This window comes from Helicoverpa armigera, chromosome 31 (genome assembly GCF_030705265.1).
Source record: "Helicoverpa armigera isolate CAAS_96S chromosome 31, ASM3070526v1, whole genome shotgun sequence".
NCBI classification, from domain to species: domain Eukaryota; kingdom Metazoa; phylum Arthropoda; class Insecta; order Lepidoptera; family Noctuidae; genus Helicoverpa; species Helicoverpa armigera.
In genome coordinates this window covers 959,294-1,247,651 of record NC_087150.1, presented here as the reverse complement: position 1 = coordinate 1,247,651, position 288,358 = coordinate 959,294, and the positions used below count along the sequence as shown (strand labels likewise).

General features: G+C 38.3%; 9 protein-coding genes and 2 long non-coding RNA genes across 18 annotated transcripts in view; 4 read left to right on the top strand and 7 right to left on the bottom strand.

The window, feature by feature from the left end:
- Positions 1 to 1,931, bottom strand: part of LOC126054450 (nascent polypeptide-associated complex subunit alpha, muscle-specific form) — a 9,829-nt gene extending 7,898 nt beyond the window's left edge. The window contains exons 1-2 of the mRNA XM_064043154.1: positions 1,821 to 1,931; positions 562 to 586 (exon numbers count right to left, since the gene is read on the bottom strand). Of these exons, the coding sequence (XP_063899224.1) occupies positions 562 to 586; positions 1,821 to 1,850 (55 nt within the window). The 5' untranslated portion in view covers positions 1,851 to 1,931. The remainder of the gene's footprint in view (positions 1 to 561; positions 587 to 1,820) is intronic.
- A 9,266-nt stretch (positions 1,932 to 11,197) lies between these two features.
- On the bottom strand, positions 11,198 to 39,187 carry LOC110378965 (uncharacterized protein DDB_G0292186). Its single transcript, XM_064043339.1, has 9 exons — positions 38,787 to 39,187; positions 23,066 to 23,152; positions 19,924 to 21,096; positions 19,456 to 19,643; positions 18,953 to 19,056; positions 17,930 to 18,082; positions 16,304 to 16,395; positions 15,462 to 15,622; positions 11,198 to 11,369 (listed from the first exon to the last, which is right to left on the bottom strand). Exons 2-9 carry the CDS (start codon positions 23,136 to 23,138, stop codon positions 11,214 to 11,216), a joined length of 2,100 nt encoding a protein of 699 aa, XP_063899409.1. The 5' UTR covers positions 23,139 to 23,152; positions 38,787 to 39,187; the 3' UTR covers positions 11,198 to 11,213.
- Positions 39,188 to 43,933: 4,746 nt separating this feature from the next.
- On the bottom strand, positions 43,934 to 68,265 carry LOC110378961 (zinc finger protein 37). Of its 6 annotated transcripts, none has more exons than XM_064043295.1 (20): positions 67,854 to 68,265; positions 63,909 to 64,072; positions 63,107 to 63,271; positions 62,528 to 62,644; positions 61,583 to 61,696; positions 60,327 to 60,377; positions 59,046 to 59,228; positions 56,261 to 56,349; positions 55,602 to 55,689; positions 55,128 to 55,205; positions 54,529 to 54,620; positions 53,951 to 54,053; positions 53,354 to 53,443; positions 52,874 to 52,927; positions 52,535 to 52,685; positions 48,646 to 48,834; positions 47,505 to 47,633; positions 46,881 to 46,996; positions 45,507 to 45,712; positions 43,934 to 44,064 (listed from the first exon to the last, which is right to left on the bottom strand). In XM_064043295.1, exons 2-20 carry the CDS (start codon positions 64,051 to 64,053, stop codon positions 43,987 to 43,989), a joined length of 2,238 nt encoding a protein of 745 aa, XP_063899365.1. In that variant the 5' UTR covers positions 64,054 to 64,072; positions 67,854 to 68,265; the 3' UTR covers positions 43,934 to 43,986. The 6 variants fall into 6 exon arrangements, with proteins under 6 accessions (XP_063899365.1, XP_063899366.1, XP_063899367.1 ...); XM_064043296.1 differs by having other exon boundaries at positions 63,167 to 63,271; positions 67,854 to 68,264; XM_064043297.1 differs by lacking the exon at positions 61,583 to 61,696.
- A 4,084-nt stretch (positions 68,266 to 72,349) lies between these two features.
- LOC110378953 (ras-related protein Rab-24) lies at positions 72,350 to 85,904 on the top strand. Its single transcript, XM_049840271.2, has 5 exons — positions 72,350 to 72,745; positions 75,377 to 75,465; positions 82,595 to 82,721; positions 83,476 to 83,623; positions 84,203 to 85,904. Exons 1-5 carry the CDS (start codon positions 72,632 to 72,634, stop codon positions 84,337 to 84,339), a joined length of 615 nt encoding a protein of 204 aa, XP_049696228.2. The 5' UTR covers positions 72,350 to 72,631; the 3' UTR covers positions 84,340 to 85,904.
- On the bottom strand, positions 75,741 to 77,019 carry LOC135119241 (uncharacterized). Its single transcript, XR_010278071.1, has 2 exons — positions 76,937 to 77,019; positions 75,741 to 76,852 (listed from the first exon to the last, which is right to left on the bottom strand). It is a non-coding gene; the product is annotated as an uncharacterized LOC135119241 (long non-coding RNA).
- Positions 85,905 to 95,646: 9,742 nt separating the features above from the next.
- Positions 95,647 to 142,461, bottom strand: LOC110378958 (cytotoxic granule associated RNA binding protein TIA1). 2 transcript variants are annotated; one of them, XM_049840230.2, is made up of 10 exons: positions 142,138 to 142,461; positions 123,757 to 123,816; positions 109,793 to 109,880; positions 108,049 to 108,124; positions 103,016 to 103,118; positions 100,244 to 100,424; positions 98,202 to 98,331; positions 97,688 to 97,863; positions 96,373 to 96,505; positions 95,647 to 95,877 (listed from the first exon to the last, which is right to left on the bottom strand). In XM_049840230.2, the coding sequence occupies exons 1-10, from the start codon at positions 142,337 to 142,339 to the stop codon at positions 95,836 to 95,838; spliced, it is 1,191 nt and encodes a 396-aa protein (XP_049696187.1). In that variant the 5' UTR covers positions 142,340 to 142,461; the 3' UTR covers positions 95,647 to 95,835. The 2 variants fall into 2 exon arrangements, with proteins under 2 accessions (XP_049696187.1, XP_021194098.1); XM_021338423.3 differs by having other exon boundaries at positions 95,648 to 95,877; positions 96,373 to 96,544.
- Positions 142,462 to 153,513: 11,052 nt separating this feature from the next.
- LOC135119228 (uncharacterized) lies at positions 153,514 to 268,837 on the bottom strand. The gene is made up of 4 exons (XR_010278062.1): positions 268,444 to 268,837; positions 210,356 to 210,382; positions 196,651 to 196,699; positions 153,514 to 153,550 (listed from the first exon to the last, which is right to left on the bottom strand). It is a non-coding gene; the product is annotated as an uncharacterized LOC135119228 (long non-coding RNA).
- LOC110378954 (uncharacterized) lies at positions 202,976 to 209,812 on the top strand. Its single transcript, XM_064043358.1, has 5 exons — positions 202,976 to 203,413; positions 203,886 to 204,191; positions 204,673 to 204,817; positions 208,092 to 208,252; positions 209,679 to 209,812. Exons 1-5 carry the CDS (start codon positions 203,035 to 203,037, stop codon positions 209,807 to 209,809), a joined length of 1,122 nt encoding a protein of 373 aa, XP_063899428.1. The 5' UTR covers positions 202,976 to 203,034; the 3' UTR covers positions 209,810 to 209,812.
- LOC110378968 (pancreatic lipase-related protein 2) lies at positions 243,358 to 249,813 on the top strand. The gene is made up of 8 exons (XM_064043396.1): positions 243,358 to 243,517; positions 245,212 to 245,392; positions 246,448 to 246,596; positions 247,065 to 247,148; positions 247,572 to 247,718; positions 248,146 to 248,332; positions 248,942 to 249,079; positions 249,736 to 249,813. Exons 1-8 carry the CDS (start codon positions 243,466 to 243,468, stop codon positions 249,791 to 249,793), a joined length of 996 nt encoding a protein of 331 aa, XP_063899466.1. The 5' UTR covers positions 243,358 to 243,465; the 3' UTR covers positions 249,794 to 249,813.
- Positions 253,012 to 260,291, top strand: LOC126054459 (pancreatic triacylglycerol lipase-like). 2 transcript variants are annotated; one of them, XM_064043395.1, is made up of 9 exons: positions 253,012 to 253,159; positions 255,190 to 255,364; positions 256,640 to 256,788; positions 257,029 to 257,112; positions 257,644 to 257,790; positions 258,345 to 258,531; positions 259,085 to 259,203; positions 259,372 to 259,390; positions 259,980 to 260,291. In XM_064043395.1, the coding sequence occupies exons 1-9, from the start codon at positions 253,048 to 253,050 to the stop codon at positions 260,035 to 260,037; spliced, it is 1,050 nt and encodes a 349-aa protein (XP_063899465.1). In that variant the 5' UTR covers positions 253,012 to 253,047; the 3' UTR covers positions 260,038 to 260,291. The 2 variants fall into 2 exon arrangements, with proteins under 2 accessions (XP_063899465.1, XP_063899464.1); XM_064043394.1 differs by lacking the exon at positions 259,372 to 259,390 and having other exon boundaries at positions 259,085 to 259,222.
- A 4,036-nt stretch (positions 268,838 to 272,873) lies between the features above and the next one.
- On the bottom strand, positions 272,874 to 288,043 carry LOC110378967 (fibroin heavy chain). Its single transcript, XM_064043173.1, has 20 exons — positions 288,008 to 288,043; positions 286,924 to 287,049; positions 286,395 to 286,422; positions 285,933 to 285,956; positions 285,797 to 285,844; positions 285,301 to 285,390; positions 284,893 to 284,913; positions 284,471 to 284,560; positions 283,806 to 283,970; positions 282,621 to 282,674; positions 281,912 to 281,962; positions 281,631 to 281,675; positions 281,082 to 281,102; positions 280,862 to 280,909; positions 280,265 to 280,512; positions 277,086 to 279,807; positions 276,537 to 276,956; positions 274,766 to 275,053; positions 274,190 to 274,405; positions 272,874 to 273,811 (listed from the first exon to the last, which is right to left on the bottom strand). The coding sequence occupies exons 1-20, from the start codon at positions 288,041 to 288,043 to the stop codon at positions 272,952 to 272,954; spliced, it is 5,601 nt and encodes a 1,866-aa protein (XP_063899243.1). The 3' UTR covers positions 272,874 to 272,951.
- Positions 288,044 to 288,358: the final 315 nt, after the last annotated feature.

The window sequence follows — 288,358 nt, the reverse complement described above, 5'->3', positions numbered from 1 at the left end:
CAGTTTGGTTTTATCTATTTTTATATTCATTTTGATTTTGCCGCTAGTGGATCTCAAGTGTTCGTAATTGTTTCGAGCATGAGATACCTACCTGAATATGTCGTTGCCTAGATATATAAGTAGATGATTTCGATAATAAACTCTTTGAATCGGACCAAGCAAGATGAGTGCTAGTTGGCTGAACGTGCAGCAATATTTGAGACTGTTTGATTCCACATGGACCAACAGGCGGGATATCGGTGTCCATCGACTGATCACCAGACTGGTTATTGATGTCGGCAAAGTGACGGAGTTTAATTTGTTTTTACTAAACAAAGGAAGGGATGTAGTGTACTGTATTATCACCGATATCTGTCGTCTCGTTGTCGCATAGACGCGGAGGGTGCACACTATACTCTATGGCCAGTTGGCGGGAAACCGGGAGAGTGTGTGGCACGGGAGTAAGACGTTATGTGGACAAGCGAGCCGATATCCTAATTATCGGATGGTAATTACAGAGACACAGGTAGGACGAACACTACAGTACGGAACCCTAAAAAGGACATTTAAAGTGGTACTTACTGAACTTTCCATGACAGACGCTTATCTGAAACAAAAATGCGTAAAAACATATGAATTCTTCGTGAAAACTAAATTAGGTATTTCTTAAACTAAATATAGTAAAAGCCGCTTTCTAAGAATATATCAGTCTAGTCTAACCAATGGCTGATAAAAGGTGAAGGAAAACATCTTGAGGAAACCTGGACTATATAGTCTGAAATCACCAACCCGCATTGAGCAAGCGTGGTGATTAATGCTTTATCCTTCTCTGTGTGAGAGGACGCCGCAGCCCAGCAGTGGGACGGTAAAAAAGCTGTAACAGTAAAAGCCGCTTGGGTCGACCAATCAAAAATCGGTAACGGTTGGACTACGTGAATGGGTGACCATCTTGTCATGACGAGTTCCTCCGTGTTTCAGAAGGCACGATAAATTGTTGAGTCCCGGCTGTCATTTGAACATCTTGACAGTCTTTACAGGTAGTCAGAAGCCCGTAAATCTGACAACCAGTCTTACAGGATTCTAATGGCGTATTGGCTGGATTTCGGCTCGACTTGGGAATCGAACTCGAGACCTCGTGCACAGCAGTCGCACAATGCGACAACTACACCAACGAAGTTGTTACTCATACAACCTTAAAATAACTATCGGATTGCCTGGGTTGAGGAAGTCAGGTAGGCAGTCGCTCTATAACACACTGGTACTCAGCTGCATCCGATTAAGTTCAAAACCGACCCCAACATAGTTGGGAAAAGGCTAGGCGGATGATGATGATTGAAAGATTCTTCTAACCTAACTGACAGACATGTGTTGCTGGGGAATTTATTCCACCACTTCTTCCCAGCAAAAACACATAGGCAGTGGTGAAGGGCGGGCGTTTTGGGGGCTGTCTTTTGTTTTTGGCGTTCGGAAAGTGCTGTCGTATCAGCCTAATTTGGATAAAAGTTTTTGAGTTTGAGTATATAAATTGCAATGCTTAAACTTTTTCTAAGAACGTAGGTAATTAGTTATAAGATCCTCAACTTCATAGCCTTTTTTTTGTTAACGACGCCAAAAATCATCAAATGACCCCTGCCGCTGTGGGTTAGCAGCGGTGAGGGAGTGTCAGACTCTTACTGACTAAGAACCGTCGTGTTCCGTCGTAGACCTTTTATGTACCAGGGCCGCGGTAACTCTTTCGAACAATCCCGCAGCCCCAGCAGGCTTTGACCCGCAAGGGTCAACTTATAGACTTAGTTTGCAATAAAGATTTGAAATTGAAAATTGGAATTTGATAAACTTACCAAACACAATAAAACCACTAGCCTACCCATTTTGACCACTTTTCGACTGAATATTGAGTGAATATTTTGCCTAATTAAGGCTACATACCGCTTATATACGACATATGAGTAAATAAGCCGACATTATTTGAGTTACAGAGGTTTGTGCACACAGCTGCTTGAAGTAAGTACCTGGCTAGTTATATTTTTCAGTTGAACCGTTAGGGGCTATAAAACCAGCGGAATCTATATCTTTATATAAAAGAATGTCGTGTTAGTTGCACTACTTATTATTCCTTATTTGATGACAACGATGGCGCAATGGTCACCATGCCGGACTGCCGAACATGAGGTCCCGGCTCGGTAGACATTTGTGTGATGAGCATGTTTGTTAGCCGTGGTCTGTCTGGGTGTTCTAATATGTATGTCGCAGATTCAAACGGATTTGAATCGTCGAGTTGGTGATGTTCGTCCGCCATCTTAATATTTCTCGGTCAGTGCGCACACCCGGCGCCGGCGACGTCTCAGGAGCAAGAGAGCGAGCTCCATCGACATTCACACTACTGACAGATTGAAATGACACAGACAACTGTCACTGTCAAACATCAATATGAAGCTCACAACATTCAGTCATGTGTTGCTACTCGAAAAATAAATAATTATTCATTCTCCGACATGTATATACGTAGCTATATGTAGTTTATCAGTTGTGTTAGCACCCATATCACAAGTTAATTAATAACTTACCATGGGGCTAACCAACCGAGTGTAAAAAGGTGTCCCGACATTAAAAAAAAAAGAAAGCTTGTAACTAAAAAAAGCTGAACCGTTTAAGCTGAAAATTAGTGGATAGGCATCTCCGCTATCTTTCCTTCCTCCGTGATTTGTGGGTAAAGGCTCTAAACTACTGAATCGTTTTGAAAAATTATTTCACTGTTGGAAAGCTACACTCTTCCCGAGTAACATAGGCTATATTTTGTCCCTGTACAGGCAGTAGTTCCCACGGGACGCGGGTGAAACCGCGAGAAAACAGCTAGTCGGGGTTGGGTTGCCCGGGTAACTGGGTTGAGGAGATCAGATAACGCTCCTTGTAAAGCACTGGTACTCAGCTACATCCGGTTAGACTGGAAGCCGACCCCAACATAGTTGGGAAAAGGCTCGGCGGAAGATGATATTAATAAGTTTTATTTCTTCACTTTAATAGTACTTTCTAGAACAAGTTACTACGCATTATTAACAAACGCCAATCGCTGTTTTAGAAGCCGCAAAACGAATTTGAAACTTCGTTACCAATTATGAATATTTCAATTTTAATGAAATTCAAGAAATAATGACGTAATACTTAATATTTTAATTAAACAATAATATTATTAATAAGACTATAATGACGTTAATTTAGTTAAAGAATGTAGGGCTTCGTAAATAAATAACATTTTGTGTGAGTTATGATTCATTGCCAATTGTTTCACAATAATGCCTTTATTGTACCAGGAAGTAAAATAATACTAGCTGTTCCCCGCGGTTTCACCCGCGTCTAGAGGTGATTTCTTTCAGCATCTGGATAAAAAGTAGCCTATGTCCTTTCTCAGGCTCTAGTCTAGACTATCTGTGCACCGTGATATTTCATTTCGTAGGTATATTTAAATCGTTTTAGTAGGCAGTTTTGGCTTAAGACCGCACCGCGGATTTTTTGGTTTTAGATAGCTCCGCCCACTACACTTCCGCGTCTATCGCGTCGCGCAAGCTATACTCTTCACTCAATGTGTAAAATTTGAATTTCGCGCCAATCGCACACGCCGAGGTCAGCGCGGGGTCAGGAGAACCGAACAGGGAACATAAGGAGCCGCAACTTACCTATATTTTTTATTTTTTGATCGGTTTTTTTTGTTGTACTTACAAAAATTATTTGTAATGAAAACTTTTTATGAAGAGTAATATGATAATTTGGACGCGTATGGTTGTGTGTATGTATGTGTGGTGTGTCGTGTATGTGTGTTTGTATATCCAGAACGGATGAATCGATATGTATTTAGGTTTTTTTGTTTGAAATGAAAATTAATCGGGAGTGTTCCTAGCTTTATTTGGTGAATATCGGCCCAAGATGGCCGCCGCCACAAAATGGCGAATAACATATTTTTTTTTTACAATTCCTTCAGTATGGGTATCAAATGAAAGGGCTTGATTAGTAGAATATGTATAATATTATTTAAAGTCCAAGATAGCCACCGCCAGAAAATGCTAAATTGCATTGTTTTTTTATAGCTCTCTCAATATGGGTATCAAATGAAAGGGTTTGACCAGTGTTAAATAATTTATACTAATGTTATAAAGAGGGAAGATTTGATTGTTTGTTTCTGTGGATTGTATAAGCTCTGAAACTGCTTAACTGATTTGATTTGCTTTCACAATTAGAGATTTACACTATCCCCAGTGAATGTAGGCCATATTTTATCCGGGCACAGGAAGAAGTTCCCCGGGAATGCGGCTAAAATCGCGTTAAACAGCTAGTAAAAATTAAGTGGTTAAGGAATAAAAACGTCGCTGATCTTGTGTGTTAACCATTAAAAAAATGTATGTAGTGAAGTGTAAGTTAACAAAGAAGTAATGAAGCTAAGTAATTCATTTTCAAACATATTTATTAAAACTGAAATGTAAATAATAATATAATGTAAAAAAAAAGAATTTATAGTATAACACGGTCTCCATAGATTTTTTGTTCTCTTACGTAGTATAGAAGTTGAACTCAGTCTTGAGCGCGGCCTTATGTGTGGGTAACCCTTGTACATATACAGTGACTTTGTGTGCGTGACAAGAGGTACAGTCGGGTACAAATACTGTTATTTAGGGGTTACGGCTGTTTAAGGAAAAACAGTTATTACGTAATTTAATGTTTATTTATCTGTGTAAATATCTATTGAAATTATTAAGTTAGTTTTTGATTTGTTTAATACCCAATAAAAATGTTTATTTATTTATAACTAGCTTCTGCCAGCGACTTCGTCCGCGTTTGAGTCGGACTTCGTGCAAAGAGAGATAGAAATAATAAACACCAGCCCCTCCAATTATCTAAATCTATGCGTACCTACTACTACTTTAAGAAATAAAATGTAAGCTATTAATAATTTGTAATTTGAACGAATATTTAAACACTACCAAAATAACTAATAGGTACTAACCTATTTTATAAAATAACAACAAAAGAAAGTTAAAAATAAATTATTTAAAACCTAAAAGTCGCGCAATAAGGTTGAACACTCTGAACGTCTATTCGCATCAATCGCACCAACACAGCCAAATATTGTATGAAACTCGCGCAGCCACCGCGCCGCGAGCCGCGTCGAGCGCGGCGACAGTTGCACAAAAATGATCCTTATAGCGTGATTCAGTATTCACGCGCGATGGCTTATCCGTTTTTCATGTATAACTTTGGTGTTTCTTCACCGATTTATATAAATCTTTTTTTTAATGAATAGGTAATACTATTAACTACTTTTAATTAGTGTGAGATAGAGTGTTATAAACGTAATTGTAGACAAATATAATGAGAAAACTCCGAACTGCTAAGCTACCGAGAGTTTTACGTGTTATTGTGAGTCAACCATAAAAGATAGATATATACTGTCATGGGATATTTTTTACATAATTTTATGAAGAACATTTCCGTCGTACATGGTTCTGTGTAGCTGTAACCATTAGGGCTGCACACGCGACGGAATCTTAAAAAATGGAGTAACTTCTCCCGTTTTCCCAACATTTACCTTCACTGCTCTGCTCCTATTGGTCGTAGCGTGATGCAAAGTATCCTATAACCTGCCCAGGAGTATGAAGAATCATTGTACCAAGTTTCATTGAAATCCGTCAAATAGTTTTTGTTTCCATAACGAATATACAGACAGACAGACAGACAGACAGACAGACAGACAGACAGACAGACAAAAATTTTTCTGATTGCATTTTTGGCATCAGTATCGATCACTAATCACCCCCTAATAGTTATTTTGGAAATATATTCAATGTACAGAATTGACCTCTCTACAGATTTATTATAAGTATAGATATAGATGATTCTGAATCGCTACTTGAAAAATCAAGTCCACACTTTTATTTATTGTCCTCGTACCCCAAGCTAGACAATATGTAAGGAGTATTTAATTCATCTTAGATATTTCACGTCATTTATTTCTTAGATACTGTCAATGTCAATTTGAAAAAACTTATGAGAAAATAATGAAAAACTGTAAGATGTAATAATAAAAAGCTTTTTTTCTTAAACATTTTCTCCGTGAAGAACTAGACATTTTTGTAAACAACTGTACCCATAACAAAAAGCGATAAGAACACGTCATGCTCGGACGACGTCACTGTCACACGAACGAAAGTTGTATATTTACAAGCCGACGCACACATAGGGCCGCTCGCAAATCTGAGTTATCGTCACAAATTATTATACCTACGGCCGGAGCGACAACATGCACAGGTCCGACCTCGACGAGGGCTATCGCCGGACTGGCTCGTCTCCGTACCAGTGTTGCCAGATGATGATCTAGCATTCTCCCCAAATCTCACCCAAAATCCCCCCAAAATGTTAGTGTTTTGAGAAAAAACCCCCAGTAATTAGAAAAAAAAAATATTGGAAATTTTTGGGAAGTTTATTGTAAAAGCGTATACATTGACCCATGAACGAGTTGCTTACTCTGTGGAGGCGAGTAGCATGTACAGCAAGATTATGTTTATTCCTAGTATTTATCCTATGAACATCAGACATTTGAACAAAGTTAGATATGCTTTTACGAACTTACATTAAAGGAGATGGCCAAATTTTCATAGAAAAAAAACCCAGAATCGACAGCAATGAAATGGTTACCAATAGGTTCTTTATGATAGACCTTTGATGGTGCCAAAAAATCCAGACTGAAATCCATGGGGTACAGGAGCTATTTCATATTATCGCAAAAATAGGTTATGTTGAATATATGTTGATTTTAAAGAATATTAACATCAAGGGACATAAAAAAGCAAGTAAACTAACATTATACAAGCCACTAGTAATAACCCCATAGTTTCAGAGTTGGCCTGGTGATTAAAAGGTCTTGTATTTAACCACTCCAGATACGATTAAGCACCGACCTTACCTACTTGGAGAGGTTTCGCAGTTACATGCAACCTTCACAACTGGCTATGAAATGTTTTTGGAGAAATTGTCTTTGAAAATCGCGCCATGTGACATTGTCAAATATAACAAATGACTTAGCAATGCAAAACGGTCCAATCACGAGTCTGCATTCAACTTCTAACGAACATCAAACGGTAAAAGTAAACTTTTTTGTGAACTAAAATCTTGATCGAAAAAACGTTATAAAAAGAGAACCCCATGGTTTTTAGATGATTTGAAATACTTTTTAAAATCCTCAAATTATACTGAATCCAATCATACATATGAAGTTCCTGTCGACTCTGGGTGTTTTTTTGGCCATCTCCTTTTCAAAAATGTATTGAGAGGCAACAGTCGGAATATTTACTTCTTTGAATTTCACTCTAAGAGAAACTTTTGGACCCGGATTATAAATGGCTCGAACGGCTCTTTTCTGTAAAATAAATATAGTATAGGTAGTTATCGCCACGGATAAGGAGCTCTCGGCGGAAGAGTGGGGATCGCTTTGCGCACTGTACACTTAAGGCAATAGACCAATAAATCACTTCTGCGCAGGTGAAGGTCAGGGCTCAATATCCTTGCCGATGATTATATCATCGTTCATCGTCGTTCTCCACACTCAGCATTATTGTGGTAGTGTGTGGTTCTATGGTGCGTTCAAATTGAGTAGTGAGTAATTTGGTCGCGTTCAGTATAAAACTTTTTCGAAAAATCCTCCAATTCCCTCCAAGCCAATTTTTAATCCCCCCGCTGATCCCCCCAAAGGATTCTTCCCCCCAAAAAATCCCCCGAGGGCAGAAAATACCCCCAAATTTGGGGGGAATCCCCCCCATCTGGCATCACTGCTCCGTACACATTGCGTATCAATCGCTAGAGCACGGACATAAGGTTCGGAATTGCGTAGCGTCTACCATGATCGCGGCCGCTCAAAAAATCCAATATCTTAAAACTTTAATTAAAAATGTTTGGTAATAGTTATGGAAAAATGCCTTTGACAAAACCTTAATATTGATGTTAAGAATATATTAGAGTAATTTTGAAATATAAAGATAGTGTAACTTCCTTGTAATTTCAAAAATAGTACTTTTTTAGACGTGTTTTCGGAATTAATTATGATCGAGTAAAATTATCAGTATCGTGTTTTCGTTCTGGCAGAATCTAGATAAAGATTTCAATTTACCTATATCAAAATTTCAGATCCATTGGTAAGCTGGTAGTCCTATAATTTGGCATGGCAAGCGGCTATCAAAATCACGGTGGCGTCTTAAAAGTCACAGAGTAACTTTCATATTTAAAAAATAAGTAGGTAGGATAATAGGATCCATCAGTAACCATCTTGTCATGACGGTTTGTCATGTTAAACTGGTTCCCGGCTGTCATTTGACAGTCGTTACGGGTAATCAGAAGCCAGAAACACTTGGTACCTTTAGAACACACTTACGAAAGTTCCTTATTACATCACAAAAAAAACTAGGTATGACGATTTCAAATACGTCCATAATCTAGCGATAGCAGGTACCTGCCGCGATGCTGTTTCGTTGCCGTGTTCCGGTTCACTTGTAGTCTGACAAAACTAGTACTAGCAGATTGCATAATAACACATTTTTGCACTACATTATTAATCATACATAGTTCATACTCAAACACAACACACACAGAACATAAAACACTTATTTCAAATACACACAGCACACACCAATTATCTACTCGACGTCCGTGCGTCATTTTCGGGATCCAGCAGAATACCAGCTTCAGGTATTCTACCTGACACATGCTGAGCTGGACTCCCATTCGGTGCAAGCGTAAGACACTGCAGCGCGCTGTTAATTTTTGTATTTTATGTTTGTATTTCTACCCACTTCTTGTTTTGTTTTATTTCTTATTGTGTATCTTTATGGTGGCTTGTCGTTTGTCTGAATAAATGTTTTATCTATCTATTTATCTAGAAAGTTTGACCACCAGTTTTGCCAAGAGATACCGGGTTGCCCAGATAACTGGGTTGTGGGGGTCAGACAGGCAGTCGCTCCTTATAAAACACTGGTAGGTACTCAGTCGATACAGTTAGACTGGAGAACGACCCTAACATATGTAGTTAAATAACATAGGAAAAGGCTATTCTGTACCCAGATGTGATATTACAAATATTGAATATCATCTTCTTAACGACCTCGATGACGCAATGGTCACCATGCCGGACAGCCGAACCTGCGGTCCCAGGTTCGATTCCCGGTTCGGTCGACATTTGTGTGATGAGCATGCTTGTTGGCCGTGGTCTGGGTGTTACAATATGTATTTATAAATATGTATATATGTAGCTATATGTAGTTTATCAGTTGTTTAGCACCCATAACACAAGTTAATTAATAACTTACCATGGGGCTAACCAACCGTGTGTAAAAAGGTGTCCCGGCATTATTTATCTTAGAGCCCTGCCTCATTAGGACGCCAATGGCGACGTCGCCGGCTACGTATCCAAGCAGTTAATATTGATACGTGTGGTGCCTAACTCACTTGGCGACGGTATGGCAACATCGCCAAATTAGAAGCGTGGCCACGAGCTACAGTCAGTTCCCTACGTGGCTACTGGCTACTCTGGCAGCTTGGCGACATAGCCACCGTTGCCACCATAATGTACACGTTAAAGTGCACTTCCCTCACTCAGTCGCCAATGTGGTCGCCAGTCAGTGAGCAATTTCTTCAGCGATGACGTAAACAATTGACTAGCCACTCGGCTTGGCGACATTTGGATGCCAGAAGTAGCCGCTGGCGACGTCGCCATGGCGTCCTAGTGAGGCAGAGCTCTAAAGTATGAAATATAAGTAGCATTGAAGTATTTAGGAGAACCAAAGATGAATGCAACTGTTTCAAGTACGTCGGGAACTTTGAAAGGGAATTTTAATTAGATCCTAAAATGCTGTACCTAAATACAGCTTAGTTTAGCTGGTAATTCTAGAAGGTTTTAAGCCTTTCTCTTTTTAGAAAATAATTTCTATAGGCATTATAGAAGTAAACTTCTCGTAGTAGAAATGAACTAAAGAATTTAGGCCTTAATGGTCAATCTGAGCTACGTACGGGGGACCACTTCAAACATTTCTCAAATTATTTGATTTACATAGAAAACTCAAAATTATTTTGGTTTCATTATCTTCCGAGCCTTTTTCCAACTATGTTGGAGTCGGCTTCCAGTCTAAGCGGATGCAGCTGAGTACCAGTGTTTTACAAATAGCAACTATCTGAATCTGACCTCCTCAACCCAGTTAGATCAGAAAGCCCATTTATCGATGAAGACTAGGCTATTTTTAATCAAGTGCGGGAAGAAGAAACAGTTCAAAATAAAACACTATTAGAGTTGTTGACCATTAGTTGCTACCTAATTGCTACCAGCTACAATTAGTTGCTAGCTAGTTGCTAGCTAGTTGCTACCAGCTACCATTAGTTACTGCCTAATTGCTACCAGCTACAATTAGTTGCTAGCTAGTTGCCACCAGCTACCATTAGTTACTGCCTAATTGCTACCAGCTACAATTAGTTGCTACCTAATTGCTACCACCTACCATTGGTTACTACCCAATTGCTACCCACTACAATTAGTTGCTACCTAGTTGCTACCAGCTATCATGAGTTGCTATCTAATTGCTACGAGAAAATATACTGCGCCGAACACAAATAAACTTGGGATAAGGGCAGGAGGGTGATGATGATGATGTTTAGTATAAAAATGAAACACTATTGTCGTGGTTCTCGTTTATTGCGTGAAGGCGGCGGCGGCGACGGCGGCGGTGGAGATGCGCGCGTACAGCGCCGGCGTGAGCGGCGCGGCGCATGCGCGCCCCACTGACGTCACGCCGACCACGCGCCACAAGCACGAGTGGCACTGTCACACAGCCCGAAACCGATCCCCTCCAAGTACATGTAGACAGTGGCTACCAGCTACCATTAGTTGCTACCTAATTGCTACCAGCTACAATAAGTTGCTAGCTATTTGCTACCAGCCGTCATAAGTTGCTGCCACCTACGATTAGTTGCTACCTCAATGTTACCAGCTAGCATTAGTTACTACCTAATTGCTACAAGCTATCGTTAGTTGCTACCTAATTGCTACCAGCTACGATTAGCTGCCACCTTGTTGCTACCAGCTACAATAAGTTGCTACCTAATTGCTACCCTCGTGGTTTTCAAGATATTCAGCAATTGCTTTTTTTCACTAGGGAGGGTTCTATAGTTCGAATATGAAAATAAAACACTATTGTCGTGGTTCTCGTTTATTGCGTGAAGGCGGCGGCGGCGACGGCGGCGGTGGAGATGCGCGCGTACAGCGCCGGCGTGAGCGGCGCGGCGCATGCGCGCCCCACTGACGTCACGCCTACCACGCGCCACAAGCACGAGTCTTGGACTTGGACTGGGCCGCCGGAGTCACCCTGGGGAGAAAAGAAAAGGGATGACGTCAAAAATGGCCTTTCAAAGCAACTATACTCTATCCACGGAGGCAAGAGCTAAAAGGTAAACAAAGCGTCACATTTTTGTGTAAAATGTTCGCAGTATCTGTGATTTTGTCATCGGTCGGGTTATACCGCCATCTTGAAAAAGTGTCATTCTTTGTTTACCTTTTAGCTCTTGCTTCCGTGGATAGAGTATAGTTGGGTCAAGCCTACCCGTGACCAAAAAGGCTGGCTTATTACACACAAAATCCGCGGCATACAAGTGTTTCCCCTCATGTTACCACACAGCTTTTCCCCAATTATATAGAAAATACTGTAGCGCAGATAGGGTTAGATAAGTCAAACTCCACAGTCGAGGTAAGAATGAATGAATATATTTTACTAAAATGCCTGCCTATTTAAATGCTATTACAATGATTTCGTAGTATAGGGCGCGAATCTATCACGATCCGCGCTGGCCAATGAGAGCGCTCGAACGAAACGTTATAAATATGGGTAGCTTGGCGCGCGAGACTTCAGTGGGTCGCCCGCTGTTGCGGCGCGCGCATGTATGTATTGCAGCTACAGTACTCCCCCCCTAGCGAAGCGTACCGGCAACTTCACGGCTCGGCCCGATCTCGTGCGACGTGTAGCAGTGGCGTCGTTACTCGTAGAAGGACTCGGAGATCGGCTGGTGGCGACGTCTGATGCCGGTGGAGCTGGAGCGGGTGCAGGCGGGTTATCTTCATCGATGTTGAGCGTGTACGCCGGTTTTAGCCGGTCGATCGAGATGGTGCTGGATCTTCCCGGTAGCTGGACGGTGAAGTACTTCTCATTGCGTTCAATGACCTTGTACGGGCCCTTGTACGGCTGCTGCAGCGGTTTGCGGACGGCGTCGTCGCGTAGCAGCACGTGACTACATGTTTTTAAGTCGCCGTGCACGAACATGCCACGATTGCTTGAATGTGGCCTAAATGTAGGCGTTAACCTCGTGATCACGTCACGTAAGTGATCGACGAAGCTATAATCCATTGCCTTCGCTGCCGATGATGGTGATATGAAATCGCCGGGTAAGCGCAATGCTTGGCCGAAAGTGAGCTGCGCGGCGCTGGTGCCGGTATCAGTGCGCACGGCGGCTCGTAAACCCATTAGCACAGTAGGTAGCTCGGCAATCCAGTTGTTAGCACTTTCTAAGCGAGCCATCAGTGCAGTCTTCAGGGTTCGGTGCCAGCGTTCGACGATGCCGTTACTTTGCGGGTGGTAGGCAGTGGTACGGGTACGTTCGGCGCCCAAGAGATGTGCGAGGTCACGGAACAGCTGACTTTCAAACTGTCGTCCTTGGTCAGTCGTTATTCTAGCTGGGCACCCGTAGCGTGTTATCCACGTCGAATACAGCTTGTTGGCGATGACGTCAGCGGTGATTTCTCGTAAGGGTACTGCTTCGGGCCATCGTGTGCAGCGATCGATCATCGTTAGTAGGTAGCGATGTCCAGCCGATGAAGTAGGTAGCGGGCCAACGATGTCGATGTGTACGTGTTGAAAACGTTCGCTTGGCGGAAACGCTGCGAGTTCGGCTCGGCTGTGACGTAGTACTTTCGAGCGTTGACACGATGTACACGTTTTCGCCCACTCGCCGATGTCGCTATTCATTGCGGGCCAGAAGAAGCGTTGCTGCATGAGTTTACGTGTAGCTCGTACCCCGGGATGACTTGTATTGTGCACGGCGTTGAATGCGATGCGACGAAAGTCGGTTGGTAGGTACGGTCGAACGTGTGACGTAGATGTTTCGCAGAATATTGAGTTGTTTGTACCGGGCATGACGATTTTCTTGAGTTGAATATTTGTTTGCTTCAATAAATCGGGTATATCGCTGTCTTTTTCTTGCGCTTGTGATAAGTCGTCGTAGTTGATTGGCGATGGTAGGTCGACGGTTTCGATGCGTGAAAGTGCGTCGGCGACAACATTGTTTACTCCGCTCACATGTCGAATGTCCGTCGTGAACTCGCTGATGAATAACAGCTGACGCGTGCGTCGCTGCGTATCATTGTCGGACGGTGGCTTGCGAATGGCGTAGGTGAGCGGTTTATGGTCCGTGTAAACAACCAGTTCTCTTCCTTCGAAGATTTTTCTGAAGTGTTTGATGGCCATGTAGATGGATAGCAATTCTCGGTCGAATGTGCTATATCTCTGTTGCGTATCGGTGAATTTCTTCGAAAAATAGCCGAGAGGTATCCACTTGTTGTTTACACGTTGTTGTAGCACGGCGCCGGCACAGGTGTTCGATGCGTCGCACATGAGAGAGATAGCGTCGGCGGGAGAAGGAGACGGATGCGCGAGTAAAGCTGCGTTTTGTATACTGGCTTTACATAACTCGAACGCTTGCAATGCTTCATTATTCCAGTCGATTTTCGTCTTATCGCGTTTCTTGGAATTTCGTAGGTACGCGTTGAGTGGTGCTTGTATGCGGGCAGCGTTAGGTATGCTGTCCCGATAGAAGTTCACCATGCCGATAAATCGACGTAAGTCGTGCACTGTCTCGGGTCGGGGGTAAGCAGTGATGGCGTTGACCTTGTCTAAAGGTGGCTTGATCCCCTCGCCTGTCACTTCGTACCCGAGGAACTTGACGCTTTCTTGACCGAAGACACACTTAGACGGGTTGATGGTGATACCGTACTCGTTCAGTCTGTGTAGAACTTCCTGTAGATCTTGCATGTGGCGAGCTTCGTTCTCGGAGCCTATGATGACGTCATCAATAAATGGGAACGCGAAGTCTAATCCGTTGAGTACTTGATGTATGAACCGTTGGAATGTCTGTCCGGCGTTTTTTAAACCGGGACACATTCTCGGGAACTCGAACAAGCCGTATGGTGTAGTGATGACTGTTTTCTCGATATCGGGTTCATAGACTGGTAATTGTTGATAAGCACGATTTAGGTCTAACGTGCTGAAGATCTTCTTGCCGTGCAGTAGGTATGTGAAGTCTTTGAGTCGTAGCACGGGGTAACGGTCTGGTTTCGTGACGTCATTCAGCCTTCTGTAGTCGCCACACACGCGGATATCGCCGTTCTTTTTAGGTACGACGTGCAGCGGACTGGACCACGGACTTTTGCTTGGACGGCAAATTCCTTGCTGCATCATCGTCTCAAATTCCTTCTTCACGGCGAGGTATCGATGTGGAGGTAATGGCCTGGTCTTGCTGTGAATAGGCGGACCAGTAGTCTCGATGTGATGTTCTACACGATGTTTTGGTATTTCCTTCATGCACGATGGTCGGAGTATGTCGGGAAACTTGCTGAGTAACTGGTGATATGGTTGGTCAACGTCGATACTTCTCACGGTCGGCTCAGATGTGTACGAGATTGGCGCCTTCACGGTGAGTTTCGTTACTTTGTCGACTAGACATTGTCCGGCTATGTCGACAAGCAACTGGTGATGCTTCAAGAAATCTGCACCGATGATGGGTTTGCTGACTTCTGCGATGATAAACTTCCAGCTGTACGGTCTTCGTAGGTTGAAGTCGAGTTGCAGCGTTTTTTCACCGTAGGTAGAGATGAGTGTGTTTTCGGTCAAGAAAGCGTCAAGTTCCTCGGGTACGAAGTGACAAGCGAGGGGATCAAGCCACCTTTAGATAAGGTCAACGCCATCACTGCTTACCCCCGACCCGAGACAGTGCACGACTTACGTCGATTTATCGGCATGGTGAACTTCTATCGGGACAGCATACCTAACGCTGCCCGCATACAAGCACCACTCAACGCGTACCTACGAAATTCCAAGAAACGCGATAAGACGAAGATCGACTGGAATAATGAAGCATTGCAAGCGTGCGCTACAATACAAACAAAAAAATCTATACTAATATCGAGGATTTATCGAGGAAGGCTTTATCCGGGTTTGTGTAGAGATGTGGGTGAAACCGCTCGCAGAAGCTAGTATGTATATATATAAAGTAACGCATATTTTAGGAGAAGAGCCACAATGGCAGACAATCATCATAACATGTATAGTTTCCCTATTGAGAAGTTTGAGCGAGGTCCCCCAAATTTTACAACAGTCCTCTTTACCTTACAGTCTACAAAAATAGTTGTTTACCTGACATGTATCCTTTCCCCCGTTCTTCTCCCCGGCACACATGTGGCTGTCAGGCGTTACCCCGTTGGGGAGTTTGAGCGAAGTCCCCCAAATCTCGCGGCAGTCCGCCATATTCCATACTGAGAGGGAGACGCTACGGAGTTCTTCCGAGTGATCTCCTCCTAAGGTAGGAAAAAAAAATTTTTAAGGCTGAATACTAAAACGTTACTGTTACAGCCTTTTATCGTCCCACTGCTGGGCACAGGCCTCCTCCCACACGGAGAAGGATTGAGCGTTAATCACCACGCTTGCTCAATGCGGGTTGCTGATTTCAGATTGAATAGTCCAGGTTTCCTCAAGATGTTTTCCTTCACCTTACTAAAACGTTACTTAATTTTAAAGACTGCTCAAATATAATTCTGGTACTGTCACAGTAAAAATTGCTGCGATAGAAATACCTACTTTTAAATAAGACTTAGCTAACGTTTGTGTGTTTTGTTGGGGTATGTATCTTAGGCCTTTCGGATGATTATACTACACTTGATTAGGCATGTAATTAGTCAAATGAAACATTATTGTAATCAATAATACATACATTTGTTTACTATGTATTTGTGTAAAAAGTCATATGAAGATTGTTTAAGTTGACCTTAGCAACCTTAGCTGACCTTACATTTAGTTGACTGCCTACTTAATGGAGTGTTCTTACCTCCCCACTCAGAGTCATTTAATGGTTACTTAAGCCATTTCTTAGTGAAGGATTTGTATGACATTCCGTCACTAAGGAGTGACATTAAATGTCTCTGAGTGGGGAGGTTAGTATATTACAAGTGGCACCATTTCTAAAAGGGACCATATCTTACCGAACTCCGTTCTCCCCCAACCAGTTGCAATGATGCGACTGCCCTCCGGCGGGGGATCTCCCAAACACGCCGGACGTATCACTTCTGAAAACCTGCCAGTGAAAATAATAATTATTTCATAAAATATGGTAAAATACTGATTAAAAAATTTGGGGGTGTTTTTTTGTAACGTTTGACGTAAAAAATGCTAATTTAATATCAGTTTTTCAGAAAATTTTTAATAAACAATTTTAACTTATAGTTATATAGTTATATAACTTATAGTTATATACAGTGGCGTAGCGTGGGTATCTGCCGCCCGGGGCTGTTGTCGATTTTGCCGCCCCTTCCCATGGCCGTTTGTCATTTTTAACCGACTTCAAAAAAAGGGATTTTTTATTGTATCGACGTTACCAAATATTACGTAAAATTTAGCCCAAACGTACTTAGCTTTTTGTTTGTTGACAGATGCAAAAATAAGGGCATATCGTTTTTGAATACGCGAGCGAAGCGAGCGCGAAATTATTATCGGACTTAAAACAAAAATTACGTAAAATTTAGCCCAAACGTACTTAACTTTTTGTTTGTTGACAGATGCAAAAATAAGGGTATATCGTTTTTGAATACGCGAGCGAAGCGAGCGCGAAATTTTTATCGTACTTAAAACAAAAATTACGTAAAATTTAGCCCAAACGTACTTAACGTTTTGTTAATTGTTAAATGCAAAATTAAGCGCATACAGTTTCTGAATACCTACGCGAGCGAAACGAGCGCGAAATTTTAATCATTTTTTTTAAAGACTCAAAAACAAAATTACGTAAAATGTAGTGTCACGTGTGTTTTAAGTACCAAATTTTAACAATAATTAATTTTATGTTTAAAAAGTTTCAACTTTCTTGTTTAATGTTTTGTTATTGTCAGACAGTTTTATGTAGCGGCGCAGATACTAGTTGCGAACAATTATTTTTTTTAATTGGGTAAATTTTGCCGCCCCCTAAAACCTGCCGCCCGGGGAATTTGCCCCCCTTGCCCCCCCCACGCTACGCCACTGGTTATATATTAGGCGAATGGAGAGAGAGACTCTAAGTAAATATTATATTTGTTACTTCAACAACGATTTTGACGAAACATGCCATCCATCGTTTCTATATTGGCAGTCAGAAGCCAGAAATCTTGACAACAAATCGAATGAAATGAATATAGGCAGTCGCTCCATGTGGCACAATAGTAGGTACGCAGCTTCATCGAGGTCTCGGGTTCGATTCCCAGGTCGGGCCGAAATCGCTTTGTGGATTTTCTTGAACTTTCACAAAGCAGTCTGGAAGTTGGTGATTGATTCACCCGTGCATCGGAGAGCACGTAAACGTCGGTCCTGTGCCTGATCTCTCTCCGGTGGTGTCGGATTGCCGTCCCATCAGGCTTGAGAGTGAAGGAATAGAGAGTGCACCTGTGTCTGCGCAAATGCTCGTGCACTTTAATGTGTCCTGCGCAGCTGGCTGATCTCCTTAAAATGAGAACAGCCGCCGTGGCCGAAATCGGCCGTGAACGCCATTAATTAACCTCAGCTTCCAGTCTAAAAGGCATCCTTTTCTTTTCCTTGGAAACACCAATATAGACCAGAAAAGGCTAGGCAGAAGGTATACTCACGTGACAGTATTAGCCATCCTGATGAGTGCCACATCATGGTAGGATCTTCTCTGCTTGTACTTGGGATGCCTGATGACGGCTGCGACCTTCACCACTAACGCTCCTGGGTCGTCCAGGTAGGATGAGCCTAGCTGCACCGCTTGGGGAGGACCGCTGGGGGGAAAAGTGGGGGTTAGTGAAAAAACGTTATATACATATAAGTATGCATATAAGAATACTAGCTTTTGCCCGCGGCTTCGCTCGCGTTAAGAAGTATTATTTATCACCCGTGGGGGTTGAATGGGGGTTGAATTAATCAAAATCGTATTTAAGCGAACGTCATCATAAAATTCTGATTCGTCATCAGGACTTCTTCATAAAATCTAAGAAGATGTATACAAACTTTCATCCCCTATTTTATCCCCTTAGGGATGGAATTTATCAAAATCCTTTCTTAAGGGTTGCCTACGCCATAGTAGCTTTATGCATTCAAAGTCTCAGTCCGATCGGTTTAAAATTGACAAAGTTTCATACAAACTTTCATCCCCTATTTTATCCCCTTGGGGGTAGAATTGATCAAAATCCTTTCTTAGCGGATGCCTACGTCATAACATCTACCTGCATGCCAAATTTCAGCCCGATCCGTCCAGTGGTTTCAGCTGTGCGTTGATAGATCACTATGTCAGTCAGTCAGTCAGTCACCTTTGAGTTTTATATATTTAGATGTTTGCTAAGTCTGTATATCTTAGACACCATTGACTGTGTTTCGGATGGCACGTTAATCTGTAGGTCCCGGCTGTCATTGAACATCCTTGGCAGTCGTTACGGGTAGTCAGAAGCCAGTAAGTCTGACACCAGTCAAACCAAGGGGCATTCGGTTGCCCGGGTAACTAGGTTTTGGAGGTCAGATAGGCAGTCGCTCCTTGTAAAGCACTGGTACTCAGCTGCATCCGGTTAATCTGGAAGTCGACCCCAACATAGTTGGGAAAAAAGGCTTGGAAGATGGTCACTCGGTATGACGAAGATGATGATGTCTCCACATACCTGACAGCATCATAGTCCTTATCCTGGTAGGTGCAGTGTCCAGCAGTCAGGATGTACTGGTTGCTGATGAGGGAACCCCCACACTTCCACGAGTAGCCGGCTTGCTGGAAGCAGAGAAAGAAGTTGATCTGAGTTACAATGCTTATATTCACTACATGTTCTTAATCTACACTAATCTTATGAAGAGGAAACATTTGTTTATTTATTTGACATGAATAGACTCCGAAACTATTACGTACTAGCAAACCTGGCGAACTCCGTTTCGGCCCCAGATAGCTTCGTTTTATGTTACATTTTGTTTGGTAATTAAAAGATAAAGTTAGACTGGTGTCAGACTTACTGGCATCTGACTAACGACTGTCAAGGATGTTCAATGACAGCCGGGACCTACAGTTTAACGTGCCATCTGACATACAGTCATTGGTGTCTAAGATATACTTAGAAAGTACATACAAACTTTTAGCTCCTCTCTAAAATATAAAGTAAAACCAACAGACACTCACCCTGGTCTTCAGCCAGCCGACCAGCGCCATATGAGGAAAGTCCCGTATGCTGACGACGCTACCGCCAATGATCAGAGGCACGTTGACAGGAGTGCAATCTGACACATTCACGGTGACAGGATCCGGTGATGGTAAGAGTGGTAGGGCTACCACCTTCTTCACTGTTAGTGCTTTGTAGCGGTCACACACTGGAAGGGAAGACATTTAGAATTTTAGAGCTGCGCTGTTTTAAAAATGTCATCTTCTTAACGTTTCAAACGGGGAATGAACAAGTACAGTAGACTGCACATCAGTGGTAACTGTCATGCACCTTAACTCAATAGTAATAAGTACGATTTTGCTATAAAACTGTTACCACTGACCTGAAGTTGACTGTACATAATTGTACACATAATTTATATACAAACAAATGGGCACGAACTATATTGATGGAATCTCATCATAAAAGAAAAAAAATCTAATACTCACTTTTCTCAGCCAGTTGAATATATCCCCTCTTCTCTCGCTCACTCATATCATCTTCATCAGGTCCTATCAGGATCTCAGGCTGATCATCATAATTCACTGAAGAGTCTGATGGCCTATTGTCATACACATTCCTATCTGTCACTGGCCTATTTGTAATAGGCGGTAGACCAGTATCAACGGGAGCTGGTTGAACCCCCGGCTGGTTTGTCAAAGGGGTGTCAGATGGGTACTCAAAAGTGATCCTGTCAGGGTCAAAATTACCCTGGTTGTTATAATTTACCCTGTTGTTATAATTTACCTCTCCGTTGTTAAAATTGTTACCAACATTGCTTTCAAATTGATTCTGAACTCTGTTGTTCGGTTTTGGTATGTATTCGTTCACTTGTGGTTTCACATAATCTTCAGGATTAAAATCTGTGTTTAGATAACCGTTGTTACCATTTACCCTGTTTGGTCTATCAACTGTTGGATTCCTATTATTGGCTGTAACGCTAGGTATCTCGTAACTAAAATCAGTGTTTAGATTACCTCTATTATTATTGTTATTACCTCTATTTTGATTGTTTTGGGGGTAAACTCTGTTACCCCCAGCCACATTGCTTTCATAAACATTATTTTGCCCATTATTATTTAACAAATTAGCAGGTCTGCGAGTATTTTCATTCTCATACACATGCCCTTGCTGAACGTTACTCTCTCCACGGTTGATATTTTCAAAAACATTTTCTGTAACGGGCCTGTTGCCATCAAAATTGTTAGCAAAAACATTCTCAGTAGTTCCTCTGTTAAAATCATCGTTGTTGTAGTAGTTGTTAGGATTTACCCTAGTTGTTGTTGTTTTATACCTATTTGATTTAGTAGTTACATCAAAAGGATTAAAATACTCAGCTAAAAGTATGTTACTATACTGATTCTTATTAGTAAGACTTCTAGAGTTATTGTGACTAGAAATAGTTTTATTCTTTTTGACAGACTTCTGAGTAGTTGAAAATATGTAGTCATATTGGTTTATAGGCGGCTTTTTAGTCCGTCTTTCTTCTGTTTGCCTGTGTTCGTTTTGTTTCTTTCTTGTTTCTTGTTTGTGAGTAGTTTGAGAGTGGGGTAGCCCATTGTATTGGTTTGTTAAGTCTGTGTTCGGATGTTGAAACAGTTGTTGTAATCCTTGTAATATATCTGGAATGAAAGCAAAAATATGTGGTTTTAATTAGGTAGGTAATTCAGTAGGAACATTGCGAGATTTTTTACTATAGTTTGGTTGATATTACGAATGCTTAAGTTAAAGCAGTTTTGTGCGAGAGATTCTTGCTATTTCCAAGCCTCTATGTATGTAGAAATTAAGAACATTTTATATGTAACATGCCAATTTATGTAAAGTTAGGATTTGTAAAGGTAAAATCCTAACTAATATTATAAATGTGAAAGTAACTCTGTCTGTCTGTCTTTCTGTCTGTCTGTCTTTACTTCACGCCTAAACTATTGGACTGATTTGTGTGAAATTTGGTACAGACATAGTTTGGAACTTAAGAAAGGACATAGGATAGTTTTTATTACAAAGAAATATAATAATAAATAATAAAATTTATTCCGGACATATAGCGCCATCTATTGGTCAAACCATAAATCTGCCGGAAGTCACTATTCCACGCGAAGGAAGTCGCGGCCAAAGCTAGTTTTAAATATGAATGTGAAGTCCTAAAAACAAATGAAACGTGTCAATTTTGGGTGCCAGGGAGCTTTATAACAAAGCAACGACGATAGCAAAAATAGCAAAAAGTTAAACTTTTAATCGAGTTTTGATCAGACAGATAGTTACTTTTGCGTTTATAATATTAGTTGGATTTTTTGTAGGTACTAAATGCAAGTGAAGCCGCGGACAGAAATTATAGTTAGCCTATTACAGTTCGATAATAAGTTATAAGCTACTTAATTGAAACGTTACATAATAAATAATAATCTATTCAAATGATTTAGACATTAATAACAGTTTAGAATTCGTTTTTTTGTATTTTCGTCAATTGGTGATTAGGGGCCGCTCATGGGTTTTAATAATTATGTATGTTTAGCAACTTCCATAATATGGTTATGGAAGTATTCTTGTTAGACGAAATTTATTACAGTTTAACGATCTTTCTAACGGACTTACAAAAGGAGAGTCTTTTTTTTTTAACGACGTCAAAAATCATCAAACGACCCCTCACGCTGTGGGTTAGCAGCGGTGAGGGAGTGTCAGACTCTTACTGACTAAAAACCGTCGTGTTCCGTCGTAGGCCTTTTATGTACCAGGGCCGCGGTATCTCGCGCGAACAACCCGCAGCAAAAGGAGGGTCTCAGTTCGACCTACATTGATGTGTTTGAGCGTGGTTATCTAACTAACGTCACCGATTTTGATGACGTTTTCAGCATATTGAAGTCATATTAAAGGCATATTTTGACAAAAAGTTTTGTCAGCTGTATGTAGTTCTGATGACAATACAATAATATGGTACTGTCAAACTGATCTGATGATGGAGCCGGGAGATATGATCTGTAACTTCATGATGGAACATCGTATCATAGCTGTGTATGGACTTGTTAGAAAGGTCTTGTAAAGATTTTTGCGTGTATTTATTAAAAGGCATGTTTTTCTAGTGTTTTAGTCTATTAATTTATAACTTTGATAGGTATGAGAGAGATAAAATAGAAGTTTATTTATAGTGTTTTGAATAGATACTCGCTAAACTTGTTTTAAGAGATACAGTTGATGTTTTGTTTAACATCAAGTATTTAAAGGTTATGTAGTCTAGATTTTAATATGATCGTTTTTGACTTTTATGGCTTTCATCCTCCGAGCTTTTTTCTCAACTATGTTGGGGTCGGCTTCCAGTCTAACCGGATGTAGCTGAGCACCAGCGCTTTACAAGGACCGACTGCCTATCTGACCTCCTCAATCCAGCTACCCGGGCAACCCAATACCCCTTGGTTAGACTGGTGTCAGACTTACTGGCTTCTGACTACCCGTAACGACTGCCAAGGTTGTTCAATGTCAGCCGGGACCTACAGTTTAACGTGCCATCCGAAACACAGTCATTGGTGGTGGTGGTGTCACTTCAAACAAACTCTTGAGCTCATATTTATATAGATGATGATGATTGATGATGCTCACCGTAATACTGTCCCGTGGTGATTGTGATCACCGAGAGCAGTAGGAGAGCGGTGATGACGCGACCACGGCCCATGATGGCATTATTATCTGAAACAGACAAACATACACGTTAATTATAAGGAAATTTAATCTTCTGCCTAACCTTTTCGACATCTTTTTCTTTACTTACACAAAGATTAATGCTAGTACCTACTATATGCATATAGGATGCGTGTAGTACCTACACGATGAATTACATAATTTTGTACTTAAATTGTAATTATTTTTTTATACCTCTATAAGAAAGAAAGACAGACAGGCATGTGTTGCTGGGGAGTTTGTTGCGCCACTTCTTTCCAGTAATAACACATAGGAAGGGTGAAGGTTTTTAGGGCTGTCTGTCTGAGCTGTCTCATGTAATTTAATTACTGTTTTTCAGGTTAAGTTTTTTTTTTTCGATCGACATCCAGTATGCAGCTGATTACAAGTCAAGAACAAGATCCAGTGTTTTACAAGGATCAACTGCCTATCTGACCTCCTCAACCCAGTTACCCGGGCAACCCCTTTTTTTTCAGCTGTGGAAAATGCCTGACGCATACACACACCGCCCGGGGAGACGGTGAGGTTATGTGGGGCTTCGTCTTCTGCCTTTTAGAGAGGGGCCACGAGGACCAAAGAGGACTTTCGTGACCTCTCGGCAGTGGCTGGTCGCCTCCGTCTACTGGCGATCCCTCTTACCCGGGCAACCCCTAATACCTCTTGGTAAGATTGGTTAACAACTGCCAAAGATGTTCATATGACAGCCGGGACCTACAGTTTATCGTGCCCTTCGAAACATCGAACGGACGGGGAACAGAACAAGTCATTTTTTTCAACGATATCTGAGTCACCATAATTTAACATGTTATAGTACAAGTTTCAAACTTGAACCTTTGTAACGTAAACAATTTTTTTCTGCATACATACATAACATACTTATAGGTAGGTAATTATTAAATCTATAAATAAATTCATATTTTTGCGGTTTATCTGGCGCCAGTTTTTTATAGCGTATATATAAATCATAAAACATATTAATTTTAACTATGTTGTAAATAATGGGAATTATTTAAATAAATTGTATAGTTATCGGCACGAATCTTGAGCTCTGACCTTCACCTGCGCAGAAGTAATTTATTGGGTCCCTTTTGTGGTATGAAGTGAGGCGCGGGGGCGGGCTAAAGCGGTGATTGGCCCGCAGTGCATCGCGTCATAGCCGTCACTCGGGATTGGTTCTTTGCTAGTAAATCACTTCTGCGCAGACGTAGGTCAGAGCTCAAGATTCGTGCCGATAACTATAAAAGGTTATAAATGTTATCCTGCAGATGTCTACAGCATAGGTTCATCATACTTTATTTAAATCTATACAGATATAATATAATGATGGCATCCTAGCCGATTATCGGCTACGGCGGGTGTTCTCATTTAAGGAGATCAGCCAGCTGCGCAGGACATATGCTATGCACGCACATTTGCTTGGACACAGGTGCACTCACTATTCCTTCACTGTCTGCGCGCGATGGGACGACAATCCGACACCATCGGAGAGAGATCAAGCGCAAGACCGACATTAACGTGCTCTCCGATGTACGGGTGAATCAATCACCAACTTCCAGATTTTTAACAACGAAATTATTGTTCGTTTTTTTTACTAAAGTCTCCGAAACCTTTTCAGAATACCAGAAACTGTACCTCTTCATAATATTTATGTATTTGACAGCAGCAAACGTGTTTTTCTTTAATATCTATACATAAGAACCTATTTAAAATATCATTTAAATAATTAACCAGTTCTAATAATGACGTATTTAGGTGGGACAACCGGATTAATTATATGTAACGGTTTTTCTAAGTTACCACACCGTAAATATATTTTATCCATACCTCTATTTTTTGTTTTTGGGAACACTTAATATATTTTCCAACATTTAAGAGTGTTTCCCAAGTTTAGGTAATTCAATTCAAGAAATTATGGTCCTATCATACTTCTCGTATAGTCAAACCAACCATTTTGATCCTTTCGAGTGAAATTGCTACACCAAAGTCATGCCTGATTCGATAATTTAACGAATGAAAAAAACGTTAAAGATAAAGATAAAAAGCTATTTACTCTAAGTAGGCTGAAAATCAGCACTTTTTGAAGTTAAAAACAAAAGACAGTCCCCAAAACGCCCGCCCTTCACCATTTCCTATGTGTTTTTGCTGGGAAGAAGAAGTGGCGCAACAAACTCCCCAGCAATGAAATTAGTGGTTTAAGTTGCAATCACAACAAAAAACTAGACAGATGAACCTAAATAAAAGCTCACAAAAAAACCCCATTCCTTTCACTGATATTTATATTATTGTTTTTAATAAGATATAGGTACAGTTAATATACGGTATCTAGATATCTGATCAATACTTAAATATAATCCCTACTAATATTATAAATGCGAAAGTTACTCTGTCTGTCTGTTACGCTTTCACGTCTAAACCACTGAACTGATTTTAATAAAATTTGGTACTGAGATAGAGTAGACCTTGAGAAAGAACATAGGATAGTTTTTATCCTGGACTTTTGAAGACTTCTCTTGGAAACGCGATATAACCGAACTGTACGCGGGCGAAGCTACGGGCAGAAACTAGTGTAGTATACTTACGGTATTTTGTTCCAATTGTGGTTAGAATCAGACAGTAATAATTTCAATACTATTATTAAGTATGTTCTCGTCTACGAAAATAATGACCAATAATTTGGGTCGTGTCAATCAATAGTCTAAAATAAAAAGTAAAAATGTAGTTTAGTAGTTCACAAAAACATTACCCTCCTTCTTTGGCAGTCGGGTAAAAATAAGCAGTTCAATAGGTATATGGAAAGTTTCAAGCAAAAAAATGATTTTGCAAATCGGTCTAAGCGTATTTGAGTTATAGGTAAACTTACGTAAAAAAACCGGCCAAGTGCAAGTCGGACTCGCTCACGATGGGTTCTGTACCATTATTTATAAAACGGCCAAAAAAATCACGTTTGTTGTATGGGAGCCTCCCAAAATATTTATTTAATTCTAGTTTTCATATTTGTTGTTATAGCGGCAACAGTAATACATCATCTGTGAAAATTTCAGCTCTCTAACTATCACGGTTCATGAGATACAGCCTGGTGACAGACGGACGGACGGAGGAGCGAAAACAATAGGGTCCCTAAAAAGATTAAAAGCAATTCTGGACCTCCTTTTGGGAAGTCGGCTAATACAATGCTAATAATATACCTATGCAATTCACCGATAGTGTAAAAATTCATCATCCTCCGAGTCCTTTTCCCAACTATGTTGGGGTCGGCTTCCAGTCTAACCCGATTCATAGTGTAAAAAACAGTCTGCTTTATTTTGAACAAAACCAAAGGCATAAACTTTTCTCTCAAAGTAAATGCAACGTTGGGTATTTGACCTTTTACTAAAAGGTTAACAAGTATAGTTTATTTCCTAGAAATTACTAAGAAAAATACTGCGGCTGTCTTTTGTAGGTACGGTAGACCGCACATCAGTGGTAACTGTCATGCACCTTAACTCAATAGTAATAAGTACGATTTTCCTGTAAAACTGTTACCACTGACCTGAAGTTGACTGTACCTATGTGGCAGTCATTACAAGTAATCAGAAGCCAGAAAGACTGACACCAGTCTAACCAAGGGGTATTGGGTTGCCCGGGTAACTGGGTTGAGGAGATCATATAGGCAGTCGCTCCTTGTGGCACACTGGTACTCAGCTGCATGCGGTTAGACTGGAAGCCGACCCTAACATAGTTGGGAAAAGGCTCGGCAGATGATGATTACAGTGACCCAACTATTATACAGTGACCCATATACAGTGACCCATTGTATTGTATTTTTCTATGGGCCTTAGATGCCTGATTCAAATAAATAAATAAATAAAATATCCGACCTACCGTTTAACCTTTACCGATTCTAGCTGACCAACTCTAAGAAAACACACCTGCGTAGATATATACTTAGTTATATTCTTTGTTTGTTATCTATTTATCTATCGTGATCAGAATACAAATTGATTACTCATTTACACATCTATACTAATATAATAATTTTATCAAATTAGTGTATTGTCATCGGTCCTCAATAAATCTACAAAGTTTGAACGAAATCTGGCCGTTTAAAGTGGGTCAAAATCGCGCCCAAAGAAGTCGGTTACAAACAAACATACAAACATACAAACCTACAAACATACAAACATACAGGTGAAGCTAATAAAAAGCGTGTAATAAAGAAGAAACATTTTTTTGTTTTAAAGCTCCGAAAGTACGGAACCGATTTGATACATTCTTTCACCCGCGTCAAAAAGGAACTACTGCCCGTACTAGGATAAAATATAGCTTAAGTTACTCGGGAAGAGTGTAGCTTTCTAACAGTGAAAGAATTTTTCAAGTCAATAGTGTAGCTTAGGAGCCTTTAGGGCACAAAACAAACAAAATAATGATTCTTTATTATACTAGTACCTATAGATTACTCAACAATAAGGGAAAAACCCTTTTGTATGTAAATGCAGTGCCTATGTTAGTATCAGATTACTTACTCTGTGGTAAACTGTTTACATACTATGTATAAGTAATTGGATAAGTATGATTAATCTTTAAATTGTTTATCTATGCAATTTACTTAATAGGTATAACGCCTGTGGCTTTAGAAAAACCCGCCAAGTGCGAGTCGGACTCGCGCACGAAGGGTTCCGTATCAGAGCAAAACAATTGCGTTTGTTGTATGGGAGCCCAGGTTTCAGTATTTGTTGTTATAGCGGCAACAGAAATACATCATCTGTGAAAATTTCAGCTCTCTACCTAACTATCACGGTTCATGAGATACAGCCTGGTGACAGACGGACGGACGGACGGGTGGACAGAGGAACGAAAACAATAGGGTCCCGTTTTACCCTTTGGGTACGGAACCCTAAAAACCGTTCTCTTAAGACGCCATAGGTACCTATATGTTCTACCGGGGCTGCGGGATTGTTTGCGCGAGTTACCGCAGCGCTGGTACATAAAGGGCTTAAGAAGGAACATGGTGTAGTCCGCACATTACAAAGATTAGGTATTTAGCCGGTCACCAGACCGAAAGAAGAATTTGAATGAATACATTTTTTTCCAACCATCGGACTAATATAATAAAATAATAAAAATAAATACTCTAAGGGCCAGCCAACCAACAAACGTGAATATTTGCCCCTTTTACAAATACACACAGAACGGAACTCTTTGTAAGCGAGACAGACTCACACTTGGTCGGTTTTTTATACCGTTTAAAGATCTGTGAGAAGGTCTAAAAGTCACAAGTGAACATCAAAAAAGTTGGACTTTGGACTCTAAAATTAAAGCATTACGGTACATAATGGTCTAGCAATTAATACTTATGTTTTTCTTTGTACGATCAAGATTTATCCTATAAATAGATACAGTTTATAATTCCTGTGGTTTTAAGAATAAATTCTAAATGAGCAATTTGTATTCAAAAGTCGTATAAACCTGACTAAACAAAACGACTGAACCTTTATAAATGAAACTGTCTTTATTAAATAGGCTATTTTTAGAGGAATGCTATAGATTTCTTTTCATCAAAAATTTAAAATACCCAATTGACAGCAATACTAAACACTACTACCCGGATTCAATTGATATCCAATCGACGCATTTTTAAATTAGCAGAATTGAGCCCCACGAAGAATGTTACTTGTGTGAAGACAGATAGAAGAGTATGGAAGGAGAAAACATGCTTGCTTACCACAAATAAAGTAAGCATAAGGGCAGGAGGATCCGCCGGGGCTGTGGGATTGTTCGAAAGAGTTACCCTGGCCCTGGCACATAAAAGGCCTACGACGGAACACGACGGTTTTTAGTCAGTAAGAGTCTGACACTCCCTCACCGCTGCTAACCCACAGCGGGAGGGGTCATTTGATGATTTTTGACGTCGTTAAAAAGGGCAGGAGGATGATGATGATCTATCCATGACATTGCATACTTATATTGACGGTGATAAGTGCCTATCCCAACTGGGTTTGGGGGATTTACATTTATAAACAAAAACAAACACATAAAATGTCAATTTTGTTATAAATTAAAGGATATTTCGATAAAACTGTAAGTAGTTTGCGGTTTGCCAAAAGGTTTTATGTTATCTACCTAAATACTTTGTTTTTAGGTACCTATATGGGTTTTTCCGTGAGTATTAAATAAAATATTACGAGTGAAAGTAAATGACTGTGTATCTGATCATTCTCCTTGGTTTTTCCGACTTTTTAGGGTTCCGTACACAAAGGGTAAAACGGGACACTATTGTTTTCGCTTCTCTGTCCCTCCGTCCGTCCGTCTGTCACCAGGCTGTATCTCATGAACCGAGATAGTTAGAGAGTTGAAACACAGATGATGTATATCTGTTGCCGCTATAACAACAAATACCTACTGAAAACTAGAATAAAATAAATATTTTGGGGGGCCCCCATATACCAAACGTGATCGTTTTGCTCATTTTCTAAATAATGCGCTTCGTGCGCAATTCCGACTCGCACTTGGCCGGTGTTATTAAGGGTGCGTCTACACGGTGCATGTAGCTGGAGCAAGTTAACATGCGCAAGTGACAAGAGCACGCGGGTGGGTATCTTGCTTTGGTACACGCGCGAGTCGCTGGACCCGCACGTTTGTAAAATGCATGTAACCTGCGCATGTGCCTCAATGCGCAAGCTACTTGCACCGTGTAGATGCACCCTAAGTCGACTATACATATGTAAGTAAATGACTAAGTATGTAATGGAATCTAAGGAACCATCTTTAAAAGATTTTACCGAACAAACAGTCATATGTGTACTTTTAATATGTAGCTCGCGTATCGTATGTACTTACAAGGTATTTTCCATACCGGGCAATCAATTGAAAAATTGGTCAAGCAGATATCTAACCACGTTGGCTGTTCTCATGTAAGGAGATAAGCAAGCTGCGCAGGACATATTATAGCGCACGCACATTTGCTTGGACACAGGTGCACTCACTATTCCTTCACTCTCATAGCGCGTAGGGACGACAATCCGACACCACCAGAGAGAGATCACAAGAAGGACCGTTTAGTTAGAATGTTAAAAGGTCAATAACCGTATAATTTGTTTTTCTATGGAATTTTACTAATTGATTTTCGTCAGAGAATTAATTAAATCGTGTTTTGAAAGGCCTAGATTACCTTTAAGTGTTTTATACAGACGCAAGCAGGTCAACATAACCTACAAATCTGTTAATACCAATCGAACATTAACCTTCCCCTATTGTGATAAGATTGAAAATCTATTGAAGACATTTGACAGATTAAAGTAGGTTGATGTATAATTTAGACTACTATAGTTCGGCCGTTCAGAGAATGCGTTCCTGACACCTATCAGTTAGTCAGGACTAGTGATGGGCACAACATAACACTGAATTCGTTACCGTTCCCCCAAAATAAACCGCCGCATTATTTTAAGATTATTTTCGTTTTAAATTGGCGGAATCATTTAAAATTTATATTTTAGTTATTTAAGTGGAAACCAAAAAAAAGGTAATATTCATATAATAAAATCGTTTTATTTATTCTTTGTTACAAAGTTACAATCTGTATTTCTATGCAATAAAGTAAGTACATTGAATTGAATGTGCGTACAGAATGTTAATCAGACTCCGATTCGCTTGAGGAGGTGGTGTCTTCATCATCATCTTCGCCTACGTGTATATTACGTGTATATTAGGTATTATCAATAACAGAATCAATCCTGATATCTCGGTCAAAATCTTCCAAAATCAGGTTTTTAGAGCTCTACCTCACTGGGACGCCATGGCGACGTCGCCAGCGGCACAGGTCTGGCTACTTCTGGCATCCAAATGTCGCCAAGTCGAGTGGCCATGGCGTCTCGACAGTCAGTTGTTTACGTCGTCGCTCAAGAAATTGCAAGCTGACTGGCGACCACATTGGCGACTGTGTGAGGGAGGTGCGCTTTACCGTGTACATTATAGTGGCTACTGTGGCCACGTCGCCAAGTTGCCACGGTAGCCAGAAGCCATATAGGGAACTGTAGCTCGTGGCCACGCCTCCAATTTGGCGACGTTACCAAACCGTCGCCAAGTGAGTTAGGTTCCATACATTTCAATACTAACTGCTTGGATACGTAGCCGGCGACGTCGCCATTGGCGTCCTAATGAGGCAGGACACTTAGTCTTAGCGCACGAAACGACAACAAATGACTATTTAGCGTCACAAAATGACGGCCCATGATGCCATTTGGGGTTACCATTTTCAACCTAAATATAAAAATGCTACTTTCTTTCGCGCGTTCAGTTTGATCATAGTTTTATTTTTATATTTCATAAAAGTTATCCTATAGTCCATTATTTTCAAATTCTTAAAAAGAAAAACAAAACGTATTATTTTATATTATAAGTATAACTGTATAAGAACCATCAACCAGAACAGATTACGATACTTGCCTGTTATTTTTAGCACAGCACTACAAATATAAAGCGCTGACATAACCTTGTAATAGCGCAGTATAGATTTATAAAAATATTGTTTACCAAGTTATTTGACACTCAATTTGGCACAAAATTACAACATTCATTGATTATTATTGATATAATAATGTTGTTTTAATGCTCAACAATTGTTAAAACGATAAACAACCAGCAAAAATATTTTTATCGTACTGCAACGCCATTACAAAGTTACGTCGTCAGTTCAATCGCGATGTGTCAGAAACGCATTCTCTGAGCGGCCGAACTATACGAATGGAAATTACGGCATAAATGTCAGACATCTAAAGGTTGCAGTGTCGCGGACATGTTAGTAATGTTCGCGCGCAATGTGTTACTGTTTGCTAGAGCGAGTACACCACGAGATACATGCGGTGTGACAAACAGTGCCGCACCAAGGGGGAATCTCGACTTTAAGCACATTTATAAGTGCTCGATTCCAATATTCTATCTATCTGGATTTGTTGTGACAACCTTTTTTTATCGTCCCACTGCCGGGCTGCGGCGTCCTCTCACGCGGAGAAGAATTGAACGTAAATCACCACGCTTGCTCAATGCGGGTTGGTGATTTCAGACTTTATAGTCCAGATTTCCTCAAGATGTTTTCCTTCACCTTTTTATCAGCCATTGCTGTCCAAGATATACTAAGAAGGTACATACAAACTTAGAAAAGTTGCATTGGTACTTGCCTGGTCTGGAATCGAATTCACACCCTCATACTCGAGAGGTTGGTCCTTTACCCACTAGGTCACCACGACTTACTAGGCCACCACGACTATCTTGATTTGATCACTTTATTTGGAAAATTCCAATGTTTTGGTCAAAAAAGCTGGTGTTTAGGTATTTTTTGTTCATAATTGGATATTTATACGATCGTTTGAACTCCAATTACAGAAATATGTAAATACCTTTTTTTGTTTAATTTTTTTAAGGAATTTTGATATAAATAGCGTTTACTCAACTACTTGGTTTAATAACAGCATAAGTATTCAAATGGCAATTATTTATAAATGTTTACACTTAAATAGTTTTTTTGTTATTTGTTAATACACAATAGGATTTATATAATCAAAGTACAATAGATATAAATAGCATACACATTTGAAAACATAAAAAAAATATTGTTTACTAAAAACGGAAAAGGATTTTAGCATAGATGGGTACCTGATTTTTTCTGACTAAGTGTGATGTCCTCCTAGCCGATTATCGGCTACGGCGGCCGTTCTCATATAAGGAGATTAGCCAGCTGTGCAGGACATATTATAGTGCACGCACATTTGCTTGGACACAGGTGCACTCACTATTCCTTAACTCTCATAGCGCGATGTGACGACGATCCGACACCACCGGAGTGTTCTCCGATGCACGGGTGTATCAATCACCAACTTCCAGGCTCCGGGATGCTTTGTGAAAGCTTTTAAAACCACAGATAGATTAGGCACCCGAAACAGGAAAAGAACTGAAAAAACCTCCTATTTGTTATTGTTACAGCCTTTTTATCGTCCCACTGCTGGCTGGGCTCAGGCCTCCTCTCACACGGAGAAGGAGCTTGGATCACCACGCCTGCTCAATTCGGGTTGCTGATTTCAGATTTTAAAGTACATACAAACTTATAGATGTTGCATGGGTACTTGCCTGACCTGGAATCGAACCTACGCCCTCATACTCGAGAGGTTGGTTCTTTACCCACTAGGCCACCACGACTTTTTCCCCAATTCAAAATTCAATGTCAAAATTCTAGTACCTAAGCAAAACCACAGGTAGAACATTACGAACGGCCGTTAATCACCCGAAACAGGAAAAAAACTGAAAAGACCTACTCTTTGTTACATACGGTTAAAAAAATTAATCATACATACAACAAAAATAATAAAAGAAGAAAGTAAATTAACCTGTTTTTGAATTCTTTACAAAAGGTGTGTTGACGTCAATGTTCAAACGAGAATTAGGTATTTGTTTATTTTTATTATGCTTGTGAAGAGTGGTAGAAATTATACCTAAAAACTAAATTATAACATTTTGATGTTACATGGAACACAAAGGGAGATCTCAAAGGGAGACCATATTCCAAAATATTAATTTATCCACTATTTTGTATCTACCTAATTATGTAATTTAACTCCCTAGCCTTCTTTTGCTGTGCCCTAACAGGGTCCATAATATGTACCAAGCTTTAAGCCCCTTGTAACATCATTGTTACATTATGGTATGCAAATAAATATGAATATGAATAATAAGATTCCCATTTCAGGAAGTCGATGACTTGAATTTGATATTTGTTTTAATATAGGTATAATTATCGCCTAACTTAATGACATTCCGCGACTAATTTCCAAGCACAAGAAAGGGCATATGGCCCATAATCGCGCAGCACAGCCGCGATGTTATTCCGAGCTGAATTTAATTTTGGTTCCTAATATTATATTTAGGTTTATTTTATTGTAATGACATTTTACATAATTCATCATCATCATCATCTCAGTCATAGGACGTCCACTGCTGAACATAGGCCTCCCCCTTAGATCTCCACAGATACCTGTTGGAGGCGACCTGCATCCAGCGTCTTCCGGTCTTTATATAATTACAGGATCAACATAAACGTTAAAGTCAAGTCTCAAATAAATTGGCAACTTTTTTTTAATCTGTAAATTAAAATCTTACTGATTGTACACTACACGTACAAGGTTTTTGTTTAAAAAAAATAACAGTACGTACATTGTAAACTCAAATAAAAACAGAAAAAAATCCAAGGTCAATTTGCAGTAAGTCTGTTTTTTGCACAACCAGCGTAAAAAGGGGTCAAGCTTATCACGAAGGATATCCCATACAGATTGTGTAAATGTCAATGACATTTCATAAAAAATATCATTACTGTAAATCCTTCAAAACAATTGAATATTAACACCATTAGCCACGGCGGCTGTTCTCATATAAGGAGATCAGCCAGCTGCGCAGGGCATATTATAGTGCACGCACATTTGCTTGGACACAGGTGCACTCACTATTCCTTCACACTCATAGCGCGATGGGACGGCAATCCGACACCACGGGAGAGAGATCACAAGTAGGACCGACATTAACGTAGAACTTTCAGCCTATTTCAAGTTTCAATAGAAAATCGAAAATCAGTTTACCTAGTGGTTTTGGGATCAAAGCACGACAGACAGAGTTAATCCACATTTCATAATTTAAGTAAGGATAAAAAACTTTCGACTTTGCACTCATGACAACCTTGACATTTGAAAATAACCTTCGACGCATTTCTTTCGACTTTGTCCGAATAATTATAAATAATTGTGTATGTAGTTGTTTATTTACAAGTTGTTAAGTACATAAGATTCTTTGAAAATGAAACCGGACTTAGTAAGAACGAAAAAGAAATAAAGGAGACAATACAGGCCGTGTTTTCAATTTCTTCAACAAATTGGTTTGACATTTAAATACCCCGTATGTAACTATCTTACGCGTAACTATAAGCGGACTAGCAAGCGCAGCGTAGGACGTCCACCAACAAGGTGGACAGACGACCTTATAAAGGTCGCCGGAAGACGCTGGATGCAGGTCGCCTCCAACAGGTATCTGTGGAGATCTAAGGGGGAGGCCTATGTTCAGCAGTGGACGTCCTATGACGGAGATAGGCAAAGTAGGATGAATATTATCACTTTTCGAACGTCAGAATTACATGAGATAGCCCCCAAAAACGCCCGCTCTTCACCACTTCCTATGTGTTATTGCTGGGAAGAAGAAGTGGCGCAACAAACTCCCCAGCAACAGAAAAATGGAGATTCCATAAGGCAGGTAAGGTAAGGTACTTGTAAACTAACATTGAACATCCTTGGCAGTCGTTACGGGTACTCAGAAGCCAGTAAGCCTGACACCAGTCTATCATCAGTATTGGGTTACCCGGGTAACTGGGTTAAGGGGGTCAGATAGGGCAGTCGCTTCTTGTAAAGCACTGGTACTCAGCTGAATCCGGTTAGACTGGAAGCCGACCCCAACATAGTTGGGAAAAAGGCTCGGAGGATGATGATAAAATGTATGGGTTTCAACGAAGGCGGAGCTAGTAACGTTCCTCGCCCCCCTCGCCCCGCATGTTGTCGCTACTTTCTTAAGAGATTTCGCGTTTTGACATCTCCGCTAGTCATTTTGTTCTCTTGCCGTCAAAATAAGTTCAAAACTTGCAACCTTCGCAAAAGCGACAAAGGAATTCGTAATCATTTCCTATATTATCGTTATTGCAAAACCAGATTTGGTCCAGTCGTTTCTGAGTTACGCAGCACAAATATATACATATAGAAAACTTGATTCTTTAACAACTGGTTTATATTAAATTAATGGAGCGACCGAGTTTGTTATTTTTTGTATTTCTTAGTTTATTTTTAAGTTCGTTTTAATATATATTTCTTTCAAGTGACTTTTAAGGTTTATTTTGGTCTATTTCGACTTGTAATATGATTGCATAATATTTTCCTTTCCTTGTAAATACAAGGATAAAATAAACTTAAAAATCTTTATTAATATCTATATTAGCCGATCCCAGCGGTCTAATACAACTTAACGCAACCGGGTAAAAAGGAGCCTACGTTCTTTCTCAAACACTAAAATAAACTACTACTATAGTAATCTGTGTTCAGTATTTTTTGTTATAGCGGCAACAGAAATATGTACATCATCTGTGAAAATGTCAACTCTCTAACTATCACAGTTCATGAGATACAGCCTGGTGACCGACGGACGCACGGAGGAGCGAAAACAATAGGGTCCCGTTTTACCCTTTGTGTATGGAACCCTAAAAAATGTTTATATTAGTATAGATGTACCTAGTGTACTAATTTATCGTGCCTTCCGAAACACGGAGGAACTCGTCATGACAAGATGGTCGGTCACATTTGACAGAGGGAAAGGCGAAAGGTATCCAGTTGGTTGCTTGCTTTAAGGATACAACTCATACACTAGGGTCTGACCTCAAACTGGTAGCCTCGATTGGTCATCGGTTAACTTAACCGCAATAACCTTAGGTCAATTGGTATACCTACTTAATCGGAATTACGGTTTTTGATAGGTATTAGTTTGACTGTTATTGATCTTTACTGATATAATAAAGAGAAAACTTTTTTTATTTGTTTATATACTCTTAAGGCTATAAGAAAGCTACACTCTTCCCGAGTGAACTAGGTTAAGATGTATTTTATCCGGGTACGGGCAGTAGTTCCCATGGGACGCGGGTAAATGGCTAGTATTGCTCAAAAAGCATTTGTGAGAGAGTTTCTTTATCTGATATGCAGAATATACTATTGTGCTACAGCTGCTGAAAAACTGCTGAAAAAATTGTCAGAGAGACAGCGTCAAAAGTACATAGCTGGACAAATCGACATTTTAAAATGTGCCTTAGAAAGTTAAGGGTCATATTTTCTTGACAGCACACGCGAAAAATTTACTTCACATCCCTAAACTTCAAAAAAACTTGAAAAATATTCCAGTAAGTCGTCGACGAAACGGTGTTTAACAGTTTTGAAAATCTGTTCAGCTACTTTTGAAGCCGATTGGACCTTGGGGGACAGATCTATTATGACAAAATTTCTTGTGGAATAATTAAACTCAGTAACCCTTGTTGTTGTTCCTTGTTACAGCCTTTTTTTTATCGTCCCACTGCTGGGCTGCGGCCTCCTCTCACACGGAGAAGGATTGAGCATTAATCAACACGCTTGCTCAATGCGGGTTGGTGATTCCAGATTTTATAGTCCAGGTTTCCTCAAGATATTTTCCTTCACCTTTTTATCAGCCGTTGGTGTCTAAGATACACTTAGAACCACTAACCAACAACTCAGTAACCATTGTTTGAAAAATAATGCTTTCATACGAACAGGAAACCGTCATAATTTTGATTCACAACCAATATTCGTGGAATCTCACCTTACGATGCAATTTGCATAAATGATGGAATTTTCCGAAATAATCAAAGAACAAATTATTAATACATTGAAGAAACAAGTTTTCAGTTAAGGTCATTGACCTCAGGGTTACGGGGTTGAGTGACCCCGGCGCTTGGACTGAAAGTGGGAAGGGTTCATCCTTGTTGGGAACTACTCTGCGCACTCGGTTAAAAAGTAGCCTATAGCCTTCCTCGATAAAGCAGTAGGTATAACATTGAAAGAATTTTTAGCATGGTTTCGTTTACGAGATTAGCTCGTTCAAACAAAATATGAAGCTTTATGATATAACTGGCTTCCGCCCGCGTAGGGTTCGGTAAGGTATATCGCGTTTTCAACAGAATTCTTCAAAAGTCCGGGATAAAAACTATCCTATGTTCTTTCTCAAGGTTAACTCTATCTCTGTACCAAATTTTATTAAAATCAGTTCATCGGTTTAGACTTGAAAGCGTAACAGCCAGACAGACAGAGTTACTTTCGCCTTAATTTAGTAAGGACTATTATAGCTTCTGCCAGCAGTTTGACAAGCAACCTTTAAGAAGTTCTGCACAAACTCGGATAATAATTTGAGTACGTACTAGCGTTCCTCGATAAAATGGGCTAGGTATGTACCATTTATCGAATAAATGAAAGAATTTATCGCATCCGCTTACCCTGAGATTAGCGCGTTCTAACATAGAGAAACATAATTTTCAGCTTTATAATATTAGTAGGTACAGCTAACACACTGTGTGCTATGACTCAAAGCCACCAAGCCAAATTCCTTAAAACTTTCCTTAAAATTTGGTACCAAAGAGGTTGATTCCCGAAAAAAAAGCGAATATCATTCTCAGTTTATTTTCATGCCCAATTGCATGTAAGTAAATAAACTGAGCCGTTTTACTGTGTAGGTCTGTAGGTATGCGTAATAAACAAACAAAAGGGGTAGGTACAGTACGTAGGTATTATAAATAAACAAAGGCACCTTTGCGTTAATAATTGAATGTTTTTAAAAGTTTAGATTAAGATAAATTAAAGGTTAGACAAGCATAAATATCTTGTTTCAAAATCAACTCAAAATTTGTGTTTTTTTTTTCGAAATAAATAAAAACTCTTTAATACTGAAAAAAAAGAACAACGACAACGAACTCGAAAAAAAATAAAAACAATGTTACCATTACAAAAACAATTGCACGAACAAAGTATTTTACCTTTTGTTACAAACAAATAATTGTTACAAAAACCAAGAAAATATTCCCACGATTACCTACCTTACACGGAGATCTTAATGGCACACAATTAAATAATCATTAGTCTATAATAAGTCCACCATTAAACAATTAAACACAAGAAAAGTTAGTATTTTTAAACGTCCATACTAAAATCACAACACACTTATTCCAATAAAAAAAAACTTAAAAAAAAAACAAAACACGACACCAAAACAAAATTTCGAAAACCGAACGCGTAATTGTCAATTAGGTATAAAAGTCTGTTTTCTTTGCTCAGTATTTTTAATTACAATCACAAATCTTCACTTATTTATTAACTTTAACACTATTTAAGTTTATTTATTATCTAAAGTTATTATTATTTTTAGTTTATAATATGTTTTGTTATTATTTGAACAGACACGTTATGTCAATACAGATGTCGAACTGCGTCTGAGCGAGATCGCGACTGAGGTAAACCTTAAACTGGTATTGAAAACGCACTTGCCACGGAGCAGGGCTGACGATTGGCGCTAAAAACTATATTTATTTATTTATTACGTTGTTATTTTTGCAATATGGTGCTGTCGAACTGATCTGATGATGGAGCCGGAAGATATGAACTGGAACTTCATGATGGAACATCGTATCATAGCTGTGTTTGGACTAGGCTTCTAAACTATTATTTTCGTCTCGATGTTACGAAGGGTAAGTCCAATTTCTAGTTTTGTTAGCCATAGCATGGTTACTTAGATAATAAAAGCTTGACCAGGTCTTTCAACAATTTTTTTTTGTTTGCTAATTAAACTACCTACCTGTGTGTTTCTTTAAGACTTTTAAGACATTATTCTATTTACTTTTAAGACTAATACCACAGATGACTATAATAGTTACCTAATACTACCTACCAACAATGAAACTACATATCTTCCGCGAATATGAAACTGTACCTATAACTATCTTCCTCCGTGGTATAATTTCGACGACATAGACAGTTTTTCAAATTGCGTTCAACCGAAACAACTCTTCAGCTTTATACTATGTAGGTACATATTTGTAAATAAATTCTTTAAAACCGCAGGAACGAACAAGTTATACATAAATTCAATAAAAAACTTTCTTCTAAAGAATGAAACCAACTTCAACAATATACCTAAAACCTCCTCTTAAAATAGAGGTGTTATGCTGAAAACTGCATTAAAGAGATAATCACGCATAAACATACATACACGTGAAACAAAGAACCTCCTTTTTCTGAAGTCGGTTATAAACGTAACTTAGCCAGCCCTGTGAAACAGGTAGCATTAATGACAAGTTTGTAGCGACCTGCGTCTGTGCACGTCAGAGTGATGATGGTACAAGTTTTAAGATATCAGCGATAGAAGTAAGTTATTGTCATCATCTGCCTAGCCTTTTCCCAACTATGTTGGGGTCGGCTTCCAGTCTAAGACGTCGTCCTAATTGGCAGCGATCGCGCGATGGTGCGATGCGTTTTTCATCTAAGACGTCGTCCCAATTGACAGCGATCGCACGATGACACGATGCGTTCTCGTCATGCGATGAGTTCAAACATACAGATTTCATCAGAGTGTCCTATTTGAACCTCGGAACCTCGCAAGTGAGATCGTGAGATGAAAAACGCATCGCGCCAACGCGCGATCGCTGCCAATTAGGACGACGCCTAAGAGCATGCAGCTGAGTACCAGTGTGCCATTAGGAGCGACTGCCTATCTTGCTTAACCCAGTTCCCCTGACAACCCAATACCACTGACCCCTTGGCAAGACTGGTTTTCAGACTTTCTGGTTTCTGTAACGTCAGTCAAAGACATTCAATTGAAAACCGTGTCTCGGAAGGCACGTTAAATTGGTAGGTAATTTTACGCGTCTTCCGAAACACGTCATGAAAACACGATCCCACCACGAACCATTATTGTTGCTTAACCTTACAATTCGTCGACCCGTCAGATAGGCAGTCGCTTCTTGTGGCACACTGGTACTCAGCTGAATCCGGTTAGACTGGAAGCCGACCCCAACATAGTTGGGAAAAGGCATGGGAGATGACGATCCGTGCGGATGTTACTATCGCAAATCAAAAAGACAGACGTAGTATCTAATTATCTATAGATAGATACAATATTGAGAACGGATTATTGCTTACTAGAGATAAGAATTTTTTTACTTGTACGGGGCTTATGTCAAAATTCTATCTCTAGTAAGCAAATCAACAGATAGACAGAATATTGGGGACGCATTGTAGATACCTAGAAAATCTTACACGGAAAACCTGATGACACATAGGTATAGTCTAGGATTTCAGACATCCCGCATACCACTAAATAGATTGATGTAAGTAGGTACTCCATTCGACTATACTTGACTGAAGGTAAACCATCTTTATAAGACTTTTTACACGAATATATGTTAAAGAAATACAATACTGCTTGTTATATCGATTGAATTGATTAAGTTATTGATATCATTCATTGTATTTACGTTGATTTTTAGTTTAAAAACTAAGTTATAAAAAGTCTTAATATTTGTTTATATTCTAAGACTTAGCTGTCCGTCTGTCACCAGTCTTAATTCTTGAAACCCTGATAGTTTGATATTTTCACAGATGATGTACCTATACCTATGTTCTGTTGTAGCTATATTCTGTTGTGTATGTTATAGCTACCTAACAAAAAATACTGAAAACTAGAATACATTAGTTAGACACTCATGTATTTTTGAAAGCTTCCGTACAATAAACGTATATTTATCACTAATTACAAAAAGAGAGTAGGTCTAGATTAAGCTAAGCCCCACAAAACCGTTTTAATATATAGTTTTGCACGGAGCCCATAGTATGCTAAGCCGACGCACTATAAGCATTTTTTTTCTCAAAAATAAATAGATTTTTCAGGAACTCATTCCGTCTCTTAAATCCGTTTTTCAAAGCTAAATGAAACCGCATACGGAAATTAGTCTAAATATAAAATTACCTACTACATGTCGTATAACATGACGATGCAAATATAAAATATTTCCTGTAACAAAAGTATGAGTCATTATCTATCATAAAAACAGGGAATCCGTTTAGTACCCGATTCTGAGTATATTACACACAAATAAATACACTCTGACCCTGCTTATGAATAATCGATATCATTGGGAAAACCCAATTGCGTTGCCCGAGTAACTGGGTTGAGGAGGTCAGGTAGGCAGTCGCTCCTTGTGGCACACTGGTACTCAGCTGCATGCGGTTAGACTGGAAGTCGACCCCAACATAGCTGGGAAAGGTAGGCCAGATGATGATGATGCTTTCGGGAAAACCCAATACAGTTCAAGTTTTTTTTGTGTTAAAATTTAACTATCGTCATCTGTCTAGCCTTTTATCAAATATGTTGGGGTCGGCTTCCAGTCTAACCGGAAGCAGCTGAGCGATTAGAAGTGTGTTGTATATAGTGACTGCCTATCTGACCTCCTCAACACAGTTACCCGGGCTACCCGACAACCCTTGGTAAGACTGATTGCCAGAGTTTCTGGCTTCTGACTACCTGTAACGACTGCCAAAGATGTTCAAATGACAGCCGGGACCCACCAGTTTAACGTGCCTTTCGAAACACGGAGGAACTCGTCATGACAAGATGGTTCATCCACAATCGTGAGATAAAACATCCGTAAGCAATTAAACCTTCTTTTGTAAAGTCGGTGAAATATTTTAAATAGTTTATCACTTGTACCACACACAATTTTCTCTCAAGTACTTTACTTAAACTACCTACTTTATAAAAGAGATAGGTATTTTCTTAAAGGTTTCTATGTGACCACGTAAGCAAGTATTCGCATAAAAAATAACAACAAAGATTTGTATTGTTTTATTAATGACAATATAACTAGGTATTTCTCGCGGCGACGCTTTTGTACCTAAATTAAGGTGAAAGAGGCAGGAAACTGACCAAGTGCGAGTCGGACTATCGCACGGAGGGTTCCGCACCGTAATCTATAAAATGGCCAAAAAGGACGTCTGTTCTAGGGAAGCCCCTGAAATATTTATATTATTCTAGTTTTTAAAATGAACTAAAAATTTCAACTGTTTACTTCTTTCAGAAAGAGCCTGGTGGCAAACTGTAATAGGGCCCAGTTTTATCCTTTATTTCATTTCATGTTGCAAACTTAACTTTGTATACCAAGTCCTAAAAATTGCCTGAACTGTCTGAACTTACCATGTTTCCCCGAGATTAAAATTAGGTAGGTATATATTTTATATGATTAATTTATAACTAAGATTTATATAGGTGATTGGTCTTTATATAGCCATTATCTATTTTACATAAGGTCAGATATCTTATAACAACCGACAATTTATTGAAGAATTTATGAACCAATAATTATACCCCCCAGGCTATGCGGTTTTCCGATGGTATTTGCTTACAGCGCCACCTATGAACGTGATATGGCATGAGATGTTTTGTAGTTTACTTGTGAATGATAATAGATGGCGCTAACTTATAAATCTTCTAAGGTTCATTGAATTACTGCAAATTCACACAAATCCTCTGAATTTACCTTTTCTGCTAAATATTACCGATTTTTATAAATTTATATTACTCCAAGAGAAAGGAAGACGATCGGATTTTATATCGACGTAATGTAAAAACTTAACTCTCCTGGCGCATTCGGCATAATGTAAGGAAAATTATAGCGCGACCAATTCGGATTTTGTTCCTTTCTGATTACATATTTTAATTAAAGGATTAAATGCGAATTGCAACTAGGAAAGCTCTAAAAACCCGTCCCGATGATAAACAATTTTTATACATCATCATCAATCAGTTATTTTTCAACCGACTTCCCGAAAACAAGGAGATTCTCAATTTGAATGTTCAGAATTGATCAATTCTATTTTTCTTTGAAAGGCTGTACTAATACTAACTTCCCAAATAGTCCATTATCATCAGGTCCAGGATCTGATAAGAGTTACTTTAGATTCCATTACATAGTTACATACATAGGTCGACCTCCTCTGATATTTGTTACAGCGCCATCTATGAACGTGAAATGACATTAGCTGCCTTGAAGTTCACTGTAACTTGTAATAGATGGCGTTGACTTTGACATTCGAATTTCTATATGTTAGACTCTGGTATCGATATTATAAGGTCGGTTTTTTAAGTTTTTTGCTATATTCCGGGGTATTTCTTCTCTAAAATGAAACACTGTAGTAAATAAAACTCTATATTAATATAATATAATAATATGTTGCGCGTGTGAGCGCTCACGGCTTCAGGCGCTTGTAGTTAGCGAGGTGACTGTTCAGGTGCTGCGCCAGTTGATCCGCGCGAGCGAATGATGCCTGTAATACATGAAAAAACTAGTTAAAACTACTTTTTTTTTATAATACATTGCTAAAAGACCTTCGATTTTACCAAGAAGTAGATCTTTTTGTGTGAAAATATATCAAGAAAATCACATGCGCACGTGATAATGTCTAAATATAAGGCGGCCAACCGTCCCGCATTCTGCGGGACCGTCCCGCAATGCTTGACGAAATCCCGTTTTGAAATTATTAGTAAAATAGTCCCGCAAAACGTTGTATGCGTCCCGCATGTCCCGCATCCCTATTTTTCTACCACACTTCTACACAACACCCACCTGCGCGCACGCTCAACAGTGCAGGAACACAGATTACCTATAATATAATCTCGTTCTCTTTATTTCTCTGACTGTTACACGACATTGATAGGTTAAATTATAGCTTTTTGCTTACGGTTTTTATTTTATCAGTTTCGTCCGATCATTTTTCAATGCCCCTTTCACGAAAGTGGAGGATAATTTGTGTATTGATAAAGTATAGTGTTGTGAAAGAAATATAGCAATTTAAGAATTAAAAGACCAGTATAGCTACTAGTATAAGTAATACTACTAGTAGTACTAACTAGTACAAATACTACTAGTATAAGTGAATAGGGTAGTTTCCTAAAAAATAATAATTAGTCCGTCTTGTAGATTGTCCAAAATTAAGCGATACGTATTTTTTCTTTTTTAAATTGGATCAGAACTTGTTAAGATATAGCGTGTTAAAGTTGAGTGTGACGTCACAAGTTGCTACAATTTTCAGGAGACTGTGACGTAAAAGGCCCCCACTCCTAATTTTTGAAGCGTATTATCTTTGTCATTTTATGTTTAATTAAAAAAAGAAAAAATACGTATCCAATATTTTTTGATTATCTAAAAAGCGGACTAAATATTATTTCATTATTTCGACCCTGGAAACTACCCTATTACTTGTGTATGAATAAAGTAAAGTGTGGTTAAAGAAAGGAATTAAAAAAGGAGTCCTTAAAAAAATACAAAATATTTGACGATCCACATGCACATTTGATCAATTGAACATGTATTGTTGAACATGTGTGTGCTTGCGTTTAAGGGTCCGTTCAGTCAGACCGGCTCGGAGAGAAGAGCAAATTCTTAACACGTTGAAAATCGAGTACTTAGTATTTGTAGTAAGGTTTATTTTTGCATGTGCACTGCTTTTGTCATTAAGAATGCTCGAAGGAGTTCGGTGTGAAATAATAAGAGGAGCCGACTGGCTCCGATAGCGTACTTTTTCTTGACGTTTGGCTCCGATTGCATGCTCTTTAATGCTCGCGCAGCCGATCGGCTCCGGTCTGTGTAAAGAGAAAAATGCGCGCCGATGCTCTCCGAGCCGGTCTGTTTGAACGGACCCCTAAGAGTTCAGTGTAGGAGTTTGTGCACTAGTGTAATTTAGTGTGCGGTGTAGTGTAGTGTAGTCACCTTGCACACGACGCAGCGGTACAGCTGTTTAGCGTGGTTGTGCATGTGGCGCGTGAGGGAGTGCGCGTGCGAGAACCGCTTGCCGCACTGCGCGCACGCGTGAGGCAGGCGCGCGGCGCCCGGGGGCGGCGCCCCGTGAGCACACGCCAGGTGCCGCCGCAGCTGCTCGTAGTGCGGGAACGTTAGGCCGCATTGGCGGCAACGACCTGTGGAGGAAAGTAGAAAGATATAAGATTAATGCCTGTTTAGGGATCGATCTTAGGTAGAATCCCTAATTATCGTCGTGTGACAGGTCGTTGAGCTCTCTAAGATATGGTTGAGCTACACGACGACTGATGCATGCGTGCCGTCTGTTGGGACTGGTCAGCTCCAGCCTGATGTGGCTCTTTCCTCAAAAGGCCATTCCAGACCGCGTACATGGTGACACTCACACATAATTATTTCATTTATAACATGTTTGGACTTTAAAAGAGACTATGACCCTTGAGTTTGTTTCGGCGTTTCTTCTCAGGGATCAGTCAGTTAGGAAATGCCGGCCTCAGCGTTCTTAAAATCACGTGTAAAAGTGATGTAATGTCCAACTTGCAAAATAAACAATTTCATTTCATTTCATTTCATTTCATAAGTACTACGTTTTCAGAGGCCCGATTCTCCTAAGTTAATACTATCAAAATCAAATAGAAATCGAATCGCAATATGATTGCAATAGCAGTTTTAACCATATCGGGCATTCTGCTACTAATATAAGACCAATCTTATTCCAACGACATTCGATTGGTTAAGATTGGTCTGCTATTTTGGTGATATTGGTCTATACGGTAGTTTGCTGTACAATCATTTTGCAATCGTAAATCATTTGCAGACAAAATGATTCATTATTGAATGACAGAAAAGGATAAAAACGTTTATTTCAAAGAAAAAATAGCGGAATGCCACATACGCTTCAATCGTAATCGAGTCGGGATTGGATCTCAGTCGAATCGAGTCGAACGTGAATCGTATGTTGCTTAATTAAAATTAGGAGAATCGGGCCCCGGTTTCATGCAACACAGGCGCATAACTACCAATAAACGATGACAGCTGAAACGGCGATCACCGCGAACGGTGTTAGTGTATTACATTACAATACACTTTCTTCTATTCCCTCTTCTACGTAATTTACGAATAATAAGCAGAGCAACAACACACGCGGCCGCTTTCGTTGTGGTTTGAATTTTTTTGGTGTTACATGGCGAGGTTCAAGACTATGGACCTCCCCCCCCTTTTTTTGATCCTCACGTGATAAATGGACAGCTCCTAAGGGGTCAAACGGGGTGCAAAGCTTTATGTCCTCAGTAAAACCTATTAAAGTTATGAACTTATACTACTACGTACCGGCTCGTTCGTCGGCGGTGTGTGTGCGTGAGTGGGCGGCTAGCTCAGCGTCGTCTTCGAAGCACTTGCGGCACACTTCACACCGGACTGTCATGGCGCCGCGGTGTGCCTCCGCTCTGAGGAACAAAATATATTAAAGTCTAGCTGTTTTCCCGCAGTTTAAGCAAGAACTATTGCCCGTATAGGGATAAAATATAGCCTTTGTTACTCAGAAAGATGTAGCTTTCCAAGTAAAAAATGTTTCGGAGCCTATAAGGTACAGAGATTCTTGTTTAGAAGACTATGGTCTACTCAGTAGGATTAGCTCAAAATTACTGAATCATAACGTTTTAATTTTTGCATGAGTAAATTAAGTAAGCTTTTGGTTTTATTCAACGAGACAGCCGGTTTATAACATATACTGAGTTTTATGTCTTGAGACTACAAATCTTCGTGAGATAAACTCTAAAGACTATAATTTTCGAGTTATTGACATAGTAGACCATGGTCTACTCAGTAGACCGAGCTCAAACCACACCCATCTTACCATTCCTATGTTTTTGGACACATATTCATGCAGTGTTTCAGTATTTTACCCCCAAAAGACCACGGTCTACTCAGTAGACCATCACCGCACATACTCACTTGTGTTCCCAGAGCTTCTCCCGTCGGTTGAAGGTCTCACTACAGCAGTCGCACTCGTATCTGTCGGAGGAACGAGCTCGGGATCGCGAGTTGCCGCCGCCGCGGTTCTGATGCACGCGGCGGTGAATCCTGAGAAGGAAGAGGATATTGTGAATAACTATGATTTTACCCGCGACTTGAGTTAACTATGTATTTCACGCAATCCGATAAAATATAACTAAAGTAGTCTCCTTTCTAATTAAATGGGCTATCGAACACTGTAAAAATGTGACTTTCTAGGTACACAGAAACCACTGGTCATTGTCATAGATGATACTTACTTGAGTTTGTTACGCTTTAGTGGAAAAACGGCCGGACCGATTTCAATGTAATTTGGTGGGGATATAGACAGATAACTGGGACACAATATAGGATAGTTTGTACCTAGATACACAAAGTATTTCCTCCATAATTTTGCTGAAAAAACTAAAATATTTTTTGCTCGTTTTACTCTGACTTACTTGAGAGTAACTCGAGTGGAATACCACTTCCTGCATATGTGGCACTGGAAGCTTTTGTCGGCGGACTCGTTCTCGCTCTCGCTGATCTCATCGTGCGAGAGGGGAGAACCACAAGCCATTGTCATAGATTATACTTACTTGAGTTTGATACGCTTTAGCGGTAAAATGGCTGGACCGATTTCAATGAAATTTGATGGGGATAAAGACACATAATTGGAGCACAATATAGGACAGATTTTACCCAGATTCGCGGAGTATTTTCTTCAGAATTTGCCTGAAAAAAGTAAAAAAAAAATTTTTGCTCGTTTTACTCTGACTCACTTGAGAGTAACTCGAGTGGAATACCACTTCCTGCATATGTGACACTGGAAGCTCTTGTCGGCGGACTCGTTCTCGCTCTCGCTGATTTCGTCGTGCGAGAGGGGAGAACCACTAGCCATTGTCATAGATAATACTTACTTTTGTTTATTATGCTTTAGCGGTAAAATGGCTGGACCGATTTCAATGAAATTTGGTGGGGATAAAGACACATAATTGGAGCACAATATAGGACAGATTTTACCCAGATTCGCGGAGTATTTTCTTCAGAATTTGCCTGAAAAAAGTAAAAAAAAAATTTTGCTCGTTTTACTCTGACTTACTTGAGAGTAACTCGAGTGGAATACCACTTCCTGCATATGTGGCACTGGAAGCTCTTGTCGGCGGACTCGTTCTCGCTCTCGCTGATTTCGTCGTGCGAGAGGGGGGGTGCGTCGGTGGTGACGTCGGCACGTTCCGGGTCCGAATCGGAGTCCGATGCGGGACCGCTGTAAGACCACGCGCCGAACGATCTGGAAAGAGGTTGTAGGTTTAGGAGAATATAAAAATAAATGTTACGATACGATATAGATTTTTCCAGCGGTTTCAATCGCGTCAAGGGGGAGCTACTGCCTGTACCGGGATAAAATATAGCATCGCGTCAAGGGGGAGCTACTGCCTGTACCGGGATCTAGACACACGGCAGTGTGTCCGCCAAGTTCGAGCAAAAAAAGCGACACACCGGCCGTGGGTTATATTACACGAACCATTTCGGGCCAAATTCGACCCCCCTGTAACTCAAAATCTATTTTATTTACGCATATCAAATTTCTAGTATCTGTTGAGACCCCCTCACTTATCTTAAATACAAAATTTCATTAATATACCTATTGTAGGTCTTGAGATATTGACGTCAGAAAATCGCTATTTTACACGCTTTTTATTAGCTTCACCTGTATGTTTGTATGTTTGTAGGTTTGTAGGTTTGTATGTTTGTATGTTTGTTTGTAACCGACTTCTTTGGGCGCGATTTTGACCCACTTTAAACGGCCAGATTTCGTTCAAACTTTGTAGATTTATTGAGGACCGATGACAATACACTAATTTGATAAAATTATTCCATTTTAACCGACTTCCCAAAAAGGAGGAGGTTACACATACACATCGATTACTCCGAGGTTTATAGGCCGATTTACGTGATTTTTTTTTTGGTCGACTCGGAATAGCTGCCAGTTGGTCCCATATTCATCAGGTCAGGATATGATGATGGAAACCCTGAGAAATCGAGGGCAACCTTCAAAAGTTGTAGGCATACATAGGGTAAAAACTTGACACTCAGGTGTACCCCTAAAAGCACTATTCAATTGTGAAGATTTGGAGCTGACTTGATGATGGAGACCAGAGAGGGTCGAGGGAACTCGACAACTGAATATGTAAACTACCTCGTGTTTGGGCTTAAATTATTTGTATTGACAAGACCTTTGCAACAGTGAAGGTTTGGAGCTGACCTGATGATGGAGACCAGAGAAAGTCGAGGGAACTCGACAACTGAATATGTAAACTACCTCGTGCTTGGGCTTAAATTATTTGTATTGACAAGACCTTTGCAACAGTGAAGGTTTGGAGCTGACCTGATGATGGAGACCAGAGAAAGTCGAGGGAACTCGACAACTGAATATGTAAACTACCTCGTGTTTGGGCTTAAATTATTCGTATTAACAAGACCTATGCAACAGTGAAGGTTTGGAGCTGACCTGATGATGGAGACCAGAGAAAGTCGAGGGAACTCGACAACTGAATATGTAAAATACCTCGTTTGGACTTATATTCTTTGTATTAATGAGAACTTCCTACTTGTATGGATAGTGACAACTATTCGTATCACTGAAAAGCTTTAAATAAATAACCTTTTTACAAAAAAATTAAACCGACTTCCCAAAACACTAAAAAGCAAAAAAAAAAACTAATTTTAGAAGTCGGTGGCAAAATTAACTTAGTTACATCCATTAGACACCGACTTCTAGGCTTTTCAATTTGCAAAATATGATTTTTGTTAATTTATATAATTTTCATCTATAGTCGATAAGGTAAAAAAATTAATTAAAATTTTCTAGAATTTTTCTCTACAGTCGATAAGGCAGGACTCGATGTTAATTTTTATTTATAATAATTATCTTTAGCCGTTTTCTCTAATATGGACAAATTTTTGTATACTAAAGAGAATTTTTATTCTACAAAACCAATAATAGTTTTAAAACAAACTAAAAAGTAGAAAATAAATAATAGTTTAAAAAAACTAAAAAACACGCTTTTTATAGAAAAACTAACTAAAAAATAGAAAATAAATTTAAATTAAGAAAACAGTGTTAAAAATTTCAATGAATATAAATTAATAATAGTGTGAATACAAAAAAAAATATTTAAAAAAAGCGTAGGGTGCTTTTTAAGATCAATAAAATATTTATAACTATTGACACCATGCACCCTACGCTTTTTTTAAATATTTTTTTTTTTTGTATTCACACTATTATTAATTTATATTCATTGAAATTTTTAACACTGTTTTCTTAATTTAAATTTATTTTCTATTTTTTAGTTAGTTTTTCTATAAAAAGCGTGTTTTTTACTATACACTCACTGACTGATTCACTGATTCACTGACTCACTCATCAAAAACCTAGACCACTTCCAATGGTCGTATTGACTTGAAATTTGGCATGGAGGTAGGTCTTTATGTCAAGGTAAAGGGAAAAATCTGAAAATGGCCAAGTGTGAGTCGGTTTCAAAATAATGAAGGTGTTTTATACCCGGTGTAAATTTATACCCCTAAGGAACTAAAACGAACTAAATGTATCTTTATTTATATAATATATCTTCGAATGGTACAAAGGTTTGTATTTAGTCAAAGTAAAGTAAAAATCTGAAAACGGCCAAGTGTGAATCACTTTCGAAAATAACGAATGTGTAACTTTGATCCACGAACATAATATATGATAACATGTCATGTCAGTCAGTTGGTAAATCTAGTCCATTTAGTTAATCTAGTTCATTTCTTTGTAAGAAACATAGTGCATATTAAAAAATCTAAAAGATAGTATAAATGAGACATTTCTTTAACTAACTTCATTATAAGAAAAAAATAAAAATAAACAACCTTACAAAAATAAATGAAATCCCACCCAAAACAAAAATGTGAAAGACTGCCAAGTTCGATAATATGGGAATGCTTCGCCTATAAAAGAAGTGAGATCTGAATAAGTACCAAGTTCCATACACATACCTCAGTTAAAAATAGTTACTTCTAAATGATGTTACTTGGCAAGTTTTAATAGAAAATTAAATACTTGATTCTTTGCTTTTAGTAGGTTTATAACAAGGTGTATGAAAACTTGCCAAGTAACGTCATTAAAAAGTAACTATTTTTAACTGAGGTATGTGTATGGAACTTGGTACTTATTCAGATCTCACTTCTTTTATAGGCGAAGCATTCCCATATTATCGAACTTGGCAGTCTTTCACATTTTTGTTTTGGGTGGGATAAAATATAGCCGATGTTATTCGGGGGTATTGTAACGTAGTTAGAAACTCTTTCGTTTGTAAGGTTTTATTCGTTAGATATTTTTGATACTGACCGGGCAATCATTTCAAATGTATTCGATTTGTTCCATAGAATAAGTTTTTTATATTGAAGTGTGTCACTTCACCCCCGAGTCAGCGAATAAAGGCAAAGTTAAAGTTCCTTGTAATGTTTTAATTGAAAATCCTGAAGATCCCCGGTTCCTAGCGCGCCACGCGCTACAGTATTCTAGCTGACAAACAGTGAATGTTGTAAGAAAAAAAAAATGTTTTTAAGAAAGACTATGTCCACCGTCCACTTTTCTTAAAACAATTGTTTACTTTATACTTTGAAGATTGAACATGACAATTCATAGTAAACAATTGCTTTAAGAAAACTGACGTTTACGATGTCCTTGAATTTAGGCCTAAGAGGTCTAACAGGTGTGTTTTTTGTTTTACCATTATGGCGTCCAAAATCAGTAATTTTGATTTGCCAACTCTCTCAACACTTTGTCATAAAGAACCTCGTTAAAAAAAAGTTTTATACAATTCATTTTCACTATACAGATTATAGTATCAGTTACCCAAATGACGTTTTTCTAAAACGAACCCGATATAATTCCAGCGAGTGTACACAAAACTAACCCATTATTTATTCATACAAGTGTACCTCACCTTTCATCATCATTAGGCGTGTGTGCGACGGGTGGCGGCGGCGCTTCTGTCTTGGGTCTGTCATCACCTGAGTCTGACTCGCTGTCTGACGTGTCAGACGAACTTGAAGAGTCAGAACTCGAAGAACTCGATGAGCCTGAGCTTGAACTGCCTAGAGAAACAGAAAAAATAGGTAAATATACACTCACTTTCTGCAATCGGGATAAAAATAAGCCTATGTACTTTATAAGACTTTTAAATAGTCTTCACAGTCGGACCATTAGTTCATGAAGTTACCGCGCACAAACAAACAAACTCTTCAGCTTTATAATATTACAGATTAGTCAAATAATAACTTACTGCTTCTGTTATTTCGTGATCCCGACGCGCCTTGAGAAGGTAGCGCTTGACGTTCTGCAGAAAAAATAACAAAATAAATAAACATACATGATATTAATATTAAAAAAAATGTGAGAGCAATTGCCCTTTTACTGTTGAAAATTCATCAAAAGTGTGTAAGTAAGGTGTACTAGGTTAAGTAAGGTTGGTTATTGTTGAAAAATTCAAAGCTGGAAACATTTTTTTTCAAGTGGTCAATTAATTTTATTTTTCATATATTTATGAATGTTTAATATCATTTCATAAATTTAAAGAAGTGAATCAAGAAAAAATCTTTTTTTTTTGTAACAACCTGTATTCAAATGGAACCCTCCATTTCCCCAAAGTATTTTCCATTATTTTATTTATTCCTTCATTTTACTTTAATAATTATACCACCAAGTCTTATTTGTTTCAAAAACACATGCAAACCCAACACAAAAGCCAGTATATTTTGCTCACCGGATCCAGAACTACTGCTATCTGAGTCAGAGTTGGAGCTGTCTTCCAGTTTCTCGACGCGCGTCTCCATCTCTTTACCCGAAGCGCAGCCTGGAGACAAACACATGTATTCAATAAGTATAGTAAATAATATACCTATGTACATATAAAAATCCAGCCAAGTACAGTCAACTTCAGGTCAGTGGTAACAGTTTTATAGTAAAATCGTACTTATTACTATTGAGTTAAGGTGAATGACAGTTACCACTGATGTGCGGTCTACTGTACATGTAAAAAATCACGTTCATAATTTTTAATTTTGGTTTTTTATTTTTTTATAGCGTGTTGTTATAGCGGCAACAGAAATACATCATCTGTGAAAATTTCAACTCTCTAACTATCACAGTTCATGAGAGACAGCCTGGTGACAGACGGACGGAAGGACAGAGGAGCGAAAACAAACTACTATGTAATGGAATCTAAGGTAACTAATTTAACCATCTTCCAAGGATCGTAGCGTCATGAACATTGTCAGCTGTATGTAGTTCTGATGACAATACAACAATATGGTACTGTCGAGCTGATCTGATGATGGAACTCCTGGCATTGGTACTGTACCTTCTGAACTCCTGACGGAGAGCACCTCGTCATCGTCTCTTCGCTGCGAGTCGAGGGGTTTCTTGAAGTTCACAGCCATCAGGTGACTGTCGTATAGGTCATCCTGAGAAATTGACAAGTTTATTTAGAACACCTTTAACTATTATTTAACTTAAACTGAACCATACTTCCAAATCCTGGTTTAAATTTTAATAAAACTCGAATTATTGACTTTTAATTTATCTTTAACTAGCGACCCGCCCCAACTTCGCACGGCATAACAGTATTTCCCCAAAATTTAATGTATGTTATTATACATATAAACCTCCCTCAATAATCACTCTATCTATTAAAAAAACCCGCATGAAAATCGGTTAACTAGTTTTGAAGGTTTAAGCGTACAAAGGGACATAGGGACAGAAAAAGCGACTTTGTTTTATAATATGTAGTGATGCGGCTGAAACCGTTGGGAGAAATATTTTTTTCGAAAAATTATTTCACTATTTGATGGCTATCCCTTTTATCATGCTGTTTTATCCCGATACCCGGATGAAACCACGGGAAACAGCTAGTTGGTATATGATAGCTAAAATACAAACCTTATCAATATTAGCATATTTCTCGTGAATATGTCTGAGAGCGCGAAGATTTTCGTCCAAACTTAAAGAGTCTGACGCCTGGCTTGGTGATCCTAGAAAATACAATAAAAAATAAATTTTAAGGTCCCGGTAGCCTAGTAGTTAAAACACTAGTTTCTCAAGTATGAGTGTGTTTGATTCCAGGTCAGGCAAGTACCAATGGAACTTTTCTAAGTTTGTATGTACTTTCCAAGTATATCTTGGACACTGACTGAGTAAAGGTGAAGGAAAACATCTCGTGGAAACCTGGATTATAAAGTGTGAAATCGCCAATCCGTGGGGCCATCTTGTAATGACGAGTTCCCCCGTGTTTCGGAAGGCACGTTACAGTGGTGGGTCCCGGCTGTCATTTGATCATCTTTGATAGTCATAATGGGTATACAGTAGCCAGAAAACTGACAACCAGTCTTACAGGGTATCAGGTTGCTCCACAAACTGGGTTGAGATCAGATAGGCAGTGATTCCTTGTGGCACACTGGTACTCAGCTGCATGCGGTTAGACTGGAAGCCGACCCCAACATAGTTGGGAGAAGGCTAAGCAGATGAGATGAAGAACTCACCGAGATCCGGTTCATCATCACTGTCGAGAGTGATGGGCTCCGAGTTGACCGGCATCAGGTTACTTCTTACGCGAATCTCTGCGAAAAGAGGAATATTTAGAAAAACTTAAAATAGCGCCATCTATCGTCAAGAAGAAGTACACGTATCTTCCAGGAAGATCAAGTAGTTATAAATTATCATATGATTGCGATGTGGCAGCAGATTAATTAAATAAATAAATAATGCTGGGTAGTTTGTTGTGCCACTTCTTCCCAGCAACACATAGAAAGTGGTTAAGGGTGAGCGTTTTTAGGCCTATCTTTTGTAAATGTTGACATTCAAAAAGTGCTGTTTAGCAGCCAAGTTTGAATAAATAAATGGTTTTGAGTTTGAGTTCGAACGCCTGACGAGAGAATTCTTGAAGATTCTTTGGCCGGTCGATTCACCTCAAGAAAACAAGTGAAACCACAGTAATTAGCTAGTGTAATACTCACTAGGTTGTTGCTGTTGCTTAGCTGCGGCGAGTTGGTCCACTTTGCGCGGTCTGCCGCGCTTTCCCTTCACGCGCTCCGTAGAAGGCGCCTACGAACATACAAACATAGATATAGTATTGTAGATAGATATCGACAAGTCGTGGTGGCCTATTGGGTAAAGAAATAACATCTCAAGTATGAGTGTGTTCGATTCCAGGTCAGGCAAGTACCAATGCAACTTTTCTAAGTTTGTATGTACTTTCTAAGTATTTCTTAGACACCAATGAGTGTGTTTCGGATGTTACGTCAAAATGTATGGTGCCGGCTGTCATTGAACATCCCGGCTGTCATTGGCAGTCGTTACTGGTAGTTAGTCAGAATACCATAAAGTCTGACAACCAGTTTTACTAAGGCGTATTTGTTTGCCCGGGTTTCCGGATTGAGGAGGTCAAATAGGCAGTGGCACACTGGTACTCAGCTGCATCTGGTTAGACTGGAAGCTGACCCCAACATATTTGGGAAAAGGCTAGGACAATAAATAAGATATGTCAGCAGATGTTTAACATTTCATGTGAGAGCTATTTCTTCATAGATGGTCGAGTTGGTCCAAAATTTTTGGCCGAGTAGGTCCGTGTTTTTCGGACGAGTTGATATTTTTTTTTTAATTATAATCTACTTACAGCATCCTTCTTAGCGCTGGGCGTTCGTTTAGTATACTTTCTTTTAGTCCTTGGCGTAGTTTCACCGGCTGATGACGACGCGGCCGAATCTACAATAAAATTGTACACTAAAAATATAATCAACAAGTTTTATCTCACGAAAGCGGGTAAGTCATACTAGTGTGTCATACATGCACATAATAATTCAAGTTCAAGGCTGATTTCAGCGGCTGTTCTCATATAAGGAGATCAGTCAGCTGCGCAGGACGTATTATAGTGCACGCACATTTGCTTGGACACGGGTGCACTCCCTACTCCTTCACTCTCATAGCGCGATGGGACGACGGTCCGACACCACCGGAGAGAGATCACAAGCAGGACCGACATTAACGTGCTCTCCGATGCACGGTTGTATCAATCATCAACTTCTACACTACGGGCTGCTTTTGTGAAACTTTTTCACTAGACCAACGATGTTTACCATGCAAATTGTATTTGTATGACTAACCAGGGGGTATAGGGTTGCCCGGGTTACTGGGTTGAGGAGGTCAGATAGGCGTACTCAGCTGCATCCGGTTAGACTGGAAGCCGACACCAACATAGTTGGGAAAAAGGCTCGGGAGATGATTGTATTTGTATGACTCAGCGACTCGGCCACTACTGAGCGTTCCCGAGCTTACGCGTACAAACACAATGTGCATGTACAGTGTTTATTTACACTCGCTTTGTGGGTTTTAGGAGACTTTTACAAAGCAGCCCGGAGCCTGGAAGTTGGTGATTGATACACCCGTGCATCGGAGAGCACGTAAATGTCGGTCCTGCGCCTGATCTCTCTCCGGTGGTGTCGGATTGTCGTCCCATCGCGCTATGAGATTGAAGGAACAGTGAGTGCACCTGTGTCCGCGCAAATGCTCGTGCACTATAATATTTCCTGCACAGTTGGCTTATCTCCTTACATGAGAACAGCCGCCGTATCCGATAATCGGCTTGGAGGACATAATCATCATCGCATTTACACACACAAGTATGTATCACCCGCTTTCGTGAGATAAATCATTTACACACAGAGGATTACGAAATAAAAAGTAGAAGTAATGAATTTTCATGCAACATGCAAAGCTTTTAGATCCATGCAAATATGAAATATATAGTATGTAAATAAATATACATAGTATGAAAAAAGCATGCAAAATAAAATATTGTTAAATTGTTAATTCTTCATATTGTTATAGATGCAAGTCTCTTGCTACCACTGATCTTATTAAAATTTTCAGTACGTATACAGAATAGTGTAGAGACTGAGAAAGAACATAAACTACTTTTCTGGGTACGGGAAGCAGTTTCTTCACTATTTTTAATATAATAACGCCATGTTTCTTAAGTGTTTTTATACATATTTACTTAAATAAAAAAAAACTTCGAATTTTTAGAGGAACTCAGTTTAAGACACGTATTCTGACGTTCTACAAAAATATTTATCATGCAATTTTTTATAATACTCTAAAACACATATTTTCAATGATAACGACAAAACTATGAACCTACCTATTTTTCAAAAACATGCTTACAATTTAATTTGATGTAAAAAAAATATTATTATTACATATAATAATTCTCTTATGCCAATTTTCAAGTATTGTCGGTAAATAGATTTAAGTAATTTAAATATTTCTCTTATACTTTTGACGTGACAACGTCTTATAAATCGATGGAGCCGGCTGCACGCACGAAAAAACATGACTCATGCGGCGTTACCTCGCTCTGAGGCGTTCCGTTTAAGGCTTGAAGTGCAAGCGAGAGCACGCAGCGAGCGACAAAGAGGCACAACAATTTTTCTTTTGTCGGGGACTGCCACGTTACGGTTGACAAATTCCAAAATAATTTCTGGACTATTGCTATTTCTGTGGGTTGAAAACTCCATAGAAATTGCTATAACCGTATATGATAGTTTTAAGTTCGTTTTGTCTACCTTACCTCTCCTACAAAAAACTTATATCACCTCTCTTTTTCAGAGGAGAATTTTTTAATTTTTATCTACAAATCACTGATTTCATTAAATTGCAGTCAATATATAAAAAAAACTGAATCCTTGTAATCCTTTGTAACGCTATCACGTGTGAACTTCTGGCCGGATTAAGCTGAAATTAGAGGAGATGTAGCTTAGACCCAAGAGAAGGACACAGAATCATTTTTGTTACCATCTGGACATGGGAAACAGTTATCTCGGAACGCAGGTGAAACCGCGGGAAAACGGCTAGTTGACGGTACTTGAACGGCATAAGACGATCTACCCACACATACCGAACTACTCGTCATGCAATATTCATTTATTAGGTCGTGTACAAAGCGGCCATTTTGGATATTTTGACATTTATCTTTGAAATTAAGTTTTATATTTTTTTTAGTTTAAAACCTCTTGTGCTCTTGTGGTGTGTGGTTTTAAGTATTTTATTTTGAAACTCATGGTTTTGAGGGATAAAAAGATATTAATAAATTAAGTTTTAGCTCCTCGAGAACATAACTAAACGATAAGTCCTTACCAGACGTTTTACTTTTAAATCAATTTTCTATAATAGCGCAAAGCCGATTTCAGCTATGGCGGCTGTTATCATACAAGATCAGTCAGCTGCGCAGGACATATATAGTTTGTGTACATTTGCTTGGACACAGGTGCACTCACTATTCCTTCACTCTCATAGCGACACCACCGAAGAGAGAGATCAAAGAAATAAATATCAAAATAACCATGTATTATTTGATACTTTGCACACGACTAACAAAGAATCTAAATTCCTCATAATTTTACCTTTTCTCTTAATAAACTTGCCAGCTCGTCTCAAAATGACTTTTCTATCGCCAACCTTGCGCACAGAATTACCAATTTTGGCGGGTAACTTGCGCATGGCAACACCGATCTTTTTACTGTTAGCTGGGAGTTGTCGTTTTTTGACCCGTGATGAGAGTTGGAGTGTCGGTTTTGTTGGCTTCACTAGAGATGAATGACTGTGTTAGTTGAAGCGAAAATGGTATAGCGGTGTTGCAAGATATTTTTTTTATTTTATTTTCATTTATTTATTTTTAGACATATAAGTTACATTTTTGAATATTAATGATAAAAACAAAAAACATTTAAAAATATAAAAAATAGAGTTGCCACTTTATTTTATTTATTATTATAAAAAAAGAGATACTACTGATTAGGAGAAGAGATGTTTAAATAAAGAAATTCTATTGGCTATTTAAAAACTTTTCTGCCCTTTGATTAGGTCGAGTTTTTTTTCTCTTTGAAATTCTCATAATTTAACTATTTTTTAAATAATGCAAAATTATCTTGCAATTCCGCCATTTTTGTTAAGTGACTGCAAAGAAATCAAAGGTTACAAGATTGACGCAAGACTGATTTTTTTATACTTTTCAAAAAAATGTTTACTTATGCCTACAGAAGAAAAAAAAATATTTAAGAAATCTTTTTATATCGTAAAAAATAAATAAAAAAATTAGTAAGTATAATATTTGCCAGACTTAGAAGAAGGCTTTATATGATTGAAGTCAGTGTTCTTTCTTTAAGTTTATTTTCTTGAGTCAATCTTGCATTAAATGCAAGAAAATGATTAATGAACCAGTGTATTAGTACATGATTAGTGAAACACATGAAATACACAATTATGTGTGTTCAAATTCCCTTTTTTTACAACAAAAAGTAGTGTATTTTTAACAATACCCAAATGTACAGTGTGATTGTGATTCAATATACCGTGGCCAAATCGAAATATAGGAATCTGTGCTTAATTTTCGCGATTAAGATAATAAAAAAAAAAAAATATTTTTCTTCTAAAAAAATAATAAAAAAATAATAATTTAATCATTATTACCTAAAAAATAATTAAAGTTACGAAAATGTAATATTTTCACAATACACAAAAGCCAAACTTAAAAAAAAAAAAATTATTTTTTAAGCAAAGATCCTTATTCGATTTCAATGTCGTTCAAATGTTACAAAAACGTATCAAAACTTAAAATGGTGGCCTTATTAGTTAAAACCCCAAAAAATAGTTTCCTTTTTTTTAAATAATAATTTTAGACTTACCGCCGGCGCCACGACGCTTATATTCTCTCTTAGCTTTTCTCTCCAACGCTTCTGTAAACCAGAAGTTTTAAATTAAACACTTAATTCATACTTCTAAACTACTGGTCCGATTTCTATACAGTTAGGCACACTCAGAGCTTAAGAAAAGATATACTTTTTATCCAGGTGCGCGGAGTAGCTTTCACAACGCGGGTGAAACGGCTAGCCTGTTAATTTTTTATCCTAGTGCAGGAAAAAGTTACCTCGGGAGGCAGGGCAAGCTAGCTCATAATAAGCTTTTATACATGTTTACAGGGAACCACAAAACATCGAAAAAAATATTTACAACAAAAAATGTGAAAAAAGAAAGCATTGAAAAATTAACATATTCACAAAAAAACACTTATTTTTCCTATCGAGTCAACTGCAACTGTCCGTTCAGCCTTTAACCACCTAACAAGCCCTAGTGATAGAATTTACCCAAATGTGCAAAAAAGTTGAATTTTGTCAATACAAAAAACTTTAAACAATTTTTCAATGAAAGTGAAATTGTAAATAAACAATTACCATGTGTTTTTACACTAAAATAATGTTAATATTTACAAATTAGCGAATTAGCGCTATATACAAAGCCCCAAGCGAAAACTCATTTCTCACATAGACCGAAAGCCATTACATTTGTTTCGCACCACAGAGAAAAAAAATAAATAGCGGAGATGTCATAACGCAAAATCTCCTAAGAAAGTAGCGACAACATGCGGGGCGAGGGGGACGAGGAACGTTACTAGCTCCGCCCCTATACGCCTTCTATGGGACCCGCCCATTATTTTCAAAATAAAATCACCAATCAATCGAGACCTATATTTGACAGATTGGTTTTGATTTGACAAGGAACTAGAAAGTCTCGTTAGTTCTAGTAACTGATCAGACCTACCGTATAGTTATCGGCACGAATCTTGAGCTCTGACCTACATCTGCGCAGAAGTGATTTATTAGCAAAGAACCAATCCCGAGTGACGGCTATGACGCGATGCGCTGCGGGCCAATCACCGCTTTACCCCGCCACCGCGCCTCACTTCATACCGCAAAAGGGACCCAATAAATCACTTCTGCGCAGGTGAAGGTCAGAGCTCAAGATTCGTGCCGATAACGATACGTTGCTTGACCTACAAGAAGGCGCCTGACCTACGTTCCTTATGGCATCTCCGCTAATTTCCTAGCTCCGTGGTTCGCACAAAGTTCTTGAAATAAATCATATATTTGATATATTTTTTTACCTAATTCCCTAGCCCGTTTTCTAGCTAGATACTCTGGGCTGGTTTTGTCCACGCGTGGTCGTCCACGCTTACGTTTTTCCCCACTTTCCGAAGTCCGGTTATTCATCATTGCCGCTGAAAATAAATAAAAAAGAAAAAAACATAATGAAAATCATAAAAAAGTAAAAAAAAGGGGCGTGGTTCCCGGATTGATTTTGGTGTATTTTTTATATTTTGCTGAAATGTGTGTGTGTATATCTGTATAAATATGCAAATTATTTTCTGAAAACTCAAATAAAAATAATAATTAACAACGGAAAAAATAATGATAATGATGTATTCTCTTAAAGATCTAATTTAGTTTTTTGCGTCTTACTTAATCTTTTTTCTACATACTATTAAGGGTAGGTTCATATCTGACGGAACTTACGTCGCGTATTTTCGGTCGCGTAACTCCAAAACAGACAAATATACGATAAAACATTCAATCATTCACACCTAACCGATGATACGTTAGTGCGTCGATCATACATTTACGATACGCTCGACGCATTTTCCGTCGGATATGAACCGACCCTCAAAGACGTAATTTTCCTCAACACAACTGTTTAATATAATTTAAAACAAAACCTATTTTTTTTTTTGCAAAAATGGATGTTTCACACCATGCCATCTGATGTTAAAAAATAATTCACTAAACGATTGCTAACCACAAAAACACTAAATTTTTCATTTTTTTTTCAATTATTTTTTTTTCCCAATTTAATTTTTCATCTTACCCAAATACCTCAGCAGCATACTATCAAAAATGCCTGGATTTTATTCTAGGCTTTCGCCAGTGCAACCCTAAATATAAAGGTATTGTTTTTTTTATTTCTCAAATGTCTTCTTAAGTTTTTTCCATCTTACACCTTTGGCTGCATACACAAAAAACGCCTAGATTTCAGTCTAGATATTACAACTCACCCATCTCCTTCGCCTGTTTCCTAGCCGCCAGATTAGCTAGGTACTCGGGACTGGTCTTATCTACTCTTGGTCTTCCACGCTTTCTTTTGACAGGCGTTGGTGGCTCGCTTGTTTCCACTGGAGAAAGGACAAAAGAAGAATTGTATAAAGTCGTGGTGACCTTGTGGGTAAAGAACCAACCTCTCAAGTATGAGTGTGAGTTTTTACCAGGTCAGGCAAGTACCAATGCAACTTTTCTAAGTTTGTATGTACTTTTTAAGTATGTCTTGGACACCAATGACTGTGTTTCGGATGGCACGATAAACTGTAGGTCTCGGCTGTCATTTGAACATCTTTGACAGTCGTTACGGGTAGTCAGAAGCCAAGAGGCATTGGGTTGCCCGGGTAACTGAGTTGAGGATGTCAGATAAGCAGTCGCTCGTTGTAAAACACTGGTACTCAGCTGCATCCAGTTACTGGAAGCCAATATAGTGTGAAAAGGCTAGGCAGATGACGAATGACATTCGGGCACGGCGGACATTCTCTCTAACCGATCGTGTGTGAATAGGTGTACCAATATTTATCTAGAATATAACTCACCATAGGCCGCCGATCCCAACATAGTTGGGAAAAGGCTCGGGAGATGATGATGTAACTCACCCGTAGCGATGGTCTCCTGTCGTTGCCTCACCGCGTACAACTCGGGAGGAACAAAGTGTGATACGGGGGAACGGTAGTCCACGGCTAAGGGTAGACTACCAGGCACTGGAGACAAACAGGTATATTTTACTTCGTTACTGGAATTACAGAGAAGGGATTCAGAATTTCATTGTTTTGGACAGAGTCGTGGTGGTCCTAGTGGGTAAAGCACTAACCTCTCATGTATGTGTGGGCTCGAATTGCAGGTCAGGCTAAGTACCAATATAACTGTTCTAAGTTTGTATGTACTTTCTGAGTATATCTATGACACTAGAGGCGGATTAAACGTGAAGGAAAACATCTCGAAATAACTTGGATTAGTATGAAATTAGCCCCCGAAACTTTATTACTAAAATCACGAACCCGCATTGAGCAAGCGTGGTGATTAGCGCTGAATCTTTCTCTGAGTGAGAGGAGGCCACAGCCCAGCAGTGGGACGATAGAAAAGGCTGATGATGATGAACAGTGTCTAGGTTCTTGCCAATTCTTCTCCATAAGACCTACTCCTTGGAAACTTCCTTCATGAAATATTACAGTGCACAATCATTTGCGTAAACACACTCTCTACAACCTTTCTCTCTCAACCAGGGAGAGATCACCGATATTAAATTGCTCTCAACCACGTAATACAGCTGTTTGGACTTATCAGAACTTTAACCGTGCATGTGTAAAAGTGTGTTCTACTAATTCTTCAGCTACAAACCTTGATTCAACCCATATATCTCGCCATTGTGCTCAATCTTGGGTTTTTTCTCGGGGGTCTGATTTTGACTGGTCTCGCTACCCGGGGAATCTTCGCGTTTCAGCTGCGGCAGAGCCGAGTCCAGTTGACTTTCACAAAGTGCCATAGTTGATTTTTATATTACACTGGAATGGAAAAAAAATTATGTTAAAAAAATTGGTTGCCTGTAAAGTCGGTATACGGGCGAAAGTTTTACGTGACAACAACACTTTTTATGTCTGTCTCTCTCGCTCTTAGGCGGGCTAACCATGCCCGAGTGGAGAGACGCGTGCCTCTCACTCGCTCTCATTGTGAGCGCATAACGTGAGAGGAGCGTAACGCAGTTTCTTGAAGTGTCACCCGGCAAACCAATTTATAAGACGTTGTCACGTCAAAATTGTGGAATAGGCTTTTTAATGTTTACTAGCTGATCCCGCGAACTTCCTATCGTTTAAACCTTCCCTGGACCTCTACAAACATTTTGAAACCAAAATCAGCTCAATCGGCCCAGCCGTTCTCGAGTTTTAATCAGACTAACGAACAACAATTCATTTTTATTTATATAGAAGAAAGATAGATAGATGTTAGTTACGCTGAAGGAAGGGATTTTTATATCTAAGTTGGTTAGGCTAGAAACTAAAGCAGAAGTTAAAGCACTGGTATTCAGCTGTGTCCGGGTAAACAGGAAGCCGATCCCAACATAGTTGGGAAAAGGCCCAGGAGATGATGGTTAGGCAAGAAGCATGTAAAAAACAACTTATTGGTAGGTACTTGATGAGCTAAACTAATATTATAAAGATTTGTTTGTTTGTACTATATATATTATACCCTGAAGTTTTCAAATTGGTTGAGTAGTTACTGAGAACTATAGAATTGATTTTAAAAATCTGTCTTTGTTGGGAAGCTACATATCCCCAAGTGACATAGGCTATATTTCATCCGGCCTCAGAAAATAGCTTCCCCGGGATGCGGTTAAACGCGTAAGTAACTCTGTCAATCTGTCGCGCCTTCACGCCAAAACTACTGAACCGATTTAAATGAAACTTGGTATAGAAATAGTCTATACTTACATATACATAGGTATAGCCTGAGAAAGATTATGAGCGGAAATCTGCAATAGCCTTTAACCGACTTCCCAAAAACGAGTAATTCAATTGGATGTAAGCAAAACAGAAACATAAATAATGTATTTTGGATGTCAAAATAAATATTAATTAATAAATCATTCACTATATTCTCTGCAGTGTTTCATAATTATTATTAAGCTACAAAAAAAGCTATGTAGGTCAAGGTTTTAATAACCATTAATATCCATGGTAAATCTATGGTACTTCAAAAATTACTACAAAAAAAGCAAGTACTTATAGTAATTTTTCATCATCTACCTAGTCTTTTCCCAACTATGTTAGGGTTGGCTTCCAGTCTAACTGGATGCAGCTGAGTACCAGTGTGCCACAAGGAGCGACTGCCCTATCTGACCTGCTCAACCCAGTTACCTGAACATGATAGTTCTTGGTAAGACTGGTTGTCAAACTTTCTTGCTTCTGACTACCCGCAACGACTGTCAAAGATGTTCAAATGACAGCCGGGACCCACCAATTTAACGTGCCTTCCGAAACACGGAATAACTCGTCATGACAAGATGGTCACCCATCCATCCACTGACTGAGGTAAGTTTATTATGTAAGTAAAGTTTACTATAGTTATCGGCACGAATCTTGAGGTCTGACCTACATCTGCGCAGAAGTAATTTATTGGGTCCCTTTTGTGGTATGAAGTGAGGCGCGGGGGCGGGCTAAAGCGGTGATTGGCCCGCAGCGCATCGCGTCATAGCCGTCACTCGGGATTGGTTCTTTGCTAATAAATCACTTCTATATATTAACTGGTATTGCATTGGATATATCCTGTTCTGATAGTAAGTAAATAAATAAACAAACAGTAACATTTCATTATGTACTAGCTTCTACCAGGGGTTTCACCTGCATCCCGTGGGAACTACTACGAGGTTTCATTATAGAAAAAAAATGGGGAGAAACCTGACAAAAAATTGTGCCATGTTTTGTGAAAAAAAATAGCTGTATAAGGTGGTTTTGCTCTCGTCTTGAGGTGCATGTGGCTAAGTAACAGCCGCACGGGTTGATCGATCATAAGGTTAAGCACAATTTTTTCTCATAAAAATATTAATAAAACAGCTTGTTGGTATAAATTAATCATAGGTGAACCTCTATACTAATATAGGTTCAATTCACCTTCAGGGCAAAATGTTTCTGGTAGGGGATTTTTATATATGACACACTAGCTGTTGTCCCGCGGTTTCACCCGCGTCCCATGGGAGCTACTGCCCGCACCGGGATAAAATATAGCCTATGTTACTCGCAGATAATGTAGCTTTCTAATGGTGAAAGAATATTTAAAATCGGTCCAGTAGTTTTTGAGTTTATCCATTACAACCAAACAAACAAACAAAGTTTTCCTCTTTATAATATTAGTATAGATTTGTTTGTTTTAATACTCAGTTATTGAGCTGTCCAAGATTTAAGAGAAGTTGCATTGATATTTGCCTGACCTCGAATTGAATCCAAACACTTATGTGCTTTAATTTTGGGCATCTAACTCATCTTTTACATGGGAAAGACGTTCCAGAATCAATCTTAATTTATTGACATGCCTGTGAAAACTCATTTTGAGAACTCAAATACACTTGCCCAGTCTTATTGGAGTAAATAATACATTTTTTTATAAAATTTAATGTTTAAGTATAAAATGTTCCCGAAATGGGAACCTATACAGTGCATCAACACTTATGCCCAACGTGATGATGGGTATGGTTCCTCCAGGTTGGGGGAGGCCTTTGTCTGGTATGGGACTTTTTTATCTGAGACTGTCCAGCATACTTTGAATAAAAAAATAAAAAATGACAGCTCAAAAATCCCCTCTTCACTGTTTCCTTAACTTTTTTTTTTGCAAAAATGTTTTTCCATCAAAAGGTCACTGACCTCATTTTATGTTGATTGTAAACAAGCAGATATAAACATTACAATAATATCAATAAACAAGATATTTATATTTCATGAAGAGTGTTCAAATTATCATGCTCATGATCAATTGACCAATGCTTGGAGCGGCCGCTTTGTGTATGGGTGACCAACTTGTAACAACCAGTTCTTCCGTGTTTTGGTAACACGATAAACTGTAGGTCCCGGCCATCATTTGAGCGTCAGAATGGTCAGTTGTCGAAATATATATTCAAAATTAGCTCCTGCCCTTAATATCACCCATCCGAGGGAATAACTTTCTATACTCTGATAAAAGATGGCCTATACAGTTCTGATGTATATGCCATATTACCAAATCCATCAAGCAGTTTGAGCGTGAAAGATTAAGAAACATACAAACAAACTTTCACATTTATAATATTAGTAAGAATTTTGACCCAACCCATAAGTAATTTTTACAATAATAATATTGAGTTTTTTTTCAAGTACTAGGGTACCATTAACAATAAGAGTTGTGTTGTCAAACCTTTTTTGACAAGACCAAGGTTTAAAAATGTAAATAATGACAGGTCAGACACCTGTTAAGTGCATAGTGCAGACAGGTTTATGCTATTCAGTTCAGATGTTCTTAAGATCAGTATGGCACATATATACTGATATTTTTATGGAGTTTGATGGTTATTTCAGGTGTTTTGATGATATAAATTATGTCAGAAGTGGGTTTTCTTGCTAATGAGTGTGTATGAGACATGACTAAATTATGTCTAAGCAACACAAAAATTAATTATAGCATATGAGTAATTTTATAGTATTAATGAAGAAAAACGCGTAAGAATGTTAGTAAACGTGAATTTATCCCCACAGACTCCATGGGAATACTAATTACATGCTTATCAACAGTTCTAAAATAACTTAAGACCATAAATCTTACCATTTACATGAATACTCTATTTACACATAAAACACTTAGATAAACCACTATATTACACTTAAAACTTGCAATAAAACAATAATAATTATATTTCCACACAATATAAACTTAATAAAACAACAAAAAACGCGTAAATTGTAAAATAAAGTTCTGAAACTGTGAGCACAATCAATTTTCTTTTAGTGAACTACTCATACCGAGGCGAACGGAAATAAACGATTAAACAACGCTTTCCGAAGCTGATTTATAACGTTACTACATCTTTGTGGTGTAAGAATGCTTTTAAAAGTGATTACAAAAGTTTTTAACGTAGATTATCGAAGATATAAACAAAATTCACGGCGTATTTCATTAATCCACTAGACGTCCATTTCAGTGTCCTCAACAACGCTACTGCCCGACTAAAGAATTGAGATAGCGAGAGTATTTTTTTTGTGGCAACATTCTGTGCTACATAGCCGAGTTTCGTTGGCTTGTTGACGTTGATCGCTTGTTCCGAATCCTACTGTGTTTGTTATATGTCATTTTATGCAATTTATACAAATTAACGCTTAATTATTGAGTCATTTAAACTTTTGGTAATATTAAATGCTATGTTAACGCAAAATTATAAAAATGTATTCAAAATAAGCTCATCTAAATCCCGTTAAACGAATGATCGTTTGTGAGTCGAACATTTTTGTTTTCAAAAAAATCTTTTGAACAAATGTTTTAAAACATTATTTTCATATATTTTATAGGAATAATGTATTATAAAATATTGTATTGGACTTTCGTTGCATACATAATTTTTGACATTGAAAAAACACTTTTGAGTAACTCTACCATAGTAAAACTCGGAACAAAAATGACAAGTTATCTCTAGAATGCCATGATATCATAATCTCCCAAATTTAGCCGTATATTATTATAAAACACTAAATTCTGAACCAGACCACTAAAAAATACAGCCTATCTATCAAAATTACCACCAAAAAGTCTTTAATAAATTAGATATAAATAAAAAAATGTTTGAGACAGAAATAAATGTCGATTTTAGTAGAAAAACATGCAACATTGATGGGTGTGGGGCGAGACGAGGGACAGTACGAAATAGCAATAGTTATAGGTAGGTCGAGCGTCGAGTTGGCATTGTGTAAACTTGACGTATTTTATCGTCGCTCGGCCGCGTTATCAGGCTCTTTGTGCAGTTTCACCTTGCTACGTTTGCCTTTCAACCAATCCATTGACGTACCACCGTTTAATTTTCTTATTTATTTCTCTACAACATGAAATCCTAAATTTTTTCAATACGGTAATTTTTTTCTAAATTTTTTAGGTTTACGGTGATTTTTTTGAATTGGGATTTCAAAGTTTGGAAATAAAAGTCGCTGATTTATTTTTGTTTTTTAATGGAAGCTAAATTGATTGTAACTCGTGATGTTTTCTGTTGTGTTTCTTCTCTTTGTTGTTATTTTGAAATAAAAACAACAAATCTTTCGTCATCGATCTAATGTTATTGTTTGCCAAAATGCGTCAAATATTTTCGCATCAACACATGATTTGAACCTTTTCCTATATTCTATCTATCTGTTGATTAGCTACCTAGAGATAGAATTTTGACATTAGCTGTATAAAAGTCTATCACCAGATTCCTATCTCTGAGTATAACAAAAGATAGATAAAAATATCGGGAGCGGCCGTAAATGATAATCCGAATCTGTTTATTCAAATGATCAATTGTCAATAATAATGAAGGGTAATATAAATCATAACTACCTATGGAGTTTCTTGCCCGTTCTTCTCCATAATAAGCGACTTTTAGAATGGGCAACTGGAATCAAACTTATTTATATTTTTTACGTTGATAAGGGCTTTTAAAGGCCTAAATAAAATAAAATGATTTGACTTTGATCTTTATCCATGGCGATGCAGCCTTGTTAAAACAGTCTTGAAATAAAAGATAGGTAGAAAAATATCGATTGGTTCGTCTGACACAATGGTTGAACGAAAATCAATAGTTTTGCCAACTGGGGTGGGGCTAGCTATAGTCAGAAAGAGACAAGAATACAGTATTTACTTAGGTGCAAAGAGAGCAGTACTAGTGTGCTACTTTCGATAATCTATATGAGTCAGTTGTTATAACTATTCGTAGTTAAAACAACGATTACTAATCTATTAGTATCATCATAATGAATCTTCTTACTAATATTATAAACGAGAAAGTTCGTACGTTTGTATCTTTGCTCCTCTGTTACGCAAAAACTACTGCACGGATTTTGATGAAACTTGGCAGTAATGTAGCTTGTGTATCAGAATAAATGTGGGCTAATTTGTACCCGTGTGCGGGAAATAGTTTCGTGGGGAAGCAGATGAAACTATTGGCTAGTATATTGTATTAATATTCACCGCTTACTATTGTGCCATGTGAGAGGAGGCCTGTGCCCAGCAGTGGGACGATAAAAAAAAAAGGCTGTAACAACTATTGTGCCCTGAAGAGTTCCAAAAAACTCTCATTCCATCAGATCAGTTCTCAGACATTCAAAACAAAAAGGTTCCTATTGATACGAAAATTAATCAGAAGTACGTTAAAATTAACTTATTATGAAAGGCTCGGCAATTCAGCCCGAAATTATCTCCTTAGTATTTTTTTACTTTATAACAATAGCGTGATAATTAGTGATGTGTTAACAGCGTGTTAAGTAGAGTTGTCGAAAAGGGAATAGCTACTACTAATTATATATAGAGGATTTTTTAATGGAATCAAGTTAAACCACTCATTAAATAATGAGGGTCTATTCCGCTCATTAGCGAAGGACAATACATTACTAAATAATAAAATAATAATAATCCTCTTTCTTCAAAAATAACAGGAAATTGACAGCTATAGATAAGGATACGTTGAAAACAGCAGAATAAAAAACTACGATAACAAAGAGTTAATTAGGGTACCTTAAAAACCTGATTCACGTAATTTACTAGCTATACATAGACGACTGTAACTTCTGGGTTTGATTAAATCCCGAGAAAACTATTCTATTTATTGTCTAATTCATGACTCAATCCGTCCTTTTAACAAAGTTCATACAAAACAATTTGGGATTTTTAACCGACTTCAAAAAAAGGAGGAGGTTCTCAATTCGTCGGGATCTTTTTTTAGTTATGTATATTATACTTGCTACGAAACCATCCAATTAGCCACTATCCTTATGCCAGGATTCTAACAAATCGGTTCGCTGATAAACAGTTGAAGTTACTTTTTAAAATGTCAGAAAACTTACAGCTAAGCTAATACAAGGTAGCAATAAGAAGAAAAGAAATACAAATAAATGTTTTTATTTCAACAGTATATCTAATAAGGATCAACATATTTAAAAAATATTCGTAATTAGCCGTTGTCCCGCGGTTTCACGCGCGTCCCATGGTAACTAGATAGCGATCAAAGTTCCAAAATAATAAAAAAAACAATAGAAAATACTTCTAACCAATCACCCATATTAAAAGTAGGTCATATATTATCTCTAAACTAAGTAAAATTAAATTCCTAACATGGCAACACTGAGCGTTACCCGTGACGTAACCCGAGGGCAGAGAGTTCATACATAATGTCAAAAGTACATTGAACTTTAAGATTAAAATCGTGAACTTTACTTTTTATTTCCAAAATCGTTTTTGTAAGTTAAATAAATGTTTTTATCATTTTGTAAACTGTTTTTCTTTATAATACACTGTTTTTGTAAGAGTATTGAGTGAACTAGGAGCTGATTTGTTTAACTTTCTAAGTTCGTGGAACTTTATTCCCATAAAAAAATAATATGAAACTTTTTTCTATTGAAACAAGCAAAGCCGAAATCCTGTGACTTTACTAGTATCATGAATAAACGCAAAAAAAACAAACAGTTTTATTCTTCCTGACGCGGCAATTAAACCTGAAACCAACCTTAGTTTAGATTTATTTGTAGTGTTGCTTACACATAGGGAATAACAATGCAAAAACCCTGTTACTAACCCTGGCTATATCTCATGAACCGTGATAGACAGTGGAATAGGTAGGTATTGAAAATGGTACGGAATCGATAAATTTCGATATTTAAATGGTAATTTTAATTTTCAGGATTATACTTTATGCTCTTTCAGGATGCCACATGTAAAAAATATCTACTGAAACTGGCCAAAAAAGCCTAATAAACAGGACCATCTTTTGCGAAGTTGGTAAAATACAAATATTTAACTGTATTGCAGTTGTTTTGATACATGTAGCGACATCTATTGAACTTAAATGGTACTATTAGATATTTCTAAAAATAACCTTACATAGCGACATCTATTGACACTTTGGAAACTAAATAAATGTTTAGCACAAAATTTTGTAATGTTGTATGCATTATATATTATTTTATACCTATAATATTTATATGTATTTACGTGATAATTTTAAGAAATAACATTAATTTACTATAAAGTTCTTATCTTTTTAATTTCTCAACGAAGCATGTAACGTCTTTTAACAACAATAACAAAACGTCAAAAATATTAAAAACAAAGCCAGAAATTGTTGTTTCTTTGAATCATTGTGAAAACGAACGCATTGTTTACAATTAAACATTGCTCTTAATGATTTAATTAATTGAAAAACTAATGTTTAACTTAGCATTCAATTCAATTAGTAGACATTCTTATTAATACCTAACGTTACTGAGTCACGGTAACGATTAGGACTTTCCAGAATTCCTTCGTGTGATAAAGAATTCAGAAAAAAAAATAGGCGCGTGATTTGTGTTTTTTATAATTAAATAAAAATGAGTAGATGTGATTTTAAAATAGTGTTATTAGGTAGTGAACATGTTGGAAAAACTAGTTTAGTTCTAAGATTTGTAAATTGCAGATTTAATGCCGATGTTCCTTATCAAAATGTAAGTAAAAGTTAATCAATTTGTTGTTTTATCTACGCGCCATAAATACGCATGTTTTTAGGGTTCCGTAGCCAAAATGGCAAAAACGGAACCCTTATAGTTTCGTCATGTCCGTCTGTCCGTCTGTCCGTCTGTCCGTCTGTCACAGCCGATTTACTCGGAAACTATAAGTACTACAGTGATGAAATTTGATGGGAATATGTGTTGTATGAACCGCTACAAAAATATGACACTAAATAGTAAAAAAAAGAATTGGGGGTGGGGCCCCCCATACATGTAACTGAGGGATGAAATTTTTTTTTTCGATGTACATACCCGTGTGGGGTATCAATGGAAAGGTCTTTTAAAATGATATAAAGTTTTCTAAAAAACATTTTTCTTAAAGTGAACGGTTTTTGAGATATCAGCTCTCAAAGTCGTAAAAAGTATGTCCCCCCCCCTCTATTTTTATAACTACGGGGTATAAAATTCTAAAAAAAATAGAGGTGATGCATGCTAATTAACTCTTTCAACGATTTTTGGTTTGATCAAAGTATCTCTTATAGTTTTTGAGATAGGTTGATTTAACTGTAATTTACGGAACCCTTCGTGCACGAGTCCGACTCGCACTTGGCCGGTTTTTTTTTGTAGGAGGTAGGCTGAATGCAAAAGTGCATAGTCATGCTGTAATATTTTTTAGTTTATTTTTGTTTAGGTATCTTTAATTTTGAAAAATAATTAGATAATGGGATTAATATTACCTACATTGTATGCACTTAACCATTATTTAATTCTTAAAAGTGGCATCAATTAAAATTATTCCATAACAATGCTATTTAGTCTATTCTCTGTTGTGTAAAAAATATTATTTTTTCAAAAGTCCTTAATGCTTTCTCAACAAAAATAAGAAAGTTCGGAAAACTAAGATAAAAATACACTTATTATTTCAAAAAATGTTAAATTAGAAAGGTTCACTAAGACAATGCACTGACCTAGGTTCGTAAATAATTATTCTGAAGGTAAAACCTTGGAAGTAACATAAATTATTACTTAATAGTTTTGCCTACAATTTACATAAGGCAAACTGTATCCCACTCTTTCACCAGCATCTGTGGGAACGTCTTCCCATACCTGGATAAAATATAGAGAATGCTAAGAAGGGATAGTGTAGCTTTTCAAATTCTAAATAGTGAAAGAATTTTTCAAATTGGTACAGCAGTTTCAGGATACACAGAAAAACAAAAAAAAATAACTATCCTTTTTTATATTAACTAGTTTCTGCCAGCGGTTTCACCTGCATTCCGTGGGAACCTCTGCACAAACCCAAATAAAAAGTAGCCTATAGCCTTCCTCGATAAATGGGCTATCTAACACTGAAAGAATTTTTGAAATCGGACCCTGAGATTGGTGCATTCAAGCAAACAAACTTTTTAATATTAGTATAGATTTAAAATACATAGATTAGTAAAGATCCTTCTATAGGTAAACCTTGGACCTAATTTTGTCTAAACAAAGAAAAATGTAGGTGAAGTTGTAGAAAATAGCTAGTCCTATACACCTATTGTAGCAAAAAATCATACAAACTATTTAAGAGCATCGAGAGTGATATTGTGAGCAAATTTTAGCTCCGAGATAAATAGGTATAATGGCCTTCACAGCTCCTGATAAGCGCCACATATTGACTTGTTGAAAATACATTATTTATCTATACTAACATAATAAAGAGGAAATATTTTTGGTTTGTATCAAAAAGGCTCAGAAACTACTGAACTGATTTGAAAAATTATTTCACTGTTGGGAAGCTGCACTCTTCCCGAGTGACATAGGCTATATTTTATCCCGGTACGGACAGTAGTTCCTATGAGACGTGAAACTGTGGGCAAACAGTTAGGTTGTTTATAACGTTTATTTATAAGCCAGACATTAATAACTGTGCTAGCAAACAGATATTCATAGGTTGAGTTCAACTGCCTCAGTAGTCTTATTGATGTACTAGCTTTTGCCCGCGACTTCGTTCGCGTGGAATAGTGACTTCGGCAGATTTTTGGTTTGACCAATACATGGTTTGACCAATGTAGATGGCGCTATATGTCCGGAATATTTTTTTTTTTTTATAAAAGCTATCCTATGTCCTTTCTCAAGTTCCAACCTATGTCTGTACCAAATTTCACACAAATCGGTTCAGTAGTTTAGGCGTCAATAAAAGAGAGAAAGACCCTGTCAGACAGAGTTACTTTCGCATTTATAATATTAGTTTGGATGGACAGTATTACTATCGTACCTATAGGTCTGCGTACAAACGGAGTATATAGAGAGTATAGAAGCGAGATTTTTTTATATACAGATGACAGCACATCGACCTACCTCAATCTGTCAACTTCAATAGATTTTCAACCTTAGCAACTAACAATAGTGGAAGGTTAATGTTTGGGGTTCGGGTAGGCTGACCTGCCAGCGTCTGTACCTTAAGATCTTCTATAAAATATGTAGTCTCTCCATATAATCCCCCTATGTATTACTCGAATTTACTCAGTTATGTACTTTCCCTATGTAATAAATGTGAAGGAATCTGCCATGCATTTAATTTGTTCGGCGAGTTCGGTTCTGCGATGTGCATTCATCATAAACAGCTCTTCTTTTGTCTAATTTCAGACGGTCGGCGCGGCCTTCTGTGCGAAAACGATGGAATCTAATGGGAAGACCTTCAATGTTGGTATTTGGGACACAGCGGGCAGCGAACGGTGAGATTTTTACCTTGAATTACAATACTTACCTAGTAGTTTTCATGAGGTTAAGCAACGCTTGGCGCGGTCGCTCCATTGATGGCCCATTAATGATGGGACAAGATGGACACTAGGGTGGAGCGAAAATGTATGGAGCAAAAAAAAAATCGTTTTTTCTCAACGGAATAGGGATGAAAAGTTGTCTTATAATATTCAAAACAAGTGTACAAAATTTGACTTACCAGTCGCAATATTTTGAGGTGCCCCAGAGGAGATGAAAATAAAAAATATAAAAAAATCCAATTTTTCTATTAATTGCAAAAATTAAACATTAAAAAAGCAAACTTACATATCAAACTGTTTTTTCGTATTAAAAGTAGGCATTCGTTTACGCGAAAGCAGTGTCGCTCTAATGAAACCGTCTCTTTTATTATCTCCACAAACTGCATTTGATGCTTCTGTCACCAACTTGATGCAGCGCTCTACTGCTTGAGTGTGACATGGAAAATCAATAATCTGACATATGCTGAGACCGTTCTTGACCACATTTTTCAAGGTTTCAATAATGCCAACATCTTTCAAGACAGAAGAAGCTATAATAGCAGCGGCTCTATCCGAAACTCCAGTACGATCGCATGCAAGAGCTAATGAGGTTAAATTCAATCGTTTTTTTTTTATTAGGTGGCGAAGCTTTATGTTTTACCTGTTCTGGGTTTTTATACTGAGGACTAGTAGATGGCACAAGCAAACTATCGCATGAGCTGCTGCTTTCTGTTACAAAATCATCAGTCAATGAACGAGAACAACAAGGTTTATCAAAATAGTTTACCTCTCTACTGCGATATAAAGCTTTTTCTTTTCTTTCTTGTTTTTTCTTATTTTTGCCGCTGTAGCCACATCGACACCGCCTATCATCATTTTTCTGGTCGTTCTTTGATCCAATAAAAAAACAACTTCCTCCTTGGGAATGCGACATTCTTTAGGACAGTTACAATCCGATATAACTTTGCATTTGCAGCTACAAATATCAAAGAAACTATGAGAGTCTGATATGAATTTATTATTTTTTTCTTGGTATTTAATGTCCGTTTGACGGCCTCGATATGGTTTCATTAAGCATCTGTATTTGTCATGATAAACGCGAATCAATTGTAGGATTCTTTTGAAACTTACAGTTGGCAGCGACGATTTTTGCCATATTTATAAAACTTCTTGAGCCAGCCTTTCAGATATTTCATGAACTGTTGGCTCTTTTGTTGCTATATCAGGCTTCAATTCATTTTTGATAAATAAATAATATTTCATAATGTCGTTGTAAGTTGGTAACTGGGAAACAGGTAACTTTTCTGGCAAACCAGAGGCAGGACAGCTTGACATTTGTCGTGTTTTAACTTGCAACATATTTCTGTAATTAAGACAAAGAATACTTTTAATAGTACTACGGTTATAACCGAAACTGCAAGTTTTGAATGTGAAAAATATTACTTACAATATATGTATTTGTTCCCAGCCGTCAGATTCGATGTGTCAAGTACCTAAGTGCACGACAAACAAGTGAGCTCGTGTACGCGCTGTAGTAAAATAACAAGATAGCTTGACACAGACTGATTTATTTCGAGACACCCTCAACTTCACTAATCTTAAATATGCTACATCTCCCTCCTTAAACAATAACATTTTAATGTAGGTTGAGCTTAGCATACTTAAATAGTAACCATACAAGTTGCAACAAAATAAAAACATAAGTAAGTACAGTAACAATGATGTGACCCAAGGAATAGGAGCTATACTTAGTTGCAATACAATTTAATACAAAACTTAATACTGCAAGTTATTTATACATATATACCTAATTACCTACCTTATCGCTTTTACACTCAAAATGGGAATCAGTAATACACGTTACATATAATTATCATATCCCTCATATTGTTTACAACCATCTTAAAACAAAATAAGAGTGTAACAATATCTACATAATAATTAATTACACACATTCTAAAATATTAATAGAATAATAGAAGTACGATACAACAATAATAGATATATTTTTCTTTCCACAAAGTAAATTGGTTTCAATTATAAGCAAACATGCAAAATGAACATATTAATACCTACTCATCAACCTGATCAAGACATTATTCAATGAATTAATATTATAATAATAAGTAGGTAAATATGGGGGTTTAGGTAATTAATTCATAAATTTTAACTTTTCTTTAGCTACCCTTGCAGCTGCCCTTTCAGTTCGCTTATTTTGTATTTGGCCAACTGATGATTTTGGAGATATATTATCATATAGTTCAGGACAGGAATCGTAACATTCCGACTCGCTAGAAGAATGGTTTAATCCAGTATCTTCCTGGGTGACATCGTCCTCACAAGTCGTCTGTTGCGACGATGTCGCGGGAGACGGCTCAGGATCAGGAGAACTAACCCTCACTAGGTGCCTACGATTCCTACGCAGCACCCTGCCCGCACCATCGAGCACGAAGTACGAGCGAGGCTGGGCCGCGCGCCGCAGCACTCGCGCATACTCCCGGCGCGGCCTCCAGCGCCACAACGTTGTCGCCTACTTTTAATTCAGGAAGCGGCCGGGCACGAGAGTCGTACCACGATTTGCTTCTAATTTGATTTCGTATCAAGTTGTTATAATCAGCTGTATTGTCCCTTTCTGGCAACAGTTTATTATGGTGACACGGAAGACGAGTATTTAACCTTCGGCCCATCAGCAATTGGGCAGGGCTCGCTATGCCATCTCGTGGCGTTGCTCTGTAATTAAGCAAGCTTAAATAGAAATCTTCATTCGAATGTACTGACTTGGATATCAAGCCTTTTATTGTTCGCACTGCACGCTCACTACGTCCGTTTGACTGCGGATAATTAGGTGACGATGTCGAGTGCTTAAATCCCCAGTTCTCAACAAAATTTCTAAACTCCTTAGAGGAATAGGCAGGTCCATTGTCAGATATCAATTCCTGGGGTATGCCATGCCTGGCAAATTGATCCCTCATGGCTAATATCACCTGCTTTGAAGAAATACTTGTTAACGGCGAAACTTCCACGAAATTTGAAAAATAATCGACTAGTATCAAGAAATATTTCTTATTGACTTCAAAAATATCCGAGCCTATCTTTGCCCATGGTAACCCAGGTATGTGGTGTGCTATGATCGGCTCGCGCTGCGGCAGGGGTGCATGCAGCGAGCACACTCGACACGCACGCACAGCGCGCTCCACGTCGCGTGACATCCCTGGCCAAAACATGACGTCACGCGCACGCCTCTTGCACCTGTCTATACCGAGATGTCCCTCGTGCACGCGTTCTATCATCTCCGACCTGAGTGTTTTAGGAATAAATACCAAGTTATTCATTAACAACGTTCCATCAACATATTCCAAACACTCTCTGTAGCTCCAATGCGGGCGAGCTATTTCTTTCACATTGTACTTGTTAATGGGCCAGCCGTTCAATACATAATTAATTAAAGTTTGACATTCCTCATCTCGTTCAGTATGCACCCTTACAGTTTCAAGCCGACCACCACTAAATCTTAGGTTTTGTATTAAGAAACATGTCTGTTCTTCGAGTTCCTCCGATACCTTATTATTTAATAAATCAGGAAGCGGGGCCCTAGATAAAGTGTCGGCAACAAACATATATTTTCCCGGCGTATACTTTACCTGAAAGTCATAACGCTGCACGCGAAGCATCATTCGCTGAAGTCTAGCCGGCACAGAGTCAAGTGACTTTTGAACAAAGCCTCCAAGGTTTGTGATCGGTTTCAACGATTACATCATTTTTTCCAAAGATGTATTGATGAAACCTTTCCAAAGCGAAAACTATTGCCAGCATCTCCTTTTCAATTTGAGCGTATCTTTGCTGTGTGTCCGTGAGCGTCATTGAAGCGAATTCGACAGGTCGGCCGGCCTGCAGCAGCACCGCGCCGAGAGCGCGCGCGCTCGCGTCCACCGACAGCACGGCGGGTTCGCGCGGCTCGAACAGCGCCAGCACGGGCGCCGCACACAACGCACGCTTCAACTCGCTTACCACGACCTCCTCGCACTCACCCCAACACCACTCACTATCTTTTTTCAACAAATTACGCAACGGTGCAACCTTTTCCGAATAATGAGGAATAAATTTACTAACATAATTAACCATACCGAGGAAGCGTTCGAGTGATGAACGATCTGTTGGACTCGGCATATTAGTAATCGCCTTTAATTTAGTTTGGTCTATTTTCATACCATCAATACTAAATCTATGGCCCAAATAAGTAACCTCATTCACACCGAACTCACACTTTTCTGGATTGAATTTTATACCTACCTCATTGGCTCTCCAGAAGGCTTCGAAGGCGCTCATCATGCTCCTCCTTAGTAGAACCCCAGACGATGACGTCATCAACGAATGAGTCGACGCCTTCCAGGTCTTCTAACAACTGCCTAACTCGAGCATGAAACACCTCAGAAGCCGAATTTATGCCGTATGGCAAACGTAAATATTGGTACCGGCCGAATGGCGTCCCAAATGTACACAAGTCAGCACTCTTGTCATCCAGCTGTATCATCCAAAAGCCAGATTTTGCATCTAGTTTACTAAAATACCGCGCACCTTTCAACTTGGTCGCTATTTCAGTCAATGTAGGCAAAGGATAATGTTGACGTCGTATTACTCGATTTAGTGGCCGCGGATCTAGACATATTCGAAAGCTACCATCTTTTTTTCCTGCCATAACAATACCATTAACCCAGGATGTAGGATGATGAACCTTTCGTATCACCCTAACCTTTCCATGCGAGTCAATTCCTCTTTAAGTTGGTCTCTCACACCCAATGGGATTTTTCTGACCGGACATATGCAAGGGCTCGCATTACTCTCAATAGGAATAGTGTAAGTACCGGGTAATTTCCCTAGACCCCGAAATAAATTTTTATAATTGTCCAAGTTCAATGAAAACACTCTTTTTACAAGGCCTATTTGTTCAAGGGCATCTTTACCTAATATGCTCTGACAGTTTTGTTCCGATATAATAAACTTCAAATTATAAGTAACATTCTTATACATCCATTTGATTATACAAGACCCAATAATTGACAAGAAATTGCCGCAAAAAGATTTTGCACGAGTATGGTCTTTAATAACATTCGACATAGATAAACCTAATTTTATATAATCATTTTTTGATAAAACATTAAGATCCGAACCTGTGTCTAATTTGAAACGATGTTCGATGCCTGTATAGGATAAATAAAGAGTTTCATACCACTTCGAGGCTTCTGCTTGCACAATCGTATCCACATATTCCAATGATGATATGTAGTACAAGTCTTTCTTATCATCTTCATCGTAATCTTCGTACAGTTCATAAACCTTTCTTGACTTACGCACTGGACACATTACCTTGAAATGGCCCTTGCCACCACAATTAAAACACTTCACTTTACGCGCCGCACAACGTTCACCGCTATCACAGTGTACCGAAGCGCAGGCCGCACAGGCGCGCGCTGGGCCCGGCCGCCTCGCCTGGCCCGCTTGCAGCGCTGCGCATGTCAGCAAACGCGCCGCCACCGTCGCCGCCGCCACGCAAGCCGGCGCCCGCGCTGCCGCTGCCCCGGCCGCCGCCGACAGCTCCGCGCCCACGCCGTGATTCCACACTCAAACTTGCGCCTCTGACACTACGGCGGCCGTCTCGCCGTCCACCTTTCCAAATAGTGTCCACCGATGCACTTTTTAAGGCCTCCGTTTTAATACCTTCAATCTGCTTTTCACCGTCGTTGGATATTTCATTTGCTTGACATATTTTACCGCCTTCTCTAAAGTCAATTCGTCTGTCCGCAGCAATCTATCGCGTACACTCGTGTCCTTGACCCCACACACAATCCGATCGCGCAATAAGCTATCCTCCAGTTGTTCAAATTCACAACGCTGACTTAACAGCTTCAAAGCAGTGACATATTCATCTATGCTCTCACCAATTTCTTGACATCTTGTGAAGAATTTAAATCTCACCATGGTAGTATTAGATTTTGTACCGAAATGGGCATTAAATTGTTCAACAATTTTTTCTAGTTTGTCTTTGTCTTCGTCCGCTGCAAATTTAAACGTTGTAAAGATGTCGTATCCCTCCGGTCCGATCAAATTTATCAATAAACTGGCTTGAACATCCGACGGCTCCTTATGAACACCTGACGCTTTCAAAAACACTTGAAATTGACGTAACCATTTACGCCATGCGTCGGCCCGGTTGGCGGGCCCTCCTTCCAGGCTCAATTCCGCTGGTGGTCGCGCATGTTCCATTGTACTCGATGATTAATATGTTTATACAGCAAATACAATCAATATTAACAACTTTTAACCACCAATTACACGATTATTTAATTTATTTCACGCACCGCTGTCACCATGTAGTAAAATAACAAGATAGCTTGACACAGACTGATTTATTTCGAGACACCCTCAACTTCACTAATCTTAAATATGCTACACGCGCGTAGTTGGCTAATGCCATTTCTTTGATGTGAGGGAGTGAAATAAAAAATACCCCTTCCCCGCACCCCGTTACCTACCGATCAGAACAAACACGTTTCCAGTTGAATCTTGTTTAGTTTACACTAATAAAGCATCGCTAAGAATATAATTCCGAGTTTATACAATGTTTGCGATTTTATGGAATTTGCGCAAATTTTCAAAACTTTACGATGATGGGGGCACCTCTAAACTTGACGTAAACAAACTGAGCTTTCTCGTATTTAGTAATGACCTAAAATAGCAACTTTATACAGGTATGCCGAAGCAAAAATTCAAAAAAAATAAAATCGCTCCACCCTAATGGACACCCATCATTGATCACCCATCATAATTAGTTCTTCCGTGTTTCGGAAGGCATTATAGCCGGGACCCACAAGTTCGGACCCGGCTGTCATTGAACATTTTTGGCAATTGTTAAGGGGTACCCTGGTCAGAAAAAAGTCTTACCAAGTCGCATCGGGTTTTCCGGGTTGAGGAGGTCAGGTTGGCAGTCGCTCCTTGTGCCACACTGGTACTCAGTACGTAGTTGAGAAAATGGCTCGAAAGATGATAAAATGAATAAACGACTTACTACTAATAGCTATATTACACATTTTCTGTTTATGTGTTTCAGATATGAAGCAATGACAAAGATATACTACAGAGGTGCGCACGCGGCTATCATATGCTATGAGCCTTCCTCTATAGCGTCCTGGAATAGATTGAGGCACTGGCTACAAGAGTTGAGAGGAGTTGAGGAGGTCAGTAAGCCATTTCAATTAATGTTTTAATGAAAAATAATCAGCCAACTCCAACATAGTTGGGAAAAAGGCTCGAAGGATGATGATGATGAAAAATAATTAGCCAAGTGCAAGTCAGACTCGCGCAACTAGAGTTCTGTATCTGTAAAATGTGCAGAAAAAAGGTTGGTTGTATACAAACCCCCTAAAATATATATGTCGGCGTCAGGATCCGACATCGTTCAATAAAACAAAGGGGTTCTCACACAATCACTTGGTTTATTCCAATTAACACAGTATTAGTCACTACAATTATTTATCACGAATTTGTGGGAGGTGTGCACTCGGCAACGGTCGGCGAACGAATGACCCGAGTCGTGCGCGCGCGCCGCTTTATATAAGGTCCACCGTTGACAGATCGACGGTTGACACATCGACGGTGGCGCCGTCATATATTTGTTTATTTTTGATTCAGCTGTGAAAATTCACAGACGCAGAAAGTTTCTGCTAGCCATTCAGATCAAAATAGCATTCCTAAATTCCTTGAGAAATAGACTCAAAATCAAAAGTCGTTAATTCAAGGAAGCCTTAAAAGCAGGACTTTTTGAAAGTCATTTGTGTTTTTGATGGGAAGAAGAAGTGGCGCAACAAACTTCCTAGCAACATAGCTGTCTTTTGCAAATTAATCCTTTAATTTTCAATTTTTATTAAAGATCTTCGTGAATGAATTTCATCTCAATGAAAGCCATTCTAATTTTTCTCCATTATTTTTCAGAACTGCAAAGTATATCTATGTGGCACCAAAAAGGATCTCTTAGACGGTGGGTACGTGACCAGAGAGGTACCAGAAGATATAGTAGCCACATACTCTCAGGGTCTATGTGGCCATTTCTTCACATCGAGTAAAACTGCTGAAAATGTTGGTGAGTAGACCGTCATCATCTGCGCAGTCTTTTCCCAACTATGTTGGGGTCGGCTTCCAGTCTAGTTATTATAATCATCGGCACGAATCTTGAGCGCTGACCTTCACCTTTTTGTGGTATGAAGTGAGGAGCTTGGGCGGGCTAAAGCGGTGATTGGCCCGATTGGTTCTTTGCTAATCAATCACTTCTGCGCAGGTAAAGGTCAGCGCTCAAGATTCGTGCTAATGGTTCTAGATGCAGTTGAGTACCAGTGTGTCACATGGAGCGACTGTTTATCTGACCTCTTCAACAAAGTTACTTTGGCTACCCGATAGTAAGACAGGTTGCAGACTGTCTGGCTTCTAACTACCCGTATCGACTGCCAAGGATGTTCAATGACAGCCGGGACCTACAGTTTAACGTGCCTTCCGAAACACAGTCATTGGTGTCCAAGCTTAGAAAGTACAAACATAGAAATGTTGCATTGATACTTGCCTGACCTGGAATCGAACACATTCATACTTGAGAGATTGGTTCTTTACCCACTAGCTAGGCCACCACGACTTCTAATTATTACAAAAAATATTATTTTATTTTCAGATGAACTATTCCAAAAAATTGTGGATGATTGCGCAGCAGATGCTCAATTAATGAAAAACGTAGAAGATATGAGAGTGCAGCTACAGAAAGACGAGGCAGCTTACAAAGCGAAGAGTAAAGACTATTGCTTCTGCTGAAAAGACCGAGTAGACCGAGAAGACCGGGCATGAAAAATCTATAAAAACAAAACCAGACTTTTTTAATGCAAATATGATTAAAAGACCGGTTAGTATGTCGAGTAGACTGAAAAGACCGGGTTCATAAATGCAGATAAATACCAAAAGCAAACCTTCCTTATCCAGTAATACTCAAAATACTGGTTTTTAAACAAGCATACCTAAAAGACCATGGTCTACTGTGCTGGATTAACATGTAAGATGATTATAAACGATGTTTTTAAGAGAAAATAAAGGTTTCAAAGTTGTATGAAGTCATGAGTGTAGTAGACCAAAAAGACCAAAAGTCAGGTCGGCTTTAAATTAGGCGTTGGTGTTGCTAATCTATTTAAGTTAGCTTTTTAAATTATATAAGTTTAAATGAGCCAGTTGCAGGTATTTTTATGTAAATTTAAAATTAATATTAGTTGCAGTCGGGTGAAAGCAGTCATTTATTTAAAAATATGATGGTATTTATGTTTTTAGGATGACTTAAAAAATCTTTCTGAAGTTGGTGTTTTTTGTTCGGTATAGTTTTCTGAATATACTTAGTATTAATAATCGTTTGTGTTAAAACTTAAATTAGAATTATTATCAAATTGTTTAATACAAAAATTATATTTATTGTGATCTTTTTGGAAAGTCGCTAGTTCCTTAGATTTGTGATTGATAAGAAAAAAATGTATTTTTATTGCTTTATCAAATCGAAATTTAAGCCAAAAATTTTATTTAAAAGTTCACAGAATGAAGTACCTGTATGTTTCTTGATGCTTAAGGCAACTTTTTTTATTATTTATTTTTCAAAAATATTTAAGTTGATGGCATCTGATGTACTGAATTATGTAGCTCTTAAAATTATAAAAAAAATCCTATGTCTATGTAAGTGAAATGGAATCAAGTCAAAAATTACATGTATTATTATTTTTTATTAAAAAGAACTTATTTAATCTGCCATTTAATTAGAAGGCTTTAACTTATTTAAATTTACTAATTTATCAAATAAATGAGATACATGTGTTTTGGAAAATGTATCAGAAAAATCAGTTCAGCTGTTTCGGATATTGTCACAAACAAAATTAGATACGTTTAGTATAACGCTAGTGTTTTCTTTTATTTATTTGCAAAGTGTATGTTTATATGTATGATACTAGTTAACTAAAACAGCTGAATCCATATTGTAAGGTCTACAATTTTTTTCATGTTAGTATTTAGAACGTAAATGTCCTGCTTGTGATCTCTCTCCGGTGGTGTCGGATTGTCGTCCCATCGCGCTATGAGAGTGAAGGAATAGTGAGTGCACCGCAGTCCAAGCAAATGTGCGTGCACTATAATATGTCCTGCGCAGCTGGCTGATCTCCTCACATGAGAACAGCCGCCGTGGCCGATAATCGGCTAGGACATCATCTTATTAGCTAAGAGTGGGCAATGTTTTGTATAAATGTGTAAAAATATTATTTAATCTCTATTTTGAATGAAGTCAAAATGTAAATATTGTAATATTATATTTTGTAAGCTAAATAAACAGCTTTATATTTGCTATTTAAAAAGTTGTTTTATTTTAGATTTTCAATTATGTCATCTCGCTACATTTGTTTTAAATGGATCAGTTAACATGTATGTGTCGCTGTGTTAGAACTAATTACTTCAGTAACCCAGAATCTCAATAGCAAGCACAAATCTATAGCTGTCTTTCTTGATCTTTCGAAGGCCTTTGATACTGTCTCCGACCCACTCCTTCTCAGTAAGATGGAGAGTATTGGTGTAAGAGGTATGACACTGGACATGTGTAGGAGTTACCTCATAGGTCGCTCTCAAATTGTCAAAATTGACGATTATAGCAGTAAAGAGGAATTTATCTCTCATGGTGTCCCACAGGGCAGTGTTCTGGGGCCCACTTTATTTTTGATTTACGTTAACGAGCATTGTGAACTTGAATCTCATAAATACGAAAATCATTGCTTACGCAGATGACACCGTCATCCTAGTTCGGGGCAGGGACTAGGACAAGGCTCGACTGTTCAGAATCTACGTTACAAATCACCATGAGATGGTTGTCACAGAACTTGCTTGCTCGTAATCTAGAAAAACCTAGGTTTATGATCTTTATTTAATTCTAGTTTTCAGTATTTGTTGTTATAGCGGCAACAGAAATACATCATCTGTGAAAATTTCAACTCTCTTAATATCACGGTTCATGAGATACAGCCTGGTCACAGGCGGACGGATGGACGGACAGTGGAGCGAAAACCATGGGGTCCTGTTTTACCCTTTGGGTACGGAACCCTAAAAACATAGAAGTAAAGGTGTGAAGGCATCGAAAAAGGATAAAAAAATAAAACGCGAATGTCGTTATTGTTATTTAATATATCCCGCATCATAATATATTAACTTTAATTCTACGTCATATGTTGTTGCTAAGTAGGTACATAGTATATCAAGTTAACTTACCATAATATATATATCGTCGATCCTCACGAGTACACCATGAAAAATAACAGTTTTTTTTTCACATTTCATTTCGACAATATAGTGTGGAAATACTTTTTTTGAGACGTCAAAAAAGAGAAGTGTTTTTTGTGACATACCAACTGACTTTTTAACGGTGTGGTACTCTTTTATATTGCGCTATTAGAATAGAGCCTGTGCGTGGTAGATATGCAGTTTCGGTAAACGATGTGCCGCTCGGGTTTAAACTTGTGTAAAATATTTTTTTTGACTCCACATACAAAGGTTTGTAGGGTGTAGCTTTCAGTGTCAGTTGTTTAGTGACGGATGCCTTTTTCAACTGTTGATGTCACATTGGACTCTAAACAAGTACCTAAGAATTACAGATATAGGCATATTTCCAAAAAAACCTACTAAAAGATTGTTTCAAATACACTTTTTGCCATTTAAATGTGCCTTTTGTTACTCTTTTCAACTAGATTAAATTAGATTTTAATCCCTATTTTTTTTGTAGAATTTTGTTTGATTGTTACAATCGCGGATCATTTAAAATACTGTATTACTGTACTGTATACTGTGTACTGTTATGTGTCAAACTGTAGAGGTGTATAAGCTAATGATTATGTAAAATAAGGTCAAGAAACATAGCCTTTCTTTTCCGTCGGGTAATGAACATTGACCAGTTGAAAACATATGCTGTTTTTAATGACAACCAGCCAGTCAAAATTGACCGACAAAAAGTCGAAAAATAGAAAAAATATTTCCACAGAATACTGCAATAACGTCAATAGTATAACATAAAGATGTTTTAAACTTAATGTCGTTAACATAACAAGCTTTCGCCTTAAATTTAACTTACGTCTACTTAGAAACTACAATATCTCACCTAGTTCTTATTCTAAGCGAAATCATTAAAATTATATCAGGGGGGTATAAAAAATAACTAACTTATAGACACGGGGGCAGTTTTTGATCGAATCACTATATTTTTGAGTTACAGACAGTTTGATTTTTTACTTTTTTACCCATTTTTTAGGTATTTTTTTTAGACCACGTCCGCAGAGTCAGGCTTGCTTAGTAGAGTCACCTAGCCAATAGCGTTCTTAAGGGTTGGTTCATATCTGACGAGAAAATCAAATGTATGCGTCGATCAAATGTATGAATGATCGACGCACTAACGTATAGTCGGTTAGGTGCGAATGATCGAATGTTTTATCGTATATTTGCCTGTTGATATTACGCGGTGCATGTTCCTATAATCAGATATGAACTTTCCCTAAATGTACTCGACAGACCGCATTGCGCGATTGGCGCCTAGCTAGTTGCTTAGAGTGCTTAGTTGACAAACTTGCTGGTTTTTAACACGCTTTTAATTGTAGAGAGATAAATCGCTCGCGTCTCTAAGTGCTAAGTAAGCCGCCTCTTCAAACGTGGCCTTATGGTTCTTCGATCAAAAATTACATATTTTCTGTGTCATTACAGTATGGTTATATATAGTAAGATCTTAACATCACATTAATGATTATAAATATTAAAAAGATGAAAGATGTAGGGAAGATTAAAATCACTAACTTGTTCTGGTCGTTTTTAAGTTCGAAACATCACAATTTTTTTTAGAAAAAATTCGAAAAAAATCCGAAAAAAAAGCTCAATCTCTTGTCACTACCAAAAATTTCAAAAGTGTGCGTTTTGAAAACATTTTTTTTCTTTCTTTTGCAAAAAGAATCTTTTTTTGAGCTCTGAAAATAATATCTATTTCTACTACAACACCCATGGACGGTAGAAATAAGGGGGTAAACAAAAAAAGAGTGCTATATAACCTTTTTTTAAAGATTTTTTTAAATAGTTATTTTTTTAATTACCCATAACTGAATTTTGAAGAGACTGAAATCATAGTATTAAGAAGTTGTAACTAGCGGTACGAAAAATAAAAAATCTACTTTAAACACCTATTGCGTCATTATTGCTGTGTTTTTTTAATTATTTTTAATATTTTGTTAGCAAAAATCGAAGAGTTTTCATTGCTTATACGTATAACAAATTTCTAAAATTACTGTCACTAACAAAAAAAAAACATTAAAAAAGGATATCAGCAAAACCTACCGTACATTTATAAAATATACGTTTTCACCAATAAAAAAAAAAAAAACTGAAAAATATTTTTTACAAAAAATTGAAAAAAAACTCCAACTTTTTTTATCGAGTGGCAACTTCGATTTTTGCCACAAAAACTATTATTATAACATATATTGCTAATCAGGATTTTTAAAAATAAATCGCTACGACACCGATCACGAGTACGGACACAAATCTACACAAAATGGCTCGAGCCAGCAAAAAGTTCGCTCCCGGCCGATTGTCGGCCACGGCGGCTGTTCTCATATAAGGAGATCAGTCAGCTGCGCAGGACATATTACAGCGCACAAGCATTTGCTTGGACACACGTGCGCTCACTATTCCTTCACTCTCATAACGCGATGGGACGGCAATCCGACACCACCGGAGAGAGATCACAAGCAGGACTGACATTTACGCGTTTAAAATAATGGCGTTCTAGCCGATAGTCAGCCACGGCGGCTGTTATCGCACAATGATGCTTGATAAAAAATGCTTTTTCAGATGTACTTTTTTTTGTAGATCAAATATTTTTTATTCAAGGTCATTTTTTGTGAAAATGTTATTGCTATTAAAGATTTATTTCGTATTGTAATTCTGTGTGTAAATATTGTAATTATGCGTAGGGCGGTCATCATTTTATTTATTTTTATAAATTGAGACAAACTTGGCATCCGTAACGATTCAAGTCATGATCGGTTAAACTCTTTAAAGAAAAAATATTCAAATCCACAATATACAAACTTTTCAGACGCTTTATGGCCATGAATAGGTGACCTTTGTGCATTAAAAGACTCGAGTGCTCCTAATAAAACATGCGACTAGCGATTTTACCACATTTAAAAGCACAACTGACTGAATCCCGTTTGACAGCTGTCAATTAGAACTTTTGTACCCGGTTAGCTGTTAAAATTTTCATGTTTTTTTTGCTGGCTCAATCCGAAAGACAAATAAAGGGACAGATCATAGATTTTTATTTATTTATACATTTCAAAAAATATGTATATCATTATATTTTTCATGTCATCAGCCGATTTGTGTGTTGAACACAAATTCTAGCCTTTTCTGGGACATTTACTATAAAACATCAAAAATCTAGCTCATTCTATGAAATTAAAATAAAAACCACTACGTGTGTGCATGTAGAAATTGCAAAACTATTTAAAATGACGTTTTCAACGATTTTTTTTGCATTATGTAAGATTTTCTTACAATTTAGAGTACACTGCAGACTAAAGAGTCGGTAAAGAGTTGACCCGACGTTTGGATTTTTTTTTTAAGAATCTCTTGATTCCATTCAAAATTTTCAGTCGGTCTGATGCCGCTAAATTCCTGATCTTTGTAATGTGCGTACTATCATTCATCTTCATACTGATTTATGAGCCCAATTAACTATCGGCCGACTAAAAGTTTGCAGTGTGTCTTAAAGTTAGTCGCTCCTTTTTTTCAAAATATGTGAATACGTTGAAACGAATGGTACGATAGTAGGATTTCGAAAGCATTCCTAATTAATGTCTTAATTCTAATACAACGTGTTTCTCACTTCGTTAGTTTTAGCTTTCGAAAAACTACGCATCGCCATTTTTATTTTATACTAGCCGTTTTCCCGAGGCTTCACCCGCGTCCCTTGAGAACTACTGCCTGTACTTGGATAAATTATAGCCTATGTTACTCGGGAAGAGTGCAGCTTTCCAACAGTGAAATAATTTTTCAAATCGGTGCAGTAGTTTCTGAGTTCCATTACAAACATTTTTTTCTCTTTTTAATATTAGTATAGATTTATTTTAAATATTTTTGCAATAACTTGCACGCACACTAAAGGACGTAAGAACGGAAAAACATTGAGTTACATTAATTCATGTCTATTCTATATTTTTTCTTATAGTTTTACATGTATTTTAATTTTATACACAAATATCGTATTGCGATTCAGATACTTTGTATCTTTATTTAATAAAAAAATAAAAATAAAAAAACAGAAAAAATCTACATCATTACGAAAAAAATCGAAATAAAATCTAGTTTTATTTATTAGCGTAGCTAAGTTAGTCGTACCAAGATATGTATTTTCGATTATTATTATTTTTAATTGAACCCCGGAGAAAACAATATTTGTCATATAAAATTTTAAATACATTTTAAAATTTTAAGAAAAACGTTTTTAGAAACGCGCTTAGAGGATAACATTTAGTCTGAATTCTTGGTGTTATAATTTATTTGAAATAGACGGATGTTATAATGCGAAAAGAGAAAAACAAAAAAATAATAAAAAAGTCTAAATAAATGTGTAAAAAACCTTTTTTGGCACTCGCCTCGTTTGACGATGATGTGTCTGATTTTTCTTTAAAAATACTAAAAACAACAAACCTTTATATATTTCGTATTATAGTTACATTTTAAAACAAATATTTTAAAATTAAAATCAGGTTTAATAAAATTTTTAATAAAAAACAAAAAAAAGGTTTAAAGAAAAATAAACACACCATCTTCAATGAATTGTGACTAAAAACGAAAATAAAAGTAAAATAAGGCATCCTAGTCAGTTATCAAAGTCCGAAATACTATACATTATAGTAGACATACATATATATCCAATTCTACTTTATATATAACAAGGATTATATTACTTGGTGTTTTGGGAACTTACCATACTTATTCAAGGTCAAACTCAAAGGTCAAACCGAAAAAAATACACGAAACCCAAAAATTAATTGCAACATCCTATCTAACTTACATTTTTGTTTTTTTTTGTTATCAATAGTTATATATTTTGCATTTTTTACCTATCTAAATAACTTATATATAGAGCAAGCCTTAATGTTAATTTTTATAATATGATTATCATATATGAGAAGGAAGTAGTTTAGAAAAGGCAACGACCAGTTCTCGGTCGGCAAACTTTAAATGTGGGTTACATAAAACTACAAGCACTTAGGCATATACGATTGTTCTAGCATATTATATGGTATCTATATTCTAAATTTGACTAGCTAACATTATATTTTGTGATATTTAGAGGTTGAACCTCAGGGGGCGTAAATTGGGTATATAAAAAAGGATACAATATTTAAATATGTGTCCAATATCACATTATTATGTTTCAAGAACATCTGAAATAATCCTTTAATATCAAAATAAATCAAGAAATAATCCAATTTAAAATACATTCAACAATTCTGAATGAAAATATTATATTGTTTTTATATATTTGTCCATTTTAATATACCCAAAATACGCCGCTACCTTCCACGATTGACTGAATGCCCAAATTGACGCAACAACATTTTTCTCCTTCCCAAAGATTTTTCACACTTAATCTAAATACATTTTTTGGTGTCCGACTTCTGTCTAAACCACCCTAAGCCTAACTGGGTATATAATATTCAATACGCATGAATACTTCTAAAAACTAATTTACTTCTTACATATTTATTTTTGCATTCTGACAAAACATTCGCCTGCAGTAATATATATTGTAATAATATATACGTCGAATATATATCTTGCGTTCAGTTTTTTATTTCAAGATATGTTCAAAACTGTTGATGATTTATTCAGTTGTCTACTTTATTGACATCATTACTTTTTGAAGATGTCCCAAGATAAACAAGCTAAAATCCTACATCCTTTTACCGACTAGACGAAAAATAATTCGCTCTGTCAATGTTTTCTAAACATATACGTTTTTTGATCTCCAAAAACCGGTATGGATAATCAAAAAACGTACACATTTTCAAGTTTTTTTTACTGTTTCAGTAAGCTTTAATTTTACGAGAAATTAATAATCCATTATTAATCACTTAAATATCGATTACAACTACGTTTTTATGCGAATTTACTTACTAACACATTCGGATATATATATCCAGAAAATCAAGTGCGAAGGAGACAGTATTTTTTTCTTTTCTTACATTACACACACAAGTTCCTAATTTAGGGGACATTTTATATATTGGTGTTGAATTATACATATAGCGTATGTATATCTAAGGACATTTAGCCTGATTGAGGCTAAGGCTAAAATTGTAGAGCAAAGCTCTCGTTTTCGTTGGAGAAAAGTTCCTGGCTAACACGAGACAGCACAGATAAATAAATACATATAACAGATTAAATAAACATATAAATAGATATATAAAAAGGCTGACAGTTAGAGAATAAGTGTGAAAACTCTTCAAGTCATGAAATAAACTATATATGTAGAATAGTTTAGTAATATAGTAATATATTATAATATCTTATTTATAAGATTCTAGCGATATGTCTGCCAAATTTTTACTACGCTGAAGATATAAATAAAAAACAGCTAAATTTTCAAAATAAAAAATCTAACAGTCCAACCTAAATGTTTCAATGGATTTCTGTTACTTTCATTTTAGTATATTTTTCACTTATTATATATTTTCTCTCCTTTTCACGGTTTAAACACAGATTTATATACAGTTCCGAGGCATTTAAAGACGTCCCAGTCTTCAGGTCACAAGATATAACATTTTAGATGACCTTGAATTGTTCAAGGTCAACTTTTTGTTCTTCAAACCCCGTAACCAGCCTCTCAATACTAACCAACCAACTAGAACGAAAGTAACAGAAAATCATCAAAACAGATATAATATAGTTTTTTTAATTTAATAATTAATGTATAAAATACGATTTTTTACAAAGACGCGTCACACGGCACAAGCGTACCGCTGACTAAAATGCTTCAAAAAAGACGTTCCCTTATCAGCGCTTTGGTATTTTTTTAAAAACACTATCCTCCGTCGAGGGAAACCACAAAGGAAATAGAGAAAAATCTCTCTCAGAAAAAGAAAAAAGAGAAAAAAATAGAAGTAGCCGAAATCGCGCGCCACGGCGCCGCCCAAACATTTATTTTTATTTACTCGAGTGAAAAGAACTTTTTTTTCTGTTATAATTTCCTCTAACTACAGTAAACGGGTATTATACTTACGATCTAGGCAATAAATATTTTTTTCTTTTCACTTATAAGTTAATATTAATAAATAAATCTAATTTTTTTTTCTCTACCTTTTTTCTGATCAGTTTTGTATCTTTTAACTAGACACAACCTTTTTTTTATAACAGTATTTTTATTTTACGGATTTCTGAATTTGGCAATGGCTTTCCAGAAAGAAAAAAAACTCATGACTAAGAGATGGGCGACTTTGAAAGTCGACTTCGATTCATGAAAAAGTCGCATTTTCCGACTTGTATACTTCCTTCACTAAACTAATTGAAACTCTGAAAGTGTGCGCATAAGAGAAAGAATAGATTTCTCGATGTTTTTAATTATAAGTAAACTGCCGTTTATCCTCGTCTAAAGACGTTTTTGAGTCGAACGACTTCAAGCTTCGACTTTCACAACAACAAGAGTTTGTGTCGAGAAATCGACATACAACTCGCATCAAGCTCTACTCGTAGACATGAGTCGACAATTTCGACTTCGTAAAACGTCGTTTAAAATGTTTTCCGACTTCGATTCGGAAAAGTCATAAAGCCGACATCTCTTCAAGCCCATCTCAAAAAAGTTTGTCATTATCTATTCATAATCTATCATTCCTAGCGTTCTCGGCATATTCATATAAAAGTTTTTTTTATAAAATTTTTCTCACTCCGGTGTTTCAATCTATTTTTACTACTAAACATATCTCCAAAAATCTAATTTTTTACTCAATATTTTTTTTCTTATTTAAACATGTACTGACAGATGGATCACCGTAAAAAAAAGTTTTTTTTTTGATCATTTTTTTCTTAATTTGTCTTCGCAACCCCGATTTGGCCCGCGTGGTGATAATATCTTACTCTAGACTTATACTCGAGACTTATTTTTAATTTCTATATATTTTCTAAAAGTATGTTTTATACGCATTTACCTTGCACTCATAAGAAGCAATAAGTAGATAATCTTTCGATATTTTTGACTCACATTTTTTTAACTTTTTTTTTTCTTGAGTTTCGTCCCACAATGACTGGTGGTGATCCGTTTTTTTTTTTGCGCGAACGCTCTCCTGTTGTATATTTTTTCTTTATTTCCCAAAACAAACAAAAACAATGTAAAAAAATCCGTAATTGACTAGAATTTGAATGTTTTTGTTTGAAATATACAAAAAAATGTTCTACAGCGCTTTATAAGTCCAAGATTTCTTAAAATATAACTTACAATTATTTAAGACAGCCAAATGTCTTTTCAAGAATATACATGAAAAGATTAACGTAAAACATGTTTTTTTTTCAATAAAGTACAACAAACAACATTGTTTTTCAAGTTTTTTTTTTTAACTTCAACTGAAAACAACAAAAAACCTTTGTTTTTTTGACTAGATATTTGGTAACAATAATAAATAATACATATTTCTTCAAGAGACTCTAATGGCTCCGAAAACGTGCTTTAAAACTTTTCAAATTCACAAAAAATCACAAGTTTTTTTTAAAGTTAACTTTAAAATGTTTTAACAAAAACATTTGTGTTTTAACGAATGCAAACTTATAATTTTAAATACTAGCGTACATTTTGGAATTTTACAAATTAGACTCACGAAAAGAGACTCCAAATAATAGATAGGTACAACACACTGTCAATAAAATTTAAATTAATGAGGTAACAAAATTATTAATACAACACATAAATATTATAAGCCTTTTACAAAAAAAAATACACAAAAAGACTTTACAATATAAATTATAACACAGACAAAGCCTTGCAAAAAATCCTTTCAATAAAAGTCTATTTAAAATAGTCTCATAACACTTTCAGACAACTGACTTTTGTAAAGAGACTCGCCTTAAAACAACAGATTTTTACCAAAAAGACTTTTAAAAGTAGACTTTCGACGAAAAAGACTCAACAAAAGAGACTCAAAGTAATGTAAGCCAGTCTTTTTGCACACAACAACAGGAGCCGAGTGGGGGGGCGCGGTTGCCTCACACCAGGAGGCTCGGAGCCAGCCACTCGTCTTCACCAATCTGAAAACACAATTACAATATATTCTAAAAACCAACCACGTATAAATCGGTTATCAAGGGGTTCCTGTACCATTAACCCCTTTCAAATTATAATTTTAAAACTAAATGATCTGCAGTATCTTTTTCTGTAAATATTTTAAGGATTCATGAGATATGTACAGCAGTAGGGTTATAAAGATTCATGAAATACAGCAGTTTTACTTCTGGCTACGGTCTCCTAAGAAAAGAAACCAGGAAAATATTTTTGAAAACCTTTTTGAACTGCATAAAATAGTTGGCAGAATGATTACTATTAGTAGCAGAATTATTTCAAACTTTGATAGACAGTCAGAAACGATCATTATAAAAGCGAAAGTAACTCTGTCTGTCGCTCTTTCATATGAAAACTGTAGGCTACGTTTTACATAAAATCGTTTTTCCACTTTACACAAAAAGGGTGAAATCTTTAGCAAAACTTCTGATTTCTGATCTAAAAAATATATAAGTTCCACTCACAGGCTGCACTTGGAAATGCTGCACCGGATAATGAAGCACCTGAGGGGGTTGAGACATGGCTGCGACCCCCCCCACAGAGCCCACGCCTCCGACCCCCGCGCCCAGGGCCCAGGGTAGCTGGACGCCCCCCATACTGGAACAGGCAGTTGTGTTAGCCCACTGGTACTCCTTACTGAAATTATATAATGGTAATGGGACTTAGTCCCTCTAGGGGGTTACTTTTAGTACAGTTTTGTTCGGTCTTGTTACTAAAGATTGTAGTATAGTTATCGGCACGAATCTTTAGCTCTGACCTACATCTGCGCAGAAGTGATTTATTAGCAAAGAACCAATCCCGAGTGACGGCTATGACGCGATGCACTGCGGGCCAATCACCGGTTTTGCCCGCCCCCACACCTCACTTCATATCACAAAAGGGACCCAATAAATTACTTCTGCGCAGGTGAAGGTCAGAGCACAAGATTCGTGCCGATAACTATAGTAACTAAACTGGTATTATAAAGAGGAAATATTTGATTGTTACATTTGAAACTTTGTTAATTTGCTTTCACTATTGGAGAGCTTCATTATTCCCGAGAAACACAAGCTATGTTTTATCCCAGAACGGGGTGCAGATGAAATGGCATTCTAGCCGATTGTCGGGCAAGGCGGCTGTTCTCATTTAAGGAGATCAGCCAGCTGCGCAGGACATATTATAGTGCACGAGCATTTGCGCAGACACAGGTGCACTCCCTATTCCATCAGTGTCAAAATTGTTAGGGACGACAATCCGACACGACCGGAGAGAGATCACAAGCAGGACGGACATTTACATGCGCTCCGATGCACGGGTGTATCAATCATCAACTTGCAGAATACGAGCTGCTTTGTGAAAGTTTTTAAAGCTCACAAAGCCATATCGGCCCGACCCGGGAATCGAACCCGAGACCTCATGCTCAGCAGCCGTGCTTGCCGTAGCTAGACCAGCGAGGCACACAATACAATAATATGGCACTGTTGGACTGATCTGATGATGGAGCCGGAAGATATGACCTGGAACTTCATAATGGGACATCGTACCATAGCTTTTTTATGGAAATCACTAAGTGACCCCTCCCGCTGTGGGTGCAGCGCTCGGGAGTTTCAGACTCTTACTGACTAAACCCCACCATGTTCCTTGTTAAGCCCTTTATGTACCAGCGCCGCGGTACATCGCGCGAACAATCCTGCGGCCCTAGATCGTATCATAGCTGTGTTTCGACTTGTTACAAAAGTCTACATTCATAAAATTGGGTTTTTCTAGTATATTAAAATTAAGTTATTTATTCTCACATACCCCATATACTGCTGCTGATAGCCAGCGAAAGCCTGACCGGCATACGTGTATCCTTGCACCCCCTGGACGCCTTGGAGGAAGCCCCCTAGTTGTTGAGGGTAGGTGTTGTACCAGTAAGAGGTTGGGGGAACACCCCCGGTGTAGGTCGCGCCGAAAGGACTGTAGGCTGTTGGGATCTGAGGAAAAATGGTGTGGTTTTTAGGCTCGTTAAGAAACAAACAAGTCGAACTGTGACTTCCTTCTTTGGAAGTCGGTAAAAAATGAGGCTCTACTTTCTATTTATATACTTATTACTTTCTAAGTTATACTTATGTTACAGAGCAGCTAATCTCAGGGTTTAGTGGTTCGATTTAAATATTTCTTTCAATTTTAGACAGCCCGTAAGTATATCAAAGAAGGCTATATGTTACTTTTTATCTGGGTGCTCGTGATAGTTCCTATGGATGAAACTTCTGGGGTCAGCTCGTTAACTATAAAAATCCTTTTACAAAAAAAAACATCTAAAGTTTCTCACTTGTCCTTGAGCCTGTGCATTATTGGGGTCCCCTGACTCCTTGCCCCAGGAACACTTGACGGGCTGGCCGTTCACGTCCGTATTGTGGACAGCAACGATCGCGTGGGTTGCCGACTCCTTGGTGGAGAATCTGGAGAAGAAGTGGAGAATATTAGCTGGCGGAGAAACTGGGAGAGGTGATGACGATGTGAAAGTTTTTGGGTTGGTGTCTTTTTATAATATGAACGTTGCAAAGAGCTAATCCAATTAGCCTATTTTTATAAACGATTTTGATTTGAGTATTTTTGAAATGACCACAAAATTGGTTCCAGTCCGCGAAATTGGAACCCTTTGTGGTGAAAAATGCTCGCGAACAATGAGTTCAGTTTTGAATCTAAGGTAACTAATTTAACATCTTCCAAAGAGTGTGTAGTGTTGATGACAATACAATCAATGACAATCTGATGATGGAGCCAGAAGTTATGAACTGGAACTTCATGATGGAACATCATGGATTTGAAAAGTCGTGTAATGAACTTTGTTCACGATTAAGTTTTGCATGTATTTTTATAATACGTCGAACTTAATACATAGTTCGACAAACACGCTGTTATTTTCCTATGTAAAAAATTGTATGTTTGGGGTTATTTAGCTGCTATATCATTTATTATCTTAGTCTACTTGTAATTTGTTTTTATACTATGTCAATAACATGATTTTTCTTTCTTTCTTTCTGGCGAAAATCAAAAATTATTTTCAAACTTGGCTGCAAGACAGCACTTTTTGAACGTCAGGAATTTACAATAGACAGCCCCCAAAACGCCCGCCCTTCACCACTTCCTATGTGTTTTTGCTGGGAAGAAGTGGCGCAACAAACTCCCCAGCAACACATGTCTGTCTGTTAGGTTAGAATAGGGCTGCCATCCGTCCGGGTTTCCCCGGATTTGTCCTCGTTTGGAGGCCGTCCGGGGGACGTCCGGGCGGGGTTTCAAGAAGTGTCCGGGGAAAACCCGGACATTTTTTACGGGGCCGTCTTAACCTATGGTGCTGGGTATGCGAATAACCCGGGCGCCGCGGGCTCAGAGGCGCCGCAGAGCGCCCACGCAACGCCATACAGGACTAGGGCCAGCAGATTTAAGAGGACGATCACTCGATTTGAGAGGATAAGAAGTCAAACAGGCATTTCAATAACAATCGTTAAATCCACCAACCTAGCCTGGATCGCCTTCAACAACTACTGACTATAGGTACATGAGATTGCTTGCTTTGTATGGAAGTTTAACCTTGTAAAATTACAAATAGACAAGCATTTGCTGCAGAAGTCGAAGTGTCCCAAAACTCAAAATATTTCGCGCTCGCTTCGCTCGCGGCTTCTTTTCTTGACACAATTTTTTTTCCTTTAGCTAATTTAATATCCCAATATTCTAAACATTTTGCGCTCGCTTCGCTTGCGGCTTCTTCACTTTGCGGATTTTTTTTATTATACAAGTTTAGGTGCTTTAGTGACCCAAAACTCAAAAGTTTTCGCGCTCGCTGCGCTCGCGGTAACTTCACTTTACACTTGTTTGTGTTTAAAAAAAAAAAATTGTCTAACCTATCAACAAGGTAGCGCCGTTTTAAAGTCCTATTACTAAAAAGAAGGCAACTCCTAGTTTCCATATGAGCTTTCTTATTTATGACCTTCGAAATACATTAAGTCACAATCTTTCAAATCTAGGTACTACATGAGCTAGAGATGGCCCTGACTTTTCATGTAAGGAAGCACCTAATTTAAGGGTAATATAAAAAATTTGGTCCTGTTTTGTTTAAAAAAAATCGGACTCGTCCGGGGAAAAAATGCGATTTACGCCAAATGTCCGGGTTTTTTAAATGTTTGTCCGGGTTTGGCGAAATTCGAAATGGCAGCCCTAGGTTAGAAGAACCTTTGAGGAATATCAGTATATATACAACGTGTATGTATATTCTGACGTTCAAAAAGTGCTGTTTTGCAGCCAAGTTTAAATAAACAATTTTTGATTTTGACTATGCAATAGTATATCGGATTAAACAAATTGGTGACTCACCTAATAAAAGCATATCCCTTATCCTTGAAGACGCGGATCTCCTGGATAGTCCCGAATGGTTGGAAGGTCTTCTGCATCAGCTCCTCCGTCAGACCAGTGGTGAGACCGCCGCAATAGACCGTGCAGTTCGTCGGAGAGCTCTGGTTGTAGACCTCGTCGAAGGTCAGCGGTTTTGAGTTTACTGAAAGAGGAGAAAAATGATGTTTAGTAGGACATCATCAGCGTTTGCCCAACTATGTTGGGGTCGGCTTCCATTGAACATCCTTGGCAGTCGTTACCGGTAGTCAGAAGCCAGTAAGTCTGACACCAGTCTAACCAAGAGGTATTGGGTTGTCCAGGTAACTGGGTTGAGGGGGTCAGATAGGGCAGTCGCTCCTTGTAAAGGACTGGTACGCAGCTACATCCGGTTAGACTGGAAGCCGACCCCAACATAGTTGGGAAAAAGACTCGGAGGAGGATGATGTTGGGGTCGGCTTCCAGTCTGGCTGCATGCAGCTGATTACCATTGTGCCACAAGGAGCGACTGCCTATCTGTTGTTCTGGACCCTGTTCCTCGGGCAACTTAGACTGGATGTCGATCTTTCTGACTGCCCTTAAAGACTGCCAAAGGTGTTCAAATGGAGTGTTCATGGAGTTTCTTGCCGGCTCTTCTCCATGAGACCAACTTTTTGGAACCGTGCAATTAATGTGACGTTTCATAAGAGCCTGCAAAGGCCTATTTGAAATAAAAACAATTTGATTTTTGAATGAGAGCCGAGGCCCTTCCTTTTTAACGTGTCTTTCGAAAAATAATACAAATCCCTAACTAGACATTCTAAACACCTAGCAACTCTAGCTAGTTTATTATAACCTTCAAGTCAAAGTCAAATAATTTATTTCATTTAGGCCTTTACAAGCACTTATGAATGTCAAAAATTATAAATAGGTTTGATTCTAGTTGCCCATTCCAAAATGGCCATATGGAGAAGAACGGGCAAGAAACACCATGGTTACTCTTTTAAAAAACAATTGTTAATATCCTACTCATATTATAAACGCAAAACTTAATAAGCCTTATTTCAATAAATGAATTTGACGTTAGTTACAGAACCCTAAAAACACGAGAAAACTCTAGAAACAACCCTCTTTTACGTAATCGGTTAAACCCGGTTTTCCTTCAACCGTTAATTGTGAGTCGGTAAGCTCAAAGGGATTACAGTACAAATGTTTACTTTTAACCGTTTCGGCGTCCTTTGATCTTACAAACGTTAATTATGAACAAAGGATGTTGGAGTATGGCTTAATACCCTTCTAAATGATTTTTGTTGTAATTTAATTTTCTGTTTTTAATGTTTTTTTGATTGATTAATGTTTTAGAACTGTTCTGTTAAATTAAAAAGTCAGGTGGTCTTGAGAGGGCTGCGGGATTGTTCGCGCGAATTACCGCGGCCCTGGCACATAAAAGGCCTACGACGGAACACGACGGTTTTTAGTCAGTAAGAGTCTGACACTCCCTCACCGCTTCTAACCCATAGCGGGAGGGGTCATTTGATGATTTTTTACGTCGTTAAAAAAAAGAAGAAAGGTGGTTTTGAAAAAATTAATAAGTAGGAGCAAGTCCTATTTATTGAAAAAAATCTCAGTGTTAGATAGCCCATTTATCGAGGAAGGCTATCATCATCCTCCAAGCCTTTTTCCCAACTATGTTGGGGTCGGCTTCCAGTCTAACCGGATTCAGCTGAGTACCAGCGCTTTATAAGGAGCGACTGCCCTATCTGACCTCCTCAACCCAGTTACCCGGGCAACCCAATACCCCTTGGTTAGACTGGCGTCAGACTTACTGGCTTCTGACTACCCGTAACGACTGCCAAGGATGTCATCATGGAAGGCGATAGGCTACTTTTTATCCCAGAATTCATACAAGAAAGCTGGCAAAAACAAGTGAATTAATATTTCGAAATACTCAGTAGAAAAACAAAAGATTTCGGTTTTAAAATTAATCTGTTTTAAGCTAAACAACTTGAGTACTTATTGTGTAAGTATCTAAGTATTTTTTTAAATAACAATTTTTAATCTCCGTAGGAAGATTAGGCGAAATGGCGGACGGTTTCAGAAAAGAGTATTTATTTGTAAGAAAGTGCTTTGTTTGGATTGTGTATTTCTTTTAATTTGTACGTTTTAAGATGGATGTTATTTTTTATTCTTTTACCAGTATTGTAAATGCGAAAGTATCTCAGATTTAAATAAAAAAATCAGTACGCAAATAGTTATAGAGTCTGACCAAGGACTCAGGCTAACTATATCTTTGTGCAGGAAAAAGTTAGTTTCCATGTAGAACCATCCATGACGATTACCTTCAAAATGAGATGAGAGATGATGATGGCGTCCACGGCCGATTTCGACCACGGCGGCTGTTCTCATTTAAGGAGATCAGCCAGCTGCGCAGGACTTATTATAGTGCACGAGCATTTGCGCAGACACAGGTGCACTCACTATTCCTTCAATCTCATAACCCGATGGGACGGCAATCCGACACGACCGAAAAGAGATCAGGCGCAGGACCGACATTTACATGCCCTCCGATGCACGGGTGAATCAATCACCAACGTCCAGACTACGGGCTGCTTTGTGAAAGTTTAAGAAAACCCACAAAGCGATTTCGGCCCGACCCGGGAATCGAACCCGAGACCTCGAGCACAGCAGCCGCGCTTGCGAACACTAGACCAACGAGGCAGTCCTTCAAAATAAACTGACAATAAACCTTTATTTTGTGTAGAAAGCCAAGATACTCACACTCATTCTTAGGCGCTGGTGGTTTCCTAGTCGCCCAGTTGGTGCGGATCGACCGGGAGCCCAGCCACTGTCCGTTCATTGAAGTTATAGCCGATTCTGCCTCCTGAAACAATGAAAAACAATTGAATTAATCACTACATAGAATAAAACAAAGTCGCTTTTTCTGTCCCTATATCCCTATGTATGCTTAAATCTTTAAGGCTGCTGTGGAGAAACTGAGAAATATTAACCAATAGGATTGCACAAAATCTCCGCACCTCAATCCTATTGGTTAATATTTCTCAGTTTCTCTACTCCGCAGCCTAGCTCCGCTTAGGTGGACAGGCAGCCTAAAACTACACAACGGATTTTTATGCAGTTTTTTAGGGATCCGTACCCAAAGGGTAAAACGGGACCCTATTGTTTTCGCTTCTCTGCCCGTCCGTCCGTCCGTCTTGTTATCAAAGAAGAACAAGTACTATATATTTACTTGAAAAGCTTGCAAACATACTCATAAGAAAACAGCTACATTCAACGGTCACCCATCCAATTCATCATCTTCCGAGCCTTTTTCCCAATCATGTTGGGGTCGGCTTCCAGTCTAACCGGATTCAGCTGAGTACCAGTGCTTTACAAGAAGCGACTGCCTATCTGACCTCCTCAACCCAGTTACCCGGGCAACCCGATACCCCTTGGTTAGACTGGTGTCAGACTTACTGGCTTCTGACTACCCGTAACGACTGCCAAGGATGTTCAATGACAGCCGGGACCTACAGTTTAACGTGCCATCCGAAACACAGCCAATGATGTCTAAGATATACTTAGAAAGTACATACAAACTTAGAAAAGTTGCATTGGTACTTGCCTGACCTGGGATCGAACCCGCGCCCTCACACTTGAGAGGTTGGTCCTTTACCCACTAGGCCACCACGACTTCCGGTCACCCATCCAATTCCCAACCTTTTAAAGTTTAACCTTGACCGAGTACCTAAAACTACTTATTATACCTGTTACTAACCAACAATATAACTAAACTATTACAATTCTAAAGAAATCAAAGGTTTTCCATATAAATCGTGTGGAAAGTCCCCAATAGTTTAAAACGTAGAGCTTTCAAACAACTGGAACGGATACAAGCACTAATCTCTATGAAAAAAGTCTGCCAATTTACACGCGGTAATGCAACAAATAGTGATATATACATGATGTTAACAAAAACTCATAAATAAAATAAATAATAAATAATGTCAGGACACCTTTTCACACACGGTCGGTCAGCCCCATGGTAAGTTATTAATTAACTTGTGTTATGGGTGCTAACACTACTGATAAACTACATATAGCTACACATTTACATATTTATAAATAGGTACATATTATAACACCCAGACTACGGCCAACAAGCATGCTCATCACACAAATGTCGACCGAGCCGGGAATCGAACCCGGGACCTCAGGTTCGGCAGTCCGGTATGGTGACCATTGCGCCATCGAGGTTGTCATAAACTTACAAATCAGATGCACACATTTACAAACCAGTATGAGTGTTGTCTTTGAATTTTCGTCCTATCCCATCGCGCTATGAGAGTGAAGGAATAGTGAGTGCACCTGTGTCCAAGCAAATGTGCGTGCACTATAATATGTCCTGCGCAGCTGACTGATCTCCTTATATGAGAACAGCCGCCGTGGGCGTCAATTGGATAAGACGCCGTTACTGTAATTATTGGTAGAAGAAAAGCTATGACGTATCCAGCTGTTTGAATAATCTAAGGTTAAAATGCGAATTCCATGAATTTCTAGCTATGACATTTCAATCGATAGAGTTATTAATTATGTATGGAAACTGCAGTTTTTCCCATAGCGGCGCCATAGTTAGTGTTACTCAGAATGAATGTTCATCAGCATTTAAAATTAAATAAATGACTGTGCTTCGGAAGGCACGTTAAACTGTAGGTCACGGTTGTCATTGAACATCCTTGGCAGTCGTTACGGGAAGTCAGAAGCCAGTAAGTCTGACACCAGTCTAACCAAGGGGTATTCGTAATAATGGGTTGCCCGGGTAACTGGTTTGAGAAGGTCAGATAGGCAGTCGCTCTTTGTAAAGCACTGGTACTCAGCTACATCCGGTTCGACTGGAAGTCGACCCCAACATGGTTGGGAAAAAGGCTCAGCTATTTAAAATTAAAGCTAGTACTAACGAGTGTTTATTGCATTGTTTCATGGGGTCGGCTTCCAGTCTAACAGCAGGCAGCTGAGTACCAATGTGTCACATGGAGCGACTGGCTATCTGACCTCCTCAACCAGTTAGCCAGGCAACCTGTTACCCCTTGACAGACTGGTTATCAGTCTTTCTGGCTTCTAACTACCCGTAACGACTGCCAAAGATGTTCAGATGACAGCCGGGACCCACCAATTTAAAGTGCCTTCCGAAACACGGAGGAACTCGTCATGACAAGATGGTGACCGCGCCAAGCGTTGCTTAACCTTATGATCGATCGACCCGTGCGGCTGATACTTAGCCAAGGGCTATTTCCGTATTTCTATAATCTATCTATTTTTTCGCGATCAGAGATAGAAAGATAATGTCAAAAGGACCATGAGTCAAATTGGGCTCATTGTCCAACAGAGTTATAGCATATGCCGTTGTGAAGGTTTTTGTTTGTACTAAAATTGTTACTATGGGCACTACCTTCAATTCCATGGCAAAAAACCGGCCAAGTGCGAGTCGGACTCGTGCACGAAGGGTTCCGTAAATTACAGTTAAATCAACCTATCTCAAAAACTATAAGAGATACTTTGATCAATCCAAAAATCGTTGAAAGAGTTAATTAGCATGCATCACCTCTATTTTTTTTAGAATTTTATACCCCGTAGTTATAAAAATAGAGAGGGGGGGACATACTTTTTACGACTTTGAGAGCTGATATCTCAAAAACCGTTCACTTTAAGAAAAATGTTTTTTAGAAAACTTTATATCATTTTAAAAGACCTTTCCATTGATACCCCACACGGGTATGTACATCGAAAAAAAAAATTTCATCCCTCAGTTACATGTATGGGGGGCCCCACCCCCAATTCTTTTTTTTACTATTTAGTGTCATATTTTTGTAGCGGTTCATACAACACATATTCCCATCAAATTTCATCACTGTAGTACTTATAGTTTCCGAGTAAATCGGCTGTGACAGACGGACAGACGGACAGACGGACAGACGGACATGACGAAACTATAAGGGTTCCGTTTTTGCCATTTTGGCTACGGAACCCTAAAAAAAGATATGCACCTAAACAGGTTTTGTAGAAAAAGAATTGTTAGGAGTCGTAGTGCGCTTGGTTGTTCATGACATAAAACCTAATTCGCAGTATTTGATTATGCTAGGATTATGGGACCACCTTCATCACCAGGTCAGGATCTGATGATGAAAACCCTGAGAAATCGAGGGCAACTTTCGAAAATTGTAGGCGTGCATAGGTTAAAAACTTGACAATGAGGTGTACGTTTGATAACACTATGCAACAGTGAAGGTTTGGAGCTGACCTGATGATGGAGACCGGAGAAGGTCGAGGGAACTCGACAACTGAATATGTAAACTACCTCGTGTTTGGGCTTATATTATTCGTATTGATTGTCACTGAAAAGCCAAAAATAAAAAACTATTCTTAGGTGCATCGGCATAGAAGTCGGTGGCGTATAAACTCAGGAACATCCATAGGAGACATCAGGAGACTCCATCTCTAGCACAAAGAAGAAATCGTCCACGGACTGTCCACGCCGTGCTGTTGCGCCGCTATACTGTGCCATGACCCTTACTGCTCGTGTCTAACAGGTAGACGCACAGTAGGAAGTTGTGCTCATATCATTTCAATAATATGGTATCTAGGGTTAGGCAGGCACACACAATTTAATCCACCGGCAGGATATTTAGATGACATTATTATTGGTATTGATTGAAATGTTAACAAAAATAATTTTAACTGTTAGCAGTTGTTTTATTTTTTATGTATACATTAAACCTGGAATTAAAACTAGATAAAGGTGTTCAATAACAAAACCTACAATGCTATAACAGCACTACTTTTTGCAGAATATTAGTTTATTTATGCTCGGAGAAAAATATTTATAGCAAAATACCCCAATGGATTCTTCGCGAGTTTAAATCTTTATATTTAGTGCTTTACAAGTATATTCAAAGTGGTCTCATCTCTGTTGGTGGGTGAGCCCAGGCTTCATACATTTTTTCCCATGGTCCTTTGTAAATCAACATTAAAATATAGAATAAGGCGTCACTTGGAAATCCATGACATTAAAAATACCCGCACACTGAATACTTTTAGTCGGCCGATAGTTTGGGGTGGTTTGGGCTAATAAGTCAGTATGAAGATGAATGGTAGTACGCACATTACAAAGATCAGGTATTTTAGTATCAGACCGACTGAAAATTTTGATACGAATCAAGAATTTCTTTAAAAGAAATGTTTGCAAAATGTCGGCCGACTGTTTAGACTGTAGTTTGCGGGTACTGAAATATTTATCCTATACTAGCTTCAGCCAGCGGCTTCGCCCGCGTGTTGTGTTGATTATAAGTAGCCTATGTATTAATCCAGGGTATCACCTATCTACATACCAAATTTCAATCAAATCGGTCCAGCTGTTTTTGCTTGATTGAATAACAAACATACATCTATACATTCTCACAAACTTTCAGATTTATAATATAAGTAGGATATTATCTCAAAACCTACTAATATAATAGGTATATTAATGATATTTTGTATTTTAGATAAGTGAGGGGGTCTCAACAGATACTAGAAATTTGACATGCGTAAATAAAATAGATTTTGAGTTATAGGGGGGTTGAATTTGGCCCGAAATGGTTCGTGTAATATAACCCACGGCCGGTGTGTCGCTTTTTTTTGCTCGAACTTGGCGGACACACTGCCGTGTGTCTAGATCCTGTATAATAAACTTCTATATATTTTTCCCAACATTTAATAAGTAGGTTATTTTTTTAATACCACCGTTAGTAGTACCCAAAATAATCAAAAGAACTCACCGATTTTTTCAAAAATGAGACGAATCCATATCCTTTGGATTTCAGCGTCTGAGGATCACGAACCACGCGACAGTCACTGAAAAAGAGAATAAACATATTAATAAATAATAATAATGGACACAGCGACTGTTCTCATATAAGGAGATCAGCCAGCTGCGCAGGACATATTATAGTGCACGCACATTTGCTTGGACACAGATGCACTCACTATTCCTTCACTCTCATCGCGCGATAGGGCGACTGTGTCGGGTTCGACTTCCAGTCTTATCGGACGCAGCTGAGTACAGTGTTTTACAAGGAGCAACTGCCTATCTGACCTCTTCAGCCCAGTTATCTGTGCAACTCAATACCTCTTGGTTAGACTGGTGTAAGACTTACTGGCTTCTGACTACCCGTAACGACTGCCAAGGATGTTCAATGACAGCCGGGACCTACAGTTTAACGTGCCATCCGAAACACAGTCATTGGTGTCCAAGACTATACTTAGTTTTTTTGTTGTAAAAAGTTTTCTTCTACAGATTTTAGCTAAGATAGAATCTAACATATTGGACCGCTAAGATAAAAGCTAAGTAAAAGATAAACCTTCTGGCAGCGTCGCGAGATGCACATAAACTCTAGTTTTTGGCTTTTTGACAAATATGAAGTATGTCACTGGAGTGGGGATGAGGTACTAGCGATAGCGGGCTCATGAGCGGAGCGGGTAACTTAAGATATATTAGCGAGTTTCGACCAATTGTTTGCGAAAAATTTTAAATGTCATGGCGAGTTCTCAGCGAACATGCGTTTGTATAAAAAGGTTGATTTCGCGGACATTTTAGAAATGTTCCCTAGCAATTTATTACTGTTTGCTAGTGAAAGAAGATCAGATCAAAAACAGTGCTACACACCGGTGGGATTTTGCCTATTGAGTAACAAAAATCAACTCCCAAATCGGGCAGTGTCGCTCTTAAAATCTAGTGTGAAAATGATAGTTGTCGGCCAACAGTTAGATTGGGCCCATAAATTAGCATGGAGATAATTGTATGGTGCGTACATTACAACAATCAGGTGTCCAGCCGATACCTGATCCACTGGATTCAAGATTTTCTTTAAAATGGTTGGCACTGTCGGGCCAGTTAAGTCTACATTGTTTCTTAAGGGTGGTCATATGAACTGCATGACTCCTATCTATTAACATGTAAAACGCTTAACTACAAGCATAAGCGGATCCCCCGCTGTCAGTGCGACTTCGCCTTCTTGGCGTTAATCCAAGCGCTGTTCGATTCTCCATGTCTTGTCATACTCTAGCTCTCGACAAGACGAACACTTACATATTTCTTATTTACTAATGTTCGGTATTGGACTCTCAAGTGAAGCTTGAGGGGTAAGATTAGATGCTGGACATTTTATATTAGAGAGGATTAAATATTATAAGTATATAGTGAGAAATTATGGACACAAAAAAAATTAAGAAATGAAAAAGAGAAATAAATAAAGGTATTTTATCCCGGTACAGACAGTAGTTGCTCCGGAATGCGTTTGAAACCTAGAGTACTAGTTTAATCATCATCATCGTCTCAGCCATAGGACGTCCACTGCTGAACATAGGCCTCCCCCTTAGATCTTCACAGATACCTGTTGGAGGCGACCTGCATCCAGCGTCTTCCGGCGACCTTTATAAGGTCGTCTGTCCACCTTGTTGGTGGACGTCCTACGCTGCGCTTGCTAGTTCAATGGGTCTTGTAAATGAAGTAGGTATACTTACGATATTTCTCCGAAAGGCGCGAAGGCATCCCGGAGGCTCTGCGTCTCGATCTCAGGACTCAGGTCTCCCACGAAAATGTGATAATGTTCTGAAACAAGAAAACATAGATATTAAAGCTTTTGACTTCATGTTGACTATTAATTATGCCTGCTGCGAGATTGTTCGAAAGAGATACCGCGGCCCTGGTACATAAAAGGCCTACGATGGAACACGACGGTTTTTAGTCAGTAAGAGTCTGACACTCCCTCACCGCCGCTAACCTACAGCGGGAGGGGTCATTTGATGATTTTTGACGTCGTTAAAAAAAAGATTATTCTTTATGTGTTCACGTAAAACTTATGTTTTTTTATTGGAATGCTATTAACCAACTGTGCAAAGGTGTATAATAGAAAGGGAAAGTTAAGCTTAATCTAAATTATTTGGTAGAACTTAATCCGAAGAGCACGTTGGTTGAAGTGGTTGTCAGACTTTCTGGCTTCTGACTACCTTTAACGACTGCCATGAATTCCTTCTACTATCTCCCAGAAATAATAACATTAGGTAGATTTACATCTTAATTATAAAAAGCGGTAGCAATTTTGTCTGTTTGTCACTCCAAAATCAAAATCGTTTATATAAACTTCTCTGCAAAATAGCACTTTTTAAAAGCAGAAATGTACACACGACAGCCCCCAAAACGCCCGCCCTTCACCACTTCCTATGTGTTTTAGCTGGGAAGAAGTGGTGCAACAAACTTCCCAGCAACACATGGTCCTGCTAGTCGATTGTCAGCCACGGCGGCTGTTCTTATATGAGGAGATCAGCCAGCTGCGCAGGACATATTATAGTGCACGCATATTTGCTTGGACACAGGTGCACTCTCTATTCCTTCACTCTCATAGTGCGATGGGACGACAATCCGACACGACCAGAGAGAGATCAGGCGCAGGACCGACATTCACGTGCTCTCCGATGCACGGGTGTATCAATCACCAATTTCCAGGCTCCACCAATCGGCAGCTTTGTGAAAGTCTTCTAAAACCCACAAAGCGAATTCCGCTCGACTCGGGAATCGAACCCGAGGACCTCGTGCTCAGCAGCCGCACTTGCGACAGCTAGACCAACGAGGCAGTTACGAACAAAATACATATACACATAGTCTAGCTAGAGCAAAAACATAGTCTACTTGTAATCCGGGTGCAGTAAATAATTCCCTCGAAACGCGAGTATTACCGCCGGGCAAAGCTAGTCATTTATTAAATAATCAAAACTTGCTACGCCGTAGCTGCTACGAGCTACGAGCTACGGCGTAGCAAACTTTGCCGTGTTGAAATTCTAAATGATTTATTTGTTTTCAACAAGCTTATTTATTATTTGATGTATATTCTTACAAATACTAACTTTCATGAGTAATATAATAAATGTGAATGTAGTATGTTTGTAAGGTACTTCTTCATGGTAAAATTGCTGAACGGGCTTTGATGTAATTTTGCTCTGAAGATAGATTGAAACGAAACTGTAAGATGATTTAATTTGTGTGTCTGTTTGTAAGTGAAAGCTGGTTTTCCAACAGTCGTTACATCAAAATCAGTTTAGTGGTTTCAAACTTATTTTTTTGGCCAGGGTTCTCAGACTCAAACAGCTATTTTTTATGTAGGTTTTTACTAGTAATTCCATCAAAATGCAAGTAGAACCAAGTGCAATAGCAAGTAAATATACGATGATATGATAAGGCTATGCTAGGGTTGTCAAATGTCCTTCTAGACTATTATCGGCCACGGCGACTGTTCTCATATAAGGAGATCAGCCAGCTGCGCAGGACATATTATAGTGCACGAGCATTTGCTTGGACACAGGTGCACTCACTATTCCTTCACTCTCATAGCGCGATGGGACGGCAATCCGATATGAACGCTGACGACCAGAGAGAGATCAGACTGGAAAACATTGAATTTTGTATATCTTCCAAAGGGTAACAAAAAATTCTTATTATGTATTTTTATAAAGACCATTAACACACATATTCACTGATATATAAAACATCTATATACTAATATTATAAAGCTGAAGAGTTTGTTTGATTGTTTGTTTGAACGCGCTAATCTCAGGAACTACTGGTCCGATTTGAAAATTTCTTTCAGTGTTAGATAGCCCATTTATCAAGGAAGGCTATAGGCTTATTATCCCGGTACGGGAAGTAGTTCCCACGGGATGCGGGTGAAACCGCTGGCAGAAGCTAGTTGTAATATAAAATCAGTTTTTACAAAAAATTACCTACCCAAATTCATCCGTTTAAGAGCTTCGGTGCTACACACAGACAGTCAAACTACTCTTTTTCCGTTGACAGTCACAAAAAAATATTTACATACGAAAACCAAAAAGAAACGTCAAAAAATATAAGCCATTTTCAGAAAAGTGTTATCACAAAATATATGTATTAAGTAAAAGGTATCAACCCTACCCCCGGGCTTTCAGTCCGGGAATTAAATTGAATCGCCCCGGGAATCGGGATTGTGTCATAAAATGTTACTTTAGATAGATAACTGTATTGTTGGTATATGTATGTGTATGTGTGTGTTTGTTTCGTAGGCAGAGAGCGGAGTTTAGTTTTGAAAAAATATACCTAATATACTACTATCACTACATAGTATAAAACAAAGTCGCTTTTTCTGTCCCTTTGTACGCTTAATTGTTCAAAACTACGCAACCGATTTTCATGCGGTTTGTTTTTTATCAGATAGTGTTTCAAGAGGTCGGTTTATATGTATAATAACACCCGTTAAATAGTGGGGAAATACTGTTATCCCGCGCGAAGCTGGGGCAGGTCGCTAGTACCTAATACTATAAACTCTGTGTATGTTTGTCGCTTCTTCACACGCAAATGGTTGAACGGATTTTGACGTAACTTAGCAGTAATGTAGCAGCAATAGTCTAGAACACACAAGGAAATACGTTGCTACTTTTTATCCGGGTGCGGGAAGTAAAATTGCTTCTAGACGTGGGTGGAACCGCACACAGCTTTCTATCTAGCAGTGTTAGATGTCACCGGAAAATAACAAAATTCGTAAGTTGATCAATGTTCAAGGTAATTGATCAACTCTCGGAAAATAATAAACGGCAGTTGAAATGTACTATTTAACGCATTGAATTTTGGCTAATTGGTCAACTTGACTTTGAATTGAATTGAATTGAGAACGAGGGCAAAACCGTATGAAACAACCAGTTCTCTAATAAACCGTAGATTACATCAATATTAGCACAATACAAACAGCACATTTACCGTATTACAAGCCGATAATATATTCTATTGTCATTCATAGAATCATTTACATAGTAATTCAATAGTTTAGGCTATTACGAATGGATATTTTGATCGTTTTTAGGATACACGACCACGTTCAGTGGCTTCCAAGGCCACGGCGGCTGTTCTTATATAAGGAGATCAGCCAGCAGCGCAGGACATATTATAGTGCACGCACATTTGCTTGGACACAGGTGCACTCACTATTCCTTCACTCTCACAGCGCAATGGAACGGCAATCCGACAACACCGGAGAGAGATCACAAGCAGGACCGACATTAACATGCTCTCCGATGCACGGGTGTATCAATCATCAACTTGCAGTGTTCTAGTCTACATCATCTGCCTATCCTTTTGTCCTTTTCCCAACTATGTTGGGGTCGGCTTCCAGTCTAACCGTATGCAGCTGAGTACCAGTGTGCCACAAGGAGCGACTGCCTATCTGGCCTCCTCAACCCAGTTTCCCCTGAGCAAAACATTTAATTTAGCTATGTATATATTCGGAATGTTTATTTTCTCTTTCCTATTTACTATTCTATCCCATTCTTATTAAATTTCTTATCGAGTGTAGGGTCAATGACATTTTCAACACGCTTTTATTAGGTTGACCTGTATGTAACTATGTAATGGAATCTAAGGTAACTAATTTAACCATCTTCCAAGGATCGTAGCGTCATGAACATTGTCAGCTGTATGTAGTTCTGACGACAATACAATAATATGGTGCTGTCGAACTGATCTGATGATGGAGCCGGGAGATATATATGAACTGGAACTTAGACTAGGCAACACGGCCACTCCTGAGCACTCACACATACACAATATGTATGTACATTTACCCACACAAGCATAGCTCACCCGCTTTCGTTTCGTAAAAACATATGTTTATGTACACAGAATCGGTCAAGCGTGAGTTGTTGATTCTGTACCGGTTCTGTAGATAAAATAACATTGTCTTTGATATAGTTAGTTCATACAATATGTATGGCTATAAAATTAAGTTTTTCTTGTATTAAAATGTTGTCAACTTTACTAATGGTTTACCGCAGTCTCACTAGTGTTTCAAAGGAACCATTTTTAGGGTTCCGTACCCAAAGGGTAAAACAGGACCCTATTGTTTTCGCCTCTGTCCGTCTGTCTGTCCGTCTGTGACCAGGCTGTATCTCAAGAACCGTGATAGTTAGAGAGCTGAAATTTTCACAGATAATGTATTTCTGTTGCCGCCGCTATAACAACAAATACTGAAAACTAGAAAATACATATTTGGGGGGCTCCCATACAACAAACGAGATTTTTTTTGCTCATTTTCTAAATAATGGTACGGAAGCCTTCATGCGCGATTTTGACTCGCACTTGGCCGGTTTTTATATCAGATCAAACAAACAAAACCTCTATACAATATGAATAATTTTTCAACAGTAGTAAGTATAGATAAGTATATTGTGGCAGGTTTTAACCGACTTCTAAAAAAGAGTAAATTGATCAACTCTTTTCTCTAAACCTACCTTTATATAAAAGACATACAAACATACATAACTAAACATATACATAACATTAATAAATATATACACAAGTTTGATATATTGAAAGGAGCCGGAGGGCAAGCAATCAATAACGTCCTCCCGGGACACGATTCAATTTCAATGAATATATAATAATATGTACATTATATACATACTATATGTAAAGAAAACTATTATTATGATATGTTTTGTTAATACATTCGTCCCAAATGGGATATATTTGCAATATCGTAGTAATATTACAAAGCTATAATTTGCCGAGCCTTTTCCCAACTATGTAGGGGTCGGCTTCCAGTCTAACCGCAGCTGAGTACCAGTGTTTTACGAGCGACTGCCTATCTGATCTCTTCAACCCAGTTACTCAGACAATCAATACCCCTAGGCGAGACTGGTTATCAGACTTACTAGCTTCGGACTACCCGTAACGACTGCCAAAGATGTTCAATGATAGCCGGAACCTACAGTTTAACATGCCATCCAAAACATAGTCATTATTGTCCAAGATATACTTAGAAAGTACATATAAACTTAGAAAAGTTGCATTGGTACTTCGGAATCGAAACGCACTCTTACTTGAGAGGTTGGTTCTTTACCCCGACGCTCACACACAGATATTTAATCATAAGAATTATATTTATGGTCCCTTCATTTTGAAATATATCCATGGGACACTATAAAGGTATATACCTACCAAGGGGGTTGCAAAACCATCCCCTATTTTTAGCTGTAATACTTTTCTTCGAGGTCTTATTCGACTCTTGGGAAAAACACCGTAACGTTGCCATGGCAACCGAGAAACATTTGGTTTGCAAAGCAAAAATATTTTTTTGCTGTAAAATTGCATATTTTTTTTTGTTTTTATAATTAAAATAATATGAGATTAATCAAATAAAAGAAGGGCAGGAAGATTCCAAAACTACAGAGACTTTGTATATACACAGGGAGTTTGTGCGTTTGGAAAAGACATAGGCTACATACTTTTTATCCAGTTACGGGAAGTAGTACCCTCATGAAGAAAGTGAAACCCTTTTTTTTAACGACGTCAAAAATCATCAAATGACTCCTCCCGCTGTGGGTTAGCAGCGGTGAGAAACCGTCGTGTTCCGTCATAGGCCTTTTATGTATCAGGGCCGCGGTAACTCTTTCGAACAACTCGAAGCCCCGGCAGGCCTTGGCCCTGCTGGGCCCCGCTGAGAAAGTGAAACCCTGACAGAAACATTCGACACTCCTTTATCTCTGCTTTACACATGATGTTGTAAATTATAAAAACGAAAAATGACTCCTGTGGTTAAACCACTGAATGGATTAGGTTATTTTTTTTCGCCATAGAATATCATAAATTATATGCGATAGGATTTAATGTGATTGTGAACTACCCTGTATGTCAATAAATATAGTTTTACCACAAGCACCAAAGGATCTCTAACAAGCATTTTTTGTCGTGCCTATTAACACTTTGTTGGTCGCGTGATTATTATACATAACTATTTAATTATCGAGGTCACAATGACCCCACCTACACTGGAGGGTTGACTACAACCCTGCTGTTTAATGATGGCTTATTAATTAAAAATATTTCGTTAATATAGTTCGTTTTTTGTGTTAATTAAGGTAGGAAGGGAGTTATCATTTTTGTTTTGTTTTATCAGTTACCTGCCAGTGAAAGTCCCGTCAAAATCGGTTCAGAGATTGGACGGATCAAACAAATCATATTTTTTTTTACAAAAAGTTGTTTTGGTATATTATGTACCGTGAATATACTCGATATACATATGTACGTAGTAAAAAGCGGTAAGTAATTTTAAAATTAAAAATAGACACTGGAATTTTATTTCATCATCTGTCTAGGTGGACAGACAACCTTATAAAGGTCGCCGTCGACGCTGGATGCAGGTCGCCTCCAACAGGTATCTGTGGAGATCTAAGGGGGAGGCCTATGTTCAGCAGTGGACGTTCTATGGCTGAGATGATGATGATGATGATGATGATGATGATGATGCAGATCTAGCCGTTTCCCAACTATGTTGGGATCGGCTGCCAGTCAAATGATGATGTAAAATACTACGAGTATGTGCATGTACATTTTACACACACAAGTAAAGCTCACCCGCTTTTGTAAGATGTTTTATATCTATAGAGGTACAGTAGACTGCACATCAGTGGTAACTGTCATGCACGTTAACTCAATAGTAATAAGTACGATTTACCTATAAAACTGTTACCACTGGCCTTAAGTTGACTGTACTTGTTAGACCTGGAATCGAACCCACACGCATACTTGAGAGGCTGGTGCTTTAACCACCACGTCCAAATAGATAAAATCACGTAGGTACCAAAAATGTTCAAAAACTCGACAAAATTGACAACCGGACTGTGAAATTTCCCCAGTGTGCAAAATTACATGATTGGTCAGAAAAAATATTTGAAAGTTTTTTAGTTTTTGTCCACATCGGTTTTAGGGTTCCGTAAGTAAAGGGAGAAATGGGACCCTATTACTAAGACTTCGCTCTCCGTCTGTCAACTGGCTGTATCTCATGAACTGTGATAGTTAGATAGTTGACATTTTCACAGATGATGTTGATGATTGTTGTCGCTATAACAACAAGTATTAAAAACCACTAATGTACTCTATTTTGAGTAGGCACGTAACTAAAGATAAACAGTCTTGATATGAAAAATTCAGTTTATGAATAAAATGAGACTAAAAATCAGTGTAAATAAAATAAAAACAATCAAGTGATTTTATTTTTTTTAGCAGAAAAAAGGTTGTGTATTTATGTAAAAAATCCCATTAAAATGGTTTACGTGCCTACTCAAATGGAGTATATAGTTATCGGCACGAATCTTGAGCACTGACCTTGCGCAGAAGTGATTTATTAGCAAAGAACCAATCCCGAGTGACGGCTATGACGCGATGCACTGCGGGCCAATCACCGCTTTAGCCCGCCCCCGCGCCTCACTTCATACCACAAAAGGGACCCAATAAATTACTTCTGCGCAGGTGAAGGTCAGAGCTCAAGATTCGTGCCGATAACTATACGCACCTACTCAAATAGAGTATACCTAGCATAGAATGAATATTTTTGAGGACTCCCACATAACAAATCTGATTTTACTCCTACGGAACCGTTCGTGCGGGAAGAGCGTCTCACACTTGGCCGGTTAAACTCTGAGGGCGTTTCTTTTGTTTGTATATCATTATTTTCGGTCCAAAGTTTACAAAATTTATTCTATAGATATTTACATTTGTTATTATAGGCGAGAACGTGTTATATTCCGCGGTTTCTCTTGTTTTTTTCAAGTAAATAGGTAAATTGGTTTAATCCGAAATAAATGCTATCTGCATGGCTTTTTCACAACTATGTTGGGGTCGGTTTCTGATGCAGTTCAGTGCCAGTGCGTAACATGGAGCGACTGCCTATCCACTCAGTACCTACTCAACCTGGATAACGACATAAACCTTGGTAAGACTTTTTGTCAGACTTTTGACTAAGAAAACTTAAAACTGCCGAAGATGTTTAAATGACAGCCGGGACCCACCAGTTTACCGTGCCTTCCGAAACACGGAGGAACTCGTCATGATAAGAGGGATGACGGCGCCAAGCGCCAGGACGCGAATAAAACCGCGGGATTAGCTAATTTCAATCTATATTCATCGTGGATACTAATGTAATAAATAGAAAACATTTTTTGTTTGTACCCTAAAGGTAGCCAAACTACTGAACCGATTTGAAAAATTCTTTCACTGTTGGAAAGCTACACTCTTCCCGAATAACATCCCTACTAAAGACAAAGATAAAGATAAATTTATTTGTTTAAAACATATGTTATAAAGGTGTTACAATAATATTATAAAAGTTTGCGAAAGTAACTCTGTATGTCTGTCACGCTTTCACGTCTCAACCACTGAACTGATTTTAATAAAATTTAGTACAGAGATAGAGTTGACCTTGAGAAAGAACATAGGATAATTTTTATCCCGGACTTTTGAAGAATTCTATTGGAAACGCGATATAACCGAAGCTAGTAGGCTATATTTTATCACAGTACGGGCAGTAGTGCCCCTAGGACGCAGGCAAAATTACGGGGCACAACTAGTCAGCTACTACATAGTATTAAACAAAGTCGCTTTTTCTGTCCCTATGCCCCTCTGCACGCTTAAATCTTCAACCGATTTTCATGCGGTTTTTTTTAATAGATAGAGTTGTTAAAGAGGAAGGTTTATGTGTATAATAACATCCATTCAATTTTGTGGAAATATTGATATCCCGTGCGAAGCCGGGGCGGGTCGCTAGTTTATCACTAAATCCGTCAGCACACGCGTCAGTGAGACACATATTGCTATGTATCCGGGTCACTCTCCCCCGTGCTGGTACATAATTAAGCACATATTTACATTACAAGGAGACTGACATAACACTGAGTTTGAGATGGTTTATATACACCGTTGTGTGTTGTTTACACTAAATACAAGATTTTCTACATTTATTTCAATCCTCTCCTCTAAAAACTTACTTTGCTGTGCCCGACAGGGTCCATAATTGTTTCTTTTAATTTTACCCACCAGCCTGTACACATTATGGTATGCAATAAAGTTTTTGAGTATTGAGTATTTAAAAAAAAAACTAAAAAACACGCTTTTTATAGAAAACCGAACTAAAAAATACAAAATAAATTTTAACGAATTTCAATTAAGAAAACAGTGTTAAAAATTTCAATGAATATAAATTAATAATATAATAAAAAAAAGCGTGGGGTGCATGGTGTCAATAGTTATAAATATTTTATTGACAGATATGAGTAGAGTGATTTTCATTTCGATAATATCTTAAAAAGCACCCCACGCTTTTTTTTATTATATTATTAATTTATATTCATTGAAATTTTTAACACTGTTTTCTTAATTGAAATTCGTTAAAATTTATTTTGTATTTTTTAGTTCGGTTTTCTATAAAAAGCGTGTTTTTTAGTTTTTTTTTAAACTATTATTTATTTTCTACTTTTTTTTGTTTAAAGCTTTTCAGTGATACGAATAGTTGTCACTATCCATACAAGTGGGAAGTTCTCATCAATACAAAGTATATAAGTCCAAACGAGGTATTTTACATATTCAGTTGTCGAGTTCCATCGACTTTCTCTGGTCTCCATCATCAGGTCAGCTCCCAACCTTCACTGTTGCATAGGTCTTGTCAATATAAATAATTTAAGCCCAAACACGAGGTAGTTTACATATTCAGTTGTCGAGTTCCCTCGACTTTCTCTGGTCTCCATCATCGGGTCAGCTCCAAACCTTCACTGTTGCATAGGTCTTGTCAATACAAATAATTTAAGCCCATACACGAGGTAGTTTACATATTCAGTTGTCGAGTTCCCTGGACCCTCTCTGGTCTCCATCATCAGGTCAGCTCCAAATCTTCACAGTTGAATAGTGCTTTTAGGCGTACACCTGAGTGTCAAGTTTTTACCCTATGTATGCCTACAACTTTCGAAGGTTGCCCTCGATTTCTCAGGGTTTCCATCATCAGATCCTGACCTGATGACTATGGGACCAACTGGCAGCTATTCCGAGTCGAACAAAAAAAGAATCACGTAAATCGGTCTATAAACCTCGGAGTAATCGATGTGTATGTGTAACCTCCTCCTTTTTGGGAAGTCGGTTAAAATGGAATAATTTTATCAAATTAGTGTATTGTCATCGGTCCTCAATAAATCTACAAAGTTTGAACGAAATCTGGTCGTTTAAAGTGGGTCAAAATCGCGCCCAAAGAAGTCGGTTACAAACATACAGGTGAAGCTAATAAAAAGCATGTAAAAAGAAGGAACTATACAAGGTGTTGATTTGCATTTGTGCAATAATTCAGCAGGTTGACATAAACTACGTAAATCATCGATTGGAATTACAGTAGACGGGAAATAGCTAATATGTGTTGCTTTTTTTGTCATTTTAATGTCATAGTATTTCAGAAGTAACCCAATTTTATGAGTGATCGTTGCGTATGCTTTGTGTGACGGCGCAGCATGATTTTAAGGCCAGTAACACACGTGCCGAGTTTAATACGGATAGGTGACATAGACGGATTTTCGAAAAAAATACGCACCAATTCTTTTGTTGATTTGGGTTGAGAATCATTAGTATAATCACGTTTCTGAATATTGCACAAATGCAAATCAACAGCTCGTATTATAAGACTTATAAGGTAGGTACCTACTTATAAGATTTTCATTGCATTTGTTGCGCTAAAGAGGCTCACCAAACCATTGCCGTGACTGCACGCGCACAATAAGCATTCGCCAGTTGTACTCTCACATTTGGGAAGCTAGATTATTCCCGAGTGGCTATACTTTATCCAGGCTAGTCTTTAAGATTCTTCTAGAGTTATATAATACATAGGAAAAATTTTTAGGGTTCCGTATATTTCTGTTACCGCTATAAGAAAAAAACCTGAAAACTAGAATTAAAATAAATATTCTGGGCCCATACAACAAACGTGATTTTTTTGCTCTGGTACGGAACCCTTCGTGCGCGAGTCTGACTCATACTTGGCCGGTTTTTTTTGTTAAATGGCTCTGAAATAGCTGAACCGATTTGAAACATTATTTCACTGTTTTAAAGTTACTCTATCCCCGGATGACACATTCTATATTTTATTCAGATACAGGAAGTAGTTCCAACAGGAAACGGGTGAATGCTTTATTTGCTAGGCTGAATCAAAAACTATCCTTTATTTTTTATAGACTGCAAGCCGGTTCTACAGCGAATTTTATCAGAATTAGTTCAACCGCTTTTATGACGAAAGCCTGCTAAGAAATATTATTTGTCACAACATATATCTATACATAAAATAAATCTGTAGAAAATAAATTTTTGTACATTGAAGAAATTGACAAAAAAATAGCCAGCATGTTAAAGGATAACTAACAGAACCCATTTCCATCATTTTGTCTGTTTATCTGTTTATTTGTGCACGAATCACGTAAAATCTACGAATTCAATGCAAAAATTCTACGTAACTTGGGGTATTACTTAGTTTTTGTTTCATCGAAATCGATTCACTCTATCAAAAGATATGATTAATTTATATTTTAATAAATTACAGCAGTTTTAGTACATCTGTTAACGTACATATTTATTTCTGTCTAATAACCAAAAAGGTTAAACAACCAACGTTAATACCCAATGCTAAATTCTTGATTAATCAATTGACTATACTTCACTCAATGAGAAAACAAAAAAAAAAACATAACATAAAGAAACTGTTTAACAAAAGTGAGCAACGCCGCGTGAAAAAGATAGTCCTATAAACAATCGTAAAAATAGACAAATCCATTCAATAAAGAGTTTTTAATACATTATCAAACTGACAGTCATTCTTCATTGTAAACAAAATAATAGTTAACTTTAACAATACAAAACATTCAAATGTATATTGAAATAGCTTTTACACACAAACATAGAAATGTAGCAAAAATACACCCTCGTAAAAATTATTACAAGACCTTTCTAACAAGTCTAAACACAGCTATGATACGATGTTCCATCACGAAGTTCCAGTTCATATCTTCCGGCTCCATCATCAGATCAGTTCGACAGTACCATATTATTGTATTGTTATCAGAATTACATACGGCTGTAAATTTTTCTCATCACACGCACAGGTTTGTTTAATATATCACCTTTTAACATAGATAATCTTTGTAAATACCTGCTTTTTGGGTTATTAACTTCATATGTTCATATTTTAGAAGCCACCTAGACCTTAATATTTTACTTGTAACGTATATTTCAGCAAAAACATTAGCCTAAAAAACCTTGAAAATGCTTTTTCCTTGAAATTGACATAACTTGTGAAAGCGCCATCTATCGTCGAGCGTTAAAAACGTTAATCAAGTGTGTTTACGATGTCACAAAATTTCAAAATGGCGTCTAGAGAGAAGGGAATTTCCGTCGTTTTTGAATAAAATATTAAGTCTTTAACAAAGTACTCGAGTTGGGCAGTTTTCTTTCGTATTTTTTTATAGCTGTTTAAAAGTTTTGGCTTTATTACATTGGAGTTTAATAGTTGATTGTTACAAATGTGTTTTTGTATTACAGTAGGTTTCGCGAGACGGCTCGAAGTTTTTGTTTGATGGGTTCAATGAACTTTTGACAGACTGCTTTACTTATCTGCGCGTGTTTTGAAACATTTTATTTATTGTCTTTGTAAATACAATTTATATTAAAGAGATTCTGAGAGAGGCACTGTGAGGTGTTGAGACACTGAAATCATAATTTACACCTCCTATCAAATGACTTAGCCACACTTTTATATGCGAAATTATCAAATGACGGCTCCCTCTGTGGGTGCAGCGTGAGGGAGTGTCAGACTCTTACTGACTAAAACCTACCATGTTCCTTCTTAAGCCCTTTATGTACCAGCGCCGCGGTAACTCTAAATGACCAATTTGATGCCAGTGTTTTTTCATTTTGACAGTTTTTATAAACACTAGTAGCCATTTTCATTTTTTGCTCTCGGCTTTAAATACTTTCTTTTTATAAGAAGACAAGCGTAAAGATAAAAGATAGCTTATCTTTAAAGAAAAGATTTAGGCGCAAACTTTTAATCTTTTTAACACTAATCGGCTCGAATGAGCCGGTTTTCCTTAACGCTTTTTTTAAATAAAATTACATAAGTAGAAATTGTCTTTGACTGAACGTGGCTAAAAAGAATGTCTATTTTTGGAGTTTCTTGGCAGTTCTTCTTCATAAGACCCACGATTCGATCATAAGGTTTAGCAACACTGGGAGGGGTCAGTCTAAGACTGTCGCTCTACATATATCCTGACAGATAGGTTCATATTCGGAAGGCACGACAAACTAGTGTGTTCGGCTGTCATTTGAACATCTTTGGCAGTCGTTACGGGTAGACAGAAGCCAGTCAGTCTTACCTAAGGGTTGCCCGGGTAACTGGGTTGAGGCGGTCAGATAGGTAGTCGCTCCTTGTGGCACACTGGTACTCAGCTGCATCCGTTTAGACTGGAAGCCGACCCCAACATAGTTGGGAAAAGGCTCGACAGATGAGAGTCAACATTTTTATAGAAGTCTATAGATAGTTAAGAAAAGGTTCGGCAGATAGGTTTTTTAAAGGGGAAAATAGAGTAAATTAGTATGAATGTGTGAGTACCTTGGACTGATAATCCATGCTGATTCCATGCATGGCCGGATCGACGCATATCCTCCCATCCTGGGTAAAAAACAACTGACATATTATACCAACTTGAAAATACACACTTATAGACAATTTACCCCACGAACGCGGGTTTACCATGCTTGTGTGTGTAAATATACATCTACACTGTGTTTGTGTGAGTGCTCACTACATATATTCTCTTATAAAATCATCGGCACGAATCTTGAGCGCTGACCTTCACCTGCGCAGAAGTGATTTATTAGCATAGAACCAATCCCGAGTGACGGCTATGACGCGAAGCGCTGCGGGCCAATCACCGCTTTAGCCCGCCCCCGCGCCTCACTTCATACCACAAAGGGACCCAAAAAATCATTTCTGTGCAGGTAAAGGTCAGCGCTCAAGATTCGTGCCGATGATTATAAGTAGGTAGCTTTATAACTGTACATGTTTATTCGGGCCGAGTCACACAAACACAAGTTGTATGTACATTGCACACACAGGTAAGGATCATCCGCTTTCGTAGGATAAAATATCTGTGCTAAGTCTAAACATTCACTAGCTAGGACACAAATACCATGCTTTGGGATTGGAAACCTTATTTTAGTGGTAATAGAGTTTAATTTGGTTTGTGATTTTATTTGGTGGTTAAGTTTTTTGTAATTAAGAGCTTATGTAATTGATTTAAAGTTAACTTTTCGTTGTTTTAGATTAAATTCTAGCTTTTGCAAGTGGTTTTATCCGTGTAGGTACCCTGAGAACTACTCTGTACACCCGGATAAAAAACACCCTAAAGGTAGTCTACTAATAATGGCGTCCACGGCCGATTTCGGCCACGGCGGCTGTTCTCATTTAAGGAGATCAGCCAGCTGCGCAGCACATATTATAGTGCACGAGCATTTGCTTGGACACAGGTGCACTCCCTATTACTTCACTCTCATAGCGCGGTGGGACGACAATCCGACACCACCGGGGAGAGATTAACAGATAGTCTACTACAGTAATATAAGAAAGAAGAAACATTTGTGTGTTTGTACCTTAAAGGCTCCAAAACTATTCAACCGATTTGAAAATTCTTCTTTCACTATTAAAGACCTACTCTCTTCCCAAGTAACATAGGCTATATTAAATTTTATCCCGGTACGGGCAGTAGTTCCCATGGGATGCGGATAAAACCTCTAGCAAGAACTAGTCTTCGATAAATGGGCTGTCTATTACTGAAATAATTTCTCAAATAGGACACCTAGTTCTAAAGATTATTGCTTTCTAACAATCAAACTCTTCAGCTTTTATAATATTAAAACAGCTACCAAAAAACCCCGATATCATATTCCTATCTTCAATTATATTCATTCAAAATTAAATTAAGAACTTCTGTACTTATTGTATGAAAGTATACATGTATATAAAAAGTATACAAACAAAATATACAAATTGTGTGTCCTTTCCTTGAAGATAATTTCAATTAAATTGTCTTTCTGAGGCAAGTATTCGTAAGGGTCGGGCGGTGCAAGTTATACGATTAAGGCGATTTTATTAAAAGAAAATACTTTTTCATATGTCAGAATATAAAATTATTATCCTCCGAGCCTTTTTCCTAACTATGTTGGGGTCGGCTTCCAGTCTAACCGGATTCAGCTGAGTACCAGTGCTTTACAAAAAGCGACTGCCTATCTGACCTTCTCGACCCAGTTACCCGGGCAACCCAATACCCCTTGGTAAGACTGGTGTTAGACTTACTGGCTTCTGACTACCCGTAACGACTGCCAAGGATGTTCAATGACAGCCGGGACCTACAGTTTAACGTGCCATCCGAAACACAGTCATTGGTGTCTAAGATATACTTAGAAAGTACATACAAACTTAGAAAAGTTGCATTGGTACTTGACTGACCTGGAATCGAACCCGCGCTCTCATACTCGAGAGGTTGTTTCTTTACCCACTCAGTTATCTGGGCAACTCGATACTTTTTTATAGCAAGTTATCAGACTTTTCTAACTTCTGAGTTTTCATAACTACTGCCAGAATACTGTGCTATACAAATGACAGCCTTTGCAATTATTGTAATATTTACCAAATAACTGCAATTTTAATGTTTTCAATTTAAAATGCATGTATGTACGATTCCAAAAGTCAGACATTGTTTTATATTTATACTCTTTGTTTCAAAAAATTATGGATATAAGATATTGTCATTATATTTTTTTGCTATTCAATGAAGGTGCTTCAATATGCTCCTGCATTATATTTTTTTCCAAAATTCATATTCTTCCAACAGACATTTCATTGGGCTAAAATTTAAACATTTGGGAACCGTGGTTTCTTACGACAACCATTGAAATACGTGGGTCAGTACTTTTCAAAACAGAGAGCTAGAGTAGTACTCCAAAACAAAAAATCTTATCTGAAATCGCTCCCCGCTCATGTCTTAACCCCCACAAACCGTTGGACCACGCCAGGACGTACATTTCAGTCGTATTTTTTTCTTAAAGCTTTTGTTTTTTTAATGTTTCGCTGGGAATCTTTTCTTTGACAAAGGCACACTGGATTTGTGCCTTTTCTCTTTTAAAAAGGCACAGAACATAGAGGATGGAATATAGTGGAGTGGCTATGAGGCAGGTAGGTCAGGCGCGTTCTTGTAGGTCAAATATAAATGATGGGCGTAATTATACGTCTATATTAGGAACTAATGAGGCGTTCTGTTTTTTTTGGATGTCTGTTAAAGATTGGTGGATTGGGTGGGTTTCAAAAAGGCGGAGGAGGGCGGAGCTAGTAACGTTCCTCATCCCCCGAGCACCCGCATTTTAGCTTTTTTCAACTATGTATGTTGGGGGTTGTCTACCAGTTTAATAAGATGCGGCTGAGTACCAGTGTTTTACAAGGAGCGACTGGCTATCTGACCTCCACAGCCCAGTTACCCGCGCAACTCGGTATTTATTGTCAGACTTACTGGCCTTTGACTACAAGTTGTACAAATGGCAGCCGGGACCAACCAATTTAACGTGCCTTCTCTGTGACAACCATACACCTTGGTACACTAGACTAGTAGTCAAACTTTCCGGCTACCCGTAACGACTGCCAAAGATGTTCAAATAACAGCCGGGACCAGTTTATCGTGCCTTCACTACTTTCTTAGGAGGTTTTCCGTTATGATATCTCCGATAGTCATTTTGTTCTCCATGTCACTCTCTTATATGAAGCTATTTAAAGCGCAGGCGCGAAAACGACGCGGCTTTTTTTCTTTGAAAATAGAAGGTGAATTGTGTTTTGTTTTTTTGAAAATGCTCCTGTGTTGTGTGTGTGTGTTTGTGGGCTAATTAGGGTGTTAGCTTCTGTGTGATTGTTCGATAGTTAGGGCTCGCGAAGGAATTGGTGTGGGCACAGTAAAGGGCACAAAGCATTAAAAGTTTTTGAAAGACAATTGTGGTAGCCTAGTGGGCAAAGAACCAACCTCTCGAGTATGAGGACGCGGGTTCGATTCCAGGTCAGACAAGTACCAATGCAACTTTTCTAAGTTTGTCTGTACTTTCTAAGTATATCTTAGACACCAATGACTGTGTTTCGGATAGCACGTTAAACTGTAGGTCTCGGCTGTCATTGAACGTCCCTGGCAGTCGTTACGGGTAGCCAAAAGACAGTAAGTCTAACACTAGTCTAACCATAGGGGTATCGGGTTGCCCGGGTAACTGGGTTGAGGGGGTCAGTTAGGGCAGTCCCTCCATGTGGCACACTGGTAGTCAGCTACATCCGGTTAGACTGGAAGCCGACCCCGACATAGTTGGGAAAAAGAAAGTCTTAACTATTAATTTATTAATTAAAAACCGCATGCAAAGGTTAGCTCTGCTCATATACTAAAGTAAAATATATTACAAGGATATTAACCAAATATTTAACTATAATTATTATACAAAGATTTCCACACATTTCCAATTACTCAGGATCTCGTTATATTACTATTAATAATAATTAAGTATAATTAGCTTTAAGCAAATTAACGTATCTAATTTAATATTCAATTATTATATACAGAAATTATATTATTTTTGTTCAAATAATAGCTCGGGTTAAATATCTTTGGGGCGATGTAATTATCTTCCTATATCTATACTAATATAATCGAAGAGCACTTAAATGTCGATCTCTCTCCGGTGGTGTCGGATTGTCGTCCCATCGCGCGCAGAGAGTGAAGGAATAGTGAGTGCACCTGTGTCCAAGCAAATGTGCGTGCACTATAATATGTCCTGCGCAGCTGGCTGATCTCCTTAAATGAGAACAGCCGCCGTGGCCGATATTCAGCTAGGAGGAAATCATCATCATCAATATAAAAGGCCCTAAAGGCTTCGAAACTACGGAACCAATTAGAAAAATTCTTTTACTGTTGGAAAGCTATACCTACTCTTCCTGAGTAACATAGGGTATATTTTATCCCGGTACGGGCCACGGTAGTTCCCACGGGACGCGGATGAAATCACGGGAAAACAGCTAGTCCTGTTAATATTATAAATACGAAAGTAAGTTTGTCTGTATGTTGTGCTTTCACGCCAAAATTACTATTGTTTTTTGAGTGAATTTCCCGTTCAAGTGTGATTACATGACACACCTAAAAATCTTGAACCACTTTCGGTAAAGTGTTATAGAATTTGTTTGTCGGTAAGCATTGTGGGTCCCGGCTGTCATTTAAACATGTTTGGCAGTCGTTACAGGTAGTTAGAAGCTAGAAAGTCTCACAACCAGCCTTAACGAGGGTTTCCAGGGTGACTGGGTTGAGTAAATCAGATAGGCAGTCACTCCAAGTGACCCACTAGTACTCAGCTGCATATTGTTAGACTGGAAGCCGACCCCAACATAGTTGGGAAAAGGCTAGCCAGATGAGTCAGAAAAAAGTACCTTTCTATAATACCAACGTAGCCCCTTTGAAATCTAAACTCCTTACTAGCTACTCCATATAATAGAGGTGCCCGGGATTTAAGCTGCAATCCCGGAGTGAGCGCCCCTCTAGCGATTTAAGGGGATTCCATATATCGATTGTGCGGGATTCAATTTGCAGAGTACGGGAGTGGGACGTAAATAAATAATATCTATATGTATGTAAAAGTGTGTTTATATGGATTGGTATTGTTTGTTAGAGAAACTGCCTATCTGACCTCCTCAACCCAGTTACCCGGGTAACACGATACTCATCATCTCCCGAGTCTTTCCCCAACTATGTTGGGGTCGGCTTCCAGTCTAACCGGATGCAGCTGAGTACCAGTGTGCCACATGGAGCGACTGCCTATCTGATCTCCTCAACCCAGTTACCCGGGCAACCCTTAGGTAAGACTGACTGGCTTCTGTCTACCCGTAACGACTGCCAAGGATGTTCAATGACAGCCGGGACCTACAGTTTAACGTGCCATCCGAAACACAGTCAATGGTGTCTAAGATATACTTAGTACATACAAACTTGCAAACAGCCGGGACCTACAGTTAATAGTGCTTTCCGAAAAACTATTAAACGTTACGCGTAAAAGGTTTTTATCACATACAGGGTGATTCCGCTCGCTCCCGTCACTTATACAGGGTGGTGGTAAAAGGATGGCTTAACGAACCGAGCGCCGGTTGATGTTATAATTTACATATTATACAGGGTGCTCTGAAATGGTTCTCTATTCATGCGAAATTATTTAAAATTCAGCTCGTTTTTGAATGCTGGGTTTTATTATTTTGTAGGTACTTATTGATATGTCTTTATTTGGTTTTGTTATTTTTTCTTACAAGCCGTTATCTCACGGTTTCCTTGGGAACTACTGCCCGTACTGAGATAAAATATAGCCTTTGTTACTCAGGAAGAGTGTAGCTTTCCAACAGTAAAATAATTTTTCAAATCGGTTCAGTAGTCTCAGAGTATTCAGGGCACAAATAAGCAAACAAAAAATGTTTTCTCTTTATTATATTAGTTGATAGGATATATTAGTCGTTACGGGTAGTCAGAAGCCAGTAAGTCTGACACCAGTCTAACCAAGGGGTATTGGGTTGCCCGGGTAACTGGGTTGAGGAGGTCAGGCAGGGCAGTCGCTCCTTGTAAAGCACTGGTACTCAGCTACATCCGGTTAGACTGGAAGCCGACCCCAACATAGTTGGGAAAAAGGCTCTGTAGATGATGATAATATATTAGTTGTTAGGAAAGAAATAAATTATATTATTCTTGGTTACTAAATACACCATTCTGTTTAAGTTAAACCTTATTTTGATTGACAAAACTTTTTTACATAACTATCAAAATAAAGCCTAAACTTAAACTTACAAAATTAACACAAGGAAACTACGTTCTCTAATAAACGCCCAAACTAAAGCATTAAAAAGCCATAAATAAACTATAGCCAAGGAAAATTGCATGACTTCCAATTTCTGTGTTGGTTAAGATCCCCGAAGTTACGACATAAAAAATTCACACTGTATATCTCTGAACAAAACCCCACCTACATAGCAACCTTATTTTCAACCTTATCCCCTAAGCTTTAAAGACTAAATTCGTATGAAGTGCAGTACAAAATTTTCAAGGGGTGGGTTTAGCTGAAGGAATTTGAGCTTTAAACCTATGCAGTGAAGGTGTAAATTTGAATGCAGGTTTACCGGATAGCAACCAGCAAAAGCACGGTGGATTAAATTTTCGGCACAGGTACATAAGACCCTTTGGTTGTAAAGTAAGGATAATATTATAATTTTAGACTACCCTCGCTTAAAAATTATTGGAGCGACTTTTCCTGATGATTTTGCAATCATTTTTCGAGGGTTTTTAAACGGACTTAAAAAAAAAGTAGGTTTTATTTACCTGTATGTATGTACTTCTATGTTTGTGCGCGATTATCTCGTTTGCCTGAACCGATTTTCATGCGGCTTTCAGCATAGCATTTGTCAGATCTATGTACTTCAATTTAGGCAACCCAATACCCCTTGGTGAGACTGGTGTCAGACTTACTGGCTTCTGACTACCCGTAACGACTGCCAAGGATGTTCAATGACAGCCGGGACCCTACAGTCTAACGTGCCATCCGAAACACAGTAATTTGTGTCCAAGTTATACTTAGAAAGTACATACAACCTTGAAAAGTTTCATTGGTACTTGCTTGATTTGGAATCGAACACTCTCATACTTGAGAGGTTGGTTTTTTACCCACTAGGCCACCACGATTTTCAGATCAATTCGACAGTACCATATTATTGTATTGTCATCAGAACTACATACAGCTGACAATGTTCATGACGCTAAGATCCTTGGAAGATGGTTTAATTAGTTACCTTAGATTCCATTACATATAGTTACATACAGGTCGACCTAATACTAATCATCCTCCGAGCCTTTTCCCAACTATGTTGGGGTCGGCTTCCAGTCTAACCGGATTCAGCTGAGTACCAGTGCTTTACAAGAAGCAACTGCCTATCTGACCTCCTCAACCCAGTTACTCGGGCAACCCGATACCTCTTGGTTAGACTGGTGTCAGACTTACTGGTCTTTTGAAACAGTCAAAACGTACTGGTTAGTAAATTAAACGACTATTACTTATGCATAAAGTTTAAATATTTAAACCATATTCAATGGTACAGAGAAATATTAATACCGGCAATTGTGAATCACAGATTACAAAATGACTAGCGGAGATGTCATAACGCAAAATCTCCTAAGAAAGTAGCGACAACATGCGGGGCGAGGGGGACGAGGAATGTTACTGACTTCGCTCTTATAAGCCTTCTCTGGAGCCTACCAATTTTCGTAATGCCAAAAATGGTTGATAGAAGTCTCAAAGAAGTTAAACGACTCGTTATTTCATTCGTAACTGATTGTTTTGGTCACCTACGTATTTGACCTAGAAGAAGGAGCCTGACCTACCTGCATTATGCCATCTCTTTTTTTTGTGAAACATTTCAAATGACGGCTCCCGCTGTGGGTGCAGCGTGAGGGAGTGTCAGACTCTTACTGACTAAACCTCACCATGTTCTTTTTAAGCCCTATAAGTACCAGCGCCGCGGTAACTCGCGCGAACAATCCCGCAGCCCAGTCATTTTGGTATCTCTGCTCGTGTATTACTCCGTGGTATGGACCAATATTAATACGGACCGGCTATTGTGGCGTACATATGTGAATACATATAGATTTTAAAGCAGCTTATCGCAGCTTTCATTAAAAATTTCTTTTGTTTTTGTATAACGTTTCAATTTATAGGCGATCGCGAGTTTTTTACTACAAATAAGTGGAGGCAAACCTTTTCGAGTGGCTTTTTTTCCAAACTTAATATATTAATTGATTTGTAGAGAGATATAAATGTATAACAGGTGATTTAATTAATATTAATAAGTGGGTAAAGCTAAAAGCCTACCCAAACACTGCAACTTTTAGTCAGCCGATTATTTGTTTGGGCTCATAAATCAGTATGAAGATGAATGGTAGTATAAAGAGGAAAACTTTGTTTGTTTGTTTGGTTGTAATGGATAAACTCAAAAACTACTGGACCGATTTTAAATATTCTTTCACCATTCGAAAGCTATATTATCTGCGAGTAACATAGGCTATATTTTGTCCCGGTGCGGGCAGTAGCTCCCACGGGACGCGGGTGAAACCGCGGGAAAACGGCTAGTAGATAATAAAATTGCCAAATATCGGGTATATGCAAGTACTCTAAAATGCCTATAAAAATGGTTTAGTTGAGTGCCTACTCAAATGCAGAACAGGACCTAAAGTAAGATATTGATAATGAAACATTTGTGTAAACATTGAAACCATTCAATAATTTATCTAACTACACATCCCAAACACAGGGTCCTCTCATTAAAATCCTACATACATACACATACTCCGTCGCGGTTCGCTATCTGCATGTCGATTCTATAAAATATCACAACTCACTTCGACATCACTCTCACTTCGACTTCGATCTAAAGGTAGAATTCCGTGGACGCGACAATAGTCAACCTATGAAAATGTATGGCACCGTTGTCGAGGCCCGTGACAGTCGCGCGCGGCCGACGAATTTCGTAAGCTGCTCGCGGCATTGTCAAAAATTTAATTCTGGTTTTACCAAAATTCTATAGATGTTATTAAGCGCTAGACCATGTTGAGAAGCGTACGGCCGCGAGCGGCTCACGAAATTCGTCGTCCGCGCGCGACTGTCGCAGCCCTCGGCAGCGGTGCCATACATTTTCATAGGTTGATTTTTGTCGCGCGCGGCTGCGACAATCGCGACCCACGGAATTCTACCTTAAAATTTCGTGATTGACATTGTCAAACTACACTAGCGCTTCACTATCGAGCGTGTTGACAAGTTGAACTAAATCAAAGTCGAGATTTTGACAGATCTGTCAAAATCTGTCTATCTATAGGGGAGGTAGGGAGAGATGGGCAGTTGGGAGACATGATCAAATCAGAATAAAGGGGGTCCTTTTATTCTGATTTCTGATCATAGTTTTGTTTTTTTTTATTGGGTAGTTTACGTTACCGACTGGTAACGGTGTTCATCCATAGACTATCTGTCATTTCTGTGAGTTGTCAAGAACAAACACTCGTAAAAGTACTTAAATATTTTGTTGCGGTTTCGGATCGTTATAAAGAGAAAACTAATGAAAGGTATGTGTATTTTCTATTATTAATTATTGATTGAAATCTCCAGTTACAATTATAGTAAGTCGATGCAATCCACACCTATTATACCTTTAGAAGAGAGTACTACAGCAATAGTTAATGGGCCCCACGTTTTATTTTAGTCTAATATGACCGGGACCACCTACGTAGGTTGACAGGTAAGTAACTATTTTTATTTTCTAGTTTTCAGTGCACATAAGATAAAACCGTTTAACTTAAAAGTTTTTACCGATTTTTTTTCATAAACTAAGTCAAAGTGTCCAATGCTCCCTATGGTAGGGAGGCTTGGACATACCATGTAATGTATAATTTGTAAATTTTGCTCTTCTTCGTCAGTGAAAATTTGTGAGGTTATAAATCTGCGCGAAAAATCCTTTATAGAATCTTGTTTCAGGTACCGTTGCCAACTTGATCTAGAGACTATTATATTTAAAATAGTGTTTAAATAAAGTTCTAAGTGTTTTAAAGTGATTAAGTGCCTACCTTTAACGATGGCTAGAATGTTTTTGCTTAAATCTTTATTAGAAGAAGCTCATGCTTTAGATAATTTAGAAAAGCGTCAACAATCTGCTAGAATTCGTAGTTTATCTTTATTAACTCGCGATGATGACTATGTGAGCATATATAGATTGTCAAAGGAGCTAATTGACCAACTGGAGTCTGATTTACTGCCCTGATAAAGCCCACAAAACGTCGAGGCAAAGGACTTACAACTCGTGTAAAAGTAAGTATTGACACAGTTTATAGTTGAAAAATTGTAATCAAGCACACAATAATAAGAAAAACACTTAGTTCTTAATAAGGAGTATTCCCTTTATGTGGTTTCCCCGCCAGCTGATATGTTTTCAAAAGACTCTGTACTTCAGTTATAATATTGGTATTCTCTTAAGCATGAAAATAACCAAATTGGTCTCAATTTTGTTTTCACTAAATCCAGATAAAGTAGGTATTACATTTTTTATTGATTTATTGTTTCACAGATACTATGTACTTTATCATTCTTGGCTAGTGGCGGTTACCAGAAGGTTATTAAAGAGGGCATCAGAACTTATTTACCGCAACCGTCTGCATCTCGTTGCATAAATGAAGTAGTGGAAGCTCTGAACAATCCGGCCGTAGTAAAAAATATATAAGGTTTCCTCAAAATCAGCAAGAAAGGCAAATTGGCGCTGTCAGTATTTTTTCGTAGGGTAAGCATAGATTATATTCACAGCACGAATTTAGAGATTTCTGTTTATTTTATACTTAAAAGCTGCCTCAAATTCCTTACAATAACAAATTATAACTAAAACATCATATTTAGCTAAAATTCTGTGTCAAAACTGATAAAATTAAAACTGATTAATCTCGGTTGACATTTTGTCGAGTGGGAAGTCACTAGCACAGCATTGGTCGATGTCGAGCTCACTTCACTTCGCAAGTGATTAGGTGATGTTTACAGAATGCAAAATCAAGGTCGTTCTGAATCGAATGCGAAGTGAGAGTGAATAGCGAAGTGAAATGCGAGTTGTTGTTCGAATTTTATAGAATCGACGTGCAGGCAGGCCTTGGCCCTGTTGCGCCCGCTGGGTTGCTGACAGTATTCTACTTGTGTAGCCCTTTCATTTGATACCCATATTGAGGGGCTGTGCCATTTTGTGCCGGCGGCCATATTGGATTTAATTAAAGGTGTATACAAAATTTCAGACCAATCGGTTGACAGGAAGAGGGTGAAATTTGAATTACTAAATTTGATCCAAGAATAAATAATAAAACAAACGGGGTGAGCTAAATAAAACCATTTAAATATCTCGTAATGTTGAAACTGATTGTAATTTTTAGGAAAGCTCTTTCATTATATCTAGCCGAATATAAGAAATGGCAATAAAAGTTGATAATGATCTGTAAAATCTGATTTTTTATGCAATAAATTGTGAAAAAGTGCCCATCCCTCCCCTACCTCCCCTAAAGTATGAAATGACATTACGAATCGAAGTGAAATGCGAGTTGTTGATCGAGTTTTATAGAATCCCAGTACAGTATTGATTTTTGACCGGCGCGTGACGGCCGTGTTTTGTTTCAACGAATGACTGACAAATCTGTATTGTATGTATTTATTTATTTAGTATTTATACATACTAAGGTTGTATTTTTGCACGGAATTTTGGATAGTTACTTGGTTACGTATATGCAAACATGGAAGGAACATACATATTATAAAAATACCCAGAAGCGGCTTCGCCCGCGTATAGTTCGGTTATATCGCGTTTCCAAGAGAATTCTTCAAAGTCCAGGATAAAAACTATCCTATGTTCTTTCTCAAGATCAACTCTATCTCTGTACCAAATTTTATTAAAATCAGTTCAGCGGTTTAAACGTGACAGCGTAACAGACAGACAGAGTTACTTTCGCATTTATAATATTAGTAGGGATTCATTGCCGTCGCGAATTCGTCCAGCCGAGAAAACTAAGTACCCCATAACCACATACATCCATGCCAAATATGATCTCAATCGGTTCAGCCGTTTTCTCGTGAAAGCGTAACAAATACACTTTCGCATTATTTCATAACATGAGTAAGGATCACCTTCTAACCAAAACAACATATATTATATCTGTCAGTTACAAGTTAACTCGGTACAAACACGCAGGCACGCCCAGTTAAGTTAATTTATAATTTTAACCAAATGGTTCATGTCTGGGTTTTGACAAAAAATGCTTTAGTATAGTTTTTTTCGTGTCAGTTATCTATACTAATATGGTAAAGAGGAAATATTTTTTTGTTTGTTGTGTAAAGATTTCGAAACTACTGAACAGATTTGAAGAATGCTCTCACTGCCTGGTAGCTACATTATCCCTGAGTGACATACCATACCTAGCCTGTTTTATCCGGGTACGGGAAATAGTTAGCACAGAACGCGGGTTCGTAATAAAGGGGAATCTGTTTGTTAGTACCCTAAACCCTCCAATACAATTGAACTGATTTTTTTAAAAATCTTTCGCTGTTGAAAAGCTACACTCTTCTTCTTCTAAAGTAACTCTGTCTGTCTGTCTGTTACGCTTTCACGTCTTCACTGAACTGTTTTTAATAAAATTTGGTACAGAGATAGAGTTGACCTTGAGAAAGAACATAGGATAGTTTTTATCCCGGGCTTTTGAAGCGTTCTCTTGGAAACGCGATAGGTATAACCAAACGTGACGCGGGCGAACCCTCGGACGGAAGCTGGTAGGCTATATTCTATCAGTAGTTGCCATGGGGCGCGGGTGAAACCACGAGATACAACCAGTTTAACATAAAATTCTCGTTATTATGATATCACATATACACTTAATTAGCTTCATACAAGTTTTTATGTCGCTATTAAAATATCGTATGCCAGTAATTATAAGTTTAGTGTAATATTAATCCCTATAATTACAAACCTTATCATATATGCTAATATTATAAAGCTTTTTTTTTTGACTGCCTCGTTGGACTGAAGACCTGCAGCTGCGCAGGAAATATATAAGTAGTGCAGGCACATTTGCTTGGGCACAGATGCACTCACTATTCCTTCACTCTCATAGCGCGATGGGACGACAATCCGACACCACTGGAGAGAGATCACAAGCAGGACCGACATTAACGTGCTCTCTGCAGTGAAATACTAAGTCTATGGGCCTGAATCGTATATGTATCTGTGTTAGGTTAACAATACACGCTAAATCTATTAAACCAATTTAAACATATAGTTTTAAAAAATGGTCTTACTAAAAAAACTTAACGTGTGTCAAAAACTTGTCTAAAAAAGTGTGGCTGCAAAATGGACCTTATTTCAACGTCATAATCTGTCATTTTTTTGTGTTAAACTGACGTTTAATTGTTTTTGTGGTAAGGCGGAAAATTTTTAAATATTTAGTGCACACTCTACCACGTCTTTCCAAACATTCTTTTAAAAACCCACGTGCAGAAAATTGTATCATCAAAAAACCACATTTTTCCCACAATTCAACTAACACTACTCATAACTGTGCCCATATTACATGGCAGGTTGACTCCATCACCCCTTTACACCCCACCCTGACCCCACCTCGCCCCCCCTCGCCCCCCCTCGGGGTGCGGTAGCATCGTAAATTTAACTAATTATAACGGCGACCTATATCGTGTGGCGAGGGCAGTGTGGCGGTTTTTAATTATTATTATCATATTTTTAATGTTTTTTTTTTGTGTTGTGTGGTGGCCCTGTTTTCGTGGCCGTGAGTGTAATCTTGAAATAAATTGTAGTGTATGTGATTTCTCTTAAATCCCACTCCGTGCGAGAGGAGGTCTGTGCTTAGCAGTGGGACGATAAGAAGGCTGTAACTACCATACAAAGGGAAATAGATATAGTTAAAAATAATTAAAAATCTTCCTATCTCTCCCAAACAAAAATAATTCTTCATAGTTTTCTCAACAGGTAGGTACATAAAATGATGTTGTCAAAAAATAAATAAAGATATTAAGCTTTAACTTTGATTTATGACAAACTAAAATGTCTGATCGTTTTTACCTGAGCTATAAAAATACCATAAAATTGCCTGTATCAGCCTTTTTATGGAGAAATAAAGTGTTCGGACAAGCCTTGTTATTTTAACTCCCGTACAAATATAGTGATTGGTATTTTTAGGTCTGCTTGTCTTTATGAAACAAGAAAACAATAATTTTATTCTAACTGCCCCATAACGGGCCTGCTGGAAGAATTTTCTCATGAAATATGCTGTGCGTATGTACTATCTGTTCTATTTTTTTTCTTTTCTGTATTCTGTGTGTACATGAACTATTGAATAAATAAATAAAAAAATATTTTGAAAAGAAATATTAACTTTATTTGATGTGGTTTTAGAAGTCGATGTCTTAAGCTAGATGTTATTTATTTTGCTGCAAAAATGAGAAAATGAGGAATTGAGAACTTCCTCTGCTTTGGAAGTCGTTTAAAAATAAATAGATTTGATTGTGGTCGTTTTTATTGCAAACTAGTGTAAGCGACCCCGTCACTGAATTTTTCTTTTTCAGAAATATTAAAATCGACTTTCACTAACCCACTGCCTTTTTTTAAAAAAAATTTTGGTAAGTTGCATTTATTTTTTGAAAAAAATCTTCTTCGAGTCGCAATTTTGCTTTATAGAAAAATACTTTTTAATGACCAAGAGAGAGTTGAGTAAAGTTTTCCTTTGGACTTGTTCAAAAGATGGCGATTAAAGATAATTTTCTTTGTTCGGCGTCTGAACTCGCCTATCTTTAGAACTATCTGGTAGATTTTTTTTTATCTGATAGCCGACATTTTGGGGAGAAAGGCTGTTTAGTAGTAAATGGAGTTTAATTTGAAGAAAGAGTATTTGAATTTAAGCACTTATGCTCAATCGGTATTAATATAATAAGAAGGAAACTTATTTTGTTTGTATCCCAAAGGCTCGTTAGACTGTAGGTCCCGGCTGTCATTGAACATCTTTGGCAGACATACGGGTAGTCAGAAGCCAGTAAGTCTGACAACCAGTCTTACCAAAGCGTATTGGATTGCCCGGGTAACTGGATTGAGGAGGTCAGATAGGCGGTCGCTCCTTGTAAAGCACTGGTACTCAGCTGCATCCAGTCAGACGATAAGCCGACCACAACATAGTTGGGAAAAGGCTCGGGAGATGATGATTACTATAGAAGTAGCCTGCGCTATAAAAAGTCAAAATTTACCAACATTGCGAAGATTCCAATGATTTCTCATGCTACAAAAAAAAAGGCTTTTTTCCTCCCTATCCTAGTAAAGTGATGTGCGTGATAATAGGCACATATTACGTTTAATGAGGGGACAGTACGATATATTACCTACTTAGTTCTCGACGCATTGGGGTTCCGTATAAAAATGTGCAAACGGGGCCTTACTGTCGAGTATGTTTATGTGTCAATGTTATTTTCACCAGGGGCTGCGGGATTGTTCGCGCGAGTTACCGCGGCGCTGGTACATAAAGGGTTTGAGAAGGAACATGGTGGGTTTTAGTCAGTAAGAGTCTGACACTCCCTCACGCTGTACCCACAGCGGGATTTCCCAAAAAGTTTTATATCCACTTGAGAAAGGAAAAATTAGTGGAGATGTCATAAGGCAAGTATGGTCAGGGGCCTTCTTCTAGGCCAAATATCGTATGGTGGGGGTGGCCAAAACAGTCAGTTACAAGTAAACTAACGAAGCGTTCGGGTTTCTTAACAGATCTGTCGAAGAGTTTCGGCAATACAAAAATAAATTGGCGTGGGTAAAAGAAGGTGTGTGAAATGTACTAAAGCCAGATTTTTTAAACCTGCTAGTGCCTTTTAAAACTACATAAGTACATGTTTTATAAATTGATTTGAAAATATATAATAGTACAGAACCCTTTGCACACGTTTCCTTAGCTTGGTTTATAGGGGATAGTGACCTTTGCACTTTGGGACCCCTAGAATATATTGACCCCAGGGTCTATCTTGCATAATATTACTCTATCCTTCTACTGTTTACATAAACCAACAGACTTTGCTTATTTTATTTAACAACTAGCTTCCGCCAGCGGTTTCACTCGCGTCCCGTGGAAACAACTCCGCCCACCCGGATAAAAAGTAGCCTGTAGTTTTCTTCGATAAAGTATGTAACTATCTAACGCTGAAAGATTTTGATAGGTTCAGTAGTTCCTGAAATTAGTGTGTTCAAACAAACAAACTTTAAAGCATTTTAATATTAGTTATTTAGGTACATTTTCAAAAATAAACAGGCTCTTCATAGGTACTGTAGAGATGTAGTACTGAAGTAGATTAGAAGTAGGTTTTATTAATTGTAATTGATACTGGCCGGACAATGATATAAATAGAAATAGAATAGATTTATATTGAAGTATGTCACTTCACCCCCAGTCAGCGAATAAACGCAAAGTTGAAGTTATTATTGAATGTTTTAATTAAATAACCTGAAGATCCCCGGTTCCTAGCGCGCCACGCGCTACAGTACTCACTGGCTGTTTAGCCGAAACTACATCAACATAATTGAAATTTTGGTACACAGATAACCTAATCTGAGAAAGGACAAAGGCTGCTTTTTACCCTGGTGCGGGAAGTAGTTCCATCAGAAAGCGGGCGAAAACGTGGGGAACAGTTAATGATTTAATATGACATAACAGAATGTATGTATGTTAAAGTACCCTTATCTTAAAATATGGTTTCATTCATATTTCATGATATTCGACAATGATGCTTCGAGAAGTCTTTTGTCTCTGTCATTTCCTTGACAAGAGAGCGAGACACCTGATTGTGTCACTCAAATTCTCAAAATGAAGTGCAGAATATATTTTAAATGTATCTATTGAATTAGGTATATTTAAGTAAATGTATTTTTCTGGTCACAAGTTTCTTTAGTATTTCGTTATCTATAAAAAAATATGCATATACACTTTTTATATTGAATTGATGATGTTTTTTTTATTTAAACTTTTTATTTTGGTTTTTGAGATCCACTTATGACGAAAAAAAGTTTTTACCTATATAATTTTACTAAAGTTATTATTTAGTTATGTTCCTGTAAAAAAAAACATGCGGGCTTTTGCCCAACACTGGGAAAAAGGTAGTTAAATACGACAACATTGACAGTCCACTAAATACAAACGAAAAACAAACTATTTTTTAGTCGAACAAAGTGTCCCTATTTTTTGGCCTGAAGTGTAACCATATTTTTTTCAACGATCTAATTTTTACCGACTTCAAAATAAGGAAGTTCTCAGTTAGATCTGTGAGTATGTTTGTACGTGATTTTCGCACGTTTAGCTGAACCGATGTTGATGTGGTTTTCAGCATACTATTTGTCAGACAGACAGAAGTCGATTTTTTTAAGAAAAAAGTTTTGACACATCTTTTCTTCAGAGCTTTAATAGAAATGGTTCACACTTTAGGCCAAAGTAAAATGAGACACAATTTTTTTCTGACTATGGGTATCTAAACCCACACACACAGAGACACATTTTGTTCAGACAGTATTTTGCACACAATTATCTACTTACATAAATATTTTACTAGCTTGTGTTTTGAAAAAGAAAATACATTGTACTGTCGATCAATCTCATTTGTTGATGTAGAATCTACATTTTTTTATTATCTAATGTTCTATTCTCTTGGTGTTTAATGTTCGTCAAATATTTAGGAATACTATGTTTAAGAATAAACCTGAATTGGATCTTCAAGATACAGGTCATAGCCTAGTTTGAGGGTCACTGCCGAAACTGTACCTACTGTAATTCTTTTTGACAAATAAATAATTTTTCTTTTTATAAATAAGTTTACGTACATAACGCTCGCATTGTCGAAGTATCTAATACATTTTCAAAACTCAATCTAGTAAAATCAGTAAATACAAATAGTGCAAGAAACGGGTCAGTTTTGCAAAATTATGGCAACACCATCATCATCTCCCGAATCTTTTTCCCAACTATGTTACGATCGGAATTATGGCAACACCAGATTTCCTAAATATTTTGATTTATTATGACATAAATTTCACTTATTTTCATACTAAATAATCTTTCTTTTACTAGCGTCCCCACTCAGAGACATTTAATGGTTACTTAAGCCATTCCTTAGTGAAGGATTTGTAGGACATTCCGTCACTAAGGAGTGACTTAAGTAATCATTAAATGTCTCTGAGCCCCACTCACGTATAATTTTCAGGTTTTTTTTGCAACTGACTCAAATATTTATCATATTTTTTTTTTGCAACCGACCCGAACTTACACTATCTCAAACGCCACTAAACTACGGTACTTACCGACTTTATTATTATTATGCGGATGCTGATGGTGATGAGGCTGTGGTTGTGGTTGCTGAGCCATTTGCGGCACCAGCGCTGGGTGTGGGAGTTGCAACAATTTCGGTTCTAACTTCGTCGCAGCAGCCACAGGTATGGGACCGGCGTTAGTCATAGTCGTCATAGTAGCTGCTGGCATCATGAGAGCTGACATCGTTAACATTTTCGATCCTGTCGTGCAACAGAACTTTTACGCCGTCGGTTCAAAAATCCATTTTCTGCAACCACCGTAATCTGCCGTTCGATTTTTGTCACTGACACTTTTTTTCAATTTTTTATTAAAATGTTTTTTTTTTTGTAATTTTATTTTATAGTAATAATATATTTTTGAAATATATTATTAGTATGTTTAGGTTAGTAATATAAGACTACGTTTTTTTTAATAGATAGCTAGATCACATAGTTAGTCACTGACATAATTTTTTTGTTTATGTTTTACATTTACTCTAGGTTATATTAGTAGATCTGAAATTGCGAAATAAGGTTAGGTTTGGAATTTGTTTTTTTTTGGGTCGCGTTAATTATTCTTGCTTGAAAATAAAAGTAATAGTTTTATATAGAGCGCGTGATATTTCGAGAGATTATCAAAAAGTATTTAAATTTGAAAAAAAAAATTGATAAAGATTATTTTTGTGACTCAATTTAGTTGTCCTCGAATGTATAGTCAGAATTTTTTTATACACGAGTCGTGTTTAATATAGTAAAATAGTGTAGACTGTGGCTTTTCATCGAAAACAAAAATAAAATAAATATGTTTCAATGCAGATTCAGAGTTTCAACAAATCAAAAATAGTGAGATCCATAGGACGACATAGCCCAGTGTATAAGCTCTATGAAATGGTAAAAGGCCAACCATACAAATCTGGTTATTCTAACCTACAGATAGACATGTGTTGCTGGGGAGTTTGTTGCGCCACTTCTTCTTCCCAGCAAAAACACATAGGAAGTGGTGAAGGGCGGGCGTTTTGGGGACTGTCTTTTGTTTTGACGTTTGAAAAGTGCCAAAAACAAAATACAGAAACACATATCAAATACTAGCTTCTGCTAGCGGTTTCACCCGCATCCCGTGGGAACTACTTCCCGTACCGGGATAAAAAGTAGCCTATAGCCTTCCTCGATAAATGGGCTATCTAACACTGTAAGAAATTTTCAAATCGGACCAGTAGTTCCTGAGATTAGCACGTTCAAACAAACAAACTCTTCAGCTTTATAATATTAGTATAGATATTAACTCTCATTTTTATAGTCGGTTAATAAACAAGATATGATTTCAATACTCTGACCTATTTTTAAGCCCCGTCTATATTTGGTGTGACCCAATTTTTTTAATAGTTTACCGTGTCATAGCATCATATTAATTTGATGTATTCGTCGTGAAATATACGCGTACTCACTCATGTTATGAACTTGGTTTTCATTTGCAGTTTTCTCTGGTGTATAAAAGGAACTACTTCTCGCAGCTGGATAGAAAGTAGCCTATATGTTACTATGGTGTATAAGCTGTTGTTCTTAAGTTTCATCGAAATCTGTGTAGTAGTTTTTACGTGAAAATGAAAACAAAACGTAGTGTGATGTGATAGTTATGAAATTAACTCAAATAAAATTAAAATTATTTTATGGCAAAACTGTTGAACCAAATAAAATGAACGCCAAATTAATACGCCTATTTTTTTTTATTCTTATTTATAGGTCTATATACATTTTTGTTACAAATATAAAGTTTCCTCACAGCAATTTGGTAGTGAGAAGAGGATTTTTAATAGATTCATAAAGAGTGAAATATTTCGTAAAAAAATCGGTTCGTCTGTTTGCCATACAGACCCATACACACAAAAAAAATATACAACCCCTTTTCAAGGGTTAAAAAATAAACGTATGATCTTTGTCGGGATATTTTGTACCCTAACCCTAGAATGACAAGAGGGATTACATATTCACATTTTTTGTACATTTAAAACCCTTACAAATGCTGGTATATTAATTTTCTTGACAGTTCTCATCCAAATAAATAGGTTGTCAGGGAGAGGGGCTCGTCATAAGGTTAATAATGGCGTCCACGGCCGATTTCGGCCACGTCGGCTGTTCTCATGTAAGGAGATCAGCCAGCTGCGCAGGACATATTATAGTGCACGAGCATTTGCGCCGACACAGGTGCACTCACTATTCCTTCACTCTCATAACACGATCGGACGGCAATCCGACACCACCGGAAAGAGATCAGGAGCAGGACCGACATTTACGTGCTCTCCGATGCGCGGGTGAATCAATCACCAACTTCCAGACTGCGGGCTGCTTTGTGAAAGTTTAAGAAAACCCACAAAGTGATTTCGGCCCGACCCGGGAATCGAACCCGAGACCTCAAGCACAGCAGCCGCGCTTATGACCACTAGACCAACGAGGCAGTCAAAATACTTGTATAAATATAATAAAAGACATTCAGACTATTTTTTTTGCAAAATAGAATACCTTCCCTTTCATAACCCTCTGGATAAACTAATACATATACATACTACGACGTAGCGGGTACTACGGCGTAGTATCAGCTACGGCGTAGCCCGTAGCATGATATTTTAATTTCGTTCTTGTCAGATTTCTATATAAACCAGAAACGATTTGTTTAAGGAGGTAATTTTTGTCATCAACATTAAAAAAAAATATTATATCGACACTGGAAGAACTATTCCTATAATACGTATAAAAGTCTATTTTCGTACCTATCTCTGTGACAAATATCATCTTAATCGATTCAGGTATTTTAGCGTGATTGCGTCACATACAGAAAGAGGCACAATTTATACTGTTATAGTTATCGGCACGAAACTTGAGCTCTGACCTACATCTGCGCAGAAGTGATTTATTAGCAAAGAACCAATCCCGAGTGACGGCTATGACGCGATGCACTGCGGGCCAATCACCGCTTTAGCCCGCCCCCGCGCCTCACTTCATACCACAAAAGGGACCCAATAAATTACTTCTGCGCAGGTGAAGGTTAGAGCTCAAGATTCGTGCCGATAACTATAATAAGAGCTTATCACAATAAAGTGTAGAAAATTGGTCACCCATCCAAAACCCGACCTCAAACGCTGCTTAACCTCCCCGAGCTATTTTCAAATAACGTTAATATACATCAAATCAATTCCGTAGGTTTAGCATATTATTACTATATCTATATATAACTTAATTAAAAACAAACATTGAATATATGAGGGTAGAAGACCCTTTTCAGAGATTCGCCGGGAGGGATAGCATATGTATATATAATTTGCATATTATATGTCTGTTTGTGGTCTTGGTAGCCTAGTGGTTAAACCACCAGAATCTCAAGTATGAATGTTTGTTCGATTCCCCGTTAATGTCATCCTGGCTGTTCTCATGTAAGGAGATCAGCCAGCTGTGCAGGACATATTATAGTGCACAAGCATTCGCTTGGACACAGGTGCACTCACTATTCCTTCACTCTCATAGCGCGATGGGACGACAGTTAGATTCCAGATCAGGCAAGCACCAAGGCAACTTTTCTAAGTTATATGTATTTTCTAAGTGTATTTTAGACACCAATGACTGATTAAAGGTGAAGGAAAACATCTTGAGGAAACCTGGACTCATCGTCATCTCCCGAGCCTTTTCCCAACTATGTTGGGGTCGGCTTCCAGTCTAACCGCATGCAGCCGAGTACCAGTGTGCCACAAGGAGCGACTGCCTATCTTATATGCCCAACCCAGTTGAAAGCATGGTAGGAAAATCATATAATAACGAAATAAGTTTAGTACCAAATTATAAAGAAAATAAGGTTCATGTATTATTCAAATGTTAATTATCTTTAGGTACTTCTATACTAATATATTAAAGAGAATTTTCTTCTGTTTGTTTGTACCCTAAAGTAAATCGTATTTAAAAAATTATTTCACTGTTTGGACGCTACACTATCCCCAAGTAATATAGGCTATATTTTATCCCGGTACGGGCAGTAGTTACCACGGGACCCGGGTGAAACCGCGGGAAATCAGCTAGTCTTTGTTTGAACCCTAGGTTCCGAAATTATTTATTAGTTTGGAAAAAGTCTTTCACGGTTAGAACGCTACACCCTTCCCGAGTAACATAGGCTATATTTTGTCCGATTACGAAGAAGAATTTCTCCCGGGTGAAATCGCGTTAAAACAGCTAGTTTTTAACAAACTTCGAGATAATAATATTCAGATGATGATGGAAATTATTCTTCTTAGAAAAAATTAAGTATTTCTGTTAACATTCCCTTTGAAATATCTCGACCTTTATGAGTTTCGTAAAATAAATACAAGACTATTTCTGTTAGAGTAAGCGCACACTGCAAACTTTTAGTCGGCCGATAGTTTGTTTGCGCTCATAAATAAGTATGAAGATGAATGGTAGTACGCACATTACAAAGATCATGTATTTAGCCGGTATCAGACCAACTAAAATTTGAGAGCTCGTCTCGGCTAAGTCAAAGCAAAGTCTCGTGGCAAACTTATAAGGTTAAGCAACGCTTGGCGATCGTCGCTTGGCGGTCGATGGATGGGTGACTTGCCATAAAGAGTTCTTCCATGTTTCGGATGGCACGATAAACTGTAGGTCCCGGCTATCAATTGAACATCTTTGGCAGTCGTTACTGGTATTCGGAAGCCAGTAAGTCTGACAACCAATCTTACCAAGGGGTATTGGGTTGCCCGGGTGAGGAGGTCAGATAGGCAGTCGCTCCTTGTAAAACACTGGTACTCAGCTACATCGGGTTAGACTGGAAGCCGACCCCAACATACTCGGGAAAAGGCTAAACAGCTGATGGGACTGACTAAAAACATTGATTGGAATTAAGATTTTCTTCAAAAAATTTTTGGCAACGGTCGGACGACTTTTTAGTCGCCAGTTTGCAAGTACTCACTGAAGTAAAACGGAATAGTTAAACAGTACATTTGTGAACTCAGAGAGAAATAGTGGGGCTCGAAATAGAGGTGGCTCGTGGCTACCTTAGATTTGTATCAAAGGGAGTTTTTAGGGGTGCTGTCCAATGTAATTTGTAGAAAAAGATGCTTATTTATTTAGCCTAATTTCAGTAAATGGATTTGATTTTGACTTTTTCGCAATATCCTCCTAAAGCTTGAAGAGTTTGTTTGTTTGAACTTTGAACGCGCTAATCTCAGAAACTATTGAAGTGATTCGTCAGATAGTCCTAAGGCTATGAGCTACTTTTAAAAAGTGTAAGCGACGTAGTTGCCACGGGACGCGGGTGAAACTGTAGGTGAAAACTTTTCTCTTAAGTTCGTAAGTCATCGTCATCTCCCGAGCATTTTCCCAACTATGTTGGGGCCGGCTTCCAGTCTAACCGGATTCAGCTGAGTACCAGTGTGCCACAAGGAGCGACTGCCTATCTGACCCCCTCAACCCAGTTACCCGGGCAACCCTGTACCTCTTGATTAGACTGACTTCTGACTACCCGTAACTACTGCCAAGGATTTTCAATGACAGCCGGGACCTACAGGTATTCCTAATATACCTATTTAGGTATTATATTATGAAGCCCGACACGCTCTTGGTCGGTATTTCATTCTTTTATTAAAGAAAATGTTTCAAAACTATGAGCGAGTCTGGGGCGCAAAACATAGTTTGTATATGTTACCGGCCGAACCCGATTTTAGGCCAAACCAGTTTTGCCTAGGCTCAACTAGTTCTTCCTATACGCGTTAGGATTAACTAGTATAGCCTAGTCCAAACTAATTTGTCCTAAGCCCGATAGGACGGACCAGTTTAGGCTAGGCAAAACTAGTTGATCCTAATATCAATACGCACACTCTAGGATAAACTGGTATGGCCTAGTCTAAACAATAAACAAATGTAGCGAGGTCGGAAAGTAACTGAACAAACATGTCAAGAACTGCAGCTACGAAACATTCTGTTGGATCAGGCCAAGGTTTTGTAAGATGCAGCTGCAACAAGAACTGTTCCACAAACAGATGCCAGTGCAAGAAGGCAATGATACTCTGCAATTCTAAGTGCCACCAAAGCAAACCGTGTAAAAATAAATAACAATTTTAATAATTAACATAATACTCGTATGATTATTGCTTCTTAAAAAAAAAAACAGTATTATTTGTTATAGTGTGATTGTCTGTATTACCAATTATTATCCATAACTTTTAGCGACAACAATTTTAATTTGAGATTTGATTATTGCTTCTATTAAAAAAAAAAACTTACCTATCATCTGTTAGTTAGCTACATATACGTAGTATTATTGTTCGTATTATCAATTTATCCATATAGTTTAATAAAGATGATTATTTTTCTAAACACGGAGTAGTTTATTTAGTTCATCTATTTATTTGCACTCTTAGATATGTATATGTTTTGACTAGGCTATAAGTACCAGTTTATCCTAGAGTGTGCGTACTTATATCAGGATCAACTAGTTTTGCCTAGCCTAAACTGGTCCGTCCTATCGGGCTTAGGACAAATTAGTTTGGACTAGGCTATACTAGTTAATCCTAACGCGTATAGGAAGAACTAGTTGAGCCTAGGCAAAACTGGTTTGTCCTAAAATCGGGTTCGGCCGGTAACATATATATTAAAACATGTTTTGCCTTCATACCCTACAAAATATTCATTACGAAATTCGTAGTGATGGGACACGTAGCAAAACTGTCGATGAAGTTTATCGATAGTTTAATTTTGTATAAGTTGGTTTAATAGGAGTTGTTCGTTTAGTATATATGTCACCGTAAGATTACAAACATCGTTAGATTACAATCTATCTCGAGAGATTGTAAACTGTCGAATTATTGTGAACCGTAACATCTGATTGCAATTTAACGCATTATTTTTCGCTATATTATAATCTATCGATGAGAAATTGTCAAATTGTCAACTGTCCGAAAGCTCTCCCTGATTGGTCAGTCTTTTTGTAAGATCGACCAATCACGACCAGCTGTTCTGTTGCCATGGAGTTCCCGTAGAGTTAGGAATGAATTTGTGTTTGCAGACAAACTACCTAATTGTTTTGTTTTTCTTTTTTATAAAAGTTTCTTATAATTTTCCAATTTCATTTAAATAAAACTACTTTTACGGATTTCATCGCGGTCGGTTTTAAACGTCGGGATTAAATAATATAATATAACCGCGATAAAATCCGTAAAAGTAGTTTTATTTAAATGTCTAATATTCGCGTAAGTGTCAGAAATCAATATGTTTCCAATTTCAATTTGTGTTTGAAGAATAAATATTTCGTTACAATTGGTTCTCTCCATATGTCAGGAATATAATTTAAATACTCGTACTAAATAATAAATACTTGAAGAATTTTTGAAGAGCATTTATTTTATTTAACTGACACCTCTATTTCATTCCTAACTCTACGGGAACTCCATGGGAACAGAACGGATTATTGGTCGATCTTACAAAAAGACTGACCAATCAGGGAGAGCTCTCGGACAGTTGACAATTTGACAATTTCTCATCGATAGATTACAATATAGCGAAAAATAATGCGTTAAATTGCAATCAGATGTTACGGTTCACAATAATTCGACAGTTTACAATCTCTCGAGATAGATTGTAATCTAACGATGTTTGTAATGTTACGGTGACATATATATACCTAATTGGTAATGAGACTATAGGGCTACCCCTATATTATATAGTCCCCTAAACCCTACGGTTTGATTCTTGAGCTTGACAGCGTTTGTAGGGAGTTTAAAGTATTTTAACTTTTGATGTGAAAGTTACATACTTTTTGACATTATTATTATTGTTTTTAGTTGCATATTAAGTAAGTTTATTTTAAGTTGCATGTAAATATGTGTATAACCTTGTATACATCAAATAAAACTCTCATTTGCACCACTTTTTGAAATAGAATTGTTATAGAGATTTTTTTACAATGGGGTTTCGAGTTTCACAAATAATAGTGTTCAGGAGGTCAGATAGGTAGTTGATAACTTTGTTTCTTAGGTTGATTGTACCCTTTTATAAAATATATTTCAGACAGAAATAAATATGTGAAACAGTTTATTTATCTAGGAAGATTACAGCCTAATTTTTATCTGAGTATGCGAAGTACTTTCTATTGGATGCATTTATACGAAAATCCCGGTTAGTCCTTCATAATAAATGTGTCCTAAGCATTTGTTTCCCAGACTAATAAAAACAATTGCCCATATTCTTATAACTTCAACAAGAAGTTACGCTTATCATCATCATCATCATCCTCCGAGCCTTTTGCCCAACTATGTTGGGGTCATCTTCCAGTCAAACCGGATTCAGCTGAGTACCAGTGCTTTACAAGGAGCGACTGCCTATCTGACCTCCTCAACCCAGTTACCCGGGCAACCCAATACCCCTTGGTTAGACTGGTGTCAGACTTACTGGCTTCTGACTACCCGTAACGACTGCCAAGGATGTTCAATGACAGTTACGCTTATCACAACTCTAATATATAAAACGTCACGTACGTAGGACATAGGCATGATACGTGTTCCGTTCACGTAGCGTTCTGCGACAAAATTGAAATATTTCTAAGAGTAAGCACACTGCAGACTAAACAGTCGGCCTAAAGTTGGTCCAATGCTTGGCAATTTTCTTATTGTAATGAAAATCATTTTCTAAATCACTCATGAATGATCTGATCAAAAACTAAATAAAAAAACGTTTATTCAAAGTAGGCTGAAAAACAGCACTTTAAGAATTTAAGAGATATCCCCCAAAAACGCCCGTCTTTCACCTCTTCCTATGTTATACCAATCAAAGTTTTCAGTCAGTCTGATACCGGCTAAATACCTGATCTTTGTAATGTGCGTAATACCATTCTTCTTCTTACTGACTTCTGAGTCCAAACAAACTATCGGCCGACTAAAAGTATGCAGTCTACTGGTACTCTAAGGGTACACATTTTGAGAGCTTATAGGGTTTCTAATTAAAAATATGTGTCATTTTCAGGACAGCTGGCAGACTTTAATTATGGGAAAGTATGTAATAAACATATTTACACGAATTTAGGAAATATTTTTTGTAATAAAACTGTTTTATAGGGCTCGTGGCTAAGTAACAGCCACACGGTTGCGATCATAAGGTTAAGCAACGCTTGGCGCGGTCACCATCTTGTCATGACGAGTTCCTCCGTGTTTCGGAAGGCACGTTAAATTTGTGGGTACCGATTGTCATTTGAACATCTTTTTGCAGTCGTTACGGGTGTTCAGAAGCCAGAAAGTCTGACAACCAGTCTTACCAAAAGATATGTAGGGTAACTGGGTTGAGGAGGACAGATAGGCAGTCTCTCCATGTGGCACACTGGTACTCAGCTGAATGCTGTTAGACTGGAAGCCGACCCCAACATAGTTGGGCAAAAGGCTAGGCAATGATGATCCGCGAACTAATCCCATTAGTCTTGATTTATCGACCATACGACTGTCACAATGACCCAAAAACTTATCACATATCAAGACCATTTAATTAAAACCATTACCAACTTTCCCGAGCCAAATTAATTAACCTAAAAAAGTATTCGTCATCCCAAAAGTAAGTCATTAAAAATTTATCGATATCGATGTTACGATGTCCCATCCCTAGCTGCTCTAATTAGTGACTTGACGGCTTTCAGTAATGAAATTTTGAACGCGAGCAAACCCTAGGGACGGGCGTAGCGAGAACTTTCATGTTTATCGATGTATACAGGGTGCTACTAAATGGAATACATCTATGTATAGGATGTTGTGTTTTGGGAAAGTTTGTTATTGTTAATTTAATATGATAATCTTATCCGACTTCGCTTAAGAAAGGTTATGACTTTAGCCAGCTTAAAGAGAGATTCTACCGGTGTCCGTCGCTGTTTGTCTCACCGCATGTATCTCGTGGTGTACTCGCTCTAGCAAACAGCAACACATTGCGTGCGAACATTACTAACATGTCCGCGACACTGCAACCGCCGCGCGAACACATGCTAGCTGTGGACTCTCGAGTTCACAAAAAAGATCGGTTTCTAAATGTTGGTAATATCAGTCCTGCTTGTGACCTCTCTCCGGTGGTGTCAGATTGTCGTCCCATCGCGCTATGAGAGTGAAGGAATAGTGAGTGCACCTGTGTCCAAGCAAATGTGCGTGCACTATAATATGTCCTGCGCAGCTGGCTGATCTCCTTATATGAGAACAGCCGTCGTGGCCGACAATCGCTATGTTATTTATTCGTTAAAAGTAACTTATTATAGTGATACTACCTATATGTAATGTAAATAAATGATTTGCAGTATTTTAAGATGGAATCCTTACTAATATTATAAATCGGAAAGTGAGTTTGTTTGTTTGTTTGTTCCGCTTTCACGCCGTAACTACTGAACCGATTGCTTTGAAATTTTGCAGACGTAAAGTTAGAAGTCCGGATTAAATAATAGGGTACTTTTTATCCCGAAAAAAATAGATATTCCCGAGGGAAAACAAAAATATTGTTTGCTTGATGGATGGATTGTAGATGGCGCTGTGTGTCGTTTAAAATTTAAAACAAGGTAATATATTGCTAACGAATATAAACATGTAAATTTAGAAGCTAAATGATACGATAATGAATCCCCGAAAATGAGGAATTCCCGAGGGATGATGTACAATTTGTTTAATCGTCTAAACTGTTTTTTTTTTACATCTACTTATATATTGCAAACGAATATGAACATATAAATTTAGAAGCTAAATGATACGATAATGAACCCAATTAGCACCAAAAAATGAAACGGTCACTAAAATAAATGAAAATATTTTGAAACTAAAAGTAGGTGTTCCGGTGATGCTCATGCGTAATCTCGATGCCCCTAGACTGTGTAATGGTACCAGGCTGCGTGTCACTCAGCTTGGGCGGAACATTATTACAGCCACTATTTTAACTGGCGCAGCAAAGGGTGAAAGTGTACTCATTCCTCGGATTCCGATTATTCCAACAGACCTCCCATTTCAATTTAAAAGACTACAATTTCCTATAAAGGTTTCATTTGCAATGACCATTAATAAAGCACAAGGCCAAACTCTAAGGGTTGCTGGAGTACACTTAGAAAAACATTGTTTTTCGCATGGTCAGCTCTATGTAGCGTGTTCCCGTGTTTCCAGTGCCCAAAATCTGCATGTTTTTGCTCCACAAGGGAAAACGTATAATATAGTGTACCATTCAGTTTTGGTTTAACAACTAATCGTATCCAGCGTTACATCGCGCTTCTTAGATTTTTCCGTGGGAATGAGAAGTTTTCTTATAGTTGTGATTTAACCGAATTCCACGCGGGCGAAGCCGCGGGCGGAAAGCTAGTATATAATAAAGGGAATTTTTCAAAATGTTAATTATAAAAATATTTAATAACCTTGTTCCTTGTTCCCTTTATTATTTGAGCAGCAATCTGAAACAAAAAGAAAAGCATATAAATAATTATGTCATTAGAAAGAAACGTCTTTAACTGAGACAATTGTTTGCGATAACCTCGAAACCTATTGCGTGGATTCATGCAGTTTTCACTGTTTTACCTACATATGAGTATGTTTGTCGTGTCGGATTGTCGTCCCATCGCGCTATGAGAGTGAAGGAATAGTGAGTGCACCTGTGTCCAAGCAAATGTGCGTGCACTATAATACGTCCTGCACAGCTGGCTGATCTCCTTAAATGAGAACAGCCGCCGTGGCCGAAATCGGCCGTGGACGCCATTACCTATTATGTTTGCTCCTCTTTCACGCAAAACTACTCGATGCATTTTGTTGAAACTTAGCAGTAATAGATGTACATTTAGCTTATTTGTCAATATAACATTTAGGATACTTTTTATCTGGGTGTGGGAAATAATTACCTTGGGTAGCGGGTTAAACCCAAAAACTAGTATTACAGTAAACGAAAACTTAGCGACAAATAAATACATACCTATATTATATTTTTTGCAACTTTTTATCCAGATAGACAACCAATTAATATCGTTTTACCACTGTAATCATCAGAGGTCAGATAGTCAGTCACTCTACGAAAAACACTGGTCATTGATCCCGACATAATATAAAAACATCTAGTTAGGATGATTCGCCAAAAATTAGGCCAAAAAAATCTTTCGAGTAAAGTAAAGCCAGCTTGAATATATGAATTTAAAATACTAATATAATATAGAAAAAAAAAACATTCTTTTGCTCTGAAACTACTGAACCGATTTGAAAAATTCTTTCACTGTTGCAAAGCTACACTCTTCCCGAGTAACATAGGCTATATTTTATCCCAGGTACGTGAATAAAGACGCAAGTAAAACAGGGGGAAATAGCTAGTTTAAAATATGATACATTCAGAAACATAGCTTGTTATAAATATATATACAAGCGGGCAGAGGAACAAAGAAATGCTCACTGCGCATGCTCGGCTAGAAAGAGACAGCATACCGGTCAATTCCATAAGAGTACACATGTTAGACAAGGATAGAGAGTCTCATAAATACTTCAGCACTGGGTGTGTTAGCAATTTCGTTATAATAATAACGAATTATTATTTTTTTAAATGAATTTTAACCGACTTTACAAAAACGAGGTTCTTACTTCACAACGCGCTTTTTTAAGGTCGATCTGTATGTAACTGTGTAATGGAATCTAAGGTAACTAATTTAACCATCTTCCAAGGATCGTAGCGTCATGAACATTGTCGGCTGTATGTAGTTCTGATGACAATACAATAATATGGTGCTGTCGAACTGATCTGATGATGGAGACTTTAATAATACTTTTATGTGCATCGGTCCAGAAGTCGATGTTTAGAAAATGCAACAGTTTTTTTCGTCACCGACTTTAAGACCGATCAAAACTTTTTCAGTTGAATACTATGGTCGTTAATCATATGGAAAGTTGAATGTCAAATAATTTTCACGAGAGAGGGATATTTACAATAGAATGTTAAGTCTTTCGTACACTAGGGTAAGCAAGTTATCGAAACGCGTCGATTTTACACTGTAAGCGACAATTGTAGATTCCAGTGTGTAAGTTGATATTTACTTTAACTTTTCGTATGATATATGCAAAGAAAAGGAAATTATAATTAATAGTAAAAATAAATAATAGTTTAAAAAAAACTAAAAAACACGCTTTTTATAGAAAAACGAACTAAAAATTAGAAAATAAATTTTAATGGATTTAAATTAAGAAAACAGTGTTAAAAATTTCAATGAATATAAATTAATAATAGTGTGAATACAAAAAAATATATTTAAAAAAAAGCGTGGGGTGCATGGTGTCAATAGTTCTAAATATTTTATTAACAGATATGAGTACAGTGATTTTCATTTCGATAATATCTTAAAAAGCACCCCACGCTTTTTTTAAATATTTTTTTTTGTATTCACACTATTATTAATTTATATTCATTGAAATTTTTAACACTGTTTTCTTAATTTAAATCCATTAAAATTTATTTTCTAATTTTTAGTTCGTTTTTCTATAAAAAGCGTGTTTTTTAGTTTTTTTTAAACTATTATTTATTTTCTACTTTTTAGTTTGTTTCAAAACTATTATTTGTTTTGTAGAATTAAAATTCTCTTTAGTATACAAACTTTGTCAATATTAGAGAAAACGGCTAAAGATAATTATTGGAAATAAAAATTAACATCGAGTCCTGCCTTATCGACTGTAGAGAAAAATTCTAGAAAATTTTAATTAATTTTCTTACCTTATCGACTATAGATGAAAATTATATAAATTAACAGAAATCATATTTTGCAAATTGAAAAGCCTAGAAGTCGGTGTCTAATGGATGTTACTAAGTTAATTTTGCCACCGACTTCTAGGCCGGTGCACCTAAAATTAGTTTTTTTTTTTTGCGTTTTAGTGTTTTGGGAAGTCGGTTTAATTTTTTTGTAAAAAGGTTATTTATTTAAAGCTTTTCAGTAATACGAATAGTTGTCACTATCCTTACAAGTGGGAAGTTCTCATCAATACAAAGAATATAAGTCCAAACGAGGTATTTTACATGTTCAGTTGTCGAGTTCCCTCGACTTTCTCTGGTCTCCATCATCAGGTCAGCTCCAAACCTTCACTGTTGCATAGGTCTTGTCAATACAAATAATCTAAGCCCAAACACGAGGTAGTTTACATATTCAGTTGTCGAGTTCCCTCGACCCTCTCTGGTCTCCATCATCAGGTCAGCTCCAAATCTTCACAGTTGAACAGTGCTTTTAGGCGTACACCTGAGTGTCAAGTTTTTACCCTATGTATGCCTACAACTTTTGAAGGTTGCCCTCGATTTCTCAGGGTTTCCATCATCAGATCCTGACCTGATGACTATGGGACCCACTGCCAGCTATTCCGAGTCGAACAAAAAAAGAATCACGTAAATCGGTCTATAAACCTCGGAGTAATCGATGTGTATGTATAACCTCCTCCTTTTTGGGAAGTCGGTTAAAAATGGAATAATTTTATCAAATTAGTGTATTGTCATCGGTCCTCAATAAATCTACAAAGTTTGAACGAAATCTGGCCGTTTAAAGTGGGTCAAAATCGCGCCCAAAGAAGTCGGTTACAAACCTACAAACATACAAACATACAAACATACAGGTGAAGCTAATAAAAAGCGTGTAAAAACTACAAACACGCTAGTCATGTATTGTCATCAGAACTCGGAGCGTGTGCAAAATTTCATCGTAATCGAAGACCGGGAAGTGAGTCAAATTAAGATAACAAGATTTTCTTACATACATAGTTAGTTACAAGTGAAGCTAATATAAGCGTGTATGTATAGCATAACGTACACGCGTATTTTTTTAATTTGTAAGAATATGAATGAAAACAAAATTGTAATGACTAAAAAATCTTCTTGTCAAAACCAAATGACATTTGACGACTTTATTTTTGGCGAGCATCGCTAATAACAATCATAATGCAACTAGTTTGAAGTTTTTATAAGTATATAGTACATAAATGACATATATTTTCAAGTTATTAGAAAACTAAACTTATAATACTTTTAAAAAAACTAGCTTTCGCCTGCGGCATCGCAAGCGTGGAGTTCTGTTATATCGCGTTTCCAAGAGAACTCTTCAAAAGTCCGGGATAAAAACTATCCTATGTTCTTTCTCAAGGTCAACTTTATCTCTGTACCAAATTTGATTATAATTAGTTCATTGGTTTAGCGTAACAGACAGACAGTATGTTCTTTCTCAAGGTCAACTCTATCTCTGTACCAATTTTTATTAAACTCAGTCAGTTCAATGGTTTAGCGTAACAGACAGACAGTTACTTTCGCATTTATAATGTTAGTAGGGACTAACTTTTATCGTTATTTCACATTTTACACATTTCACACTAAAACAGTACATATAACAATTTATTTTCTTGACCTAAAGTCGAACCCACACACTTAAGAGGCTGCTTAAACCACTAGACTACCACGACCCACCCATCCTAACTTGACCTTGATATACAAACCGCAATTTACTTTCCTTAGTAAAACAAAGCTAAACTATGCCTACCACAAAATTTCAGACCCTAAGCTAAAAGTTTCCCTAAGAGTTCCCACCACTCCCACACACTGCAAACTAAACAGTCGGCCGATAGTTGACTCGATAGTAAGCAATTTTCTTTTAAAGAAAATCTTGACTCCAATCAAATTTTTCAGTCGGTCTGATACCGGCTAAATACCTGATCTTTGTAACGTGCGTACTACCATTCATCTTCATACTGATTTATGAGCCCAAACAAACTCTTCTCCCTCTGAGCCTTTTTAGGGTTCCGTAGCCAAAATGGCAAAAACGGAACCCTTATAGTTTCGTCATGTCCGTCTGTCCGTCTGTCACAGCCGATTTACTCGGAAACTATAAGTACTACAGTGATGAAATTTGATGGGAATATGTGTTGTATGAACCGCTACAAAAATATGACACTAAATAGTAAAAAAAAGAATTGGGGGTGGGGCCCCCCATACATGTAACTGAGGGATGAAATTTTTTTTTTCGATGTACATACCCGTGTGGGGTATCAATGGAAAGGTCTTTTAAAATGATATAAAGTTTTCTAAAAAACATTTTTCTTAAAGTGAACGGTTTTTGAGATATCAGCTCTCAAAGTCGTAAAAAGTATGTCCCCCCCCCTCTATTTTTATAACTACGGGGTATAAAATTCTAAAAAAAATAGAGGTGATGCATGCTAATTAACTCTTTCAACGATTTTTGGTTTGATCAAAGTATCTCTTATAGTTTTTGAGATAGGTTGATTTAACTGTAATTTACGGAACCCTTCGTGCACGAGTCCGACTCGCACTTGGCCGGTTTTTTTCCAACTATGTTGGGGTCGGCTTCCAGTTTAACCAGATTCAGCTGAGTACCAGTGCTTTACCAGCGCGACTGCCTATCTGACCTCCTCAACCCAGTTACCCGGGCAACCCGATACCCTTTGGTTAGACTGGCGTCAGACTTACTGGCTTCTGACTACCCGTGACGACTGCCAAGGATGTTCAATGACAGCCGGGACTTACAGTTTAACATGCCATCCGAAACACAGTCATTGGTGTCTAAGATATACTATCGGCCAACTAAAAGTTTGCAGTGTGTGAGTGTTCTAAGGGGTGAAAACTACCCTTGCAAAATGTATCCGAGTACCTGAGAGGGACAACGATATATGACCCTCTCTTCCCCTCTTAAAAACGATCCTTTCTCTTTAGGAAATTTGTAATTTAAAGTGTCAACCAGTCTGGGTATTGGGTTGCCCGGGTAACTGGGTTGAGGAGGTCAGATAGGCAGTCGCTCCACGTGGCACACTGGTACTCAGCTGCATGCGGTTAGACTGGAAGCCGACACTAACATACATAGTTGGGAAAAGGCTCGGCAGATGCTGACAATATATTTAAATTAAACGCGATAATTTCTTTATAAACTGTATATCTAACATTATTACAGCTTTAAATATATTTTATGAATAATGTTCTTTAAAAACAAGCCAAATAAGCGAGGCGGATAATTTGGTAAGTACCTATGTATGTGAACTTTGAAAATATGATAAATGTACGCCTAAAATAGACTGGATATAAAATATTCATCAAATACTTGATGATAAGTAATTTAGAAAAAGAAAATACGTGTCAAACTTAGTTATATATTCAACATTTTAAGGTTCCGTATCTAAAGGGGAAAACGGGACCCTATTACTAAGAATTCGCTGTCCGTCTGTCACCAGGCTGTATCTCATGAACCGTGATAGTTAGACAGTTGAAACGATATGTACGTCTGTTGCCGCTATAACAATAATTACTAAAAACCACATACAAAAGGAAAATATACATTAAAAAGTATAAAAACTAGAACATTATAGTATGGGATCCGATACAACAACCATGATTTCTTTGTTAGTTCTTTTATAATGTCAGGACACCTTTTTCTCACACGGTCGGTTAGCCCCATGGTAAGTTATTAGTTAACTTGTGTTATGGGTGCTAACACAACTGATAAACTACATATATACATATTGATAACTACATATTGTAACACCCAGACCGCACCGGGAATCGAACCCGGGACCTCAGATTCGGGGCATGGTGACCATTGCGCCATCGAGGTCGTCGTCGTTCTATGGTTTCACAACCCAAATTCAAGTTGAAATCGGAGTTGGACGGTTAAAACAATTATATGAAAAACGTCCCAGATCCAAAAAACAAGCTGCAATAGTATGCTAATATTGTATTTCCAAAGATTTCCTTACCCAACTGCTGAATAAACGGTTAACAAACCCAACGTGAATGCCAGTTTCTAACAGAAAAATACTTTTTTCCTCAGCCGACCCATATCGCGTGATTGGACTCATTTAAGCTTGTTTACCAGTGTCAATGCTTTACCAAAGCTATATATTAGTATATAGCTTTCATTTGTTTTAAGGATCTCTTGGCTAAGTAACAGCCTCACGGGTCGATCATAAGGTCGCTTGGCGCGGTCGATCCGTGTATGACCATCTTATCATGATGGTTGACTCCGTGTTTCGGAAGGCACGTAAAGTGAGTCCCAGCTGTCATTTGAATATCTTTGACAGTCGGTCATTCAGAAGCCAGAAACTCTCGACTTGCATTCTTGCCTATAGGTATTGAGTTACTCGGACAACTGGGCTGAGGAGATCAGATAGGAAGTCACTCTGTTTCATACTCAGTTGTTATCAGAAAGGGGGCCAACCCCAATATTTTTGCGATGGTCAAACGCGACTTAGTTTCCAAGGGAGAGTGGACGAAACCACTGACGAAAGCTAGTAAAAGCTATACAATATACATATTGTCGCTTGGTATATTTCACAAGGTTTATAAAAGCTTGCGTGGAAACTTATAGTAATATAATAACAAACAGTTTTATGTTACAAATGGCGAGCGTTTATACTCGGATACGTCTCATTTAAACTAGCTATAGTAATTGGAGCAGGGCCACCCATCCTTTTCCAGACCTTGGGTCTTGTGCTTAACTTGAAATATAGAAAGTAGCCAGAATTTTTTCACCCTTTTTCTATTATAAAGCATGATGACATGACATACAAGTCAAACTAAGAACCTCCTTTTTTAGGTCGGTTAAAAGACATAAATGATGGGATGTCATCTTCTGCGTTGATTTTTACTAACTGTGTTGGGGTCGGCTTCCAGTCTAACTGAATGCAGCTGAGTACCAGTGTGCTACAAGGAGCGACTGCCTATCTGATCTCATCAACCCAGTTACCCGGACAACCCAATACCCCTTGATTAGACTGGTTGTCAGACTTACTGGCTTCTGACTACCCGTAACGATTGGCAAATTTTTTAAAAAATATTTCACAGTTGGAAAGCTACACTCTTCCCGAGTAACATAGGCTATATTTTAATCCTTGCACAGGCAGTAGTTCCCACGGGACGCGGGTGAAATCACGGGAAAACGGCAATATTTTTTTAATATGGTCATTGAACCCTTTATTAAAGAGTTTAACACAATATAAAGAACGGGATATAAATTTAATTTTTTGACCATTTATTTGATAAAGAGTAAATTGGTAACATGCGTGTGTTGAACCCATTAGGTTTGGTTCCGTAGCCATTATAGGAGAAAAATGTAGGCAGGTAAGAAGTTTTTTGATCGTACATTATTTTCTTATGTAAGCAGCCAGTTTTTGGTTGTATTTCCGTACTAAGTTTTAGATTACTTTAGTTTAGGAAAAGCTGGTAAGTAAATGATAAATTAAATTCATTGTGGAAATAGATTGAAAACAATGCTTTCTGACATCAAAATCTTCTTTAAAAGCGAGATGAAGTAGGTATTTCCTTGCAGGCCGAAACTCCAGAGCGAAAAAAAACTTCAAAACCGGTTAAGTGTGAGTCGGACTTAAGCACTATGGGTATAACAAGCAAAGAAAACATGTTCCTTGTATGGAAGCCACCAAATTATCGGTAGATCGGTAAGATCTAAGGCAAGCTATTTATTAGTATTATGGGTGCTAACACGACTAACAAACTACATATGCTTTACATGTACATATACATATACTTATAAATAAATATTACATATTGCCCAGACCACAGCCAATAAGCATGCTCATCACACAAATATTGACTGTAGTTTAGTATTTTTTGTTATAACGCCAACATAAATACATACATCATCGATCATCATTTGAGAGTTGGGAATCAAACCTACATCAAGTAGCAAAGCAACCTACCCCTTGTACTACCTACTCTCCGAATATGACCGTGTTTGAACCACAGAGTTCAAACAGTCACTTCAAACCCGTGACCTTTTGCTCGGCAAACGTTTTTAAACTTGAAGATATAAATATCTAAGTAGAAATGGTACTAAGTAAAGATTGAACAATTTAAAACTTGGTTTTAAAACAGTTGAAAACTACTTTTTATAAATGCATGTATTTGCTACAAGACTTTTCTTATAAGTCCAAACACAGCTATGATACGATGTTCCATCATGAAGCTCCAGTTCATATCTTCCGGCTCCATCATCAGATCAGTTCGACAGTACCATATTATTGTATTGTCATCAGAACTACATACAGCTGACAATGTTCATGACGCTACGATCCTTGGAAGATGGTTAGCTTAGTTACGGGTTAATATGCTTGTTCTGTAAAGATCTTTATGAAAAAAACAAAAAACTAAATGTATTTTGTTCTAAATTAAAACTGTCAAGTTAAGACAACGATAATGTTTTGTTTCTTCGCGAAATGAATACTAATTCCCTTCCTTTACATTCGCACACTGACATCTTTTAGTCGGCCGACAGTTCCGGCTGTCATTGAACATCTTTGGCAGTCGTTGCGGGTAGTCAGAAGCCAGTAGGTAAGTCTGACACCATTCTCACCAAGGGGTATTGGGTTGCCCGGGTAACTGGGTTGAGGAGGTCAGATAGGCAGTCGCTTCTTGTAAAGCACTGGTACTCAGCTGAATCCGGTTAGACTGGAAGCCGACCCCAACGTAGTTGGAAAGGCTCGGGACATGATGATGAGTTTGATCTAGCGCGATCAGGTATTGACTGGTATCAGATTGACTAAAAACTTTGATTGAGGGTGCATATACACGGTGCATGTAGCTGGAGCAAGTTAACATGCGCAAGTGACAAGAGCACGCGGGTGGGTATCTTGCTTTGGTACACGCGCGAGTCGCTGGACCCGCACGTTTTTACAATGCATGTAACCTGCGCATGTGCCTCAACATGAGCAAGCTACTTGCACCGTTTAGAAGCATCCTTTGTAAAAAAATACTTCGATTATCGGCCAACTCTCGGCTGACTGTTTAGTCTGCAGTGTGTAGGTAAGCTTATATTTTAGATGGTAACTTAAAACGTCGGTTTTAGGGTTCCGTACCCAAGGGAAAAGCGGGACCCTATTAGTATGACTTCGCTGTCTGACCGTCCGTCTGTCACCAGGCTGTATTTTACAAAACGTGATAGGTAAACAGTTGAAATTTTCACAGATGATGTATTTTTGTTGCCACTTTATACTGAAAACTAGAATTAAATAAACATTTTAGGGGAGTCAAATATAGTAAACGTATTTTTTTTGCCATTTTATAGACAATGGTACGGAACTACTTACAACCCGAGTGCGACTCGAACTCGGCCGATTTTTTTATGCGGGTTAATAAACCTTTTTGTTTGTCACTTTTTAACTGCATTCCAAAATGGTGTTACATTACCTATTTTGTGTATATTTGTCGTTAAATAAATACATAGGGCTTAAACGCGATATTTTCAAAGGTTTTTTATTATTATTTATTACATATATACCTATTACATGTACTTAAGAAGCGTCAAGCTAGTTACGCGGGTGAAACTACGGGAAAAAGGCTAGTCTAAATATATAAAATTAAACCCGCTTTCCGTTGTCACGACATAACATGAAAACGTCTTGACCGACTGAAAATTAGAGGGGAGGTAACTTAGACCCGAGAGAAGCTTTTAGTTTTTGTCACCATCCGGCTACGGGACACGGGTGAAAAAGCGGGCGAAAGCTAGATTCCAATAAAAAAAATGTTTTACAAAATTAAAATCATCGTTCACCGCAGTCGACGCCACAACACAAACTAGTTATATCATACCTAACTTTATCTTTTAGTAATAGTTATTAATTTGGAGTTTTCTACTGGATAGTCAAAGGCAAACAGCTTCTTTGATCGATCATATAGAAAATAGAAGATTGATCAAACTTCTTTGTGGAACAAAAACGGTTTTATGAGAAAATAACAGTTATAACTAGCAAAAAAACGGCCAAGTGCGAGTCGGACTCGCGCACGTATGGTTTCCGTATACACTATCTCATCATCTGCCGAGCCTTTTCCCAACTATGTTGGGGTGCGCTTCCAGTCTAACCGGATGCAGCTGAGTACCACTATGCCACATGTACTATTTTATGTTAATAATTCTTCTGTCATGTGTTTATTGTACATACACATGTATAAAAATGAATGCCTCTTTTCATTGTAATTTTGTAGCTCATGACCGGTCTCACCTATCCAAACCAAATGTTTTAGGCTTGTTCGGACTATTAAGCAGATGGTTTATGTGAATTTTGCACAAAATAGGTCGACCGGCTCTTAATTTATCAATTTTTTTTTGTAACAAAATGGTGGACTTGTTACGTAGCAAATCACCACCAGGGCCACTAGCAAATAAGTTAATATCACGGCTCATAAGCTAAGACTGGTGACAGATAGACAGAGAAGTTTCAGTAACGGGGTTCCGTTTAACCCTTTGCCTACGGAACCCTAAAAGCCACACCCCTTTTGAAAACTGTCCCCGTTGTTATCGACCTGTTTAGCGTTTTGTTATTATAATAGAAACAGGGTTTTGCGAACACGAAATGTTTCAAATTGTTTCGTTGTTAAATCGCCAAGTCATTGTAGTGGGGCAAGCTATAAGCGGGAGCGTTTCTTAACACGCTTTTATTAGGTCGACTTGTATGTAACTATGTCATGGAATCTAATGTTAGTTAAGGTAGAGCACTTTTTTTCCAAAAAGTAATTTAAAGTAATGAAAAACGTCTCAGAGGGAAGAAATACGCCAAAAATTTTAGGAACAATAATTAGAAGGGGATTTTTGTAAGTCTGGGACGGCAATCCGACACCACTGGAGAGATCAGGCGCAGGACCGACATTTACATGTTCTTCGATGCACGGGTGAATCAATCACCAACAATCAAGATGAATCAACTGTCCTGGTGGCAGGAACTATTTGTGATGTAAAAATTCTTTCAGTGTTAGACAGCCCGTTTATCGAGGAAGGCTGTTTTTACGTGAGTGCATGAAGTACGTCCCACAGGAGCCGGGTGAAACAGGCGACAAAAACTAGTCTATAGGTATACCTAGTATTTATGTGTTAGTTACACTTTTTGTAAATAAAGAATTACAGGGAGGTTAGAAACAGGAGACAGATATAGGTTTTTATTCCTAATCCGTTTGAAGTAGTTTTACACATTTAATAAAATTCTAGGTACTTGATTGATTATTCAATACTTCCTGTTTTTTTTCGGTTTCCTCTTCGTCCCTTGGAATTACATCGCATAACTAGATAAAGTATAGTCTGTGTCATCCGGGGATTATATAGCTTGTCAACAGTGAAAAAATTTTGCAAAAGTTTAGGAGTCTTTACTTGGGTATAAACAAAAACAATTTTATATACACTAGACATAGTATACATACTTATATTTATTTGCAAAAAAATGTAATTTAATAAGTAATAGTAGTGTTATTTTTGAAAACATCAAAACATCTACTAATTTCAAAGAAAAAAACAAAACAAAATAATCAAATTACAACAACACACACGCACAAAAAAATTGCAACCTCTCTTACAATTAGCATTCAAAACTAGACCATATCACGTTCAAAATAAGTTACAAAATCAATTACAGCACAACATGAGTGACGTGTGACAGAGACACGTATATAGCTGCCTCTCACTCATCATTTGCCGATCGATACAGGGAGTGCGATGGCTGAATGATTTTCTACTTGTATTTTTAGCCAGATGATGCAAGGTGTGAAGTGGGTTTGGTTCTTGGCTAGAGGAAAAGTATTTAAGAAATAATGCCCCCAATATATGTAGTGACTTTGGGAAAATGATAGCCAAATGATAAATCTAAGATTAAGTTGATTTGAAATGATTAGATTTTTTGTTATTTATTTTAATAGTATGTACCCAATTACACACATACCCGTGTTTTAATTTTCATGAACAATATTTATTGAATATAGAAAGCGATCTTTTATTTCCAAAAAAGAAATATGTAAGTACAGAGTTGTTTACAATATTTGTTAAAAAAATTACAGGTTTTTAATAACTTCACAATCCTAACTAATATTAGAAAAGTAAATTTGTCTGCCTGTTACGCTTTTCGCAATACTATAAAACCAATTAAGTTGAAAATGTTTACAGCTAGAGTTCGAGAAATGACAAAGGCTACGTTTTAACCGGGCGCGGGAAGTAGTTGCTTCGGGGGCTTTGGGAACCGTGGGGAACAGATACTATAATATTAAATTCACAAAAAATAATACTGCTGAATGAATGTTGATGAAACTACATACATCAAAATAACATAAAAGTAGGCTACTTTTATCCGGGTGCGGCAAGTAGTTCCCTCGGGACGCGTGTAGCAGATATTTAAAATAATAGTCACCAGATAGTTGACCCGATTATTTTGAATGTTATTGTGAATCCAATCAAAATGCTGAGTCGATCTGATACCGGCTAAATACCTGATCTTTGTAATGTGCGTATCACTATTCATCTTCATACTGATTTATGAGCACAAACAAACGCATCATCTTTCAAGCCTTTTCCCAACTATGTTGGGGTCGGCTTCCAGTCTAACCGGATTCAGCCGAGTACCAGTGCTTTACAAGAAGCGACTGCCTATCTGACATCCTCAACCCAGTTCCTTCAAACTTTCCGCCGACTAAAAGTTTCCACTGTACAGGGTATTAAGTACCTAAAGATTAACCAAACAAGAGGTATTTAACTTTTAAGATCAAAATACACAAACTGAATATTTTTAACTGACGATTTAACACTACTTGACAACTTGAGATAACTCGAAGTTTGAACAAAGTCGGACTTCAAAGGCGCCGACTAAGGTTAAAGATCAAAGAGCCGCCGCCGGGATAAGAGCTTCTGTTCTATTACTTATATATTCACTGTTAAGTTTGGTTTAAATAATAGCTTCTTAGGGAGTTCGTGAAATGTCTAGCCTTTTCGTAACTGATGATGTCCTAATATCCGACTATCAGCTACAGCGGCTGTTTTCATTTAAGAAGATTAGCCAACTGTGCAGAACATATTTCATCCTCCGAGCCTTTTCCCCAACCATGTTGGGGTCGGCTTCCAGTCTAACCGCATGCAGCTGAGTACCAGTGTGCCACAAGGAGCGACTGCCTATCTGATCTCCTCAACCCAGTTGCCCGGGCAACATAATACCCCTTGCCAAGACTGGTTGTCAGACTTACTGACTGCGCGTTACGACTGCCAAAGATGTTCAAATGACAGCCGGGATCCACAAAGCAACTTTATTAGTCAAGGTCTTTTAATTTGAAACACGGGAAATTAGAATTATTTTGATAATATTATCTTTGGGAACTACTGCCCTTACCGGGATAAAATATAGCCAATATTACTCGGGAACAGTGTAGTTTTACAACAGTGAAAGAATTTTTCAAATCGCTTCTGTACTTTCGCAACCTTTATGTTACAAACAAAAAAACATGATTCCTTTCTATAATATTAGTATTGTCCCCGAGAAACAGGCTATATTTTATCTCACTACGAGAAAAAGTTAACCTAAGACGCGGGTGAACAGCGGGGCCCAGTAGGGCCGGGGCCTGCCGGGGCTGCGGGTTGTTCGAAAGAGATACCGCGGCTCTGGCACATAGAAGGCCTACGACGGAACACGACGGTTTTTAGTCAGTAAGAGGCTGACTTTCCCCCACCGCTGCTAACCCATAGCGGGAGGGGTCATTTGATGATTTTTAACGTCGCTAAAAAAAAATATGCGGGTGAAACCGCGGGAAAACAGCTAGTAAATAATATTAGTATACATTGTAGTAGAGTACAAATATTATGTAAACAAAGTACAGATAAAGTAAGGGTAGTATTTAAACGCAAATCAAAAAATATCCTTTTTCTATGCAATAAGATTCCGAATTCCCATCAAAATTACTGATTGCACAGCAAAATATTCAACTCAAAATATCACTAAACACACTACAATTTATTTTCGCAGCGTACAGCGATTTTTCCTTAAGCAAAAGCTTTTTCATCAATGCACAGCTAATAATCTTAATGCACATTATACATGTTAACTCTTTTTCTTTTAAATATAGCTTCTATTTTTATATTATTTACAGCAGTTTTTCTGAATAAAACAGCTTTTTATTAGTCACAGTCATCTTATTATTTATTAATTACGGCATAATGAGATCAGCAAAAAAATATAAAATTAAATACAAAATTATAATTTATCGAATCCTTTTTTGCCCAATAGGCACATTTTTAGCTTCTGCAGGTGGCGCCACGTATTTGAGTCGGATCGCAAGTCCGATGCTATGCTTGCACATATAGTTCTTAAAAAAAATGGGGCAGGTGCTTTTTTAGTCATTGTCAGTACTTCCTTTTGGCATACATTTCATATAAGTAGTCATTAAAAGGCTACTAGGTACTATAATATCATATTTCAGAATGTTTATAGTCAGAATCATCTTTTGGCATAGTTTTGGAATTTTTATTTTCCTGTAAGAAGTATGCAAACAAGCCTGAAGCATGCAAGCAGACATGCAGCATGTAAGCAGGCATGCAACATGGAAGTAAGCATGCAACATGCAGCAAGCATGGCTTCTGTCACGGCTCCGGCGCTTCGTGGCTCCGGCGGTCCCATGCGAGCTTATCGTCGCAGATGATTTTCACGCTCACCACCGCCTCGCCCCTCCGCGCCTACGCGGTTTTGAATTGCACTCTAGGGGTAGGGCAAACAAGACTACGTGGAGTCGGTTTTGCAGCGATTCGTTTTCATTACTAGCTTCAATTTTTAATACAATGTTTTTTAATTGAACTCTATCTTACTCGCTCGCGCCACTCTGCACTCCAGTGACGAAAAAGCGCGCGAAGCCGCGAACCTTTTTCAGATAATTTGTTCTGTTTTTAGAAATAATGCAATGTGACAGGATTTTTTTGTTATAATAATCATTAAATTTGCCGAGCATGGCTTCTTGAAAATTAAGACAAATATGATGAATAGGTTTTGTTGTACTTACTGGTTAATATGCGACTGGGATAGTTATTTTGCTATGAAATATGGAAAATTTGCTGTGCAGTCAGTATTAATGCTATGTATGTAGTATTTTTGTACAAGAATAAATTTAACTGTATTGCATTATAATAAAAAAAGTAATGTCATATTGATGTATAATTTCGAATTATCTGCAGTTTGAGTTTTGTTAAACATTTAGTTTATTTGTAGTGAAGTAAGTTATTTGATGTAAAAAAGAATATAAATGATGAGTATTTATTGATAGGCGATTATTTATTTGATATGCAATTTATAATATCCCATAAAGTAATACCAACACAGGTGCTTGGCATACCTCCAAGTGGATACCTATACATACTCCAAGGAGTTTGTTCACATTTATGAAAAAAACCGGCTAAATGCGAGTCGGACTCGCGCACGAAGGGTTCCGTACCATCCAAACTAATATTCTATATATATTTATGGATATCGAGCAAATAAATCACGTTTGTTGTATGGGAGCCCCCCAAAATATTTATTTAATTCTAGTTTTCAGTATTTGTTGTTATAGCGGCAACAGAAATACATCATCTGTGAAAATTTCAACTCCCTAACTATCACGGTTCATGAGATACAGCCTGGTGACAGACGGGCGGACGGACGGACAGAGGAGCGAAAACAATAGGGTCCCGCTTTACGCTCTGAGTATGGAACCCTAAAAATATTATTTCCGTGGTTATTGGAAGGCGTAATTCGTATTCAATGTTGGTGGTATGAAAATATGTTATTTATGGTTGAATCCATGGAAAACAAAATGACTAGCAGAGATGTCATAACGCAAAATCTCCTAAGAAAGTAGCGACAACATGCGGGGCGAGGGGGACGAGGAATGTTACTAGCTCAGACTTTACACATCATCATCTCTCGAGCCTTTTCCCAACTATGTTGGGGTCGGCTTCCAGTCTAACCGGATGAAGCTGAGAACCAGTGTGCCACAAGGAGCGACTGCCTATCTGACCTGCTCAACACAGTTACCCGGGCAAATCAATACCCCTAGGTGAGACTGGTGTCAAACTTACTAGCTTCTGACTACCCGTAACGACTGCCTAAGATGTTCAAAAAATATTTTTTCAAGAAAATCGTGAATTCAAAAAAAGTTTTTAAGCAGTCTGGTACCAGCCAAATACCTGATCGTTGTTATGTGCGTACTACCATTCATTTCCATACTGATTTATTAAGCCAAGCGAACTGTCAGCCGATTCAAAATTCTTTCACAGTTGCCAAGCTACCGAGTATCTTAAACTATAATATTTTATCCCGGTACGGGCAGTCCCACGGGACGAGGGTGAAACCGTGGGGAAATATCTGGGATTAGTATACAAAAGATCAGGTATGACCTATATATAAAAAGTGACACAATGTACTGGCGTCCAAGGCTGTTCTCATATAAGGAGATCAGCCAGCTGCGCAGGATATGTTATAGTGCACGCACATTTGCTTGGACACAAGTGCACTCACTATTCCTTCACTCTCATGGCGCGATGGGACGACAATATGACACCACCGGAGAGAGATCAGGCGCAGGACCGACATTGACGTGCTCTCCGTTGCACGGGTGTATCAATTACCAACTTCCAGACTACTAGACCACAGCAAAAAAAGTGATATAATGATAATTACATTACATAAAAAATTATGACTCAACACTTCTATAGAAATACTTGTAGCTACTAATTACTGTAATTGCTTCTGTGAATTCCCTAGACTAATAAATATTAATTTATGTAATGTTATAATACTGGGGTGCTCATGGCTAAGTAACAGCCGCACGGGTCGATCGATCATAAGGTTAAGCAACGCTTGGCGCGGTCACCATCTTGTCATAACGAGTTCTCCCGTGTTTCGGAAGATGAAACTGCCTATCTGACCTCCTCACCCCAGTTACCCGGGCTACCCAATACCCTAGGCAAGACTCTTTCTCAGACTCACACTTCTGACTACCCGTAACGACTGCCAAGGATGTTCAATGACAGCCCAAACCTACAGTTTAACGTGCCCTCCGAAACACAGTCATTGATGTCCAAGACATACTTAGAAAGTACATACAAACTTAGAAAAGTTGCATTGGTACTTGCCTGACCTGGACTCGAACACACTCATACTTGAGAGGTTGGTTCTTTACCCACTAGACCACGACTGTAGTTTAGAAAGAGCGAGTTTTAATTCAAATGGTTTAATATCAGCAAGGCACCGGTATTACCTATAAATCAGAATAGGATTGAAATTGCAAACCATTCTTTTTATTGCTCAGCGTTTTCAAATATATTAAACTTTGAATGTGGCTTTGAAATTTATATTTGAAACTAGTTGTATTCATGGTTTTGCCCGTTTTTATTGTTTTTAAGTCTCTATTCCTTTTCAACATCTGCCGAGCCTTTTCCCAACTATGTTGGGGTCGGCGTCCAGTCTAACCGGGTGCAGCTGAGTACCAGTGTGCCACATGGAGCGACTTTCTATCTGACTTCACCAACCCAGTTACTGGCTTAATAAGACTGGTTATCAGACTTTCTATCTAATCACAGCACACCAATTCAACGTGCCTTGTAAAACACGGAGGAACTCGTCATGACAAGATGGTTATTTGGTCACCCATCCACGGAGCAACCGAGCCAAGCGTTGCTTAACCTCATGATTACCCGGGCTGTAACTTAACCACGAGCTCCTTCACATAGAAATAACCTTTTCCGCAAAAATAATTTAACTTTAACGTACGTTTAACATTGAAAATTTACTTTGAATCATCGCTTTTGTTCTTTCGCCTTTGATCTCGCCGACGCTATGGGAATTATTTAAGCTCTTAAAGGTAAATTGGAAACCTAAAAAGCTATTTGACTTTATAAAAATAACAATTAAATGGCGAAAATTTCCAATAGTTTAATAACATAAGGTCCATCATAAGGTTAAGCAACGTTTGGCGCGGTCAGATCGCTGATGACCATCTTGTCATGACAAGTTCCTCCGTGTTTCAGAAAGATACCTCTTAAAATATCGACATTAAATAATTATCAACAATAAAAGTAAAAAAAAAACTAAAACAGCATTATCTTTAAGACACGTAACATTTTTTTCATATTTCTAACAGCAAACCCTACTATTTGATACCAATATCATGGGGGTGGATTTCAAAGAGCCAGTTCACCTTTTTGGGGAGGCCGCCATATTGGATTTGTAAAGGTGTTTCTTAGCTAGTCATGTATTATCATCAGAACTCAGATCGTGTGCAAAATTTCATCCTAATCGAAGACCGGGAAGTGGGTCAATTAAGATTCCAAGATTTTCTTATATACATAGTTATAATAGTTACAAGTGAAGCTAATATAAGCGTGTTATTAATGTATAAAAATTTTTATGATGATATTTTTAATAATTTGTATTGGTTCTTCAAACCATACAGACAGAATTTTGTTGCTAGGGAGTTTGTTCCACCACTTCTTCCCAGCAAAAGCACATACGAAGTGGTGAAGGGCGGGCGTTTTGGGGTCTGTCTTTTGTAAAGACCTTCAAAAAGTGCTGATTTTCAGCCTACTTTGAATAAATCACTTTTTATCTTTATCATATCTTTAATAAAAGAAATTCTCAATCCAAGGATTAAACTTTAAAATCCCTATTCAGCTCAGAAACCAACTTTAACAAACCCGCAAATAGATTTCATAGACCGACAGACAGTTGTAACTAAAGTTCTAGCATTTCGCGCCAAAACGCCCGCCATTTTGTATTGGCAAGCGGCCATGTTAGTCCATCTGTCATTTAGTATTAGAGAATTCAATAACCCAGTGGTCTAGCTCATAGATTTTGTAGGAATTTGGAAATTCTAACTTGGTTAGACAACTTTTATGCAAAATAAACCGGCCAAGTGCGAGTCGGACTCGCACACCGAGGGTTCCGTACAAATCCTGTATAGATAAAAAGTGAGTCTCGCTCCAACCGTTCAGTTTAGAACAATCATAGTTATGATTATTTTGTGAGACCAAAATAGTTAATATTTTTTATTTTATAATATAACTAAAATAGTAGGCCAGTACCTTGTAAAAGTTATTTTATTAAAGTTATTTATATACAACATTTTGTAGTCATCATTCAGAAATCTGATTGAAAATAGCTAATTAAGGTCATTGGGCATATCTGACCCATTTTGTAAAAACTGGCGGACATGAATCAAAGTAGTTTTAAATCGTGGAGAATGGTATGACGTTTCTTTGAATATAAATATTTTATAAAAATTCCATGGAGACGAATGTCCAGGATCGTTTGAAAAATATAAAAGACAAGCAGTTTCAGAGGATTGTACAGGTTGCAATGCTAGTTTTTATTGTTAAAGACTTTTCATAAAGAAGGAGGATGTCAATTCGGATGACCAGGATCTGATGAGGATCTGGAAACCCTGAGAAATCGAGGGCAACTCTTGAATATTGTAGGCACGCATCGAGTCAAAACCAGACATGTGAGTGTAATTTTGAGGGTACTGGTAAACAGTGAAGGTTTTTAGCTGATTTGATAATGGAGACTACAGAGAGTCGAGGGAACTCCTGAACGGTATGTTGCAACTACCACGTGTTTGGGCTTATTTTATTCGTATTGACGAGAACTTTTCACAAAAGTTAAAAATAAAAACTTTACACGACGTTACTAAAACATACCGTTGAGGAGTTCTCTCGACTTTCTCACGTCTCCATCATCAGGTAAGCTCTAACCTTCACTGTTTGATAGTATCACCAGACATACATCTGAGAATCAAGTTTTAATCCTATGCATGCCTACAATTTCTGATAGTTGCCCTCGATTTCTCAGGATTTCCATCATCAGATCCTGACCTGATGACAATGGAAATAAACGGCGAGTATACTCTTTTACTACAAAGAAATGTTTTCTCAAATCCGTCAAACTTGGTCGTTTAAATTCCCCATTGAAATGAGGAAAATATTTGATTTGATAATATTTTAATATTTTATGTAACTTCAAATTTATCATTTTCGCAATTTTTCCTTTATCTGTACTATATAACGGTGCTTCTTGCCGAATTTCAAGATTCTGAGTTCACGGGAAGTACCTTGTAGGTTTTGATTCCCTAGCGTGTGACGGAAATTCGTCTAAGGTGTCGGTATAACTACTGTATCTTTTGATCGCGTTAACTTAGAAGTTTGATTTTTTCACTGCCTAAAGGGACAATAGACCTAGGTATTTGGTATAAATTCCAATTTGATACCTTTATTCGTTTGTGAGAAATAAGGTAGTAAGTTTCATTTTATTAAAATATTTTTTTTTACATTATATAACTAAAAAAATGAGATTTTCGTAATTTTTCCTATATTTGCATTATATGACAATGCTTCATGTCAAATTTCAAGACTCTGAGTTTACGGGAAGTATCCTGTAGGTTTTGATTCCTTTGCGAGTGTCGAAAATTTGTTGAAAATATCGACATAATCGGCTGTATCTTTTGATTGGCTTGGCTTAGAAGTTTGATATTTTCACAGCTTAAAGGGACAATAGACCTGAGTATTTCATGTGAATTTCAGCTTGATACGTCCACGCGTTCTTGAGATAAAGGGTCTTGACAGACAGACAGACAGACAGACAGACAGACAGACAGACAGACAGACAGACAGACGGACAACAAAGTGATCCTATAAGGGTTCCGTTTTTTCCTTTTGAGGTACGGAACCCTAAAAACATCGAACACTGTTTTTTGCCCGTCTAATGCAACTTTTCTAAGTCTGTATGTACTTTCTAAGTATATCTTTGACACCAATGACTGTGTTTCGGATGGCACGTTAAACTGTAGGCCCCGGCTGTCATTGAACATCCTTGGCAGTCGTTACGTGTAGGCAGAAACTAGTAAGTCTAACGCCAGTATCACCAAGGGATTGGGTTGCTCGGGTAACTGGGTTGAGGAGCTCTGTTAGGCAGTCGCTCCTTGTGGCACACTGGTACTCAGCTACATCCGGTTAGACTGGAAGCCGACCCCGACTTAGTTGGGAAAAGCCTCGGCAGATGATGATTTTTAAACATGTCTGTTCAAAAGGTTTCGAAAAATTATCTTGACATTGAATATTAAACAAGAGTACCTAATATCATTCAGCTGTAATTTTGACAATGCACCCCTGTAGTAAAAGATGGTTTTAAAAAATTATCTTAACGTCATAATATTATCTATCAAAGGTTAAGCTACTACGTCCGTATCTTTTATGTTGTCGAAAACCGCATTAAAATCGGTTCTGCCAATCATGAGATAATTGCACACAGACATACATATGTGCGTACATAAAGGATAACGTCATGATGATAATGATATGTATGTACCTACAAACAAATACGCAAGTCAAACTAAGAACCTCCTATTTTTGAAGTCGGCTATAAAACAGTTGAACTCAAACACACTTGGCTGCCTTATTTCGAATGTAAATTAAACAAAAAAGTTTTTGAATAAGGAGTTTGGTATTCATTATGGGAGAAACAAAAATACACTGGCAAAGAAACTTACTTTTTTACTTCTCGAGAAGTTTACAAATCTCGGTATTTTTGGTTAAATTGTTCAGTGGGTAACTTAGAGTATTGAAACAACAGGACTCGCCATTTCTCCTTACTTTTCTACTAATATTCATCATCATCCTCCGAGCCTTTTTCCCAACTTTGTTGGGGTCAGCTTCCAGTTTTACCGGATTCAGCTTCCGATTCAGATTCAGATTAACAAGAAGCGACTGCCTATCTGACCTCCTCAACCCAGTTACCCGGGCAACCCAATATCCCTTGGTTAGACTAGCTGACTTGGTTGGACTTTTCTACTAATATTATGAATGCGAAAATTTGTTTATATGGATGTTTGTTCGTCTTTCACGCAACAACTACTGCAAGGTAACTAATTTAACCATCTTCCAAGAATCGTAGCGTCATGAACATTGTCACCTGTGTATGGTTCTGATGACAATACAATAATATGGTACTGTCGAACTGATCTGATGATGGAGCCGGAAGATATGAACTGGAACTTCATGATGGAACATCGAATCATAGCTGTGTTTGGACTTGTTAGAAAAGTCTTTTAATGATTTTATGTGCATTTATAAAACCGTGTTTTGTCTAGTACTCGGTTCCAGTTGGTTCGATGCTCCGAGTAGACTTTTAGGGGTGTTTTACTATGGCTTCGGAATTATTTAAAAGCCTATTCTTTTTAGTGACAATAGGTGAATTAAGGTGCTAATCCTTACTTTAATCTAGATTATAAAGAGTTTAGTTAGCTGGGGATTATCTTGTGGCTAAGTAACAGCCGCACAGGTTCGATCATGAGGTTAAGCAACGCTTGGCGCGGTTGATCCGAGGATAGGTGACCAACTATGTCATAAAATTTTCTCTGTGATTGAAAAGGCACGTTCAATTTTTTGGGTCCCGGCTGCTATTTGAACATCTTTGGCAGTCGTTACGGGTAGTCAGAAGCTAGACAGCTTGACAAATCATAGTCCTACCAAGGAGTATCGCGTTGCTCAGGTTACTGTGTTGAGGAGATCAGATAGGTAGTCTGTCGCTCCATGTGACACACTGGTACTCAGCTGCATCCAGATAAACTAGAAGCCGACCCCAACATAGTTGGGAAAAGGCTCTAGAGATGAATCTCTGGATCTACTTTTATGAACCGAATTTAAAAATATTTCACTAAGGCAAAGCTACGTCTATATGAATGTTATATGCTATATTTTATCCTGATACAGGAAGTTGTTCCCACGAGATACAGGTGAAACCGCAGTATATACTAGTAATGTAATATAACACAATTTATGTTTCACAATAAGAGACAATATTGCTACCGTATACCGTTGTCTTATATTTTGGTTAAAGTAATATTTGCTCGAGTTTTGAATAAATACATATGATTATAGTAGCTGATTTCCGTGGCTTTTCTCGTTATTTGAGATCACCTCTTGCACGTGGATGGATATATTTAACTTTAAAAAATTCAGAATTGGTTGTCAAATTGACTCTTTTTTTTACATTCTACATAATAATGGCGTCCACGCCCGATTTCGGCCACGGCGGCTATTCTCATGTAAGGAGATCAGCCAGCTGCGCAGGACATATTATAGTAGACAAGCATTTGCTTGGACACAGGTGCACTCCCTATTCCTTCACTCTCATAACCCGATGGGACGGCAATCCGACACGACCGGAGAGAGATCAGGCTCAGGACCGACATTTACGTGCTCTCCGATGCACGGGTGTATCAATCACCAACTTCCAGGCTCCGTGCTGCTTTATGAAAGTCTTCTAAAATTCACAAAGCTATTCTCTAACTGCGATTTCTATTACCGATCTATCCCTTGTTTTCGCTTCGTTTTGGCAACCCCCCATTTGACATTACAAAGGCAGAACGCCAGATAATGGATGGTGGCCTAATTTTTTAATGGAAGCACGCTAAAATGCGGTTAGATTCATCGTTTACACAACGAAATGGATACAATACTATGGAACAAGTTTGTGCTTTTACCGACTTTGAAAAAGAAAGGTTCTGTATTGACATGGCTATGTATTTTTATTTGGAAAGAAAGAAGAAGAGGGACCGAAAAATTTCACGTTTAAACAACGAATACAGTCCCTACTAATATTATAAATGCAAAAGTAACTTAGTCTGTCTGTCTCTTACGCTTTCACGTCTAAACCACTGAACCAAAATTTGGTACAGAGATAGAGTAGACCTTGAGAAAGAACATAGGATAGTTTTTATCCCGGACTTTTGAAGAATTCTCTTGGAAACGCGATATAACCGAACTCGACGCGGGCAAAGCCGCGGGCGGAAGCTAGTAACTTCTATAAATTATACAAAAGCAAGAAAATACTTTTAAGAGCACTGGCCTAGAAGTCAGTGTCTAGTGGATACAGCTATGTTTATTTCGTCACCGACTTCTAGACTCCGATACATTTAATCTAAGTCGCCAATCTTTGCATTAAGTTTATTATATACTAGCTTCTGTCAGCGGCTTCGCCCGCGTGGTGTGTTGATAAAAAGTAGCCTATGTGTTAATCCAGGACATCACCTATCTACATACCAAATTTCAACCAAATCAGTCCAGCTGTTTTTGCGTGATTGAATAACAAACATACATCCATACATTCTCACATACTTTCACATTTATAATATAAAAGTAGTTTTTTATTTTTATTTTTAGCTCTTGCCGCTTCTCGTGACCAAAAGGCTGGCTATTACCTCGGACAAAGGATCAGCATGGCCATCCAACGAGGTAATGCTGCCAGCCTCTTGGGTACGCTCCCAGTCGACAGCGATGGGGACGAATTTTTTGACGCTTTTTAGTTTTAAGTTTTTTAATACTTATTGTAAATATGATTAATAAATAAAATAGGCAGATATTAATTTGTGTGTTTCTAGCTTTTAGTTGTTTAATATACTTAAGATATAGGTAGAAAAGTCTTGGAATGAATTAAACGACGATTAGGTATTTTTTTTACTTGCACTTATAAAAGCATGTTTTTCTAGTGTTCTTAACCTATATTGCTTAGTGTTTTGATGGAATCTAGCCAAAAAGGAATAAAATTTCTTATTGCATTTATTGATAATATTTTTATTGCTTCTTATACCAGACTTTTAAAAATAACCTTGACCAGATTTTTGGCAGAACAAAAATAATTGCATTAGTTTCTTAATTCCAGTGGTTAGTTATATTATTGCTGTCTTTGATGTTCCAATAGAAATAAATGAATAACTTAAAACATTACAATAAATTAATAATAATAACTAGAAAATCACACTTTTATAAATGCACGTAAAATTCATTACAAGACTTTTCTAACAAGTCCAAACACAGCTATGATACGATGTTCCATCATGAAGTTCCAGTTCATATCTTCCGGCTCCATCATCAGATCAGTTCGACAGTACCATATTATTGTATTGTCATCAGAACTACATACAGCTGACAATGTTCATGACGCTACGATCTTTGGAAGATGGTTAAATTAGTTCGATAAACTGCTTGTCCGATTGACTAATCAACGCTTAGTTGAAATCATTGATTCTAGAAACATGAAATCGAAAAAAAATCCTTAAATATGTACTGAAAAAGGATTTAAAAAACACTTAGAACGCGAGTGAAAGCGCGTGCAAAAGCTAGTACAATATAAATGTCACAGCTGCTACGCCGTAGTACCGCCTACGCACGTAGTAGCTACGAATGCGTAGCACCTATATTACGTATGATTTTGATACTTTTAGAATAGTATATAGGGAAGTATCTATGTACTTTCTAAGTATATCTTAGACACCAATGACTGTGTTTCGGATGGCACGTTAAGCTGTATGTCCCGGCTGTCATTGAACATCCTTGGCAGTCGTTACGGGTAGTCAGAAGCCAGTAAGTCTGACACCAGTTTAACCAAGGGGTATTGGGTTGCCTGGGTAACTGGGTTGAGGAGGTCAGATAGGGCAGTCGCTTCTTGTAAAGCACTGGTACTCAGCTGCATCTGGTTAGACTGGAAGCCGAGCCCAACATACTCGGGAAAAGGCTAGGCAAATGATGACTTTTTTTGTAAAAATTATTTTGGCACATAAATATGAAAACGTACAGGTCGTTTATTGTTTATAATGTAAGTACGAATAATTTGTTTTTCTAAAACAGTCTATTTACCCAATGCCTTGAGGCCAACAAAAAAACAAGAACTTCTGAAAAAAGATTACAATAATTAAAAATGCCAAAAGATAATTATTCCTCCATTACGTTTTATTATCTTTTATGAAATGTTTTCATTATAAAAGATAGAGAGAAAGATTAAAAATAAATTGTTTGAAAATTAATTAACATATTTTTTTTTGCTTTGTACAAAGGAACGTTGTTTTTGCCTTTTCATTTGAAACAGAAAAAGAAAAACAAAAAACGGTTCGTATTTCTACGTATATTTAAAACAATGTATGTATTTACCCGCGGTTTCTCCCGCGTCCTGAAAGAGCTACTTCATCATTTGCCTAGCCTTTGCCCAACTATGTTGGGGTCGGCTTCCAGTCAAACAGCATGCAGCTGAGTACCAGTGTGCCACAAAGAGCGACTGCCTATCTGACCTCGACCCAATTACTCAGACAGGACTGGTTGTCAGACTTTCTGGCTTCTGAATACCTGTAACGACTGCCAAATATGTTCAAATGACAACCGGGACCTACCAATTTAACGTGCCTACGAAATACGGCACACATAAATACATATGTATGTATATTTGTATGTAGCAGAAAAAGATACAATTAGTATGATAGATTAAATAATATTCATATTATATACTAGCTTCTGCCAGCTTTTTCACCCGCATCCTGTAGGAAGAAGCCTATATCTAGCCTTCCTGGATAAATGGGCTATCTAACACTGAAAGAATTTATCAAATCGGAGCAGTTCTTGAATTAGCACGTACAAACAAGCAAACTCTTCAGCTTTGTAATATTAGGATAATATTTTTTTTTCACTCGACTTCCCAAAAACGAGGAGGATCTCAATTCGTCGGGATCTTTGGTCATCATCTCAGCCATAGGACGTCCACTGCTGAACATAGGCCTCCCCCTTAGATCTCCACAGATACCTGTTGGAGGCGACCTGCATCCAGCGTCTTCCGGCGACCTTTTTAAGGTCGTCTGTCCACCTTGTTGGTAGACGTCCTACGCTGCGCTTGCTAGTGCTTGGTTAACCAAAACTTGTAGCTTTTCCATTTATTTTTATCGACTTTCGAAAAGTTCTAACTTCGTGTACATATTCCTATCTATAGCCATACCAAATTTCATCGCAATCAGTTCACCAGATTACGGTACAGACAAGCCCACACTGACATTTATATTACTCAGGGTTGCCATACTATAAAAGTCGGATATAAAAGTAGTCTATGATTTCATGTCAGGAACTAATCTAGCTAAAAGCTGGCTGCGTTTAAATGCAAATTTCATTATAAATGCTTCAGCCGTTTCAATGGCAATTTGTGCTCGTAAATCGGAGTTTATTTTAAAATCTATATTTTCAATATAAAGCCCGAGTGCACAGAGTAAACAGTTTTTTTTAAGAAAAACGAACTTTTAATTTCTCGTTGAACTTGAGCCTAAGTCTTACCAGGAAGTCAGGAAGTCTGATAATGAGTCGTACCAAGGGGTAGTCAGAAGCCAGTAAGTCTGACAACCAGTCTTGCCTAAAGGTATCGGGTTGCCCAGTTAACTGGGTTGAGGACGTCAAATAGGCAGTCGCTCCTTGTGGCACACTGGTACTCAGTTGTACGCTAGGCTAGATGATGATATTCTAGTTTAGCCCAAGGATTAATAGAAGCCTATTTATTCATACTGATAATATATAAGATGGCCAAGTTTTAGCAAAATCCATCCAGTAGCTTTTGTGTGAATGAGGAACAAACATCCATACATAGGTACATACAAACTTTCGCGTATAGCGTTAGTAGGTATATCGCTCCGAAATGAGGTGATTCTTGGTCTATACATTGCATAAAATTAAAGTTGACCAAGGATAGGCAAAAGCCATAAAATATTGTTCAATTGACAATCATATCCATCTTTGATGTTGGTTGATAATCCCCCAACCATGTTAGCCTTCTCCCAACTATGTTTGAGTCCGCTTCCAGTCTAACCGGATGCAGCTGAGTACCAGTGTGCCACAAGGAGCGACTGCCTACCTGACCTCCTCAACCCAGTTACCCGGGCAACCCAATACCCCATGGTAAGACTGGTTGTCAGACTTACTGGCTTCTAACTACCTGTAACGACTGCCAAGGATGTTCAATGACAGCCGGGACCTACAGTTTAACGTGCCATCCAAACACAGTCTAAGATCTACTTAACATATTGATTGGCAATAGGCAAAAACATTAAAAAATCAACTGAAATTATTTTTGTCTCTAAAGTCGGTTAAAAATGTATACTGATATATAACTGATATATACATAGTTGCTTATCATTTAAATAATATAATATGTAATTAGCTTAAGATATAATGTGTCTACGAATATAGATTTTAATATTTAGCATAGAGCAACTGCACGCTTTCTAAATGAATTTTCATTTAGTAATTACTGAAAAATATACACAAAATTATAAAAAAATACACAGTGTTTCACAACACTATTAAATATATTTTCGCTTTTAAATAAAGCTGTCAAAATATTAATAAAAAAAAATATTGACCTATAAATTATTTCCGTAAATAATTATTAAAAATTGACGACCCATAAATTGAATATGTAATTCTTAATTCTAATTTAATTTGCATAAAATAATAATAACAGTATTTTTTCGCATCAAATTAAAAAAATATCGCCGGCATCTATATTTTCCTGAAAATATACACTAAAGGTTGTATTTTAGTAGTAAAATTGAAAAAAAAACATGCTTTTCTGAAATCCAAGATGGCGCTTGGTGTACTGAAATTGAAACTACTTAATACCTTTTAGTACTGCGCTCGGTGCAGCGGGAACAAAGGATAACCCACCCAGCCTTGGGACCGTTGAAAAAAAAACCATATTGCACTATATACAAAGTTCAAAATCCAACCACAGAAATCTTCAGAAAAAAAGATCTAAAACAAAAAAAAAAACACGTTCTTTTTTTAAAACACGCATTCGAAAAAAGCCACAGTCCGTTTCTTTTGTTAGCGTTCCGATTTCGAAATTCGAATTCGGCCGATAAATTTACTATTTAATATGACGTCACCAATTTTTTTGCGCAAGAATAATTAACGGAAAATTTATTAGTAGATTAAATTGTTTAATTTTTGATTAAATTTATTTATTTTTATTTTTTGCGTTGAAACACACCGTTTTCTAGGAAAGACCCCGAAAGACTGGCTTGCAGGGTTGAAAGCCTGTATGCATTGATTGGTCGTAGCTGACAGTTGTATGGCTGTCTCGCTCACTCCTACTAGTTTTCCGTCCCCCTCGCTCTCGTGGGTTGGTTGTACTAAAGCGAATTTTGGCTTCGCAAACGTAAGGTTCTCAAAGTGTAGAGAAAATTAAATATATTTTGTTTATCTTTTTTATTTTTAGCTATGGATTTATTCAATACAATATGACCTTTTAGTATTTTGGTTAGTATTTTGAAAGATCCACGTTTAAGTGTAACACGCTTAATTAGTCGAAAATAAATGGTTTTATGGCTACGGTAATAATAGTAATAACTATTTATATATCGCTTTTTATACATATATTTTTTCTCCCGCTTTTATCTATAAGACCTTAACTTGTTTAATGTATTTTTTGTACAGTGATGTACATATTAAATTATATATCTAAATTATGTATAGGATTACTTTTTTATTTGATTCAAATTAATACTAAAAACATTACACTCCACGGCATTCATGTAAAATATGTCCTGCGCAGCTGGCTGATCTCCTTATATGAGAACAGCCGCCATGGCCTTGGACGTAATTATTATTTCGGACTAAAAGCGTAACACACATATATACAGACAGTTTTCCAAGATGTTTTTAGGGTTCCGTACCCAAAGGGTAAAACGGGAACCTATTGTTTTCGCTCCTCTGTCCGTCCGTCCGTCCGTCCGTCTATCACCAGTGTATCTCATGAACCGTGATAGTTAGAGAGTTGAAATGTTCATAGATGATGTATTTTTGTTGCCGCTAAACAACAAATAAAAAACTAGAATAAAATAAATATTTTGGGGGGCTCCCATACAACAAACGTGTTTTTTTTTGCTCATTTTTGCTCTGGTATGGAAACCTTCGTGCGCAAGTCCGACTCGCAAGTGGCCGGTTTTTTTACTTTACTTAGATAAAATCAACCCTTTCTTTAGATAACCCTTTATATCTCAAGTTTGTCAATCTACAAACTTCTTGTGTATCAAGTGAAGAGTGTCGGAAACTTCGAGAACGATCTGAATATTGGTTTGTTTTAACTGGAATTACTTTCTGCTTTTGTATTGTGTTTAAATTGTAAGATTTGTGATTAAAAGAGTTTATTTTTGTAAAAAGTTTCAGTTTAAGGTGTCCAGTGGAAAATGAAGGTATTTTTGATTTTGAATTGTTTTAAAATTGATGTAATTCCCTTAATACGTTTACCTTTTTTACCCATCTGCGAAAACTTTCCCCGTCTTTTTTGTTTTTCTTGATTTTTGTTAACAAAATAATATTTGTAATAGTTGTTCAAAAAAAAGTAATGATGATGATGTCCTCCTAGCCGATTATCGGCTACGGCGGCTGTTCTCATGTAAGGAGATTAGCCAACTACGCAGGACATATTATAGTGCACGAGCATTTGCGCAGACACAGGTGCACTCACTATTCCTTCACTCTCATAGCCCGATGGGACGGTAATCCGACACGACCGGAGAGAGATCAGGCGCAGGACCGACATTTACGTGCTCTCCGATGCACGGGTGTATCAATCACCAGTTTCCAGGCTCCGGGCTGCTTTGTGAAAGTCTTCTAAAACCCACAAAGCGATTTCGGCCCGACTCGGGAATCGAACCCGAGACCTCGTGCTCAGCAGCCGCACTTGCGACAGCTAGACCAACGAGGCAGTTATAATATCTATATAAACAATTAAAAATCTAATAAAAAGACATTATTTTTCACAGGAACATTTAAAATATCATACATATGAAATAAAAACATATCATATAAAAAATCATGTGAAAGTTTCAACTTTATTTCTAGGGTTTAGATCGATTTTGGAAAGAAATAATAATTCCATTTTCATTGGAAGAAATTATATTTACAAACAAACCCGCAACAAAAAGCTAGTCGGAAAACCATTTTCCGAAAACTTTGAGAACCGTAGCCTTCAGTTTTATTACTAAAACGAGGGTAAGCAGTATTTTAAAGTAATGATATCAAATTCTTAGGTATGCTCAATTCATTGCCCAGCGGTTGCCCAGCGCTTGCCCAACGCTGGGCAAGTTAGCCCAGGAAATTGCCCAGCACTGAGATAATATATCCTTGCTAATTATAGTTGTCGAATATTATGAATGCATTAGTTTTTAGGGTTCCGTACCCACAGGGTAAAACGGGACCCAATTGTTTTCGCTCCAATGTCCGTCCGTCCGTCTGTCACCAGGCTGTATCTCATAAAGATAGTTAGAGAGTTGAAATTTTCACAGATGATGTATTTCTGTTGCCGCTATAACAACAAATACTGAAAACGAGAATTAAATAAATATTGTTGGGGGCTCCCATACAATAAACGTGATTTTTTGTCTGTTGTATAAATAATGGTACGGAACCCTTCGTCACGAGTCCGACTCGCGCTTGGCCGGTTTTTCACGGATGCATTTTGACTACTGTCTATCCGGGTGTAGGAAGTACATAGTTCCCTTTCGAAACGGGTGAAATTGTGTGTGTCAATATTTATGACTTGTCTAGGTGTTTCCTGCAGTTTCGCCTGTATTTGAAAAGTAATTTTTGTGCTCGGATTAAATCTAAACTCATTTTGTGTTCTCATTATTACTGTTATGTTTCAGATTTTGTGTCAATATCAGCCGTTTCCCGTTGTTCCACCCAGGTATAGATTAGCTTACCATAGTCTTCGATGAGATATCTTACATTCAAATCAGACTGGTATTTTCTGAAATTAGCGCGTTCAAGCTAACAAACAAACTCTCCAGCTTCATAATATTTGTAAAAAGAAGTGGTGTAGTATTCTTCTTCTTCCTCCTGCCCTGTTCCCAATTTTACTTGGGGTCGGATCCTCTTCCATTTTCCCCTGTCACTCGTCATACTGACACTCACTCCCTTCCTATTCATATCATCTTTCAGGCAATCCATCCATCTTTTCTTAGGTCTTCCTCTTCCTCTCCATCCATCTACATTCATACTTAGCTCACACTTTGTTGCATGCGTATCATCCCTCCTCATTACATGCCCAGACCACGACAATCTTCTACTTCTCATCTTTTCTGTAACTGGCGCTACTTTCAGACTTCCTCTAATGTAATCATTAGAGGAAGTAATTAGTGTAGTATTATATGTAGCTAACTTTTTTCGGGATGCGGAACGTAGTTCCCTCGAAAAGCCGGTAAAACTGCGTTCAAAAGCTATGCTTACTTATTAGTACTATGAAGTTAGTATTTCAATTTACTTATGTATCTTCAACAATAATTACAGTGTCCAAGTTTTCCTGTATTTCATAATATTAATCTAGTTCTGACTTCTGATTAGGTCTGACTTCCGACTCAGTCTGACAATAGGGTCGTTGCTTATTTGATAAAGGTACCGTGGATGTTGTCATGATGGTATGGGCGGCAAAAAAGTATGTTTATTTTTGTTCTTAAAGTATTATTTTTTGTAATTTTTCTTTCAATTAGTTTAGCTTTTTTGACAAACACATGAAAACGAGAAAAATCCTTGGCTGCTTTAAAAATAATTTAGAATATTGTGTGAATATTGGATTTCAACAAAATCGTTTCAGTAACTAATAGTACATGAAAGAGGAAAAAAACGGTATTTTCCATATGTGTTATATGTTTTTATGTAATTTTTATATAGTATTTTATTTTTGATAAGTAGTTTAAGTTTGTATATATAGTGTGTATATTGTATAAAATACATTTTCCAAATAAGAGATTTTAAGAGGCTAAACACGTTACTTCCCTTTTAATTATACCCGTATCCTGTGAGAACTAAATATTTTTTAATTGCTATTATTCTATTCTATTAACTATTTCCCGCAGCCGGACAAAAAGTTACACAATATGTTGTTGTTGATATGCTGAGTAAGATTTATTGTAGAAGTTTTTAAGTTGCTGAATAAAGATTTATTTATTTGATATATGTTCAACTGTAAAATTTTATCACAATCCATCCAGTAGTTTGAACATAAACGAGTAACAAACATTAACGTTTATCATCATCCTCCGAGCCTTTTTCCCAAACTATGTTGGGGTCGGCTTCCAGTCTAACCGGATTCAGCTGAGTACCAATGCTTTACAAGAAGCGACTGCCTATCTGACCTCCTCAACCCAGTTACCCGGGCAACCCGATACTCCTTGGTTAGACTGGTTGTCAGACTTACTGGCTTCTGACTACCCGTAACGACTGCCAAGGATGTTCAATGACAGCCGTTAACATAAACATGTTCAATAATAGCCGTAAACATTTACGTTTATAATATTAGTTTAATATAACGCGAAAAAATATATATTTGTCTGACTCTACCAATCTAAGGTACGTATAATATTATTTCGTCCATCTACGAGCACAGTTGAACAGACTCCTACGTATTATTAATAAATACCAATACATACAAAAATATTTATGTTACAGTCAATAAGAATAATCAGTCACTTTTACAAATGTCTACGTCTGGTCAGTTTGAAAATTCTCTGACACTAGCGCGCGTTAGTGAGAGTCAACCTGCTCAAGTCACACGTATTCAAATATGTAATCTCAGGAACTACTGATTCGATTTGAAAAATATGTCAGTGCTTGATAGCCCATTTATCGAGGAAGGTTATAAGCTATCCAGGTTCATAAATTCATGCAAATGAGAGCAAAACATTGGTAGTGTAAAAATAATAATATGTAAGATTTAACGGAAAAACGTCTGAACTAATTAAATGTGTATAATTTATTTTAGAAATACGCGAAATAGTTATAAAAATCTATACTTATGTAAATAATGTATCTACTAACATAATAAAGAAATAAACTATGGCTTTAGACACTCGGTAACTTGCCATCAATGAAATAATTTTTCAAATCGGTTCGGTAGTTTTGGAGCTTTTTGGGTACCTACCTAAAATACTGGTATAATAAAGAGGACCCATCTATTTGTTTGTTTGTTTTGCAAAGGTTCCGAAAATACGGCACCAATGTAAAAAAAATCACTGTTAGAAAGCTACACTCTACCCGAGTAACATAGGCTATATCTTATCTAGGTACATGAATAAGTTCCCTCAGGAAGAAGACAAAACTGATGGCAGAAGCTAGTTTGCAATATAATAGAAAAAACACAAAAACATTTTTTTTCTAAGACATTAAAAATCATGTAAAAAATTCACTGTAAGAAATGACACTTTTCAAGTCTAGATACTTGAGAATACTTCAGGAAGACACGAAGGTTTCTCCTTTAGAGTATACTTAAAGAAATCTTTTGAATAAAAGAAAAAAAACGGTCAAGTGCGATTCGGACTCGAGTACGAAGGATTCCGTACCATTATCTTTAAGAGCATACTGCAAACTTAAAGTAGGCCGATAGTTTGTTTGGGCTTATAAATCAGTATGAAGATGAATGGTAGTACGCACATTACAAAGATCAGGTATTTAGCCGGTATCAAAACAATTGAAAACTTTGATTAGAAACAAGATGATCAACAAGATGGTCAACTGTCGGTCGACTGTTTAGTAGGTATGCAGTGTGCAAATGCTGTAAAACGAAAAAAATATATTTTTATTCTATTCTAGTTTTCAGTACTATGTATGCTGTTAAAGCGGCAACAGAAATACATCATCTTTGAAAATTTAAACTGTCTAACTATCACGGATCATGAGATACAGCCTGGTGACAGATGTCTTAATCAAGGCTTTACTTTTTGAATGCGGAACCCTAAAAAAATATAAGAGTTTTTAACATTATCATTTCGGGGAACAAAACCGTTGTCTTTTGTTTGAAATATATTAGTGTCAAATTGCAGTCACATAAACAGATCTACCGAGCCTTTCCCCAACTATGTTGGGATCGGCTTCCAGTCTAACTGCATGCAGCTGAGTACCAGTGTGCCACAAGGAGCGACTGCCTATTTGATCTCCTCACCCAGTTTACATGAAAACTTTCTGGCTTCTACAAACCAACTGCCAGAGATAAACAAATGACAGCCGGGACCCACCAATTTAACGTGCCTTCCGAAACACGGAGGAACTCGTCATGACAAGATGGTGACCGCGCCAAGCGTTGCTTAGCCTTATGATCGATCGACCCGTGCGGCTGTTACTTAGCCACGAGAGAGAAAAGTAGAATTTTAGTAGAACGACGTATTTGATAGAAGGTAGTATTCTAACTACGCTTTTTGTAACGACGTCAAAAATCATCAAATGACCCCTCCCGCTGTGGGTTAGCAGCGGTGAGGGAGTGTCAGACTCTTACAGACCAAAAACCGTCGTGTTCCGTCGTAGGCCTTTTATGTACCAGGGCCACGGTAACTCTTTCGAACAACCCGCAGCCCCAGCATTCTAACTTCATCTTAGTTAAATAAATTAGAATATTGGTAAAAAGACGTATTTGGCAGTATAACTGCAACGCTCATTTTCATTGTCAGGGAATATGAACGCCTATATACCAGAATGTTATTTTTAAAACTATGTGTAATAACAATATTTATTAATTGATTCTTTATAAAATTGAGGCGATCTAAGTAACAGCCGCACGGGTCGATCGATCATAAGGTTAAGCAACGCTTGGCGCGGTCACCATCTTGTCATGACGAGTTCCTCCGTGTTTCGGAAGGCACGTTAAACTGGTAGGTCCCGGCTGTCATTTGAACATATTTAGCAGTCGTTACAGGTCAGTCAGAAGCCAGAAAGTTTGACAACCAGACACTAGTCATACCAAGGGGTATTAGGTTGCGCGGGTAACTGTGTTGAGGAGGTCAAATAGGCAGTCGCTTCATGTAGCACACTGGTACTCTGGTACCTACACAGTACGACACAAAACAACAAATAAAATAAAAACAATACCTATTTGTGAAAAACAAACGATTAAAACCACAACATTTATATAAAGGGACATCAAAGAGAGTTAAAAATTAACTGGAAAGCCTGCGGGGTTATACTTACCCCATAATAAACTGTTTCTGACATGGGGAGGGACACACAAGCTGTTTTCGAAAATATAAGGTCATAGGTATAGGTCTCGCCAAACTTTTTGTCGCAGCAGAACATACGCAGACACCAATGTATAGTTTAAAAAACCGGCCAAGTGCGAGTCAGACCCGCGCTCGAAGGCATCCGTACCAGAGCAAAAATGAGCAAAAAAAATCACGTTTGTTATATGGGAGCCCCCCCAAAATATGTATATAATTCTAGTTTTCAGTATTTGTTGTTATAGCGGGTACAGAAATACCTACATCATCTGTGAAATTTTCAGCTCTCTAAATATCACGGTTCATGAGATACAGCCTGGTGACAGACGAACGGACGGACGGAAGGACGAATAGGGTCCCGTTTTACCCTTTGGGTACGGAACCCTAAAAGTGTTAGAAAAACACACTTTTAAAATGCAATCCAGTCAAATAACAGACAGACAGAGTTACTTTCGTATTTATAATATTAGTAGGGAAGTAGTAAGAATTCGAACGTTCATTGCCTACTGACACATAAGTCAGACATTATGACAAAGTCTGAACTAATGTTCTAACTTAGCAGAACTTGTAAGGCACGCAACGCGATGCACAACTAACTCCTTTGTGGTCAACGAGAAAGGTTTTATGAGAAAGAGAACCACCCAATGAAGAAGGAAAGATAACGTCGATCCCATAAGGAAGATAGGTCAGGCGTCTTCTTGTAGGTCACGGTATCGTAATGATGATGATGATGATGTCATCCTAACCGATTATCAGCCACGGCGGCTGTTCTAAAATAAAGAGATCAGCCATCTGCGCAGGGCATATTATAGTGCACCCACATTTGCTTGGACACAGCTGCACTCACTATTCCTTCACTCTCATAGCGCGATGGGACGACAATCCTACACCACTGGAGAGAGATCATATTCAGGACTAACCGAACTACATTCATATTTGAGAGGTTCGTTCTTTACCCACTAGGCCACCACGACTTTTTCTTCACAACCTAAAGAGGTTGTAGAAAATAAAGATTTTCTACAGAAAAAAATTACCCCACTTAAACAAACATTAGTTAAGAACTTAAGTTAAATGAAACCTAAGTTTTTTCTAACTTCTTGGTTCTGTAGCACATTGTTCTAGCGGACGAATCATTTGGGAAATCACTGTGTACATACACTTGTACGTGGGTTTGAGTGGTACAAGTTATGAGAGAATAGCGGGAGTGGAGTGAAGGTGTGTGGTACAAAAATATTGTAGACTTACTCAATTTTACATCAGCTTTTCGTATGTTTTAGAGGTAATAAGAAATTAAGAAAGAAAGGAACATTTATCTATCTCAACATTTAAGAACAGTTGAACATAGGTTTTTTCTATAAAATAGAAAAAAAAGATGGACCAAGTAGCAAATAGCTTAAATAAGTTGGAGAGTTGTGAAGCCTATTACAAAAATTATGATGTACTTAATATATTTTTACCTTGTACCTTATTTTATTGCATAAGTCATCATCTGGTCGTGTTGAGCTCCTAAGGTATCTGAAAACATATTAAATTGGTAGCTGTCATTTGAACATTGTCGAGGCCAAAAATTTAAAATCCAGTATTGACAAGTAAAATAGGCTTGCCCAGGATTGAGGAGTTTAGATAGGTAGTCGCTCTACGTTGCAAACTATTTTAGCTGCATCTGGATAGAAGCTGGCTCAAACATAATAAGGAAAAGGCTGGGCAAATAAAATGATCGACTGAACTGACAGTAACCCACCATTAACTTTAAGTATAATCCGCTGTACATTTGTACCACACACCAAATTCGCTGACAAATCGCTCTCTCTTCTAACTTGTGTAACACGACAAACTCACCCAGCCCAACCAGTTGTATAAAATTCATGAATTGCTAAGTAATTGCCCGGAGCTATATATTACATACAGATATTAAGTAAAATATGGTTTTTCTAAACCTTATTATTATATTCGACTGCCTCGTTGGTCCAGCTGTTACAAGCGCGGCTGCTGACTATGAAGTCTCGGGTTCGTTTCCGGGTCAGGCCGAAATCGCTTTTTGGGTTTTAGAAAGTTTCACAAAGCAGCCGGAAAACTGGAAGTTGGTGATTGATACACCCGTGCATCAAAGAGCACGTTAATGTCAGTTCTGCTTGTGATCTCTCTCCGGGTGCCGGATTGTCGTCCCATCGCGCTATGAAAGTGAAAGAATAGTGAGTGCACCTGTGTCCAAGCATATGCTTGTGCACCATTATATGTCGTTATGATATCACATTAGCACTATAATATCTCTGGCAATCGTTGCAGGTAGTCAGAAGCCCTTAAGTCTGAGACCAGTCTTACCAAGGGGTATTGGGTTGCCCGGCTAACTGGGTTGAGGAGATCAGATAGGCAGTCGCTCCTTGTGGCACACTGCTACTCAGCTGCATCCAGTTAGACTGGAAGCCGACCCCAACATAGTTAGGAAAAGGCTAGGCAGATGATGAATACGACAAATATTTCTGGGATCGTATAATACGCAGTATAACGCATTTGTCAAATAAAAAATTGAAAAGAATCATGAAAAGTAATTTCTCCTACAAAAATTCATTCGCTACGTAAATACGAGTTAAACTAACAAAAACTGGTTAATTGAAACGTTAACTTTTACTGAATAAACAGTTAAAACTGAACAATCTTTTTATATGAACATTTTTAAATTACTTTTGTGAAGAAATTTTATGAAACACACTGCAAAGTTATAGTCGGCTATTAGTTTGTTTGGTCTCATAAATCAGTATGAAGATGAATGGTAGTACGCATATTATAAAGATCAGGTATTTAGTGGGTATCAGACGACTGAGAACTTGCTTAAGCCAACTATTTTCTGCACCCGGATAAAAGTAATTTATAACCTACATCATCCTCCGAGCCTTTTTCCCAACTATGTTGGGGTCGGCTTCCAGTCTAACCGGATTCAGCTGAGTACCAGTGCTTTACAAGAAGCGACTGCCTATCTGACCTCCTCAACCCAGTTACCCGGGCAACCCGATACCCCTTAGTTAGACTGGTGTCAGACTTACTGGCTTCTGACTACCCGTAACGACTGCCAAGGATGTTCAATGACAGCCGGGACCTACAGTTTAACGTGCCATCCGAAACACAGTCATTGGTGTCTAAGATATACTTAGAAAGTACATACAAACTTAGAAAAGTTGCATTGGTACTTGCCTGACCTGGGATCGAACCCGCGCCCTCATTTTGAGAGGTTGGTCCTTTACCCGCTAGGCCACCACGGCTTTTAAGTAATAACACGGCTTTTAAGCTAAGTTATAACCTACATAATATATTATTTAAAGATCTATCTAGGCCGCTGGTTGACGCTTCTCGTAACCAAAAGGCTGGCTATTACCTCGTACAAAGGATCAGCATGGCGATCCAACGAGTTAATGCTGCCAGCCTCTTGGGCACGCTCCCAGTTGACAGCGAAGGGTATGAATTTTTGACGCTTTTAGTTTTAGTTTTTAAGATGGTTTTCATCATTATTGTATTACACAAAAAAAAAACTTTCAATTTTTCAAATCAAACCACTACTTCCCGAGATAACCGCGTTCAAACAAACAACAAACTGTACAGCTTTATAATATTAGCATAGACCAGCCGTTTTCCCGCAATTTCACTCGCATCCCGTGGGAACTACTGCCCGTATCGGGATAAAATTTACTCGGTAAGAGTGTAGCTTTCCAACTGTGAAAGCATTTTCCAAATCGGTTCAGTAGTTTTGTAGATATTAGGTTACAAAAACAAACAAAAAAATCTAGCTTCCGCCAGCGGCTCCGTTCGGTTATATCGAGTTTCCCAGAAAATTCTTCAAAAGTCCGGGATGAAAACTATACTACCTGTATGTTCTTTCTCAAGGTCAGCTCTGTACCAAAAGTTTATTAAAATCAGTTCAGTGGTTTAGACGTGAAAGCGTAACAGACAGACAGAGTTACTTTTACATTTATAAAGTAGGGATAACAGGGATAAGTATTATGTATTATCTCTGTTTTTAAACCGCCAGTTATAATATTATATGATGTGCAAACTAACCGAACGTAAGCCCAGTTAACTATCAATCCGAGTTAAACCATTTTGAATATTTAACTAGACAATTAACCTAATTTCCGTGTTCTCTAGTGATGCGAGGTATAAAATAACTGATGTTTTGTTAACCCGTTTCAGTAATACTTTTTGAATTTCAAAAGTCTATACTCATATTACTGTTACAGCCTTTTTATCGTCCCACTGCTGGGCTGCGGCCTCCTCTCACACTGAGAAGGATTGAGCATTAATCAACCCCGCTTGCTCATATTACTATACTCATATTATAAAGTTGAAAGCGTTTGTTTGTAGGTGCTGATCTCGGGAATTAAAAGTCCGGTTGGGAAAATTATTTTAGTGTTAGATAGTCCATTTATTGAGGACGATTATACCTTTTATCCAGGTGTGGTAAGTAGCAACCTCGAGACGCGGGTGGCCATCAAATAATGTTGTACATATAAGTAATTTCTAGCTTCCATCCGCTCTCTCTCTTGAGAGAAATTCTTCCTATTTACGAAATATATCATCAATCTATATATTCATCAATTATTTTCATGTATAAGCTATGTTATTACCAAAATTCATCAAACTCCATAGTATAGTATTTCCGTGAAAAACTTACAAACATACACATATGTCAATTATAGATTTATATGTCTGTCTGTCTACTTATCTTGAGAAGAACATAACGCAACATATTTTGTATGTACATATGTAGTGTGGTACACCACTACGCACTAGCTTAGAAACTCAGAGCACATTAATGAATCTTCAAGCTTATAAACGTTACTATTGTTAGACAACCATACGAAATATTTACTTTAAACTTACAAAAATCTAAATTATACAAAACAATCTAAAAAACGTATTAAATCTTGACATAAAGTAACTTTAAATTCATCATCTCCTGAGCCTTTTCCCAAATACTCGTATGTTGGGGTCGGCGTCCAGTCAATCCGTATGCAGCCGAGTACCAGTGTGTTACAAGGAGTGACTGCCTATCTGATCTCCTCAACCCAGTTACCCGGGCAACCCAATTCGCCTTAGTAAGACTGGTTGTCAGACTTACTGGCTTCTGACTACCCGTAACGACTGCCAAAGATCTTCAAATGACTGCCGGGACCTACAGTTTATCGTGCCCTCCGAAACACAGTCGTTGGTGTCCAGGCAATACTTAAGTGCATAAGTCATGAACATTGTCAGCTGTATGTAGTTCTGATGAACTGATCTGATTGATGATGGAGCCGGAAGATATGAACTGGAAGTTTTTGGGTTTTACATTAATTTATAAAAGTGTGACTGTCTTGCACTTTTTAAATATTGATTTAATTTAGTTTCATTTGTTGAAATAGTGAGTGAAACCACAGGATTTAGTTCTAGTTTTACTAGAATATATAATACTGTTAGAGCTTGGAGAGAGTAACGGTCAATCGTATTACCAAGTTAAGCTATTAAGGAACGGATGGGTGAGCTCCGTTTCTGGCTCAAGACATTTCTAGCCTTAGGTCTTACTATATGTAGTTACCGCGGCCCTGGTACATAAAAGGCCTACGACGGAACACGACGGTTTTTAGTCAGTAAGAGTCTGACACTCCCTCACCGCTGCTAACCCACAGCGGGAGGGGTCACTTGATGATTTTTGACGTCGTTAAAAAAAAAAGAAAGGTCTTACTATATGTAGGTAACACTAGCTGTTTCTCAAGGTTTCACCAGTTTTCCGTGGTAACTACTGCCCGTACCGGGATAAAATATAGCCTATGTTACTCGGGAAGAGTGTAGATTTCCAACATGACAATACAGTAATATGGTACTGTCGAACTGATCTGATGATGGAGCTGAAAGATATGAACTAGAACTTTGCTTTTTACGTGTTTTATAGAAACCAGCCAAGAGCGTGTCGGGCCACGGTCAGTGTAGGGTTCCGTAGTTTCCCGAGTATAGCCCATACATAATAGGTGGAGGAACTGTATGTTGGAGTTTCGGTGGTTATTTTGGATTGCGTGAACCGATTTTAATATTTTTATTTGTAAGAAAATACGTTCAGTAGGTATTATTTAGTCTATGGTATTATAAAATACTAGCGACTCGCTCCGGCTTCGCACGGGATAACTTTATTTCCCCACTATTTAATGGATGCCATTATACAAATAAACCTTCCTCTTGAAACACTCTATCTGATAAAAAACCGCATGAAAATCGGTTGCGTAGTTTTGAAGATTTAAGCGTACAAAGGGATAGAAAAAGCGACTTTGTTTTATACTACGTAGTGATAGTGATGTAAGCTGAGTAAAAAAAAATGCTTTGATTTTTATTAATGTACTTTAAGTTTGTATATATAGTGTATGGTTAAAATCTACTCGTGCGGCAGCTCTATATTATAAGTAGCGTAATGATAAAGAAATTGACAATTCTATTATTCTGTCTGTCTTATTGAATAAATTCAAGAAATACCTAAACTAATAGAAGATGTTTTTCTTATAATTCTTTCTGTATTAATGCCGTAGGCTGTTTTTCTAAATACTAGCTGTTTCTGGGGGTTTTGCTCGCTTCGTTAGGAAAAAAAAATACATATTTTACATTGCATACAAATGTATATATAATAAATTGTTAAAAGGTTCTTCTAACCTACAGACAGACATGTGTTGCTGGGGAGTTTGTTGCGCCACTTCTTCTTCCCAGCAATAACACATAGGAAGTGGTGAAGGGTGGGCGTTTTGGGGGCTATCTTTTGTAAATTTCTGACGTTCGAAAAGTGCTGTTTTGCAGCCTAGTTTGAACAAACGAATTTTGATTTTTAAGTAGGTAGTGCATCAATTTCCTTCATAACCCACATTCATATATGTAGATATGAATGTGGGCGATGTCAGAGGTATAAGCTAGTTAACTTACCTTTCGGAGGAGATGACGCTGGTCCCGTCGGGATGACCATGGATGTTTTCTGTAACAAATAAATAAACAATATATTTTACTCATATACTCAATACTCAATTCTTTATTAGCGTTCAATAAGTATTTCAAGTAAGAAAATCGTTGAATGATTCCACATGCTCATACTATAACCAGTTTCTAATTAAATTGTCTGTTATATTTATGCTTCCTCTGTTCAATACAAATATAATAAAAAGGAAACATTTATTTGTTTGTATGCATCGAATAGGCTCCCAAATACTGAACCTATTTGAAGAATTATTTCACAGTTAGGAAGCTACTCTATCTGCGCTTGGGATATATTTTGTCCAGGTACTGGAAGAAGTTCCCTAAGGACGTGGGTAGACCCGTATGACAGATCCCTACTAATATTATAAATGTGAAAGTAACTCTGTCTGTCTGTTATGCTTTCAAGTCTAAACCACTGACCTGATTTTAGTAAAATTTGGTACAGAGATAGAGTTGACTTTGAGAAAGAACATAGGATAGTTTTTATCCCGGACTTTTGAAGAATTCTCTTGAAAACACGATATAACCGAACTCTACGCGGGCGGAAGCTAGTAGGCTATATTTTATCCAGGTACGGGAAGAAGTTCCCTAAGGACGTGGGTAAACCCGTACGACAGATATTCTATATTAAATAAACATCCAGAAAAATACATATAAACCACAGAATACACATATATTAATTCAAGAATCACAACGGGGAGCTCTTATATAAACATTGTTATTTTTGTAAAACCTCAACATTTCGATTCATTCTTCTCCCGAGAGAAAATATCAAAACGTATGTTAATATAAGCTTAAATAAATATTGTTTTCAGGTATATTGAGTTTGGATAAATATTCTATTACGTAGGTATATATATTTGTACGAGACTTCTTTCTAAGTAGGTAATAATAATGATGTCCAAGGCAGAATTCAGCCACGGCGGCTGTTCTCATATAAGGAGATCAGTCAGCTGCGCAGGACATATTATAGTGCACGAGCATTTGCTTGGACACAGGTGCACTCACTATTCCTTCACTCTCATAGCGCGACGGGACGACAATCCGACACCACCGGAGAGAGATCAGGCGTAGGACCGACATTAACGTGCTCTTCGATGCACGTGTGAATCAATCACCAACTTCTAGACTGAATAAGTGTCTTTGGGAGCTTAACCTATGACTCCTAACTTATGATGACTCTTATGAATCGCTCCTAGTAAACACTGGTAGCCAGTAAGTCTGACGCCAGTCTAACCTAGGGGGTTGCCCAGGTAAGTGGGTTGAGCAGGTCAGATAGGCAGTCGCTCCTTGTGGCACACTGGTACTCAGCTGAATCCGGTTAGACTGGAAGCCGACCCCAACATAGTTGGTCAAAGGCTAGGCAGATGAAGATGGATGGAGTTTGACCTCTGACCTATTAAATGGAATGTTTTTACCTAGTTAATTTTTATTAACAAAGTATAATGTTTCGTTGAGAAATCAGATTGTTGCTCCGAAGATGTCTTGTAAGCGTATGTAGCCTTCAGGCGGTGTGTATTCCCACTGTTTCTAGGCGTGCGATACGAGAAAATTCGTTTTGGAATATTTCCACTATCCTAATAGTGAATTGGGACAATTTAATAAAAATATAAATATGAAATTGGAATTAGTTTGTGTCCTTTTGGAAACTCTTGATTTTTAAGCTAAGGTATGTTACCTTTGGTATAAGTAGTATGTAAATAATTATGTAAAGGCCTCCAAAATTTTGAAGCAGCGTAACTTGACTAGGGCAGGTTATCGACTTGCCTCAAACTGTCAAATTCCTTCAATAGTAGCAACCTCATCACAATTAAATAGTGAAAGCTCGCCCTACTGGTCTGCTGGCATTCTGGTCTGTACCTTTAAAGTCGAATATATACTTTCTAAGAGTTCTTATAAAAGTTATCAACAACAAGACTAAAAAGGAACTGGTAATTGTAATCCCTACTAATATTATAAATGCGAAAGTAACTCTGTCTGTCTGTCTGTCTGTTTGTTACGCTTTCACGTCTAAACCATTGAACTGATTTTAAATAAAATTTGGTATGGAGATAGAGTTGACCTTGAGAAAGAACATAGGATAGTTTATCCCGGAATTTTGAAGAATTTTCTTGCGATATAACCGAAGTCTACGCGGGCGAAGCCGCGAGCGGAAGCTAGTTGAAAATATTTTTAAAATCCGCTATTGTGAAAGCACTGTATATTCTGGAAACCATAGAAGACAGAAAAACTGTGTAAGTAATCTTCAATTCACCTGTCCAATCCAACGATAATATCACCCAAATAAATATATTCCTAAAACTCGTCTAACAATGGACTCGAACCCCCTACCTCACGGTACGGACTAGGACACTAATTAGCTCCTGTAACGCCGACGGGCTACCAGTACCTACGACCTTACTCTATGTAGTCTATATAGTATATAAGCTATGTTATATACTAGATGTATACCGCGGTTTTGTGTTAGTAGCGTGGGAACTACTTTAACTTTCAGGTTTCTTTGTATATAAATAAAAAGTTTTTTTTTCTAAAATTAATAGGTGCCATTTCTATGGTGTTTGGAGCGAAGGAATTAACAAAAACAGCGAAAATTTTACTCAAAAGTCACCTCTGTGAAAGCAACTTTCATCTAAACAAAACTCCATCTGGGTAATTATTTTCAACTAGCGATCGAACTAATGGGACCCATCTTTTTTCAAATTGGTCCAGTAGTTTCGGTGAATTTCGGCTTAAACAAAAACAGACTTTAACAATGTACTCTAAATATTCTCTCAAGTCCGCGCAAATAGTAATGCTGAAAACCGCATGAAAATCAAACATACATAAATGTACCTACCAGGACCATACAGGTCAAAGTGGGAACCTCCTTTTAGAAGTCGGTTTGAAATGTTTTCACTTTATTATATTAGTATAGATAGATATACATACATAGATGTATAGACTATAACTACTAGATCCGGGTAAAACCGCTGTACCAACTCACATCATAATACTCATGTGGTCAGGAAGAGAATAGTCAAAGTTGTTCCCAAACGGGCGATGTCGGTCACCAAAGTATGCCTTAAGCTGTACTTAACATAGTTCACTTCATATATTATGCTTTCGTATGGCTCGTGGCTAAGTAACAGCTACACGGGTCGATAGATCATAAGAAAATTGAATTTTGTCAATATTTCATCGTAAAACGAAAACTTGAAACATCTGTTGAACACTTGTCTAAAAAAAGTGTTTTTACACACATCCTCCGAGCCTTTAACGTCTGTTGAACAGTTGTCTAAAAAAACATTCTAACAGTCGTTACGGGTAGTCAGAAGCCAGTAAGTCTGACACCTGTCTAACCAAGGGGTATTGGGTTGCCCGGGTAACTGGTTTGAGGGGGTCAGATAGGCAGTCGCTCCTTGTAAAGCACTGGTACTCAGCTGCATCCGGTTAGACTTGAAGCCGACCCCAACATAGTTGGGAAAAAGGCTTGGAGGATGATGACCTAGGTACTTATGTCCAAATTTATTCAGTCACAGGAACCTCAAAAACTACTTTTCTAAAACCAACTTAATATCTATTAAAAGCCACCGCGTAAATAGGACAGTGAGGACTAAAACTGCACACTGCAAACTTGTCGGCCGACAGTTTGTTTAAGCTCATAAATCGTCAAGAAGATGAATGGTAGTACGCACATTACAAAGATCAGGTATCAGCCGGTATCAGACCGACTGCAAACTTCGATTAGAACCAATATACCTAATCGTTTATTCAAACTTGTCTGCAAAACAGCATTTTTTTAACGTCCCACATTTACAAAAGACAGTCCCCAAAACGCCCACCCTTCACCACTTCCTAAGTGTTGTTGCTGGGAAAAAGAAGTGGCGCAACAAACTCCCCAGCAACACATGTCTGTCTATAGGTTAGAAGAACCTTCCAACATTGTTTGATATTATATAAATTCGTAAAAAATGTCTATATTGCAGTGAGTGAACGATATGCTATATTGCCATAAAATTAAAAAATAAAAAAAAAACAAGATATACATACATAACAAAAAGATTTTTTTGCCTACTATCGAGTCAACTATCGGCCGACAAAAAGTTTGCAGTCTGCGCTCTCTAAAAGCATGACAAAAGCTAAACGCGGACGACGCATTTATTTCAATCAATTAGTACGATGATTTAATTTGGCGCGTTGCAGTATCTTCGTTTTTGAAAACAGCGCCATCTGTTGACATTTTCAAGTAACGCTAAGGTGAGTCTCACTGAAAAGCGCTTTCCCTCGTTTTGGAGGTAAGGAGGCCAGTTGTCTAAGTAGTACGACGGTTGGCTAAGAGATGGCGCCACTTCAAATTAAATTGAGGGTTGGAAAATGTATTACCACAAAAGTTTCGTATTAATAGGTCTGCTGTATAGAAGTAATATTTATTGTAATGAACTTTTAAAGTAAAATGATTACATGTAAATGTTTTAAGCGTCTACGGAGTTAAAATAGTTGCGTTTGTTGTATGGGAGCCCCCTTAAATATTTATTTTCTTTTAGCTTTCTTCAGTATTTGCTGTCGCAGCGGCAACAAAAATACGTATTATTATCTTCTCTGAAAGTTTCAACTGTGTTAGGTGTTATGGTTCATGAAATTAAGAATATTAAGAGAGAGAGATTATGAGACACCGCCCGGTGACAGACGAACTGAATTATAGCTATGGCGTATCAGAGTTACCTATTTAGTTCTGATGGCCAAAGATGTACAAATGACAGCCGGTCGGTGCAGTATTATGATACACACTCGCAATTAGCTAAGTTTTATTCAGAAGTAAATCTGCAGTTATTATCTCCTATTTACATAATTCCCGTTGGTTAACTCTAAAAACGCATAACAATATCCGTTGCGTGAATATTACGAGAATCAGAAAAAATTACGTAGTAAATACACCTGCATTCGCTAGGAAAAGAAAACGTAACTATTGCACTTAGAGCATTGAAAAAACTGGAGCCGCCATGTGCACAAAATGAAGTCTCTAAGCCAAAAAATCTTTTAACAAGAAATAAAATCGCCTTCAATAATATCCCTTAAACTTCCTACTAAGTTTGACAAATACTATGCTGAACAGCATCAAACGTCATCAAGAATCCTAACGTATAGGTCAAACTGGGTACCTCAAATTTTAAGTCAATTAAAAAGTCTGCCAATTCACAACCCTACAGACAGACATGTGTTACTGGGGAGTTTGTTGCGCCACTTCTTCTTCCCAGCAAAAACATATAGGAAGTGGTGAAGGGCGGGCGTTTTGGGGGCTGTCGTTTGTAAAATATGAAATCAAAAAGTGCTGATAGCAGCCTGGTTAGAATAAATTATTTTGACCTTGAGTATGAACATTTGAACATACATATATGGCAGTCGTTACTGATAAGTAAACAGAATTCATAAAGTTTGACAACCAGCATTGCCAAGACGAACTTTGTTACCCGGAAGCTGGGTTAGAGAGATCAGATAGGCAGTCGCTCCTTGTAAAACGGTGATATACAGCTGCATGCTAAAGTCAACATAGTTGGGAAATAGCTAGGCAGATGATAATGAGTTTGACTGTATGGCGTATCCAGCAAGCTATATGCTCTAAGTCATTAACGTAACAATACCGCCTAACAGTCGATAAGGATTTAAAAACCCCGTTGAGTTGTCGATAAGAGAGCTACAAATTACCGATCTACCGTAGTACATGGCAGTTTGCTAAACCATAGTGCTGTTTTTTGTAAAAAACGTCTATTGAGATTTGATTTTGGTAACAAGAGAAACATAAATAAAAAGAGAACTTCAAAGAAATAGATCTCAATTTTTTTGGCTGAGAAAGAAAAGAGGTGAGTTCAAGTGCGTTGTTTTGTAGCCGACTTCAAAAAAGGAGGTTATCTGTTTCACATGTTTTACTTTTGTGGGCGATTATCCTTTGTAACGGTTTTCAGCATAGTATTGTTCAGACTTGGGAAAATATTTTAGGTATGAATATGAAGTCTGTTTCATTCTTTTGTAAAAAGTTTTTTTTATTATTATTATGCGACGGGTGTTTTTGAACCTCATTCAAAGCCACTGCCTATCTGACTACCTCAACCCAATAGCCCGAGCAATCTGACAAGGTTGACTTTCTGACTTCTATCCGTAACGAATGGCAAAGATACTCAAATAACAGTTCCCGGCTGTTATTTGTTTACCGTACTTCGGAAAAATATTACAACATTTTAGGTACATAGCCACGGCAACACCACATTCAAGACTAACAAATTTTATTCCCTTTTACAGGAGAAACCTCAATCAACCAACCACAAAACAAATCATGCAATAACCTCTCAAAAAACAGAAAAAATGTGGCACCAATTCTGGATACCCGTTTTAATACCAACTTTGATAATAAACAGATCATATTGTGAAGACAATAAAACAGACATTTTCGTACAATATTCTGGACACGCTGAAGCGGCGTATTTAGAACGAGCAACTCCGATTTCGACACAAAATCCGTCACCAACAACAGATCTGAGTACGACAATACGGATCTCAAATCCGGTGTCGACAACTATCCGGTATAGTGATGAGACGGAAAGCGTGGTGTTTGTTCCAAATGACAGGGATAGAAGGATAGATAGTGATGATGAAGGAAGGGGGATGAGAATTAAGGATATCATGAATATGAGAACTGTGCATGATGCTATGAATAAGAATTTTCATGTTGAAAAGAATGCTGGTAAGTTTGTTTGCTGTTTTCGTTTTGTATTCTGACTTTACCGTACGAAACAGGATTTTTAAAAAATGATTATGTTTGTGTGTACTTGAAGTCAAAGTTGGCGATTTAGTTTTATTCAAATGCGTAGTCTTTGTAGTAATTTCTCATGTATTTCATTTACAGTGCAGTTGTGCAAAAAAAAAATTGAGTTCCTCTGAAAAAGATTGCTTTCAGTCTCTAATAACATGTGTTATCCACGTAGTTTAAGCAAAACTCCAAGGTGTAAATTAAAGGAACAAACCCCCGTTACTAGTTTAATCTTAACAATTTTATAAAAGTAAGTAACTCTGTCTTTGTGTCGGACTTTTAGCGTGAGGCAGAATATAGGCATATTTTTTACCCAGTTGCAAAAAATGGTTCTCCCGCCACGTTTGTGAAACAGCTAGGCATGCAATAAAACGAGCTAAACCAAATAGTTCTGAAACTCTTACAGATACTCCAAACGAAGATATAGTGTTTATATCCGGCAAAAACCATGACACAGAGAAAGTGAGAGAAAGAGAAGAAAGTGGGAGAAGAAGTGAATTCCAATACAATAATGTAGAAGACCAATACAACCAATATAACGAAGAAGATTTTATTATCAAGACGAAACTAAACTGCAGTGATTTGGACTGCAATAATACTATAAGATCAACTTGTGGAGCAAAATACGTTAATAATGAGTGGAGATATCGACTGTTTCTAAATGATTGTTATTTTAGGAAAGTTAACTGTGCTTTTAAGTATGAAGTTAACCGTGAGTATTTCAATTTAATTCGCATTTTGCCCAACTATGTTGGGGTCGGCTTCCAGTTTAACCGCATGCAGCTGAGTACCAGTGTGCCATATGGAGCGACTGCCTATCTGATCTCCTCAACCCAGTTACCCTAGAACCCCGATCTCTCGTATTTTTGCAAGATCTTGGTACTGGTCATCAGAATTTCTGACGAGTACTTTTAGAGACCTTTTCAAAGTAGCCCAAAGCCTAAAAGTTGATGATTGATATACTCGCACATCGGAGAGCACGTTAATGTCGGTCTTACTCCTCTCTCCGGTTGTGTCGGATTGCGGTCCCATCGAGTGAGTGAGAGTGAAGGAATAGTGAGTGCACCTGTGTCGAAGCAAATATAAGCACTATAATATGTCCTGCGCAGCTGGCTGATCTCCTTAAATGAGAACAGCTGTCATGGCCGCCATTTTTAAAGCTGATGATGATGATGATGATGATTTTATTCCAGGATACAAGCAAGTGACAGTGGACCGTTGCAAGACTATAGGTGCTCACTACATGGACAGAGGTTTTCCGTACCAACCGAAACCTTACCCGGAGAAGCCTGTAGATAAAGTAGAGTTTGATACTAGAAAGGTTTCAGCATCGAGAAGGTAAGACACTGATTTAGTTTTACGTTCCTTCCGAAACGCGGAGGAACTCGTCATGACAAGATGGTCCCACATTCACACTCTGTTAGAGCCTTTTTTATCGTCCTGCTGGGCACAGGCCTCCTCTCACACGGAGAAGGATTGAGCATTAATCACCACATTACTATTGAGTAAGCGGGTTGGTGATTTCAGACTTTATAGTCCAGGTTTCCTCAAGATGTTTTCCTTCATCTTTTTATCAGCCGTTGGTGTCCGAGATATACTTAGAAAGTACATAAAAACTTAGAAAAGTTGCGTTGGTACTTGGCCAGCATGTCGATTCTATAAAATATCACAACTCACTTCGACATCACTCTCACTTCGACTTCGATCTAAAGGTAGAATTCCGTGGACGCGACAATAGTCAACCTATGAAAATGTATGGCACCGTTGCCGAGGCCCGTGACAGTCGCGCGCGGCCGACGTTTTTCGTAAGCTGCTCGCGGCATTGTCAACAATTTAATTCTGGTTTTACTAAAATTCTATAGATGTTATTAAGCGCTAGACCATGTTGAGAAGCGTACGGCCGCCAGCGGCTCACGAAATTCGTCGTCCGCGCGCGACTGTCGCGGCCCTCGGCAGCGGTGCCATACATTTTCATAGGTTGACTTTTGTCGCGCGCGGCTGCGACAATCGCGACCCACGGAATTCTACCTTAAAGTTTCGTGATTGACATTGTCAAACTACACTAGCGCTACACTATCGAGCGTGTTGACAAGTTGAACTAAATTAAAGTCGAGATTTTGACAGATCTGCCAAAATCTGTCTATCTATAGGGAGGTAGGGAGAGATGGGCAGTTGAGACATGATCAAATCAGATTAAAGGGGGTCCTTTTATTCTGATTTGATCATAGTTTTTTTTATTGGGTAGTTTACGTTACCGACTGGTAACGGTGTTCATCCATAGACTATCTGTCATTTCTGTGAGTTGTCAAGAACAAACACTCGTAAAAGTACTTAAATATTTTGTTGCGGTTTCGGATCGTTATAAAGAGAAAACTAATGAAAGGTATGTGTATTTTCTATTATTAATGATTGATTGTCAAAATCTCCAGTTACGATTATAGTAAGTCGATGCAATCCACACCTATTATACCTCTAGAAGAGGTACTACAGCAATAGTTTATGGGCCCCACGTTTTTATTTTAGTCTAATATGACCGGGACCACCTACGTAGGTTGACAGGTAAGTAACTATTTTTTATTTTCTAGTTTTCAGTGCACATAAGATAAAACCGTTTTACTTAAGATTTTTTTTTTATAAACTAAGTCAAAAGTGTCCAATGCTCCCTATGGTAGGGAGGCTTGGACATACCATGTAATGTATAATTTGTAAATTTTTGTTCTTCTTCTTCAGTGAAAATTTGTGAGGTTATAAATCTGCGCTAAAAATCCTTTATAGAATCTTGTTTCAGGTACCGTTGCCAACTTGATCTAGGGACTCCATATTTATCAGCTGTTAATTTTATTTTTTAACCTTTTGATACCTCTTGTATTGCTCGTTATATTAAATCTTTAGGAATTTCCCGTCGCAAACCATTCTTTTTAACCCCCGACGCAAATACGACGGGGTGTTATAAGTTTGACGTGTCTGTGTGTGTATGTGGCATCGTAGCTCCCAAACGGATGATCCGATTGTAATGCGGTTTTTTTTGTTTAAAAGGAATGTCATTCGGGAGTGTTCTTAGCTATGTTTGGTGGAAATCGGTTCAGGTCTTCAAGGTCATCAGCTCGTTTGTTAGGTGTGATAGGAATGTTACACGCTCAGTTTACTTGCAAGCATATGTGGGATCTAAAATTTGAAATACTAATGTCTTCTGGAACCACTGAGCTGGTCTGCTGTTAGGACACGAAGATAGGTAACCCTGAACTGCCTTTTAGTAAACCCATCGAGTTTGGGCTCGTTTAATTTGTCTTGACTAGTTTTCTTCATGTTTCTAATTGACGAGAACCTAATGCTGGAAATGGGATGTGGCGGATGAAACCCTAGAATGATATATAACCCTGGATCAACAAAGGTCCATCTTTATTGTTTCTCAATCTGTGCAATTCTCCCAGAGCCAGTTTGTCATGAGGATTGTTAAACAGCTTCCTTTGGCTGAGATCGCATTAGCGAACCCATCATAAAAAGAAGGAAACATTAAGGAGCTCCTTTAAAAAACCATGAAATAAAATAAAATTATAAATTAAAAAAAACCCCCGACCCAAAAAAGTACGCAATTATTATGACAAAATGTTATAAACGATAAACCCTATAAAAAGCAAAAAGTAACTTTAAACACTACGTAAGTACCAACTAAAGCATGTCAGACTAAACAAAATTTTGACGTGTCGACGGTTTTATTTAAACCGTTTAAATATCTCGTAATGTTGAAACTGATTGTAATTTTTAGGATAGCTCTTTGATTTTATCTAGCCAAACATAAGAAATGGCAATAAAAGTTGATTATCTGTAAAATCTGATTTTTTATGCAATAAATGTGAAAAAGTGCCCATCCCTCCCCTACTTCCCCTAAAGTATGAAATGACATTACGAATCGAAGTGAAATGCGAGTTGTTGATCGAGTTTTATAGAATCCCAATACTGGAATCGAACCACACCCTCATACTCGAGAGGTTAGTTCTTTATCCACTAGGCTACCACGACTTCCACAACTTCACATTCATGCTCACTTCAGACTAAATAGTCGGCTAACAGTTGACCCGAAGGTTGTTATTTTTTTTAAAGAATTTTTGATTAAAGAAGGTAAATACCTGATCTTTGTAATGTGCGTACTACCATTCATCTTCATACTGATTTATCAGCCCAAACAAACTATCGCCCGACTTAAAGTTTGTTGTGTGCTCATATTAATCAGTGAATTTCAAATATTCAGGTGTCTTTCAACGCATGGGTCAACTAAATTGGGACAGTGTCTTTTCACCACATTTTCATTTCAGAATATCGTGGATTTTTTTATGAGTAATTTTCATCAAATCGGTTCATCGGATTTCGAGATATGGGGGGTTTGATATGCTCAAATAAAGACCATGCCTCGGCAAACGTAGTGTAGGACGTCCTCAGGCACGGTGGAGTGATGACTTGCGCAAGACGGCTGGCAGGAGCTGGATGCGAGAAGCCGAAAATCGATCTCAGTGGCGTGCACTTGGAGAGGCCTATGTCCAGCAGTGGACTGCGAAAGGCTGATGATAATATGCTCAAATAAATTGACTATTGTATCTTCCATCTTTCTTTCCAGATCCATGACAATGAACTATAACGGTCAGTTCTGCTCACACCCATGTCCACTGTCCTGCCCAGAAGACTATGACCCTCAATGTGCTGCATCTAACACGGGACAGAAGAGAGTGTTCCTGAACCATTGTAAATTGGACCATAACTCCTGCTTCTATGGCGTTGGTGAGTCTTGTTTTGTACCTTCTAGCTTTATTTCATGTCCTGAGAGATCTACTTTTCGTGTTTAGATGGGAATAAAAAGTATAATAAGTAATTCTTAGCTACTTAACCGGTTCTGAGCTACTTCCACACCAATTTTCAGCCAAATCAGTTAAGCCGTTCTAATGTTTTCTCTACCAAGGCCAAGTTAATCGACTATCTATAATGAATACTATTACAAAGTGAATAGTTCTTTTAAGAAAAACAGTATGGAGAACAAATTGAGAGCGGAGACAATATGCGGGAGGTCGGAGGAGGAGGAACTTTAATTACTGTCTCTGGCTATGTACGTCTTTTTTGGAACCGGTTCTTTTTTGTAAAACCAAAAACCGTTGAGGAATATCCCAAGGAACTCGAAAGTCTCGTTAGTTCCTCGTCACAGTAACTGATAATTTCGTTAACGCCCACCGTACATAATTTGACCGTTGGAAAGAGTTAGGGCTAGTTCATAAAAGGTTTAAGAAGAAACATGGTGGGTTGACTTCCTTACTTACTGCCTACCGGCGGTTAGGCAGCTTCATTTACCTTTTTTTTTTTTTTTTTAGCGACGTAAAATCATCAAATGACCCCTCCCGCTGTGGGTTAGCAGCGGTGAGGGAGTGTCAGACTCTTACTGACTAAAATCGTCGTGTTCCGTTATAGGCCTTTTATGTACCAGGGCCGCGGTATCTCTTTCGAACAACCCGCAGCCCCGGCAGGCCTTGGCCCTGCTGGGCCCCGCTGGGGTTGCTGACATCTCTTTGAGGAGCGCGTGGAACAACGCGCGCCGTCGACACGGGTCTGTCGTCTAGAAAGACAGAGGGACGATGAGCCACCCGAACTCACCGCCCACAGACCCACGCCTACGGTGGCCGGGAGTCATCTCGCGACACCCGGCGCCCATGGTGTCTACCTGGTCCAGCGCGGCGGCCGGGATGAGAGGTGCGAACTCTCTGGCGTTCCGCCTCCTCCTTCTCGAGCATGACCGCTTCGCAGAAGGAGGCGACGGCATCCCATTCCCTCTCGCCCCGGACCATGGCCTGAACCAGGGCCGGACGCGAGAGGTCGCCGCCGCCCAAAGCCTCGACGAGGACCCGGCGGTGCCCTTCCCATGCGGGGCACACCTGGACTGTGTGGTCCACCGTGTCCTCGGGGCTGTCCGCACAATGGTGACACCCGGGCGCCTCCTCACGACCGATGCGGTGCAGGTACCTCCCGAAACAACCGTGTCCGGTGAGGACCTGCGTCATGCGGTACGTGAGGGCGCCGTGACTCCTCCCGAGCCACTCCTCAAAGAGGGGACTTACCGCCACGATGGTGGCGTGCCCTGAGCTTCATTTACCTTCTGTAGGCCTAAGTAACTTATATCTTTATGGATAGGGTATATTAATATCCTGTTCTCTTGTTGCAGTATGGCACAAAAGACCTCTAGCCGAGTGCATCGGTCATAAGAAAGCTGATATGAGGTCCAACCGAGGTTTCATCGGTTGGATGCAAAGAGTCGGCGTAGTGGATAAAAAAGGGCGTCTAGTGATAGAATAAATTGTTATTTTGAAAGATTTCATCTTTGGATTTTGAAAAAGGTTTTTTACTCTTCTACTTCGTCATAGTCATCATCTGTCGAACCTTTTCCCAACTATGTTGGGGTCGTCTTCCAGTCTAGCTGATGTAGCTGAGTACCAGTGTGTCACATGGAGCGACTGCCTATCTGATCTCGTCAACCCAGTGGTCAGCGCAACCTTTATTAAGACTGGTTGTTATTCTGGTTTTTGACTATAATCATCGGCACTAATCTTGAGCGCTGACCTTCACCTGCGCAGAAGTAATTATTGGGTCCCTTTTGTGGTATGAAGTGAGGTGTGGGGACGGGGTAAAGCGGTGATTGGCCCGCAGCGCATCGCGTCATAGCCGTCACTCGGGATTGGTTCTTTGCTAATAAATCACTTCTGTGCAGATGAAGGTCAGCGCTCAAGATTCGTGCCGATAACCAAAGATGTTCAAATGACAGCCGGGACCGACAAATTCAAAGTGACGAAAGGCTCAAAGTACAAAGTTTATGTGTTATATTTTTGACAGGGTAAAAAGGACCGCAATTTGTGGAGCCACTGTGATATTCTGAAACAAGGAAGAAAATAAAATTAATAAACTACTTACTAATCAATATTGCAAAAAGATTTTTTAAAAGTACAAGGCTCTATACTTTCACGAAATAGGTTAAATCGTTTATATTGACTTTTAACTTAGGCCTCAAAGAGTAGTTACTATTCATAAAAAAATAATTGATAACCTTACAATTTATGAGCATACTTTCAACAAAAAAGTTAAAAAATATATATATTGCCGTGTAAAAGTATTTTCTGCATAATTTACTTATATAATTCACAAATATAAAATACACAAACCGATTATGAATCCAGTTCAGTTATAATTTGTAAAAAAATTGTAGCAGCGACATCTAGTTACAGTTAAGAGAACTAATCCTTGTGAAGGAAAATTGTACATAGCGCCATCTATCTGTCATTGGTAGAACTACTTTCTACAGAAATTGCTTACAATAGGTCGTTTCATGTTTCTTTTCAGCGATATGATGATAAAAGCATTAAATAGAATGTTTAACAGAATATATTAGCTTTGTTGTGATTTTAAAGAGTAAAATTATAATAATGCATTGATTTAAAATGTTCTTAAATACATACTTTATGATAATGTGTAGGAACGTATCAAACTACTCAGATATTTGTAAAACTAAATAAGTGCTTAGTTTTAAGGTTAATTAAGAATTTTTATTTTTTGTACATCGTGAAAATAAAATATTTCAATAACATTTGTATTTTTTTTGCTTTCCAAGGAAACTACTTCCCCCGCACCCAAATTAAAAGTAGCCTATGTCTTTTTTACGGCTCTAAGTTAGCTGCATGAACAAAATAACAATAAAATTTGGTTAACTTATAGTGATTTTTGCGTAAAAACCAGACCGATTTACTTTCGCATTTATAATATTAGCAACTAAAGATATTTTTAAAAACAAAATTAAGGTAGGTATACCTAGAAAACTAGCAATTTTAGCTACTTACTTGCTTTCTACATTTTACTCTAAAAACCCGTGGAAGGCTTTTAGAAGCCATTAGAGAATGACTCTTGCCAAAAATTGACACAGACTTTGTCTAGCCAGACTTAAGTGATGGTCACATCTATAAATTATAGGACTTTTAGTGAAGATTTTCAATTTTATGGTACATAATACTTCATACAAGCTCCGCTAGTGGTTTCACCTGCTTCCTGAGCGAACTTATTCCCTCAATCGGATAAAAACCGGCCAAGTGCGCACGAAGGGTTCCGTACCAGAGCAAAAATGAGCAAAAAAATCACGTATGTTGTATAGGAGCTCCCCCAAAATATTTATTTTATTCTAGTTTTCATCAAGCCAGTAAGTCTGACACCAGTCTAACCAAGGGGAATTGGGTTGCCTGGGTAACTGGGTTGAGGAAGTCAGATAGGGCAGTCGCTCCTTGTAAAGCACTGGTACTCAGCCACATCCGGTAAGACTGGAAGCCGACCCCAACATAGTTGGGAAAAAGGCTCGGATAATGATGATATACAGAACCACCATAAATTGTATTTCAGTAAACGGACCCCAAAAGTCTTAATGAACTTGAATATTCATACATTCAATGAAAGATTCATGATTCGAACAATTGTTGCATTGCCTTGCGTAAGAAAAGAATTTAAATATCTCATACATATTCATTGAATTAAAACTGAATTTAGATAGTCTTAACAGATGGTTTTGTTCTCAAAGAAAAAGTCGAAAATGGCATTAAAAAACCTTCTAAAATTTTGAAAAATAAAAACATGAAATAATTCTGCATATCGCTCAAGAAGTTGGTTTCTGAAAGTGTTTGCCAAGTATAATAGTTATCTATCTATCTATGTATAAATATCTATCTTCTATATACTATTATAAAGAGGAAAACTTTGTTTGGTTGTAATGGATAAACTCAAAAACTACTGGACCGATTTTAAATATTCATTCACCATTAGAAAGCTATATTATCTGCGAGTATCATAGGCTATATTTTATCCCGGTGCGGGCTATAGCTCCCACGGGACGCGGGTGAAACCGCGGGAAAACGGCTAGATTGTTATACAAGAGTGCAAAGTTGCTTTTTAACCTTGCTCTCAATTTTGATGACCGAGCAAGCGAAGGATTCTAAAATTGAAACATTAAAATTATACACTTCAAATACAGAAACATTTTTCAAACTCAAACCTTTTTCTCAAAATTACTTCACACTTGAGTAGTCGGGACTCGAACCCCTTTACCACAGTATTACATAAAGTAGGTACCTATATTACACCATTAGCCGGACCTTCGCATAACTGTGAGATGTTACACCCGGGCATCGAACCTGCTCCCTCAAGGTTTTAACTTCTAATTAACTTTCAAGTTAAGGGGTAGGATAAAACTTTGTATAATATTAATTAATACTATTAATAAATACATAGCTGTTTTTCGAGGTTTTCCTGTTTCCTGTTTAAACTGTACCTTCTTTTACGGAAATAAAAACACTTTTACGGATTTTATCGCGGTTATATTAATATTATTTAATCTGACTAACTTTAGTCTGCCTGTGACCATGGATGGAAAAATCGGGATTAAATAATATTAATATCATCATCATCATCATCTCAGCCGGCGGACGTCCACTGCTGAACCTAGCCCTCCCCCTTAGATCTCCACAGATACCTGTTGGTATAACAAAAATGCATATTCCTCTTTACAATATAAGTCTTGTATAGATCGCACTAAAATATGTTTATTTACATTTACAAAATATAAAGGTTTTGTAAATTGAACTCATCGACTTCCCCTTACAATGCAACTTTTCTAAGTTTGTATTTACTTTCTAAGTATAACTTGGACACCAATGGCTGATAAAAGGTGAAGGAAAACATCTTGAGGAAACCTGGACTATATAGTCTGAAATCAGCAACCCGCATTGAGCAAGCGTGGTGATTAATGCTCAATCCTTCTCCGTGTGAGAGGAGGCCGCAGCCCAGCAGTGGGACGATAAAAAGGCTGTAACAGTAACAATATTATAAATGCGAAAGTAACTCTGTCTGTCTGTCTGTTACGCTTTCACGTCTAAATTACTGAACTGATTTTAATAAAATTTGGTACAGAGATAGAGTTGACCTTGAGAAAGAATATAGGATAGTTTTTATCCCGGACTTTTGAAGAATTCTCTAGGAAACGCGATATAACCGAACTCTATGCGGTTTAACGTTTAGAGATAATACAACAAAACATACAGAACTTCCCCTTAACTAGAACATTAAAATGTAATCTGCGAGTAATTAGCACTGCCCCTTAATCCCTTGATCCCGTGAATTTCCCTACCGCTCTATATTTATGATACCAACTAAGATTACAAAGACAGAATTTTATAAAATAATAGCTTTTTCTTGTGGTTTCACCTTTTTTTACACACTAGTGGAGATGATGAGACTTTTAGCAGGAAGTCAGATAGGCAGTCGCTTCATGTCGCAAATTCATGAAACCACATTGAAAGATTGGGTCCCTGCTGTCATTTGAACATCTTTGGCAGTCGTTACGGGTAGTCAGAAGTCAGTAAGTCTGACACCAGTGTAACCAAGGGGTATTGGGTTGCCCGGGTAACTGGGTTGAGGAGGTCAGATAGCCAGTCGCTCCTTGTGGTACACTGGTACTCAACTGCATCCTTTTAGACTAGAAGCCGACCCCAACGTAGCAGGGAAAAGGATTTGCCTAGCACTTCAAAAAATCTCATGTATTTGTGTCGAGTAAATAAAATAAAATAAAACATTGTAGTGATCTAGATACGTTTTAAATTCAATCACACAAGATATATGGGTTTCTATTCTTGAACATCTGACATACTGACCATTAGAACGACGTACAATGCAAGCTTTTAGTCGGCCCATTATGATGTCCTCCTAGCCGATTATCGGCCACGGCGGCTGTTCTCATGTAAGGAGATCAGCCAGCTGCGCAGGACATATTATAGTGCACTAGCATTTGTGCAGACACAGGTGCACTCACTATTCCTTCACTCTCATAACGCGATGGGACGACAATCCGACACCACCGGAGAGAGATCAGGCGCAGGATCAGGCTCATAAATTAGTACCACCCAAAACAAAAATGTGAAAGACTGCCAAGTTCGATAATATGGGAATGCGTCGCCTATAAAAGAAGTGAGATCTGAATAAGTACCAAGTTCCATACACATACCTCAGTTAAAAATAGTTACTTTTTAATGATGTTACTTGGCAAGTTTTCATACACCTTGTTATAAACCTACTAAACGCAATGAATCAAGTATTTAATTTTCTATTAAAACTTGCCAAGTAATCATCATTAAAAAGTAACTATTTTTAACTGAGGTATGTGTATGGAACTTGGTACTTATTCAGATCTCACTTCTTTTATAGGCGAAGCATTCCCATATTATCGAACTTGGCAGTCTTTCACATTTTGTTTTGGGTGGGATTTCATTTATTTTTGTAAGGTTGTTTTTTTTTTTTTTTCTTATTATGAAGTTAGTTAAAGAAATGTCTCATTTATACTATCTTTTAGATTTTTTAATATGCACTATGTTTCTTACAAAGAAATGAACTAGATTAACTATGACTAGATTTACCAACTGACTGACATGACATGTTATCATATATTATGTTCGTGGATCAAAGTTACACATTCGTTATTTTCGAAAATGATTCACACTTGGCCGTTTTCAGATTTTTACTTTACTTTGACTAAATACAAACCTTTGTACCATTCGAAGATATATTATATAAATATAGATAAATTTAGTTCGTTTTAGTTCCTTAGGGGTATAAATTTACACCGGGTATAAAACACCTTCATTATTTTGAAACCGACTCACACTTGGCCATTTTCAGATTTTTTCCTTTACCTTGACATAAAGACCTACCTCCATGCCAAATTTCAAGTCAATACGACCATTGGAAGTGGTCTAGGTTTTTGATGAGTGAGTCAGTGAGTCAGTGAATCAGTGAATAAGTGTATAGTAAAAACCCACCCAAAACAAAAATGTGAAAGACTGCCAAGTTCGATAATATGGGAATGCTTCGCCTATAAAAGAAGTGAGATCTGAATAAGTACCAAGTTCCATACACATACCTCAGTTAAAAATAGTTACTTTTTAATGATGTTACTTGGCAAGTTTTCATACACCTTGTTATAAACCTACTAAACGCAATGAATCAAGTATTTAATTTTCTATTAAAACTTGCCAAGTAATCATCATTAAAAAGTAACTATTTTTAACTGAGGTATGTGTATGGAACTTGGTACTTATTCAGATCTCACTTCTTTTATAGGCGAAGCATTCCCATATTATCGAACTTGGCAGTCTTTCACATTTTTGTTTTGGGTGGGATTTCATTTATTTTTGTAAGGTTGTTTATTTTATTTTTTTTCTTATGATGAAGTTAGTTAAAGAAATGTCTCATTTACACTATACTGCACTATATTTCTTACAAAGAAATGAACTAGATTAACTAAATGGACTAGATTTACCAACTGACTGACATGACATGTTATCATATATTATGTTCGTGGATCAAAGTTACACATTCGTTATTTTCGAAAGTGATTCACACTTGGCCGTTTTCAGATTTTTACTTTACTTTGACTAAATACAAACCTTTGTACCATTCGAAGATATATTATATAAATATAGATTTTAGTTCGTTTTAGTTCCTTAGGGGTATAAATTTACACCGGGTATAAAACACCTTCATTATTTTGAAACCGACTCACACTTGGCCATTTTCAGATTTTTCCCTTTACCTTGACATAAAGACCTACCTCCATGCCAAATTTCAAGTCAATACGACCATTGGAAGTGGTCTAGGTTTTTGATGAGTGAGTCAGTGAATCAGTCAGTCAGTGAGTGTATAGTAAAAATAGCGATTTTCTGACATCAATATCTCAAGACCTACAATAGGTATATTAATGAAATTTTGTATTTTAGATAAGTGAGGGGGTCTCAACAGATACTAGAAATTTGATATGCGTAAATAAAATATATTTTGAGTTACAGGGGGGTCGAATTTGGCCCGAAATGGTTCGTGTAATATAACCCACGGCCGGTGTGTCGCTTTTTTTGCTCGAACTTGGCGGACACACTGCCGTGTGTCTAGATAGCGATTTTCTGACGTCAATATCTCAAGACCTACAATAGGTATATTAATGAAATTTTGTATTTTAGATAAGTGAGGGGGTCTCAACAGATACTAGAAATTTGATATGCGTAAATAAAATAGATTTTGAGTTACAGGGGGGTCGAATTTGGCCCGAAATGGTTCGTGTAATATAACCCACGGCCGGTGTGTCGCCTTTTTTGCTCGAACTTGGCGGACAGACTGCCGTGTGTCTAGATGAAGATGAATGAAGATCTGAATAAGCTGTCAGACAGCTATAATATGTCTTTAGTTCACAGCTAGCATGTGTTCGCGCGGCGGTTGCAGTGTCGCGGACATGTTAGTAATGTTCGCGCGCAATGTGTTACTGTTTGCTAGAGCGAGTACACCACGAGATATATGCGGTGTGACAAACAGTGCCGCACCAAGGAAGAATATTGCATTTAGCTTGTCTTTCTGTATGTCTGTATTTCACAGTAATAAACTAGACATCAGACAGGACAATTTATTTTCTATAATAAGACTAAACCAATTTGTTTGTTTGTTAGAACATCACAAAGTACTACTGAACTACATAATTATAATGTGACTTTTTTTTCTTATAAGTACGTTGCAGATTGATTAGCAAGTCCTCAGTTTAGAGAGCTAAATGAGATAAATGATGATGGCAAAAGGGTGTTATGCCTATTTGAAACTTGAACTTAAAACTTCCGACAGCAGTTTCACCCGCATTCCGTTGAAACTACATGTTTTCGTCTTCCATACAATCATCGGCACAAATCTTGAGCGCTGACCTTCACTTGCGCACAAGTAATTTATTGGGTCCCTTTTGTGGTATGAAGTAAGGCGCGGGGGCGGGCTAAAGCGGTGATTGGCCCGCAGTGCATCGCGTCATAGTTGCACTCGGGATTGGTTCTTTGCTAAGAAATCACTTTTGAGCGTTCAAGATTCGTGCCGATGATTCTACCCTTCTATCTGCCGTCATCTCACAAGTAGGTAACATTCTTTCCAGCCATATGGTCTTGCACACAATTCGTCCATCGTTTCTTTGGTCGTCCTCTTTTACTATGTAGGTACCTACTCCTCTTATGTACTCTCTTATGTACTCTCTTATGTCCTCTCTTATGTACTCCCCTTATGTAGGTACATTAACAAACAAACTAACAAACTCTTTAGCTTTCTATGCAAGTTAAATAAGAAAATATTTCTGAACAGCGAGCAAACCCAGTACTGAAGCTATGTTTGTCAATATTAGCTGTCAATGACAATTAATCTACAGTTGGCATCGTGTCAATACTCTGCTATTTGTTAACGTTGAGATATTTACTGTCGTTAGATGAGACAGTCGGTAACCAGTTACTTTATTTGTTTGTTTTTAACCCCCGACGCAAAAACGACGGGGTGTTATAAGTTTGACGTGTCTGTGTGTGTGTGTGTGTGTGTGTGTGTGTGTGTGTGTGTGTATGTGGCATCGTAACTCCCAAACGGATGATCCGATTATAATGCGGTTTTTTTTGTTTAAAAGGTATATCAGTCGGGAGTGTTCTTAGCTATGTTTGGTGGAAATCGGTTCAGGTCTTCAAGGTCATCAGCTCGATTGTTAGGTTTGATAGGAATGTTACACGCTCAGTTTACTTGCAAGCATATGTGGGATCTGAAATTTGAAACACTAATGTCTTCTGGAACCACTGAGCTGGTCTGCTGGTAGGGCACGAAGGTAGGAGACGTAACCCTGAACTGCCTTTTAGTAAACCCATCGAGTTTGGGCTCGTTGAATTTGTCTTGACGAGTTCTCTTCATGTTTCTGATTGACGAGAACCTGATGCTGGAAATGGGATGTGGCGGATGAAACCCTGGAATGCCGGAATGAAACGGATAAACCGATTTATATTTTAACTGAAAATCTAGAATGACCAAAGGTTAATCTTTATTGTTTCTCAATCTGTGCAATTCTCCAAGAGCCAGTTTGTCATGAGGATTGTTAAACAGCTTCCTTTGGCTGAGATCGCATATAGCGACCCCATCTTAAGATAAAAGAAATTAAACGAAAGAAGGAAAAAATTAAGGAGATCCTTCAAAAAGCATGAAATAAAATTAAATTATAAATTTAAAAAAACCCCCGACCCAAAAAAAGTACGCAATAATTATGACAGAAGGTAAAAACGCTGAACCCTATAAAAAGCATAAAATAACTTTTAACACTACGTAAGTACCAACTAAAGCATGTCAGACTAAACTAAATTTTGACATGTCGGGGGACCGCTTTTTACCTTCAAAAATACTTACATAAATCAAATGATACCTACCTAATTACAACATTCGTATAAAAAAACACGTATCTAAAGTAATGAATTAGAGCGGTCCCCCGACACGACAAAATTTAGTTTAGTCTGACATGCTTTAGTTGGTACTTACGTAGTGTTAAAAGTTATTTTATGCTTTTTATAGGGTTCAGCGTTTTTACCTTCTGTCATAATTATTGCGTACTTTTTTTGGGTCGGGGGTTTTTTTAAATTTATAATTTAATTTTGTAACCTTAATGCTCCCATCATCATCATCAGCCTATCGCAGTCCACTGCTGGACATAGGCCTCTCCAAGTGCACGCCACTGAGATCGATTTTCGGTTGCTCGCATCCAGCTCCTGCCAGCCGTCTTGCGCAAGTCATCACTCCACCGTGCCTGAGGACGTCCTACACTACGTTTGCCGAGGCGCGGTCTCCACTCTAGAACTCGTTTACCAAAACAACTGTTATCGGTTCTTCGGCTAATATGGCCAGCCCACTGCCACTTCAGCTTAATGCTTTGAAGCTGCTGAATTGATTTGTAAAATAATTTCACTGTTGAGGCTACAAAGCGACATAGAATATATTTTATTCTGGTATTTGAAGCACTTTCTGTGGGATACAACTGGTCTAAATTTATCTACCTAAGTATATTAATATATACAAAGAGTAAAGATTTGATTGTTTGTTTGAATCGAATAGAGTAGAGCCCGGAACTACTAAACCAATTTGAAAAATTCTTTCACTGTTGGAAGGCTACACTCTTTTCGAATACATAGCTTATATTTTATCCCAGTACCCGCAGAATTAACACGGAGCGCGGGTGAAGTCGCGGGCAAAAGCTAGTAATTTATATGTACCTCATGCAAAACTTTAATCTCCAATCGCAAAACTACAGATCGGTTATTGAAACCCACCTTTAACCAGCGGTAATCTGTCAAGCAATGACACAAGCCCAAAGTTAGAACGACTGACTGATCTTGACACTTTCCTCTCGACTTGAATTTAGTACTTTAGAACATAAAGGGAAATATAGATTTATAGTCTGTGAGAACCCCATTAACAGGGGTTGTTCACGCCTTAGGGTTTGAGCTTAGATAATTGAACTGACTGGATACGACATTCACGTGGTTTTCGTTGTGGTATGAGAGTGAAAATAAGTATTTGTATAGCTCTTCCAACCTGAAATGACACGCCCCACTCCCGTGTTTTTACACAAAACAATTATATGAATGCAATACAAAAGCATTAAAAAAACTACTTACAAAAAAGAAAACCGTCTTCAATAATGTACCTAAAGCCTTTTCTTAATTCTGACAGATACTATACTAAATTTACATAAAAATCCTTTCAGCCGAAACGTGAGATACGAGTAATCGCACACAAACGTACATATATACAAGTCAAAGTTAGAACTTCGTCTTTTTGAAGTAGGTTAAAAATAAAAAAAATAATTACCGACTTCAGACAGCACTGAAAACCAAAAAAAAATTTTTACTGGTAATAACGATTTATGGATAAGAAATAAATATATCATCAGACACCGACTTCTAGACCATTTTCAGTGCTTTTGAAGTGAGTTTACTATTGTTGTGCTCCAAACGCTTCCAGTCAGTTCAATGCTCAAAGGCGAGGGGTGATATCCCTATTACGTATGTATTATTGGTCAAGAGGGTGTGATGGTATTAAATATTTCTGCATAATATCCCAGGGTTTGCGAGTTTTTCGAGAATTGAAGATTTTTTGGTAAAGTTAAAGTCATACTTTTGAATTGTAAGTTTCTGAAATGTTGTTTAGCCCTGAATCGTTTGTGCTGTAACTGGTTAATTAGGTATCTTTTTATCGGCGGCTGTTCTCATGTAAGGAGATCAGCCAGCTGCGCAGGACTTATTATAGTGCACGAGCATTTGCGCAGACACAGGTGCACTCACTATTCCTTCACTCTCGTAACCTGGGAAGGCAATCTGGGATGACCTGATGGGATGGCAATCCGACACGACCGGAAAGAGATCAGGTGCAGAACCGACCTAAACGTGCTCTGCGATGCACGGGTGAATCAATCACCAACTTCCAGACTTCGGACTGCTCTGTGAAAGTTTAAGAAAACCCACAAAGCGATTTCGGCCCGACCCGAGAATCTTATCCGTGACCTCGAGTACAGCAGCCGCGCTTGCGACCACTAGGCCAACGAAGCAGTTAAACCCACCCTGCATACATATAGCGTTACTAGTAGTAATTTATTTGAACATTAGTATTTATATCTGACTTTGGGGTGGTTACCAATTCAGATTTTTTTAGTCTGTGTTACCTACTCGGTGTCTCGAAGACATCTTGACCGATTTTTATTAAACTTGTTTGGATATATTGAATCCGATTTCACAATAATAACACTTTTGACATGGCTCTAGTTTTTATCAAAATAAACACAGTCAACAGACCTGCAGACACCGACTTCTAAAACCATTTTAACCGTTTTATTTTGTCCCTTTCCCTGATTTTAAAACTCAGTACCACTTTTTTTGTAAAATAATGTTTTCAAACAGCATAATTCGTTACAAATGACATCTAAAAACATAATTAATTTTGATATCGCCATTAAGCGTGTAATTTCTAAGAGTTTTGTCTCAATTTCCAGTGTAACAGCAAGATATGAATACAGCTGGGGAGAACTTTTTAATTAAATATTAAAATTCATGCTACAACCCCTGATAAGACGATGTTCCGTATAGTAGGCTGGTGAGGAGTAGATACTTTAAGATGGAAGAAAAATATTTTATTTAAATGCTTAAGTAGCCTTTATTTATGTATACGATAAGTTGAAGCCTAAGGAGTCAATTCTAATGAAATTCTTTTGGAAAATAAACGATTTATGATTTTTTCTTTCTATATTTTTCTTACTGCTGAACTTAATGAATATCATCTATACTAATATTATAAAGCTGAAGAGTTCGTTTGTTTGAACGCGCTAATCTCAAGAACTACTGGACCGATTTGAAAAATTCTTTCAGTGTTAGATAGCCCATTTATCGAGGAAGGAAGGAAGGAAGGTTAGGCTAGGTTCCTACGGGATGCGGGTGAAACCGCTGACAGAAGCTAGTACTAAATAATTGAATGACAAAGTTAATGGTTATATATTTCGCGCACCTGTGTAAAATGTAGACTTGCTGATTCCGCGATAAATAGGCTAATACTGATTTGTTTTAAATCTAACGAGTACTACTCGAGTTTATTGCCTACATAAGGGCATTCAAACAAAAAAACTGTTCAGCTCTATGACATAGAGACCTAAGTACAGAAAGTGACTTTGTACTTTTTAACAAGTATGTATTTTATACTGTTATACATATTTTTTTATCCCCATAATTTATAACTATCTAATCAAAATTGCTGCGAGAAAAAAATCTGCGTCTTAAATAACAAAAGTCAAGTGAAAGTATCAAGACTACGTGGTGACGGTATAAGGTCGTGACAAGTCGCTCAACAGTCTCGCTGTTCCGAGCCAATGGAGCTAACATCACGAGATTCACAAGTCATGGTGGCACTGGTATTTTCCATTTCACTAGGCTTTTGATAAAACAGGCAAAAATGTTAAAGTCATTATTTGTCAAGCTTGTTGCAAACTAAGTAGGTATGTTAGAGCTTCAAGTAAAATAAAAAATCGTTAAAAAAAACTTTTAAGTTAAACGGTTTTATCTTATGTGCACTGAAAACTAGAAAATAAAAACATAGTTACTTACCTGTCAACCTACGTAGGTGGTCCCGGTCATATTAGACTAAAATAAAAACGTGGGGCCCCTCTGAAATCCTACCTATGGCAAAGCATGTCTTTTCTAAGTTTCTAAATTTTCTAAGTTTGTATGTACTTTCTAAGTATATCTTAGACCCCAATGACTGTGTTTCGGATGGCACGTTAAACTGTAAGTCCCGGCTGTCATTGAACATCCTTGGCAGTCGTTAGGGTAGACAGAAGCCAGTAAGTCTGACACCAGTCTAACCAAGGGGTATTGGGTGGCCCCGGTTACTGGGTTGAGGAGGTCAGATAGGCAGTCGCTTCTTGTAAAGCACTGGTACTCAGCAGCATCCGGTGAGACTGGAAGCCGACCCCAACATAGTTAGGAAAAAGGCTCGGAGGATGATGATGATGTTGGTTGTGGCTTCCAGTTCAACTGAATGTTAGCTAGTCTAGCTGATATAGTAGTGGCCCACCCCTTGTTAGTTAAAAATAGTCTGGTAAGGATATGGCTCATCTTCTGTGTAGCCGAAACCAAGTCGTCTTCCAGTCTATCCGGAAGCAACTGAGAACCAGTATGTAGAGGTACATACTGGTTCTCAGCTGCATAACGTAGTAACATACATATAACGACTGTCTGTCTGAACTCCTCAATACATAGTTACCAGACAACACGATACCCCTTACCAACACTGGTTGTCAGGCTTTCTGGCTCATGTAACGACTGCCAAAGATGTATAAATGACAGCCGGGACCCACCAATTTAACGTGCCTTCCGAAACTGTTACCCATCCAAGGACCGATTTCGCAACCCACGAGCTTCTTATAAAACGCCTAAAACCTTAACCTCCTTCTTGAAATTCGGTGAGCTAACATAACGGGACTAATTGAAACTCTTTCGAGCATGAACGTTCGGAGGGACAACTCTAATTAGCGAACCAGAGGGCGTTTCAAGTGTTTAGCGACGGAAAATAGAGGGAGACTTTGATTGTGAGAGATGCAAATACTTTAGTTTTTAAAAATATTAAGGATGATGGTATTAAGGCTTTTTCGCTGATTAGAAACGGCTAGGTGTAAAATTACATTTAACAAATTAATACTGAAAACTAGATAAATATTTTGGGGGGCTCCCGTACAACAAACGTAATTGTTTTGTTCATTTTAAATAATGGCACGGAACCTTTCGTGCGCGATTCCGACTCGCACTTGGCCAGTTTTTTTTCTTTTGAAATATTTTGTTTACAGAAAAGAAACAATAAAAAAATATACAGACTCCCTGAAAAAAATATCAACCTACCACATACATATTTTCGGAAGTCCCTCAAAAAAATACCCGGACGTGACGGAAACGAATTTCGAAGTTCGAAAAAAACGCGTTCCGTTTCACGTTCGTCCAAAAAATAACACAAGTCGGTCTGTTGATCCTCCCCTCTCGCCTCAGGTGTACCCCCCCCTCCTGAATATAAAGGTGGTCTCCCACAATGGGGCTTTGTCGCTTCAATTAATATTTAAACAAGGAAGGTAGGGTTGGGCTAGTGAAGGGGTACATGTCGATAAAGTTAGAATTTTAAATTGGAGTGTATATTTTTAGAGGATTTATAATACTTACAAAATAATAATTAAATAGTGTTGTTACAAAAAAGTTAGTTTTTGAAAATAGGTATCAAACTAGTTTGCATTTAAATAAATTCCCTAGCAAATCTTTAAGTTTTTTGTAATGAAAACATAAGACTTCTTACTTAATACTAAAATTATATGTAGCTTTTGATAGCTATATTCAGATCTTTTCTATTTCATTTTCAATGAATTAAACCTGATTTATAAAAATTACTTGTGTTTCTAAGTATTACCTACTTTTGCTCAGCTTAACAACCGCTGATTATTACATAAGTTATTGCATATAAATTTATGTAATTTAAACAAATAGGGCCTTACTACAAAAACTTTAAACCCTGTTTTACAGTTTTCTAATAAAATTTTGGCTGCAAAATGAACCATATGTCAACGTCATAATTTGTCATTTTTTTAGACAAGGCATAAACTGACGTTTAAAAGTTTTTGTGGTAAAACGGATATAATCTTACACATTCACACACAAATACGCAACAACATTCATTTAACAATACAAAACATAAAGGCTTACGGCCAGTTTCTTCATCAAAAGTTAAAGTTAAAGCTAAAGTAAAAGTAACGGTCAAATTCGTTTTTTCAAGGCTAAAGTGACAGCAAAATTCATAGAAAAATGGAATTTAACCGTTACTTTAACTTTAGACATTACTTTGACTTTTACTTTGGCTTTAACTTTTGATGAAGAAACTTTCTGTAACACTCTGCCATTCTATCGATAACCCTAATCCATCGAAGTTACCCCAGCACTACGCCTGAGGCGACGCTATTTCCAATTAGCTAGAATAAACACACGCCACCGTAGATATGAGGACCAGCCACGGAGAACAAAACCACTAGCGGAGATGTCATAATGCGCTGCGGGTTGTTCGAAAGTAATCGAAAGAGATACCGCGGCCCTGGTACATAAAAGGCCTACGACGGAACACGACGGTTTTTAGTCAGTAAGAGTCTGACACTCCCTCGCCGCTGCTAACCCACAGCGGGAGGGGTCATTTGATGATTTTTGACGTAGCTAAAAAAAAGAAATTCCAAAGCGCCCAAACAGGGCCAAAGCCTGCCTGGGCTGCAGGATTGTTAGCGCGAGTTACCGCGGCGCTGGTACATTAAGGGTTTAAGAAGGAACATGGTGGGTTTTAGTCAGTAAGAGTCTGTCACTTCCTCCCCTCTATCTCAAAGAGCCCAAAAGCCTCATTAGTTCACTCTTAATAGATAATTTTGGTCATAGCCATACGGATTGGACCTAAAAGAAGGTGCTTGACCTATCTGCCTTATGGCATCTCCGCTCATCTTTCCTTATTCCGTGGACTGACAGACACACAGATGAACCGACAAACGGTTTGGTTAAACTCTTCAGATCAGCTACGGTTAAATAAACTGAGTTCTAAAGATGAACCTCGTTGGTCTAGCAGTCGCAAACGCCGCTGCTGAGCACGGTTTCTGGTACGATCCCTGGGTCGCGCCGAAATCGCTTTGTGGGTCTTAGAAACCTTCACAAAGCAGCCCAGAGTCTGGAAGTTGGTGATTGATTCACCCGAGCATCGGAGAGCAGGTAAATGTCGGTCCTGCGCCTGATCTCTCTCCGGTGGTGTCGGATTGTCGTCAAATCTGGATATGAGAGTGATGGAATAGGGAGTGCACCTGTGTCTGTGGAAATGCTCGTGCACTATAATATGTCCTGCGCAGCTGGCTGATCTTCTTATATGAGAACAGCTACCGTAGCCGATGATCGGCTTTGGACGTATTATAACATTGTGCTTAATTTTTGCGTCAGCAAGTCGCTTCGCCAGATATTTATAAAACAGGTGAGCACTTGGATTGATTAAAGATTTTTAAAACACAACATACTTAATATCTTATCTGTGTAAGTATTATATTTTTAACCGACTTCCCAAAAAGGAGGAGGTTATCAATTCGGCCGGTATGTTTTTTTTTTTCTATGTATGTACATCGATTACTCCGAGGTTTATTGACCGATTTACGTGATTCTTTTTTTGTTCGACTCGGAATAGCTGCCAGTTGGTCCCATAGTCATCAGGTCAGGATCTGATGATGGAAACCCTGAGAAATCGAGGGCAACCTTCGAAAGTTGTAGGCATACATAGGGTAAAAACTTGTCACTCAGGTGTACGCCTAAAAGCACTATTCAACAATGAAGATTTGGAGCTGATCTGATGATGGAAACCAGAGAGGGTCGAGGGAACTCGACAACTGAATATGTAAACTACCTCGTGTTTGGGCTTAAATTATTTGTATTGACAAGACCTTTGCAACAGTGAAGGTTTGGAGCTGACCTGATGATGGAGACCAGAGAAAGTCGAGGGAACTAGACAACTGAATATGTAAAATACCTCGTATTTGGACTTATATTCTTTGTATTGATGAGAACTTCCCACTTGTATGGATAGTGACAACTATTCGTATCACTGAAAAGCTTTAAATAAAAAACTTTTTTACAAAAAAATTAAACCGACTTCCCAAAACACTAAAAGCAAAAAAACTATTTTAGGTGCATCGGCCTAGAAGTCGGTGGCAAAATTAACTTAGTAACATCCATTAGACACCGACTTCTAGGCCGATGCACCTAAAAATAGTTTTTTTTTTTTGCTTTTTAGTGTTTTGGGAAGTCGGTTTTATTTATATCGTTTCTGTAGTTTAATCTATTCATTTATGTTAGTTTTGGCGTGAAAGTGCGACAGACAGACTCACTTTAACATGTTTAGTAGTCAATAAGAATTTTACTACCGTTTCATAAAATAAGTGGTTTTTAACCGAACACAAAAAGGAGGTGTTCCCGAATTCAATCGCGAGCATTTAGTAGTCAAACTTTTTGCTTTAGAAAACTCTTACTAACTAAAATCATGTGCCTTCTGCTACCCTTAACAAACCATTACGTACCGTATAACAGTTCGAAATAATTCCACCAAGCCTCAATATGCCTGTAGGCTAATTTAAATTGGCAACTGTACGGGGCTGCTTCAGGGAATAGGCTCGGTTAAATTATATTGAATAATAGACAGCTTGACTGACGTGTATATGTACTATACTCTATCCACGGAAGCAAGAGCTAAAAGGTAAACAAAGAATGACACTTTTTCAAGATGGCGGTATAACCCGACCGATGACAAAACGTCACATTTTTGTGTAAAATGTTCGCAGTATCTGTGATTTTGTCATCGGTCGGGTTATACCGCCATCTTGAAAAAGTGTCATTCTTTGTTTACCTTTTAGCTCTTGCTTCCGTGTATAGAGTATAGTAGACTAGACGGTAAGTTTAACATGCCTTCCTAAACATGGACGAAACAGTATTTTTGTTTGTATAAAGCTTCCAAACTGCTGAATCGAATTGAAAGATTATTTCATTGTTGGAAAACTATAAGACCCTACTTTTTTATCCCGGCACGGAATGATAAATAATGATAAGCTTTCATAGAAAATTCATTATCATCCTCCTGCTTTATTAACCCCCGACGCAAAAACGACGGGGTGTTATAAGTTTGACGTGTCTGTGTGTGTGTGTGTGTGTGTATGTGGCATCGTAGCTCCCAAACGGATGATCCGATTGTAATGCGGTTTTTTTTGTTTAAAAGGTATGTTAGTCGGGAGTGTTCTTAGCTATGTTTGGTGGAAATCGGTTCAGGTCTTCAAGGTCATCAGCTCGTTTGCTAGATGTGATAGGAATGTTACACGCTCAGTTTACTTGCAAGTATATGTGGGATCTGAAATTTGAAACACTAATGTCTTTTGGAACCACTGAGCTGGTCTGCTGTTAGTAGACGTAACCCTGAACTGCCTTTTAGTAAACCCATCGAGTTTGGGCTCGTTGAATTTGTCTTGACGAGTTCTCTTCATGTTTCTGATTGACGAGAAACTGATGCTGGAAATGGGATGTGGCGGATGAAACCCTGGAATGGGCGAATGAAACGGATAAACCGATTTACATTTTTGCTGAAAATCTAGAATGTCCAAAGGTTAATCTTTATTGTTTCTCAATCTGTGCAATTCTCCCAGAGCCAGTTTGTCATGAGGATTGTTAAACAGCTTCCTTTGGCCGAGATCGCATATAGCGACCCCATCTTAAGATAAAATAAATTAAATGAAAGAAGGAAAAATTAAGGAGCTCCTTTAAAAAGCATGAAATAAAATTAAATTATAAATTTAAAAAAACCCCCGACCCAAAAAAAGTACGCAATAATTATGACAAAAGGTTAAAAATGCTAAACCCTATAAAAAGCAAAAAATAACTTTTAACACTACGTAAACTAAATTTTGACGTGTCGGGGGACCGCGTTTTACCTTCATAAATACTTACATAAATCTAATGATACCTACCTAATTACAACATTCGTTTTAAAAAAAAACACGTATCTAAAGTAATGAATTAGAGCGGTCCCCCGACACGACAAAATTTAGTTTACGTAGTGTTAAAAGTTATTTTTTGCTTTTTATAGGGTTTAGCATTTTTTTCCAATTTTATTTGTGGTTGGCGCAGCATGTTTTCTCCTTCCATACTCTTCAATCTGCCGTCATCTCACATATATATAACATTCTATCTAGCCATGTCAACTTTCACACAGTCCATTCATCGTTTTTTTGGTCGTCCTCATTCTATATATATATTAGGGGCAAATTTTACTTCGGACGCGGGTAAAACCACGTGGATCTGCTTGTTTAAAATAATACTACAATCAAATCTTGACTCGCTGATACATCGCAACTAACTGACATTTGTATTAACTACAAGTTAAACATCAAACTAACTTTACTAAGTTGTACGGTAATCAAGTTTGTAAGTATAACTTAATCTTGTAGAACACACATTAAATACCTTACTAATATTATTAATGCGTATGTACATGATTCTGTCTGATTTCGTGGTGTAGTGGGTAAAGAACCAAACTCTCGAGTATGAGGATGTGGGTTCGATTCCAGTTCAGGCAAGTACTAATGCAACTTTTCTAAGTTTGTATGTACTTTCTAAGTATAATTTAGACACCAATGGCTGATAAAAAGGTGAAGGAAGACATCTTGAGGAAACCTGGACTTATACTGGGTTTCCCATAAGTCATTTGAAATTTAAAGAAAGATTAGAAATTACCATCCATACAAAATTCAGTTAATACAGGAATCAAAAGATACGCCGCGCAATGGTGGCCGAATCATTGTGGTGACTTATGGGACAGTGGGAATGTATGTTCGTTACCCTTGCGCCTAAAATTTGCTGAATGGATTTCGATGAAACTTAGCATTAATATAGAGGTAGGCTACTTCTCATTTATTGCGGGAAGTATAGTTTTTTCGTGGAGTGGGTGAAACCGCGGGCGGAAGCTAGTACGGTTTTAAAATGTATGAGCCGACGACCCACAAAATACATAGGTATCTACCTACATAAGTAAATACCAACTAAAAGATACTGAATAAGTAACAAAGTCTTCATAAAACACATAAAATATTCATGTTACGAAAAATCAAAAGAAAACCTATCATTATTTAATGACATTAAAATCTTTAGCACACTGCAAACTTTTAGTCGGCCGATAGTTTATTTGGGCATCATATTTGGGCATTACAGAGATCAGGGGCCCGATTCTCTTAAGTTACTAATGTCAAAATTAAATAGAAATTGAATCGCAATATGATCGCAATAGCAGTTTTAACCATATCGCGCATTCTGCTACTAATATAGATCAATCGTATTCCAACGACATTCGAATGGTTTGCGACTGGTCTGCTATTTTGGTGATTTTGGTCTATACTTTAGTTTGCTGTACAATCATATTGCAATAGTTAATCATTTGCAGACAAAATGATTCATTATTGAATGACAGAAAAGGAGAAAAACGTTTATTTCAAAGAAAAAAGTAGCGGAATGCCACGTACGCTTCAAGCGTAATTGAGTTGGGATTAGATCTCAGTCCGATGTGAATCGTATGTCGCATAAGTAAAATAGCGGAAACGTGCCCCAGGTATTTAGCCGGAATCAGACCGACTGAAAACTTTGATTGAAATCAAGACTTTCTTTTTAAAAACATTGACAACTATCGAGTCAACTGTCGGCCGACTGTTTGGTCTACAGTTTGCCCACTCTAAAACTAACAAGGAAAGAAAAGATATAGTGTTATCCTTGTCTTGCACGTTGATTGTAGATCAACTTTAACTGTTGCTATCCCTGTCTCTCACTCAACAAGTCTCAAAGAAAAGATTAATGAATACAGAATGAGTTTTGCAAATTAAATTCAAACAATGCGAGGGTTTGATTGAAATATACGGGAAAGTAATTTGTGCGGACACTCTAATTCATTATCTACCTAGCCTTTTCTCAACTATGTTGGGGTCGGCTTCCAGTTTAACCGGATGCATGCGAATACTTTTGACAGATATATCATAGGCTAAGTATCAGCCGCACGGCTCGATCGATCATAAGGTTAAGCAACGCTTGGCGCGGTCACCATCTTGTCATGACGAGTTCCTCCGTGTTTCGGAAAGCACGTTAAACTAGCAGGTCCCGGCTATCATTTGAACATCTTTGACAGTCATTACGGGTAGTCAGAAGCCAGAAAGTCAGACAATCAGTTTTACCAAGAATTATCGTATTACCCAGGTAATATAGTCTGGGTAAAGGAGGTCAGATATTCAGTCGCTCCATGTGGCACACTGGTACTCAGCTGCAAACAATTAAAAGCAGACCCCAACATAGTTGGGAAAAGGCTAGGCAGATGATTGCCAAGATTTCACAATCGTACCAATTGATTAGCCTCATTAATAATTACCCCATTTTTGTAATAAATTGTTAAAACGTCGGTACAATTCGAAATGTCCAACCGTATATTTTGCTCTCTGAAATCTCTAGAGAAAACTTGCAAAGAATTCGTAGAGAGAGAATTCAAACCTTTGTATTTATAATATTTATTAATGCTTCAACACTGCTCACCCCCTTTGCAATTAAGATATCGACCTTGAATATATAAGCTATCCCATACAACCATTTTTGGTCGCAGATATGATAAAGATGTAACAAGTCGCAACAGTTTCGTAACAGGTACGACACAACGTGACTGTGTAGGGATTAGCTTTTATGTGTTGTAACGGTTCAGTAAAAATGTGACGGAAACTAGATTCAGTAACTTTGTGTAGTCGCTGTGTCGATACTATACAGCTTAATTTGTAACGACACATTTTAGAAACTTTGCGTTTGGTTTGTAACCAGTGAGCAATGTTGACACAATTGTGTCGTAACTGGGTAGTAACATGGTGTAGTCGATGTTCCAGAACCCTTTAACACATTTAAAACATGACGAGAGCCAGTTAATCTCAAACTGTCTATGTTTTCTGCCGTTACCAACCATTTAATGAAATTTAAAATGAGTAAATAACCAAAAACCTTACGTAAATTCCGATGGACTTCAACTTTTTACAGAAGAGTTAAAGAAATAAGTACCAAGTCCCAAAATATCTCTGGTCCCTAATTGTACTCGTACACAAGTTTTTCTTTATTATAATAATATTTTTTTCATGATGTTGCATTGTTGGTAGGGCAAATTGACGGATACCCATTTTATTGAACTTAAAACTTATTCTTTTCTAGGCCATTTACAGGAAAACAGTACGGAATTTAGTGGAGGAGCTTATTGGTATAGTCCCTACCCTAGTGCCAAAGTTTCAACTTTCGAGCTCCAAATCGCAGTTTTTTCTTTTTCTCGGCCAAAACAAGACGTCTTCGTCTTTAACCCAAGTAACCGGCACAAGCGATATTAATTCTGATGAACAATGCAAAAAGGCATGTTGACTTGATAAAAACTTTGGAAAACACTGTAACCAAATATTAAGAGAAACCATCTTAAAAATCTAGTAATTTTGTAACAATTTACCGTAACATGTCGACACGTGTCGACACATTATCGTAACTTTGTGACTAGTTGCGACGAGCATATTTTTCATAACAAACATCAAAAATGTTTTTTCATAGTTCATTATTTACCAATTTAATGAGTAAATCTTGCTAAAATAATTCGTATTAGGATTAAAATATTTGATATTGTATTTAAATGGAAGCTATTGAGCACTCGATGTGCATCATTTTATATTTTTATTTTATTTAACAAAAGTTTTTCTTTCGCCAGAATTATTAAAACATGATATTACGGTGGCGCGTTGGAAATATCAACATATTCAAAGAAATTACACAGTAAACTTTTTTTCCCAATAAGATTTGAGCATTATAAACCATATTAATTAATGAAAACTAAAACTTTGTTTACTTCATTATCATTATCATACTTCAACCATCATTTTGGGATTTCTTGTATTTTGTATTATTCGTCGTGTCACTCACGCACGAGCCAACGAAATTGATCGAACGAATGAATGATTGAATGATTAGTGCGATCTCTGGTTAAAATATGGTAACAATGTTACGACACGGCGACGTAAATTAGAAACCAAATGTTACTTGTTTATTGTGTCGAGATCTTCCCCATTTTTAGTTGCAGCGACGGCGCTAACACGGAACGTCGACGAGATTATGTTTCGAGATAGATCAGTGTCGACACTAAGTGTCGAAACGGTTACGTTATGTTCGCAAAAATGGTTATATGGGATAGGGATCATTTTAGGAGCACTCAAAGGAGACCACGGACTAGCAAGCGCAGTGTAGGACGTCCACCAACACGGTGGACAGACGACCTTATAAAGGTCGCCGTCGACGCTGGATGCAGGTCGCCTCCAACAGGTATCTGTGGAGATCTAAAGGGGAGGCCTATGTTCAGCAGTGGACGTCCTATGGCTGAGATGATGATGATGATGAAAGGAGATGGCTAAATTTCATACAAAGAAACCGGCCAAGAGCGAGTCGGACTCGCGCACGAAGGGTTCCGTACATATTCTTGGAAAAGCTATCATCTAAAATTAATATGCTCTACCAGAATTCCAGAATTCAATAAACCCAGTGAAATAAAACAGCAATCGTTAGAAATACCACAAATTTTCGTTTTTGTCCATGGCGTTAATCTCATGACACTGTGCAGACATCGCTAATTGACTGTGCGCAGACCCCTTCGGTAATTTTTTCCTCGTTTTCTACCAGATGGCACAGTGGACAGTCTCATGTGTGTGTGTATTTCGTCTGCGTAAAACGGTTTGGATTGGATAGTGAATCTATACTAATATTATTAAGCTGAAGAGTTTGTTATAATATAACATATATAACAACTTTTCCGATTTGAAAAATTCTTTCAGTGTTAGATAGCCCATTTGTCGAGGAAGGCTATAGGCTACTTTTTATCCGGGTTCGTGCAGAGGTTTCCACGGGATGCGGGTGAAACCGCTGGCAGAAGCTAGTTTGTAAATAATAATAGTAACTACCATACTGTGTATAATATTTTCATTATAACCCAAAGCCAGTACTCACACTTGTCACAGATCTTCAGAATAAAACAAAAAAACGTTCCTACAATAAAACCACAACAAAGCCGAGTGAATAAGGGGTGAAACAGGGGGTGATCGGTCAAAATCGCTGACTGACCGGTTTGGCACTCTTTCATCGTGTCCGGCCTTAGAGTAATGAGGCAACTGGATACGCCATTACCTACTGTGCTTCAAAAGGTACGAGAGAATCACTCTAAAGAGAATAAAGAGAATAAAGAGGCATTTTTTTTTTGTGATGAATGAACTCAAAAACTACTGAACGACATACTTGAAAATTCTTTAATTATTGGAAATCTACACTCTTCACGAGTAGGTAATATAGGCTATATTTTAGCGAGACCTTTCACACACGGTCGGTTTAATTAGCCCCATGGTAATCAATTAACTGAATTGTGTTATGACAGCTAACACAACTGATATAGTTTCATAAACATTTTATAACATCCAGATCACGAATGAACAAGCACGCTCAAATGGTGACTGTACCAGGAATCGAACCCGGGACCTCACGATCGGCAGTCCGACATGGTGACCTTTGCGACAACTGGGTCGTCTTGACAGAATTTAGCATACAGTTATATGCCCACGGATCAGTTTCTGTTGGTTCGATGCTCTAAGTACCCTTTATCAATTAACGCTGGTTTCTGCAATATATCACGTTTGTAATTATGGTCAGACATTTTTTCTCGTTAATTGCGAAAATATAATGGTTCTGTGTTGGTATTTGACTACCAGAAAATTACTTCCTGTATCTAGTCCCGAGAATTACTTCTCGCGCAAAGTTTCATTAGAATCCGTTCAGTAGTTTTTTGTGAAATATTCACACACATCCTAGGTTTCTAGTTTAAAAATCATTTTTTTAAAGATAATTGGAAAATCCCTTCCAACTAATTCTTATTATATTATTTAGCTGGTAAGTTTTTTTTAATACTGAAAAAATAAGCGCGTCAATGACAGCATTCGAATTTAAAAATTCATTAAAAAAGACGTTGTACTGACTTCACGCCGCAAATATTGAGCATTTTAATATTAGAAATATAAGTAAATAAGATAAATTGATTTGGTTTATGTAAATACACATATTGATTGGATTAAATAAGGAAGAAAAATAAAAATATGCCGCCAATTTTCAATGACGTCATGCACGAAATGAAAGAGATAGATTGATCTCTTTCGTTTCATTTCATATTTGATGTGTAAGAAAGAGTAAACAAATATTTAAATCGAAACAAAAGACATGACAATGACGTCACAATCATTGTATTATAACTTTATAATGTTCACAAAAATAATTGCTATTGATGAGGATCGAACTCCATATACTTAGATTCGCCTGTTCACGGTTTTGCGTTTAAGTATCAATTCCATATTTTTTAAAAATTTTAATACAAAATGTACAATCCAGAGATTGAACCCCATACGTTGAAGAGTTAATTAAATTTTTGATATCAAGTGGTGGAAATTCCAACGTTAGGGTTGAAACGACCCCGCCAGTCGTAAATTGTTCTCGTGCCACACCGAAGGGTTAATTTGTGACACTTCAATCTGCCTCAATCTGGATTTTAATTTCATTTTAAGGTTAATTTTCAGTTTCAATTTTTTACCAACTTTGGGAAAAGCGGGTTGTGATTATAGTTTAGAGTTGACTGTGTTTTATGTATTTTTTTTATCCGCCCTAAAATCAGCAAAATAAGGATACCTACTAATTATATTTAAACGCGCTTGGAGCAGCGCTCGCGTCAGTAAACCGGTTTCGCGTTGGCGCCGTGCCTACGATGACGACTGTGGCCGTACAATCGGTTACAAAATATTATATTATTCATTTTTGTACTTAAACTCAAGAAAATAAAAATATACGTATCTATAAAATTTATTTAACTATAAGTTGACAAAGTTTGCGCATGAATAAAATTCATTCCAGTATAATAAATAATCCTTACTTACTATAAATGTGTAAATAACTTGTCTGTCTATTAAAACTGAAACCTTCTGAAACACAGACACCGCAAAATAACCTCAAAAACCATTAACCGGTCCCAAAAAACACTACGGATCCCCAAATATAACGTAAAGCACCGGGTTCCGTCCCCAAGCGATATATTAATATCTAGTGTGAATATTGCATTTTTGTAACACATGTCATTTGAAACGAATTCATATATTCTTTCACCCTCTCTGCGAATCCAATTTCCTGAGATCCCTACTAATATTATAGATGCGAAAGTTACTCTGTCTGTCTGTTACGCTTTCACGTCTAAACCACTTAACTGATTTTAATAAAATTTGGTATAGTTATCGGCACGAATCTTGAGCTCCGACCTTCACCTGCGCAAAAGTAATTTATTGGGTCCCTTTTGTGGTATGAAGTGAGGCGCGGGGGCGGGCTAAAGCGGTGATTGGCCCGCAGTGCATTGCGTCATAGCCGTCACTCGGGATTGGTTCTTTGCTAATAAATCACTTCTGCGCAGATGTAGGTCAGAGCTCAAGATTCTTGCGGATAACTATACAGAGATAGAGTTGACCCTGAGAAAGAACACAGGATAGTTTTTATCCCGGACTTTTGAAGAATTCTCTTCGAAACGCGATATAACCGAGCTCTACGCGGGCGTAGCAGCGGGCGGAAGCTAGTATATCTATAAATGTATTACGAATGTGGTGTAACTGAATCTATGAATATTGCTTTATTTTAAAACAGACGCTACTATCGGTTTTTCTCGGCTCCCGGGGGATCTTTTTCGTGTAGTCGGATAAAATATAGCCTACTAGCTTCCGCTCGCGGCTTCGTCCGCTTGGTGTTTTGATAAAAAGTAGCCTATGTGTTAATCCAGGGTATCATCTATCTACATACCAAATTGCAACCAAATCGGTCCAACCGTTTTTGCGAGAAAGAATAACAAACATACTTCAGTACATTCTCACAAACTTTCACATTTATAATCTTAGTAGGAAGTTGGATGTTACCCGGGAAGAGTATAGCTTTCCAAAAGTGAGATTTTTAAAAGTTTCAAACCAAACTGACTGTCAGCTGCCGAATGTCAGATTAACGTATTGTCGGTAAGATGTGAACGAAAAAGTGAATATATAGGAATAATACAACAAACTATAACAATGTGTTTAATTTTCCAATTCAAGAATGATCTTATGAAATCTTCTGAGGACACATGTCACAATCGCAACATGGACAAAACATCACATAAACACTCTTTACTATATTAGGATAGATTTAAAAGATTATCTTATAGATTATTTTTGCAGATAAAATAATAAATAAATACGTGAGGAAAGAAACGTATTGATAAGTCACTACGCTAAAGGCGGACGAGAGAACACCATGTTACCCACACACGCGCACACATGATATTTGGATCATCATCTCCCGAGCCTTTGCCCAACTATGTTGGGGTCGACTTCCAGTCTAACCGGATGTAGCTGAGTACCAGTGTGCCACAAGGAGCGACTGCCCTATCTGACTTCCTCAACACAAAATATACAAAATATACTTTCGAGCCTTTTTCCCAACTATGTTGGGGTCAGCTTCCAGTCTAACCGGATGCAGCTGAGTAGTGAGTAGGTACCAGTGTGCCACAAGAAGCGACTGCCTATATTCCTAGGTAAGACTGGTTGTCAGACTTACTGGCTCCTGACTACCCGTAACGACTGCCAAAGATGTTTAAATGACAAGGAAGTATATCTTACTTCCGTATAATTTTAAACTTCCGAGATCAATATACAAGAGTTTATATTCATTGAAATAAAAGAGAAAGACAAAGGGGAGTCTAATTTGAATCACCCCGAAACAAGTGAAGATGGGGCTGATAAAAAATTGAATAATTTTACTTTGAGGGTAAAAAATGAGAGGTTATTGTGGATATGCCTATTTATTTCCTTAATTTATTAAGTTGTTTGCTGATCACAAACTGTTAAGATATGGTAGATGAAAACTGTCAAATTCAACTTTTATTGAACCGTCAGAAATATGTAGTTAATTTCTATGCAACTTGTAAAATTCTGACTATGATGTCACAGATTTTTCACAGGAAGTGTCTACTTACTTTGCTTATATTGCTTTCTATACTAATACAATAAAGATAATTATTTTTTTCTTTGTATTTTTCAACCCCAAAGGCTCCGACACTACTAAACCGACATGAAAACTTCACATACAGTAAGAAGTTCTCCGGGACGCGGGAAAACAGCTATGTTTTGCTTAAATTGTTTTATATAAAACGTGTGGTCCTCAAACAAGCCAAGTTAATTGGTACTTTTCAATTTGATTTTAGTAACAGGCTTATCCACCCAAATCTTTCAGCCCATTTCAGTCGTAAAATCGTGTCTGTTCTACCGTATGATGTGATGTTTATTCTATTCGCTTTGACAAAGCGTGGACCGGCTCACGAAGCGGAGACACCATAGAGAAACAAATGACTAGCGGAGATATCATAAAGAAGGTAGGTCAGGCGACTTCTTGAAGGTCAAGCAACGCATGGCAGGCGTGATCAGGGGCCCGATTTTCCTAAGTTAATTATGTCAAAATCGAATAGGAATTGAATCGCAATAGCTGTTTTAACCATATCGAGCATTCTGCTACTAATATAAGACAAATCGTATTCCAACGACATTCGATTGGTTTGCTTTTTGGTGATTTTCGTCTATACGGTAGTTTGCTCTACAATCATATTGCAATCGTAAATAATTTGCAGACAATATGATTCATTATTGAATGACAGAAAAGGATAACAACGTTTATTTCAAAGAAAAAATTGTGGATTGACACATACGCTTCAATCGTAATTGAGTCGTGATTGGATCTCAGTCGAATGTGAATCGTAAGTCACTTAAGTAAAATTAGGAGAATCGGGCCCCAGTTACTAGAACTAACGAGAAGTTCGGGTTAGTTATCAAATCAAAACCAATCTGTCAAAGATTGTGCTTGATTGATTGGAGATTTTATTCTGAAATAGTGGCTTATAAAGGTCGCTGGAGGACGCTGGATACAGGTCGCCTCCAACAGGTATCTGTGGAGATCTAAGGCCTCGGCCTCGAATTTTGCGGGCAGCGGGGCGGCAGCGGCGGCGGCGCGGGAGCGGCAGCTTACGCGTATAATCAAATGGACCGGCCCTCGAATACAGCGGCGCGGGAGCGGGCAACGAGCGGTGAGCTCCAGTCAAAACGGTGACCGCCCGCAAAATTCGAGGCCGAGGCCTAAGGGGCAGGCCTATGTTCAGCAGTGGACGTCCTATGGCTGAGATGATGATGATGATGATGAATGGCGAGTTGATGCGGAACTGGCAACGTTCCTCGTCCCCCTCGCTCCTCATGTTGTCGCTACTTTCTTAGGAGATTTTGCGTTATGACATCTCCGCTAGTCATTTTGTTCTCTGTGGCAGAGACTGTCTCAGAAAGCACTCGGAATTATAATGAGGGAGTGTCTACAATTATAGGAGAAACATACTTTTTCTTGGAAATTATGCCGTGTTTTATAAGTAAAATATCTTCCGCCAGGGGGCTGCATCTGCAAGCTGAGTTCTCAGGCCATCTTGTCATGACGAGTTCCTCCATGTTTCGGAGAGCACGTTAAATTGGTCCCGGCTGTCAGTTGAACATCTTTGACAGTTAGAAGCTAGGATTTCTGATAACCATATCAATAACTAGACTTACCAAAGTATATTGGGTTGCCCGGGTAACCGGGTTGAGGAGGTCGGATAGGCAGTCGCTTCTTATGGCACACTGTTACCCACCCGCTGACTATAAGCAGACTTAAACATAGTTCGAAAAAGGCTCGGCAGACCTTTTATAGAAAAGTTCTATCCTTTTCCCTTCCCGTACTTAAAACTACAAAAAAGCTTGAAAAAGAACTTTGCAAGAACTCGTTTTCTCCTATAACGACATCAAACATCTTCCTCTTTACTCTAACTACGTCTGTCTCTCTCTGTCTTGTGACAAAACAGTGATTAGCTAAAAAACTTGCGATCATTTATATGCTTATTAGCGTTTGTCGGGAGACAGTTTGAGACCCCTCTGCTTTTTTAAATGGCGGTTCTAGTTCATAAGCGACAGCGATTTTTGCCGATTTTTTATATTCATTCATATTAAGTTGGTAGTTTATGGCATTCTACTAATCGAGATAGAAATATAAAAAAGAAGACATAATTATGGACCCTGATGGACATAGTAAGCCTTGTATTGAGAAGAGAGGAAGGCGTTTTATGTAAATTAAATATGTTATATAATAGTTATTAGTTCACATATGTAACTTTTGCAATTCATATTATGTATTATCTTTTTTATTTGAAACCAAGTTCCAAGAAAGTCGCAGATTTAATGTTAGGTACATAAACATGTACGATTTTGTTTATAAAACATAAACAAAATCGTACATCTTTATGTACTAATCTACCATGACTTGCCTAGACCAAGATATAGCTAAGCGATAAAATTCTTATAACTTGGACCACACAAATTTTCTTCAAAGAAAAAACCTTGTAATTACCCTTACAAAATTTTACAGCTTTTCTTGTAAGACGACGTTGAAAGTCCAAAGTGTAAGCTTATGATTACATCAATGTAGACGTTAAGTTTTATGTGAGAGCGGGAAATTGATGGGTGGGTGAAAAAGGAAACATTATTTTATTTTGGTAAAACTTCATGCTTTTTCCCTACGGGGTCGGCTTCCAGTGTAACTGGATGCAGCTGAGTACCAGTGTGCCATATGGAACGACTGCCTATATGACCTTTTCAATCCAGTTACCCAGACAACCCTTGGTAAGACTGGTTATCAGACTTTCTGCTATCTAACCTGGGACGATTGCCAAAGATGTTCAAATGATCACTACATTAACGTGCCTTTCTAAACACAAAAAAACTCGTCATTTCAAGATAGTCACACATACACGAACTAAAATATAAACATGGTCGGTTAAAAACCCACAACTCCCTATGCCTAAAAATAACATTATCAAGTGAACCTGCGGTCAGAACTTAGTGGTACGCCTGTAAAAATATCGTCAAGTACAGCTGCGGTCCAGTGATAGAGGATTATATCACTCTTTCTTACGTGTAATGGCGAGGAGAGGAGTGTTCGGTTTTAATGTGAAATATTTATCGGAAGGAAAAAACCGTCCAAATGCTTGAAGGTATCTATGAGAGCGTCTAATATTACCTCGTATTTACCTATATATTGTAATGTACAAATTACTTTGCTAGCAAGTCTGTGTCTGTTAAGTTTCATGGTATATAAAGGTGTCTACACACCATAGCCGCTGATGCCGGCGGCCCAACCCGCCGGCCGTATTTTGTACAATCATGCCGCCGGCTTTCATAGAGTATTTGACAATTACTAGAACACCACATGCCGCGGTAGTCGTGCCACCGGGCTGTGCCGCCGGGTCAGCGGCTTTGGTGTGTAGACCCCTTAATAGCCACTAACAAAAATATAATGTATACATAGTTGGCACATTAGGTGGTTTTCCGTATGTTGTTTCGTTTAAGATGGAGTAGAAATTATCAGGATAAATCACTGTAGCTAAAGCCTATTTTAATAGCCTTCAGGTTGCGTCATTTTACAAAGATCCACGTAAATGTTCCTTGTTCCTAGAATGAGATATAAAAACAAGAGAACTCCTAACACTTTTCCCCTCATCTACACATAAGACGAGACGCCTGCTTGACCACAGATAAGCGGCGACCTACACAAACACACTCACTCTAACTCGCCCCTACTTACAACTCGCCCCTACTTCAGAGGGCGACTTGTAAGTGGACGTAAGATGCGGTCAAGTCATTGGGCAGTCAAAATATTTGGTTTGACACTCAATTAAATTAAGGGGCTCGTGTTATTTAAAGTTGGCTATCAAAGTTATTTAAAGTTCGCGAAATGTGCACATTACATACACCGTGACTTTTGAGTCGTCTTACAAAGGTGGTCCACTCAATCTATCCGACATAAAATACCACTAGACACGATTATTAATTTTATAGCCTTACTTAATTAAGATAATAGGTGCAAAGAAAAATACTGAAAAAGAAATGTTTACGCATCAAACGGTAGAAAGTAGGTACCTTCCCAACGCGCCGCGCTCCATTGATACAGGATTCGGGCAGCGCTCACAACAGGGTGTTCTTATAATCTACGTCCTGCATCATAATAATGAATTAATTTTTATTTTTAAATTATTAAAATCTCATAAATATTTTTTTTTAATGAACTTTTACTAGTCATTGTATACATGAAGTGGGCTGCCGTTGTAAGACGACTAAAAAGTCACGGTGTATATGTAGTACCCTTGAGTTTTTATCCATGTAATGGGGATAGATCTCTCATCGACGCTCTCTAGTAACAAGCCCCGGGCAGAAGCTAAATACACAATAAGTGTTTTTCTTCAACATCAATCAGTAACATAGCAAGAATCTTGAAAAATATAATTTGCATACATTACAATGATTAGATAATTATCATTAGAAATTAAATTAGGTACCTATTTATCTATTAATTACATATTATTTCTATCATAATAATATGACGTCATTATTTTATGTCAATTCATTCATTCATAAAAAACAAATGACGTTTCATAAATTCATGACACCTTATCTCAAAATTGTTGGAAATAACATCTTGAGCCATTCACCAATGGTTCATCTGCCGAGCTTTTTCCCAACTATGTTGAGGTCGGCTTCCAGTCTAACTGTATGCAACTGAGTACCAGTATGCCACAAGGAGCGACTGCCTATCTGCATTACTCAACCAAGTTACCCGGGCAACCCAATGCCCATTGGTTTGACTGGTTGTCAGACTTACTGGCTAATAAAATGAAAGTTTTTAATCAGTCTGAACAAAATGCGTTATCTAAGTACCTACGTAAATAAAATTATAAAGATGCATATCAAGCAATGCAGCTGTTTATTTACTAGGTATTAATATTACATAATCGACTATCAATTTGAATACTAATAAACCATTTCAATACAGCTTTTATCAAGGCACGTAAAAACCAAAACCCTAATATTCATTACAAGACTTTTCTAACAAGGCCAAACACAGCTATGATACGATGTTCCATCATGAAGTTCCAGTTCAAATTTTCCGGCTCCATCATCAGATCAGTTCGACAGTACCATATTATTGTCATAGATTTCCGCAAAGTAACGTCGAATACCAAATGTGTCTTATGGACTGTATCCGACAGCCAGGGTAACTGGGTTGAGGGAGTCAGATAAGGCAGTCGCTCCTTGTGGCACACTGGTACTCAGCTGCATCGGGTTAGACTGGAAGCCGACCCCAACATAGTTGGGAAAAGGGCTCGGAGAATGATTGAAAGCCGAGGTACCGAATAGAGTGAGTCCGTTGTATAAGTTCGCATGAGCAACTATCTTTTGGTGTGTTTGATGTATGAAATTAGGTATGGGCATGTGATGCGGAGGAATGAAAGTCAAAACGAACGTGATGAGTATGAACGTGGACGGATATAGTGGAAGAGGAAGACCAAAGAAACGACCAATGGATTTTGTGAAAGTAGATATGGTAAGAAAGGATGTTACTTGTGAGATGACGGCAGATAGAAGAGTATGGAAGGAGAAAACATGCTGCGCCGACCACTAATAAAATTGGGATAAGGGCAGGAGGATGATATGAATTTGAGTGAGAGGTTAGAAAACGGACTGGATGATGTAATAGCTTTTGTTAATTATATTGCTTATTTTACAGTTTTGAAGAATGTAATTGTTTGATGACAATTCTATGTAAATATGTATCTACTTTCAATTGAAAACATAATTTAATTATCATTAACGCAAGCAGTCGCGTGGCTAAAAAGTCTTTTTATCTAGATAATACACACGTTTTGATTTAAGATTACGAGAAAATAATCAAAACAAGTGATTTTGTATAAATTGAGAGTCTTAATTACTTTTCGCGATAAATTCAAAAATGGTGGGTCACAGTGTTGTCGCGTTTTTGGCATTCATAGCTGCCGTTGCAGGTAAATATTTAAATAGATTATAATAGTTTAATAAATTCTAGGAAGACACGCTTTGCACGTACGAGTATGTCTGTGTATTATGAAAATCATCATCATCCGAGCCTTTTTTCTAACTATGTTGGGGTCGACTTCCAGTCTAACCGGATATAGCTGAGTACCAGTGCCAAGGAGCGACTGCCCTATCTGACCCCCTCAACCCAGTTACCCGGGCAACCCAATACCTCTTGGTTAGACTGGTGTCAGACTTACTGTCTTCTGACTACCCGTAACGACTGCCAAGGATGTTCAATGACAGCCGGGACCTACTGTTTAACGTGCCATCCGAAACACAGTCATTGGTGTCCAAGATATACTTAGAAAGTGCATACTTTAGAAAAGTTCCATTCGTACTTGCCCGACGGAATCGAACCCACCCCTCATACCCACTAGGCCATCATGAGTAATCAGTAACTTCTCAAAATAACGAATATACAGTGATAAGTCTGCACAAACATGTTGTTTCATCATATTTTCACTCAGATTTCAGTATTTTTATATAGACTTTACATTTGCACTCAAAGTTTCGATGTTTACGCAGACTTTTAAGTTCGTACAGACATTATTATATACAAACTTGAGTCTGTAGCGTGTGGACTCGCCATAATATAAGGGCGGATAAGTATGTATGTGCAAACAATTAGTCATTTTCTAATGACGTTGAAAATATGTCAAGGTTATTTACTTTTAGGTATTTTTTTTTGCAGAAAGCATTTTTGAGTAGAATAAAGCCCTTTATAAAGGGAAGAAACTTGCCAAAAATGTAAAGAAAAATAATATACGGACGATTTGAGGTCGGGTTTTATTCCAAACCTTGATATAAAGATTTTGCAAGGCGCATTATCTTCTATAGCATTACGTCATTTATTTTATCATATTTTGTTGTCCATCCGTGAAGATCTAATTACACTGATTATTATATTAGCGAATCTTAATTGTTATTTAATTACCTACATGTACTGACAAGTCAATAAATGGAATTTCCGATCTCTATCTATAACTTTCGCAAAAATATTGTTTTTGTTGATAAGAAAGATAATTGTTAAATTATCTTTTATGCATAGTTTCATTTTATTTATCTACAGTTTGAAAGTAGTAGGGTAACTGGGTTGAGGATGTCAGATAGGGCATTCGCTCCTTGTAAAGCACCGGTACACAGCTGCATGCTGTTAGACTGGAAGCCGACCCCAACATAGTTGGGAAAGGGCTACGCAGATGATGAGTTTGAAAGAGCAATTATAATCTTTACTAAAATAAAGATTAGATATTAATTCGTATGTACCCTAAAAAAAGGCAAAGCCTGCAAAGGCTCCAAAACTACTGAACCGATTTGAAAAATTCTTTCACTAAATAGTGAAAGAATACGAGTTTCCGAGTTACAGCTATATTTTATCCCGGTGAGGGCAGTAGTTTTTACCTCGTAATGCCAGCAACAGCTAGTCTTATATAATTTAAAATATAAAAAAAGATTAGAGAAAAAGTCATTTATTCAAAGTTGGCTTGAAAATCAGTACTTTTTGAAGGTCAAATAAACAAACAGCCCCCAAAACGCCAGTACCTCACATGTATTAAATACCTTCACCAATTTTCACCCATGTATTAAATACCTTCACCAATTATCACCCATATAATAAAACACTCTCTTTTGTTTTCCCCAGCGGTGCCAGCAGAGTTCGACCCGATTATCTCTCGACTAGACCCCGAAGGTCTCCGGTATGGCTACATCAGAGATGACGAGGGAACTCCACATTTAGTAGACTCCTGGATTAAGGCTAGTGACCTGAGGAATATGGCCAGATATAATCCGGATACGGATAATGAGTATCATTTGTATACTAGGTGAGATTTTCAGTCTACTAGTCATATTCTATAATGGCGTCCACGGCTGATTTCGGCCACGGCGGCTGTTCTCATATAAGGAGATCAGTCAGCTGCGCAGGACATATTATAGTGCACGAGCATTTGCGCAAACACAGGTTCACTCCCTATTCCTTCACTCTCATAACCCGATGGGACGGCAATCCGACACGACCAGAAAGAGATCATATTCTATATAATATAATATTAAAAGAGGAAAACTTTGTTTGTTTGGTTGTAATGGATAAACTCAAAAACGACTGGACCGATTTTAAATATTCTTTCACCATTAGAAAGCTTTATTATCTGCGAGTAAAATAGGCTATATTTTATCCCGGTGCGGGCAGTAGTTACCACGGGACGCGGGTGAAACCGCGGGAAAACGGCTAGTGTAAAATGTAGCTACATATCGGACTGATATTTTCACGATTTTTGTTTCGACAAGGACATCAGAAAATGCTTTGATTTATATTATTACCGCGATCGATAAGATTGTGCCTCATTTCGAAGTTTCGAGTAAAAAACCTACCAGTTAGAGTATTCCCCTAAAAAAAATGGAGAACTAGGCAGATTTGTAAACTTCTAGAAATAAACATGCCTTATATGTAGAGCGAATCCTATCCTACTAATACATATAAAAAACGCAAAAGTTTGTACCTATCTGAATGTTTGTTTTCAAAAACAACTTGCTGGATTTTAACAAAACTTGTTAGTATTAAAGCTTCTATTATATCAGAGAACATATAGGCTACTTTTTATCCATTAACGAGCATTCGTTCCGTAGTGAATGTGGGAAAAAAGTAGTATTATATAAAAAACCCAAGCACGAAGGGTTCCGTGCCGCATCTAGAAAGAAAGGAAGAAAATCTATTTATTTCAACACAATCATTTGCTGTTATAGCGGCAACAGACTATCACGGTTGGCACTGGACGGACGGACAGAGGACCGAAAACAATAGGGTCCCGTTTTACCTTTTGGGTACGGAACCCAAAAAATATATATTTCATACTTCTAATACAATCCATCTACCCCACAGATCCAATCCCCTGATTAGCCAGCCAATCGTGCAAGGCAACTCAGCTCTCCTCTCAGCCAGCAACTTCAACCCAGCTAGACGTACTGTCATACTCATACACGGCTTCTTGGGGAATATACTCAGCGGGTTTAATACTGTGCTAGTGCCGGGTAAGTCTCATCATCATCTCTTAAGCCTTTTCCCCCTTGCTGGGAAGAAGAAGTGGCGTTACAAACGTCTTAGCAACACATGTCATCATCGTCTCCCGAGCCTTTTCCCAACTATGTTGGGGTCGGCTTCCAGTCTAACCGCATGCAGCTGAGTGATGTCCTCCTAGCCTATTATCGGCTACGGCGACCGTTCTCATATAAGGAGATCAGCCAGCTGCCCAGGACACATTATAGTGCACGAGCATTTGCTCGGACACAGGTGCACTCTCTATTCCTTCACTCTCATTGCCCGATGGGACGGCAATCCAATACGACTGGAGAGAGATCAGGTGCACGACTTACATTAACGTGCTCTCCGATGCACGGGTGTATCAAACACTAACTTCCAGACTACGGCCTGATTTGTGTGAATCTGTGGTTCCAGGCACGATATTATGACAAAAACTAAAGCATTCTTTTTTTCCGCAGCATTCTTGATGGCTGGTGATTTTAACATCATTGTCGTGGACTGGGGCAAAGGCGCTCACTTCGGTTTCAATGGAATCAGTTCTGGTAAGCACACATACATATAGGAGTACCCAATGTTTTGTTCAGTTGACAGCTGTTAGTTTTCAAGGGGAAAATACATGGAAAATACAATTGTTAACTGTGTCAAAAATCGGTCTAGCCTATACATCGTACATGTAAAAGTTTGACTTACTAGCTTCTAAATAAATACATCATCATCAGTCTAGCCTGAGGCAGCTGAGTAGCAGTATGCCACATGGAGTGACTGCCTATCTGAACTCCTCAACCCAGTTATCTAGGCAACCTTGCTAAGACTAGTTGTCAGACTTACTGGCTTCTGACTACCCGTAACAACTGCCAATCATGTTCTATGACAGCCGGGACTTACAGTTTAACGTGCCATCCGAAACACAGTGTATAATGTACTAGGTATATAGGTAACTTATTAATCAATCCTTCTCTCCTCAGGACGCAGTGTCGGCCGTTTTATAACCTGGCTGAACCAGGCGTCAGGGGCTTCGGTGAACAACTACCATATACTCGGATACAGTGTTGGAGCGCATCAGGCCGGTATTGTAGGCCGCAGCCTTAATGGACAAGCTAGTTATATTACTGGTAAGGCCCTGAATTTCAGCAAAATTGGCTCAGCTAACGAGTAAAATGTTTGTCATAACTCTCTTAGGCATATTATGTTTCGTTTTATTCGCAATTGATAAAATCGGTTATATGGAAGTGATAGATACTTTCGTCAAAGTGGGTTCAGACATTTTGTAAATTATAAAGGTGGTGTACATATAGGTATCAAGTTCCTATTGTTTTGTGTAATCCTAGGTATTAATATAATAAATGACAAAATAACTGTTTTCAGCCGCGGAAATAGAAAATTAACTTTTTCGCTTAAATCAAATTTGCTACAGACTAAAACCTGAGATAGATTAGTGTTTATGTGCGCTCAGTAGTAGCAACAGGGGTGTAGGTGAATCCGTATGGCACAGCTAGTAAAATAAAACAAAATAGTCATAATTTCCCCTTTCTCCCACAGCTATGGACCCCGCAGACCGCTGGATAGCCAGCCAAGCGCTCCGTCCATCCGACTCACAATACACCGAAGTCATTCACACGAACATAGGCAATATCGGAGTGGAGGCGCCCTGTGGACACGTCGACTTCTATCCCAACGGCGGCATTGGCATGCCTGGATGCTCCACAGCACTCTGCGACCATTACAGGTGAAAAGTCATTTCGACACTCACTCGGACACTCATTAAGACACTCACTCTGACACTCATTTGGACACTCATTAACACACTCAGTCACTAACCGATACGCTAGGCACCGACTCACACTACACAGAAGTAATTCACACTAACATAGGCAACATCGGAGTGGAGGCTCCCTGCGGTCACGTCGACTTCTATCCCAACGGCGGCGTTGGCATGCCCGGCTGTTCCACAGCTCTCTGTGATCAATACAGGTGAAAAGTAATTTGGACACTCATTCGGACACTCATTAAGACACTCACTCTGACACTCATACATGCCCTCATTAACACAACCCACTATTCAAGACACCGATTCATGGTATGCCCGGCTGTTCCACAGCTCTCTGCGACCATTACAGGTGAAAAGTCATTTGGACACTCATTCGCGCACTCATTGATACACTCATCGATACACTCAATCGAACACTCATTTTGACACTCACATAGTCACTCATTGACACAGACACTCATCAACACACTCGGGCACCCCGCTACGCTAGACACTAGCTTTTTGGACAAAACGCTCCACGCTTTATTTCAATGCCAATTTTTTCTAAAACTTATCCCTTATCCACAGATCATATTTCTACGTAGGTGAAGCTATGGCAACCGGTGGATTTACTGGCATCCAATGCGCGACACTTGCGGATGCTAAGAGTGGTTCCTGCAACCTGCCTGGCAGACTACCAATGGGAGGAGTCAATCCTAAGACTGGGTAAGTAATCCTAGCCTTTTCTACTTCCAAATTCAAAAATCGTTTATTCAAACTTGGCTGCAAAACAGCACTTTTCGAACGTCAAAAACAAAAGGCAGCCCCCAAAACGCCCACCCTTCACCACTTCCTATGTGTTTGCTGGGAAGAAGTGGCGCAACAAACTCCCCAGCAACACATGTCATGATCGTTTCCCGAGCCTTCCCAACTATATTGGGGTCGGCTTCCATTCTAACCGGGTGCAGCTGAGTACCAGTGTGCCACATGGAGCGGCTGCCTATCTGATCTACTCGACCCAGTTACAAGGGCAACCCGATAGCTTTAAGATGTTCAAATTGGGCTTCTGACTACCCGTAACAATTGCCAAAGATGTTCAAATGACAACCAGGACCCACCAGTTTAACGTGCCTTCCGAAACACAGAGGAACTCGTCATGACTAGATGGTCTGGTCCTCAGCTAGCATGTGTTCGCGCGGCGGTTGCAGTGTCGCGGACATGTTAGTAATGTTCGCGCGCAATGTGTTACTGTTTGCTAGAGCGAGTACACCACGAGATACATGCGGTGTTGACAAACAGTGCCCCAAGGGAGAATCTCTCATATTACATGATAAAACTATAGAATTTTTATTTATTTAAAATTACTTTTTTTCTATTTTCAGGGCTTCTGGTATCTACTATGTGCCAACCAACGGATCTCCGCCATTCTCTCAAGGCTAAACCAACTGATGAAAAGATACGACTAAAATATGAAATAACTTATTAAAGAACAATCTCTTAGCGTATTTTGTTATTTTATTTATTATCCTACTAATATTATAAACAATAACGTTTGTATATAGGTATGTTTCTTCCTCTTTTACTCAAAAACGAACGAATGGATCTTGATGAAACTATTCTAATTAGGTTAGGTTAATTTTTATCCGGGTGCACGAAATTGTTCCCCAAGGAAGCGGGTGCAACCGCTGGAAGAAGCTAGTTTATTATAAATGCAAAAGTTATTCTATCAGTCTGTCATGCTTTCTTGTCCAAACTCTTTTAAAAATGCTGAACGGATTATGTTGAATCTCTACAATTATATAAGTCACACATCAATATAACATGCAGGTAGGCTATTTTATATCTGAGTAACAATTCAAGAGTAAGAAGTTTCTTTAAAATACATATTAAAAGTAATTATAATTAGATTTCTTTAAAAAGTACCTAGATTAAATGGTTACTCTTCATATAATTTTCGCTAGAAAATTCCTAGCTAGCCGTTCCAATAATTCTATCTCCCTCTAACAAAAGCTATTGCTGTAAGAATTGCCTCAGACATAAGCCCCGCCTATATCCTTCATCTCTTTCTTACAATTTATTACTTTTGAATATTAAGATATCCGACACTCGCTCCATGTGGCACATTACGGGTAGTCAGAAGCCAGTAAGTCTGACAACCAGTGTGTACAGTCAGTGGTACAGTTAACCGGGCAACCCAATACCCCTTGGTAAGACTGGTGTCAGACTTACTGGCTTCTGACTACCCGTAACGAATGCCTAGGATGTTCAATGACAGCCGGGACCTACAGTTTAACGTGCCATCCGAAACACAGTCATTGTGTCCAAGATATACTTAGAATACTACTAATACTTAGATTTTCATGCAAAAACTACTGAACTGTATTAAATGAGCTACACATATAATCTGAGAAACAACATAGGGCAAGCAAGAACATAGGTTTACTTTTACCCAGTTGCGGGAAGTATGTTGTTCTCCCAAAACGTGGATCAAACCGCTTGATCCGCTAGTCTCAATATAAATAGATTCTCCTTTGTCCATTTGCCCTCAGATAATCTGAATTTTCCATTATAAAGGGATCAAAGCTATATCATAGTTGTTTGAATGTACCCGCATCTAAGATAGACGAGTAGGCAAAGCAAGGAGATTAGCATTACTTATTCAACCTCTGTAATGTATTAACCATAGATTATACATGCCCAATATTATATCGGGTGTGTCGTACCTAATCACATTCTTCTGACTTCTGACTTGTGTGTCGACGGATATTAATCGGTTTAAGTAGGTAGTTAAGTATATCTATTACCGATAGCTCGAGATATCAACTCTTTTTTTAGAAAGTATTTTTACGTCTATTATAATCATCATCATCAACATCATCTCAGTCATAGGACGTCCACTGCTGAACATAGGCTCCCCCTTAGATCTGCACAGATACCTGTTGGAGGCGACCTGCATCCAGCGTCGACGGCGACCTTTATAAGACTATTATAATATTTTTGAGTTATTTTATTATTTTTCAGTAAGATTTTTACGGACGTGGGTTTTTTTCAAAATTTTTAATTTTGCTTAATTTTATTTTTGTGAGTCCGTTTGAGTCAACTTATTCGCCTTCAATATCAAAATATTTTTAAAAGACAACATAATAATATGAGTCACTATCAAAACAGAATTAATAATTACATTGATTAACTTCCTTAAATATTTTTAATGCAATAATCTTTTGATAAGAAATCACAAGACGCGTGACGTTCAGTGAATTTGCAGTTTACACAGCAAGATACCTAAGTAAAAAATAATAAAAAAGTACATCAAAATCAAAAATCGTTTATTCAAAGTAGGTTGAAAAAACAGCACTTTTCGAACGTCAGAAATACACGAGACAGTCCCCAAAACGCCCACCCTGCACCACTTCCTGTTTCATTGCTGGGAAGAAGAAGTGGCGCAACAAACTCCCCAGCAACACATGTCTGACTTTCTTATAAAAAAATATTATATTTTCTTAAAAAAGTTATTTTGAATTCAATGTGTTTTCTGATGATCTTCATAATTCCAATAAAATAGTTTTAAAATAAAAAGAAAACTAGCGTTTGTAAATACACCTAAAAATTACTACAAGACTTTTCTAACAAGTCCAAACGCAGCTATGTTACGATGTTCCATCATGAAGTTCCAGTTCATATCTTCCGGCTCCATCATCAGATCAGTTCGACAGTACCATATTATTGTATTGTTTTGTAAAAAGGTTTTAAATCCATTACAGCCTTATATGCGTTGAAAGATAATCCAAAATCGTATTCAGATTATTTTTAGTTTCATGTTAATATGTGTAGGTATATTTGTTTATGTTCTAAATAAAAAGTAGATACCTATAGATAAAATAAAAATCTTAATAGGCCACCAGCTAATTTGACCTGGACCTAATTAAATTAGGTAAAGGAAAAGTAAACACATAATTATATCAGCAAGGTTTGGACCATTGAAAGTTTTATCTCCTATAAGCTTAGCTTTAGGTATTCGTTATATTATTACTGGTATGACGTGTCTTCGACTAATTACAAACAGATAATAATAGCATTATGATGCTTAAAGAAAAACATGGCAAGTGTGAGTTGGACTCCCACGTCAAGGGTTCCGTACTATCTGTATATTGCTTACTAGCTTCTGTCAGCGGTTTCACTCGCATCCCGTAGGAACCACGGCACGAACCCGGATAAAAAGTAGCCTATGGCCTTCCTCGATAAATGGGCTATCTAACAATGAAAGAAATCGGTCCAGTAGTTCTTGAGATTAGCGCTTTCAAACAAACAAACAAACTCTTCAGCTTTATAATATTAGTATAGATAATGCTAATACGATAAATGTAAAAGTTGGTAAGAATGCATGAGTAAGTTCAAACAACAAAGGGCTCATTTGGAATGTATCATTTTAAGCAAAAAAAAATCGGTTGATAAATTACGGAGTTATTTATGCCCGAATAGACCTAAAATAAATAGGAAATCGTACGAATTAGTAACCTTCTTTTTGGGAAGTCGGTTAAGAATTGGTACACTAATTTCAGAAACTTGATCAGTAAAATCTTTCAGTGAAACTTTTCCTTTTCAGTGTTTTTGGAGGACATTCATAAAACTTTTTGTATATTTATGGAACCCTAAAAAACATTTTCTCTTAATAAGATAACTATCGTATCCAAGATATGATAGTAATGAACAACATAAAATGCGTTGTATCATCCACAGCACAGTTTGATATTGCAACTATGGCGCGAACGGCGGCCATATTGGTTCTCTTTGTCGGCTTGGCTGCGGGTGAGTTACTGAGCTTTATTTATAAACTATACGCACCCCAAGACAAATGCCTAAGTAGCCGGATGGTGGAAAAAACTAGGCCTAAGCTACCGCCCCTAAAACTTTCAGGTAAAACGGTTCAATTTATTGGCTAAAGCTATTTTTAATCGGCTATATGTCGCTTAACTTAGTTGTATATCTACTCTAATCTTCGGTTAGAACTAGGTGTAGCCTTCATCATAGCTAGAGTATCTATTTATCATCGGTTAGAGCTAGGTTTTTAATTCAATTAAGCATTTTGGCTTAGCATACACCTTCCCTCGGTTCCCCGTGGTTTAACTAACATTCAAAGGAAACTAAGAAGCTCCTTGTCAAGTCATCCATTTTAGTTATAGGCATCAGCCTACAAAGAAAGGAGAAAACAAACTATATTATGTCCTGGCTGGCCGATCTCCTGAGAGAATAGCCGCTGTAATCAATAATCTATATAAGGAACATAAGGACATTTTAGTCAAAAGAGTCACTCCCTCACACTGCACCCATAGCGGGAGAGGTCATTTGATGATTTCTCAACCACCCAAAAAAAATACAAGTGCTAATATTTTTTTATGAAAAACTAGTTTCAAACAGTAATTAATAACCAGATAATTACAATGATAATTAATACTTGAAATCAAGACCATATCGGCTTAACAATACCTGAGATAATACACGTATAGAAATGAAGATAATTAAATAATGTGTTGGTGTTGAGTTGTCAAAACAGTTGTTTTGCAAAATGTCTAACTGGGTTATTACCGCTTTTTAACTGATTGTCAAGAAGGGTTAAGTTTTTGGCGGTCGGGTCTCTCCGACCAATTTCTATCATAACAGGAACTAATCCATACTATCATCATTTTTAACCAACTCCAAAAAGAATACTTCCAAGTATTTCTATCACTGAGAGAATAAATACAAAATTTTAAAAGACACCACTTAGCTCTTAAGAAGTCAAAAATACGTCAAAGCACCTAACTTTTAAAAGAAACCCTAAAAATATTCTTTTTGGTTTTTGTTACGTTGCAAAATAGCTGATTTGGTAACATAACTTCGACGCAGACGTAGCATACTTAGATAACTTTTAATCTAACTTAGTGCATTTTGGCACGAGTATACTCGTTCGTATCTTTTATAACTGCAAGTCATTTTTAGATCGAAAACAACAAGTACCTATCATTTACCAAATTGATCGTTACGTTACGTCACAAATATAATTATTTCAGTTCAGATTTCGCGCGGTTCCTCCTGTGTCCCAAGGGGACTACTTCTCGCAGCCGGATAAAAAGTAGTTATTTTTCCGGGTCTTGATCATAAGAACATAGGTTCAGAAGTTTCGGCTGTATCTAATGAACCGTGATAGTTGGAGATCTGAAATTTTCACAGATTATGATGTATTTCTGTTGCCGCTATAACAAGAAATTGACTAAAAACTAGAATTAAATAAATATTTTGGGGGGCTCCCGTATAACAAACGTCATTTTTTTGTCTGTTTTATAAATAATGGTACGGAACACTTCGTGCGCGAGTCCGACTCGTACTTGGCCAGTTTTTTGAGTGATTAAATAGTGTAACAAACACGATTTTCCCTCATACACAACTAGCCGTTTTCCCGCAGTTTCACCTGAATCTCGTTGGAACTACTTCCCGTTACCAGATATAATATAGCCTATGTTATTCGCACATAATTAAGCTTTCTAATGCTGAAAGAATTTTTAAAATTGGTCTAGTAGTTTTTTAAAATCCATTTCATTTTTTTCCTTTTTATTGTATTACTAGCTTTCCTTTTCCCGCGGTTTCACCCGCGTCCCGTAGCCGGATGGTGACAAAACCTTCTCCCGGGTCTAAGTTACCTCCCCTCTAATTTTCAGCCAAATCGGTCAAGCCGTTTTCATGTTATGTCGTGACAACGGAAAGCGGGTTTCATTTTTATATAGTCCATGCCCGGACACATTGTATAGATTAATTAGTACGGAAAATATTCAAGTACTTGACACCATATATTTTCTCCACAGCCTACCCCGCGAACGACCCGATCCTCGGCAAATGGTCACCAGGTCTCCGCTACGACTACATGGAAGATGACAGCGGCTCAGTCCATCTGGTCGACAACTGGCTCAAGCTGAGCGACTATGAGAGACTCGCGAGATATAACCCTGACGCTTCTAATAGATACCATTTGTTTACTAGGTAAGTAATGTCCCGTGCATCGGAGAGCACTTTAATGTCTCCTATAACTCTCTCCGGTGGTGTCGGATTGTCATCCCATCGCGCTATCAGAGCGAAGGAGTAGTGAATGCACCTGTGTCCAAGCAAATGTGGGTGCACTATAATATGTCCTGCGCAGCTGGCTGATCTCCTTATACGAGAACAGCCGGCGTGGCCGATAATCGGTCTAGGACGCCATTAATAGCTATGCTGATATATTAAGCTGAGCGACTATGAGAAACTCGCGAGATATAACCCTGACGCTTCTAATAGATACCATTTGTTTACTAGGTAAGTAATGTCCCGTGCATCGGAGAGCACGTTAATGTCGGTCCTGAACTTTCTCCGGTAATGTCGGATTGTCGTCCCATCGCGCGCAGAGAGTGAAGGAATAGTGAGTGCACCTGTGTCCAAGCAAATGTGCGTGCTGTCCTGCGCAGCTGGCTGATCTCCTTACATGAGAACAGCCGCCGTGGCCGATAATCGGTCTAGCACGCCATTAATAGCTATGCTGATATATTAAGCTGAGCGACTATGAGAAACTCGCGAGATATAACCCAGGCGCTTCTAATAGATACCATTTGTTTACTAGGTAAGTAATGTCCCGTGCATCGGAGAGCACGTTAATGTCGGTCCTGCTTGTGATCTCTCTCCGGTGGTGTCGGATTGTCGTCCCATCGCATCGCGTGAATCTTTTTTTTACATTTTCTCTCAATAGAAAATTTATACATACAGCATGTACACATTGCCTTACAGTTGTACTCTTTAATTATCACAACAACGAATAACAGCCTTTTTACACTTGCTGATTTTCCAATTTGAAAAATCGAGCCACCAGAATGTAGGTTTTGCAACACACGGAAAAATCGAGCGCTGTAGGCGACTGAACCAATATTTTTTTCGAAACTATGTATGTATGTACACTGTACAGAAACCCTTTCATTGTATGTAGTTGAACTGTAAAATATTCTCTTCATCAATCATCCACCTAACCATTTCTTAACTATATTGTGGTCCTTATAAAGGTCGCCGTCGACGCTGGATGCAGGTCGCCTCCAACAGGTATCTGTGGAGATGTAAGGGGGAGGCCTATGTTCAGCAGTGGACGTCCGCCGGCTGAGATGATGATGATGATTGTGGTCGGCTTCCGATCTACCCAGATGCAGCTGAATTACCCGCACGAACGTTGCCAATCAAAAAACAATCTCTGATGAAATCTAGGAAATTATTAACACTCCGTTAACTTCCTTCTTTCAGACAGAACCCCTCAATAAGCCAGCCCCTAGTCCTGAACAATGCTGGCACGGTGACCTCTTCTAACTTCAACGCGCGTCGCCGTACTATCGTACTGATGCACGGCTTCGCTGGCTCCGTCACCTCAGGGTTCAATACCGTGCTGGTTCCAGGTGAGGGACAAGGGCAAGGGACTCTCAAACTCATTACACAACCAACTATGCCCGCTTCCGAGAGATAAAACATCTATAAGTACTATAGTTATCCGCACGAATCTTGAGCTCTGACCTTCATCTGCCTTGGTTAGAATGGTGTCAGACTTACTTAGAGGTTATTAATTGAATTCCCTATTCCCAGTTGAGTTCCTACTCTTATAGAGTATAGTTGTCAACTAGCATAATCTTTTGTTCCAGCATTCCTGGCGGCTGGTGACGTGAACGTGATAGTTCTAGACTGGAGCGCCGGCTCCGCGTGGGGACCCCGCGCCATCCAAGCTGGTGAGTGTACTACCATCACCATTACATACCATTCCATCTAAAGCTGCGTCTACATTAGACGAATTGTGCTTCGCTCGTGATCGGTTCGTCTAGCGTAGACCCGCCTTTAGTTTTTTATGTTCGATACTCGAGTCACAAAATTCAATGCACGGCTGCAAGCGTTTGAGAAAGGGAGCACTCCAAGTTACACCACTGTCTTTGTCTAAATGACTCGTGATTGGTTGTTGATATCTTCTTCTTTACTAAGCAGTTTATAGCGCCATTACTTCTTCTCAGCAAAAACACAGAAAGTGGTGTCTTTTATTATATCTTTAGAAAAGTGCTGATTTATCAGCCTATATACATATTAGCTTGATTTGAAAATAGCCAAAACATGCAATGAGCCACAAAGTTAGAGCGCCGATGCCTGGGAAAGTTCTCTCTCTCTCTCTCTCTCTATCCTTCAGTTAGGTCGCCAATCTATGTTAATATTGTTGTTACAAGGTTGTTAAACTGTGTTTCATTCAATTAACCTTCAAACCCTACTTCCAGGTCAAGCCGCCGGCCGCTTCATAACCTGGCTGAACCGCATCACCGGAGCCACTCCTAACACCTACCACATCGTAGGATACAGTGTCGGAGGTCATGGAGCTGGTATCATGGCCAGAACTGTCTCTGGCAATGTGGGGTATGTTACTGGTGAGTATGATGATGATGATATCCTGCTAGCTGATTACTGGCTATGGCAGCTGTTCTCATGTAAGAAGATGAGCCAACTGTGTAGGACATATTATAGTGCACGAGCATTTGCGCAGACACAGGTGCACTCACTATTCCTTCACTCTCATATCCCGATGGGACGGCAATCCGACACGACCGGAAAGAGTGCTCTCCGGACCAGAGATCAGGAGCAGGACCGACATTTACGTGCTATTCGATGCACGGGTGTATCAATCACCAACTTCCAGGCTCCGGGATGGATTTTTTGTTTGGCCGTTTGAAAGATAGCATGGCTTCCCCAGTTAACCAGTAGATTTAGAAAAAAATTACTAATTAAATTATTATGTAAGTAAAAATATTTACATGCTAAGTTAGGCATGCCAAGGCTGAATATAGCTAGAACCTTTAACGTTTGTAAAAACTGGAATCACCTTTGTTCTATGCGAATGTTTCTTTCTTTCTTTGTTTCTTTCTTTCTTGTTTTGCTTCTTTCTTTCTTTCTATCTTCCTTTACACCTTGTTTCTTCTCCTAGGTTGCGACCCCGCTGACCGTTGGGACACGGCCTGGCTGTTCCGTCCCTCTGATGGCCTCTACACAGAGGTCATCCACACCAATGGCGGGGACATTGGGTACCTCAACCCCCTGGCTCACGTGGACTTCTACCCCAACGGGGGTAGGACCATGCCGGGGTGCATGACCTCGCTGTGTCATCATTATAGGTGAGGAAATAAATATTTTCGAAATGTATGTATGTATTCAATATAGGTCATAAACATTTTTCGGAAGTAAAATATTACACGAGGCTGTCCCCATTAATGCAAACCGTTCACCATTCTTTATTTTTTTGCTGAAAAGAAGTAAATTAACACAAACGAATCACGAAGGAAAACTAATGTGTGTGGCATTATTTGACCAATGCAAGCAACTTAGTAAAGTTAAACGTAAATATCATTTAGGCGTAAGATGCGAGGAATATTCGATTACAAATAATTAAAGGATTTGTTGCTGGGAATATGAACTGACGAAACCAGAAATAAAATCACGTTAATTTAGCAATTTTCTCCCTCATACGTCTTTCAAATAATAATAATATAGCACCTCAACTTAAGTACTGCTACAAACAACAACACCCATTTTCGATATCTAATGAGCTTCGAAATAATTGAATGAGCTGCAGGTTTAATCACCTAACAAGTCCTACTATCAGAGTTTCCCAAATCCTCCTACCAAGCTCTGACATGGAACCTAACACCAAAAATCCTTATATTCCAGGTCATACTACTACCTAGGAGAATCACTACGTACTGGAGGCTTCACCGGCAGACGTTGTGCGAACCTCAACCAAGCGTTATCTGGTACCTGTAATGCCAGTGGCACCTTGAGATTGGGTGGTCTTGAGCCTAAGACTGGGTAAGTGAAAGGAAATTTTGATGAGAATGTTAGGTGTCGTGGTAGCCTAGTGGTTTGAGTAGCTGCCTGAGAGTGTGAGGGTAGGGGATCGAACCTCATCCAAGCGTTGTCTGGCACCTGTAATTCCAGTGGCACCCTGAGATTGGGAGGTCTGGAGCCTAAGACTGGGTATGTGAAGGGAAATTTTGATGAGAATGTTAGATGTCGTGGTAGCCTAGTGGTTTGAGTACCTTGAGAATTTGTGGTCTCGAGCCTAAGACTGGGTAAGATTCATAGAATATACATAGGAGTCCACTACCATCTGATAGCTCGGAAACGCTTCTCCTGACCAAAAGGCTGGCTATTACCTCGTACAAAGGATCAGCATGGTGATCCAACGAGGTAATGCTGCCAGCCTCTTGGATACGCTCCCAGTCGACAGCGATGGGATGAATTTTCTACCGGAATAATTTGTACCTAATCAAAATTATGAAAAGTTTTTTTTTCAACAGAAATAAAACTTCTTAACCGAATACTTTTCTGTAAACTATATCAAAATCGGTTCGAATAAACTACAAAACTATTAACGATTAAACACCGAACCTCATCTTTTTGGAATCGGTTCATAATATGGTACAGGCAACGTCAAGTCAGTGGTAACAGTTTTATAGGAAAATCGTACGACTTATTACTATTAAGTTAAGGGGCATAACAGTTACCACTGATGTGCGGTCTAACGTACCTATTTATCTAAATTATTGTTTCTTTTTGTTTTCAGAAATTCTGGAATATTCCACCTGGTGACAAACCCACTGGCTCCATTCTCTCGCGGATAAACAAACCTGTGATTTATTTACTAACGACGGCTTTCAATAACCTATCTATCTTTTTTTGCCTTCCTAGAGATAGAAAGTTGACATTAGCCCCAGCGGGGTCCAGTAGGGCCAAGGAGTGCCGGGGCTGCGGGTGGTTTGAAAGAGTTACCGCGGCCCTGGTACATAAAAGGCCTACGACGGAACACGACCGTGTTTAGTCAGTAAGGGTCTGACACTCCCTCACCGCTGCTAACCCACAGCGGGAGGGGTCATTTGATGATTTTTGAAGTCGTTAAAAAAAAGCCCCATACAAGTTATGTCAAATTCCTATCTTTAGTATGCAAACAATAGATAGATAGAATATTGAAATTGACTGTAAACGTAGAATTGCTATATGTTAAATATACATATGTGTAACAAAGCTATGTCTAGTCTTTATTTAATCAAATAAACATTGTTATTGTTCAGACTTCTTGGTCATCTCCTCATTTCTTACTTTTTTATTTTTCCTGCCATGACGGGTTTCGCTTTTGTTTTTTTTCACTTCGGTCTGTCAAAAAAATTGGTATCGCCCGCGGTTCGTCGCGCGATCAAAACCAATTAAAAAAAACATGAAAAAACCTTGCTAGAAGTGCTGACCGTTAGTGCCTGTATAGTTATCGGCACGAATCTTGAGCTCTGACCTTCACCTGCGCAGAAGTAATTTATTGGGTTCCTTTTGTGGTATGAAGTGAGGCGCGGGGGCGGGCTAAAGCGGTGATTGGCCGGCAGTGCATCGCGCCATAGCCGTCACTCGGGATTGGTTCTTTACTAATAAATCACTTCTGCGCAGATGTAGGTCAGAGCTAAAGATTCGTGCCGATAACTATATCACCCGGACTTGTGGAAAGACTATACTAAAGCAAGTGCGGAGGAAGTGTCCCGCTGGCCGGCCGGCATCGAGCGCCTCGTCGTCTTCAGACTTCTTTGCCGTCCACTTTCCTGTTCCCAGGTGCCTAAGTTTGTCTTTTCCAGTTATATTTGTTTAGAGAAGAATATAATAGAATATTTTTATTTGTAAAACATAGGTATTGAGAAAATAAAGATCTTATGTATGTATAATTAGAACGCTATGTTTTGTCATTAAGGCGTACAAATGTAGTAGAGAAAAAAAACTTAACATGAAATTGACAAAAAAATACTAATTAAATCATCAGAACACAAAATAAACAACAATAAATACAATTCACAGAGACGTATCATTCAAATATTCATCCAAAGAGTAGTAAGAGAAGATTTTTAATAAGTATTTAAATAATTTACATTTCAAACTTTCGTAAAAAAAATCATCTTTTAAATAACTGTTCTTTCAAAACTTTTTTCTCAAAAAAACATGCTTAACCCCAAATCTGTGCTTTTCTTAAGTTTATAAAGTGCAAAACAACGTGCCCTCACGTTTACGCTATAAAGTTGCGTGTGAAGCTTCCGACACCACTTCATATACAGGCTGTTGAACTTAATATAAATATTTTTTTTTTTTTAATAAATAAATTTATTTATTTTATAATAAACTACCTGCCATCCTGTACCCGAATAAAATATAACCTATGTTATTCGGTGGCATAGTAGCTTCTCAACAGTGAGTAATGTTTAAATCTGTTAAGCAGTTTTGGAGCTTTGATTTACTTTTTATAAAATGTACTTTTTATAATATTTGTATTAGATAGACCTTATAAGATGGACTAATTCTACTCAGTTGTTTTATTCTTATCAATAGTTATTATTTATATTCTAACCAAGTACCAAAAAAGGGGCTTTCAATTGGGTCTGGTTCCAAAATCTATTTTTCAACTGCAACCGGTATACTTTACGTAATATTTGACTGTATCACGGTTCGTGGTCGAAACTGCGGAAAAGGCTAGTAAAATATAAATTCAGCAGATTTTAAACCCAAAAAATCCTATTTTTTCATAATTCCAAAACAGAACATCCTCTATCAACCCAGGTGTAAGAACGCACCCTTTATACTGTCTACGTGCCGCGACTACATATTACGAGTTACGAAGATATAGTCGTTAATATATAACTTATAAAGCACTTATATTTCATGTTAAAGCTACCGAAATGATATATTACTCAGGCACTGAAAAGTCGGTAAAGAACCAACCTCTCAAGTATGAGACTGTGCAAGTACGTACCAATGCAACTTTTTGAATTTGTGTAACAAAGTTGTCATCATATGCTTAGCCTTTTCCAACTATGTTGGGGTCGGCTTCCAGTCTAACCAGATGCAGCGGAGTACCAGTGTTTTACAAGGAGCGACTGCCTATCTGATCTCCTCAACCCAGTTACCCGGGCAACCCTATACCCCTTGGTAAGACTGGTTGTCAGACTTACTGGCTTCAGACTACCCGTAACGACTGCCAAGGATGTTCAATGACAGCCGGGACCTACAGTTTAACGTGCCATCCAAAACACAATCATTGGTGTCTAAGATATACTTAGAAATACAGACAGTAAAACAGACCAACTGCAGTAAAAACAAGCAAAGCCAAGAAAGAAAGCTAGCATTAAACAGCCCCTAGCGTCGCAATAAATCAGAGGTAGTCGCGTTACACTGATATTCACTTAAACCGAATACTGTAAGCTAAGCTATACATTACAGGGTTTTAAGTAAAAGCCTAGTCTGATTGTATTGTGATCCTAAGAGAATCAATACTCCGAAAGTACTTCGGTAACCCGAAAAACATTTTGCAAGTCAGTGTCGAACTATCGAATTTGTCGGATTATATAGAGATTATGGTGTGTTGATAAAAGGCTTATGTGTTAATCCAGGATATCACCTATGTACATCCCAACCAGCAAAAGTTAGTTGTATAGAAGGCCATAGAACGTTTTGTAAAAACTAATCGATGGTCAAATAAAAGGCCAAAGAAGGTGCACCTACAAAGAAAGTGGCGCAATTATATCTCCATTCAGTCTTAAAGTACAACTATAACGATATCAGGCATGACAATTTGGGCCCGTTGCAGTGATGTAACAGTAACGCAATCTCTATATTTGGTGACATACAAGCCACAGCAACACTACTAAACACTTTTTAAGAACTGTAGAAGAGTTCATGAATCCATTACAATATTCATCATTCATTCATTTTACATTCGTTCACTCTGCTGCAGTGTTTTATTTAGAAGAGAAATAAAAGATAAATCGGAAGAGACGAGGAGACCGTGGTAAGTTAGATATTATTTTGTAATCGAATTATTCGTCTCTAACGGGGAAAATGACGTGCGCCTGTAATTTTACTGATTAACTATGTATGGGTTTACGACAATATTTGAATGCCCCCTTCGAATTAATGAGCTTTAACTAAAATAATTACGAATGTTAAGTCATAAACATACTTCCAGCTTCTTCCAGCGTACTCGTTATCATAGATATTACAACCACCATTACATGAAATTAGGGTTCCTTTTGAGCTTGTTTCTTTGTTTTGTTGTTTGTCCTTATTCCATAATGTGATGAATACTTTTTGTTAAACTTATAAAAATACCACGTCAGAAAATATGGGTTTATACTATACAGCTGCAGGTATTACGACGTCAGAGTTATACTTTTTCGTTATTATTTAATACTCTGAGGTTGTCAATTTATTTTTTAATTGGCTTGTGTTGTCCCACTGCTGGGCAAAGGCCTCCCCCAAAGGTTGTCAATATAGTGTTGTTTTTTTTTCTTTTTCAGTGTAATGTTCTGCAAAATGGTAGTCATTATAGACATCGATAAGTTTTTGACTCGTGACGATTTCAAGCTACTTGCAGAAGTGGAATGGCCGTGGGAAATTACACATTTTCTGTTAAATAAGAATTGTGTTAACTGTGGTTTACATACCAATTCATCTTTACCAAGGCACTTCATCATGCGCAAAAAATATATGATATCTTTACCAAGCTTCATTTTTTTCTGGTGTCGGGGCTGCGGTATTATGTCTATTTATGACCACTACATCCCTGATGAATGTTATTATTGTGTTTAATTATTCTACCTATTGGCTAAAACTTTTCGCACTACAAATCCATTAGGTATTTTACTATTTATTAATTATAGAAAAAATAAATATCTCTTATTAATTACGTTGTTTTGAAGTTTACATAGCAAGACAAGCATTAAACCTACGTACCTACATGTCTCCATCCGATTAATTTTGTTTCCCACACTGCGCCTCGCGCCGCCTCACTCACTACTGTCCCACTGCTGGGCACAGGCCTCCTCATACACGGAGAAGGATTGAGCATTAATCACCACGCTTGCTCAATGCGGGTTGGTGATTTCAGACTTTATAGTCCAGGTTTCTTCTTCTTTATAGTCAAAGTCAAAGTCAAAGTCAAAGAATAAAGAGCTTTGACTTTGACTTTGACTTTGACTTTGACTTTCCGCAAGATGTTTTCCTTCACCTTTTTTTATCAGCCATTGGTGTCTAAGATATACTTAGAAAGCGCATACAAACTTAGAAAAGTTGCATTGGTACTTGCCTGACCTGAAAAACTGTCACATCTAGAATCAATGTAACCATTTGAATAATTCTCCATTTCTTCATTGACGTGAACTATATTTTGTACGGAACCATTTTCTATAATTGGGTCTTCAAAAAATATTGGTTGTCGCATTAATTACGCTGAATCAACGTCAATATTGTTGTAGAAGAGCGATAGAAGTGCCTTTACGAAACTGAATTAGCATTTAAAAGCATTGCTAGCCTGCTTTTATACACAGTAATAATGTTTTAAAAGAGATAACAGCTCCGTTATACTACTATTGTGTAATAGAGGGACTATAATAGTTATAAAAAAACAATACTCTTCTAAAAAAGTGTCTTTGTGATAAGTTTATCACTACAACTATAACGAGCGTTAACAACCTTATATATGGCAATTAAGCTACATAAATATAATTCGAAACTCAGTTATATCACCAAATCACTCTGTTGTAGACTTTTTGTGCCCACTATAGTACTATGTACTGTAACGACGATCTAAAATGTGTCAATATCACAATATCGTCCTATTCTTGAGTTGTCATCTCTACTACAACGAAAGACACATTATAGTTCGGTTCGAACCTTTATTGCGCAAATCAGGCGCATTAGGGCGACAGTCAACACTGTTATAAAGTTCTATCGTTGTATACTAGTAACAATGGAGGTTGCTATAACGCCTGACTATAACAGCTATATAATGTTGTGAAGTAAACCTTTACAACAATTCTTAATAGATCGTTTTTGCTGTATAAACTTATAAAGCCAAAATGTGTTGTCAAACGCTTTTACACAACAATCAGTCGCCACCGAATCCTTTATACATCGTTCACCCAGCTTTTTTGAGATATAAGGTTTGGTTATAGGGCAAAATTGTTGGTTGGGATACCAAATTTCAACCAAATCGGTTCAGCCGTTTATGCGTGATTGAATAACAAACATACATTCATACATTCTCACAAACTTTCACTTTTATAATATTAGTTGGATGTAGGATTAGTATGAATTGCCTAAGACCCCTGTAGTCCGTTTTTTTTTACAGAAGATTAAGACAAATAACAGATCCAATGACAAAATTATATATTTTATATCTATGTATAAAATAATTCTTTCTTTCTAACAAGTTGACCACTTTTGTATGAGAAGGTAAGATGGGCAGTCGTTCCTTGTGGCACACTGGTACTCAGCTGCATCCGGTTAGACTGGAAGCCGACCCCTACATAGTTGGGAAAAGGCTAGGCAGATGATGGGATCAAGTCTTGGATTGATTGTGAGTGCCTCAGATTACTTTTATCTTGACAATAATCATGAAACGCGGGTAAAACCGGTGGCTTAGTCTGGTGTATACCATAGCGAGGGTGCTCTTAGATCACTCAATCAACTTGAGACGCCATTTCATGCCTTCTTCTAAAAGTATGAGAGTACCACTCATCTATAGTAATCTATAGTAATATAATATAGAGGAATATTTTTTTTGTTTGTGCCATTAAGGCTCCGACATCACTGAACCTATTTGAAAATATATTTCACTGTTGCGAAGCTAGACTATCCTCAAGTAACATAGGCTATATTATGTCCGAGTACCGGGAAAAAGTTTCCCCAGGGTAAAGATGAAATTGCGGAAAACAGCTAGTATACTCGTTAATGTATTAGACCAGTGTGCCATATAGAGCGAACGCACATCTGACCACCACAATCCAGTTACCTTGAAAACCTCATACCCCTTGATAGGACAGATTGTCAACCTTCCTGGCTTCTGACTACCCGTAACGACTGCCAAAGATGTTCAAATGACAGCCGGGACCCACCAATTTAACGTGCCTTCCGAAACACAGAGGAACTCGTCATGACAAGATAGTCACCCATTCATAGACCAGCTCAAAGCGTTGCTTAACCTTATGATCACTCTATCCGTGTGGCTGATACTTTTTTTTTTACGACGTCAAAAATCATCAAATGACCCCTCCCGCTGTGGGTTAGCAGCGGTGAGGGAGTGTCAGACTCTTACTGACTAAACACCGTCGTGTTCCGTCGTAGGCCTTTCATGTACCAGGGCCGCGGTATCTCTTTCGAACAACCCGCAGGTGGCTGATACTTAGCCACGAGCCCCTCCAATGGCGGTTCCAGCCATTTGCATGCTCTAAGAAGGTGCCCAATCCCGCGTAAAAAGTCCATGAATAAAATTAGGGGTCCGCAACAATTTATAGCGCATATAAAACGCGAATACTCGAATATATCTTGTATTACATTTACATATTGTACGGGTTCTGTATGTCTGTTGTATTTAAATGTGCTTTTTTAGAGTTCTGCAGGTTTTTATATGAAGATGTGCGTAGTTTAAGTTTGTTGGTAACTATGAGACCGATTTAAAAAAATTAAATAATACTACTTTTACGGATTTTATCGCGGTTATATTAATATTATTTAATCCGTTAAAGTAGTTTTATTTAAATGTCTAATATTCGCGTAAGTGTCAGAAATCGATTTGAAAAATTATTTCAGTTGTTGATAGCTCATTTAACAAGAAAAGCTATAGGTATTATTAACGGTGTAATATACTGAACAACATAATAGTTAAGAATTTTTGATAGCCATTCTAATTTGGATTTTTGGCTCATGTAATTAACTAAGAAAATAAAAGTACCTAGTAGCTATTCTAAGATCAAATTGTATGCCTGGTTTATTGATTATATTTAAAAAGTAGACACTTCAATATTAAAAAAATAGATATTTAGAAAAATATTTTTTAGGTAGATGACAATAAAAAATCGTGTATTAGCAATTTTTATATAGGATCTGTACGTACGTATGTTTATGCGCGATTATCTCACGCCTAACTGAATCAATTTTGATGCGATTTTCACACAGTATTAGACTGAAGATTGATTCTGCTAGACGTGAGATAATCACTCATAAACATACATAGCTTTTTAAGTTTTTCGTCCCAGACATTTTCTTAAACTTACTTTTGTTAACAATTTCCTCCGTTAAAAGAAAACCATCAAAACTAACAGCAAACCGAGCCTAAACCAATAAATAACGATAAAGTTAAAGTTAAACAAGCTTGCTGACAAGCTGACGGATTTACGAGCAACCGGATAAGCGAGCATTACCCGGGTACCGGTGAGCATTACCCGGATACCCGGTTACAGTGCGGTCATTTCCTTAAGGGTTGTGTCTTGTTACGCGTGAGGGTAGGGGTGGAGAAATGTTAGTGGCTATAGTTTTTTTGGTTCCCTTTTACTGATCAAAATAATTGTTTAAGCGAGATTCTAGTCCAAAAATATATACAATTCAATTCAAATTCGTTTATTCAAACTTGGCTGTAAAATAGTGGGTACTTTTTGAACGTCTTAAATTTTGAAAAGACAGTCCCCATTAAAACGCCCACATGTCACCACTTCCTATGTGTTTTTGCTAATTAATTTTATTTAGGGTTTTTTGTTATAATTTTTTCATGCTAGCAAGGCGGAAAGTACCTACGCGGGTCAAATAAGAAATTTCTAACATCTAATTATGTAACTACCGAAATTCTATGCAAATAAATAAATCTATCTACCTATAATTATGGCAAACTTAACAAAAACTCGTATACTTTGACAACACATATACTATAATTTCGTTAAAAATATTATTTTTAAACTTTCACTTACCTAGTCAAGTTTGCAGCATAGGCCTCTCATAAAAGCTCTTCCCAAACTAGTTGCAATTACAACCACGGTGATACTATTTTCAAATCAAATCAAATCAAATCGTTTATTTTCTTGGTGGTGTTTTGAAAATAGTATGTATTTTAGTGTGTATTTTGCTTTTCAGTGTTTTCAGAAGCCATTTTTTCGACAGTTTTGTTGGTAATATAACTTTAATTGTTATTCTAATTTCGTTCGAAATAAACAAATTATTAAACTATCACTTACCTTATCAATTTTCCCCTTGACAATATACGGAATAGCCGGCACGTGCCCAAAAATTCCCGGCATCATAGCGTTAGCAATAATCAGTTTGACCGACTTCTCACTTTCCCCACAACCACAGCAACAGTGACACTTTTTCACACTTTTTTCACTTTTTACACAACTTTCATTATTATTTTTCATATCACTTTCATTAGTTTTTTCGACTTCTTTGAACAATTTCGGTTTTTTACTAAATTCCCCGGGTAATTCGAGCAATGGTTGACGCCGTTTCAAATCTTTCGGTGTTTCTAGTAAATAGGTTTTTGGTTTATCACAGTTTTCTGTCTGTTGGTTATTTTGTGAATTGCCCGATGTGAATGGGTGTACGAGTAGAGTTTTTGCTGTTTTTGGTTTTTGATTTTGTTTTGAGGCCCCTGGAAGGGCCTCAATGGGCCTTGTTGAATCCAATTTGGTGATTTTTTTGTTCGGTTTTTAGAGAAAATTTATTGAAAGTTCGTTGATTTGTCCATATTTTTTTGGTTGTGTGTTAAGTTTTAAAGTTATTTCGTCCAAATTCAAAAGTATTATTTATAAGAAACACCACAATTTATCACCTTTTAAAATATTTTGGCTAAAATTATATTTTTTTGTTTATTTTTTAAAAAGCTTGTGAACCAACAAGAATATTATTTTTCCTTTTTAATTAGTTACATAATTATCAATTCTAAGTCCATTAAACAACGATAGATTTATCAATTATTTTGAACTAATGTCTATTTTAATTCATCTAACTGTTCATTTATAACACACATGCACTTTTCAATTCGAAACACAGAATCCACAGTTTTCAAAAAAGTCCACATAAATGTTTTCACAAATATACACAATTCCAGTTTATTATATGATATTATCGATTAATCGAAAACAAACAACACAACACTTTTTCAGCAAAAAAACAGTAATTTTTTTCACCAAAAACTTGATCCGTAACCCTTATTTACATCAAAGGTCAACAACCTTTACAACCTTGAAAGCACGTGACCTCTGTTTGTAAACAAACAAACAAGCGTAAAAACAATTGAAAAAACAAGACAAAAAACAACACTGAAAAAATCTGTCAATTCAATTGAAAATAACTGTGTATTTTTTGTTGAAAAACTATTGATTATTACATAGTTATTTCATGAAATTGGTTTAAAAAATACGGAGAAAATTTCAGCACGTGCTTTTCTCATGAAGTCGCGTTCTCAACTAAGCTTCGGAGACAGATTTAGGGGTGGGCGGAGCTTTCGAGAAGGCGGGGTCTGAAACCACGCCTATGTCTCTGAAAATCTAAATTATTTCATTGTCTAGACTGAACAAAATGGCGGACTAAGATTTTGATGATATTCGTGTGAATTTTAGTGCATAGTTCAAACTGTACTAAGTTAAATCCCGAGCCTTTACCCAACTACGTTGGGGTCGGCTTTCAGTCTAAACGGATGCAGCTGAGTACCAGTGTGCCACATGGAGCAACTGCCTATCTAACCTCCTCTAACCAGTTACAATTTGACAGTAAAATAATAGTATGATTTTCTAAAAAATCCGATACTCAAACTATACATGAATTTCAAAACTCGGAAGTTCTGTCTGGAAGTCGGCGGCAAAATTTTACTAGTCTGAAGATATCGACTTCCAGAGCGATTTTATAGGACCTAAATTATTTTTAAGAAACTTACTTCTCACTATCAGCTTAATGACATGCGGAAAAACAATTACTAATAATTAGAGTACCGTTTTTCATTTGGCCTCCCCAACAATAAAAATATAAATAAATTAATTACAACAGTCACACATCAGAAGAAAGCTGATTTTTCAATTGTTTTCTTTAATTTTTCCCGTTTCTTCGTTCATTAGTATTCATAAAGTATCTTTGTTAAATCAATAGGAAAAGAAAGCGGTCGCCTACTGAATTTTTAAACGGACTTTTGATGTTTTATATAACATCTTTTTTGAGGTTCCGTAGTTCAAAGTCAAAGTCAAATCATTTATTTCATTTAGGCCTTTACAAGCACTTATGAATCATGGTCAAAAATTATAAATAAAGTTAATTCTAGTTGCCCATTCCAAAAGTAGCTTTCTATGGAGAAGAACGGGCAAGAAACTCCATGGTTAAAAAAGTTAAAATGAAACCCTTTTTGACAGCCTGTAAACATATAAGTACACTGCTGCATTATTTTTTTTTTCCGACGTCAAAAATCATCAAATGACCCCTTCCGCTGTGGGTTAGCTGCGGTGAGGGAGTGTCAGACTCTTACTGACTAAACACCGTCGTGTTCCGTCGTAGGCCTTTTATGTACCAGGGCCGCGGTATCTTTTTCAAACAACCCGCAGCCCACACTACTGCATCGGGTTAGAGTGAAAACCTTAATATATTTGTGAAAAGGCTAGGTAGATGATGATTGCTAAGTAGGTACATTTGAATAGGAACGTAACTAAAATAAAGGCAAACAATGTTGATAGGATTATTTACACAAATACAATACCTACATATACATACCTATTAAATAAAATAAACTACTGCTTAGCCACTAGCCACCTTTTTAGGGTTCCGTACCCAAAGGGTAAAACGGGACCTTATTGTTTTCGCTCCTCTGTCCGTCCGTCCGTCTGTCACCAGGCTGTATCTCATGAACCATGATAGTTGAAATTTTCATAGATAATGTATTTCTGTTGTCACTATAATAACAAATACTGAAAACTGGAATAAAACAAATATTTTGGGGGGCTCCCGTACAAGAAACGTTTTTGCTCATTTTTGCTCGATATCGATAGCGGCAACAAGTAGATACGCTTTTATAAATAATGGTACGGAACCCTTCGTGCGCCAGTCCAACTCGCACTTGGCCGGTTGTTTTTTATAAAAGTTTTCAATTGTTCTGATACCGGCTAAATACCTGATCTTTGTAATGTGCGTACTACCATTCATCTTTATACTGACTTATGAGCCCAAACAAACTATCGGCCGACTAAAAGTTTGCAGTGTAAGGGTAGACTAAGGGTTCTAGTTACACGGCCCATAAAATCTTGGGGTATATTGTACCCTTAAAATGACCAAACCCGTGACTTGTAATATCGTCTTACTTATATGAAGGGTCAAACTAAATCCATATAGTTAGATTTGATAGCTTATGACCATTGAGAGGGTTAAAATGTATTTTATAATCCTGTTGGTCATGTTTGACTGCCGAACTAAGGGTCGCGGGTTTGATTCTCGGTAAAGGGAATATTTGTGTGATGAGCTTGTTTTATTGGTTCTGGTCTGAGTGATAATATGTATGTCTTCTATCCTGATATTATCATCATCATCATCTCAGCCGGCGGACGTCCACTGCTGAACATAGGCCTCCCCCTTAGATCTCCACAGATACCTGTTGGAGGCGACCTGCATCCAGCGTCGACGGCGACCTTTATAAGGTCGTCTGTCCACCTTGTTGGTAAAGAGTAAATTTTGTATTGTATGCTTACACAATAAATGCTCTAAGACTACAGAACCGATTTGAAAAACTCTTTCACTGTTGGAATGCTTCAATATCAACGAGTAACATAGGTAGCTATAGTTTGTTCGAGACGAGAAAAAGTACTTACATAATTTTATAATAACTACTGTATAGATCTCTAACGTTTTTACACTGTTTACTGTTTTTTTTAAGAAAAGCTTGAATCAAATCTATTTCGGTCTGATACCGGCTAAATACCTGATCGTTGCGTACTGATTTATGAGCTTAAACAAACGCCTCCGAGCCTTTTTCCCAACTATGTTGGGGTCGGCTTCCAGTCTAACCGGATTCAGCTGAGTACCAGTGCTTTACAAGAAGCGACTGCCTATCTGCTCAAACAAACTATTTTCAGTTTTCAGTATGTGTGTACTCCTATTCGGTCATTGATCCAAGAAACTAAGAAAGTACATACTCATCATTCTCCGAGCCTTTTTCCCAATCATGTTGGGGTCGGCTTCCAGTCTAACCGGATTCAGCTGAGTACCAGTGCTTTACAAGAAGCGACTGCCTATCTGACCTCCTCAACCCAGTTACCCGGGCAACCCGATACCCCTTGGTTAGACTGGTGTCAGACTTACTGGCTTCTGACTACCCGTAACGACTGCCAAGGATGTTCAATGACAGCCGGGACCTACAGTTTAACGTGCCATCCGAAACACAGCCAATGGTGTCTAAGATATACTTAGAAAGTACATACAAACTTAGAAAAGTTGCATTGGTACTTGCCTGACCTGTGATCGAACCCGCGCCCTCACACTTGAGAGGTTGGTCCTTTACCCACTAGGCCACCACGTTATAAGAATTATTAGAATTATTATAAGAATTATAAGAAAGTACATACTATATGATTAGAAAACTATCATTGAAGAAGTATAGATACTTATAGGGCAGAAAAATAAAACAAAAAACGAATTCAAATGCATCACCTATATTTCTAAAACTTACAAACTAAAATACAATTCATGATTTCCTTCAAGTACCTTTAACTTTTTAATTTGATGAGTAAGAATAGCTACTTTCTGAGTTACTCTTCTTTGAAGAATGGCTCGAATGGTGATGCTTCTGAGCGTGTAAAGACCCATCAGAGCTGGTCTCCGACTTGCTCTCATCAGCTACACTACTGTTAGTCTCAGCATCATTGGAAGACTTCTTCTCCAGCTTAGAGTATGACCCATCACGGTTCTTCTTCTCTTCTGAGTAAGATGAGGATGCTGAGTTACCTTCTGATTCCTCAACTTTAGAGCCAGAAGCTTCTATAGTTTTGCCGTTTTCTACTTTCTTCTGATTATAGCTGTCTTCTGAGCCGTCTGAGAAATCGCTACTTTCGTTGTTTGATGAAATCTTTGTATATTCGTCTCCATAGCCACCATTGTTAGAACCAGAGTTAGCTGATGCGGAACCTGAGGCTGATGCGGAACCTGTGGCTGATGCAGAACCTGTGGCTGATCCTGAACCTGTGGCTGATGCAGAACTTGTGGCTGATCCTGAACCTGTGGCTGATCCGGAACCTGTGTTTGATCCGGTTCCTGTGGCTGATCCTGAACCTGTTGCTGATCCGGAACCTGTGTTTGATCCGGTTCCTGTGGCTGATCCTGAACCTGTGGCTGATCCTGAACCTGTGGCTGATCCGGAACCTGTGTTTGATCCGGTTCCTGTGGCTGATCCTGAACCTGTGGCTGATCCGGTTCCTGTGTTTGATCCGGTTCCTGTGGTTGATGAGGAACCTGTGGTTGATCCAGAAGATGTGGTTGAGCCGGTTGTTTTTGTTGTTCCGGAGCTGGTTTGGGAACTACCTTCAGTTACAGTCTTCGTGGTTGATGTGGAACCGGAACCTGAGGCTGATCCGGAACCTGTGTTTGATCCGGTTCCTGTGGCTGATCCTGAACCTGTGGCTGATCCGGAACCTGTGTTTGATCCGGTTCCTGTGGCTGATCCGGAACCTGTGGCTGATCCGGTTCCTGTGGCTGATCCTGAACCTGTGGCTGATCCGGAACCTGTGTTTGATCCGGTTCCTGTGGCTGATCCGGAACCTGTGGCTGATCCGGTTCCTGTGGCTGATCCTGAACCTGTGGCTGATCCTGAACCTGAGGCTGATCCGGAACCTGTGTTTGATCCGGTTCCTGTGGCTGATCCTGAACCTGTGGCTGATCCGGAACCTGTGTTTGATCCGGTTCCTGTGGCTGATCCGGAACCTGTGGCTGATCCGGTTCCTGTGGTTGATGAGGAACCTGTGGTTGATCCAGAAGATGTGGTTGAGCCGGTTGTTTTGGTTGTTCCGGAGCTGGTTTGGGAACCACCTTCAGTTACAGTCTTCGTGGTTGATGTAGATCCGGAACCTGTGGCTGATCCGGAACCTGCGGCTGATCCTGAACCTGTGGCTGATCCGGAACCTGTGTTTGATCCGGTTCCTGTGGCTGATCCGGAACCTGTGCTAGATCCGGTTCCTGTGGCTGATCCGGAACCTGTGTTTGATCCGGTTCCTGTGGCTGATTCTGAACCTGTGGCTGATCCGGAACCTGTGTTTGATCCGGTTCCTGTGGCTGATCCGGAACCTGTGGCTGATCCGGAACCTGTGGCTGATCCGGAACCTGTGTTTGATCCGGTTCCTGTGGCTGATCCTGAACCTGTGGCTGATCCTGAACCTGTGGCTGATCCGGAACCTGTGTTTGATCCGGTTCCTGTGGCTGATCCTGAACCTGTGGCTGATCCGGTACCTGTGCTAGATCCGGTTCCTGTGGCTGATCCTGAACCTGTGGCTGATCCGGTTCCTGTGTTTGATCCGGTTCCTGTGGTTGATGAGGAACCTGTGGTTGATCCAGAAGATGTGGTTGAGCCGGTTGTTTTGGTTGTTCCGGAGCTGGTTTGGGAACTACCTTCAGTTACAGTCTTCGTGGTTGATGTGGAACCGGAACCTGAGGCTGATCCGGAACCTGTGTTTGATCCGGTTCCTGTGGCTGATCCTGAACCTGTGGCTGATCCTGAACCTGTGGCTGATCCGGAACCTGTGTTTGATCCGGTTCCTGTGGCTGATCCGGAACCTGTGGCTGATCCGGTTCCTGTGGCTGATCCTGAACCTGTGGCTGATCCGGAACCTGTGGCTGATCCGGTTCCTGTGTTTGATCCGGTTCCTGTGGCTGATCCTGAACCTGTGGCTGATCCGGTTCCTGTGTTTGATCCGGTTCCTGTGGTTGATGTGGAACCTGTGGTTGATCCAGAAGATGTGGTTGAGCCGGTTGTTTTGGTTGTTCCGGAGCTGGTTTGGGAACCACCTTCAGTTACAGTCTTCGTGGTTGATGTAGATCCGGAACCTGTGGCTGATCCGGAACCTGCGGCTGATCCTGAACCTGTCGCTGATCCGGAACCTGTGGCTGATCCGGAACCTGTGCTTGATCCGGTTCCTGTGACTGATCCGGAACCTAAAGAAAGAAAGAAAGAAAAATTATTTATTGACACAAGCCATACATACACATAGAAATAAAAAATAAAATAAAAAAAAGTAACAAACGGGTGCGCCAAATAGGTCCAGTTCAGAATTATTCCAGACAGCTGCACACAGGTGCACACCCTATTCCTTCACTCTCATAGCCCGATGGGACGGCAATACGACACGACCGGAAAGAGATCAGGCGCAGGACCGACATTTACGTGCTCTCCGATGCACGGGTGAATCAATCACCAACTTCCAGACTACGGGCTGCTTTGTGGAAGTCTAAGAAAACCCACAAAGCGATTTCGGCCCGACCCGGGAATCGAACCCGAGACCTCGAACACAGCAGCCGCGCTTGCCACCACTAGACCAACGAGGCGGTCACACACACATGTGTTCGCAGCCAGCAATTTGCAATATTGTGACGAGTATTTTACAGGTATCTGTGGAGAGCTAAAGGGGAGGCCTATGTTCAGCAGTGGACGTCCTATGGCTGAGATGATGATGATGATGACGGGTATTTGTTACTTTCAAGCCTTCAGACATGGCGCACCCATAACGCATCATGGCCGGTGACTCGAGAGAGACCAGGAATACTCAACTTAAGCTGTGAGAATACACTACACACAATACATACACATTAGCCTCACACATTGTCATAAAACCACAAAAAAGTCGTGGTGGCCTAGTGGGCAAAGAACCAACCTCTCAAGTATGAGGGCGCGAGTTCGATTCCAGATCAGGCAAGTACCAATGCAACTTTTCTAAGTTTGTATGTACTTTCTAAAGTATATCTTAGACACCAATGACTGTGTTTCGGATGGCACGTTAAACTGTAGGTCCCGGCTGTCATTGACCATCATTGGCAGTCGTTACAGGTTGTCAGAAGCCAGTAAGTCTGACACCAGTCTAACCAAGGGGTATCGGGTTGCCCGGGTAACTGGGTTGAGGAGGTCAGATAGGCAGTCGCTTCTTGTAAAGCGCTGGTACTCAGCTGAATCCGGTCAGACTGGAAGCCGACCCCAACATAGTTGGGAAAAGGCTCGGTGGACATTGTCATAAAACCACAATAGTATGCTAAGTGGGCGATATAAATAAGATTAGAACCATTTAAAATTATGGTGATTGATTAAAACTTATGGTATTACCTGTGGCTGATCCGGTTCCTGTGGTCGATCCGGTTCCTGAGGTTGATCCGGTTGTTTTGGTTGTTTGGGAACCACCTTCGGTTACGGTCTTCGTGGTTGATGTAGAACCGGAACCTGAGGTTGATGAGGAAGATGTGGTTGAGCCGGTTGTTTTGGTTGTACCGGAGCTGGTTTGGGAACCACCTTCAGTTACAGTCTTCGTGGTTGATGTAGATCCGGAACCTGTGGCTGATCCGGAACCTGTGTTAGATCCGGTTCCTGTGGCTGATCCGGAACCTGTGGCAGATCCGGAACCTGTGTTAGATCCGGTTCCTGTGGCTGATCCGGAACCTGAGGCTGATCCGGAACCTGTAGCTGATCCGGAACCTGTGTTAGATCCAGTTCCTGTGGCTGATCCGGAACCTGTGGCTGATCCGGAACCTGAGGTTGAGCTGGTTTTAGTTGTTTGGGAACCACCTTCAGTTACGGTCTTCGTGGTTGATGTAGAACCGGAACCTGAGGTTGAGCCAGTTCCAGTGGTTGATCCAGAAGATGTGGCTGATCCGGAACCTGTGTTAGATCCGGTTCCTGTGGCTGATCCTGAACCTGTGGCTGATCCGGAACCTGTGCTAGATCCGGTTCCTGTGGCTGATCCGGAACCTGTGGCTGATCCGGTTCCTGTGGTTGATGAGGAACCTGAGGTTGATCCAGAAGATGTGGTTGAGCCGGTTGTTTTGGTTGTTCCGGAGCTGGTTTGGGAACCACCTTCAGTTACAGTCTTCGTCGTTGATGTAGATCCGGTTCCTGTGGCTGATCCTGAACCTGTGGCTGATCCGGAACCTGTGTTTGATCCAGTTCCTGTGTTTGATCCGGTTCCTGTGGCTGATCCGGAACCTGTGTTTGATCCAGTTCCTGTGTTTGATCCGGTTCCTGTGGCTGATCCGGAACCTGTGGCTGATCCAGTTCCTGTGGTTGATCCAGTTCCTGTGGCTGATCCAGTTCCTGTGGCTGATCCAGTTCCTGTGGCTGATCCAGTTCCGGAGGATGATCCAGTTCCTGTGGCTGATCCAGTTCCTGTGGCTGATCCAGTTCCTGTGGCTGATCCAGTTCCTGTGGCTGATCCAGTTCCTGTGGCTGATCCAGTTCCTGTGGCTGATCCAGTTCCTGTGGCTGATCCAGTTCCGGAGGATGATCCAGTTCCTGTGGCTGATCCAGTTCCGGAGGATGATCCAGTTCCTGTGGCTGATCCAGTTCCTGTGGCTGATCCAGTTCCTGTGGTTGATGCAGAACTTGAGGTTGATCCGGTACTTGTGGTTGATCCTTTAGTTGTGGTTGTTCCGAAGCTGGTTGTGGAACCAGACCCAGTTACAGTCGTAGATGAACCGGAGTTGGTTTTAGTAACGTCAGTGGTTGTTCCGGCTTTGCCTTGCTTTTGTTTGCCCTTGTTAATCAGATCTTGGATAAGTTTCTTCTTCTTTTCAATCTTATCGGAATCATCTTTTCCGTTTACATCGTCAGATAAATCGGATCTTTTGTGTTTCTGACCAGCATTACCTGTGTTGTTGTCAGAATCATTGTCAGAGTTGTACGTTTGGGATTCTGAGTCAGTGGTAGATACGGACTTTGTGGTTGTTCCGGAGCTGGTTTGGGAACCACCTTCAGTAACAGACTTTGTGGTTGATCCGGAGGTGGTTTGGGAACCACCCTCAGTTACAGACTTTGTGGTTGATCCGGAGCTGGTTTGGGAACCACCTTCAGTTACAGACTTTGTGGTTGATCCGGAGCTGGTTTGGGAACCACCGTCAGTAACAGACTTTGTGGTTGATCCGGAGCTGGTTTGGGAACCACCTTCAGTTACAGACTTTGTGGTTGATCCGGAGCTGGTTTGGGAACCACCCTCAGTTACAGACTTTGTGGTTGATCCGGAGCTGGTTTGGGAACCACCTTCAGTTACAGACTTTGTGGTTGATCCGGAGCTGGTTTGGGAACCACCGTCAGTAACAGACTTCGTGGTTGATCCGGTACCTGTCGTTGAGCCGGTTCCTGTGGTTGATCCAGAAGATGTGGTTGAGCCGGTTGTTTTGGTTGTTCCGGAGGTGGTTTGGGAACCACTTTCAGTTACGGTCTTCGTGGTTGATGTAGAACCGGAACCTGTGGTTGAGCCAGTTCCTGTGGCTGATCCGGAACCTGTGCCTGATCCGGTTCCTGTGGCTGATCCAGTTCCTGTGGCTGATCCAGTTCCTGTGGCTGATCCAGTTCCTGTGGCTGATCCTGAACCTGTGGCTGATCCGGTTCCTGTGGCTGATCCTGAACCTGTGGCTGATCCGGAACCTGTGGCTGATCCGGAACCTGTGGCTGATCCGGAACCTGTGGCTGATCCGGTTCCTGTGGTTGAGCCGGTTGTTTTGGTTGTTCCGGAGCTGGTTTGGGAACCACCTTCAGTTACAGTCTTCGTGGTTGATGTAGATCCGGTTCCTGTGGTTGAGCTGGTTTTGGTTGTTTGGGAACCACCTTCAGTTACGGTCTTCGTGGTTGATGTAGAACCGGAACCTGTGGCTGATCCAGTTCCTGTGGCTGATCCAGTTCCTGTGGCTGATCCGGTTCCGGAGGATGATCCAGTTCCTGTGGCTGATCCAGTTCCGGAGGATGATCCAGTTCCTGTGGCTGATCCAGTTCCGGAGGATGATCCAGTTCCGGAGGATGATCCAGTTCCGGAGGATGATCCAGTTCCTGTGGCTGATCCAGTTCCTGTGGCTGATCCAGTTCCGGAGGATGATCCAGTTCCTGTGGCTGATCCAGTTCCGGAGGATGATCCAGTTCCGGAGGATGATCCAGTTCCTGTGGTTGAGCCAGTTCCTGTGGCTGATCCAGTTCCTGTGGCTGATCCAGTTCCTGTGGCTGATCCAGTTCCTGTGGCTGATCCAGTTCCGGAGGATGATCCAGTTCCTGTGGCTGATCCAGTTCCGGAGGATGATCCAGTTCCGGAGGATGATCCAGTTCCTGTGGCTGATCCAGTTCCGGAGGATGATCCAGTTCCGGAGGATGATCCAGTTCCTGTGGTTGAGCCAGTTCCTGTGGCTAATCCAGTTCCTGTGGCTGATCCAGTTCCTGTGGCTGATCCAGTTCCGGAGGATGATCCAGTTCCTGTGGCTGATCCAGTTCCGGAGGATGATCCAGTTCCTGTGGCTGATCCAGTTCCGAGGATGATCCAGTTCCGAGGATGATCCAGTTCCTGTGGTTGAGCCAGTTCCTGTGGCTGATCCAGTTCCTGTGGCTGATCCAGTTCCTGTGGCTGATCCAGTTCCGGAGGATGATCCAGTTCCTGTGGCTGATCCAGTTCCTGTGGCTGATCCAGTTCCTGTGGCTGATCCAGTTCCTGTGGCTGATCCAGTTCCGGAGGATGATCCAGTTCCTGTGGCTGATCCAGTTCCTGTGGCTGATCCAGTTCCTGTGGCTGATCCAGTTCCGGAGGATGATCCAGTTCCTGTGGCTGATCCAGTTCCGGAGGATGATCCAGTTCCTGTGGCTGATCCAGTTCCGGAGGATGATCCAGTTCCTGTGGCTGATCCAGTTCCGGAGGATGATCCAGTTCCTGTGGCTGATCCAGTTCCGGAGGATGATCCAGTTCCTGTGGCTGATCCAGTTCCTGTGGCTGATCCCGTTCCTGTGGTTGATGTGGAACCTGTGCTTGATCCGGAACTTGTGGTTGATGTGGTTGATTTGGTTGTTTGGGAACCACCTTCAGTTACAGTCTTCGTGGTTGATGTAGAACCGGAACCTGAGGTTGAGCCGGTTCCAGTGGTTGATCCGGAACCTGTGGTTGTGGTTGTTCCATTGTCAGACTGGTTTTCATCAGAATCGTTGTCATCATCATCATCATCATCATCGTTTGCTTTATTGAATTCTTGGTCGGTACACTTCTTAACACCCGACAAAAGCTGTTGCTGGATCTTGTATGATGAAATTTGGTTCAGTTGGTCTTGGAAGATTGATAAATCTGAAAATATAATAATTCTTTGTTAATTTTACCGGATTAGCAAGTTTAAGTGGCAATGGGCAGGCCATATTGCTCGCAGAGCAGATGGCCGATGGGGTCCAAAAGTGCTGGACCACGGACTAGCAAGCGCAGCGTAGGACGTCCACCAACAAGGTGGACAGACGACCTTATAAAGGTCGCCGTCGACGCTGGATGTAGGTCGCCTCCAACAGGTATCTGTGGAGATCTAAGGGGGAGACCTATGTTCAGCAGTGGACGTCCTATGCCTGAGATGATGATGATCAAAAAATATTCTTTGAATATGTTTTCGGATAAAGAATATATGTATTTTAGATATAGTTTAACTTACCTAATCCTACATTGACGACATTCTTGTTGGAACCAAGGCGGAGGAAATCTGAAATGAAAAATACAATTTTAGTTTTTCTTACGAAAGTGTCACTTGAAATGGTTGTTTATGTACTTGTTTAAAAATTATTTTTTTAAATAAATACTATAAGAGCATTAAATTTTAATTTTTTAACGTTGACTTTAAATTATTATCAAATGTTAACATATGTTTTACTCACCAGCTAAAACGTATCCTCCAACTGAAAACGAAAATAGTAAAAATTATAATATTTTTTTCACAATATATCATATGTTTCACTAGCTTCTGCCAGTGGTTGCACCCGCTTTCCGTAGAAACTTCTCTACGAACCCAGATAAAAAGTAGCCTATAGCTTTCCTCGATAAATGGGCTATTTACTACTGACATTTTTCTATTGTAAAGCAATTATCTAAGGAAATAATGATCCGATTTGAATTTGCTTTTCAGTGTTAAATAGCCTATTTATCAGGGGAGGCTACAGGCTACTTTTTTATCCAGGTACGCGAGGTAGTTTCTACGGGACGCGGGTGAAACCGATGATAATTGGTAGTTCTGGTTCTTCTAACCCAATAGACAGACATGTGTTGCTGGGGAGTTTGTTGCGCCACTTCTTCCCAGCAAAACCACATAGGAAGTGGTGAAGGGCGGGCGTTTTGGGGGCTGTCTTTTGTTTTTGACGTTCGAAAAGTGCTGATTTATCAGCCTAATTTGAATAAACGATTTTGAGTTTGAGTTCAAGTATACTCACGGCGTGGGTAGTAGGAGTTTGCGAGCCATCCCAATACTTCGGTCGCTATAACAAACAAATAACATTATTAAAACACATATTATTAATTAAACTTGAGCACACAAGTGTAACACCTTGGGCAGACGGGTAGTCAAAAGCCAGAAAGTCTGACAGCCGGTCTAAAAGTCTAGAAGGTCTGAAAACAGGTCTGAAGAGGTCAGATGAACAGTCGCTCAACATGACACACTGGTACTCAGCTGCATGCGGTTATACTTTTAAACAAACCAATGATAGGTACTTACATTTTGCGAATACGGTGTTCACATCTTGTGATGACCAGGTCTTGACATCACCTATAAATAAACAAATATTAGAGAAATAAAAATAAGCTTTGTATAAAAGAACATTTCGGCGCCATTTAGGCTTCGAAGTATTTCTCCGCATCACTGTCCTCCGGAAACGTGCTCAGAAGACTAGATAAATTACTCAAATTACTCAAATTACAGCGAAAATATAAAATAATGGCCCAAAACTAAAAGCACAAACTTATTTGGATGACTATTTTTCATCAATCATCAACATAATAAATTGGTAAATGGGACAGTAATTAATGTTTATACAGTATATAATACACATCTATATACATGTAATACAAAACTGTACATTGAATATTTTTTTTAAAGAATACCTGGGGGGTGATCCATAATCGATTCTAAACCCAAATATGTAGTTTTTAAAATTTTTGTCTGTATGTCTGTTTATCTGTTTGTCTGTATGTTTGTCCCGGATAAATTCAAAAAGTACTGCATGGATTTAAATCAAATTTTGCATGACTATTACCTGGGGGCCGGTTCAACACATAGGCTATATATTATCACGCTATCACCTACGGGGGTTAAGCAATGAGTGATTAAATAAACGAAATTGGAAATTCTATATTGCTCACGCAGACGAAGTCGCGGGCAACAGCTAGTTTATAATATAAACAGTATATTGTTTTGAAATACTTACGGTCGAAAAGCTTAGCAACAACGACGATGGCGCTAGCGATCTTCTTTTCATATCCTGAAAGAAACAAATGACATTCAATTAGCCAAACTTATATAATGTAGATGAGCTCATGGCAGGACAGGATATATTATAGTGCTCAAGAATTTGCGCAAACACAGGTGCACTCACTATTCCCTCACTCTCATATCCCGTGCTGCTTTTTAAAAGTATCTCAAAACCCACAAAGCGATTTCTTAAATCCGAGACACAGGGAACATTATGCGACTACTAGACTGATTTAAACTTTCTATACTAATTTAGAGGATTTTATTTTTGGACCCTAATAAATTTATTTGAAAAATTCCAAATTCATTGTTAGAAAGCTACACTCAGCCCGAATAACGTAGGCTATATTTTATCCCGGTCCATCGGAACGTGGGCACGTCGGTGAAACGGTTCATCTTTAAATATAAAAAACCGGCCAAGTGCGAGTCGGACTCGTGCACGAAGGGTTCCGTAAATTACAGTTAAATCAACCTATCTCAAAAACTATAAGAGATACTTTGATCAAACCAAAAATCGTTGAAAGAGTTAATTAGCATGCATCACCTCTATTTTTTTTAGAATTTTATACCCCGTAGTTATAAAAATAGAGGGGGGGGGACATACTTTTTACGACTTTGAGAGCTGATATCTCAAAAACCGTTCACTTTAAGAAAAATGTTTTTAGAAAACTTTATATTATTTTAAAAGACCTTTCCATTGATACCCCACACGGGTATGTACATCGAAAAAAAAAATTTCATCCCTCAGTTACATGTATGGGGGGCCCCACCCCCAATTCTTTTTTTTACTATTTAGTGTCATATTTTTGTAGCGGTTCATACAACACATATTCCCATCAAATTTCATCACTGTAGTACTTATAGTTTCCGAGTAAATCGGCTGTGACAGACGGACAGACGGACAGACGGACAGACGGACATGACGAAACTATAAGGGTTCCGTTTTTGCCATTTTGGCTACGGAACCCTAAAAATGAAACCCGCTTTCCGTTGTCACGACATAACATGAAAACGGCTTGACCTGCAAATTAGAGTAAGGTAACTTAGACCCGAGAGAAGGTTTTAGGATAGTTTTTGTCACTATCCGGCTACGGGACACGGGTGAAAGCTAGTGAATCAATAAAAACCATGTTTCTCTTACCATCTAAAGCCTGGATGCCACCCTTAGCAGCCAGGAACTGGTTGACCTTAGCTGAGGCATTCTCCAAGCCGTAAGCCTTGATCACCAGGGCGGCGTTGGAGTAATCACCAGAGTACGCCTTCCAACCCCATTTGGCTCCGTAGTTCCCGTTAGCGCAGATGTTGACTAGAAATAATTGTGACTATAATTTTATATTTTCCACCTAATGTACATTATGGAATGCAAAAATGCAATAAACGATATGACATGATAAATAAAAGACAGTCGTATAAAGTCGTGGTGGCCTAGAGGGTAAAGAACCAACCTCTCGAGTATGTAGGTGTGGGTTCGATTCCAGGTCAGGCAAGTACCAATGCAACTTTTCTTAATATATCTTGGACACCAATTACTGTGTTTCGGATGGCACATCAAACTGTAGATCCCGGCTGTCATTGGACATCTTCGACAGTCGTTACGAGTAGTCAGAAGCTAGTAGGTTTGACAACCAGTATTACCTAGGGGAATTGGGTTGATCGGGTGACCGAGTTGAGGAGATCAGATAGGCAGTCGCGCTTTGAGGCACACTGGTACTTCGCTGCGTGCGGTTAGACTGGAAGCCGACCCTAACATAGTTGGGAAAAGGCTCGGGAGATGACGATGCATTACAATATTAATATCTGACTTACTGTTAGCTTTTCCATCGCGAACCAGTCCGAAGTGAGAGCTTGAGGGTTGTCCGACCACACAGTAGCTGATTCTAGCACTTGCAATCACCACTAGAAAGAAAATATTTTGTTTTTAATACCTTCGTATTTTTCTAGGACTACAGTGAAGGAAAGAAAACTGTGTGTTCACAATGTTGAAATTTTTTATTTTTTTTAATAGAAGTGATAGTATGTGAAAAAAATGAGTATTGAGTTAGAAAAATCTTTCAATTTAGAAGTGGTGGAATTTTACAAAAATATTTTGTAGCTTCTATTAGAAATATGATAAGAATAGAAAGAGATAGCAAAATATACAAGTAAACTAATTAGTATTGGGATAGAAAAATCTTTCAATGTAGTTACACATATTCATTTTAATTAAAAATAATAAAATTACTACTTACGTGATGAGAAGAGACTGCCAACTGAAAAAAGAATATTTACAATTAGTAAATTAACACAGTATGTATGTATCGTTATAAATATCTATGTAAACTTCATAGACAGACCTTTAAAATAATAAAAGACTACTTTTTCTTTTTTTTTATAGCTATATTTTATCCGGGTACGAGAAGTAGTTTCCACAGGGCGCGGATAAAATTAAGGGTACGTCTACACGGTGCATGTAGCTGGAGCAAGTTAACATGCGCAAGTGACAAGAGCACGCGGGTAGGTATCTTGCTTCGGTAGATGCGCGAGTCGCTGGACCCGCACGTTTGTAAAACGCATGTAACCTGCGCATGTGCCTCAACATGCGCAAACTACTTGCACCGTGTAGATGCACTAGGGGACAAGTAAATAATGACACTTACGTCCAGGAATCCATAGATTGATGAGACCACCTACTCCAGCGGCTGCCGTCAGAACTATATCCAAAGCATCATTCACTGATGACACCGCAGCTGCAAGAGATAATATACTTTAAATAAACAGTCTTAAGGTTCATTTTCAAATCTCAGACACCAATGACTGTGTTTCAGATGGCACGTTAAACTGTAGTTCCCGGCTGTCGTTTAATATCCTTGGCGGTCGTTACGGTTAGTCAGGAAGTCTTACACCATTCTTACCAAGGGGTGTTGGGTTGCCCGGGTAACTGGGTTGAGCTGGTCAGATAGGTAACCGCTCCATGTAAAACACTGGTATTAACCTGTATGCGGTTAGACTGGAAGCCGACCCCAACATAGTTGGGAAAAGCTCGGGAGATGATGATGAATTTATATGGAGCTTATGTAAAAATTCTATATCTAATCGCTAATCAGAGGTTAGAGATAGGTTATAGAAAGCTACCGTAAGATTTTAGAAACTTACTTCTGCCGCCAATCCACTTGAAGGCTTTGTAGGACAATGAGTTGCGATCTAGAAACAAAAGAAAAATATAATTAGAAAAAAATATTAAGAGAGGATTTTTTGGCTTGAAAAGTTATAAATAAAAAAAAATGCTTACCAGCTATTCCTTTGGCCAAGAATCCTGCAAATAGAATTAATAAATTAATAACAATGTCTATATGTTTTATTTTTGTTTTTATAAGGCCAAAATTCACAAACAATATTTGTGAACAAAATTGATTTGAGTGAAACTGCGTAGTACACAGTTTGTTTTAGATAAAACTAAATCCGAACTAAAAACGTCCTCCTTTTTGTGAAGACGGTTAAAAACTAACGTAAGGTTGTCTGTGAAATTGGGACCAAGAACTTTATTTTAAAAATGTATAGTTATCGGCACGGATATTGAGCTCTCGGCGTAAGATTGGGGATCGCTTTGCGCACTGTACACTTGAGGCAATAAACCAATAAATCACTTCTGCGCAGGTGAAGGTCAGGGCTCAATATCCTTGCCGATGATTATATCTAGAATGTTTTGAATAAGTATATCAAAAATATTAATTATATAGTTGTAAGTACTTACTAAGACTGCTAAAAGCCACTGCATTTGCCTGTAATTAGAAAATATAAATTAAACTGATGTTAAATTATTCTTATTCTTCTTGTAAACACACTGGTACTCAGCTGCATCCGGCTAGACTGGAAGCCGACCCCAACATAGTTGGGAAAAGGCTCGGGAGATGATGAGATGGTTCTTATTCCTCTTACTCTCGTTGAAGTTCTATCTCTAGTAGCCAAGTCAACAAGAGATAGGATATTGGAAGCAGCCCAAGTCTAGTATACTTCCTCCTGATCTCTCTCCGGTGGTGTCGGATTGACGTCGCATCGCGCTATGAGAGTGAAGGAATAGTGAGTGCACCTGTGTCCAAGCAAATGCTCGTGCTTTATAATATGTCCTGCGCTCGCTGATCTCCGTACATGAGAACAGCAGCCGTAGCCGATAATCGGCTTGCATCATCACCATTGTCATTGTATAGAACTAAGCCCTATCTCTAGTTACCAAGTCAATAAGAGGTAGGATATTGGAAGCAGCCCAAGTCTAGTATACTTACACCAGCATTTCCAGCGGCTGAAGCTCCGGCTGTGACTCCTGAACTTCCTGAAGAACTGACTGTCCAGGCGTAGGGTACTTTCTTCTTAATCGATTTGTGGTGGGGAGACCCTGCCACTATGGCCACCTGGAGTGGAAGAATGGTATAGTAAGATATGCTATGCTATAGTAGATATCCCTATTAATATTATAAATGTGAAAGTAACTCTGTCTGTCAGTCTGTCTTTTCTTCACGCTTAACTACCGAACCGATTTGTGTTCAATTTGGTACAGACATAGTTTGGAACTTGAGAAAGGACATAGGATAGTTTTTATTAAAATAAAAAATAAAATGTATTCCGGACGTATAGCGCCATCTATTGGTCAAACCAAAAATCTGCCGGAAGTCACTATTCCACGCGAAGTCGCGAGCAAAAATTAATAATATATACAAAAGTACCTAGTTATGCAAAATGCAGTTCGAAATTACAATGAGTTTTATACAAAAAGAAACTGGACTTATGTCCTTCTTGAAATTAGCTTTAAATATCTTTTTATCTCTGTCATATTAATATATCTATCCCATTCATTTCGCGGATCCTTTCATTTTCAAGGATCGTAGCATGAAAATTGGCAGCTGTATTTTTTTGTAAACACTCTTTTTTAAAAGTTTAACAAAATATTTCTCAGAACCTGCTTATAATCAGCTAGATATGTAAAATAAAAAATCCTACTAAAATTTTAAATACAAAAGTTTCTATACATATATGAATGTTTGTTCCCTTTCACGCAAAATATACTGCATATATTCTAAAGAAATGTGGCAGTAATGTAGCTTATAGATCAGAACAACGTCTAAACTAATTTTTATAAAGACGTGAGAAAAAGGTCCCTTAAAAAGCGGCTGAAACCGAGTGCAATTGCTGGGAAGTTTGTTCCACCACTTCTTCTTCCCAGCAAAAACACATAGGAAGTGGTGAAGGGCGGGCGTTTTGGGGGCTGTCTTTTGTAAATTCCTGACGTTCAAAAAGTGCTGTCTTGCAGTCAAGTTAGATTTTTTTTTAAGCTAGTCTAATTTAACCAAATAGTTAAAAATTTGGACTCACCACTGCCAGGAGTGCAAGTAACTTGATAGACACCATAGTTTAAGTTTAAAAATTAAACTTTTGGGATATTTGACCCGTTACGGACCAAACTCCTACTATGATTTGAACTGAAATCAGTTTAGTATTTATACTTGAATTTTATTTGTTTTAACACAATCAAAATCTCTTTAATATTTACTCAATTGGTTTAAAATTTAATATTTATTAATATACAAAGAAATTAAATTAATTTGTTTGTTCATATTGTTAAAATCATATATGATAATCAATATAGTACCGTAATGTACCTGCCTATCCTTTTCCCAACTATGTCGGGGTCGGCTTCCAGTCTAACCGAATGCAGCTGAGTAC

What these genes read in the sequence shown, in the direction of transcription:
- LOC110378953 (XM_049840271.2), top strand. Translation starts at nt 72,632, where the DNA reads ATGAGTAGATGTGATTTTAAAATAGTGTTATTAGGTAGTGAACATGTT. An exon ending in CCGATGTTCCTTATCAAAAT is followed by an intron (nt 72,746 to 75,376) that starts GTAAGTAAAAGT and finishes GTCTAATTTCAG; the next exon opens with ACGGTCGGCGCGGCCTTCTG. An exon ending in AGTTGAGAGGAGTTGAGGAG is followed by an intron (nt 82,722 to 83,475) that starts GTCAGTAAGCCA and finishes ATTATTTTTCAG; the next exon opens with AACTGCAAAGTATATCTATG.
- LOC110378965 (XM_064043339.1), bottom strand. Translation starts at nt 23,138, where the DNA reads ATGGGCCGTGGTCGCGTCATCACCGCTCTCCTACTGCTCTCGGTGATC. An exon ending in TTGGGGGAGAACGGAGTTCG is followed by an intron (nt 15,623 to 16,303) that starts GTAAGATATGGT and finishes TTCCTACCTTAG; the next exon opens with GAGGAGATCACTCGGAAGAA. An exon ending in GGGGAAAGGATACATGTCAG is followed by an intron (nt 11,370 to 15,461) that starts GTAAACAACTAT and finishes TTTTCTCCCCAG; the next exon opens with GGTGACTCCGGCGGCCCAGT.
- LOC110378958 (XM_021338423.3), bottom strand. Translation starts at nt 142,339, where the DNA reads ATGTTAACGATGTCAGCTCTCATGATGCCAGCAGCTACTATGACGACT. An exon ending in AAGGGATATGCTTTTATTAG is followed by an intron (nt 98,332 to 100,243) that starts GTGAGTCACCAA and finishes CTTCTTCTCCAG; the next exon opens with ATTCTCCACCAAGGAGTCGG. An exon ending in ATGCACAGGCTCAAGGACAA is followed by an intron (nt 97,864 to 98,201) that starts GTGAGAAACTTT and finishes ATTTTTCCTCAG; the next exon opens with ATCCCAACAGCCTACAGTCC.
- LOC110378961 (XM_064043295.1), bottom strand. Translation starts at nt 64,053, where the DNA reads ATGGCACTTTGTGAAAGTCAACTGGACTCGGCTCTGCCGCAGCTGAAA. An exon ending in GATATATGGGTTGAATCAAG is followed by an intron (nt 63,272 to 63,908) that starts GTTTGTAGCTGA and finishes GTTTGTCTCCAG; the next exon opens with TGCCTGGTAGTCTACCCTTA. An exon ending in ATCACGAAATAACAGAAGCA is followed by an intron (nt 52,686 to 52,873) that starts GTAAGTTATTAT and finishes CTGTTTCTCTAG; the next exon opens with GCAGTTCAAGCTCAGGCTCA.
- LOC110378968 (XM_064043396.1), top strand. Translation starts at nt 243,466, where the DNA reads ATGGTGGGTCACAGTGTTGTCGCGTTTTTGGCATTCATAGCTGCCGTT. An exon ending in ATTCATAGCTGCCGTTGCAG is followed by an intron (nt 243,518 to 245,211) that starts GTAAATATTTAA and finishes TGTTTTCCCCAG; the next exon opens with CGGTGCCAGCAGAGTTCGAC. An exon ending in TAATACTGTGCTAGTGCCGG is followed by an intron (nt 246,597 to 247,064) that starts GTAAGTCTCATC and finishes TTTTTTCCGCAG; the next exon opens with CATTCTTGATGGCTGGTGAT.
- LOC110378967 (XM_064043173.1), bottom strand. Translation starts at nt 288,043, where the DNA reads ATGGTGTCTATCAAGTTACTTGCACTCCTGGCAGTG. An exon ending in CAGCCGCTGGAAATGCTGGT is followed by an intron (nt 286,423 to 286,923) that starts GTAAGTATACTA and finishes TTCTAATTACAG; the next exon opens with GCAAATGCAGTGGCTTTTAG. An exon ending in CAAGTGGATTGGCGGCAGAA is followed by an intron (nt 285,391 to 285,796) that starts GTAAGTTTCTAA and finishes TATCTCTTGCAG; the next exon opens with CTGCGGTGTCATCAGTGAAT.
- LOC110378954 (XM_064043358.1), top strand. Translation starts at nt 203,035, where the DNA reads ATGTGGCACCAATTCTGGATACCCGTTTTAATACCAACTTTGATAATA. An exon ending in TTTTAAGTATGAAGTTAACC is followed by an intron (nt 204,192 to 204,672) that starts GTGAGTATTTCA and finishes ATTTTATTCCAG; the next exon opens with GATACAAGCAAGTGACAGTG. An exon ending in CTCCTGCTTCTATGGCGTTG is followed by an intron (nt 208,253 to 209,678) that starts GTGAGTCTTGTT and finishes CTCTTGTTGCAG; the next exon opens with TATGGCACAAAAGACCTCTA.
- LOC126054459 (XM_064043395.1), top strand. Translation starts at nt 253,048, where the DNA reads ATGATAGTAATGAACAACATAAAATGCGTTGTATCATCCACAGCACAG. An exon ending in CAATACCGTGCTGGTTCCAG is followed by an intron (nt 256,789 to 257,028) that starts GTGAGGGACAAG and finishes CTTTTGTTCCAG; the next exon opens with CATTCCTGGCGGCTGGTGAC. An exon ending in CAATGTGGGGTATGTTACTG is followed by an intron (nt 257,791 to 258,344) that starts GTGAGTATGATG and finishes TTCTTCTCCTAG; the next exon opens with GTTGCGACCCCGCTGACCGT.